Source organism: Aquarana catesbeiana, linkage group LG04 (genome assembly GCF_042186555.1).
Source record: "Aquarana catesbeiana isolate 2022-GZ linkage group LG04, ASM4218655v1, whole genome shotgun sequence".
Classification (NCBI taxonomy): Eukaryota; Metazoa; Chordata; class Amphibia; order Anura; family Ranidae; genus Aquarana; species Aquarana catesbeiana.
Genome location: NC_133327.1, coordinates 372,143,651 through 372,414,772, shown reverse-complemented (window position 1 = coordinate 372,414,772; position 271,122 = coordinate 372,143,651). Strand labels below are relative to the sequence as shown.

Sequence of the window (271,122 nt, the reverse complement as noted above, 5' to 3'; positions counted from 1 at the left end):
CATGGGCACTCTAACACGTAAGTGACGTGGGTACTGTGGCAGGTAATGAGCTCTCGAATATTGAACTCTTTTCCATTAGCAGTAGACCTAAATTTCGTTGTTTTCTTGCTGGTTCTTTTACTGGTTCTGCAAGGTAAACATTTGCCACATTTAAAAAACCCTTTTAAACCTTTTCCTATTTTTATCTCCCTAGGTGGATCTATTGCATTGTGTACCAGTTTGTTCCTCAGAGTTGGTGCTTTTTTGTAGATGAAAACTGGTTTCCTAGGCAATATAGAGTTAAGGGTCCTATCAGATTGTAAAATGGGCCAATGTTTTTTAATTATAGTCTCCACATGTTTGTATTGTCTATTGTACCCCGTTAGAAAAGCTACTTCCGGTTTTTCATTTTTTGTTCTTCTATGTTGTATTCCTGTTTCGTCTAACATTTTGTTTCTGTCCATTTTCCCGACGGTGTGTTTCATTGCCACTAGGTCCTTTCTTTTATATCCCTTTTCCACGAACTTGTTTATTAAAGTGTCCGTTTGTCTCTCATAATCGTGTTTGTTGGAGCAATTCCTATATAACCGCATGAACTGACCCTTAGGTATATTTCCTAGCCAACGGGGGTGGTGGCAACTGCTAGTTGGGATGTACCCATTTCTGTCCGTAGTTTTGAAATATGTTCTTGTTTTCAGCTGTCCATCCTCTTTATATATTTGTAGGTCCAGATAATCCACAGTCTCTTTATTCCAGTTTCCTGAGAAGGTCAGTCCATAGGCATTGCCATTGATCTCGTTGAAGAAATTCTGTAATTCCTCTATCGTACCCCCCCATACCATGACAATGTCGTCAATGTACCTCCTGTATAATTTCAGATTTCTTCTTTCCTTACTGTAAATTTGTTCCTCCTCCCATTTATTGAGTAGTAAATTGGCTACGCTGGGGGCATACTTAGCCCCCATGGCTACTCCTTTTATTTGGGAGTAGAAGTCACCCTTGTGCCAAAAATAGTTATGGCTCATGGCCAATTTTAGTCCCTCCAAGATATAATTGATTTGTGTTACCCTTAGATCCGTTAGCGGGACTAAGAAACAATTCAACATTCAATCCAAATATTCAACAAAATGAGAGCCTGATGACTTTTAAAAAAATGGTCGAACAAGATCTTAGGAAGATGAAACCGAAGAAAATAAAAACAAACATATGGAACATTATTAAAGAAATAGAGAAGAAGAAAAATATAGTCATCCGACCGGCCGATAAGGGAGGAGGCCTGGTCATTTTAAACAAAAAAGACTATGAGTCAGAAATGAAGAAGCTACTGGAGGTACCCAACACATACAAGAAACTGAGGGGCAACCCAAGAACAGAATATAAGAAAAAACTGAAGACCTATGTTAAAAAAGGAGAAGAAATGGGGATTCTAACAAAAAAAGAAGCCAAATATCTAACCCCTGAAATAGCCAAAACTCCAATTATATATTACGTACCAAAGATCCATAAAGACCAAAAGAACCCACCCGGCAGACCGATAATCAGTGGCATTGATTCACTGTTCTCCCGGTTGGGAGCATACCTGGACGGCTACTTACAGCCCCTAGTTAAAAAAGGTAGATCGTTTCTGAGAGACAGTAAACAGCTAATTGGGGAATTAAACAACTTTGAAATAAATGATAACGACATACTAGTAACCGTTGATATAAATTCTCTGTACACCAACATCGTACAGAAAGATGGCATTAGTGGTGTCGAATGGGCTTTACACACGCTAACGGATCTAAGGGTAACACAAATCAATTATATCTTGGAGGGACTAAAATTGGCCATGAGCCATAACTATTTTTGGCACAAGGGTGACTTCTACTCCCAAATAAAAGGAGTAGCCATGGGGGCTAAGTATGCCCCCAGCGTAGCCAATTTACTACTCAATAAATGGGAGGAGGAACAAATTTACAGTAAGGAAAGAAGAAATCTGAAATTATACAGGAGGTACATTGACGACATTGTCATGGTATGGGGGGGTACGATAGAGGAATTACAGAATTTCTTCAACGAGATCAATGGCAATGCCTATGGACTGACCTTCTCATGAAACTGGAATAAAGAGACTGTGGATTATCTGGACCTACAAATATATAAAGAGGATGGACAGCTGAAAACAAGAACATATTTCAAAACTACGGACAGAAATGGGTACATCCCAACTAGCAGTTGCCACCACCCCCGTTGGCTAGGAAATATACCTAAGGGTCAGTTCATGCGGTTATATAGGAATTGCTCCAACAAACACGATTATGAGAGACAAACGGACACTTTAATAAACAAGTTCGTGGAAAAGGGATATAAAAGAAAGGACCTAGTGGCAATGAAACACACCATCGGGAAAATGGACAGAAACAAAATGTTAGACGAAACAGGAAAACAACATAGAAGAACAAAAAATGAAAAACCGTAAGTAGCTTTTCTAACGGGGTACAATAGACAATACAAACATGTGGAGACTATAATTAAAAAACATTGGCCCATTTTACAATCTGATAGGACCCTTAACTCTATATTGCCTAGGAAACCAGTTTTCATCTACAAAAAAGCACCAACTCTGAGGAACAAACTGGTACACAATGCAATAGATCCACCTAGGGAGATAAAAATAGGAAAAGGTTTAAAAGGGTTTTTTAAATGTGGCAAATGTTTACCTTGCAGAACCAGTAAAAGAACCAGCAAGAAAACAACGAAATTTAGGTCTACTGCTAATGGAAAAGAGTTCAATATTCGAAAGCTCATTACCTGCCACAGTACCCACGTCACTTACGTGTTAGAGTGCCCATGTCGGAAGCAATATGTAGGAAGGACAACGAGAGAGCTGCATGTCAGGGTCAGAGAACACATTAAAAACATCAAGAAAGGTTTTAACAAACACAGCGTGTCCAGGCATTTTAGAGATTACCACAATAGAGACCCGGCACAGATGACCTTTTACGCAATAGATAAAATCAAGGGTCACTGGAGAGGCGAAAATAAAAAAATTAAGGTCTCACAAAACGAAACCAAGTGGATATTCTTATTAGATACCCTGCAGCCTATGGGCATGAACATTGACCTTGACCTCAACTGCTTCCTAACAAATTATTAATATTCATATCAAAATGGGAGACACAGAGCACCTATACTCTTGACACATAAACACTCTGACATCTAACTACCCCCTTTTTCCTTCTTCCCTATAAATGAGCAGAAAGTACCGCAATAGGATATAAACATGAAAAATAACCAATAGACCCAGTACACCCTCTAGTATATATATATACACGCACGAATAGTATAATACAGATTTCGAAATTAACCCTTCTCCTCCCGTTTTATTCTTCCTGTCTTTCTTAAGCCATTTTATACCAGTATATATATATTTTTATACTGTCTTTTATAATATTTTTTATAATTTTTTACATATATCTTCTTCATATAGTCCATGTATGGGACATAGTATCCAGAAAGAAATGCTAAATATAAAAAAAAAAAAAAAAATCTAAGATTCCTTTCTCACGTACGCACTATAGAAGTAATTACTCTTAAAAATGAGGATATATAATGTATAAATGTGGACACCCTAAAAGATTAATATATACAACAAGCCCCCTTAAAAATAAAAATATGTTCCCCCTCTCTTCAGATACACAAAAAAATGCCATATAATATATGAGGTTAAGCTTTATTTATTTAATTAATTTTTTTCCAATTTATTTTATTTATTCTAATTTAAGAACGATATGTATTTAGTAAGCTCTCATTTAAGTATTCCTCATGATCCTCTATGTGCTCCTCATGATTTTAATTTTAATTTTAATTTTTATTTGTATTGATTTTTATGTATTCTTTATGTTTCTTCATGTATTTCTTATGGGTTTTAAATCATTTTGAATTTAGTATAATTTTTTGATTTTTAGCGTCATATAAAGCAAGCCGATTAATGTACAATAAACCTTTTATAGTGTGTGATAGATTTAACACCATATATCTGCAGCTGACACCAATAGGGAGATCTATTTACGGTCTCCATTGTCCACAAAAACACAGGCAAAATGGCCGCCGGACTATGCAATACAAACAATGGGGAGAATTGTTTACGGTCTCCATTGTCCACAAAAACATAGGCAAAATGGCCGCCGGTCTCCATTGTCCACAAAAACACAGGCAAAATGGCCGCCGGACTATGCAATACAAATATACAGAGACAGGTAACTTGAACTACTGTCTACAAATAGCTCAGGCAAAATGGCCACCAGTAGTCCCACTGCTATTAACACAGGAAGTCGGACTTCTGTCTGCAAAATATAAACAAAATGGCCGCGGACGAACTTCCGGTCCGCGGGAAAATGGATGCCAATTGAAAATTTAACAAGGGGACACCACACACACTATATAAGGATGGGAAGACACAACACAGGTCACGCTCCCGTAGACGTCCTAACGACGAAACGCGTAGGGCGTGGCCTAATCTGTGCTTCCCAAACATCACCTCCTGTACCAGCGCTGAAGGATATTTATGACGGTTTTGACGTTTTTACCATTTCGCTTGATTTTTACTGTAAAAGTGTGAGTACCCTTTCATTTTGTGTAATAAAACTTTTTTAAAGCAATTTTACGCTATGGGCACTCCCTCTCTCTTTATATATGATATACCACGATCCTGAGCCCGCCAGCGATCGCTGTACAGTGGCGATAAAACTGTAACTGCCTACTACCCCCGCAGGGGTGAAGTGATCTGGTGAGTGGCTGCACTTTCAGAGCAAAGAGATATTATAAGTGAAGGATTATCACCACAGCACAAGAATATGGCACAAGAGACTCACTAAAGAATTTTGAAGCACGTTTGCACTTTATCTTGTCACTGTTGCCTTTTGGATTGCACCAGCACATTTGCACTTTATCTTGTTATTGTAATTTTCCTTAGGAACAGACTTCCTACACCCCCTCCCCACCTCCCTATCTCACTCCCTTCTCCCTTCCCCCTTCCCCCCCCTTTTCCTCCCCCCCCCCCTCCTTTCTTCCCTCCCTAGCAATATTACATATGTAAGCATTTAAGTTATGTCTATGTATCACCTATGATTGCACAATATTGTAGCAGAATATTTAATTGACACATGCACGGTATACTTGGGAATCCATATTGTTAATTTGTATTTAATATTTGATATATGCACGGTGCACCTAAGAATTTATTTTAATCTAGTAACCTATATGGAGGTAGGAAACTAAGTAGGAACAGCGCCAAACCCTTCTATCATTTCTAATATATCTCAGCTGTCCCCATTTTAGGGTGACTGCTTGTTGGGAGGCAGCAGTTCCAAACTTTACCAATTAAGTCTTTATGTCCACTGCGCGGGTTCACCATCCCTTTACTAGTCACTGTTTAATTTAAAACTAAACAGAAACCTGCAGCAATGGATATCTTTAGATACCTAAACAACAGAAACATCAACCTCACCGAAGTCTTTAATCAAGAACAAGTAGCCATACGGCAGGATATAGACAGTCTATTTAAACATCTGAAACACAATATCGAAAAACAAATAAGAGTTTGGTGGGATATAGCAACTATTGAAATGTATATTACAGAGAAAATCACCCCAAGACGTTTGAGGTGGGATATCTCACCCAACGATGCAGTTAATGATAAAGGATTGATGGAAGATTGGTATAAATTCTTCAATGATAGCGAAAATGCACTGCTCGGGAAAATAGTAATACGAAGACGACATAAATTAAAGAACATAGAAACAGAAATACTACAAATAAGAGACCAACTCGTACCTTTCTTGGAATCCAGAGAATATAAAGAAAAAGAGAACAAACTACAAGAAGCCATGACTAAATATGATAAAGAAATACAGCTGAAGAAACAAAAAAAGTTTAGAAGAGATGTGCTGGACTACAAAAACCAGCAGGTATATAAATGGCAAATAGATGAGAATTACATGGAAGATAACCACAACATCTCTATGATAGACGAATCAAGGGAAAGTTCAGTAATAGAAGATATTACACCATGGCAAGAGATAAGACCCACAGAAATTAGGACACCAAGAACAAGACCAGAAGAACTACCAAATTTAAGAATGAGAAGAGAGGGAACTAGCCCGGAACGTCGGTACTACAGGGATCAAGCTGGAGATGAGAATAGACCACAACAATGGAACAACCCCTCAAGTATTTTGAGGACACCAAGATATAATAATAGATACTCCCCTCTGAGGAACGAACAACATTACACCCCCTATGAAGAACCATCACATAGGCGGGGTTTTTTTCCCAGGGAATACAGAGGGAGACCCCCAGTCTTCAGAAACAGACGGTCTCCCTACAGGGATACACATGGGCCTCAAGACAGACAAAGGGGAGGGCAACCCTTCAGGTTCCCCACCAGGAACCGAAACAACGGAGACCCTCGACGGAGCTGGAACATGAGGACCACCAGGAACACATACATGGGCCCGAGGAACAGAATGCAAGAAGAAACCCAACGAGAAGAAAGAACAGAGCATACATACAGACCACAGAGATGGGAAAGAGGAGAAGAGCACGCGGTAAGAGAGGAGGAATCAAGAAGAAAAAGAAGAAGAGAGTATTAGGTACAGGAATTTTTAACCTAAGTGAAGCCAATTTTAATGAGGAAGAATTGAGAGTGTTGGATTTAGGCTTAAAATATGCCCCTGATAAGAATCTTGACCCCTTCGAAGTATATATAGACCTCCAAAAATTCGTAAGAAAACTTAACATAAAAAAATTTTACTTAATGAAAGGAGATATTAATAGGAACGTACGAACAGATGATGACCCCCCTTTATTCCAACATTCAGGACTAAGAAACAATTCAACATTCAATCCAAATATTCAACAAAATGAGAGCCTGATGACTTTTAAAAAAATGGTCGAACAAGATCTTAGGAAGATGAAACCGAAGAAAATAAAAACAAACATATGGAACATTATTAAAGAAATAGAGAAGAAGAAAAATATAGTCATCCGACCGGCCGATAAGGGAGGAGGCCTGGTCATTTTAAACAAAAAAGACTATGAGTCAGAAATGAAGAAGCTACTGGAGGTACCCAACACATACAAGAAACTGAGGGGCAACCCAAGAACAGAATATAAGAAAAAACTGAAGACCTATGTTAAAAAAGGAGAAGAAATGGGGATTATAACAAAAAAAGAAGCCAAATATCTAACCCCTGAAATAGCCAAAACTCCAATTATATATTACGTACCAAAGATCCATAAAGACCAAAAGAACCCACCCGGCAGACCGATAATCAGTGGCATTGATTCACTGTTCTCCCGGTTGGGAGCATACCTGGACGGCTACTTACAGCCCCTAGTTAAAAAAGGTAGATCGTTTCTGAGAGACAGTAAACAGCTAATTGGGGAATTAAACAACTTTGAAATAAATGATAACGACATACTAGTAACCGTTGATATAAATTCTCTGTACACCAACATCGTACAGAAAGATGGCATTAGTGGTGTCGAATGGGCTTTACACACGCTAACGGATCTAAGGGTAACACAAATCAATTATATCTTGGAGGGACTAAAATTGGCCATGAGCCATAACTATTTTTGGCACAAGGGTGACTTCTACTCCCAAATAAAAGGAGTAGCCATGGGGGCTAAGTATGCCCCCAGCGTAGCCAATTTACTACTCAATAAATGGGAGGAGGAACAAATTTACAGTAAGGAAAGAAGAAATCTGAAATTATACAGGAGGTACATTGACGACATTGTCATGGTATGGGGGGTACGATAGAGGAATTACAGAATTTCTTCAACGAGATCAATGGCAATGCCTATGGACTGACCTTCTCAGGAAACTGGAATAAAGAGACTGTGGATTATCTGGACCTACAAATATATAAAGAGGATGGACAGCTGAAAACAAGAACATATTTCAAAACTACGGACAGAAATGGGTACATCCCAACTAGCAGTTGCCACCACCCCCGTTGGCTAGGAAATATACCTAAGGGTCAGTTCATGCGGTTATATAGGAATTGCTCCAACAAACACGATTATGAGAGACAAACGGACACTTTAATAAACAAGTTCGTGGAAAAGGGATATAAAAGAAAGGACCTAGTGGCAATGAAACACACCGTCGGGAAAATGGACAGAAACAAAATGTTAGACGAAACAGGAATACAACATAGAAGAACAAAAAATGAAAAACCGGAAGTAGCTTTTCTAACGGGGTACAATAGACAATACAAACATGTGGAGACTATAATTAAAAAACATTGGCCCATTTTACAATCTGATAGGACCCTTAACTCTATATTGCCTAGGAAACCAGTTTTCATCTACAAAAAAGCACCAACTCTGAGGAACAAACTGGTACACAATGCAATAGATCCACCTAGGGAGATAAAAATAGGAAAAGGTTTAAAAGGGTTTTTTAAATGTGGCAAATGTTTACCTTGCAGAACCAGTAAAAGAACCAGCAAGAAAACAACGAAATTTAGGTCTACTGCTAATGGAAAAGAGTTCAATATTCGAGAGCTCATTACCTGCCACAGTACCCACGTCACTTACGTGTTAGAGTGCCCATGTCGGAAGCAATATGTAGGAAGGACAACGAGAGAGCTGCATGTCAGGGTCAGAGAACACATTAAAAACATCAAGAAAGGTTTTAACAAACACAGCGTGTCCAGGCATTTTAGAGATTACCACAATAGAGACCCGGCGCAGATGACCTTTTATGCAATAGATAAAATCAAGGGTCACTGGAGAGGCGAAAATAAAAAAATTAAGGTCTCACAAAACGAAACCAAGTGGATATTCTTATTAGATACCCTGCAGCCTATGGGCATGAACATTGACCTTGACCTCAACTGCTTCCTAACAAATTATTAATATTCATATCAAAATGGGAGACATAGAGCACCTATACTCTTGACACATAAACACTCTGACATCTAACTACCCCCTTTTTCCTTCTTCCCTATAAATGAGCAGAAAGTACCGCAATAGGATATAAACATGAAAAATAACCAATAGACCCAGTACACCCTCTAGTATATATATATACACGCACAAATAGTATAATACAGATTTCGAAATTAACCCTTCTCCTCCCGTTTTATTCTTCCTGTCTTTCTTAAGCCATTTTATACCAGTATATATATATTTTTATACTGTCTTTTATAATATTTTTTATAATTTTTTACATATATCTTCTTCATATAGTCCATGTATGGGACATAGTATCCAGAAAGAAATGCTAAATATAAAAAAAAAAAAAAAAAAAAAAATCTAAGATTCCTTTCTCACGTACGCACTATAGAAGTAATTACTCTTAAAAATGAGGATATATAATGTATAAATGTGGACACCCTAAAAGATTAATATATACAACAAGCCCCCTTAAAAATAAAAATATGTTTCCCCTCTCTTCAGATACACAAAAAAATGCCATATAATATATGAGGTTAAGCTTTATTTATTTAATTAATTTTTTTCCAATTTTTTCCAATTTATTTTATTTATTTTAATTTAAGAACGATATGTATTTAGTAAGCTCTCATTTAAGTATTCCTCATGATCCTCTATGTGCTCCTCATGATTTTAATTTTAATTTTAATTTTTATTTGTATTGATTTTTATGTATTCTTTATGTTTCTTCATGTATTTCTTATGGGTTTTAAATCATTTTGAATTTAGTATAATTTTTTGATTTTTAGCGTCATATAAAGCAAGCCGATTAATGTACAATAAACCTTTTATAGTGTGTGATAGATTTAACACCATATATCTGCAGCTGACACCAATAGGGAGATCTATTTACGGTCTCCATTGTCCACAAAAACACAGGCAAAATGGCCGCCGGACTATGCAATACAAACAATGGGGAGAATTGTTTACGGTCTCCATTGTCCACAAAAACATAGGCAAAATGGCCGCCGGTCTCCATTGTCCACAAAAACACAGGCAAAATGGCCGCCGGACTATGCAATACAAATATACAGAGACAGGTAACTTGAACTACTGTCTACAAATAGCTCAGGCAAAATGGCCACCAGTAGTCCCACTGCTATTAACACAGGAAGTCGGACTTCTGTCTGCAAAATATAAACAAAATGGCCGCGGACGAACTTCCGGTCCGCGGGAAAATGGATGCCAATTGAAAATTTAACAAGGGGACACCACACACACTATATAAGGATGGGAAGACACAACACAGGTCACGCTCCCGTAGACATCCTAACGACGAAACGCGTAGGGCGTGGCCTAATCTGTGCTTCCCAAACATCACCTCCTGTACCAGCGCTGAAGGATATTTATGACGGTTTTGACGTTTTTACCATTTCGCTTGATTTTTACTGTAAAAGTGTGAGTACCCTTTCATTTTGTGTAATAAAACTTTTTTAAAGCAATTTTACGCTATGGGCACTCCCTCTCTCTTTATATATGATATACCACGATCCTGAGCCCGCCAGCGATCGCTGTACAGTGGCGATAAAACTGTAACTGCCTACTACCCCCGCAGGGGTGAAGTGATCTGGTGAGTGGCTGCACTTTCAGAGCAAAGAGATATTATAAGTGAAGGATTATCACCACAGCACAAGAATATGGCACAAGAGACTCACTAAAGAATTTTGAAGCACGTTTGCACTTTATCTTGTCACTGTTGCCTTTTGGATTGCACCAGCACATTTGCACTTTATCTTGTTATTGTAATTTTCCTTAGGAACAGACTTCCTACACCCCCTCCCCACCTCCCTATCTCACTCCCTTCTCCCTTCCCCCTTCCCCCCCCCTTTTCCTTCCCCCCCCCTCCTTTCTTCCCTCCCTAGCAATATTACATATGTAAGCATTTAAGTTATGTCTATGTATCACCTATGATTGCACAATATTGTAGCAGAATATTTAATTGACACATGCACGGTATACTTGGGAATCCATATTGTTAATTTGTATTTAATATTTGATATATGCACGGTGCACCTAAGAATTTATTTTAATCTAGTAACCTATATGGAGGTAGGAAACTAAATAGGAACAGCGCCAAACCCTTCTATCATTTCTAATATATCTCAGCTGTCCCCATTTTAGGGTGACTGCTTGTTGGGAGGCAGCAGTTCCAAACTTTACCAATTAAGTCTTTATGTCCACTGCGCGGGTTCACCATCCCTTGACTGATAATTCGTGCTTCATTCTGTACAACAGAACAGTTCTGAAAGGTTCCTGTAGTACTTTGGAGCCACTTGCATTGAACTCTATACAGAAGTCATTTTGCAAGTCGTGCTGTACGGGGCGGCCCATTAATTTACAGACAGCCCGTAAATTTCTGGCCGCCTGTAAATGTTCGTTACGGGCAGCTGTGCCCGTAAAAAAGATGACCAACTGCACATGCGCTGTTCCGAAGCCTGTGTAGCTCGGGGAAACTCGTACATGCTTGGGCGTGGGCATGCACAGTGACGTGATGGCGCAGACAGTCAGTCTGTCTCTGCCTGGAACGGAGGGAGTGCTGAACAGAGTGCCGTTGACTGACCATCCACTCCACTCCAGGTCAGTCAGAAACTGATTTGTATTGTGCTGATCAGCCTGAGCCAAGGAGGGAGTACAGCTAGAGCAGAGCTGAGCCATTCAATAGAACACTACACACACAGCCTCGGACCCCCCCTGTACCATGTCCACGCAGCCTTTGACCCCTGTACCATGTCCACTCAGCTTCTGACTCCCGTACAATGTCTAATGCAGCCTCTGACCCCCTGTACCATATCCACACATCCTCTGACCCCCCGTAGCATATCCACGCAGCCTCTGACTCCCTGTACCATATCCACACAGTCTTTGACCCCCTGTACCATATCCACACAGTCTTTGACCCCCTGTACCATATCCACACAGCCTCTGACCCCCTGTACCATATCCACACAGCCTCTGACCCCCTGTACCATGTCCACGCAGCTTCTGATCCCCTGTACCATGTCCACGCAGCCTCTGACCCCCTGTACCATGTCCGCGCAGCCTCTGACCCCCTGTACCATGTCCGCGCAGCCTCTGACCCCCTGTACCATGTCCACGCAGCCTCTGACCCCCTGTACCATGTCCACGCAGCCTCTGACCCCCTGTACCATGTCCACGCAGCCTCTGATCCCCTGTACCAAATCCACGCAGCCTCTGACCCCCTTACCATATCCACGCAGCCTCTGAACCCCGTACCATGTTCATGCAGCCTCCAACCCCCTGTACCATATCCACACAGCCTCTGACTCCCTGTACCATATCCACACAGCCTCTGACCCCCTGTACCATATCCACGCAGCCTCTGACCCCCTGTACCATATCCACGCAGCCTCTGACCCCCTGTACCATGTCCATGCAGCCTCTTACCCCCTGTACCATATCCATGCAGCCTCTGACCCTCTCCTGTACCATTCTGCACAACCTCAGACCCCCTCCCCTTCAATGTAAATGGAGAAATATGTTTTTTGACTTTTGTTTAACTTAAACACATTGCGAATAGCACTAGCAACATGTTTATAGTTTAAATATTGATATTTGCACTATTTAGCAATGAAAACATGCATTTTAGGTACTTTTTTGCAGTGGCAGTAAAAAATGCGGCTCTGACAGTAAATTTCATGTTTTTTGTCATAAAAAAAAAAAATTGGTGTTGTTTGTAAATTTTGGCGTCCTGTCAGTAAATTTCACTTCGGGGGGGTTGGAAACACTGAGTGCGCCGCTGCAAAAGTGGGCGTGGCTAAACATGATAGTGGGAGGGGCTTAAGGGTCGTGGTTAAACAAAACATGGGCTACCTTGCACCTGTAAAATATGCTGAGGTCGAGTCTTCCATATTGTTATTGTTCTAGCCTGTTAGGCCCTGACTGTTCACATGTAGCGATTTGGGATCTTGGGCAGAATCGTTGTGATTCTGCCCGCAATTCCAAATCACACTAGAATGCTTCCAAAACACAGCACATGTGTTTATGTTCCATTCATTTTTAGTGACACCGAACACAGCGTGGTTTTGGATGCCTGTTATGCGATAAATCGCTCAACAATCACAGCAAAAAGACACCACATTTTGGTGCCACTAAAAATGAATGGAACACAAACACGTGCTGCGTTTTGCCAGCATTGCAGTGTGATTTGGAATTGTGGGCAGAATCACGACGATTCTGCCCACAAATCCAAATTGCTACATTTGAACACAACAGCAATTATGGAAGACTTAACCCAGCACCTCAATCACCAACTTTGCCGTTGCCACGATCTCTGATACCTAGTAGAATGACAGAAAGAAATTCTGCAACTATAAGCTAGACTGACTGAGGAGGACACAAGGAAAAGAGGGACACACCTGGTGACCCGGGGTGGATTGGGTCAACGGACAGCAGCACTTTAGAACATCCATGTCCATGTGGCAGGCCAGCAGTTAACAGCACCCTCAAGGGTTCAGCTCCCCACCCAAGCGGCAGCCAAAAGGTGGGAAGTGGCACTGCAAGGGGATGGAGCCAACCGGTGGGTGGGTAAGCACCAGCCGCTCTCACTCCGCTCAGTGCTGCCTCCTGTCCTGAAGGCTGCGGCTGGACAAGTCAAGAAGACATGATGTCATATAATGGAGCCTGGAGGCGCCGAGGTGTGGAGGCGGAGCAGAGAGAGCCAGGGCCTTTTTTTATTATAATTGATTGGACCCTGGGCAAACATTTCATGCCCCCCCTGCTCTAAGACATATAACAAATAGCAGGAAGACTCAAAATCAGTTTACTTCAGCAGATCAGGCAGCGATTGAAATTGGTTGCCAGAGGTTACAGCTCACTGATTAGTTGCTAGAGGTTACAGCACATCATTTCTGCTTGCTGATTGGTTGCCAGAGGTTACAGCAAACATAGCAACTGCATCGTTGACTACACATTGCCTTGACATTGATGCTCAGCTTCACGGTGCCACAACCCGACATGGCAAGTTTCACAGGCAGCCGTTAAACATGCTCATTGAAGTCACAGTTGGCACAGCCACAAGCCAAATGCACAGCTAACCAGAGACTGCGGATGGGTTACAGGAAATAAGCAGAGATTACGGATGGTCAAAAGCAGATAACCAGAGACTGTGGACACGACATACAGAGATAACCAGGGACTGCGGACGCGACATACAGATCAAGTAGCTATTTTTAAAATTCTATCACTTGGGGCTCCCAAATGTCCAGGGGCGGGGCTCTCAAAGGTCCAGGGCTCTCAGCGCTAATCCATTCGGTTTCTCTGTTCCAAACATACAGGCTGTATGGCATGGGCCAGGGTCCCAGCGTGAGCGGCGCTACTGGCCCCGCCTGTCCCTGCTGCTTCCCTGCTGATAGAGCCTTCCTCAGCCCACACCGAGCCTGATAGCCTGGGCTGGCATGCCCCAGTGGTCAGGCGGTGTTACAGCAGGCCAGTTGAGGCAGCACACAACCACAGCATGGGAGAGTCAGTACTGAGTGTGGCGGCACCAGCGCGGCTGGCATTAAAAAAGCATAAATAACTTAACCACTTTAAGACCAGCCTCGTTTTGGATTTTAGGTGTTTACATGTTTAAAACAGGTTTTTCTGCTAGAAAATTACTTAGAACCCCCAAACATTATATATGTTTTTTCTTCTAACACCCTAGAGAATACAATGGTGGTCATTGCAATACTTTTTTTTGCACCGTATTTGCGCAGCGGTCTTATAAGCGCACTTTTTTTGGAAAAAATTCACTTTTTTGAATAAAAAAATAAAACAACAGTAAAGTTATCCCAATTTTTTTTTATATTGTGAAATATAATGTTACGCCGAGTAAATTGATACCCAACATGTCATGCTTGAAAATTGCGCCCGCTCGTGGAATGGCGTCAAACTTTTACCCTCAAAAGTCTCCATAGGTGACGTTTAAAAAATTCTACAGGTTGCATATTTTGCGCTACAGAGGAGGTCTAGGGCTAGAATTATTGCTCTCGCTCTACCGGTCGCGGCGATACCTCACATGTGTGGTTTGACCACCGTTTTCATATGCGGGCGCTACGCGCGTATGCGTTCGCTTCTGCGCGCAAGCTCGTCGGGACAGGGGGGTTTTAAAAAAAATTTTATTTATTTTACAATATTTTATTTATTTTTACACTTTAAAAAAAAAAAAAAAAATTGTGTCACTTTTATTTCTATTACAAGGAATGTAAACATCCCTTGTAATAGAAAAAAAGCATGGCAGGACCTCTTAAATATGAGATCTGGGGTCAAAAAGACCTCAGATCTCATATTTACACTAAAATGCAATAAAAAAAAAAAAAAAAAAAGTCATTTAGAAAAATGACATTTGAAAAAATATGCCTTTAAGAGGCGTGGACGGAAGTGACGTTTTGACGTCGCTTCCGCCCAGCAGTGTCATGGAGACGAGTGAGCGCCATCTTGGCCTCACTCGTCTCTATACACAGCACGGCAGAGGACGCGATCGCCTCCGCCACTACCGACGGCTCCGGTAAGCGGCGGAGGGCACCGGATCGCGGCGGGAGGGGGGGGGGCCCCTCTCCTGCCACCGATAAAATTGATCTCGCGGCGAATCCGCCGCAGGGACCACTTTTATCTGAAAGCCGGCCGCCGCACGAAAACGGGGATACCGGGGTTATGGCAGCTAGCTGCTGCCATAACAACGATATCCCCGTTCAAACTTAGGACGTACATAGTCGTGCGGCGGTCGGGAAGTGGTTAACTGGTTCTACAATCTGCACTGATGCTCTGGGGGGTTTCAACCCCCAACACGCCCCCCCCCCCCATATCTATGGCCCTGTGTGTAAACCGGCTCTAAGGCTGGGTTCAGACCTCCGAAGGATGTGGATCGCAGCAGGGGTCTGGTGTGGTCCTGTTCTCCGTTTCGGGGTTGAATCGGGGCAAAATTTTTGCCTGAATTCGGCCCTGAAACGGAGCCAAATACGCACAGCACTTCTGTGCAAGCCGCTCCGCTGCGGCATTGGAGATATGTGAACTGGCTCCATAGAGAGCCGGTCACAATCCCCTGTCATGCAAATTGGATGCAGGGGAAGCTGCATCCAATTCACATAGGTGTCAACCCAGCCTTAATCTGAAAATTTCTCAGGTGTGAACTGGGCCTCAGGGATCGCTTTTCAGACCGCCCCTTTGAACGAGCCCTTACAAGAATTTAACCACTAGCGGACCGCCCACTGTAGATATATTGCACAGGGCGGCCGCTCTGTGCCAGATTACGTACCTAGTATGTGATCTGACACTTCCAGGTCTGGGGCGTGCACAATTCGCTCCCACTGTGATTGGACGCAGCAGGAGCTAATCAGTGGGTCCACCGATCATTTGGGAGACAGGCAGAACATTAATCTCTCTATGTAAACAAGGCAGATCGCCGTTTTGTGAGAGGGAAATGTATTGATAATGTGTTTCTGCTAAGCAGGAACATGGATCTTTACCTTCCCCCAGTCAAAGCACATTCCCCACAGTTAGCAAGCACTCCCTAGGGACACATTTAGGGCCAGTTCACACCACATGCAGTCCAGTGTGTTTTTTTTCTGCATCAAAAACACATGGAAAATATGTAATATGGTTTTCAATGGCATAGTTCTTACCAAAATGCACTGAAATGCATCAAAAAAAGCACCAAAACGCACTGGAACGCATAAAAAACGCACATGCATAAAAACATCTTCTATTGTGTGAACTGGCCCTCAAACCTTTTATCGCCCCTGAAGTTAATCTCTTCCCTGCCAGTGTCATTTGTACAGTGACAGTGTATATTTTTTAGCACTGATCACTGTATTCGTGTCACTGGTCCCCAAAAGGTGTCAGTCATGGCTCGTACACAGTATAAGAAAATCGAGCGAACATTTTCATCCGAGGAACTTTCATCCGATTTTCGTATAGTGTGTACACAACTTTCTACAGCCGATTCCGACCTTCTAAACGAAGATTTCAGGAGGGACAAGCTACAAAATTTTTCTCGTACAGGAAAAGAATGAACGAGTTTGGTTCAATGTGTACTGTTTTCATACGAGAATCAGAAACGAAAGACTGCGCATGATTCAGTAACAATAAACAAACAACAAAAAAATATGGGGATTTAGTCACACCATATGGCCATATGGTGCTTAAGCCCACTTACTGCGTCAACCCATTATCAGTGGGTCCTACGCTATCCGTAGAATGGAAGATCAGCGTCTCTAAACCATGGGAGAAATACACTCCTCTATATGAGAGAACTAAAGGACTCCTATAACACATATAGCGGAGTGTATTTCTCCCATGGTTTGAAGAAGCAGGATCTTCCATTCTATGAATAGCATAGGACCCACTGTATTTTTTGAAAAATGTTCCCCCATATTTTTTGAAAATGTTCAGGTGTTTTAAATAGCCTTGCAGGAGGTAAATGTCATTTTCGCATGTGTGCGCTGTAATATTTTGTTCTGTTTATATGGTCTTATGGCTGCACCATCTTTAACCGATAGCCGACCATCCACCGCAGATATACTGTGGCTGGTTGGCACGGCTTTGCGCAAATCGTCGTAGGTGTACGTCAGCTCTTTAAGACGCTATTGCAGGTGCGTGCCCGCAGCGTATCCCTGGAGCCGATGCGCGTGCCTAGCTCGTGACAGAATGAAAACCGGGATGTGTGTATGTAAACTCACAAATCCCTTTTCTGTCAGGGAAGAGGAGACAAAGTAGGAACAACAATCTGTCTCCTCCTCTAGTCGCTCCCATCCCCCCACAGTTAGAACACACAGTGAAGGAACACATTTAACCCCTTGATCGCCCCCTAGTGTTAACCCATTTCCTGCCAGTGACATTTATACAGTAATCAGTGGCTATTTTTAGCTCTGATCGCTGTATAAATGTCAATGGTCCCAAAATAGTGTTTGCTCTGCCAGCCGCAATGTCACAGTCCTGATAAAAATCGCAGACTGCAGCCATTATTAGTAAAAAAAAAAAATAATAATAATAAAAATGACATAAAACTATCCCCAATCTTGTAGACGCTATAACTTTTGCACAAATCAATCAATATACACTTATTGCGATTTTTTTTTTCACCAAAAATATGTAGAAGAATACACGGCCTAAACCGAAGAAGAAATTTGTTTTTTTATATTTTTTGGGGGAATATTTAAGTAGAAAGTACAAAACATTGTGTTTTTTTCAAAATTGTCGCTCTTTTTGTTTGGGTACAACGTCGCAATTGTCAGTTAAAGCAATGCAGTGGCGTATCTCAAAAAATGGCCTGGTCAGGAAGGGGGAAAATCCTTCCGGGGATGAAGTGGTTAATGCATCTTTTAGGGTGTGCCTACCAATTCTTTGTTTGCCCCCATGTATAAGACGCCCCCCACTTTTCAAACACAAAATTAAGAAATCAATATTTTAAACATAAAACAGAACACATTTTTATTTAGTAATTACCACACCTAACGTTTACATATCAGTATATTATGCAGCATATCACTTTATTCAGCCAGTGTTACATCACTGTTCTCTTCTTCATCACTATTAGTTCCAGACAGAAGGAGGAGTTCTTCCTGTTTTCTCCACTGTCTGATCATACACTCAGTGGGAGGAGGTCCAAACTGTCTCTCTGCAGCTCTATTTCCATGCTTATTTGCATAGCTGACTACATTCATTTTGAATTTCGCAGAGAAACACAATCGCTTACAGGTATTTTTAATTTTTTTTCTGACATCTTGGGCTCAGAACGCTCCGGTCCCTGTTGCATCTGCGCACTCTCCACCTCCAATGGGATTGCACTTGTGCACTCTCCACCTCCACCTCCAGCTAACGTCAGTAACCTTAGGCTCGTGATTGGAAGAAGGCTGTTTGACACGCTATGGGCAGCTAAGCACCTGCGCGACTTTCTTCCAGGCTGACTGTGTATAAGATGCCCCTCAATTTTCAGTCTAATGATTAGGAAAAAGTAGCCTCTTATACACAGAAAAATACGGTAACTTGTTTACACAAGCAAAGCGTGTTACGCAAGCAGCTATGCACTGCAGCTCTGTCTACTAGGAGTGGACATAGGCCTGCAACTGATGTTGTATAGCCTTCAGCACAATCATTAATAGCACACAGGTGACCATTGCTGCCTAGAATCCTCCATTGCTAGGACATAGCCAGCCATTGCTGTCTAGCATCCTCCGTTGCTAGGACCCGCTCGCTGGTCATTGCTGTCTAGCATCCTCCGTTGCTTGGATGCAACTGGCCATTGCTAGCTAGCATCCTCTGTTGCTATGACGCAGCTGGCCATTGCTGCCTACCATTGAAGCCATATTTGTGTAAAAAATGCAGATGTAAGTCGCTAGACATAACTTGTTTACACAAGCAAGGCATGTTACGCAAGCATGTAAGTGGACATAGCAGGAGCTAATTAGTGGGTCCACCGATTGTTCGGGAGACAGGCGGAACGGCGATTTGCCTATGTAAACAAGGCAGATCGCCATTCTGTGGTAGGGGAATGTATGATCCTGTGTTTCTGCTAAGCAGGAACTTGGATCTTTACCTCCCCCACAGTTAGCAAGCACTCCCTAGGGACACAGTTAACCCATTTTAATCACCTCTGATGTTAACCACTTCCCTGCCAGTGTCATTTGTACAGTGACGGGGCATATTTTTAGCATCGATCGCTGTATTAGTGTCACTGATCCCCAAAAAGTGTCAGTTCGTACACACTATAAGAAACTTTTCGTCCAAGGAACTTTCGTATGATTTTCGTATAGTGTGTACACAACTTTCTACAGCTGATTCTGACCTTCTGAATGAAGATTTCCAAAGGGACAAGCTCAAAAAAATTTCTTGTAGGGGAACAGAACGAAGGATTTTGGTTTAATGTGTACCATTTCCATACGATTTTCATACAAGAATCAGAAACGAAAGACTGCGCATAATCAGAAACAATAAACAACAACAAAAAAAAAGCCTTTGTCGAATGAGAAATGTAAGTTGCTAGACATATCTTGTTTACACAAGCAAGGCGTGTTACACAAGCAGCTATGCACTGCAGCTCTGTCTACTGGGAGTGGACATAGGCCTGCAACTGATGTTGTACAGCCTTCTGCACAATCATTAATAGCACACAGGTGACCATTGCTGCCTAGCATCCTCCGTTGCTAGGACGTAGTTTGCCATTGCTGCCTAGCATCCTCTGTTGATAGGACGCAGCCAGCCATTGCTGCCTAGAATCCTCAGTTGCTAGGATGCAGCTGGCCATTGCTGCCTAGCATCCTCCATTGCTAGGACGCAGCTGACCATTGCTACCTAGCATCCTCCGTTGCTGGGATGCAGCTGGCCATTGCTGCCTAGCATTGAAGCCAAACTTGTGTAAAAACCACAGATGCAAGTCGCTAGACATAATTTGTTTGCACAAGCAAGGCGTGTTACGCAAGCATAGATATTCATTACTGTAAACAGCTATACACTGCAGCTCTGTCTCCTGAGGGTAGAAGTAGGCCTGAAGCTGATGTTGTACTGATGTTGTACAGCCTTCTGCACAATCATCAATAGTACGCAGCTGGCCATTGCTGCCTAGAATCCTCCGTTGCTAGCACGCAGCTAGCCATTGCTGTCTAGCATCCTCTGTTGCTAGGACGCAGCTGACCATTGCTGCCTAGCATCCTCCATTGCTAGGACGCAGCTGGCCACTGCTGCCTATCATCTTCCGTTGCTAGGAAGCAGTTGGCCATTGTTGCTGCCTATCATCTTCCGTTGTTAGGACACAGCTGGCCATTGCTGCCTAGCATCCTCTGTTGCTAGGACGCAGCTGGCCATTGCTGCCTAGCATCCTCCATTGCTAGGATGTAGCTGGCCATTGCTGTGTAGCATCCTCCGTTGCTAGAACACAGCTGGCCATCTGGCCATTGCTGCCTAGCATTGAAGCCATACTTGTGTAAAAAACGCATTTGTAAGTCGCTAGACATAATTTGTTTACACAAGCAAGGCATGTTGCGCAAGCATAGATATTCATTAATGTGAACAGCTATACACTGCAGCTCTGTCTCCTGAGAGTAGAAGTAGGCCTGAAGTTGATGTTGTACAGCCTTCTGCACAATCATTAATAGTACGCAGCTGGCCAATGCTGCCTAGAATCCTCCGTTGCTAGAACGCAGCTAGCCATTGCTGCCTAGCATCCTCTGTTGCTAGGAAGCAGCTGACCATTGCTGCCTAGCATCCTCCATTGCTAGAACGCAGCTGGCCACTGCTGCCTAGCCTCTTCCGTTGCTAAGACGCAGCTGGTTATTGCTGCCTAACATCTTCCGTTGTTAGGACGCAGCTGGCCATTGCTGCCTAGCATCCTCTGTTGCTAGGATGCAGCTGGCCATTGCTGCCTAGCATACTTCATTGCTAGGACATAGCTGGCCATTGCTGTGTAGCATTCTCCGTTGCTAGGACGCAACTGGCCATTGCTGCCTAGCGTCCTCCATTGCTAGGATGCAGCTGGCCATTGCTGCCTAGCATCTTCCTTTGCTAGGATGTAGCTGGTCATTGCTGCCTAGCTTCCTTTGTTGATAGGACGCAGCCAGCCATTGCTGCCTAGCATCCTCAGTTGCTAGGATGCAGCTGGCCATTGCTGCCTAGCATCCTCCGTTGCTGGGATGCAGCTAGCCATTGCTGCCTAGCATCCTCCATTGCTAGGACGCAGCTGGCCATTGCTACCTAGCATCCTCCGTTGCTGGGATGCAGCTGGCCATTGCTGCCTAGCATTGAAGCCAAACTTGTGTAAAAACCACAGATGTAAGTCGCTAGACATAATTTGTTTGCACAAGCAAGGCGTGTTACGCAAGCATAGATATTCATTACTGTAAACAGCTATAGACTGCAGCTCTGTCTCCTGAGAGTAGAAGTAGGCCTGAAGCTGATGTTGTACTGATGTTGTACAGCCTTCTGCACAATCATCAATAGTACGCAGCTGGCCATTGCTGCCTAGAATCCTCCGTTGCTAGCACGCAGCTAGCCATAGCTGCCTAGCATCCTCCATTGCTGGGACGCAGCTGGCCACTGCTGCCTATCATCTTCCGTTGCTAGGAAGCAGTTGGCCATTGCTGCCTATCATCTTCCGTTGTTAGGACACAGCTGGCCATTGCTGCCTAGCATCCTCTGTTGCTAGGATGCAGCTGGCCATTGCTGCCTAGCATCCTCCATTGCTAATTGCTAGGATCTAGCTGGCCATTGCTGTGTAGCATCTTCCGTTGCTAGAACACAGCTGGCCAGCTGGCCATTGCTGCCTAGCATTGAAGCCATACTTGTGTAAAAAACGCATTTGTAAGTCGCTAGACATAATTTGTTTACACAAGCAAGGCATGTTGCGCAAGCATAGATATTCATTAATGTGAACAGCTATACACTGCAGCTCTGTCTCCTGAGAGTAGAAGTAGGCCTGAAGTTGATGTTGTACAGCCTTCTGCACAATCATTAATAGTACGCAGCTGGCCAATGCTGCCTAGAATCTCCTGTTGCTAGGACGCAGCTGGCCATTGCTGCCTAGCATCCTCCATTGCTAGGATGTAGCTGGCCATTGCTGTGTAGCATCTTCCGTTGCTAGAACACAGCTGGCCACTGCTGCCTAGCCTCTTCCGTTGCTAAGACGCAGCTGGTTATTGCTGCCTAACATCTTCCGTTGTTAGGACGCAGCTGGCCATTGCTGCCTAGCATCCTCTGTTGCTAGGATGCAGCTGGCCATTGCTGCCTAGCATACTTCATTGCTAGGACATAGCTGGCCATTGCTGTGTAGCATTCTCCGTTGCTAGGACGCAACTGGCCATTGCTGCCTAGCATCCTCCATTGCTAGGATGCAGCTGGCCATTGCTGCCTAGCATCTTCCTTTGCTAGGATGTAGCTGGTCATTGCTGCCTAGCTTCCTTTGTTGATAGGACGCACCCAGCCATTGCTGCCTAGCATCCTCAGTTGCTAGGATGCAGCTGGCCATTGCTGCCTAGCATCCTCCGTTGCTGGGATGCAGCTAGCCATTGCTGCCTAGCATCCTCCATTGCTAGGACGCAGCTGGCCATTGCTACCTAGCATCCTCCGTTGCTGGGATGCAGCTGGCCATTGCTGCCTAGCATTGAAGCCAAACTTGTGTAAAAACCACAGATGTAAGTCGCTAGACATAATTTGTTTGCACAAGCAAGGCGTGTTACGCAAGCATAGATATTCATTACTGTAAACAGCTATACACTGCAGCTCTGTCTCCTGAGAGTAGAAGTAGGCCTGAAGCTGATGTTGTACTGATGTTGTACAGCCTTCTGCACAATCATCAATAGTACGCAGCTGGCCATTGCTGCCTAGAATCCTCCGTTGCTAGCACGCAGCTAGCCATAGCTGCCTAGCATCCTCCATTGCTGGGACGCAGCTGGCCGCTGCTGCCTATCATCTTCCGTTGCTAGGAAGCAGTTGGCCATTGCTGCCTATCATCTTCCGTTGTTAGGACACAGCTGGCCATTGCTGCCTAGCATCCTCTGTTGCTAGGACGCAGCTGGCCATTGCTGCCTAGCATCCTCCATTGCTAATTGCTAGGATGTAGCTGGCCATTGCTGTGTAGCATCTTCCGTTGCTAGAACACAGCTGGCCAGCTGGCCATTGCTGCCTAGCATTGAAGCCATACTTGTGTAAAAAACGCATTTGTAAGTCGCTAGACATAATTTGTTTACACAAGCAAGGCATGTTGCGCAAGCATAGATATTCATTAATGTGAACAGCTATACACTGCAGCTCTGTCTCCTGAGAGTAGAAGTAGGCCTGAAGCTGATGTTGTACAGCCTTCTGCACAATCATTAATAGTACGCAGCTGACCAATGCTGCCTAGAATCCTCCGTTGCTAGAACGCAGCTAGCCATTGCTGCCTAGCATCCTCTGTTGCTAGGAAGCAGCTGACCATTGCTGCCTAGCATCCTCCGTTGCTAGAATGCAGCTGGCCACTGCTGCCTAGCCTCTTCCGTTGCTAAGACGCAGCTGGTTATTGCTGCCTAACATCTTCCGTTGTTAGGACGCAGCTGGCCATTGCTGCCTAGCATCCTCTGTTGCTAGGATGCAGCTGGCCATTGCTGCCTAGCATACTTCATTGCTAGGACATAGCTGGCCATTGCTGTGTAGCATTCTCCGTTGCTAGGACGCAACTGGCCATTGCTGCCGAGGATCCTCCATTGCTAGGATGCAGCTGGCCATTGCTGCCTAGCATCTTCCTTTGCTAGGATGCAGCTGGCCATTGCTGCCTAGCTTCCTTTGTTGCTAAGACTCTTGTACTTTAATAGAGTCAATTTGCACTATACACATATAAAAGTTATCACAAATGTTCATGTGTGCAGTGTAAATTGCAGTCAATATTCAGATCTGGTGCAGGTTACAAGTGCTAACCACTAAGCCATTTTTCTTGTCAGTTTTTTTTGTATCTGTTTTCCAAGGGAATATGTCCCTTTACTTCCTTTCCTGTTAAAGAAAATCCCCTCTTAGACAATAGTCACTTGAATAAATGTCCCCTCATCTCCTGTTCTGGCAACAACTCAAAACTTTCTAGTTGAATTTCCTTTCAATCCCAGAGATAATGGTCATTAGGACAAATACAGTAAATTTCTACAGAGACAACTGTAATAGCCATGGTTCCGGCCTTCATTGGCAGTGCAGATGGATAAGAAAAGGAGGGCTGTTGGTGTCTGTGGCAATCGCTCCCAACAGAAGGTGTGGTCTCCCCGCTTCAAATACACTTTCTCCCTTAGGCTTTTGCAGAAGCTGGTTCTGCTGGCACCAGCTCTTCACAGGTAAGTTGGAGGTGGTAGTACCTTCTTGCTGTACCCTGTGTTCTATCTTTCTTTCCAAGCAAGTCATGTGGGGGTCCTTGGTATTGGGCTTAAGATGATAGTGTACTATTTTTTCTGGTGTGGGTACAAAGTCAGAAGGTGCTGGATGGTGGAAGTAAGCCAGCTTGTCATTGTTTTGCAGGCCAAGGCCCTGGATAAACTTGCAAGAACTTTTTCTAAGAAGAAGGGTGCAGTCTGTGAAACAAAGTTAGGATCCTCTCCGTCTAATGCCCCGTACACACGGTCGGATTTTCCGATGGAAAATGTGTGATAGGGCCTTGTTGTCAGAAAATCCGACCGTGTGTGGGCTCCATCACGCATTATCCATCGGATTTGGCTACTGCCCCGTTTATAGTCCCGACGTACGTGTTTTACGTCACCGCGTTCAGAATGATCGGATTTTCCGACAACTTTGTGTGACCGTGTGTATGCAAGACAAGTTTGAGCCAACATCCGTCGGGAAAAAATCCTAGGATTTTGTTGTCGGAATGTCCTATCAATTTCCGACCATGTGTATGGGGCATAAGCCTTTATTCCATTCATGTATTGGGGGTCTTCTGACGGAAGAATCTGCGATGGCCTGCAGCCTGCTAGTTTCTTTAATAAAGGAAGAGATGGTTTCCGCATTTCATACTTTTAGGTCACTTCTGGTGGATATGAAGACCCCTGCTGCTGCTCCTAGCCAGCCTATAATGGTGCCAAAGTCCTTGACGGCTGCAGTTTCCTTAGTTGGAGGGAAAGCTTTGCTTAACAAGGTGGTGAGAGAGGTTCCTTGTGACATATCATCTTCAGAAGCAAATGCAGCTAGTTGAGATAAGCCCACAATTAGGAGGAGCATTCTAGAGTGTCTAGATATAAATTATCTCTAGAAGATGTTGACAACTTTCCTAAAGCGATTTATGAGACCTTGGATGTTGAAGAGAAAAAGGTGCCGCTCTGTAGGCATAATAAGATGTATTGGGATCTGCACAGGCAGTCTAGAGTTTTTCTGGTGCACAAGGTTCTATTTCAGATTTCATTCTGAAGGAATGGACAGAACCAGAAAAGAAGCCTTCGTTCTCTAACAACGTCTTTGAAATAAGTGCCATCAGCTTAATTCCACACTTTCCAAGGTCTCCAAAAAATTTTATTTGGCGTTTGAGGAAACCTAAACCTAGGAGTACCTAAAGATGCCATGGATAAAAGAGGAGGAATTCTGCTAAAGAAGGCTTAGGATTCTACAATCGCTAGTCTCAAACCCGCTGTAGCTACCACCTGTGTTGCATGCAATATGGAGTTATGTCAAATGCAATTAGAGTCGCACCTGGTGACAAGGTCACCTATGAGGCAGCTGCTAGAATCTCTCCCTATGTTGTTCAAAGCAGTAAGATTTATTGCAAACACTTCTGCCGAGTATGGTAAGATGTCGGCTAGATCTTCTGCTCTTATTAATTCAGCTCATAGAGCCCTATAGCTGAAAATCTGGTTATGAGATTCAGCCTCTAAGTTATGTCTTTGTGGTCTTCCTTTTTCTGGAGATTATCTATTTTGTCCAGAACTTCAGGCTGCTCTTTAGCGTACCAAAGATGGGAAAGAAGGACAGGAAAGAAGGCCTTTATAGAGGAAAAGAAAAGATTTTTTTTTGTGGCCCGATGGTACAGAGTCAAGAGAACAAAGTCAGGCCTAAGAAGTATTGGTCAGGCCATGAAGGGAAGAGTAAAGGGGGTATCTGTTTCAACCCTCCTGATCAACCCTTAATGATGTGGTAGCCCCACTGGGTGGAAGATTAGGAGGTTTCCTTCCACAGTGGTAGTCGATCATACCTCCAAAAGATTCATCCTGGACCTTGTCAATCGAGGATACATATTGGAATTCCACAGTCGTCCACCTTAAAGCTCTCTGGTATTGAAATTACCCAAGGACCGTGAAAAGGCTTTTTGTCTCCTGGACGAAGGTTTGGTCGATCAGAAGGTGCAAGTTCCACTACCGCAGGAGGAAAAAGGGAAGGGTTTTCATTCACACGTTTTTATGGTAAAGAATCCATTCTGGGAAATTTCACTTAATTCTCATTCTCAAACCTCTCCACAGGTCCATCAAATACAAAAACCCAGCCTCTCAGAAAATTCTGCAGATATGGGTGAAAATAAGGTTGAAAGCTCATCATTTCCAGTGCAAAGCCCTACCCTTCGGTCTTTCTTTGGCTCCATGGATTTTTTTAAAGGTTATGGGGAAAGCTCCATAGCTCTACTAAAGCTAAGGTCCATTATGGTTATTCATTACCTCGATTACCTCCTCCCCATAGCACCCATGCAAGAGTAGCTGTATGCAGATCTTCAGTTCACCCAAAGCTGTCTGGAGAAACTGGGTTGGCTAATCAATCTAGAGAAGTCGAATCAAAATCCATCTCAGATTGTCAATTTCTTGCAGTACATTATGCATTTTGGGGAGCAGACGTTTTCCTCCCAGAAGACAAAATCCAAAAGATAGATTGGCATTTAGCTTGCCTCCAGATGAATCACAGTGTCGCAGTGAGATTTGTCAAGTCAGCAGTGGGTCTTATGAAGGCTTGCATTCCAGCAGTGCCATAGGCCTGACTCCACCATTGACCTCTTCAATTATTCTTGCTGCTTGTTTGGAATGGCTTCTGAGACTCACTTGACGACCTGGTGCCAGCCCCAGCCAGAGTGAATCACCCTCTGTGGTGCTGGAGAGCTCACGCTCATCCCTTGGAGGGTCTTCTCTTGACTGGCCTGTGTCTCAAAGAATGACCACAGATGCCTGCACATGGGGCTAGGGAGCACATCTAAAGGACAACGTGGTGCAGGGACAATGATCCTGGAGGAAAGTCAGATCATCTTCGACTTGTAAGGAGCTGAGTGCAGTGGATCGCGCACTCAAGGCTTTCCAGGAAAGGGTAAAGGTTTCCATCTCCAGATCCTTATCACAGTTTGCACTCACAGGGGACTCGGAATGAGTTGGCAGTTTTCCTCAGCAGGCACGAAGTGTTGCAGAATAACTGGTCCCTAAATGCAGAGGTATTTTTCGCCCTCACAAATCTCTGGGGGATCAACCAGAGGTGGATCTTTTTACCTCTCAGGAAAACATACTGTAAAAGTAAGGCTATTTTTTCCCTGACTCCAGAGGACTCAGCAATGGCAGTGGATGGCAATTCAACCTGTGTTATGCATTCTTTCCCAAGCATTCTACTTTCTTCCTTGAGCCCGCATTCTACTGCCAAATGTTTTTCAGACGTTTTCATAGGAAAATACAAATCTGATCTCGATTGCTTCTTTTTTGGCCCAAGAGGCCATGGTTCTCCCTCATCCATCTATTTCCTCCTAGGAAATGTCAGATCACCTCTCACAGGGGCCAGTACTACACCCCTGGATATTCACGCTGAAGTTATAAGCTTGGTTTTTGAAGAACAGATGTTAAGGGCTTAAGGGTTTTGGACAGAATAGTCAGGCCTGTCATGAGGTCTATTTATGGCAAGATATGAAGGAAATTCAGTTTGTGGTAGATGGTGCAAGAGGACGTGATTTGACATTCAGTCTATTTTAGAATTCTTCCAGGATGGTGCAGATAAGTTTGACTCTTACTGTAGCACCTTAAAGGTTCAAGCAGCAGCTCTCAGTGTTTTTCTACAAAGATTTCTTTTGGAACCAGTGTTAATTTTGGCAGCAGATTTCGATTTAGTTTTAGTCTTAGTCTTAGGACTAAAAGGGCATTTTAGTTTTAGTCCCATTTTAGTCTTCTGCAATTGTTTTAGTTTTAGTCATATTTAGTCAACTAAATCTCCAGTACATTTTAGTCGACTAAAATCTCCAGTACGTTTTAGTTGACTAAAACTCATTTTAGTCGTCTAAAATCGAATAGGTGTAATTGTAATGCATTAGTTAACATTTCTCTCCCATTTCCAAACTCATTATATACTGCTGGAGTGAAAAATCGAATATGTTTTTTATTATGGCATTGAGGTATGAACATGCACTACAGACCAGTGTTAATTTTGAAGTCAAATTTCAATTTAGTTTTAGTCTAATGCCCCGACACATGGTCGGATTTTCTGACGGAAAACGAGCGTGTTGTCGGAAAATCCGACCGTGTGTAGGCTCCATCGGACTTTTTCCATCGGATTTTCCGACACACAAAGTTTGAGAGAAGGCTATAAAATTTTCCGACAACAAAATCTGATCGCGTCAATTCCGACCGTGTGTGGACAATTCCGACGCACAAAGTGTCACGCATGCGCAGAAGAAATTCCGAGACGGGACAGCTCGGTCTGGTAAAATTAGCGTTCGGAATGGATAGAGCACTTTCGTCAGGCTGCAATGTTTAAAATTGTTTAATACAGCGCACTCTCTTCTTCTTTATAATGCTAGAAGAATTAAGTAGTTTTGCTGCTCATATTCACACAGACTTCTCACAAACTTATTTCTTTATTATTTATCGTGATTCCCTCAATATATTTTGATTTGTCACATGTGACATTTTTTTTTGTTTTTTTTTTAATTTTTGTTTTGTATTTTTTTCAAGGCTGATGTTTTTTTTTTTTTTTACTCCAGAATATTTTTGTGTATGTTTTGTGTGTCAAGTTACCACAACGCCATTATTATCTTGTATTATTTAATCTCAAGGAGATTGTTTGGTGTTAGTGTCTCTTGTTAATTTCACATTGTAGTTTTGAAATGTACCTGCCTCCTCACAAACAAACTGTCCTTTTTGAAGGGAAACACACATAGGCGAGTATAATTGTAACAAAAATTCCTTTATTAAGGGCTCAGAACCAAACAAAGAGGGAGGCAACGCTGGAGAAACAGCAGAAATTGGCGAAGCCTTGGAACCCCAGGGCACACATCAATTATTTTACAGAAAATTGGTGGCCTGAGGAGTCTATATGTAAGGGAGTGCAGTCTGGTCCAGAAGTTCCAGAGATCATGAAAGCAGCAGATGACATGTATGTCCCCAGGCTGTGGTCATACAAGAGGCTGCATATTTTGCCAGACCAGACTGAGCCCAGGGCCATCACTCTCTAGTCTTCCTTCCACGCTTCCTTCCCGGCTGTGGCTCTGGTGTTGGAGATGTGGCAGGAGGAGGAGTAGGACCTGGAGGAGGAGGAGGAGTAGGACCTGGAGGAGGAGGAGGAGGAGGACTATGTGTGAGGTCACAAATGTGGGTTGCACATGTGATTTGGCCCCTCAAGCCCTTATTTAGAGCTTCCAAAATTAAGAACTCACACAGGAGTCGTTGGCCCTCCTCCATCTGCATCATTTTGCATGCAGTTAGGCCAGCAAAGTCCTCCTCTGCAGTGTGGGGTGTTCTGAGGGCCTCTGTAGCCTTCCAAAATAGGCCTATGGCAGCTTCCTCCAGGTTACTCCTCTTCCTGCCACTTTTTCTTTGAAGGTGGAGGGGAGGGACCTGGATATCAGGCAGCCTGCTTGGCCCGGCCACCTCCTGGCTGAGACTTCCCTGTGTATGAAAAAGGGACATGGTTTTAGTTTTTGCTTCATCAATCACAATCATAAATTAGTACTCCAAACTTACATCTATTTATCATCATTGATTGGACAACCAGCAATATTTAGAAAAATGCTATACCTGGCTCAATCTGGGCTCCTCCACATGTTGCTGCCTGGAAGGCCCAGGTTGGGCGTCAGAAGCCACAGCTGAGGGGAAGAAGCGTGGAAGGAAGAGTGGAGAGTGCTGGCCTGGGTTCAGTCTGACCTGCCAGAAAATGCAGCCTGTCATAGTACCACAGCCTGGGGACATAAATGTCATCTGCAGCTGCTGATCTATGGGAATCCTGGACCTTCTTGTGCTCCCTTAGATAAGTGCTCCTCAGGCCACCAATTAGGATCTTCAAATAGATGATGTCTGCCGTGGGGATCACCGTCTTCACAAATTCCAACAAATTATCCAGCGCTGCCTTCCTCTTTGTTTGGTTCTTATATTCAGGGTGGTTTATCTGCCATAGACAAGGCAGCTCCCTGAACATATCAATGAAGATTGGCATAAAGTCCTGATCCTTCAAGATATCCATTTTCACTGCAAGACACAACACAAGACAAACCCTAATGTCAGCCTAAAGTCTTCTAAACTTGTGCAAATACAGGCCTCAATCTAGAAGCAGTATAGGCCCAATGTTAAATCTTACCTTCGCTATCACGATCGGCGCCTCCGTTACTCCTTCCTCCGCTCACAGATCGTACGTACTATGCACGCGTGTTACGCTTTATAGACACTGCGCATGCGTGAAACTCTGCCCGCCCCTGACGTTCTTTCTAGTCTATTCCCCGCCCCTTCTCGTTCTGCGCAGTGGGGAAAGAGCACATGGCGGAGACACAACAGGTGTCAGATAATTATACCAAGGAGGAGGAGGAAAGCCCAGAGCCTAAAACATCCCGATCCAGAAGGAGACGATTTAAGGCATCAAATATGTCCTTTGGGGAGATGTTGGAGATGGTGGACATCCTGAAGAAGGACGACTATGACGGGAAGTATGGACCTTACCCCAAAGTCCGAAAGGCCAAGATCATGGCGAAAGTGGTCAAGAGTCTGCACCGGAATTTCGGTGTACGACGATCGAAAGATCAGCTCAGGAAGCGGTGGTCGGACCTCAAATTAGGAGAGCATGAGCAGTACAGAAGGATCCGGAGAGTGCTGCAAAAAAGTAAGTAGTTGTCCTGTCTTCCTATTCTTTATGTTTATTACGTTCGTGCTGCTCCAAGTGCTTTTCTTAACTGTTGTACAGTTTAAAATGGCAACTTTCATGTTCATGGGCACATTATTCGTTCGTATAAAACATTGTTCGTTCGGCCTAGAAAACACCATTTTTTTTGGCCATATGTATTTGCCAACATTTTTTATGGCCTACTTTTCTGAAAATAATTTGGTTGTGTAGATGGGTTTGTAACTAGAATGAAATGCAAACTAGATTCTGTGTAAGGAGAGGACATTCAGCAGTTTTCACATCTGGACGCTGGAGCACTAGTGTGGGACACAAGAACACACTTTTTATTAGGGGGTCCACACAGGTGCTCCAGTGTATACTATAGGGGTGACTCGATTTGTGAAGCTTGTACTAAACAGGTAAAGTATTGAAGCTTGACAAAGGACAATAAAAATTCAACATCTTGGAACTCTGCCAAAACAGACAATTGTACCCCACGTCCAAGCAATGTTTCATATTCCTATTTCTGCCATCAAATATCTGTGTGCAAAGTATACCTATTTTTTTTTACATAGGGGATAAAAGACTCGGAGGACACCCCTCATCTGAGGAGACCAGAGACTCCCCACCTCATGAAGAAGTGGAGACCCACCCAAGCCAAGCAGAGCAGGAGGAGGAAGGAGATGTGGTGGAAATTGTCACCACAAAAGGTGAGTGTCTGCGACCAAAGGCTCAGGTAAGAGATGGATGCCGGCAGATTTATAATACATGGTGTGTTTTTGTTTCTCTCTTTTTAGGTGATCGTGATGTTGTGGATCCAAGGAATTTCACCTCAGAAAGTGCACAGATCCTGATCGGGGAGATCATGGGGTGTAACAGGGACTTGGAAAACATCCAGAAAAGCATCAATGATGTTCAAAAAAATGAAGAACATCATTGATGTTTTAGGGAGAGTTTAAAACCAATCAAAATCCCTTTTTTTTGTGCTTTTTGTGAGCTAAAAATTTTTACAATTTTTTGACATATTTGCGAAAAGCCAAATTTTGAAGATGCACACAGTGTGTCAACATGTGCTATCTGCCATCACGGGCGATCAATGTCGGCGTTTTGGGGGTGCAACCCCTTCCTCAATAATAAAGTAGCTGTGAGGAAGGGGTTGCACCCACAAAACACGTCCCTTGATCCCCTGTGATGGCAGGTAGCACATGTTGACATTCGGCAATTTGTGTGCATCTTTAAAATTTGGCTTTTCCTGGGGTGACTTCACCCCATCTGAACGCAATATCAAACACAGTTTGTAAATACTCATGTCTGATATTGCCTTCAAGTTCTACCAAATGTGAACTTTGTAAGTTCAAGATTTGTGTCTTTCTTGTTGGTTTTAAACATGCCTGTTTTATCTTAAATGGACATTTCTACTTTTTTTAATGTGACCCCAAAAATTGTTATACAACAATTGGTTTGTTTTAAAAACCTTTTCTACATGCACATGTGATTGTGCTGGTATTAAAAAGACTGATAATCAAGAATGTGTGGATTATAGCTTCAACGCTCCAAAACTTTTGTTGTGCTCTAATTGGTGTTTTCAGTGACAATGGGGGTTATTTCCTAAGGGAAAATCCACTTTGCACTACAAGTGCAGTTTCAAGTGCACTTGTAGTGCAAAGTGTCTTTGCCTTTAGTAAATAACATCAAACAATGCTTTGTAATGTTACACAATCACGCCATTTTCAGGACACACCACATTTCTGTCAGGGTCAGCTAACCCAAGCAGTAAATGTCACCAAAGATTTTAGTAGTTAAATTTTTTTTTATTTGAAAAAGGTTTCAGACATTGTCTGGCATATTGATAGCCCCCCTACCCGCAAAGTATTCAAGGTATCTTAGACGGACGTTACGGGCACTCAGGGGGAGCAAGCCAGGACGGCCACTTTCAAGCGCCGTCAGGGTTGGTTCATTTTGAATTCCAGCCTCAGGCCCAACTGAGCCAGCATAGTTGGCAGAATGTTGCCGTAAAAAGTTGTGTAGAACACAGCACACCAGGATGATGTGATTCAGTTTGTACTCCGCCATGTGTATGGGTGTAAGAAATAGACGGAACCGGCTGGCCATGATTCCATACATGTTCTCCACCACTCTTCTGGTTCTGGCCAGCCGGTAATTAAAAACCCTCTGGTCCGGGGGGAGGGTCCTCATCGGGAATGGCCGCATAAGATGGTCCCCCAGCACAAACGCTTCATCCGCTACGAAGACAAATGGGAGTCCTTCCACATTGTCTTCTGGAGGTGGCACGTCCAAGCTGCCATTCTGGAGACACCTGTAGAACTCTGTCTGGGTGATGACTCCACCATCGGACATCCGGCAATTCTTCCCCACATCCACATACAGGAACTCGTAAGTAGCCGACACCACTGCCAACATCACAATACTATTGAACCCCTTATAGTTGAAATAGTATGACCCCAAGTTGGGTGGTGGGACGATGTGGACGTGTTTCCCATCAATTGCCCCTCCGCAATTAGGAAAGTCCCATCACTGGGCAAAGTGGGAGGCCACAGTCTGCCATTCCTGTGGCGTGAAAGGAAACTGTGGAGTCAAACAACAACAAAAAATTTGTCATTTTGCACATAAACAGGGAAAGCAGATTAGACACAAACATTCTTGGCCAACATCAAGATAACATTTATTTGAGGGAGTTTTTAAAGACCAAAGTATAAGGTCCACCTATCAGATCCCCCCCCCTCTTATGGGCCATTTCTAACATTTTAGGGGGGGAGCTCTTGGACAGGTAACCCTCTCCACTTCATTGAGAGATGAATGCCTAAATAATGTGTATTACTTTGGCCAGCCCATCCTTAATTACACTATTGACAGCCCACTGGACAGGTAAGAAGTGTCATAATACAAAGATATAAATACACACTGTACACATTTTAGCACATTTGGAAATTCTGCTATTACCTATCAGGATAATAATAGGATACAAAAACTTTAAACAGTACCATTTGAAAGTATACAGGCAGGCCCTTGCACTACATGCTTTGGGGAATTCATCCATACATCTGACCACAAAAGAGGTGGGTATAGTGTGTATGGGTTTGGCAAAGTCAGCAGATAGATGATTGAGGATAGATAGAGAATTGGTATCAGCTGACTTAGCAGTTGGGAGGAGGGAGGGTTCCAAATGATTTGGGGACCCCCCAAAAAAAGCCTTTGGCACTCTGCCTGAATTTAAAGCACAAATCACATTTAAAAACATTTTAGGGGGTGTTTGGGGTAAAGCACTACTATGGAGCTGATAAAATACATTGTTAAGTGACTACATGAGGTGAATATAGGGCCAGGAGAGCATGCTGGGGAGGTAAGTGAAGGCAAATATGTATGAAGGACAAAAAAAAATTACAGAAAAATCCAGCATGCATGAGGACAAAGGGGTCATTCACAGAATATTACAATCATGGTAATTAGGGAATGAGGAAAGAAATACAATATATTATCAAACATTAAATACAATAAAATGTGATATTAAAGGATAAAAATCTTACCTTAATATACTCCTTCTGCAGGACCTGAATGATGGCAGAACAGGTCTCCGGGATAATGATCCCCCGAGCCTGGGGGGAGATGCCTGTCGAGAACTTGAGGTCCTGCAGGCTTCTCCTCGTCGCCAAGTACCACAGGGTGGCGACTAGCCTCTGCTCCGGAGTGATGGCTTGCCTCATGCAGGTATCCTGCCTGCTAATGTAAGGGGTCAGCAAAGCCAACAAACGGTGAAATACGGGGTCCGTCATCCGGAGAAAGTTCCTGAAATCATCAGGATTATTCTCACGGATCTCACGGAGCAAAGGCATATGACAGAACTTGTCACGCTGGAGCAACCAATTCTTGGTCCATGAACTCCTCCCCATCCTGTTCATGGACTTGGCTTGTGTCAAGGTAAGGACCCCAACACCAAGCCCCCGCACAGCACGAACTCTACAAGGAGTACGTATACGCAACATGGCTAGAAAATGGTCAGCTGCTCAGAACGAAGTAACAGAACACACTGAAGAACAGCAAGGCCTGTGAAGAGCGACCTGAAAAACAGTAACGAACGAACAAGAACACAATGACAAGAGTCACGCGTAACTCGCTGCACGCACTGAAGACCAGATACAAACCCACAAGCACAAACTGAACAGCAGAAAACGATCTGAAAACCACGAGTCTGAAAAAGCGCGAATCGTCTCTCACCAAACTTTTACTAACACGAGATTAGCAAAAGGAGCCCAAAGGGTGCCGCGCTTGGTTCTGAACTGGCCCTTTCTAGTCTCGTTGTATGTGGTGTACGTCACCGCGTTCTTGGTGATCGGAAATTCCGACAACTTTGTGCGACTGTGTGTACGCAAAAAAAGTTTGAGCCAACATCCGTCTGAAAAAATCCATGGATTTTGTTGTCGGAATGTCCGATTAATGTCCGACCGTGTGTACGGGGCATTAGTCTTTTGACTAAAATGGCATTTTAGTTTTAGTCCCATTTTAGTCTTCTAAAATGACATTTTAGTTTTAGTCGTATTTTAGTAATTTCAGTTGTTTTAGTCATATTTTAGTCGACTAAAATAATTTTCGTTTTAGTTGACGAAATTAACACTGTTTGGAGCATCCTACTGTTTCAAGGTTTTTTAAGGCTATCCCTAGAATTAGGTGGCCGGTTATTCGTAAAACTTGTCCTAGGTTGGATTTATCCTTAGTTCTATGGGGTGTTGTTCAAGCTCCCTTTTAACCCTTATGCTGCGTACACACGACCGGACTTTCCGGCAGAAAAGGTCCGACGGAATCATTCCGTTGGACATTACGATCGTGTGTGGGCTTCATCTGACTTTTTTCTTCAAAAATTCAGACGGACCTAGAAATAGAACATGTTTCAAATCTGTCTGACGGAATCAATTTCTATCGGGAAAACAGTTCGTCTGTATGCTGATCCGACGGACCAAATACAACGCAAGGGCAGCTATTGGCTACTGGCTATTGAACTTCAGGCTCCTTCTAAAAGAAACCTTTCTTTCCATTTTTGATAATCCTTTTATCCCTAAGCCTGGTCCAGTGTCCCATTCTCTGCCAGGTTGTGCCTCCCAAATTAAAACAATACAGTCTTTTAAATATTTGGGAATTACAGTAACTTCATATCCACAGAAATACTTGGTTCTGAATCTTTAGCCTATCCTCCATTTGTTTAAACAGAAATGTCCTAGCTGGTGTAAACTCACGTTATCTGTAATTGGAAGAATAAATTGAATCAAAATTGTCTGGGCCCCACAACTATTTTGTATAATTCACAATTCTCCTATGTGGATTCCGTGAGTATGGTTTACCTGTATTGACTCTCAATTTCGGGAGCTGATCTTTAGAAGACAGGTAGCCAGGATTTGATTGACCACTTTGCAATATAGTAAGCATGTCTGTTCCACACTCTAAAACCTATTTTCTTGCTGTTAAATTACAGCATCTTACTCGATTGGACCGGGAAGATAAGACAGATCCTATCCATAAACTTTTGACTTGCCCAGACATTGACCTCACAACGCTGTCCCACCTAGAATTAGGGCTCCCCAACATACCAGTGCAGTGCACTATAGTGCTACTACTGTTAAAGGTTTGGTCAGCTCTAATACAGAGTCTCCAGGTCACAGGGTATCTCAAAAAGGTCACTGGGTATTGCAAAAACAAGCCACTATGGCACAAGTCGTACGCAGAAATAGGGTTCTAGTGATGGTATTAAGGAGGCATTAGGTATATTTCTCAGCTGTACTCTGAGAATGTGCTGACATTTTTTGATAATTTTCAAGCAAGTTTTGATATTCTGAGGCTATCAATATTAACTGTCACGCCACACACTTCAGGCACAAGCCCAGATAACCACCTTGAGATGGGAGGAACCACCCTTAATAGGTTCCTTGGTGTCTGGGTCTAATAGGAAGGGTATGATTTTACATATATATTGTAATTTACCTATATTGTCACAAAATTCAGCAATGCTTCTTTGTAGTGGTCAGTGCGAGCGTGATGTGGTGGAGATAGATGGTGAGATATGGAATAGGGCAGTGATGGCGAACCTTGGCACCCCAGACGTTTTGGAACTACATTTCCCATGATGCTCAACTACACTGCAGAGTGCATGAGCATCGTGGCAAATGTAGTTCCAAAACATCTGAGGTGCCAAGGTTCGCCATCACTGGAATAGTGTATAGGAATAGGCATTGGTATCGTTGGTCTCAGTATCCGCTGCCAAAAGTTGACAAAACTATTTATTCTACCTCAGACTTGTAGGACACCAGCACAACTATTCAACTAGGGTAGACGCAATTCTCCCCTTGCCCCAAATACAATACAGAGGTAGAGGCAAAATGAAACAGGAATTTCACAAAAGAGCCTACAGACATATTTTAAGCATGAAAACATCCAACCTAGATCTGCCTTTGGGCAGGCATGTGTGGGATGTACATGCAGGCAAATTTCCAAAAACCAAATTTTGATCTTGGATAGAATACATCCCAAAGACTATTACTCCAGCACGAGACACGCTGGATAGTCTATCTAGAAGCCACCTCACCCCCTGGCCTAAACGACAAAGCTAGTTACTGCCCCTTTTTAGTTGTTTTTTCATCAGGGGGGTGGGAGGAATGATTTTTTTCACAATTCTACAGTTTCCCCCCACGCATATCTGTTAACCATCTGCAGGGATACATTTACTTGTTCATATCTTTTAGAAAGAGGTTTATAAATATAATGAAGCTTTTTACATGATTATCCCCTTCTTTTCTATATTTCTAGACCAACTTTTGTTCTATTTCCCTGTCTACTATATCGATCTTTTGATTTTTGTTTAAATCATCGCTTGATTTTTCAAGCATAATTGTGTATGGTGGCTGTTTTTTCTTGGGTGGGATTTTCCCTGCCAGGAGCACAAAGGGGGTTACCAGGCTCGTTCAGCGTGGGCCCCTTACAATACATGACACCGATGTGGACGGGCTTTCTCCTAATGCCCTGTCCCGCATCTGTGTGTCATGAGTGTGCGTCGGTGTGTGTGGAACGCATGATACCGCACCACTTCCGGGAGGGGCGGCACCACGCGCTTCAGGCGCAGTTGGTCCAATTGGCCACACAGGCGCATGTGCGGCAACCTCTGACCGCCATGCATGCATCATGGCGTGGGGCCCACGCATAGTCTATTTAGACTGGGCGGCGGTCTGTTGATGGCAGAGCTGCGCCGGATTAGACACACCAAGAAGTTGAGGAACTGAGGTAGGCATCTGCAGCATGTATCTGGCTTTGATTCAAACCCCTGGTTTGTACCTATGTGGTTTCAGACCTAGGGGTTTTGGGATACATCCCAATTGTATATATACAAATTGCTTTTCCATTTATTCTATAGAGGAAAGCCCCTCACTGAAGGGAATTGTCAGAATTTGCACATCACTATTTTGTGACTATATTTCTGCCAAATCTATACCAACAACTTCTCAGGTATGCAAGGTTTTTATAATATCAAGTAATGTGATGAGGAAGATACATACTGTATGTGACGGGAGTCACTGTTGGGCGCATGGTGACCAAGAAAAGAATGAACCCTGAGAATATGATTGCATTACTTAAAATGGGACAGTAATATTTATCCACAATATCTCCCAGGATATATGTAAAGACTATTCTTGGTTTGTTTGATTCTGAACTCAACATGTTAGTTGAGAGAGCTGATCACATTGGCCTCTAGGACTGGGTAGGAGCCGGACAGTCTCCGCATACTATAGTTTGTTGCCTACTAGGCTGAGGAGTGGGGGAGATCACTGTTTGTATTGTTAATTGTAATTAACTCCTGCTATTGTGAGAAGGTGTCCTGTGTGTATACTAATGCGTGAAGCTCGGTGACAACAAGTCTGACTTGTAGTGAAATCCTGATTAATCATACAATGCCCAGGAGGGCACGGAGTCACATTGGCTGCTTTAAGGGGTTAGTTAACCAGTTGCCGACCGCCTCACGACGATATACATCGGCAGAATGGCACGGGCAGGCAGAATCACGTACCCATACGTACCCGGGGCCCGAGGCGGTCGGCTTCTGTCTGCCAGCGATCAGATGTGAGGGGGAGGCCATCCATTCGTGGCCCCCCCCCTCGCAATTGCTCCCAGCCAATGAGAATCTTCCTCTGCCTCTGTATAGTAAACAGAGGCAGAGGAAGTGATGTCATCGCTCCTCAGCTCGGTATTTTCCGTTCCGGCGCCGAGGAGAGAAGACATCCGAGTGAGTGTAAAACACATACACTTACAGTAGAACATGCCAGGCATACATAACACCCCCATCACCCCCCGACCCCCCCTGATCACCCCCCAATCACCCCTCCCCCCGTCACACTGACACCAAGCAGTTTTTTCTGATTACTGCATTGGTGTCAGTTTGTGACAGTTAGTGTGGTAGGGCAGTTAGTATTAGCCCTCTGTAGGTCTAGGATACCCCCCTAACCCCCCTAATAAAGTTTTAACCCCTCGATCACCCCCCGTCGCCAGTGTCACTAAGCGATCGTTTTTCTGATCGCTGTATTAGTGTCACTGGTGACGCTAGTTAGGGAGGTAAATATAAAGGTTCGCCGTCAGTGTTTTATAGCGTCAGGGACCCCCATATACTACCTAATAAATGTTTTAACCCCTTGATTGCCCCCTAGTTAACCCTTTCACCACTGATCACCGTATAACCGTTACGGGTGAAGCTGGTTAGTTCGTTTATTTTTTATAGTGTCAGGGCACCCTCTGTTTATTACCGAATAAAGGTTTAGCCCCCTGATCGCCCGGCGGTGATATAACTTAGGTGTTAGGGTCAGATAGGGTCTGCGTCGCCCCAGGCAGCGTCAGGTTAGTGCCAGTACCGCTAACACCCACGCAGGCACCATACACCTTCCTTAGTGGTATAGTATCTGAACGGATCAATATCTGATCCGATTAGATCTATACTAGCGTCCCCAGCAGTTTAGGGTTCCCAAAAACGCAGTGTTAGCGGGATCAGCCCAGATACCTGCTAGCACCTGCGTTTTGCCCCTCCGCCCGGCCCAGCCCAGCCCACCCAAGTGCAGTATCGATCGATCACTGTCACTTACAAAACACTAAACGCATAACTGCAGTGTTCGCAGAGTCAGGCCTGATCCCTGCGATCGCTAACAGTTTTTTTGGTAGCGTTTTGGTGAACTGACAAGCACCAGCCCCAGGCAGCGTCAGGTTAGTGCCAGTAGTGCTAACACCCACGCACGCACCGTACACCTCCCTTAGTGGTATAGTATCTGAACGGATCAATATCTGATCTGATCAGATCTATACTAGCGTCCCCAGCAGTTTAGGGTTCCAAAAAACGCAGTGTTAGCGGGATCAGCCCAGATACCTGCTAGCACCTGCATTTTGCCCCTCCGCCCGGCCCAGCCCAGCCCGCCCAAGTGCAGTATCGATCGATCACTGTCACTTACAAAACACTAAACGCATAACTGCAAGGTTTGCAGAGTCAGGCCTGATCCCTGCGATCGCTAACAGTTTTTTTGGTAGCGTTTTGGTGAACTGGCAAGCACCAGCCCCAGGCAGCGTCAGGTTAGTGCCAGTAGCACTAACACCCACGCACGCACCGTACACCTCCCTTAGTGGTATAGTATCTGAACGGATCAATATCTGATCTGATCAGATCTATACTAGCGTCCCCAGCAGTTTAGAGTTCCCAAAAACGCAGTGTTAGAGGGGTCAGTCCAGATACCTGCTGGCACCTGCGTTTTGCCCCTCTGCCCAGCTCAGCCCAGCCCAACCCAGCCCACCCAAGTGCAGTATCGATCGATCACTGTCACAAAACACTAAACCCATAACTGCAGCGTTCGCAGAGTCAGGCCTGATCCCTGCGATCGCTAACAGTTTTTTTGGTAGCGTTTTGGTGAACTGGCGAGCATCAGCGGCATAGTCCCCCCCGGTCGTAGTCAAGCCAGCACTGCAGTAACACGTGGTGACGTGGCGAGTCCCATAAGTGCAGTTCAAGCTGGTGAGGTGGCAAGCACAAGTAGTGTCCCGCTGCCACCAAGAAGAAGACAAACACAGGCCCGTCGTTCCCATAGTGCCCTTCCTGCTGCATTCGCCAATCCTAATTGGGAACCCACCACTTCTGCAGCACCCGTACTTCCCCCATTCACATCCCCAACCAAATGCAGTCGGCTGCATGAGAGGCATTTTCTTTATGTCCTCCCGAGTACCCCTACCCAACAAACCCCCCCAAAAAAGATGTTGTGTCTGCAGCAAGCGCGGAAATAGGCATGACACCAGGTATTATTGTCCCTCCTGTCCTGACAATCCTGGTCTTTGCATTGGTGAATGTTTTGAACGCTACCATACACTAGTTGAGTATTAGCGTAGGGTACAGCATTGCACAGACTAGGCACACTAAACACAGGGTCTCCCAAGATGCCATCGCATTTTGAGAGACCTGAACCTGGAACCGGTTACAGTTACAAAAGTTACAGGTGATATATGCCGAAGCGTGGGGGCAGCAGGGGTGGAGGAGCGATTTGCTCCTACCTTTTGCGGGAGGATGCCCTCCTGCTTTGGCATATATAAATGGTGCATGTATGCCCATCAAGTGGGTGGATGAAGGGAGGTATTCTAATGGTGGGCATACCCACCGATCAATCTCTTTTTTTCGTTCAGTCCACAGGCTGCATGAAAAAAAAAGATTACAATATATGCCCAACAAGGACCAGCAACGTACTGGTATGTTGCTGGACTTTGAGTGGTTATACCAGAATGATGCCTGCAGGTTTAGGTATCATCTTGGTATCATTCTTTTCAGCCAGCGGTCGGCTTTCACGTAAAAGCAATCCTAGCGGCTAATTAGCCTCTAGACTGCTTTTACAAGCAGTGGGAGGGAATGACCCCCCCACCATCTTCCATGTTTTTCTCTGGCTCTCCTGTCCCAACAGGGAACCTGAGAATGCAGCCGGTGATTCAGCCAGCTGACCATAGAGCTGATCAGAGACCAGAGTGGCTCCAAACATCTCTATGGCCTAAGAAACCAGAAGCTACGAGCATTTCATGACTTGGATTTCGCCGGATGTAAACAGCGCCATTGGGAAATTGGGAAAGCATTTTATCACACCGATCTTGGTGTGGTCAGATGTTTTGAGGGCAGAGAAGAGATCTAGGGTCTAATAGACCCCAATTTTTTTTAAAAAAAGAGTACCTGTCACTACCTATTGCTATCATAGGGGATATTTACATTCCCTGAGATAACAATAAAAATGATAAAAAAAAAAAAAATGGAAGGAACAGTTTAAAAATAAGATAAAAAAGCAAAAAAATAATAAAGAAAAAAAAAAAAAAAAAAAAGCACCCCTGTCCCCCCTGCTCTCGCACAAAGGTGAACGCAAGCGTCGGTCTGGCATCAAATGTAAACAGCAATTGCACCATGCATGTGAGGTATCACCACGAAGGTCAGATCGAGGGCAGTAATTTTAGCAGTAGACCTCCTCTGTAAATCTAAAGTGGTAACCTGTAAAGGCTTTTAAAGGCTTTTAAAAATGTATTTAGTTTGTCGCCACTGCAGGTTTGTGCGCAATTTTAAAGCATGTAATGTTTGGTATCCATGTACTTGGCCTAAGATCATCTTTTTTATTGCATCAAACATTTGGGCAATATAGTGTGTTTTAGTGCATTAAAATTTAAAAAAGTGTGTTTTTTCCCAAAAAAATGCGTTTGAAAAATCGCTACACAAATACTGTGTGGAAAAAAAAAAATGAAACACCCACCATTTTAATCTGAAGGGCATTTGCTTTAAAAAAATATATAATGTTTGGGGGTTCAAAGTAATTTTATTCATAATTATAATAATTATTATATATATATATATATATAATTATATAATATATATTATATAATATATTATATAATATATATTATATAATATATAATTATAATTAAAATAATTTTTTCATGTAAACAAAAAGTGTCAGAAAGGGCTTTATCTTCAAGTGGTTAGAAGAGTGGGTGATGTGTGGCATAAGCTTCTTAATGTTGTGCATAAAATGCCAGGACAGTTCAAAACCCCCCCAAATGACCCCATTTTGGAAAGTAGACACCCCAAGCTATTTGCTGAGAGGCATGTCGAGTCCATGGAATATTTTATATTGTGACACAAGTTGCGGGAAAAAGACACTTTTTTTTTTTTGCACAAAGTTGTCACTAAATGATATATTGCTCAAACATGCCATGGGAATATGTGAAATTACACCCCAAAATACATTCTGTTGCTTCTCCTGAGTACGGGGCTACCACATGTGTGAGACTTTTTGGGAGCCTAGCCACGTACAGGACCCCGAAAACCAAGCACCGCCTTCAGGCTTTCTAAGGGCATAAATTTTTTATTTCACTCTTCACTGCCTATCACAGTTTCGGAGGCCATGGAATGCCCAGGTGGCACAAAACCCCCCCAAATGATCCTATTTTGGAAAGTAGACACCCCAAGCTATTTGCTGAGAGGTATAGTGAGTATTTTGCAGACCTCACTTTTTGTCACAAAGTTTTGAAAATTGAAAAAAGGAAAAAAAAAATTTTTTTTTCTTGTCTTTCTTCATTTTCAAAAACAAATGAGAGCTGCAAAATACTCACCATGCCTCTCAGCAAATAGCTTGGGGTGTCTACTTTCCAAAATAGGGTCATTTGGGGGGGTTGTGCCACCTGGGCATTCCATGGCCTTCGAAACTGTGATAGGCAGTGAAGAATCAAAAATTGGTTTTCGGAGCCCCGTACGCGGCTAGGCTCCCAAAAAGTCCCACACATGTGGTATCCCCATACTCAGGAGAAGCAGCTAAATGTATTTTGGGGTGCAATTCCACATATGCCCATGGCCTGTGTGAGCAATATATCATTTAGTGACAACTTTGTGCAAAAAAAAAAACAAAATTGTCACTTTCCCGCAACTTGTGTCAAAATATAAAATATTCCATGGACTCAACATTCCGGGGCTGAAGTGGTTAATTAGTTCATGTTAATTATGTTTCTGGTTACAGTTGTATTGTTAGAGTAATATGAGCAGGAGGAGGGACCTCCTCTTCTACTGTATATAGGACTTATTGTGTATTCTGGTTCTAATAATAACAAGTCTGATTCCTGTTTGACCCTCCGTACAGAGCCTCGTCTCGTACTTGGGGGGAAGAATTATTCGTATGGGTTTCTTGTTCTGATTGGAGTGTTTGGTACCTTTGTGTTTGGAAATGGAATGTCCTAAACAGATTTAACCCCTAAACGGCTTTAACCCCTTTCATACTCAGGATGTCGTTATACTGCATATGTACAGTATCTCACAAAAGTGAGTACACCCCTTTGCATTTTTGTAAATATTTTATTCTATTTTATTCTATCTTTTAATGTGACAACACTGAAGAAATGACACTTTGCTACAATGCAAAGTAGTGAGTGTACAGCTTGTATAACAGTGTAAATTTGCTGCCCCCTCAAAATAACTCAACACACAGCCATTAATGTCTAAACCGCTGGCAACAAAAGTGAGTACATCCCTAAGTGAAAATGTCCAAATTGGGCCCAATTAGACATTTTCCCTCCCCGGTGTCATGTAACTCGTTAGTGTTACAAGGTCTCAGGAGTGAATGGGAGCAGATGTGTTAAATTTGGTTTTTGATCTCACTCACTCTCTCATACTGGTTACTGGAAGTTCAACATGGCACCTCATGGCAAAGAACTGTCTGAGGATCTGAAAAAAAGAATTTCTGCTCTACATAAAGATGGCCTAGGCTATAAAAAGATTTCCAAGATCCTGAAACTGAGCTGCAGCACAGTGGCCAAGACCATACAGCGGTTTAACAGGGCAGGTTCCACTTAGAACAGGCCTCGCCATGGTCGCCCAAAGAAGATGAGTGCACGTGCTCATCGTCATATCCAAAGCCAGCATTGCTGCAGAGGTTGAAGGGGTGGGGGGTCAGCCTGTCAGTGCTCAGACCATATGCCACACACTGCATCAAATTGGTCTGCATGGCTTTCGTCCCAGAAGGAAGCCTCTTCTAAAGATAATACACAAGAAAGCCCGCAAACAGTTTGCTGAAGACAAGCAGACTAAGGACATGGATTACTGCAACCATGTCCTGTGGTCTGATGAGACCAAGATAAAATTATTTGGTTCAGATGGTGTCAAACATGTGTGGTGGCAACCAGGTGAGGAGTATAAAGACAAGTGTGTCTTGCCTACAGTAAAGCATGGTGGTGGGAGTGTCATGGTCTGGGGCTGCATGAGTGCTGCTGGCACTGGGAAGCTACAGTTTATTGAGGGAACCATGAATGCCAACGTGTACTGTGACATACTGAAGCAGAGCATGATCCCCTCCCTTCGGAGACTGGGCCACAGGGCAGCATTCCAATATGATAACAACCCCAAACACACCTCCAAGACGACCACTGCTTTGCTAAAGAAGCGTAAAGGTGATGGACTGGCCAAGCATGTCTCCAGACCTAAACCCTATTGAGCATCTGTGGGGCATCCTTAAAACAGAAGGTGGAGGAGTGCAAAGTCTCTAACATCCACCAGGTCCGTGATGTTGTCATGGAGGAGTGGAAGAGGACTCCAGTGGCAACCTGTGAAGCTCTGGTGAACTCCATGCCCAAGAGGGTTAAGGCAGTGCTGAAAAATAATGTTGGCCACACAAAATATTGACACTTTGGCCCCAATTTAGACATTTTCACTTAGGGGTGTTCTCACTTTTGTTGCCAGCGGTTTCGATTTTAATGGCTGTGTGTTAAGTTATTTTGAGGGGACAGCAAATTTCCACTGTTATACAAGCTGTACACTCGCTATTTTACATTGTAGCAAAGTGTAATTTCTTCAGGGTTGTCACATGAAAAGATATAATAAAATATTTACAAAAATGTGAGGGATGTACTCACTTTTGTGAGATACTGTATGTTTTGTCCCTTGATCACATGATACCTTTTTGATCTTTTTAGGTCCAATATTCCTTGGTGTCTTTCAGTTGTGGCCCTTCTTTAGGTGGACCTCTGTAGGGTCATCCTATACCTGGGGGGACAGCCACCTACCACCTTGCCAGCTCGGTTCATTTTTGTACCCACTGACCCTCTGTGGGTCTTTTGCTTTTATTTCTATGTATGAAGTCACTGGATGCCAATGGGTATATGATGTTCTACATTTATAAACATATAAATGTCGATAATCATGGTCTATTTTGCATGTTGTTTATAATACTGTATGTTTTCTTGGTACATTTAATTATATGATTGCAGTCTTTTCTGTATAAACCCCTGAAGAAAGGCATTTAAGCCAAAAACGCTGGGTCCACCAGAGATGAAATCTCTACCTGCATATATCGTACAGTACTATATGTACTGTATACCATCCATGTGTCTTTGTATAGACATTTTTACTGTATTGTTATTTATTATTTTTTTGTAATAAAATTTATACCTTTTATACTCTTGGTGTCCATGTCACCTTCAAAGTCCTGTCCCGTTAAGGGGGTTTTTCTGTTTGTATCAATCATTGGGATGTGGTGGCAGGACACCTGGCTTTGTGGATCGTGGAATCCTATTCTCCAAATGTAATAGAGAGAATGGGGTTTTGATCCATATGTTGTGGAGATGTACACAACTATTCAGATATTGGAAACACATTACAAGTATTATTTCTTCAACTTTTGTGGTTACTATTCCACATCATCCCTTATGAGGTCTCTATAGGGGGGAAATATGCACACCTGAAATATATTTAGCACATACTAGGCTCTTGTATATTGCCCCTAAATTAATAGCAAGACAGTGGCTCTCACCTCATCCCCCTAAATGACACCTTTTCACATAAAGAAATTTATGTGAGGTCTGCCACCACCACAACTGGTCCTTCACAAATTATTACAAATGTACAATTATATTTGTTGGAATGTATATAGATTCATACTCTTACTTACTGGGAGATCAGCTTGAATACTAAATAATGCTGAAAGCAATTGTGTCCTTCTTATGGCTCGTACACATGATCAGCGATCGTACGATAATCTGATTGTTAGTACACAGCTTTCGAGAGCCGTTCACGAAAATAAATGAAAAATTATCCGATGGGACAAGCATGAAAATTTTTCTTGTACGAAACCAGATCGTACGATTTTTGTTTAATCAATACAGTTGTCATTTGAAAATACAATACAAATACACTTATACATCACTTATACATCACTTCTATATATATATATATATATATATATATATATATATATATATATATACATATATAAATATACATCACTTCTGAATTTTGATTCTGTCGTACAAGAATTTTAGTAAACTCTTAATTTTCGATATGAGACTAGCATGCAAAAAAAAAAAAAACGGACGATCATCTCATCGTACTTACCAGGCATCTAATGCCTGGTAAGCACAATGGGATGATAGTCTGTATTTTTTGTCTGTTTGCTATTGGGCATTTACAAGCAAACAAAAATGAAGTGTAATGTCGCGTACACACGAGCGGACTGTCCGGCGGAAAAGGTCCGACGAAACGATTCTGTCGGACATTCCGATCGTGTGTGGGCTTCATCGGACCTTTTCTGTCGAAAATTCTGAACATGTTTCAAATCTTTCCAACGGACTCGAGTCCGATTGAAAAATCCGTTCGTCTGTATGCTAGTCCGACGGACAAAAAAGGACGCAAGGGCAGCTATTGGCTACTGGCTATGAACTTCCTTATTCTCGTCCGGTCGTACGTCATCACGTTCGAAACTATCGGACTTTGGTGTGATCGTGTGTAGGCAAGTCCGTTTCGTCGGAACTCCGTCGAAAAAGTCCTTCGGAGTTCAGGTGGACGAGAAGTCCGCTCGTGTGTACGCGGCAATAGAGATACATGGGTGTGATATGCTACTTTTTTAACCTGCCATTTCAGAAGGTTTTGCTTTACTGTAATCTAAGTTGTATTGAAAATGTGTCACATACACTCAGCAGCCACTCAGTCATGTACACCTTGCTAGTACTGGGTTGGACCCCCTTTTGCCTTCAGAACTGCCTTAATTCTTCATGGCATAGATTAAACAAGGAGGGTTATTTACGAAAGGCAAATCCACTTTGCACTACAAGTGCAAAGTGCACTTGAAAGTTGCACTGAAAGTGCACTTGGAAGTGCAGATCCGAGGGGGACATGCAAGGAAAATAAAAAACAGCATTTTAGCTTGCACGTGATTGGATGATAAAATCAGCAGAGCTTCCCCTCAATTCAGATTTACCCCTCAGATTTACAGCGACTGCACTTTCAAGTGCACTTTCAGTGCAATTTCAAGTGCACTTTGCAATTGTAGTTTGCACTTGTAGTGCAAAGTGGATTTGCCTTTCGTAAATAACTCCCAAGGTGTTGGACCATATTGACATGATAGCATCCAGCACCTGCTGCAGATTTGTCGGCTGCACATCCATGATGCAAATCTCCAATTCCACCACATTCCAACGGTACTCTATTGGATTGAGATCTGGTGATTGTGGAGGCCACTGGAGTACAGTGAACTCATTGTCATATTCAAGAAACCAGTTTGAGAGGATCTGAGCTTTATGACATGGTGCATTATCCTGCTGGAAGTAGCCATCAGAAGGTGTGTACACTGTAGTCATAAAGGGATGGACATGGTCAGCAACAATACTCAGGTAGGCTGTGGCATTTAAACGATGCTCAATTAGTACTCAATTAGTACTAAGGGTCCCAAAGTGTGCCAAGAAAGTATCCCACACACCATTACACCACCAGCCTGAACGTTGATACAAGGCAGAATGGATCCATGCTTGCATGCTGTTTATATCAAATTCTGACCCTACCATCTGAATGTCGCAGCTGAACTCGACACTCATCAGACCAGGCAACATTTTTCCAATCTTCTGTTGTCTGATTTTGGTGAGCCTGTGCAAACTGTAGCCGCAGTTTCCTGTTCTTAGGCCTCATGCATACAAGACGCTGTTAAACGCACGTTCAGAGGCAGTTAGACACTTTTTTCAACTGCCCCTGAACTCATTCAATGTTATCCTATGTGTCCATGTACACAGTCTCGTTTTTTGGCATTTTTAGGCAGTTGCGTTTATCCTTGTTTTTCCAGAAGCAAAAAAATGGGTTCAGACGCAAAAGTTTTCCACGTTTCAGACGCCAAATGCGGTACCCGCGTTTAGCTGCGTTTGCGTTTATAAGTGTTTTTAAAGGAACCCTATTTTTGGACCGGAAAACACAGAAATATGATGCTAAACTGCAGCAGAGAATGACATTTTGCGGCCACTTGATGCTAGGAACCCCAGATTTGGTGTGCAAACACAGTGGAACTAGCACTACAACATATCCAAAGCTGGGGTTCCTAGCACAAAGTGGCCCAGAGATATGGGGCCCCAAAATAGGGTCACAAAATGTCATTCTCTGCTGCAGAAAAGTGCTTGACATTTTGCGACCCGAATTTGGGGCCCCATATCTCAGGGCCACTTGGTGCTAGGAACCCCAAATTTGGTGTGCTAACACACTGGAACTAACACTATAACTTATCCAAATGTGGGATTGCTAGCAGCACCACAATCAATGAAAGCTGAGAAGTGGTGAGAAAACATGGCAGAACTAAGATGTGCAGGAACAAATAAGCCATCTCTGAGGGAAACAGACACAGTATGGTCTATGGAAGCAGACCCCACCTACACTAGACTCTTGGCGTTTCTCAGCTTATTAGAACAGCTAGCGACGAAGTGGCCGTGGTTGCCATAATATAAGCAAAGACCCTGAGATCTCCTTCTAGCCTTTTTCCTCTGAGGATAAATTGGTAGCACCAATTTGCATTGGCTTATAGTCCTGGGGAGGCTGAGAGGGTTCAGGAAAAGAAGAAAAGTTGGGCAGCGTACTAGGGGGCAAAGCCTTTCCTGTAAACGCCTGTCTACACGGATGGCTACTTGCATGGCTTCATTCAATGACTTTAGTTCAGGGTAGTGAACTAAGAAGTCCTTGATGGAATCAGATAAGCCTAACCTGAATTGGCTTCTTAGAGTGGGGTCATTCCACCCTGAGTCAGGTGCCCAGCGGCGGAAATCAGAACAGTATTGCAAGGCAGAGAAACGGGAGGCTTTGAAAAGGAACAATGCAGGTAACTGTCTCTATCACAAGCAAGGGATAGAGTGTTCGGTTTGCTTATATCAGGTGTGACTGATCAGATCAATCATCAGTCAGACAGGGGAAAAGCAACCGCCAACAACCGGGTGCTGGAATGAGGAACAGAGGCACTAAGGCTACTTTCACACTGAGGCGCTTTACAGGCGCTACAGCGCTAAAAATAGCGCCTGTAAAGAGCCTCACCTGTCTCTCCAGTGTGAAAGCCCGAGGGCTTTCACACTGGAGCGGTGTGCTTGCAGGACGGTCAAAAAAGTCCTGCAAGCCGCATCTTTGCAGCGCTGTAGGAGCGGTGTATTCACCGTTCCTAAAGTGCCCATGCCCATTGAAAACAATGGGGCAATGCCGCCAAACCACCGGCAAAGCGGTGCTTTGCCGGCGGTTTTAACCCTTTTTCAGCCGCTAGCAGGGGTTGAAACCGCCCCCCTAGCGGCCAGATAGCGCCGCTAAAACAATGGTAAAGCGGCGCCCGCCCACCCCAGTGTGAAAGTAGCCTTAGTGATCATGACATGAATTTAATCAATTTTGGAATAAGGCTGTAACATAACAAAATGTGGAAAAAGTGAAAGGCTGTGAATACTTTCCGAATGCACTGTATAACTGGCCTTTGCAGCAAAGAGCACCTTGAGATGGTTGTGCCTGAAAATCCCAGTAGATCGGCAGTTTTTGAAATCCTCAGACCAGCCCGTCTGGCACCAAAAACCATGCCACGTGCAAAGTCATTTAAATCCCCTTTCTTCCCCATTCTGATGCTTAGTTTGAACTTCAGCAATTCATCTTCACCACGTCTAGATGCCTAAATGCATTGAGTTGCTGTCGTGGGATTGGCTGATTAGCAATTTGTGTTACCAAGCAAGAAAAAGGTGTACTTAATAAAGTGGCTAGTGAGTGTATTGCCGCGTACACACGAGCAGACTTTACGGCAGACTTTGCCCAGCGGACTTTTCAACGGACTTTATGACGGACTTTCTGAATGAACGGATTGCCTACACACAATCCACCAAAGTCCGTCAAATTCGCACGTGATGACGTACGACCGGACTAAAACAAGGAAGTTCATAGCCAGTAGCCAATAGCTGCCCTAGCGTGGCTTTTTGTCCGTCGAACTAGCATACAGACGAGCTGACTTTTCGACCGGACTCGAGTTCGACGGAAAGATTTAAAACATGTTTCAAATCTAAGTCCGTCCAACTTTTGAGAAAACAAAGTCCGCTGGAGCCCACACACGATCGAATTGTCCGATGAAATCCCATCCGCCGGGCAAAGTCTGCCGTAAAGTCCGCTCGTGTGTACGTGGCATATGTCTACCCATACCGAGTTATCTTGTCATAATCTGTATATAAGAACTTTGTACCATTGTGTGTATATTTTTGTTGATAAAAAAGTACCTAATTAAAAAAAAAAATCCTGATCCAGGGTTTTTGCCCAAAGTCTCATCTGCCTTTCACAGAACACAGAATGTTGTGTTACCTACCATCTGCAACAGGCCATCCAATTAGAAAGAGCAGTTATAGCTTATTGTTGCTTATCTGGATGCTACAAAACACTTTAGAATGTTGGGCACTCACTATGTTATTAGCTACGGGGAGTAGTATCCCCCATAAATGACTAAATGTGGTTTATGATTGGCGTGAGCTTTTGAAATTCTATGCTACAAGATATTTGTTTTGCTATCTCGCAGACGATTTGTAGAGGTTTCATAATTTTGGTGTTTTGGACCTCATGGTCATTCTGTACAGTATACCTTTTGGCGGTCCTGAAAAGTTGTCTATGTGATGTTTTTTTTGCAATTATAACGAGTTCCTGTGGTTTACATTATGCTATCAATCATTATAGGAGGGATCTCCCTATTTGTAAGCCTCATAGATGGCTTATTGTACTTGATTTTAATGTCCCCCCCACCTATTTTTTTTTTTTTCGCAATCCCCCCTTTTTTATTTTATGTATCTAATTTGTTGTATGTACAGAGCTTTGCGAGGATTGATCGCGCTCTGCTTTGTATTGTTTCTTCTTTATTTTCAGAAGCCATACAATAAAAGATAAGTAAATAAGCCTCCAAGGCATCTATAGCTCAGTGGATTAGACAAGCTATTTGCAAAGCCTATCAGGTTATGCAGGCAGATCCTGCATTTGTTAATGCACACTCCACAAGGGCCTTGGCGATTTCATGGGTTAAGAAAGCTGGTGGACCTCTTTAGCAAGTTTGTAAAGTGGCTACATCGTCAACATTTACCACATTTATACATAAACCCAAGATCAAGCCTTTGGCAGGAAGGTCTTCTAGGCAGTGGTCCCTCCCTAGGCTGGTAAGTTCTTGTTTATTGTCTCATAGGCTGTCCTGGAAGACAATTGGGGGAAAAATGGAGTTAGGGCCCTTTCACACAGCACTTTTCTGCTCCCTTCTGCAGGAGATCCATGAGCGGGTCACTTCCTATGCACTTCATGTCAGCTGTTCTAAATTGGAGACTTCACAGGGGTCAGGTTCATCTCTCAATGCAGCCTCTCCAACATTTAATACAATAGTGAATCTGTATTGTCTTTGCTTACAGACTTCCCCTATTTTAATTTTCCCCAGCAGCTTCCCTTCCCTCCAGGGTCACCCCCCTCCCCCACAGAGCTTATATGGCTATAATTAAAGCCAGCCATAGATGGATCGAATCTCATTCAGTTCAGCAGGGACCAGCCATGATTCATTTTATCTAAGGATAGACTGGTTGTCCAGAAGTCGATCCATTGATCAACTTCAGGACAACTAGCTTGTCAGATTTTTTTTTTCACGCAAGCACTATCGGCAGCGATAGCTACCAGCATTGATTATTGTATTCTGCTGGCAGGGAAGGCTCCCCACCAGCAGAACACAATAGCGCTGTGGCAATTTTCTTTTCTTCCACCCATGGCAATGAAGGTTAACTGCCCCCCGCCCCCTATTTTTGGTCAAGGCACTGAAAGTTATCTCCCACACCTACCCCAGCACTGGTGATCACTTACCTGATTGAATGCTCCTGCACTGCTCTCTCTCTCTCCTCAGGCTGGGACTTCAGAGTCCAACAATAATAAAGCACCGCTTCAGGTCGGTCGGAATTGAAAAGACTTCAGACATAAAGTGGATGGTCGCACACTGTTGTAATGAAACTCCAAAACTTTTATGTAAACAGTAATCCACAAATAAAGCATCACACCACCAGACCTCAGGGAAATGTATTGATGCATTTCACATTGCAGAGAGCTTACTCATAATCATTACTATGAGTAAATTAAAGTTTTGGAGTTCCCTTATAACAGTGTGCAGCCATCCACTCCTACACTAGTCTACAGACTGAACCAATTTATCCCACAACATAATGTGTTGAAAGGGTCTCTTCTGCAGAATCACAAAGCTGGTCAGCTCCTTAACTGTAGAGTCCAAGTCTGGGAGTGTAGTATTACAAGCTTTTCTTGAGCTGTTTCTAGAATGAAACCCAGATACTCCAAGCAATGTGTTGGTTCTAGTGATGGTTTTTGGAAGTGCAGAGACCAATATCAATATTTGACACAGATATATGGACCTGCACTTTTACCGCCCCTTGAGGGCTACTCTCTTGAGCTAACTAGGATGTTTGTTTCTGCTCCATCCGGGTCGGGCTTACCCCTTGTAAATCCTTCTAACTTTATGTGTTGGACGGTTGAATGGCATCTTTGACGATTGTTTCATGGAACACCAGGGGCCTTAACTCCCCTGTGAAGCGGTCACTGGTGTTCCAGTTCCTTAAAACATATAGTCCTCACATATGTGTTCTCCAGGAGACCCATCTGGTTGGGAGGAAGACCCTGAGCTTAAAAAATCCTTGGGTAGGTCATTTATATCACTCAACCTACTCGAATATTGCCGGGGGGGGGGGTTAGTATCCTGGTGCGCAAGTCCCTGCCATTTAGACTGCTGGGGCTGGTGCTCGACCCGGATGGAAGGTACATAATAATACATGCAATGGTGGAGTGTTTGGAGCTGTTGTTGGTGGGTGTTTATATACCTCCTCCTGCCTCTACTAAGTTTCTTCACAAACTGAGTCCTCTTATTGCCAACCATGGTACGGATAATTTGCTGCTCATGGGGGATTTTAATATGCTGCCGAACCCTGGGTTGGATCGTTTCAATGCACTGGGGGACTCCACATCGGATCTGTCAGTCTGGGCGGAAACGTATGGCCTGATAGATTTGCAGAGGTGGCACCATCCTACTGATAGATCTTTTACCTGTCACTCGGCCACGCATAGAACTCTCTCTCGCATAGACCTGATCTATGCGGGGAGACCTCTATTGTCCAGGGTACACCAGATTTCCATCCTGCCAAGGGGGATATCCGACCACGCACCGCTCCTTCTCCAGTTGTCTTTGGAGAGCTCCCCTGCAGATAAACTGTGGAGATTGTCACGCTTTTGGATCTCTGACCCTAGGGTAGATGCGGGGTTCTGGCAACAAATGACTACCTACTGGGCCCTGAACCCTGGGTCGGCCCCGGCGGCGGTAGTGTGGGATGCCTTCAAGGCTTCCTCCAGGGGTCAATATCAAACACTGATTGGTGGGGTCCGCAGACAGCATAAAGCAGACTTGGTTGAGGCTGAACACAGGGCCACCTCCCTGGAGAGGCAATACACCCAGACTCGGGATCCGGAACTTTACACTAAACTCCAGGAGTGCACTAGAGAGGTAGTGCTACTCCGCACTTCACTGACCAAAAAAAAACGACTGCAGCAATCCCAGAGGATATATGAGGAGGGTGAACGGGGGGGTAAACTCCTGGCATGGTTGGTCTGAGAACAGTCGGCCTCCATGAGTGTTCCCTCGCTGACTGACAAAAATGGGGTTAGACAGGTTTCCTCCAGAGCAATTAGTGAGGAATTCACATCCTACTACTTGGACCTATACTCTTCCCGTGTGGACTATTCCATGGAAGACCTTCACATTTACCTCTCAGATGTCGATTTCCCTGTCCTGACTGACAGCTATAGGGATCAGCTTGATTCTCCTATCACCCTTGAAGAGGTCCAACGAGCCATCTCCTCGCTTCAGGCAGGGAAGACGCCGGGCCCGGATTCCCAGCTGAGCTCTACAGGGAGTATGCCGAGGAGTTGGCACCCAAATTCCACTCTATGCTTCTGTCATCGCTGAGAGATGGGGCTCTGCCAGCTTCCATGTCAGAGGCGGTGATAGTGGTCATTCCAAAGCCGGGTAAGGACCCTGAACTTTGCAAATCTTATCTCCCGATCTCCCTGATTGACGTGGATGCTAAGTTATTGGCCAAAATTTTGGCGACCCGGTTGAACGGAGTGATTACAGCTCTGGTTCACCCAGATCAATCCGGTTTCATGCCAGGCAGAGGAACAGATATTAATATCCGGAGACTGTTCACCCACGTTGATCGGGCTAGAGAGGGTGACACAGGGGTAGTGGCTGCGCTCGATGCCGAAAAGGCATTCGATTCAGTCGAGTGGCTTTTCCTCTGGGACGTATTGGAACGTTTTGGATTTGGATCTAGGTTCATTTCCTGGATTCAGCTTCTTTACAGGGACCCGACTGCCCGTGTTAGAGTAAATGGCCTATTGTCAACCCCATTCCGCCTACACAGAGGTACCAGACAGGGATGCCCTCTGTCTCCGGGGCTTTTTGCCCTGGCGATCGAGCCCTTGGCGATCCTGATAAGGCAAGATCAAAGAGTGCGAGGCCTTCAGGTTGGGATAATCCAGGAAAAGATTTCACTTTATGCTGATGATACTCTGTTGTATCTGGCTGATGCGGGTGTCTCCCTAAGCTCTGCCCTTGAAATAATAGATCAATTAGGGAAATTCTCTGGGATTCGAGTTAATTGGGACAAGTTGGTCCTGTTCTCCCTTCATCAGTCAAGACATAAGGCAGTTGCTGACACCCCACTTCAGTGGGTGGACGACTTTAAGTACCTTGGAGTGACTGTCAGAAGCTCCATTCAGGCGTATATGGAGGATAATATCTCTCCCCTATTGACCCAGTTTAGTAAGAAATCTTTGTCATCTTTGGAAAACACTTCCCCTGTCCCCAGTGGGGAGGGTAAAACTGCTAAAAATGGTATATCTCCCTAAGTTTGTATATTTTTTCAGGAATACTCCGTGCCCTATCCCTAAATCTTTCTTTCAAAAACTGGACTCCATTATTTCTACATTTGTCTGGACTGGGAAAATCCAGAGACTGGCAAAACGGACGCTTCAACTCCCCCTATGCCAGGGTGGATTAGCAATGCCTAATTTCCAGCTCTATTACTGGGCAGCAGTCCTGGTGACGGTCCAATGGTGGTTTGCCCAGTCCCGACAAAACCCGGCGGTGACCCTTGAGGAGGCTATCCTGGGATCCTACGTGGTTCTGAGTAATCTACCCTACAGAGGGTCCAGAGCCCATCCCCAAGTAACGACTCTAATGCGTATGACCATACAAATATGGCAAAGGGCTAGAGCTATTTATAAAAGGGATTCTGTCATCTCCTCCCATACACCTTTATGGGGGAATCCTCTGCTCCCTCATCTTTATAGGCTTCCGGATCCCCAGTTGTGGGCAGCTAAAGGAATAATTACAGTAAAACACATTTTCACAGACGGGTCCTTTTCCTCCCTAGAGACGTTGAAAGCCAGATATGCCGTTCCGTCCTCTATGTCATTTCGATACTATCAGCTCAGACATGCCTCTCAGGCCCAGTTCCCAGAGCCTCTGACATTACAGACTGACAGTGTGGAACGACTCCTCATTGCAAAAATTCTGGATAAACCCCTATTCTCCCTTTACTTTTATTTGTCAATTGACCATATGACGACCCTGACCAAAGTTTATAATAAATGGAACAACGAAAATGTAAATAACACTGCGCTAACCCAATGAAAAAAAGCAGCTACATAAAATATGACCAATATTGTAAACAGAAATGGAAGTGAAATGCAGCGCTAATGATGATAACAAATGGTGAAAAACACATCAGTAATGACGATCATTACAAATATACACATGACTGGAACACATGAAACATAAAACAAAATGTTCAGTGTTGAGAGAGATGTAGTAATGTCCCAATATATAGCTATAAGTAAGACACAAGAAAGTCCCAAACATAGGCTGGGTGTAGAAGTTAAACTGGTGTGGGAATCTTCTCCTGTATATCGTGGTAATGTCCCAATATATAGCTATAGGTAAGACACAAGAAAGTCCCAAACATAGGCTGGGTGTAGATGTTAAACTGGTGTGGGAATCTTCTCCTGTATGTCGTGGGTTATACGGTCATGGAATATAAATGGATGGAATACGCTTACCAACAGGAGTGGATTCGGATGTCGGAGACACCGAATCAAGTGGGCTCTGAGATCCTTAATGGACAATGGTTGGTCCTGGAAACCCCGGATCTCAAGGGGGATCTATCTTCTACGGTCCACGTCACAACTGTCGGTTCGAAAGCCCAAGAAGGGAGTCTCTGCCACAGGAAAGTCTCCGGAGCATGGATGGTTCCCAAAAAGATAGATAGAACGCCCCTGTTGAAGTCCATGTGGACGAAACGCGTCGGACGAGCCTTACTCTTTCCTACACTTGATTTTATTGTTTTATCCGTGATCACGCTTTTTATACTATTTGTTTATTATTGGTTATATCCAATAAAATACGTCATTTGATTTGCACTATTGGCGTTCTATCTATCTTTTTGGGAACCATCCATGCTCCGGAGACTTTCCTGTAGCAGAGACTCCCTTCTTGGGCTTTCGAACCGACAGTTGTGACGTGGACCATAGAAAATAGATCCCCCTTGAGATCCGGGGTTTCCAGGACCAACCATCGTCCATTAAGGATCTCAGAGCCCGCTTGATTCGGTGTCACCGACATCCGAATCCACTACTGTTGGTAAGCGTATTCCACCCATTTATATTCCATGACCGTATAACCCACGACATACAGGAGAAGATTCCCACACCAGTTTAACATCTACACCCAGCCTATGTTTGGGACTTTCTTGTGTCTTACCTATAGCTACATATTGGGACATTACCACGATATACAGGAGAAGATTCCCACACCAGTTTAACTTCTACACCCAGCCTATGTTTGGGACTTTCTTGTGTCTTACTTATAGCTATATATTGGGACATTACTACATCTCTCTCAACACTGAACATTTTGTTTTATGTTTCATGTGTTCCAGTCATGTGTATATTTGTAATGATCATCATTACTGATGTGTTTTTCACCATTTGTTATCATCATTAGCGCTGCATTTCACTTCCATTTCTATAATAAATGGAAGACTGATGTTCCAGACTTGACAGAGGTGATCTGGGAGGATGTGGTAGCTAACTATACTACCAAGATGATTTCAGCAAGGGACCGTTTCATTCAACTTAAATTTTTACATAGAGTGTATTATACCCCTGTTAGACTAGCCAATATTTACCCAGGAGCGAGCACCTTGTGCTCCAGATGTGGTTCATCCCCTGGATCATTTCTCCATATGGTATGGTCCTGTCCGAAACTGAGCCTCTATTGGGAGGGAGTGATGGAGACCCTGGGATCCTTTGGGGACTGGTCTCCTTGACCAGATCCAGCCCTGGCACTGCTTGGCAGCATGGAAACTGTTGAGGCCTGACGACACGAAAAATTGTTCTTGTTTTATGCTTTATATTATGCTAGACGAGAGATTCTCCTTAAATGGAAGCTACCCAACCCTCCCACCCATCATATGCGGATTGCCACTATTAACTCTGTCCTACCACTGTATAAATTAACGTATGAGAGTAGAAACTGCCCCAAAAAATTCGATAAGGTCTGGTCCCAGTGGATTGATGCACATGGTCAAGCCCCCTAGGGCTCATGGTTACCCTGAATAAAATAATGGCTCCTCTGGTATTTTTTGCTTATATCTGGATATGTTTACTCAACAAATGCCTTTTTACCCTTCCCCTTCCCCCCCCCTTTTTTTCCCCTCCCCTACCTCTCTTTCTCTCTCTCTCTCCTATCCCCCTCCTCCTTCCTTCCCCCCCCTTCTTTTCCACTTTCTCCCTATTATCCGTTTTTTTTCCGAATCCAGTATTGATGTTATAAATCAGACTGCTTTACTGCTTAGTATTGATGGAACTTGTTTATCACTCAGGAAATTAATTATCAAATGTAACTGACCAATTATTTGATTTATTGTGACCTTGTGTACAATGTAATGTCCATATACTGTGTCATTGTCAACTTTAATACTTTCAAATAAAAAACTCATTTACTGATAAAATGAAGGTTGCATTGATGTACTGGAAAAATAGGGACATGTAAGTATGCATCCTTGATATCCACAGAAACTAAAAGTCTCCCTGATACAAGGAGGCTATGGCAGATTTGGTGGATTCCATTTGAAATGTTTGAGTTCAAATGAAGACATTTAGAGCCTTCAATTCCATAATTGGTTGTATTCCCTCTTCTTTTTTTAACCAGCTGTATTTCAGGTAGAATTTGAGACAAAATGTTTTTTTTTTTTCAGGATACTCTTTAACCCTTTCGCTGCCAGGCATTTTGTACACTCAGGTGGCCAGACCATTTTTGCAATTTTTCCTTTGTTTTTTTACTTTTCACTTATAGCTTTCGGAATTTGTGAAAGACCCCCCCCCCCCCCAACCATATATGTTTTGAAAGCACATGATCAGTAGAATAAAAAGAAGGTTCTACTGATTTTTTAGAAACAGCGGTATTTGCGCAAATGTTTATCAAACCAATATATTCGCCAAAAATACACTAAAACCATTATTAGCAGATAAAAACACAGCTAATTTTACAAAAGTCCTGCCAAATCCCTACTAAATATAAAAGCTTAATCTGTATGAAGTTAATAAATAACAAATATTTGTAAATTTTAAATTGTGCCTTTTTGCAAAATGGTGAAAATCGAACGTACCCAAAAACTTCTCAAAAAATCTGGAGGTTTTCATTTTTTACTTACAGCTTTCAGAATTTGAAAAGATACCTCAAACTAGACATTTTCTAAAAGCACATGACCTGCACAATAAAAAAAAGTGCTACTGATTTTTTGGGCCTCGCAATAATTGCGCAAATGTTCATCACATCGCTATTTTAACTAAAAATACACTAAAATCATTAATATTGCACATAAACACAACGTAACTTACAAAATTCCTGCTAAATTAGTACTAAAGCATCGTTCACATGTAGCATACTAAAGTGTACGCCCATGGGGTGCCATGTTTACCCCCACAGGGATGCACAGGTGTTCCTAGCATCCCCGTACAGGAAGTCCCCATTATGTCAATTGGGATGCAACAGCTGCAGAAGCATAGGCGCTGTTCCCAATCTGACATCCGTGTGGGTGTGGGTACATGACCCCAAACGCAGGCAGTGTAAGCTCAGGGACATGCATGCGGACCTGTCAGGGCTGGGCTCAGCCCTGCCTTCTCTGAGCTGGCCGCTCAGCTGTTGGCTAATCACCAGCTCCTATCTCTCCACAGGTACTTAGCTGTTGATGATATCCTGCTCATCAGTCCTGCCTACTTAAGCTGTGCAGCCCAGAGGATCTCTGCCTTTGCCTTAGTCAGCATCACAGAGACTCTCTCCTGCATTCCTGTTAAAAGACTTGCTTGGGTGACATCCCTTCTGGCTCCAGATCCTGCTTGCTGTTTTACTACGCTCATCTCCGGCTCCTTGGCGTTTGATTTGTCTGACTATCTGTTCCGGTTCCTGAACTCTGTCTATGTTTTGACTACATTTGTTCTATTTACTTTTATTATTAAACAAGTGTGATTTAACTGTACTTCTGTCTCGGTCTGATTTCATGATCTCTGACAGTAGGCGAAGGCCATAGATTCAGAAGATAGTCAATCCACTTGTTGGTAATATTTTTCCAGATAGGATGAGCAAGATCACTGCATAGATCAGTTTGCCATGGTTTCCATCAGTTTGCAAATGCTCCTGAGTCGCACGGCTCACCTGGAATCTCCCACTGTGGCTGCTCCGGTACAACCTGAGTTGCAGGTCGTCCCTGCTGCTCGAGTATTAACTCTATAAGAGGTATGTCTGGTTCCGCTCCGCTTCCCCAGCGATTTGGGGGCAATCCAGGTCAATGCAGAGGGTTTCGCCACCAGGTTGAGCTATACTTTGAGATGCTGCCCCAGGCATTTCCCACGGACAGAAGCAAAGTAGGTTTCATGATACCTTTGCTTTCTGAAAGAGCCTTGGCCTGGGCAAACCCTCTATGGGAGATGCAAAAACCTGTTGTCTTGAGTTACCCTGAGTTTGTGGCTTCGTTTTAAAGGATATTTGACATTCCCGCACAATCCGACTTTGTTGCCAAGTGCCTCATGTCCATCGAACAGAGTACGAGAACTGTTGCCGATTACGCCACTGAATTCCGTACTCTGGCAGCAGAGGTTGCGTGGAACAATGAGGCCCTCATGGTTGCTTTTTTTCATGGTCTCTCAGATACTATCAAGGATGAGATAGCAGCCCGAGATAAACCCACTGAGCTGGAGAAGTTGATCACGTTTGCCAACCTCATTGACTCCAGACTCAGAGAAAGACTCTCTTTTAAGGAGCGCTTGCGGAAGCCTCCTGTACGTTTGCCTCCGAGCTTTGCAGTCCCACCCGTGTCTCCCTCACCTCCCATGCCTCCTGGTTTAAGATGATGGAGAGATTGTGCCTTTATTGTGGCCAGGCAGGTCACTTTTTAAAGTCTTGTCCTACCCGTCCAGGGAACACCCGAACCTTGAGGTCCTGTCATGGACAGACCTTAGGTGGCGCTGTTTCATCCCCAGTTATCCAGAAGTTTAAGCCCCTGGTTTCGGTCACCCTGTCTTGGGCTGAGTCCATCGAGATACAGGCTCTAATCGACTCTGGGGCTGCAGGCCTGTTCATTATTGCTGCCTTTGTATTGAAGCACTTGATTCCGTTGCAGTTGCGTGACACTCCACTTGCCATTGAGGCTCTTGATGGGAGACCTCTACAACCTGCCCATGTGGCTCATGAGACGGTTCATGGCCATAGGGGCTCTTCACCATGAGATAATCCAATTCCAAGTTATTTCCTCACCTAAGTTTCCGCTGGTTATTGGTTATCCTTGGTTACAGAGGCACAATCCCTCTTTCCCTTGGCTCCGTGCTAAGGTTCTCTCCTGGTCGTCACAGTGCAGTAAGGCATGCTTCCAGAAGGTAGCCAAGGTCCTGTGCACCTCTTCACTCTCCTCCCTGCCAGGGGAGTACTGCGATTTTAGCGATGTCTTTGACAAAGGTCAAGCCGGCAGTTTGCCTCTACACCGGCCATATGATTGTGCAATTGACCTTCAACCTGGTGCCATACCCCCTCATGGCCAGGTTTACCCTTTGTCGGTCTACATCACAGAGACGCTTTCCTGCATTCCTTATAAAAGACTTGCTTGGATGACATCTCCTCTGGCTGCAGATCCTGCTTGCTGTTTTACTACACTCATCTCCGACTTCCTGACGCTTGGCTTGTCCTGAACTCTGGCTATGTTTTGACTATGTTTGTTCTATTTACTTTTATTATTAAACAAGTGTGATTTAACTGTACTTCTGTCTTGGTCTGATTTCATGGTCTCTGACAGGACCTACAAAGATGTAAAATTTGGAGCAATGGCTCTGTTGGTGCAGGTGCTACATCCCAAATGACATCAATGGAACTCCCTACACAGAGATGCACATACACCTGTGCATCCCTGTAAAGGTACACTGTGTATGCCCTGTGTGAACAAGGCCTTAGGCCCCTTTCACACAAGCACAACGATCAGGTCTACCTGTCTGTTTTTTCAGATGGGCCCAATCGGACCACCCAATGTTCTCTATGGAGAGGCTGATGTAAATGGACATGTGACCATTTACACCCGCCTGCATCCGATCCAGTCCGCTAAAAACAGATGGATGGGCATTCGACCGTCCAATAGAGCATAGCGAGCTGTGTCCGTGCCCACTTTGCATCAGCAGAGCGGACACAGACCTGTCATCTGCCTGCTCAGTGGGGATCAGCAGACAGATCCCCTGCTCAGCAGGCGGAACTGCTTGACAGAGTCCATGTGAAATGGGTCTTACCAGGAGTGGCCGGTCCATTAGGGGCGCTGGGGTATCACCCCCCTGCAGGGCGTCGGACTGATACATTTTATGAGTTGTTTTTTTCAAGCCACGTGATTAGAGCCTGAGGCTCTAATTGGCTTGAAAAAGGTTGGGCTCGGGGCGCAGAGCATTGCAGCACCTGAAGCCAGAGGGAGTGGAAGAGGAGGGATGCCAGATAATGATAGTGGCTGCGGGGAGCAGGTTTGCATGAGGGGGTCCTTTAATATGATATGATATGAATTTCTATAAGAAACTTCGGAACAGAAAGAGCTAACCCATCATTTGAGGTGACAACTTATACTAAGTTTATGCAGATGTGGATGTTGCAGATGAAGGCTTTTTGGCAGTTTACATGTGTGGAGTCTGAAGGTATTGCATAAACTGGGTGATGAAATGTATTGATTTTTACTTTTGTTATATGTGCAACTGGAAATCAGTTATAGGCTCCTAATGTTATTGGGTAGGAGTGCTGAACAATATATTTCAGTTTAGACACTTGGATTAAGGTAAAGCCACTTTAGCCACCTGGCTTAGGATACCAGAGATTCTATATGTCAACTGAGCAGCATGAGTATGGAGAAAAACAACCTCTTCATAGAGTCCTTTTGTGAAAAATGAAAACAATTCTGTGGCTGTAATAATCATCTTTTGACCGCACTTGGCCATAACCAAATCAGTTCAGATGATGTGATAGCTTAACATGGTGGTGTTTTTAGACCTACTGTATTTATTTGGCAAGTTCCCACAAAGACTTCAAGAAACAAGTCCATTATTGGTGTCAGGGACATTCTATAAGAAGGCAGATGCACGTGCGCAGGCACGGTACTGCGTGTGCCCCGCCACACTGGGCACATGAATATTTGCCAGATTCAAACGTCTATGCGCATGCGCGCACATTAGCTGTTTACACTGGCGCCAAGCAGCCTATATAAGGACAGCAGCTGCTCTAGTGCAGTGCTGTCTGATCTGCAGCTTTACCTGTGTTCTTGTTCCTGTGCCTGTATTGATTCCAGTGTTTGACCTGGCTTTCCTGACCACGCTTGCTTATCTCTAGTCCTGACCTCAGCTTGCCTTGACCTTGTTTATATCTGCTTATCTGCCTGATATCCTCCTGCCAACCTCTGCCTGCATCCTGACCATTCTCTGCCTGTCATTTATGCTATATCTGATCATCTGTGACTGACCCGGCTTGTCTGACACTGCCACAGTCTCCTGTCTACCCTGCTCTGCTTAGTGCCTGGTGATGCTGTCTTGCATTCGCTGTGTGCCTGCATCCGCTGTTCCTGCTGCCATCTGTTGCTTCAGAGACCCAGTCCAGTCTGGTGACTCATCGGCCACACATCTCTGCCACCAACAGAAGATCTTGCAGGCACCCTTACCTCACCACGCTCTCGCGGCCACTGTCGCAACTCCATTGGTCCCTGAGCTGGGGCTGTACGAGAGGTCTCCCTCTGCTCCGCCACAAGGTATGTGACAATTGGGTTTATGCAAGAATCTGAATATTCAGTCTTAAAAGAGAAGTATAGCCAAAGCTCTTCTGGCCATACTATGCCTCTGGGTCACAGGAGAACACTTAGTTTTGCACTCCTGTGACTCAGATTCAGCCGACAGTGCGCTAAAGTCCGCTCACAGAGCTGGTCCAGGCTCTGCAGGGATGCCGACAATAATGTTAGGATCCGCCCAGATGCCTGACTGGCAGCTGGTTCAGCCTCTCAGCGTGCAGCTGAGAGCCTGAGGCAGTCGCTACCACCCCCTTGAAAGTCCAGTGCTCCAGTGAGTACTGGGGGGGGCTGAATACTAAGCGGTGACTGAAAGTCAACGGTCTGTGCTCGGAGCAGACCAAAGAATGAACTTTGATCGATCAGTTCTTGGTGTAGAAGCAGCAGGGTAAAGCTGCATCATCAGATTGATGTTGCAGCTGTCTAGGTGAGTATGTATGTTTATTATTTTTTATTTCAGCACTTCTCTTTAAATGATTGTAACTGTGCCATCTTACGTTTTTCATTTTGCCAATTCTATTTGTAATGTCATTTATCTGCAAGTATTACTACAACCAAAAACTGGGTAAGGAAGGGTGATCTTGTGAGTATTTCCATCATGGGAACTCTGGATAATCTTTCTGAAAATACCAAATGATATCCTATCAATAATATTTATTTTTCGTTTGCATATTGTGGCTCATGTTTTAGAAAGTTTACCATTTATATTTTACATGATAAACCAAATGTGGGGTTACTTTCTAGAATGTTCTCCCGCCATCTTCCTCTATAAAATTAAGAAACAATGTGATTCAACTTTAGTCATTTATTACACAAAACTTATAGAATACAGACTGAACTATTTTAGTTTGTATATACATAGAAGCACTTCTGAACATATGTTATGATGCTATAGTTATTATAGGTTGAATGGTATGAAACTGAAATTACATGTTCATATTTAATATACAAATTTAAATAACAGAGTTGTTGCAAAATCAAAAATGTCCATCTACTGTATACCAGCATCCAGATCTGAACATTCACCTGCTAGAGGAACTTTCTAAGTAGAACTAAAGGATAAATATAATTTATATCCTATAGCTAAAAAAGGAAGTGAGTGGAAATCCCTCCAATGTGAGGGAATCCCTGATTATTATCAAGGTCACCAGAACTAGTGTCCCCATTGGAAGATTTTCCATTTATCACTGTTCTGGGGACAGCCCAAAATTTGGGATTTTCTACTTTCACTTTCGATGATAATGGTAAACATGACAAATTGATAGGATGAATCTCCCTAACAGAGTCACAGCAATAAAAACGCAAAAAAAGTGGAGTCCGTCCGTCGACAAGCCCATGTGAAAGGAGCCTTGGGGCCTTTCACACGAGCGTCCCGTTTGTTTTATCAGTTCAGTCACGTTATTTCAAAGAAAAAACAGATCAGTTTTTCATCAGTTTATCATCAGGTTCTTATCAGTTTTACATCAGTTTTTTTTTACATCCACTATCAGTGCAAAAGCGGATGCAATGTTTGTCCGTTTACATCCGTTTTTCATTAGTTCTGGGTTTTTTTAATGGAAGAAAAATAGGGCTTTAATCTGTTCCAAAAAACAGATGTGGACAGAAGTGGATGTAAACGGATGTAAATAGATAATCATCTGTTTACATCCATTTTCCCTTATATATGCATTGATGTCCATTTTTCATTCGTCAATGGATGGATGAAAAATAGACAAAAGGAACGCCTGTGTGAAAGGGGCCTTAGTGTACAGGCTCCGCTTTGCTCAGCAGGGGATCGCTCTGTTGATCCCCACTGAGCAGGCAGATGACAGGTCTGTCTCTGCACACTGTGCATGGACGGACCTGTCAGAGCGCCGCTCTCCTCTTTGGGGGATCGGATGAAGACGGACCGTAGAGGATGGAAAAGTAGGGTTTTCCTCCGTCATCAGAAACGGAGCATAGCGGAGACTGATGTCAGCGGATGTTCATCCACTGACATCCGCTATCGCATAGGGATACATGTATGTCAGTTTTTCATCCGAAAACGGATGGATGAAAAACGGACATACGGTCCGCCCGTGTCTGCTCATTCAAATGAGTGGGCTAACTTAACCCACAACATTAACAAGTTAATGCTAAATGCACCAATGCACCGCAATCATGTGAATGGGCTCTAAGGCTAATTTCACACTGGGGCGTTGGCAGTAAAGCGCCGCTATTTTTAGCGGCGCTTTACCGTAGTTTTTGCAGCACTTTTCAGCCGCTAGCAGGGCGCTTTTAACCTCCGCTAATGGCCAAAAAGGGGTTAAATGTGTCCACAAAGCACCGCTGCAGCAAGGGCGCTGTACACCTCAAAGATGCTGCTTTGCTGGACTTTTTTTTCACGTCCTGCCAGCGCACCGCTCCAGTGTGACAGCACTCGGGCTTTCAAACTGGAGTGAGAGGAAAGGCTCTTTACAGGCTCTTTGCAGGCACTATTTTTAGCGCTATAGTGTCTGTAAAGCTCCTCATAGTGAAAGCAGCCTAAGAAGTTTTAGTTCCACAGCTGATGATCAGAAGAATCGGGTGCAGTATTGATATATGTTGTGCAATGTTCCCCAGAAAATACAGGGTAAAAGACCATGGTAAATATTACAATGACAAAGCATTATGAACACAGAAAGGAACTTGACTGTTTTAGTCATCCTCTTAGCTTTTTTTTTTAACATCAAACGTCACCCAAAACAGTTATTCCAGTTCTGTGTGGTTGCTGAAAAGCTGAATCACTTGCTGGCTTCTTCTATCACACAAAGACTACAAACACAAGCGATATGATCACCATAATTCCCTGGCATAGCTATTACAGGGTCATATCATTGGGGGAGATTTACGATAACTGGAGAGTGCAAAAACTGGTGCAGCTCTGCATAGAAACCAATCAGCTTCCAGATTTTATTTTCAAAGCTTAATTGAACAAGCTGAAATCAGAAGCTGATCGACTACCGTATACAGCTGCACTAGATTCTGGGTGCTCCAGTTTTAGTAAATCTACCCCACTGTGTCACTCTTTCACCATGGATTCTTCATAACCAGTGATTCCAGCTGAAAGAAAAACAGCTCTGTTATAGCATTGTTGGAGGAATGATAGGTAATTGCACCTCTGCTGTCGCCAAGTGATATATGAAGAAAACTAAATTATTTCCATTTGCAGTTGGCCTTTTAGATTTGAACAGCTAGATAGACATAAACAAGGTTTCAGACTCAGGCAAAAACAATTAACGGTACCAGCACAGATGATGGTGGCTGGCATTTCAAGGGTTGTATATTTATATATGCTATTTCTGTCCTAAATGCAATCTGGGCACTTGGTAATTTCTTTGATCAAAAAGCTACTTGACTCTTTGCTCTTAAAAATACTATGCTATAATTAACAATGTACATTTAGCGGAGCTGACATATTAACTGTGCAGCAATGCTTATATTGGGTGGGTTTTGTCTACATTTCTGGAAGTTGTGTCATATTAAAGCCTAACTCCAGGTTTTATTTAACTTTAAATTGTTCATTTGAACCAAGTTGCATTAGCTACATACAAATACAAGCCCTGTATTCCAGTAGTGGTACAGGGACTTCCCGTCCCGAAGCTGGAACAAACGCTGCTCAGCCAATCACAGGAAGCTTTGTATTTTTATGTATGAATACAAGGCTTCTGCTGATATAATAATATGAATTCAGTTATATCACTGGCTCCTGATAGAATTTTAACATTCTAATACTTAAAAAGCAAAATCAGTTTGATATGAAAGACTACCTGGATTTACAATAAAAAGGCTTCTAATGCCCCGCACACACTGTTGGATTTTCCGACGGAAAATGTTCGATGGGAGCTTTTTGTCGGAAATTACGACCCGTGTGTAGGCTCCATCGGACATTTTCCATTGGAATTTCTGTCACACAATATTTGAGAGCTGGTTCTCAAATTTTCCGACAACAAAATCCGTTGTCGTAAATTCCGATCGTGTGTACAAAATTTCAACACACAAAAGTTCCACGCATGCTCAGAATCAAGCAGAAGAGCAGCACTAGCTATTGAACTTCATTTTTCTCGGCTCGTCGTACGTGTTGTATGTCACCGCGTTCTTGACGTTCGGAATTTCCGACCAACTTTGTGTGACCATGTGTATGCAAGACAAGTTTGAGCCAACATCCGTCGGAAAAAAAACATGGATTTTGTTGTCGGAATGTGCGATCGTGTGTATGCGGCATTAATGTGTAAAATTTTGCACAAAGTAAGGCACAACATATCAAACTTTATAGTATAACTAAAGGCATAACTTTTTTTTAGTTTTGGATAGAGTAGAGATGGATTAGAATACCTGTCATTTTTTTGTTGCTGTCTGTGCCCCCATCAAGATTCACCTTCTCTATTAGTCCTGTTTATCGTTATCATTGAAAGTGAAAGTAAAAGAAAACCTCAAATTTTGGGATGTCCCCAGAAAAGTAATACAAGGGAAATCTTCCAATCGAGACACTAGTTCTGGTGACCTCGGGGTTCCCAAGAAATACCTTTAATTTCCGGAGATTACCTCTCACTTCCTGTTTGGCTATGGGACAGGAAGTGAAGGGATATCTCTGCAATGGCACAGAGATGGCGAAAAAAAGGGGTTATAACCCTCCCTTACCCTATCCAAAATAAAAATAAAATGTTGCCCATAGTTCTACTTTAAGTTCAATTCAAACTTAAATTTCTTTTTTGTAGTCAAGGACAAACATAATGGCAAGTATTAGCAGTATTACTTTTCCAAACTGTAAAGATACATACAGCAATGGATTGCATTGCAATGACAATAAAGATATGATATACAAAATAAATCCTAAAACAGACCTATCCTCTGCAAAGGCGTGACCCCTATTTTGCCAGCTATTTATAATAGGTACAGTGCTGTTCCTAAACAAATAGCAAACTAAGTTTTGATAAACTTTATTGGAAAAAAACAGCATTTGGGCCCTCTCTGTCAGCTGGTCATGTGACAAATGCTGGAGGATCTGCCTGATGTCAGTCTTTTAAGTACTTATGGCAAAGACCATGTGACTGGCAGCCAGAAGCCCTATTTTTATTTTTTTCCACAAAAAGGTATGTTTTTTTAATTAACAATTTATTATTGCAACATGGCAATGCTGTTAGAAATAAATTGTACATTTTTGGCAAGTATAGAATCGCATTAACTTTCATGATGAATTTTACATAAACATTTTCAACATCAAATATTGCTTCTAAAGTGACTTACAGAAGATAAGTCTGTATAATGAGGTGGTCACATTGTTATTCACAAAAAGTCTTTGGCATTTTTAAACCTTCCTGCTTACCAGACTGAAAACCTGGATCTATATAGCCCAGATATTCCATAGTAAAGCATTCCCTCCTGCCTACATTGATAGTGCAAAGTGCAAAACTCCCAGGAGTTTTTTGGATAAAAATAATAAAATTCCTGGTGCATGTGTTAAGGTAAGACAGATGAAAGATAACGTGTATTTTTAGCTTAAGGCACAAACCATAAGACTAGTCATAGTAAGAAAGGCTATTTTTTCCACTGCAAAGCAAACTTACTATGTAATTAGTCATGTAGCCACTGTCCAAATATGTATTTCAATTCAATATAATCTGTTCATATACACTGTGTATTTTGGTAACTTTTCAGGAACTAATAGGTTATATTCCTTACAACACAATTTAGCCTACAAAAATTGTTTTGTCTACATTACAAAAGGCATACTTCACATAAAGATGCTGCAGTGTAAAAGTTATATGCCAAACTATGTTGTACATACAGTTTCACATTTTGTAAATTGTCATTCACCCTTCAAATTATAACACATATTGTTTACAGAACAAGGGATATGCCTTTGGGTTTGTACAGCATCACACTGCATATAAGAAGCAGGTATTTCAATTTAAAGCTAAGGTGATCATAAAGAATCATCTTGCAGCTGTATAATCTTTGGTAAATATATATATACAGAAGATGAAATGTATCTTGTTACAGCTTTTACCAGTGAAAAAGAAATTAATATTTCATGAACAAACATTTTAATTTGCACTGCTCCAAAAATGCTATCCAATACTCAAATGACAAAAAGAGAGCACTTTGATGAGTTATTAAACATAACAGCCTCTAACTATTATCTGGGACTTCAGCAACAAGACACATATGCTGGATGTGCCACATTCCCACTGCAGTACTTTACTACTTTGGCTAGTGAACTGTTCAAAAGAATTGATAAAGCTAGTTAGGCCTGGAGGGCATCAGGGAGCTCCAGAAAGCACATTTTGCATAGTGCTGTAATTTCAGGGCTGTCTGGAATTATATTTTCGATTCTCTTCCAATTATATGCTAACACAGCACATTTTTTATAATGAAGTTACAAAGAACCCTGATATTATTTTGTAAAAGCATTGGGAGCTTATTGTAATTTTTCTTGTGGGTGGGATTTTTCCAATAGACAGCATAACGGAGCAGCTACATTACAAGCACATTATGGCTGCATTTTCAAAAATATAGAAGCAAAGCAGCAAGTCCCACTTCTCTCTTTACAGCCAGTATGCTCCTGAATTTGTTTTAATATACATATATATATATATATATATATATATATATATATTATATACACACATACACAGTATATTGTATACACACACAAAACTTTAAAAATATTTTCAGACACATACTGCCTGTAAAGAGAAAAGTAGTACACTGTATGGTGGTTTGCTGCTAGCAACTCTGTAGTATGAGGCAACTGGGTGCTTCAACCTGTAATTCAACAAGAACAATTTACCAATGGATAGTCCACATTAAGCATGTCTCAGTACCCTAAATAAACACAATTATTCACAGTTTTGATGACTTTTTAAGAATGCATAGTAAACATTTTGGGCAATTAACATAAAAAGCACACAATTTTTTTTGGATATATCTAATATGTTCTACAGAAAAAAAACATGGAACATTTTGATCCAAAGTTGTCGAGAGTAGCACATTTTACACTTCTAAGATTAGTAATGAAAATCTAATCTGCCTCCAAGCGTTCACTCTCCATTGGCCTACCATATTATACTGTAACACCAAATGCCCACCTGTGAAGGCAGTAGCGACACCTCTCTTTACAGTGATGGCAGCTGGAATGCTGACCTTTAGTATTGTTGCCTGAGAAGCACATACTGCCGCATTATCAAAAATGGCTGCCAAAATGTTCTGACCACTAGCGATGGGCTGTGGTATGCACATCAAAGCTGGAGAAGCAGACAGTCCAATAGCCATAGTTAATGGAAAGGCAAGCATTGCTGCTGCAACCTGATCAGTGTCAACATTTTTGTGCAGGACAATAGCTGCTACCATACCACAGCCAATGGGGCCTGCTCACAAATTTAGGTTTGAATACTGAGGGGAACTGTCTGTGAATGAAAACTTTCCAATCATGTTTTTGAAAAATGGTTACAATTTTTGTACAAGTACAAGAATAAGTAAGTGTGAAAATAAGAAAACGTAAGGTAAATGTGCTATTCTCTAAAACATTTTCACCAATCTTCTGCAAATTGTAGAACTGGTAGAATTTCATGCAATGAAGTCTAGTAAACAAAACAGAAACATGTTGAGTCATTGAGACTGAAGAAGAAAGTTGCTATTACAACAAATCTTCCAGTGCTTTTAAGCAATGAGCAGTCAGCACTTTCCTGATGATAAATAATACTTCTCTGTGATATTCAAAGCTTCCAGCTCATTAGTCCTGGCATCACCCACATATGTGCAGGGAGTTTCACTGAGCTGTCAAAGAGGGATCTTGGCATGGCAGGCTCAGTGGGTTGTGCAAGAAAACAGCTCAGCGTGATCATACAGCTTTGGTTTTATAGCACCTCTTACAACATTTAGTCACTGTCATAAAAAAGGTAAAAAAGAGATTAAAGCAGTTATTCGTGTAAGAAACACTAATTAAATGACAGAGACATCATCTTTTTTATCATTCTCCGCTGTGCCAGGTTTCAGTGGGCTTGCAGCATTATCCATATTCCTTTCTTCTTTTTCTCCATCCACAGCCTTTGTTTTTTCCTGTTTAGTCCTTCCATGGACCCATGGGATAAGACATAGGATAAATCCACCAATTATGGGGGGGACACCCGCAAGGTAAAATGCTACATCATAAGAGCCAAGACTGTCTCGCAGAAGACCTAGAGAAACCAAAAATGTATTTATGATGCAACAACTATTTCCTTAAAATTCATTATAAATTTTATCAAACTGATTAATAACAAAGCTCATACAATTTTAGATAAAACACAAACCTTCCTGTGCACTGTGTTCAACCTTTCTCAAAAAAGATTTAGTATTCAAAAGTTCATTAAAAGTTTATGCTAGGTGCAAAATTGTTAATTGGCCCTTCTTTCTGCCGAACCCCCAGACCTAAAAAACAACTCACTCTCCCCTTACTTACTTTAAAGAGTATGTCAGGGCAAAATAAAAAAAAAAGTAAGTATGCATCTGTGGCGGTGGGAAGTGGGTTATTTTGGTTCATGGGGACTAAAAAGGAAGGATGAGTGCACACTAGTTTTCACTTCAGACCAGCATAAGTTATGCATTGATTGATGATGATTGATGATATTTGTAATGAAACATCCCACACTCCGCTTGAGTGCTTTCGTCATATACTGCTTCCTCCAGTCTGAATATACATATCATATATTCCAAACCGTTGACAACCAATAACTAGACAGTACTCATTTTGGCTGCTGAACAAGAAAACTGTTTATTTAAACACAGAATACAGTCTTTTATACATTTGAAGAGGAGGGTCCCCGCTCCTGCACATATTACTCTAACAATACACCTGTAATCAAAAACATAAATGAACATGAACTAATTAACTATTCATTTCCAGACTAGGTGACTCTTTCAGGTCATAGCCTTGTTGTCTCCTAGCTCACTAACTACAATACACATTATCATAAATATCAACACAGAACTCCTTCACAGAATAGCAGAGTTAATTAGCACAAACAACAATGGGTGAAAGACCCTCCAGACTAGTAAACAACAGGAGACCCAGGGCTTTCCAGATCTTATTAATCAGCATTCCTTTCATATACATCTGCTATGAGTCCCACACTGGCAGAGACCATCATGGCCTCCTTAATAATGTCCTTTTGCATTACATAACAGAATATCTTCCTAAATGTTTGTAGATTACTCAAATGCCAGGGCTCATAGTCGGTAGGCAAGAGGCTATTCATTCAGTCCCCTCCAAAAGCCTCTGTCCCGGGTGAGTCTATCACATTTCTCCCCCATCAAAAGTCGACCAACAAGGTCCCAGACCTCCACCTGGTCTGGACATGCGTTAGTCGGGCAGAGTGAACTCACATAGTCAGTCCGCATGATCTCCATTCTTGGCTGCAAGGAATAATTGTCATCAGTAGGTGTGGGGCAGAGGTCATTGATTCTCTGTCCGGCGGCCAGCACTTCAGGTGGGGAGGAAGGCCGACCGCCCTGGTTCCCTGGAACTCTGCAGTTGTTGCCGGTGCTGGGCAGAGATTGGTAGCAAACTGTCCTGTTGCCAGCACTTCTTCTGGGTTGCTGTTATTGGAGACTACAGACCCATCCACCAACGCTAGTTCAAGCTGCAGTTGTGAGGTGACGATTGCATTCTCCCCCTAGATCCTGGTCTGCTGCTTTGGGAGTGACCGCCACCTCCTCACCCTGGGCCTCCAGAACTGCCACAGGTGTAAGGCAGAGGTCTTGGACCCTCTGTCCGGTTGCCAGCGCTTCAGCTGGAGAAGTTTCTTGTAACTCCACAGATGCTGCTGGCAGGAAATCCTATGTCCTTGTTGTGGGAGAAAGGCCGGCTGCCTCTTCTCTCAGGAAGCCTGAAGCTGCTGTTGGTGCTGGGCAGAGGCTAGCAGAGCTCAGCCCTGTTGTTAGCATTTCAGTTTTGGGGACGGCAATCTCTGGAGTTTCCACTGCCAATTCTCTGGCATGCTGCTGAACGTGTTCTAGCAGTTTCCCGTATGCCCTTTCCAGATGCTGTTCTTTCCTTAGCAAATATTCCAGGTCCAGTTTAAGCTCTGAGACCCCTGCAAGACCGAGCATACCTTCTCTATAATCTCGCAGGTCCTCATAGGTAGTTTCTCCTTCATCGCCAAACACAAAACCATCAGTAAGGCTCTCCCACAGCAATCCAGGGCCACCAAAGTCATATCCCTCCGGAGAGCATTCTGTTGTCTCCCCTAAATATTCTTGCTCTGCGTGCCATTGCAGAGCCCGATAACGATTGTCCAGCTCTATCTCCTGCTGGACCAGCCTGTCCAACTCAGACACCCACTGCTCCTGAGGCTGCTCTCCCCGGGAATGCCATCCGCAATGCCCACTGGTCACTGACCCGGTCCTCTGGGGTTGGAAAGCACTTGCCCTGTTGTATATCAGCGACCTGGAGGGCTCCAATCCAGATTCCTACCCAAATCTGCTGCCTGAGCTCCAGGTATTTATCCTCAGACGCAGTCCTGGAGTATGCTGAAAGGACGATCCGCAGCACCCTGGGGAACTCTGATGGCAGGTCCATATCTCCGTTGGGGTGACTGAAGTCTGCTATACTGATCTTGGATACGGGTGGAGGTTTGGATGTCCCAGACTTCAGGAAGCATCCCACTGCTTGCCACAATTGAAACAAAATGTCAAACATTCCGCTTGAGTGCTTTCGTCATATACCACTTCCTCCAGTCTAAATATAGATATCAGATGCTCTCTCAAATGCCAGGGCCCATAGTCGGTAGGCAAGATGCTAGCATTCAGTCCCCTCCAAAAGCCTCTGTCCTGGGTGAGTCTATCACCATATTCATTCCTAAATTCAGAATATGAGCCATAATTGTATTATTGAGGTTACAAAGAAAACCAAGATTTCTAGTTCTGTGGTAAGATTTTAAATACGTCTTGCACAAAATCTGAAGAGCTCCAGGTCATGTCTAAGTGTCTGCAAAGGTCAAGAAATATCCCCTCAGTCTGGAAACTGGGGTCATACCTTCTTGCAAAGAAAGCCTTGTCTGAGGATTTGGCAGACTTGGAATGCCAGACTTTAATAGTGAGTCCTTGATGAGAATGTCTCAAACTGGTCCAAAAGGTAATGTCCCTCAAAAGCCATGAGGATCAAACACTTCTAACAAGATGGTTCCAGCCTTTTAGACAAAATGCCCTATGCATATGTACTGACAGGAGACATATGCAAGAAATAAGATGAGAGGCTTCCAGTCATCATCTCTATGTGTTTAACAAGCAGAGGGACAGCAGCTGTAGTGGTGAGATTCCTATTTGCCAAAGCAGACATAGTTTTACAAAGTAAAGTCACAGGTTTTGGAATGAGCATCCAACCACTTTTTGTTTGGGTCCTTAAAAGCAGGTACATAGAAAAAAACTGAGTTCCAGACGCTGATAACTGGATCCAAATCTTATGTAAGAAATGGGGAAGAGGAGGAAAAAAGACATAGTAGTATAATCAGAGCTTGACTGTGCAGCTGTCAGATCACACTGAAATAATGCTAAATGGCTGAGAACAGCAAAATCAGACAGCGCTTGGTAGCTCAATTATAAGGAATTGTATATTTCATAAAGGAAAGGGAAGATTATACAGTGTTGCAAATGTTGCCACGCTGAGGATCTGGGCACCAATGGGTCACTGTGTCCAATAGGCAAGGAGAAATCATGGGGAGGTACCAGCCATGGAGGTGGAACAGGTTGCTGTGCAGTCCAAGCCAGACCTCGCGGCACATGCAGGTGACATCACTCAAGCGGCTGGGCAGAAGCGAGATACCCGGAAGGAAGCCACATGCAACCAGCATAGAGCGCAAGCTTCCCTGCAAAACGCGTCATCACCGGCAACAGGGACACTGGTGCTCCACACTGGTTCCACATGGCTTTCTTCAGGGCTTTGCGCGTCTGTCCATCCACTTGAGTGATGTCACCTGCATGTGCTGGCAAGGTCCAGCTTGGATTACACAGCAGCCCATTCCACCTCTGTGGACATGGTGGCTGGTGCCTCCCAATGATTTCTCCCAGCCTATTGGACACCAGTGACCCATCGGTGCCCAGCGTGGTAACGTTTGCAACACTGCAAAATGAAATAAACAATATGTGTTTTTAACCATTCATTGACTGAGGATACACTTCAGCTACCATATCTCATGGCTTATACAACTCCTTATAATTGAGCCAAGCGCTGTCTGACTTTGTTGTTTTCAGCCTTAAAAGTAGGTGCATCCTCCACCGATATGGTAGTCGCCTTGTTAAAGTGAGACCTGGTCAGATTTACAGAGGGAATGGACCAATTTTTAAAAAATTCAGACCAAATGAATAAAAGGCCAGCAAGCACTTAGGAGGAGCAAACAGCCAGTCAGGTTGCTTCCAATCTTTATTCAGAAACAGCTGGAAAATCAAGTGCAAAACTAAAGTTTTTGCAGCCTTACAAGACCATTAAACCCTTGGGTGGAAACAGCACTTGAAGAGGCATTAGCCTGATCCTCTAGTTTTAGGGTGGTGTGCACTGCACCATTAAGAACCAAAATGATCTCCTTTAACGCTCCTTTAATTGCAGAAAAGTGTGACTCCTCAGGGGTAAGCTCATCTGACAAAAGTTTGAGAGCCTCAGAATCTGAATCTTTGCAGCCAATGGCTCAGAAGCTGCTGGAGAGGGCATAGGAGCAGGCCTGTGGCCCCTGTGATCAGGTTCAGTAAATAACTGGGTAATTTGTGTCATAAAGTCTCGCATGACCAAAAACCTCAATCAAGAGGGCAGAGGACTCAGTCACACCTGATGGAGCCAAGGAACATGGGATAGACTCTAGACTAGTCTCTCTAACAGGAGAGGACTGCATGGCTCCAGACTGCAGACCTCAACACCTTCAGTGGGTGCTCTGCAAGCTGCCCCCAGACCATAAATGGAAAATGAGCTTGGGGCACCCAGTACATAGGGACTGTTCCCCTCCCATGTCTAGAATTTGGCATGTTGCAGTTAGGCAATGTGCAAGCATGGGGTAAGCGGCGAGTCCTCATCTACTGAAAAAAACAAGACAGGCAGGCAAGAGGAATGGATTAAAGACCAAAGTTTCACATGACTCTAACAGCATCTTGTCATCTTTTCTTGGATCATAAGAGTTGTCAAGGTGCTCTCTGTGAATGATACAGACAGCTTTTTCAAGGCTCTTGCTTTTGTGTGCTTAGCTGCAATGAACGGATAATAGCTAAATTCTGCTGGTAGGAGAAGAGGCCCGGGGTCAGACAACGGAGCAATGCGAGTTTGGGGTCCTTATGGAAAGGCACATGGAAAAGGGTTGACAGGAGTCCAAAGACCCTTGACCAAAATCCCACGAGGCGGGGGCAGGACCACCAAATGTGTACTGCATCTCCTCGTTGACCACAGTCCCGGAAGCGTCTATCACTATAGAATGGGTTTGACTTGGCAATGCGGGCTGGGACCTGTTACCAGCGCAGGAGGACCTGTGTTTCTATGGATATTTAGGTGATTTTATAGCAGATTTATTTGTTATATTGCTTAGTTAGATTTTTAAGACCATGTGTTTTTAAAAATCTAAGGCTCCCCCTATTGATATGTACCAGTCAGACTGGTTTCAGAGAAAGCTCTTTACAGCAGTGGTCATCAACCCTGTCGTCAGGGCCCATTAACAGGCCAGGTTTGCAAGATAACTGAAATACATTATTATTATTATTATTATTCAGGGTTTATATAGCGCCAACAGTTTACGCAGCGCTTTACAATATAAAAGGGAGACAATACAGTTATAATATAATACAATACAATAGGATTAAGAGGGCCCTGCTCAGAAGAGCTTACAATCTAATAGGGTGGGGCAGGTGGTACAAAAGGTTGTAACTGTGGGGAATGAGCTGGTGGAAGTGGTAGGAGATTAGTTGGAGACGTGATAGGCTTTCCTGAAGAGATGAGTTTTCAGGGATTGCCTGAAGGTAGCAAGAGTAGGGGCTAGCCGGATAGATGGAGGTAGCGAGTTCCAGAGGATTGGAGAGGCTCTGGAGAAATCCTGGAGATGAGCATGGGAGGAGGAGATGAGAGAGCTTGAAAGCAGGAGGTCTTGAGAAGAGCGGAGAGGACGATTTGGGTGATATTTGGAGACAAGATTAGTGATGTAGCTTGGGGCAGAGTTGTGAATGGCTTTGTATGTTGTGGTTAGAATTTTGAATTTAATTCGCTGGGTGATTGGGAGCCAGTGTAGGGATTGAAGTAGAGGGTTGGCAGACACTGAGCGGTTGGTAAAGTGGATAAGTCTGGCAGCAGCATTCATGATAGACTGAAGAGGGGATAGCCTATGGAGCGGTAGGCCAATGAGAAGGGAGTTGCAATAGTCAAGGCGAGAGATAACAAGGGAGTGAATGAGGAGCTTGGTGGTTTCATTTGTTAAAAAAGGGCGAATTTTAGAGATGTTACGGAGGTGAATTCTACAAACTTTTGACAATGATTGGATTTGAGGCTGAAATGACAAGTCGGAGTCTAGGATTACACCTAGTACCCTGGCGTGAGGGGAGGGACTGATGGTTGCATTGTTGATTTTGATGGAAAAGTCATGGAGGGGGGCACGGGCGGGGGGGAATATTAATAGCTCAGTTTTAGAGAGATTTAGTTTAAGGAAGTGGTGCGACATCCATGCTGATATGTCAGTTAGTAAGTTAGTAATGCGAGAGGAGACTGAAGGAGTGAGGTGAGGAGTAGACAGATAGATTTGGGTGTCATCAGCGTATAAGTGGTATTGGAAGCCGTGGGCAGTTATTAGGTGACCAAGGGAGGTGGTGTAGATAGAGAAGAGAAGGGGTCCAAGAACCGAGCCTTGGGGGACCCCCACAGAAAGGGGCAATGGAGAGGAGGAGACAGAGTTGTAGGTGACACTGAAGGAGCGCTGTGATAAATAGCCAGAGAACCAGGATAGAGCAGAATCTCGGAGGCCAAGGGAATGTAGTTTATTGAGAAGGAGCGGGTGGTCAACAGTATCAAAGGCCGCAGAGAGGTCAAGTAGTAGGAGTATGGAGTACTGGCTGTTGGTTTTAGCAGTTAGTAAATCGTTAGTGAGTTTTAGTAAGGTAGTTTCCGTGGAGTGCTGCGAGCGAAAGCCAGACTGTAAGGGGTCAAGAAGGTTATTTTCATTGAGGTAGGAGCTAAGACGGTTGTAGACTAAGCGTTCTAGAAGTTTAGAGGTGAATGGGAGTAATGAGATGGGTCTTAAGTTGTTCAGGTCGGTAGGGTCCAGTGAGGGCTTTTTAAGAATGGGAGTGATCTGTGCATGTTTTAGAGGGGAGGGGAAAATGCCACTAGAAAGGGAGAGATTGAAGATGTGGGTGAGGGAGCATAGGATGGAAGAAGAGGGTGACCGTAGTAGTTGTGAGGGAACAGGATCCAAGGGACAATTGGTTAGGTGGGCATTCGAGAAAATTTTTGTAACCTCTTCCGTAGTAGCCAATTCAAAAGAGGAGAGGGTTGAATGTGCTGCTGGGCAAGGTATGATGGGTGGGGAAGATGTACGCACAGTGGAGATGTCCTCACGAATTGCATTGATCTTGTCTTTGAAGTGATTGGCAATCTCTTGGGCAGTGAGTGAGTTAGTGGGTAGAGGGGGTGGTGGACGAAGCAGAGAGTTAAAGGTTGAGAAGAGCCGACGGGGACTGGATGACAAGGAATTAATAAGAGAGACAAAGTAGGCTTGTTTGGCAGCATGGAGGCATGAATTGTATTTTAGAAGGGCAGATTTATATAGGGTGAAATCTTGCAGGCATTTGGTTTTACGCCACAGTCGTTCAAGAGCACGGCAATGTCTCTTGAGATTTCTAGTGTTATCAGTTTGCCAGGGTTGTAACGGTCGGGGCCTAATTCTGCGTGTGGTTAGGTGATATCACTTGCTGCTCGGTGATTGCTATATTCTACAGGCATACCCCACTTTTAAGTACGCAATGGGGTTTATTTACTAAAGCTGGAAAATGCAAAATCAGGCTCACTTCTGCATAGAAATCAATGAGCTTCTAACCTCGGCTTGTTCAATGAAGCTTTGCTAATAAAACCTGGAAGCTCATTGGTTTCTATGCAGAAGTGAGCCTGATTTTGCACTTTCTAGCTTTAGTAAATAAACCCCATTGTGTACTTAAAAGTAGGGTATGCCTGTTGTCTGCATCTCCCCAAGGTAATACATAAAACCTGGCCTGTTAGTGGGCCCTGAGGACAGAGTTGATGACCACTGCTTTACAGGATATGAGGTAGAGAATTTTAGGGGGAGGCGATTAGGTTTTAAAACAAGCATGTTGTGAGACAAAAGAGAGAGTTGTTTTGGAAGACAAAAGAGCAAGACATTACTGCTAGAAGCTGGAGAACTTTGGAGACGTTTTGAGTTGGACTCTGAGAAAAGAACCCTGATAAACAGTACATCTTGATTCTATCTCTAAGTTGAGTAATTGCTTTAAAAAAAAAAAGTTATATTGTTTATTTTACTTTTTTTTTTTAATTTTTACACTTGTTCTTTACATTTTTTTATTGATCATTTTAATTCCTATTACAAGGAATGTAAACATCCCTTGTAATAGGAATAGTGCTTGACAGGTCCTCTTTATGGAGAGATGTGGGGTCTATAAGACCCCACATCTCTCCTCTAGGGAGGGAAAGACCTAAATCAAACAAAATAAAAAATGATCTCGGCCTTTCCAGCCTAAACCCGGCAATGTTTACTTCCGCCAGCCCTGATGTGACCTCATAACGTCACGCCCGGGCCTCCGAAGGTCATAGAGATGACTGGGGACTCTCTGGTCACCGGAAATCTCTATGTTCAACTTTCAGCGCCGGCGGATTCCTTCTCCAACTCGCCGATCGTACGGGCGAGCCGGGAGAAGCACCGGAGGGCGACAGGAGGGGGGATGTCCTGGACTGCCACTATGATTGTTCTGACGGTGCAGGGAATCGCTGGCTGAAAAAGATGATATCTGAATGATGCCTTCAGCTGCAGGTATCATTCAGATATCCCCACTAAAATTCCAGGATGTCATATGACGTCCTTGGGTGTGAAGTGGTTAATATTTGAATGATTGGTTGTTCACTATTGGGCAGCGCTATAAGAACTTTTTTACTTTACCAAAAACATTTGGGGGCTCATGGCCTGAATTTGCAGTAAAGGTCAACTGAAGCAGGCCTGTTCACTGTGGTGTGTTCTATAGCTTCTGCTAAGGAAATTGCTGTGTACACTGTTTACAGGACCTTTTAGGCTGCCTCCAACGTGGCTGTGTTAAATGAGCACTTCACTATGCTGGACCAGGCTTTGCTCCAATCTGCGAGGTCAGTGGGGGACAGGTCTCACATTTAAACACATAGGAAAGGGAGGTAGAGGTATTGCTAGAGTTGGGAGAGGAGTATATCATATCACAGAAATGGTGTGTTTGAAGGCGGTCTTTTGATACGGGAATGTGTAATGGCATCAGAGAAAAAAAAATGTTTTTGAAAAGCCAGTAGATTTCTATGCCACTGGCATATTTACCTTCATCAGCATTGTTTTTAATCACTTTATTTTTTAGTGCAGCTTTACTTAAATTTTATTGAATAGATGCCCCTGAAAGTCAACTTGTTTAAAGATCTTTTGGACACCTTTACCAGTTCTCTATCAAACTAAAATGTACCTATCAAAGCAAAGCAGTTCTCCCCTGTATCTAATTACCAAATAGTACTATAATAGTTATGAATGAGGCCCAACAAGATTATTAATTGTAACCATATTCTGTCTGACTGAAAAATTATAATATTGAGTGACAGGGAGTGGGAAATGTCATCAAATAATTTAGCATGGCCCTCAATCACAACTGTAATGCCCCGTACACACGGTCGGATTTTCCGATGGAAAATGTCCGATCGGAGCGTGTTGTCGGAAATTCCGACCGTGTGTGGGCTCCATCGGACATTTTCCATCGGATTTTCCGACACACAAAGTTGGAGAGCAGGAGATAAAATTTTCCGACAACAAAATCCGTTGTCGGAAATTCCGATCGTGTGTACACAAATCCGACGGACAAAGTGCCACGCATGCTCAGAATAAATAAAGAGATGAAAGCTATTGGTCACTGCCCCGTTTATAGTCCCGACATACGTGTTTTACGTCACCGTGTTCAGAACGATCGGATTTTCCGACAACTTTGTGTGACCGTGTGTATGCAAGACAAGTTTGAGCCAACATCCGTCGGAAAAAATCCTAGGATTTTGTTGTCGGAATGTCCGAACAAAGTCCGACCATGTGTACGGGGCATAAGACTAATGCCCCGTACACACGATCGGAAATTCCGCCAGCAAAAGTCCGATGTGAGCTTTTGGTCAGAATTTCCGACCGTGTGTATGCTCCATCGGACTTTCGCTGGCAAAATTCCCGCCAGCAAAAGATTGAGAGCAGGTTCTGAATTTTTCGGTCGGAAAAAAAGAATTTCTGATCGTCTGTACCAATTCCAAAGCGCAAAATTCCTGCGCATGCTCGCAAACAATTCGACGCATGCTCTGAAGCATTGAACTTCATTTTATTGGCTAGTCTTAATGTTGTACGTCACCACGTTCTTGACGGTCGAAAGTTTAGAGAACTCTTGCGTGACCGTGTGTATGTATGCAAGCCAAGCTTGAGCGGAATTCCGTTGGAAAAACCATCCAGGTTTTTTCCGACAGAAAATCCGCTCGCGTGTACGGGGCATAAAGCTAAATAAAAATTTGCTGCCAAAATTAACACTGCCTAGACTGCTATTTTACACAGTGACATGGCCTCACCCTGCCACAGGATGTATATAACAAGGCAGATTAGTATATGGTGTCTCAGGGCTGTATCTAGCATTATTCAACTGTATACAGCAGTGTTCAGTTGTACAGCGCTGTATATAGAGACAAACCGAGATATATAGAGGCACAGAGCATGCAGGCCAGGGGTCCCTGAAAGCCAAAGCAGCAAGCAAATGTGTTTCTGCTTAACACACATACTAAAATTGGGTATATACGGTTTTGTAGATTTTCACATCAGTACAGTGCATGAATGTCCGAACAAAGTCCGACCGTGTGTACGCCCTATTACAGTTCTAAAGGACTTTTGAACTGTCTGACTAAGTTTAGGAAGGCTGCTTCTTGTGTTTAACCACTTCATCTAATATGGATTGGTGAAGTAATCCAAAGGACATCAGTTTACCTACTACAATTAACAAATATTTCAGTAAAAATGCAATGAAAAAGTGATAAAACACATTTTATAAATTGCACATTTTATCTATGAAATATGCAGGCTTTTCAGGACTATGCAACTTTTGGAGAGCTGGGTTATTGCATCTGGGATGCCATAGTGAACTGGAACTGTAATTTTGTGGCATGTCAAAATTACATTTTCAAAATCTAAATATCAATGCCAAAAGCATCTCTACTCAAAAGTCAGCAAAATCAGAGCTGACAGTATCAAAATAAAAAAAAAATAAAAAAGTTCTAAAATAAATGTTTGGTAGTATAAAGACTTATAGATAGAAAAGATACATTAAACTTCTACTGTACCTGCAACAGGAGGGCCAACAACCATTGGAATAGACATAAATCCAAGTAGAAATCCAATGGCCTGAGAAACATGCTGTGGTCCAACCAGTTCAAATGCAATAGGAGCCATAATACATATAAAGCAGCCATCGAATAGGCCCATGAATAGACAGACAGCAATCAAGCCACCAAAGTTATGGCACACTGGAATCATCATTGACATTAATCCAATGAAGAAAAATGATATCACCTACAAGAAAAAAGTTTGATGCTATCTATATTATACAGTCTTACAAGGATTGCATTCACATTCAATTACAGTACCTTGTAATACACACTGACACACGTTTCCATTCTCATCGGATTTGTTCAAATGTTTAAGATGAAGCAGTGAAGAGCAGCAACATCACCCACAGCTCCTAGAAAAGCTACTTTGTTGGTCATTTTAATTAAAGCTTCCCTTAGCCTGAATGGCCCACTTAATATAAGAATAACCTTTATTAAAAGAACAAAAACTAAACTAAAGTTTTTACTGTATATCTGTGATCTGCAGTAACAGGCCTGCAACAACACAATACAAGGATATCTGTACTCATTGTAAAATCCTTTTCATCAAGGGTTATACTGCTGGCTACAGGAGGTTAGGGCACTGGCAAACAATAGAAAAAGGATAACCCATTATAGGTAATGAGTGCACTATGTACCATATACTATATAGTGGTCTTGTCCAGGAGCTCAACAGTTCTGCATTAGAAAACTCAACCTTATTTATTCAGTGACTGGAGTTAAAAACACCAAAAATGCTAAGATAGCACTATTGAATGACCTCTCAGATGAGACATCCCAACATCTACGCACCCTCATCTTTTATATTCTCCTGGCTGCAAAAACGTCCATAGTTGGGGCTTGAGAATCTCCAACGCTAAACCATGTTGTCGCTTCCAACTAGTTATTGGTTGGGTCCTTTAAGACAAGTGCATCCTCCCACATAATATTAAGCATCTTGGTAAGACGTGAAAGGACCAAATCCAGAATGGAAATCAGCCACTTATGCACAAAATTATCACTAGACAGATGACATGCTATCAAGCGCTTGGGGCGAGCAAATAACTTATCAGAATGTTTCCAATCTCCTTACAAACTAGTTTGAAAGGAAAAGTACTTGTGGCCTTAGGAGTTTAAAATGACCCAAGGCTGGAGACAGCACTGGTAGAAGCAGGAGGTTGATCCTTTAGTTTCAGAATGATGTGCACTGCCTTATTAAGAGCCAAAATGGTCTCTTTTTAAGCCTAAATGCAACCAAAAAAACCTAGAAAGATATGCACAATGGACATAACCTAAATTTAGTAGGATGTGCTAATGCATCTTCTTTTAGGTAAAATCATCTTCTTTCCCTGCCTGTCCCCCTCCCACAATCACCCACCCCTTGTGGCTGTAATCTTCCGGTAATAGAACTAAGGGACTGTCAAAGGCTCTCATCAAGAGAGCCTGATTATGCCTGCGCTTTCCACCCAGTACTACAGCTTCTATGACTAAAACAGGATCTTTGAAAAAAAAAGAACAGGCGATGAAAAGTCCATCCCCTCCATTCATAGGTCACGTAGATAAAAGACTTGCTGTGTCTCTAAATGGAGAAAAAGTGTATAGTAAAGTGGCTTCTAGATACAGATAAGGATTTTGGCTGTCAATCTAACAGCCATTCGCCATGTCCATACAAAAAATGGAAATATTGTGTAAACGTGTATGGCTAAATTTAGCGTTCATGCTGTCCTAGGTATGCATGGGTATAGATGCCCCTTTCTATATGCTCTAAACTATATGGGGGAGATTTACTAAAACTGGAGCACTCAGAATCTGATGTGGAAATATTGAGCTTCATATTTATATCAAGGGGTTTCAAGGGAACCATTGTGAGGACTTTCTAATTAATTTCTAATTACCATGCCCCATTTCAATGTGTGTATGTATATATATATATATATATATATATGTGTATATATATATATATATATATATATATATATATATATATATATATATATAATGTGTGTGTGTGTATACATATATGTATATGTTTATACAGGAGGATGATGTACATAATATATTTTGTGATATCATAATGAGATATGAGCCCAGCTTACAAGACTTCTTTTATTTTCCTGTTTCTTAAAAGCTGTTTGATGACTTCAATAGTGCAACCAATTGTTCTTTTACATTAATTGATATACAAGTATGAATGAACCATACCCAGTTTTAAACTGGGTTGTCTACTAGTAAGTTATCTGACAGTCTTAATGTACTGGTACATCCTTGGGATTTATTTGATTTGCTTGGACATGTTAACTGTATTCGAACAAAATCTCTCACATCACCACTATAATTACCCATACAAATGGATTTGGTTATGAAAATATTCAAAATATATTCAAATCTTAATGTACTCCAAAAGGCTTCCAAACATTGATAAATAATATACTACTGGATGAGACCAACATATTTATTATGTCCATAACAGCATGACAAAAGCCCAGAATTTGGACTGTCAACAATGAATGAGCTAAGCTCAATGAAATATATAATTCTTTATGTGCTACCGTTCTAGTATGGGATGAGATCCAAACTTTAGAACTGACCCTCAAAAAATATAGAATTGCATACTGTATATAGCTATATATGCGAAAAGCAGCTGCTGTTTTTAGCAGTATCTAGCAAAGATGCCCAGCAGATAAATGTTAAAAGAAATGTGAAAAATGTATTTTATCAATGACAGCTTCTTTGTGAATGATCTAAACAGTCCTTTATGGCAGCTGCTCTCCCCTTTCCTGAGAAGGGAGTCTGCCAGAAGTATAGTACAATACACACACTTTATGGTTCTCTGAGAAGACTTCATCAACAGAGGATTTTTTCAGCTGCATACATTTGCTGAGTTATATAAAGTCAACAAACACGCCCACTTATAATGTAACATCAAATTGAGGGCCTGTTAATTCAAGAGTGCAAAGTGCAAATCTCTTTAATGTGTATATTATTATAGTTGAGTTGCCCAACAAAAATGTTTTCTCCCTTATTAGGCGCGCACTGCTTAGTTATGTGACTGCCAAATGAATAGCACTTCTTTCAAAAATATGAGAAAAAAACAGTCAGACAAAGTTATTAAAGAAGCTGGCCATACATTATACAATTTTCTCATTCAATGTCCTTTAGATTTTACCTGTTTAGGTTTGATCTCATATTATGTATGTATATATGTATATACAGTATCTCACAAAAGTGAGTACACCCCTCACATTTTTGTAAATTGTTTATTATATTTTTTCATGTGACAACACTGAAGAAATGACACTTTGCTACAATGTAAAGTAGTGAGTGTAACAGTGTAAATTTGCTGTCACCTCAAAATAACTCAACACCTAAGTGAAAATGTGCAATTTGGGCCCAGTTTGCCATTTTCCCTCCTACTGTCATGTTACTCGTTAGTGTTACAAGGTTTTGGGTGTGAATGGGGAGCAGGTGTGTTAAATTTGGTGCTATTGCTCTCACTCTCTCGTACTAGTCACTGGAAGTTCAACATGGCACCTCATGGCAAAGAACTCTCTGAAGATCTGAAAAAAAGAATTGTTGCTCTACATGAAGATGGCCTAGGCTATAAGAAGATTGCCAAGACCCTGAAACTGAGCTGCAGCATGGTGGCCAAGACCATAGACCAGTGGTTTAACAGGACAGGTTCCACTCAGAACAGGCCTCGCCATGGTCGACCAAAGAAGTTGAGTGCCCGTGCTCAGCATCATATCCAGAGGTTGTCTTTGAGAAATAGACATATGAGTGCTGCTAGCATTGCTGCAGAGATTGAAGGGGTGGGGGGTCAGCCTGTCAGTGCTCAGACCATACGCCGCACACTGCATCCAATTGGTCTGCATGGCTGTCGCCCCAGAAGGAAGCCTCTTCTAAAGATGATGCACAAGAAAGCCCACAAACAGTTTGCTGAAGACAAGCAGACTAAGGACATGGATTACTGGAACCATGTCCTGTGGTCTTATGAGACCAAGATGAACGTATTTGGTTCAGATGGTGTCAAGCATGTGTGGCGGCAACCAGGTGAGCAGTACAAAGACAAATGTGTCTTGCCTACAGTCAAGCATGGTGGTGGGAGTGTCATGGTCTGGGGCTGCATGAGTGCTGCCGCCACTCGAGAGTTCATTGAGGGAACCATGAATGCCAAATGTACTGTGACATACTGAAGTAGAGCATGATCCCCTCCCTTTGGAGACTGGGCCGCAGGGCAGTATTCCAATATGATAACGACCCCAAGCACACCTCCAAGACAACCACTGCTTTGCTAAAGAAGCTGAGTTTAAAGATGATGGACTGGCCAAGCATGTCTCCAGACCTAAACCCTATCATCTGTGGGTCTCTAACATCCACCAGGTCCATGATGTCGTCATGGAGGAGTGGAAGAGGACTCCGGTGACAACCTGTGAAGCTCTGGTGAACTCCATTCCCAAGAGGGTTAATGCAGTGCTGGAAAATAATGGTGGCCACACAAAATATTGACACTTTGGGCCCAATTTGGACATTTTCGCTTAGGGGTGTACTCACTTTTAGTGCCAGCGGTTTAGACATTAGTAGCTGTGTGTTGAGTTATTTTAAGGGGACAGCAAATTTACACTGTTATACAAGATGTACACTCACTACTTTACATTGTAGCAAAGTGTCATTTCTTGAATGTTGTCACATGAAAAAATATAACAAAATATTTACAAAAATGTGAGGGGTGTACTTGTGAGATACTGTATGTATGGCCAACCTAACAGAAAACCAAAGATTAAGTTTGTTATGGCACTATCTAAAAGGTATCCACTGCACAAACTGGATGAAAAAGTGAAAAATAAAACTATTCCCCCTTCAGGAGATAGTTCAGGAACTCATGTACATTCTTGGGAAAGAGGGAAAAGGGGAGACCCGATTGAAACATTTAAATACATTAAGGGCGTGAATAAGGTTCAGGAGGGCAGTATTTTCAAAATTAAGCTAAGATCAAGAACACGGGGACATGACTTTAAACTAGCAGGAGGGAATTTCAAAACTAATCTGAGAAAGTGTTTTTTTTTACCAAAAAAGTTATTGATGCTTGGAATAGACTTCTGGTAGAGGTAATAAACCAGTCAAAAGTAGGTGGATCAAACATGCTTGAGATAAACATAGATCTATATAAAAAAAAGTTAAAAATAAAAAAAAATGGGGTAGACTTGATCAACCATTTGGTGTTTTTCTGTCACCACTCTTCTATATTTCTATGTTTCCTATTGCTGCTAGCATAAAAAGCCACAGTCACAGTTATAGTTAATGCATATGATGAAAATAGAGATCTTATGGATGGACCTGGAGCTTTTTAATCACTTTCACCCCTCCTAGTAGCTACATAAAGGGGTTGATTTACTAAAGGCAAATCAGCTCTGCACTACAAGTGTACTGCAAGTGCACTTGAAGGTGCACTGCAAGTGCACTTGGAAGTGCAGTCGCTGTAGATCTGAGGGGAAGATCTGAAATGAGGGGAAGCTCTGATGATTTTATCATTGAATCATGTGCAAGCTAAAATGCTGTTTTTTATTTTCCTTGCATGCCCCCTCAGATCTACAGCGATTGCACTTCGAAGTGCATTGCAATGCACTAGTAGTGCAAAGTGGATTCGCCTTTAGTAAATAACCCCCAAAGAGTAGGGATGAGCTTAAACATGAGTTTGAACCAAACTCAGCCTGTTCATTGTTTGGCAAATGGGCCAATGAACTGGCCATATTTGCCCAGTTTGCCTACCTGAAACCCCCTGACTGATGTTTGTAAAAAAACAGCAGCTGGGGATACTAAATGTGACATCAATAACATCACTTATGAACCCTGTTCAGAAACAGAAGCCAGCTGGGAAAATGTCATCTAGGAAAGGATTAGCGGCATGGCAGCATCATCGGACGGTGGGTTGCCCTGACTGACACACGATCTACATCACTGGATAATGTCATTATTGATGGATTTACATTGCGAGACAATTTTTAGGGAGGGAAGGGGGGAGGAAATTTGTTTCAAAACATTAAAGGGGCACGTTTGCTGGGTGGGAGACTTTATACAACTCAGCAAACGTATGCAGCTGGAGTAATGGTGAAGTAGTTTCAGATTACCATAAAGTGTGTTTTGCACCATACCTCTGGCAACCTCCCTTCTAGGGAAAAAGGGAGCGGCTGCCCTATGCAACTGTTTATATCATTCGAAGAGAAGCTATCATCAGTGAAAGTGCCCTTAATAATCTCTTATCAGTTACCTGCTAGACATCTTTGCCAGATACTGCAAGAGCAGCTGCTTTTTAAATTTGCCCTATTGCACATTTGTTGGAGATTTATATCTGTGGACAATTGGCTTACTAACGCCAATTCATTATACTGTATAGCCATATATACAATTCTGTCTTTTTGAGGAACAGTCTCCTCCAGAGTCATGTCTAAAGTTTGGGACTGTCTCCTACTGAGTGAATGGTACATACAGAAATATACAGTATCTTACACTCAGTATTCATTGTTGAGAGAACATATTCAGGGCTTTATCCACTTTTGTTATGGACTTTATAATTTATTTTGGTCCAATAGTATATTATTTATCAATGTATAGAAACATTTTGGAATACATTAAGATTTCAATATACAGTAAAACCTTGGATTGAGAGTAACTTGGTCTGAGAGTGTTTTGCAAGACAAGCAAAAATTAAAAAAAAAAAATTTGACTTGATAAATGAGCGGTCTATATATATAAGTAGCATCACGTCACAACTGAGTATAAAAGAGAAGAGATGTGCCTCTAAGTGTAGCAATATGGTTACATTTAAAGTGATTGTAAAGGTAACATTTAAAAATAAAAATAACAAACATATCATACTTACCTCCACTGTGTAGTTCGTTTTGCACAGACTGGCCCTGTTCCTCGTCTTCTCGGGCCCCCTGGCGGCTCTCGCGGCTCCTCCCTACATCTGATAACCCCCTCGGAGAAGCGCTTCCCCAAAGGGGGTAACCTTCCGGGCGCGCTCCTGAGTCCAGCATTCGGCGTCCACAGAGGCCGAATGCAGGACTTGGCCCCATTTGATTGACAGCAGCAGGGGCCAATGGCTGCGCTGCTATCAATCTATCCAATCAAGAGCGAGAACCCTGGGCAGAGAGACAGCGCGTCCCTGTGGGTCAAGTTCAAGGGTTCTGGTAAGTAAAGCGGGGGGGGGCGTCACTGACAGGTGTTTTTTCACCTTAGTGCATAGGATGCATTAAAGTGAAAAAACAGAAAGGTTTACAACCCCTTTAATGAAGGTACAACATTTAGCAACTCACATGGTTGATGATTAAAAAAGCACATCTAAGTATGCAAGCATCTGGGGTAAAGCTGTCCACATAGACCATCCTCCGCACCGCCATCAACGTCTTCCCTTCCACGCTGCGCTCCACGAGTGCTTCAAGCCTTGCTTTCGGATCGCTCTACTGACAGTGGTGAGAGTCGGCGGGGCAGAGGACGGTCAATGTGGACAGCTTCACCCTGGATGCCTGCATACTTAGATGTGCCTCTTTTAATTTATCAACCATGTGAGTTGCTAAACGTTGTACCTTCATTAAATGAAAGCATATTGCTACACTTTAGAGGCCTCTCCTCCTTTCCTGGGGTGCGGGCAGCGGCTCCGATGTCCACTCCTCCCGCGGCTTCCTCTGCTGTATGTCTCCTCTCTGTTCCTCCTAAGCGCTAGGCATCCAATAGGATCGCCTGACGTCTGGCCAATCGGGAAACAGGTCTCACGACCTGCCTCCTGATTATAGCAAAGAAAATAGTAAAAATTAATTCGCTATCGTCACACACCATTTTTTGAATCCTGTTAGAGCCTCTGGCTTTAATCAGGTGCTTCAAACCCCCCCCCCCCCATTGGAGTCCATAGTCCAGCACCTTGATATGTAGATTAGGGGGCCAGATGCATGGATAGGGGGGCGGCGCCCGTGCGCCCTCTATGGACGGGCCACCACTGGTGGAATGAATAATCTGAGTTTCCATTATTTCTTATGGAGAAATTTGCTTTGATATATGAATGATTTGGCTTACAAGCATATTTCGTGAACGAATTATGCTCACAATCTAGGATTTTACTGTACAGTATTTTGGATATTTTCACAACAAAACCAAATTTGTATAGGTACTCATGGTGTTGGTGTGAGAGATGTTTTTCTTAACTGTTTTTAACATTTAATTTAATGCACTGCTCTGTGAACAACATAGATTATCATTTTGAAGCGTGTATGCAACCTACCCCCATAGCTAGAATTTTTGATACTGTAGTAGTCGCTAAGGAGGTTGTTTGTGCATTACTTCTAGTTCACATAAAAAGCATAACTAAATCACAGTACCTGTAAGTACACTTTTTTGACTCCTGGAATGTAATCTGCAACTCTACCAAAAATTAGCCTTCCAACACCAGAGGTAACTCCAATGCATAGTAAAAGCACCTCCTCGTTGACATCTGGCCCCAGGCGCTCTTTAACGTGCTTCATCTGTTTAATAAGGACAAGAACAATTTGTAAACTACAACTCGGCATTCCATAAGGAGATAATAATAACATATTAGTGCTTCATAAAAAAAACAAAAAAAAAACAAAACAGAGATTTGCTGAAAAAGGGCCTATGTATTGGTGGGGCTAGGGAAGGGTTTTGGGCAACTTTTGCTTAAAGCCCAACTCTTAAGTGAGCATTAACATAGCAGTATGGATTTAAAATAAACAAACATTTATACTCACCTACAGTGGATATAAAAAGTCTACACACCCCTGTTAAAATGTCAGGTTTCTGTGATATAAACAAATGAGACAAAGATAAATAATTTCAGAACTTTTTCCACCTTTAATGTGACCTACAGTGCCTTGCAAAAGTTTTCACCCCCCCTTGGCTTTTTACCTATTTTGTTACATTACAGCCTTTAGTTCACAAAAGTTGGTGAAATAAAATTAGAAAAATATATACATAAAACTATTTTTCACAAATAAAAAACTGATAATTGGCATGTGCGTATGTATTAACCCCCTTTGTTATGAAGCCAATAAAAAGCTCTGGTGCAACCAATTACCTTCAGAAGTCACATAATTAGTAAAGATGTTCACCTGTGTGCAATCTAAGTGTCACATGATCTGTCATTACATATACACACCTTTTTGAAAGACCCCAGAGGCTGCAACACCTAAGCAAGAGGCGCCACTAACCAAACACTGCCATGAAGACCAAGGAACTCTCCAAACAAGTAAGGGACAATGTTGTTGAGAAGTACAAGTCAGGGTTAGGTTATAAAAAAAATATTCAAATCTTTGATGATCCCTAGGACCACCATCAAATATATCATAACCAAATGGAAAGAACATGGCACAACAGCAAACCTGCCAAGAGATGGCCGCACACCAAAACTCACAGACCGGGCAAGGAGGGCATTAATCAGAGAGGCAGCACAGAGACCTAAGGTAACCCTTGAGGAGCTGCAGAGTTACAGAAGCTGAGACTGGAGTATCTGTACATAGGACGACAATAAGCCGTACGATCCATAGAGTTGGGCTTTATGGCAGAGTGACCAGAAGAAAGCCATTACTTTCAGCAAAAAACAAAATGGCACGTTTTGAGTTTGCGAAAAGACATGTGGGAGACTACCAAAATGTATGGAGGAAGGTGCTATGGTCTGATGAGACTAAAATTGAACTTTTTGGCCATCAAAGAAAACGCTATGTCTGGCGCAAACCCAACACCTCACATCACCCAAAGAACACCATCCCAACAGTCAAACATGGTGGTGGCAGCATTATGCTGTGGGGTTGTTTTTCAGCAGTCGGGACTAGGAAACTGGTCAAAGTTGAGGGAAAGATGGATGTGGTAAATACAGGGATATTCTTTAGAACAAAACCTGTACCACTGTGTGTGATTTGAGGCTAGGACGGAGATTCACCTTCCAGCAGGACAATGACCCCAATCACACTGATAAAGCAACACTTGAGTGGTTTAAGGGGAAACATGTAAATGTGTTGGAATGACCTAGTCAAAGCCCAGACCTCAATCCAATAGAAAATCTGTGGTCAGACTTAAAGATCGCTGTTCACAACCACAAACCATCCAACTTGAAGGAGCTGGAGCAGTTTTGCAAGGAGCAATGGGCAAATATCCCAGTGGTAAGATGTGGCAAGCTCATAGAGACTTATCCAAAGTGACTTGGAGCTGTGATAGCCACAAAAGGTGGCTCTACAAAGTATTGACTTTAGGGGTGAATAGTTATACACAATGATTTTTTCTTGTTATTTTGTACTATTTGTTGTTTGCTTCACAATAAAAAAAAATCTTCAAAGTTGCAGACATGTTCTGTAAATTAAATGATGCAAATCCTCAAACAATCCATATTAATTCCAGGTTGTGAGGCAACAAAACACGAAAAATGCCAAGGGGGTGAATACTTTTGCAAGGCACTGTATAAACTGTACAACTCATCTGACAAACAAACTGGAATCTTTTTTTTGGGGGGGGGGGGGGGAGTAAAAATAAAAAACAAAAATAATGTAGTTGCATAAGTGTGCAGAATTAATCGATTCCCGACCGCCTCACGCAGATATACTGCGGCAGAAGGGCACGTACAGGCAGAATCACGCACCTGTACATTGCCCTTTAAGAGGCGGCTAGCGGGCACGCGCACCGGGAGCTTTTGTGAGCATGATCGCGGGTCCTGCGGACTCGATGTCCGCGGGGATACCCGCGATCGTCTCACGTAGAGGAAGAACGGGGAGATGCTAATGTAAACAAGCATTTCCCTATTCTGCCTAGTGACATTGTCACTGATCACAGCTCCCTGTAATCGGGAGCGGTGATCAGTGTTGTGTCACACACAGCCCCCCACAGTTAGAATCACTCCGTAGGACACACTTAACCTCTACAGCGCCACCTAGTGGTTAACCCCTTCACTGCCAGTCATTTGTACTGATCGCAGTATAAATGTGAATGGTCCCAAAATCGCGCCAAAAGTGTCTGATCTGTCAGCCATAATGACACAGTCACGATAAAAAACGCTGATCGCCGCCATTACTAAAAAAAAAAAAAAAATTTTTAATAAAAATACCATAAAACTATCCCCTATTTTGTAAACGCTATAACTTTTGCGCAAACCAATCAATAAACGCTTATTGTGATTTTTTTTTTACCAAAAATATGTAGAATACGTATCGGCCTAAACTGAGGAAAAAAGATTTTTTTAATATATTTTTTGGGGATATTTATTGTAGCAAAAAGTAAAAAATGCATTTTTTTTCTAAATTGTGGCAATTTTTTTGTTTATAGCGCAAAAAATAAAAACTGCAGAGGTGATCAAATACCACCAAAAGAAAGCTCTATTTGTGGGAAAAAAAGACCGTCAATTTTATTTGGGAGCCACGTTGCACAACCGCGCAATTGTCAGTTAAAGTGACACAGTGCCGAATCGCAAAAAGTGCTCTGGTCTTTGGCAAGCCAAATGGTCCGGGGCTTAAGTGGTTAAGCAATCACGTTCAAACTCATGTTAAATAAGAGTCAGTACACACCTGCCATCATTTAAAATGTCTCTGATTAACCCCAAATAAAGTTCAGCTGTTCTAGTAGGTCTTTCCTGACATTTTTTTAGTCGCATCCTACAGCAAAAGCCACAGTCCGCAGAGAGCATCCAAAGCATCAGAGGGATCTCATTGTTAAAAGGCGAAGGGTACAAAATAATTTCCAAGGCATCAGATGAACAATGCAACACAGTGAAGACAGTCATCATCAAGTTGAGAAAATCTGGCACAACAGTAACATTACGAAGAACTGGACGTCCATCCAAAATTGATGCAAAGACGAGTAGAAAACTGGTCAGGGAGGGTGCCAAGAGGCCTACAGCAACATTAAAGGAGTTGCAGGAATATCTGGTAAGTACTGGCTGTGTGGTACATGTGACAACAATCTCCCGTATTCTTCATATGTCTGGGCTATGGCAAAACGGAAGCCTTTTCTTACCAAGAAAAACATCCAAGCCTGGCTAAATTTTGCAAAAACATATCTGAAGTCTCCCAAAAGCATGTGGGAAAATGTGTTATGGTCTGAAGAAACCAAGGTTGAACTTTTTGGGCATAATTCCAAAAGATATGTTTGGCGCAAAAACAACACTGCACATCACCAAAAGAACACCATACCCACAGTGAAGCATGGTGGTGGCATCATCATGCTTTGGGGCTGTTTTTCTTCAGCTGGAACAGGGGCCTTAGTCAAGGTAGAGGGAATTATGAACAGTTCCAAATACCAGTCAATATTGGCACAAAACCTTCAGGCTTCTGCTAGAAAGCTGAACATGAAGAGGAACTTCATCTTTCGCATGACAACGACCCAAAGCATACATCCAAATCAACAAACTAATGGCTTCACCAGAAGAAGATTAAAGTTTTTGGATGACCGAGCCAGAGCCAAGACCTGAATCTCATTGAAAATATGTGGGGTGATCTGAAGAGGGCTGTGCACAGGAGATGCCATCACAATCTGACAGATTTGGAGTGTTTTTGCAAAGAAGAGTGGGCAAATATTTCCAAGTCAAGATGTGCCATGCTGATAGACTCATACCCAAAAAGAGTGTTGTAATAAAATCAAAAGGTTCTTTAACAAAATATTAGTTTAAGGGTGTGCAGCTATATTATATATACAACTATATTATTTTAGTTGTTTTATTTTTACTTCCCTCCACCTAAAAGATTTCAGTTTGTTGTTCAATTGAGTTGTACAGTTTATAGGTCACATTAAAGGTGGAAAAAGTTCTGAAATGATTTATCTTTGTCATATTTTTACATCACAGAAACCTGACATTTTAGCAGGGGTGTGTAGACTTTTTATATCCACTGTATGTAGATGCAGCAGTGATCCAATGCTGCAGCAGTCCCAAGCTGTCTCTACACTGAGAACTGAGCGATCAAAGACTGCTGCTCAGTTCTCAGGTCCGCTCTGAGCACAGAGTGGTGCTTGTCAATTACTGCTCACTGTTCTGCACCTTCAGCACTCACTGTGGCACCAGGCTGGGGAAGAGGTGGGAGCAGGAGCGGCTGGCTTAGGCTCCCAGCGGCCCAAAGGAAACTGCTATGGTGACCAGCCAGAGGACACTGCTTTTCAGGGGTATAGGACACTACAGTAGGGGTGGGGTGCAGAGAACACAATGGAGGGGATGAAGGGGGATGGGGACACTGCTATAGAGGGGCAGGGGACACACTAGTGTGTGTGTGTGTGTGGGGGGGGGGGGCAGAGGACACTGCTGTGGATGGAGGGCAAAGGACACTACTGTGGATGGAGGGCAAAGGACACTACAGTGTGGGGGGACACTACTGATTTCTTAACTCTGCGTCACTTACTTCTGACTTCTGCGTCACTTACTTCTGATTTCCGAACTCTGCATCACTTACTATTGACCACTAAACGCTGCATCACTTACTACTGAATTCTGAACTTTGCATCACCTACTAGTGACCTCTGAACTCTGCACCACTTACTATTTACCTCTATATCACTACGGACCTCTGAGTCACTTTTTTATGACCTCTGCAACACTTTTTACTGACCTCTGAACTCTGAGCCACTTACTAGTGAACATCACTTACTACTGATTTCTGAGGTCTCTAAGATAAAGCCCCTACTATGCAAAACATGTTTGAGGGGGTTCTCCCATGGGTAGGAGACCAAGCTGAAGCAATTATTTACTAAGAGGAGCTCACTATACGCCAAAGCAGTCTGCAAATGGGTGCCATTTTGTTGTATTGCTCCTCCATTCGATACTTCTCAGCAGAGCATCTCAGGGAAACAGTCTGTCAGAAGTAAGCCAAACTCTGTACAAAATAGGCTTCAGTAATGAAGCTCCCTGACCTGCAAGTAGTAACTGGGGTGATGCAGACACAAGTCGCTCTAGCTTTATGTACATACCATTTCAGTAAGAACTGAAATGGTATATGTAACCACTTCACCTCCAGAAGATTTTACCCCCTTCATGACCAGGCCATTATTTGCTATTTATCACTGTTCTACTTTAACTGGTAATCCCGCAGTCATGCAACGCTGTATCCAAACAAAAACTGTTATCATTTTTTTCCCCCACAAATAGAGCTTTATTTTGCTGGTATTTGATCACCACTGGGTTTTTATATTTTTTACGATATAAACTAAAAGAGGCTGAAAATTTAAAAAAAAACAAAAAACAATATTTTTTACATTCTGCTACAAAACATATCCAATAAAAAAAGTAATAAAATTTCTTCATACATGGCCAAAATGTGTTCTGCTACATGTCTTGGATAAAAAAATTCCGATGAGTGTATATTAATTGGTTTGCGTGAAAGTTATTGCGCCTACAAACTATGGTGTATATATACTGGAGTTTTTTTAAATTTGTTTTATACTACTAAAGACGGTGATCAGTGACTAAAGACAATGGGACTCCGGGTGTGACTAACTGCCATTGACATCACCAGTAACATTAATACTGTACTAATGACACTGGCTGGTAAGAGATTAACATCTAGGTTGATCAAGGGGTTAAATATGTGCCTAACTTATGCCGCGTACACATGATCAGACATTCCTACAATGAAATCCTGGGATTTATTTCCGACCGATGTTGGCTCAAACTTGTCTTGCATACACACGGTCCCACAAATGTTGTTGGAAATTGCGATCGTCAAGAACGAGGTGACATACAACACGTACGACGAGCCGAAAAAAATGAAGTTCAATAGCCAGTGCGGCTCTTCTGCTTGATTCCGAACATGCGTGGAATTTTGTGCATCGGAATTGTGTACACACGATCGGAATTTGAAAATTTGAGAACCAGCTCTCAAATTTTTGTTGTCGGAAATTCCGACAAAAAATTTCTGATGGAGCCTACACACGGTCGGGTACATCTCTTTGCCTGTGCGGGCCACCCATCCGCAGTATATTGCGGGGGCAGTCGGTCCTCGAGTGGTTAAGCACAGGAGTTATGTCAGCAGACTAAGGTTTCTCAGGCCCAAATTCATCCAAAAAGAAACAGTGAGACCTCTCCCTCATCCAGTGCATGCATTGTTACAATAGAAGTGGGGATTTACACATTATGCTTTCAGGATACTTAATGACTTTGAGGCCGGGTTCACACTGGTACGACACGACAGTCGTACCACTTTGGATCCGACTTTGCCCTGCGACTTGAAGTCCGACATGCGTCCGACTTCAATGAACAGGTATCTGACTCTGATCCCCGACAATACCAGGCACTGTGTCTGGTATAAATCTTTAGGGGGAACTCCACACACATTGTAAAAAAAAAAACGGCATGGGTTCCCCCTCCAAGAGCATACCAGGCCCTTCGGTCTGGTATGGATTTTCAGGGGAACCCCCACGCCGAAAAAATGGGGTTGGGGCCCCCCAAAATCCATACCAGATCCTTATCCGAGCACACAGCCCAGCAGGTCAGGAAAGGGGGTGGGGACGAGCGAGCACCCCCCCTGAACCGTAGCAGGCCACATGCCCTCAACATGGGGGGGTGGGTGCTTTGGGGCAGGGAGGGCCCCTGCGCCCCCCACCCCAAAGCACCTTGTCCCCATGTTGATGAGGACAAGGGCCTCTTCCAGACAACCCTGGCCATTGGTTGTCGGGGTCTGTGGGTGGGGCGCTTATCAGAATCTGGAAGCCCCCTTTAACAAGGGTGCCCCCAAATCCCGGCCCCCCACCCTATATGAATGAGTGTGGGGTACATCGTACCCCTACCTATTCACCTGAAAAATAAGTGTCAAAAATAAAACACAGTAGTTTATTAAGGCAGCGTCTCTTCCGAATTCTTCTTCCCTCTCCGGGTCTTTTTCACTGATGTCTTCTAGCCCTCTCCAGTTCTTCTCCCTCTGTCTTCTCCCTCTGATGGGTCTTCTCCGCTATCTTCTTGCTCTTTTGATGGGTCTTCTCTGCTGTCTTCTCCCTCTGTTCTTCTTCCAATGTTGACTCAACGCTCTCTCCCGCTCTAATGCTGGGTGCGGTGTGCCACTACTTATATTGGCATGGGGCGGAGTCACTGTGTGACGTCATCCAGAGGCCCCGCCCTTTATGATGCCACCGACCGGGGCATGATGGGCAGTGACGTCATAAGAGGCGGGTCTCCGGTGACCCTGCCCCATGCCTATATAAGTAGTGGCACACTGCGCACCCGGCATTAAAGCGGGAGAGTCAACATCGGAAGAAGAGCAGAGGGAGAAGACAGTGGAGAAGACCCAGCAAAAGAGCGAGAAGATATCAGAGAAGACCCAGCAGAGGCAGAGGACAGTGGACAGAGGGAGTAGAACCGGAGAGGGCTAGAAGACATCAGCGAAGAGCGGAGAAGACCCGGGGAGGGGAGAAGAACCGGAGGAGGCAGAAGAGCCAGAGAGGGAAGAGACTATGGAGCTGCCTTAATAAATTAATTTAAAAATATATGTAATGTGTTTTATTTTTGACATTTGTTTTTAAGGTGAATGGGTAGGGGTACAATGTACCCCATACTCATTCACATAGGGTGGGGGGCCAGAATCTGGGGGCCCCGTTCTTAAAGGGGGCTTCCAGATTCCGATAAGCCCCCTTCCGCAGACCCCAACAACCAACAGCCAGGGTTGTCGGGAAGAGGCCCTTGTCCTCATCAACATGGGGACAAGGTGCTTTGGAGTGGGGGGGCGCAGGCCCCCCCTGCCCTGAATGTACCCACCCCCAAAGTAATGGCATGGGGCCTGGTACGGTTCGGGGGGGGGGGGGCGCTCGCTCATCCCCACCCCCTTTCCTGACCTTTCAGAGTGATTTTTCTCTTTCTTGCGCTGTAGGAATATACTTTTTTTAACCACTTCAATACCAGGCACTTATACACCTTCCTGCCCAAGGCAATTTTCAGCTTTCAGCGCTGTCGCAATCTGAATGACAATTGTGCGGTTTTGCTACACTGTACCAAACAAATTTTTTATCATTTTTTTCCCACAAATAGAGCATTTTTTTGGTGGTATTTGATCACCTCTGCAATTTTAATTTTTTGCGCAACAAATAAAAAAGGACCGAAAACTTACGGAAAAAAAAAGTTTTTCTTTGTTTCTGTTAAAATTTTTTGCAAATAAGTATGTTTTCTTCTTCAATGATGGGCACTGATATGGCTGCACTGACAGGCACTGATAAGGCGGCACCAATGGGCACTGATGAGATGGCACTGATGAGGTGGCACTGATAGGCGGCACTTATGGGCACTGATAGGTGGCACTGATAGGTGGCACTGGTATGCAGCACAGATGGGCACTCATAGGCGGCACTGATGGGCACTCATTGGTGGCACTGATGGTTACTTATGGGTGGCACTGATGGGTACTTAGGTGTGGCACTGATAGTTGGCACGGATTGGCACTGATGGTCACTGATAGGTGGGCACTGAGAGGTGGCACTGATGGACATTGATGGGTGGCACTGATGACACTGATGGGTGGCATTGCTGGGCATCACTTATCTGTACTGATCCATAATGTTGCCAGTCAGTGCCCATTTGTGGGTACTGACTGGCATGTATTGGGCATATTGTTTTATATGTGGATGGCCATGGGGTACATACCTGGCCATCCACATGCTGGTGGCTTCTCATGGTGGTCCTGGTGGCTTCCCTGGTGGTCCAGTGTGGGCATCCGTGGGGGGCTGCACTGATAGACAATCAGCACAGACCCCCCCCTGTCAGGAGAGCCACCGATCGGCTCTCCTCTACTCGTGTCTGTCATACGCGAATGAGGAAAGCCAATTAACGGCTCTTCCTGTTTACATCGTGATCAGCCATGATTGGACACGGCTGATCACGTGGTAAAGAGCCTCCGTCGGAGGCTCTTTACCGAGATCAGTGTAGCGGTGTGTCAGACTGACACACCGCACCACCAATAGCCGCGATGCGAGGCCCGACGGGTGCGCAGCGGCTGTTATCCTGCTGGACATCATATGATGCCCATTCAGGATAATTGAACCACCGCTCGGCCGTCATTTTGCTATAGGACGGGCGGGAAGTGGTTAAGAACAGTATATATTTATCCCTGTATGCACTGCTTTTGTTCTCAGGATTAATTGACATGCCACATTGATAGATTACACATGACAGTTACAGTCCAGTTACAGTGATTTCAGCAGCCATTTTTTATTTACTGACCAAAAAAAAAAAAGGCAACACTGGAAAGACACTGAAGAATTATGAGATGACTATAAATATAACATAAACATAAGCATGCTCTAAGTTTAAATGACATGTTGACAGCTTACCAAGTGGACGTAAGGCACAAAGTAGCCAAAAAGTGCAGCTGGAATTCCAAATGCCCATATACAATAGCTCTTCGATTTGAAGATAGAAAAATTGAAGACTTTTGAAAGTCTTTTTCTCTGTCTAGGTATAAGAGGCCTGTAGGTGAATCCAGCCAAAAAGAGAACAAACATGAGAATACACAAGACGCGTAGGGTGTGCTCAAGTCCAATACTGTCAAGTAAAAAGCGCAACAAAAAGGGCAGCGATACTGTAAAAAGGCTGCTGCCTGCAGTTACAATGCCATTGACCAGTCCTAGACGTTTCTTGAAGTAATGTCCCAAAATAACAAGAGATGGTTGGTAAGCAAAAGAGCAGCCACATGCAAATAATATACCATATGTAAAATAAAGAGGATCTAGGCTCCTGTGAAAAGAGAGAAACAAAAATAAGAAGTCATGTATTAGCATTTGTTGTCTCACAACCACCTGTAATATTCCAACTGGAATGCACTGGAAAATTAAAACAGGAGAAGTGTGACTGTGATTGCTTGCTGTGAGGCAATAAAGACATGCTTTAATTAATGGGTTTCACTGGGGTTGATTGACTAAAACTGGAAAGAACAAAATCGGGTGCAGCTCTGCATAGAAATCAGCTTACAAGTTTTTTGTCAAAGCGTAATTGAACAAGCTGAAGTTAGGCAGGCCATACACTTTCTTGCATCTACGGTTTGTAGGAAAGAAATTTGCTTGATTCACCCATCAACACAGACAGCGTTGACAGAGGAATCCCTCCCACTGACCCATTGTATTCTACTGGCGGCAGGCGTGGGAAGTCGTCCCCGTTTGGAGAAGACGGTGATTATTGCTAGCGGCTAAGCCAGCCTCTAACGATAATCGTATGTAAAATCTGTCAGGATGGTTGTACCCAAGTTGATCGATCAATCAACATGGGTACATTCAGCCTACCCATACATAGTTTGAATCTTGGCTGGTTCCTGCTAAACCAGCTGGTATTCCAACCATCTGTGGCTTGGCCTTAGAAGCTCCCTGGCTACCATGCACAGCTGCACCAGATTTTGCTCCCTCCAGTTAATAAATTAACCCCATTGTGTATTTCTGCCTCAAGGCTTTACATTGGTAACCAATTGAATCAGTTAAAACACAGACTTCATCTGATATCAACTATACATGGAGTGTATGGTTTTCATTTGTTCAGGCAGGTGCATGACTAGGATTGTGAAAGATGGTGGGCTTGGCCAAAATAATGATAACAGTGGAGGCTTCAAGGGGCATTGTTAAATTAAACCCAAGCCTAGTCAATGCATACACAGGACACAAATGCCACAGTACTCGTACCCACAAAATATGTTTTTATTACTGTGCCACAAGTGAGAGTCTTACAGACATGCATAAACATCGGCACAATCAATTTTAAAATATTTGAATTGAATTTGTTAAATTAGTTGGTGAATACTTAACAATCAGTATCTACTGTATATAAATCCCAGTGACTACTCTGGCCTTCCTAAAATCAGATCTTAACTAGAACTTGGACTTAAGCACTCTGAAAGCACAGGTTTTGGCCCTGTCCATCATTTTTTAAAAGCCTATGCTTTGTTCTCCCATGTCAAAACCTTTTTTCTAAGGAGTAACTCGCACCAAGCGCCCCTTGCTGGTCTCCATTTTCCAGACCTCAGATACCAGGGAAGTATAGAATGAGGGGAAGTCCATCTCTCAGTTGTATAATGTGACATATCAAAGCCAGAAGTCTACCTTGGCTCTAAGCCGAAAGCCTGCCGTGGTATGTTTACAATTAAAGAAATTGCTGGCGGTCACAGCTTTTTGGACCCAGAGCAACACACATGATATAGGGAACACGTGGTCTGGGAGTTCAGCACAAACAATGCCCTTGTTTTTAAGTGATCACTGGACTTGCATTGTGAGAAGCAGTAAAGAAGAACCTTTGTGTAGCATTATATAGTGAAAAAGTTATTTTTTAGAGAGTAAACACATATTGATGAGGTCATTATCATCAAGAAGGTAGTTTCCATTAGACTACACATTTCATTTAAATGATAAAACCGACAATACCATTGTTTTCAATATACTTTTTTTTTATATCCAGTGGCACAGAAGTAATAAAGGGACCACAGTAACAGCTTTTTTTTTATATATTATGGAAATTAAAAAAGTTTACGTGGCCAACATAGAAGTTAGGGGTCACATGTTAGTTTGGTAGATTGCCCAGAACTAGCTTAGCTCCTGGAACAGGTTAGTGACAGGTGACTAACAAAAATTACATTTAGTTCAAGCCATATAAACAACTATCAGGACTCTTGAAGAAAGGCATTTGCAACTCAGTTTACTAGATCACTTATGATACACTCACCCAACAAAAGAACTTGAAAGAAGACCAATTATACCAACAGCGGCTCCTACTACTGCTGTCTTCCGGCACCCAAACATATCCGTAAATACACTGACCACAGGGGAGCAGAAGAAGATCATTCCCATTGACAAAGAGTTCACCCATGCTATGGAAACAAAAAAGAACCAGCATGAATAATAATTTTGGAGGGCACAGAAAGAAACTCAAAGCAAATTTATAGTTTTATATGATTATTTATGTCCACTAATAAAATTAAAACTTAAATATAAAATAATGTACACGTATTTCATATTTACAGCTCTCATTCTGTCAATGGAGCTTTGTACAAGATTTACTGCCTGTGAATATCTCAACCAACTGATAGACATAACCTGATAAAGCTTTGCAGTAGAGTAGTGCTGGGCTTCATTTTTGAATAACTCTAGCATGCGGATGTTATCAGTGCATATTACAATAAATGTATGTAAAAACAATTATGCAGTTAATATAAATTGACAATTAAAATGCACCATTATAATTTGGATTCTGAACTCAAAAAAGTGTAGATTTGCTATGTTATAGGGAGAGTTAAGAAATGTTATTCAAGTTAATTAAGTAGCATTCCCCCTTCCCCATACCAACATATATATATTTTTCAGTTTAGAGCAACATTTTAACAAAGTGGGGGTCCTCATCAAATGAAAGCAAGGAATATGACAACAGCACACCAGAGAACTCCTTCAAAAGGTACATCGCTTTTATTGTCACATCACAGCAAAGGACAGCGAAGTTTCAGAGTCATGCAGGACCCCTTCAGCAGGGAACCTGCTGAAGGGGTCATGCGTGGTCCCCGAAACATGTCATTGTCACATGCCTGATAAAAGGGTTCCTGTGTGCCTCCAAAATGTTGCTGTCCTTTGCTGTGATGTGATCATCAATAAAAGTGTTATGGGGCGTACACACGGTCGGACTTTTCAGCTACAAAAGTCCGACAGCCTGTCCGACAGACTTTCGACGGACTTTCGACGGACTTGCGGCGGACTTTCTAACGAACAGACTTGCCTACACACGATCACACAAAAGTCCGTCGAATTCTTACGTGATGACGTACACCGGACTAAAATAAGGAAGTTGATAGCCAGTAGCCAATAGCTGCCCTAGCGTGGGTTTTTGTCCGTCAGACTAGCATACAGACGAGCGGATTTTTCGACCGGACTCGAGTCCGTCGGAAAGATTTGAAGCATGTTTCAAATCTAAAGTCCGTCGGATTTGAGGCTGAAAAAGTTCGTTGAAAGTCCGGAGAAGCCCACACACGATCGGATTACCAGCCAGCTTTAGTCCGTCAGCGTCCGTTGGACTTTTGTAGACGAAAAGTCCGACCGTGTGTACGCGGCATTAGACCCTTTGATGGAGTTTCCTGGTGTGCTGGTGACATATTCTTTGCTTTGAGTCATTCCAGTACTCAGCCAGCAGTCGCTTCAGCACCCACTTACTCTACAGCCATTTACAGGAACGTGGGCATTAGGAATATTGTTTTGGTCTCACTAAATGAAAGGCCCTTGCAATTTAACTGGAAGGTCTGCTTTAGGATTGCAAAGTCTAAAATATCACTACACTATTGCATGTTGTCTTGCTAAAAAAAAAAAAAAAAAAATGTAAGGTACCTATAAAATACAACTGTGCGTATTTGCAAAGTGCAAACTCTTATTTGGTTGGGTGATGATATTGGTTTTTAGCTTCAGTTTTCAAGCATCAATCCCAAAATACTATATTTTTACAGTTTGATGCTACAGTTATTTTGCAACTGCAGCTGTCTCTATATTGTCACAAAAAAACATTTATATGAGACCATGAAAAGAGTCACATTAGAAACTCCTAGAGAGTCATGTCACTTCCTTTATTAAAAAGACAAAGGCACTGTTCAATTAATGGTATAACATTTTAAGATATGCTAGGCCCATATGCTAGTTATCTAAAAGGAAGTTGTTAGACATAAAGGAAGCTGTTAGGCAATATTCCAGGGATATGAAGAAAGATTATTCAATTACTCTTTTTTTTACGGCAAACTAGTGAATAAAGCATTGAAGCTTTTATCGCAAGGCATTCTACTAATCTTAAACTCATGCCTTTATCTGTGATCTCTATATCTGAACAATGGTTTTTGCATAAAAATAGGTAAAAAGTTCTCTTGGTACATTTATGTACTGTGATTATGACTTTAAATAGAAATTACATTTCAATCCTAGAGCTTATAAATAAATGTATACCTACAAAAACCTATTCTGCACATTAAATCAAGACTACTGTATAATATAAAATATCATTTATTACAAGTAAGATTTATTTTCTCAGGGCTTGCATGTCTTGGGTCAGAATTAGATTTTAATTGTATAAGCAAATTATGTCACTGCAAAAAATGCTTTTTATATATATATTCATACCTTCTGAGTTGGGGAATTAATATGTTAAAAGGCCATAATTGGCAACAGTTTCAAGGAACACTTTCCTATTGAGCTGGTATGTTTTCATGAACTGTACTGATGTGAAAATCTACAAAACCGTATATACCCAATTTTAGCATGTGTGTTAAGCAGAAACACATTTGCTTGCTGCTTTGGCTTTCAGGGACCCCTGGCCTGCATGCTCTGTGCCTCTATATATCTCGGTTTGTCTCTATATACAGCGCTGTACAACTGAACACTGCTGTATACAGTTGAATAATGCTAGATACAGCCCTGAGACACCATATACTAATCTGCCTTGTTATATACATCCTGTGGCAGGGTGAGGCCATGTCACTGTGTAAAATAGCAGTCTAGGCAGTGTTAATTTTGGCAGCAAATTTCTATTTAGCTTTATGCCCCGTACACGCGAGCGGATTTTCCGTCGGAAAAAACCTGGATGTTTTTTCCAACGGAATTCCGCTCAAGCTTGGCTTGCATACATACACACGGTCACACAAGAGTTCTCTAAACTTTCGACCGTCAAGAACGTGGTGACGTACAACATTAAGACTAGCCAATAAAATGAAGTTCAATGCTTCAGAGCATGCGTCGAATTGTTTCCGAGCATGCGTAGGAATTTTGCGCTTAGGAATTGGTACAGACGATCAGAAATTCTTTTTTTCCGACCGAAAAATTCAGAACCTGCTCTCAATCTTTTGCTGGTGGGAATTTCGCCAGCAAAAGTCCGATGGAGCATACACACGGTCGGAAATTCTGACCAAAAGCTCACATCGGACTTTTGCTGGCGGAATTTCCGATCGTGTGTACGGGGCATTAGTCTTATGCCCCGTACACATGGTCGGACTTTGTTTGGACATTCCGACAACAAAATCCTAGGATTTTTTCCGACGGATGTTGGCTCAAACTTGTCTTGCATACACACGGTCACACAAAGTTGTCGGAAGATCGTTCTGAACGCGGTGACGTAAAACACGTTCGTCGGGACTATAAACGGGGCAGTGGCCAATAGCTTTCATCTCTTTATTTATTCCGAGCATGCGTGGCACTTTGTCCGTCGGATTTGTGTACACACGATCGGAATTTCCGACAACGGATTTTGTTGTCGGAAAATTTTATATCCTGCTCTCAAACTTTGTGTGTCGGAAAATCCGATGGAAAATGTCCGATGGAGCCCACACACGGTCGGAATTTCCGACAACACGCTCCGATCGGACATTTTCCATCGGAAAATCCGACCGTGTGTACGGGGGCATAAGTCTTAGGACTAAAATGGCATTTTAGTTTTAGTCCCATTTTAGTCTTCTGCAATTGATTTAGTTTTATGCCCCGTACACACGGAAAATGTGTGATAGGACCTTGTTGTCGGAAATTCCGACCGTGTGTAGGCTCCATCACACATTTTCCATCGGATTTTCCGACACACAAAGTTTGAGAGCAGGATATAAAATTTTCCGACAACAAAATCCTCTTGAAGGGCCTATTGAAGGAGCAGTGGCTCCGAGCGCGTAGCCTTCTCTCAACCTCTCTGCTAGCACTCCTCCCTGGATGATCCCTCCCCTGGATACTGAACCCAGAAGCAGACGGACGACCTGTGACGTCATGCACGCTTCACGTGCGCTCCACGCTGGCCCCTAGTCTCTTCCTGATGGCCACAGAAGGAGCTCCCGGCTGGTAATCCACCTTCTGCAGCCCAGCATCCCTGCAGCGTCACCACCATAGGATCAGAGGGAACACCGAGGACCACATACCTATACAGATGAGCCTTTTATATGTTTTTATCCTGTAAGTGTGTTTTTACCTGGTGTCATAAACATCATTTGTTAATACTACACTCAGGTGGCGATTCCTTCTCTACCCCTCTCTCATCCATCACAGAGCCAGCTCTCTGAGGACAGCAGCCGCCTAGCCTACCAGCCTACTTTAACCATTACATTACCGGTTACCACTTAACCCTTGAACTTCCAGCCTGTCCCCTATGGACTAAGTTGCTCAGCCTTTTATATCGCCTGTTATATATGGACTTGTGTGTTTGCGCTTACAGTTACCAATACTCTGAACAGGAATAAAGGGACTACTAATGCTGGTGACAAGCAGGGATTCCCTCACTTTGGAGGGATTTCTCTCACTTTCAGTTTTGGCTATGGTAGAGGAAGTGAAGATAAATCTAGGGTACGGATGTGAAAAAAGCAAAAACAAATGAAAGGACTACTAACCCTCCCTTAATGTGTCCAAAATGCATAAAGAGTAAACTGAGTCTTTTTTTCTTTCGACTGTTTGAATAGGAGTATTGCATTGCAACTGCAAGCCTAGGGTTTGGCTTGCAGTTGCGATGCTGCCCCATTGAGTATGTTGCTGTGAGCTCAAATGCCTATTTTTACCCCCAGTGGGGGCCCGTCAATATGGGGCACAGGAGCGCCGCCCCCCCCCCCCAAAGCTACTTATAAAAAAAATAAAAAGTGTCTCTTTAAGTGTGTGTGTTAAGGGCGCCAGACACACAGGTGCTATTGGAGGCATGACGCATGTGTAAACACGTGATTGGGGCTAAGAAGCTCTATGGGCATAGTTTACAGTGTCCTTGGGGCTATGAGCCTTGCACCCAAACACTCCACCTCTAGCATTAGGTTTCCTGTGGTTGGTATTGATTGGTGGGTCCGTAGGGTGGTGCTTTTATCGGACCCGTCGTGTCATTGGCTCACACAATGCCTGTCTCATTCAGCAAGTGAGAGAATCAGCAGCAGAAGAAGAACGGTGGCAGGCTCGGGCAGACAGGGAGCGATAGGTCCGTGCAGCAGGCAGAGGCAAAGGCAGCAGTCCATCCATCTCCCTGTGACACGGACTCAGCAACCAGCAGTGCACACAGAGGGATCACACAGAAATCTCCAGGTACAGTACATGCTGCAGGGCCAGGACTGGAGAGGGGAGGGGGGCAGAAGCGGCACCTGCTATGCTATTATCACTGTGTCCTCACTCTACAGCAGCACCTTTCACCTCCAACTTTACTTCCCCCCTCTCTGTGTAATGCAAGTGTGTACACCTTCCCAATCACACCAATCCTCCCCCCCTTCACTATCTCCTGTTTGCTCTCCTCTGGCATATATCTTCACTGTTCCCATCCTGCAGCCTCCAGTGTCAGATCTGACCATTCCAATCACTGACTGTCTGCCTGACACCCGTTCCATCCCCCATTACTTTTTATCTCTTCCAAACTGTTCAGAAGCTTTGTACATTCTCTGCACTCATTTAAGGTGACCATAGTAGGAATGAAATTAAAAAGGAATCATCTATTCTATGGCAACCTTAAATGAGTTTAGAAGAGATAAAAAGTAATTTGGAATGGAAAGGGTGTCAGGCAGACAGTCAGTGATTGAAATGGTCAGATCTGAGACCACACTTGTAAAAAAGAACTCTGCACAGGGGTGGTGGGAACCCCTCATAATGGGCACAGCAGGTGTACAGACCCGGGAACTCAACACAGGAATGGTGGGTAACTGGCTATTCTGCTCCTTGACAGTGAAGTGTGAGGTTGCTGGTTCCTTAGCTCCTGTGCTTCCAGAGACCAGGGGCTAGAGTTGCTTCTCTGCCCCAGGAGGGATGCTGGATCCTGGGGAGAGCCCTGGTGGGGGCCCCTGGATAGGCCTGTGGAAGATACCGGGCCTGGCCAAAGGAGAGATTAGTCCCTGTTTGCCTTTAAACAGAGCATTGTCGGTAAGCTGAAACGGATTGAGAAAGAAGAGGAGAAATTGTTAGCTTTGATGGCTGAATTTAGGAAGTAAAAACAGATTTGTGCCAAGTATACAGTAAGAAGAGACCAGCTCTGAGGCCTGAGTTGAAGGACTTGGTGCAAGCAGAAAGAACTGGTGAGTTCTCTGAAAGAGAATAGTGGACTATTTAAAGAAAAACATAGAAACGAGGAACGGTACAACTGGATGAGGAGAGGAGATGCTTCCTGCATGGAAAGTGACCCAATCAATGAGGAGATGCAGGTACCGACAGAGTCAGCAGAGAGTGAGAAAGTGGGCCCAGGGGATGAGCTCAGCTATTCAACACCTCAGGCATCTGTTGAGCCCTCAATGGCGGAGGCCTCTGTCCCCCTCTCTCTGCAGCAATATGGAACATCTGAGTAGGAGGTTGGGGGAGGTACTGGCATGTTGGAGTTTATTACTAAGCTGGAATCCCCTTTGGGTGCAGATTCCTCAGATGATGTTGAGGAGATGGACACAGCAAGCAGGCACAGTGTGTGTGCAGGATGGTGATGTGAACTTTAATGACAATGGGCTTGCTGAGGGTTGTAGTGCTACGGGCAGTCAGCCCAGACGCATAGTCAATGTACAGCATGCAATACAATCTGATTTACCTGCTGGAAACAAAGCTTCAGATGAAATTGGTGACTGTCAGATTCTGGGGGAAGAGTCTGCAGAGAGGAGCGCCATGGACAATACAGTGACTTTGCCTGGACCAGACACAGCGGCTCTTTCTGAAAATAGTGGAGGAGATGCTGGGAGCAGTAGTGCTACAACTCTCCAGGAGTCTGCAGTGGACAGGACTGTGCTTGAACCCAGGAAAGAAGCTGCGTGTTCAGAGCAGAGGGAGAGGGCGGGTGCTGCCTCTGTTAATCCAAAGACTGCTATCCCAGCTGAATCAGACTCCCTGTCAGCAGGTTTGATTGTGTCTAAGGACAAGACTGCAATTGGTGTGTCTGTAAGAAAAAGTATGCTGGTGTTGCTGCTACAGGATCTGGGAAGGGGGAGCAAGCAGGGAAGGAGCATTGAAATGTTTTATCTTCCTCCCTGTTTAAAAGGAGGAATGTTGTGCAGCTCTGATGGGAAGGTGAGGGTCTTCCTCCACATAGGAGGGTAGTGGTGGATAAGATTCTGCAGATGGGGTTTAGGCCCACAGATATCTTCACCCTTATCAGTCTGGCCAGTTCCTATGAGTATAATTTGTCCTTTATCTGTCCGGAGTCTTTGGACATATTTTGGGAGAAATATGAGCACGTGTGTAGGGGCCTGCCGGACTGGAGAGGGCTCATCCCCAAGCTTGTATCACGCCAGACACTCATTAAAATGGTGACTATTCTTCTCCGCAATGAGTCCATACCACAAGGGGATTTATCTGTTATGGTTGAGTCCTGAGCCCTCTAAAAAAGATTTTGGGTGATCAGGGAATATGGTCGGGGGGGGGGGGGTGGTCTGTGCAGTTAAAATTAAAAGTAATTGATAATGTTGTCCAGCATCTGCCATCCTCAGCTTTCCTGGGAAGGGACAGGCTGACCATCTTCTATCCAGGTCAGCCAAAGCTATGTAATAAGTGTGGGGATAAAGGGCATCTTGATCTTGCATCCTCCTGTCCGGTGATAAAGTGCTCTCTGTGTCAGGGTGTAGGACATTTGGCAAAGGATTGTAACATCATAAGGTGCAATCCGTGCAATGCGGTGGGACATCTTTACAGTCAGGAGGCAATGCAATGCACAACAAGCCTGAGCTCATGAGAGAGTTCTTCCGCCTGGACATGGAGGATGCACAGAGCTCAGCAGCTGGAGTGCCTGTAAGTCCATCTGAGTCTGTGCCAATACCCAATATGTCCGTGTCTTCCCCAGTCTGTGTGTTTGCCTAGTGTGCCCGTGTCTTCCCAGTCTGTGGTGCCCCAGTCTGTGCATTTACCTAGTTTGCCCGTGTCTTCCCAGTCGGTATGTAAGGTATTAGTTACCAAGAATTTGTCCAATCCTTCTTTGTCTATGTCTTCCAAAATTGCAGAGGCAGCAAGAGTTGCTGAGGCAGATGCATCAAGTGCAGTGCCAGTCCCCCTCCCTCGATGCTGCATTGTTTCTATTAAGGATCGTGAGGTGCAGAGGAGTGGGGAAGATGGTGAAGAGGCTGGCCTGGTGGCAGATAAAGGGAAGGGAGAGTGGGGGGGAGGGGGGTAAAGGGGAGGATAGGCATGGGAGGCTGTTTAATCCGGTTTGTCCAAGGATGATATGGAGTGGTTGGAGGATAAAAGGAGGAGGGGTAAAAAAAAGGGGTACAGTTACCTTAAGTCCTAAGGTTTTGCTTTTGGCAAAAACGTTTGAGGTCCTGTCAGATGATGATGAATGAGGATCATTGAGTAAGGCATCCTCTATGGATGATGAGTCCCAGGGTGCAATGAAACACGCTGGTTCTCCAGAGAGAGGGAGCAGTCAGGCTAAGAAACGGCTGCCTCAATTACCCTAATGGCAGTTCCCACTCTTTTAAAGTGGCAACCATTAATGTTGCCAGCTTAAGATCAGTAAGTGCTCGTCATATGGCCTTATTTTTGCTCAGCGAGTTTGATGCTGACATTTTGTTTTTGCAAGAGACCCATCTGAGTAGTCTGGCCGAAATACATTTGGGAAAGAAGGAGTGGAGAGGCGGTCCCTCATTTTGGTCTCTTGCGGCCGTGCCTTACAGCGGGGTTGAGGTCCTTTTTTCTGGTATGGTAACGTGGCGGCGGGTAATTGAGGTAGAGATTGGGAGATGCATGGTCTTGGATGTCTCTGTGAGGAGGCAGGACCTGCGCCTGATTAACATCTATGGTCCCCAGACAAAGTGGGACCGGAAATGCCTTTTTACAAAGATTAAGCCTTTTCATTTTACAGCCCAGCAGGTTATCTTTGGAGGTGATTTTAACACCATTACTAGGTCTAAAGACAGGAGAGTTTTCCGAGATAAGTTGGGCTATGACAGCCTTTTTCTCAATGCGATAGTTAGGGAAGCAGGTCTGGTAGATGTGCACATTAAGCGCTGCTCAGACAGTACGGAGTTCACTTTTCAGCGAGGTAGTGGGATAGATAGCTTTTTTTTAAAGGAAGACTGCTTTTTTGGCACCTGTGTGTCGGGCAGTGGCGTTTTCTGATCACTGTATTCTATCTGTGACTCTGAATACCTCAGCTATGCAACCTAGGGGGAGGGGTATCTGGGGATTGAATTTGGCCCTCCTGGAAAACGACAATCCTTTGAGGATTTTTTTCAAGCACAGGTAATGATCCTAGACTTTTGTAACAGTAAGTCAGAATGGTGGGAGCTTGTAAAGCAGCGGACCGTTGGGCTTTTCAAGGCCATAGGAAGAAGAAAGCAGCAAGATAAATATATCACCTACCAGCGTTTGCGGGGGAAACGTTCGAATGGAGGAGATTCTGGGGTGATCTCTGAGGTGAAGCTCCTCCTTAGGAGACATCAATATGACCAGCACGCCTCTTTGGTTCAGGAGAGGGATTATGGGAAATACCATTTGCCCGACCCTTACCAGAACTGTATACAGAGCGTAGCAGCTAAGATGGTCAATGGCCTGAAGGACAGTACGGCTTCTCTGACGAAGTCTAGGTCAGGGATCCTGGAGGTTGTCAGTGCCGATCTCCTGGGAGGAAGGAACCTTGATCGGATAAGGATGTTGTTTTTTTTGGACTCTACACCAGGTCTGGAAAGTAAAGTTCCTTTGATGAATTTGACAGATGAAATTACTGCAGATGAGGTAAACGCCAGGGCCACATGGTTTGACAACCACATTTTATAAATGTTTTAAGACGATCCTGGCTCCCTACCTTGCGAAGGTTTTTAGTGGCTGTTTGTATGAGGGTTCTCTCCCTCCCTCCATGAGGCAATCTGCAGTGATCCTTTTATCAAAGGGTAAAGATCCTTTGATGATTGGGAATTGGCGCCCCATTAGTCTTCTTAATGTGGATAAAAAGATACTGGCAAAGATTTTTTTCTGCCGATTATCACCAGTGGCAGGCAGTTTGTTATCCCACCACCAGCACTGCTCGGTCCAGGGTAGAAGTACTTTCTCAGCAGTGTTAGGTGTCTGGGAGGCCTTGGAGCATTGTAGGGCTGCTGGTTGGGGTAAATTTTTGCTGACAGTGGATCAGACTAAGGCCTTTGATCGAGTTAATCATGAGTACTTATGGCTCCTTCTTGGCAAATATGGCCTGGAGGGGGGGTTTCATTGATTGGCTCAAGATTTTGTAAAAAGGGGCTGAAAGCTTTCCTATGGTTAATGGTTGGGTCGGGCAACCCTTTGTCGTTGGCTCGGGTGTGCATCAGGGGTGTCCATTGAATTCTCTGCTATATGTGTTTGCAATCGACCCCTTCATTAGAAGACTAGAGAGTGGTCCATTGTGTGGGGTACCTTTGGGCATCGCTGGTGAGCCTCCTTTGAAGGTTGTGGCCTATGCTGCTGATGTTTGTGTTTTTGTCTCTGGGACTGGGGAGGCGCAGAAGGTGGTCTCAGTGATAAGGCAGTATACAGAGGCATCAGGTTCAAAGGTCAACCAGGACAAGTGTGAAGCTTTCTGGATGGGTGCTGAAGGTGAGAGCTTTGTTCTCCCGGATGACTTCCCGGAGCCCCAACAAAAATTTGAGTTCTAGGCATTGAATTTGGCCCAGGTGACTATGGTAATGCAAATTGGTTGAACAGGCTGGAGAATGCCAATGCCAAAGTGGCAAGCTGGAAAGGTTGGCGGCTTTCCTTGAGGGAACAGGTTGATCTGATCAAGACTTACCTGATTCCGATTTTGCTGTATGTCAGTTTTGTTTGCGTTTTGCCAGTTTCTCCCTATACCAGGGTCTGTAGTTGTTTCTTCCAGCTGTTATGGGGGAACAAAATAACCTTGTCAAAAGGAATGTGACTTACCTTCCTAGGCGGGAGGGTGGTCTAGGGATGATCAACCCTGTAGTCTTTTTCTCTCTGATGTTTGTGAAGTACAATCTTGGTAACATGTTGGCAGAGAGATCGCCTGGGTGGGTTGGTATTTTCCAGTCCTGGTTTAGGCCTTTTCTGCAAGGCTGGGAAAATAGTGGGCCAGTGAAAAGCCTGAGGGTCAAGCACGATAAGCTCCCGGCTTATGTTGCCCCGTGTTTGAAAATGCTTCGGCAGTGGCAAGTAACACCAGGAGAAGTCAGATCTCTTCCAAGGAAACTTCTTGAGAAGCGGATGATAAGCTCTGGCCTTAAGGGATTGCCCAAGCCTGGTTTTGGGGGTGGGTTTGTGATTGATTAATTTGGAGAGAATCACAATGAAGTTTAGGGATCAGGCTTGGCTTGCCTTTCTTGTAAAACTATATGTGAAGGGCAACTTGAAGTTTCTTTCCATGAGTGATCGGGGCTGCCCAAGAGTGGAGTGTGGAGGAGTGGTGGAGTCCATGGATCACTTTCAACTTCAGTGCCCTTTTAATATAGAGGTGTACAAGAGGGTGGGGAGGGCTCTGAGTATACCCTTCCTCCTCATATGAGTTATGCAGAGTGGGTGTATGGGGCATTCCAGAATTATCAGGATTATGATTTGGAAACACTTTTTTTAGTTAGTCTAGTAGTCCGTTATTTCACGTGGAGTGCACTGTGTCAAGTATCCTTACAGAGTAAAATCCTCCCTGTAGAAGTGGTGATGCAGGACATTCTGGGTGAGGTTGGGAAGGTTCAGGGTCTTGAGAAGGATAGGTGGCAGCAGGAGGCCTGGATATGGGTGTGGAGGAATGTCAGGACTCTGTAGCTGTTGTCTGTTGATCTCGGGGTGTGCGGCTTTTCTCTGTATGTGTGTACAGACCCAGGAACCCAGTACAGGGATGCTGGGAACCACTTATAACAGGTCCATTAGGTGTACAAACCCAGAGACTCAGTACAGGGGTGGTGGGAACCCCTCATAATGGGCACAGTGGGTGTACAGACCAGAGAACACAGCACAGGGATAGTGAGAACCCCTCATAATGGGCACAGCAGATGTACAGACCTGGGAACTCAGCACAGGGATGGTGGGAACCCCTCATAATGGTCACGGTGGGTGTACAGACCAGCGAACACAGCACAGGGGTAGTGAGAACCCCTCATAATGGGCACAGCAGGTTTACAGACCTGGGAACTCAGTACGGGGATGGTGGGAACCACTCATAATGGGCACAGTGAGGCTGCAGTTGATGGGCACAGTGAGGCTGCAATTGACGAGCACAGTGAGGCTGCTTATGATGGGCACAGTTTTATCTAGCAGTAATGATATATACAGTATCTCACAAAAGTTAGTACACCCCTCACATTTTTGTAAATATTTTATTATATCTTTTTATGTGACAACACTGAAGAAATTGCACTTTGCTACAATGTAAAGTAGTGAGCGTACAGCTTGTATAACAGTGTAAATTGCTGCCCCCTCAAAGTAACTCAACACACAGCCATTAATGTCTAAACCGCTGGCAACAAAAGTGAGTACACCCCTAAGTGAAAATGTCCAAATTCAGCCCAAAGTGTCCATATTTTGTGTGGCCATCATTATTTTCCAGCACTGCCTTAACCCTCTTGGGCATGGAGTTCACCAGAGCTTCACAGGTTGCCATTGGAGTCCTCTTCCACTCCTCCATGACTACATCACGGAGCTGGTGGATGTTACTAACCTTGCGCTCCTCCACCTTCTGTTTGAGGATGTCCCACAGATGCTCAATGGGGTTTAGGTCTGGACACATGCTTGGCCAGTCCATCACCTTTACCCTCAGCTTCTTTACCAAGGCAGTGGTCGTCTTGGAGGTGTGTTTGGGGTCGTTATCATGCTGGAATACTGCCCTGCTGCCCAGTCTCCGAAGGGAGGGGTTCATGCTTTGCTTCAGTATGTCACAGTACATGTTGGCACTCATAGTTCCCTTAATGAACTGTAGCTCCCCAGTACCGGTAGCACTCATGCAGCCCCTGACCATGACGCTCCCACCATCATGCTTGACTGTAGGCAAAACACACTTGTCTTTGTACTCCTCACCTGTTTGCCACCACAAACGCTTGACACCATCTGAACCAAATAAGTTTATCTTGGTCTGATCAGGCCACAGGACATGGTTCCAGTTATCCATGTCCTTAGTCTGCTTTTTGCAGAAAACTGTTTGCGGGCTTTCTTGTGCATCATCTTTAGAAGAAGCTTCCTTCTGGGACGGCAGCCATGCAGATCAATTTGATGCAGTGTGCAGCGTATGATCTGAGCACTAACAGGTTGACCCCCCACCCCTTCAACCTCTGCAGCAATACTGGCAGAACTCATTAGTCTATTTCCCAAAGACAACCTTTGGATATGACGCTGAGCACATGCACTCAACTTCATGGGTCGACTATGGCGAGGCCTGTTCTGTGTGGAACCTGTCCTGTTAAACCGCTGTATGGTCTTGGCCACCGTGCTGCAGCTCAGTTTCAGGGTCTTGGCAATCTTCTTATAGCCTAGGCCATCTTTATGTAGAGCAACAATTCTTTTTTTCAGATCCTCAGAGAGTTCTTTGCCATAAGGTGCCATGTTGAACTACCAGTAACCAGTATGAGAGAGTGAGAGCGATAACACCAAATATACACACTTGCTCCCCATTAACACCTGAGACCTTGTAACACTAACGAGTCACATGACACTGGGGAGGGAAAATGGCTAATTGGGCCAAGTTTGGACATTTTCACTTAGGGGTGTACTCACTTTTGTTGCCAGTGGTTTAGACATTAATGGCTGTGTGTTGAGTTATTTTGAAGGGACAGCAAATTTACACTGTTATACAAGCTGTATACTTACTACTTTACATTGTAGCAAAGTGTCATTTCTTCAGTGTTGTCACATGAAAAGATATAATAAAATACTTACAAAAATGTGAGAGGTATACTCACTTTTGTGAGATACTTTAATCACCTGATAAATGGCTATTTACAGCCCTTTAACAGTTTAATTTTTCAGTTTGTTTGCGCCCCCCCCCCCCAAAAAAAAAAAATTTTTTTGAGCACCAGCCACCACTGCCTCCATCTGCAAGTATAAACTAAGCCTTACAGATTGCATAGAAACCTTTACATATTTGCTTCTATAAACCGCCACTGTTTTTCAATGAATATATTTAGGTGTGGCCACTAGATGTCACACTTACTGCAGAGCTGTAAACTCAATTCATAAAGAAGCCCTGTGTACGCACATCTTACTAACCCCCCTGTAAGCTCAAAAGTTATATGAGTTGGAGGCTACCATACGTACAGGTTTGTTTATAGTAACTTTGAACATTTCCAGCAAATAGTATATCCCAAAGCAAACTATTTGCTTATGTAAAGGTATAATACCACAGATGATGTCTAAGAGGCTACTGACAGATACATGTACATCCCAGGACATAGGTTATGGACCAATGGTGTAAATTACATTTTTATTGCTATTGATGAAGACCACACCAGTTCTTAGTTGATGTGTATTACATAGGTAAAAAAAAAAATCTGTATTTTCTAAAGGAAAAGTAAAAAGTGCTAAAATGATTCACAATTCCTCAATTTGATACTGGATGAAATGATTGAAGGTCTAAAGTTCTACAGACGGTTATGTAACTTGCCATGCCATACCATGTAATATTAATTTCCACTATAACGAGTGAAGGTGGTATCCAAAATCTTTGGTCCTGGTTATGATATCTCTCTAGTTGACCCATTTTATCACCAGTAGCTAAAACCATAGTGTAATGGGACAGGGCATAAATATCTGTGAGCTCCAGGTCAATTGATGAATTAGACTAACATGAAAACCTGTCTGAGAAGACGGTTTGACTTCTTTTTCCACTGAGTATGTGTCAAATGCAACATCACAATATCATTACGAATTGAGCAGATCTTCAAATTACCCATGAGATGTCCCATTTATGTCCAGGTTTAGTATTTACATTTGTTGCAACATACTAGAGCTGCACAATTAATCCTTAAAAAATCGTGATCTCGATTCAACCCCCTGAAAATCTCTGTTGCAGAGTTTGCCGATTCTTTCATATAACAAGTGGAGAGACTTATCTGCCCACTTAGCTGTCAAAAAAAACATCCTAATATGAAACATTGTAATGAACTCTTCCTTCTTAGATCAAAGGGATACACTTCTGTTTGTAAAGAAAAAATCTGGGCAGTCTGCCAGGTTTTCAACAAGTGTAAATGCAGGAAGTTTAACCACTTAAAGTCTAAATCTTTTTCTGACACTTCTTTCTTAAGTTAAAATCAATATTTTTTGCTAGAAAATTACTTGGAACCCCCAAACATTATATATATTTTAGCAGAGACCCTAGGGAATAAAATTGCAATTGCTGCAATATTTTATGTCACACTGTATTTGCCCAGCGGTCTTTCAAACGCAATTTTTTAGGAAAAAATACACTTCAATGAATAAAAAAAAACAAAAACGCTGCGAGAATCGTGAGAGAATCGTGATCTATCTTCAAAGCAAAAAAATTGTGATTCTCATTTTAGCCAGAATCGTGCAGCTCTACAACATACCCGACTTTTGTTCTAAAACATCTTCTTATATAGTAAAAAGATGTAGCGCAACCTATATTCACTAACACCACAAATGAAGTAACTTAAATGTCCCAATACAAAAGTCCAAAAAAAGATTGAGTAAAGTTAATACTCAAATGTGTTTCCACCCACCAGTACAATCCACGTGCTAAAAAAAGTCTTCAACTTATGAATCACCTGTGATCTGCAAGCAGTCATCACATGTGCTCCGTATATGCCCACTTTCAGACAAGACCCTGATTATTAGTCAAGGGCCAGATGCACTTTTTCCCCATCACGGGTCAGTTATAAATACAATCCATATCTCCTCCACTCTACTCTGATGCGGACAATCACTTGTGTAAACATAGGCGTGCGCAGGTGGTGTGCCAGGGCACACCCAAATTACTATGTGCGGTGATGAATCCCCCTACTGCCTGGGCTCCCCCCCTTGTTAGCCCCCTCGCCCCACAGTGCTGCTGACTTCCCTCCTCTCCTCTCCCCCTGGCTGCAGCGGTGGATGTTTCAGGAAGGAGAGCGGGGGAAGGGGCTAGTAAATATGTAATTTACCACCCCTTCCTTTTAAATGAACACACTTGCTCACTATGTCCATTCATAATTGAAGCATAGTAAACAGACATTGGCCCATAAACCAAAGCTGCCCATGGCCCATAAACCCCCCACCATATTTACCTGAGCCCTCATTCAATCCAACGCTATGCACATCTGCAGCTCTTCTCTCCCCTCACTTCCGTGACTCACTGGCTTTGCTGGGGCAGCGGGACAGGGAGGCACATAGTGCTGTCAATCAAAGCCAGTGATGAGAAAGTGGGGGGCAGGGGCGGGGCCGAGTCCCGCTGTCTGTGTCAATGAAAAAGGAATTTAGGGGCACCCCCCATGTGTCCACCAATGGGAGCTGAATGGACTATTCCAAGGATTACAATTATATATATATATTTAAATTATACAATTTTATTTATCCACAATTAAAAATTGGATTAGTAGATCTTACAGTGTCATTTTCATTAGCAATATTGTGGGAATGAGAAATCCCTTTTGTGATCTTAACCGTGTGGATGTCCAGCGCTATGGGTTAAATTCTGTTCCTCCCCAGGGTTCTGTCATTTTGATCTAGATTGATTTCAGGTTAGTTTTGAATTTTTACTTGAGGCCATAGCCTCTTGTTACCCACAGCAGCTGTATATTCCCTCTCTCACTCTTCCACTTTTTTACTCTTTTACTCCCCCCCACCTTTCTCTCCTTCCCTTTCCTCATCCCGTTCCTTTACCTCCCCCTTCCCCCCTCCCCTTCTTCCTCTCCCTGTTTTTTCCACCCTCCCCCCTTGCCCCCCCATCCTTCCTGTGTTTCCCCTTCCCAGCTGTTGCTTTTTCTCTTTCTATTCTTCTTTGCTTTTTCTCTTTCTATTCTTCTTTCCCTCCCCCTTTCCTTTCCCCCCATCTTCACCCTCCCCTTTTCCCAAGTCACATTTCTTTTACTTCCGCTTTTTTCTTTCTACGATCTTATGAAGGGTTCCCTAGCTTAGTTGGTTATGCCATGGCAAAACCTGTTAATCTCTTTTTTCAGCATATTCTGTTCTGTTCTCCCCCCCTTGGCTGTGCCTGTTTGCCTGCTCCGCCTATTCAGCTCCCATTGGTGGGCACATGAAGGATGCCCCTAAATTCCTTTTTCAATTACTAATATTAGGATGACAGTACCCCCTATACCTTATTGATGTATTTAAACCTCTGAGGCCTACACTAAATGTATCCATTTGTCTGTGTCAATGGACGCAGCAGTGGGGTTTGGGGGCAAGCATGCACGAGTGCCCCCATGTGGGGACACTGGACAGAGAGGGGGGGACAGGAGCACCGGTAGGGGATCCGAGAAGAGAAGGTTCGGGGCCATTGTGTGCAATTCCATTGCACAGGGCAGGCAAGTATAGAGATGTTTGGTACTTTAAAAAAATCCTTTACAATCACTTTAAAGTTTTATATAATTCAGAAGAGGATTTTATACTCATAAATTTGTATTCTGTATGAGGTATTTGTGTGCATGATGTTAATAACAACAAGGTAATGTCATAACATTTGGCATCAGGACTAAGGTTGTCAGGGCTCTGACTTTGGAGTTGGCTTTATTGCTTTTGGAGTGAAGATGATCACATTTTTTAGATAAGCTCTGAAGCTGGAGCTGAGTTGAAATTATAATGGAGCTGACCTCTGGAGTCAGGAGCTGACATTCCGCAGCTCCTATTTACAGTACTATTTCGCATGACCATCATAAAATTGCTTGTTAAGATTTTTTTTTTTTCAAGAAACTCTCACATAACCACATAATGAAAATACATTTCCATACAATGGTAAAGGCAATACGCTGTTAGGGCTCTTTCAGACTTGCTGTGCCCTGCAGTGCCCTCTGAAGGGTGATCCTCATTCAAGTCACTTTTCAGAGGGCATTTGACAGGCTGACTAATTTAACCCTATAATGCCATGATACTGCACCACAATGGAGCGCATTGCACATGGTTGTGGCACGGCCCCATTAAACTCAATGGGAAAGCTTGATAGGCAGCACCCCCTGTCAAACTCTGCACCCCAAGTTAAAAATGCAGCAGCTGCAAAGCATCATGGCCGCAGTATCTGTACAGTCCCATCCAGCTGTATTGGAACAGTTTTGGTGGGTGGGAAGGGGGCAGTAAAAACTGTGGCTCAGCTGCCCATTTTAACGCCCCCCGGGCCACCTGTCTGATAGAGCCCTTAGGCATCTGCATCAAGATTCATTGCAATATACAATGAAAATTGAAGTATATGAGATGAAATTCGTTCAAAGAAACAAGTGAGATGAAAGCAGTCTTTAATGGAAGGCTACAGTTTTCCCCATTGGGTAAAAGTAGTCACTCTGAGTAGCAAGAGCTCTCATTTTAGACTTAACAAATTAGGAGTGGGAAATACAAGGGCAAGATCCCTAGGCAGATATAGGGGGTGGGGTGAGTTCGGATGGGGGGACAGAATGGGGTGAAGAGAGAAGGCAGAAACAGGAAGCAAAAGAGAGAAGAAGGCAGGGGTTTAGACAAAGGGGGGTAGGAGAAGCCTGCAGTGGATGAGAGAAGAGGGCAGAACTTTTTTTATATAAAGGTTTAAGACTTTGGCTTTTGACGTACAACCACCATAGGAGAGGAGTTAGGTCCTGTAAGGTCAAACAGAAGATGAGAACTGTATTTCGGGGAGGAACAAAACTTCAGACAGCAGTACCGGGTTTTCCTGAATTTCTCCTCGGGATGGTAAAGGGAAGGCAGTTAAATCTTACATTTGCATGGTTTCATTTATTCAAGCAATCTACTGTGTCAAGGTGGAGGGGGAGGTCTGTTTCCATAGGCTAGGAATACTGTCTCTGGTGGCATTTATTAGTTGGATTCCCAGCGAGTTCTTGTATCTCCTGACTGGAAGGTGGGTGAAGTGAAATAGAAAAGCTACAGGGACATTATCAATAGGGACTCCTGTAAGTTAAACTTTGTAGTAAAGCACCTGAATTGTAGACCAAAAGGGGGCGAGAAGGGGTCATTCCTAAAATATATGCAGAAGGGTGCCCTGCACCAGCATTATGTGAGCTTTGGGGTACATTCTGTTCAGTAAGTCTAAGGTCCTTCATAATAGGTCAATTTAATTTATTTTATAGTAGGAAAACAAATGTCTGAAGTGGAACAAAGAATTACCCAAGTCCTTCTTTGGATCTCTTTTTTACTATGCCACTATAGTGCCTTGTGATATACCTTCATGTTAATATGTTACAATTGAACTCTTTATTCTACTACTATTTTACTATTTCATAGACTAACTGATAAATGGTAATAGTAATTTAGATGAATGGCATACTACACAAGACCAATTATTTGTTGGGCTTTCCAAGTCCCTTTTAGATGTTCCAGATGTCAGATGACTGAATGGAGTGTGATGGTCATTCATAGTGGTGTCAAGGCCTCAGGGCCCTATGAACTGTTCCATTACATGTCAAGAATGCTAACAGCTTTAGGGGTTATATACAGTACATAACCATAATGAGAACTATACTCTGTGAAGTAATGTACCTCATGTTTGAGGGATGGTATTGGTATGTTTCATCTTTTGCCCTAAGGCGAGCTGCTCTATTCCTAACAGTACTTAGAGTATATCTTATTCATAGCAGTGGGGGGTATCATAAGAGCAATTTGTATAGGCCAAATGCACAACCATTTTAAATAGCAAATACCAGAATAAAAACACTGGCTGAATATTATGAGGGTGTGGTAAAGATAAAAATAAAATAATAAAATAGGTGGACCCAGTTATCCTGCTGTTTGATATGGTTGGCACCTTTACTACCTCTGACAAATAACTGATCAGTAAAGAAATTAATGTATAATTTCATACAGATAAGGTCGTTATGTGGATGCCTAAAGAAATATTTTTTGTACCAAGCTTTGGAAATGTAAATGGTATTCTGGCACATATAAAGCTCATGCTGGGAGAAACAAAAGCATTTGAAAAAATAAAAAATACACAGTCTTGTCTTCTACACATATTATGATGCTTTAAGGCTTTAACAAATTATCACTAAACTCTACACTAGGGATGAGCCGAACACCCCCCTGTTCGGTTCGCACCAGAACATGCGAACAGGAAAAAAGTTTGTTCAAACACGCGAACATCGTTAAAGTCTATGGGACATGAACATGAATAATCAAAAGTGCTAATTTTAAAGGCTTATATGCATGGTATTGTCATGAAGGGTGTTTGGGGACCTGGGTCCTGCCCCAGGGGACATGGATCAATGCAAAAAAAGTTTTAAAAATGGCCGTTTTTTCAGGAGCAGTGATTTTAATAATGCTTAAAGTCAAACAATAAAAGTGTAATATCCCTTTAAATTTCGTAGCTGGGGGGTGTCTATAGTATGCCTGTAAAGGGGCGCATGTTTCCCGTGTTTAAAACAGTCTGACAGCAAAATGACATTTCGAAGGAAAAAACCCATTTAAAACTACTCGCGGCTATTGCATTGCCACCCGACAATACACATAGAAGTTCATTGATAAAAACGGCATGGGAATTCCCCACAGGGGAACCCCGAACCAAAATTATAAAAAAAAAATGACGTGGGGGTCCCCCTAAATTCCATACCAGGCCCTTCAGGCAACCTGGCAGGCCGCAGGAAAAGAGGGGGGGACCAGAGTGCGCCCTCCTGAACCGTACCAGGCCAAATGCCCTCAACATTGGGAGGGTGCTTTGGGGTAGCCCCCCAAAACACATTGTCCCATGTTGATGAGGACAAGGGCCTCATCCCCACAACCCTGGCCGGTGGTTGTGGGGGTCTGCGGGTGGGGGGCTTATCGGAATCTAGAAGGCCCCTTAACAAGGGGACCCCCAGATCCCGGCCCTCACCCCTGTGTGAAATGGTAAGGGGGTACTTACCTCTACCATTTCACTAAAAAACTTTCAAAAATGTTAAAAATGACAAGAGACAGTTTTTGACAATTCCTTTATTTAAATGCTTCTTCTTTCTTCTATCTTCCTTCATCTTCTTCTGGTTCTTCCTCTGGCGTTCTCGTCCAGCATCTCCTCCGCGGCGTCTTCTATCTTCTTCTCCTCGGGCCGCTCCGCACCCATGGCATGGGGGGATGCTCCCGCTCTTCTCTTCATCTTCTTCTTCATCTTCTTCTCTTCTTCTTTTCTTCTCTTCTTCTCTTCTTCATTTTCTTCTCCGGGCCGCTCCGCATCCATGCTGGCATGGAGGGAGGCTCCCGCTGTGTGACGGCGTCTCCTCGTCTGACGGTTCTTAAATAACAGGGGGCGGGGCCACCCGGTGACCCCGCCCCCTCTGACGCACGGTGACTTGACGGGACTTCCCTGTGACGTCACGGGGAATGCCACAGGGAAGTCCCGTCATGTCCCGTGCGTCAGAGGGGGGCGGGGTCACCGGGTGGCCCCGCCCCCCCGTTATTTAAGAACCGTCAGACGAGGAGACGCCGTGACACAGCGGGAGCCTCCCTCCATGCCAGCATGGATGCAGAGCGGCCCGGAGGAGAAAATGAAGAAGAGAAGAAGAGAAGAAGATCAAGAAGATGAAGAGAAGAGCGGGAGCCTCCCCCCATGCCATGGGTGCGGAGCGGCCCGAGGAGAAGAAGATAGAAGACGCCGCGGAGGAGATGCTGGACGAGAACGCCGGAGGAAGAACCAGAAGAAGAAGAAGATGAAAGAAGAAAGAAGAAGCATTTAAATAAAGGAATTGTCAAAAACGGTCTCTTGTCATTTTTAACATTTTTGACAGTTTTTTAGTGAAATGGTAGGGGTAAGTACCCCCTTACCATTTTACACAGGGGGGGGCAAGGATCTGGGGGTCCCCTTATTAAAGGGGGCTTCCAGATTCCGATAAGCCCCCCGCCAGCAGACCCCCACAACCACCGGCCAGGGTTGTGGGGATGAGGCCCTTGTCCTCATCAACATGGGGACAAGGTGTTTTGGGGGGCTACCCCAAAGCACCCTCCTAATGTTGAGGGCATGTGGCCTGGTACGGTTCAGGAGGGGGGGCCGCACTCTTGTCCCCCCCTCTTTTCCTGCGGCCTGCCAGGTTGCGTGCTCGGATAAGGGTCTGGTATGGATTTCTGGGGGGACCCCACGCCGTTTTTTTTTTTTTTGGCGTGGGGTTCCCCTTAAAATCCATACCAGACCATTTTTTATAATTTTGGTTCGGGGTTCCCCTGTGGGGAATTCCCATGCCGTTTTTATCAATGAACTTCTATGTGTATTGTCGGGCGGCAATGCAATAGCCGCGAGTAGTTAAATGGGTTTTTTCCTTCGAAATGTCATTTTGCTGTCAGAGTGTTCTAAACACGGGAAACATGCGCCCCTTTACAGGCATACTATAGACACCCCCCAGCTTCTAAATTTAAAGGGATATTACACTTTTATTGTTTGACTTTAAGCATTATTAAAATCACTGCTCCTGAAAAAATTGACATTTTTAAAACTTTTTTTTGCATTGATCCATGTCCCCTGGGGCAGGACCCAGGTCCCCAAACACCCTTCATGACAATACCATGCATATAAGCCTTTAAAATTAGCACTTTTGATTTCTCCCATAGACTTTTAAAGGGTGTTCCGCGGCATTCGAATTTGCAGCGAACACCCCAAATTGTTCGCTGTTCGGCGAACTTGCGGACAACATGAGTTCGACTCGAACTCGAAGCTCATCCCTACTCTACACGTGACGAGCCAGGATCCCTGAACTCCTCCCTGAACTATATGCTGTTCTGGTAGATAAGAGGAACTGAAATGGGACAGAGTGCAAATGTAGAATATCCCAGTCATAGCGCAAAAGAATGCAAAACCATACAAATAGAAAAAATTGAGCCAAAGGAGATATAAAAAATAGTGTTATCCCTTTGCATTTATTTGGCAAGCATTGCAACAATTTATACTCAATAATTCACAGCTACAAATCAGAAGCCAACTTTTTTTCATCAGTGTGGGGCAATAAGAACAGTAAATTATTATTTGAATTGGTAGCTATAGGTTACAACATTTTCTGCTTTTCCTTTTCCCATGGAATAGAATACAGTGTCTTTACTAATTAAACAAGCAATGTAAAGTACAGTAACCCATTGCAGCCAAAACTAGTTTCTACCATTACGTAGTAAGTAATAAAAGAAAATATCTAATTTGTTGCTAATAGTTATTGCAATTTGTACATTATTACACTTCAAACTCTCTTAATAAATTAGCTTGCAAACTTGCTTTCTAGGCAAAATATAAGGAAAATCTATAATGGCCCAGGGACATAAAGTCCTATACGCTTTCATCAACTTTCAAGTAGTGTCTTCAGTGTTCCAGTATGCAGACAGACTCAGTCCCACAGCAAGCATGACTTGGGAGTTGGGTTCTTAAAGTGATACTAAAGACTCATTTTTTTTAGTTAAAAATAACAAACATGTTATACTTACCTGCTCTGTGCAGTAGTTTTGTATAGAGCAGCCTGGATCCTCCTCTTTTCGGATCCCTCTTCGGTGCTCCTGGCCCCTCCTTCCTGTTAAGTGCCCCCACAGCAAGCAGCTTGCTATGGGATCACCCGAGACAAGCCGCAGCTCCCTGTTTCCATTCAGACATGGGGCCACGGCCTGGCCCCACCCCCTTTCTTCCTCATTGGCTGGCTGACTTTGATTGACAGCAGCAGGAGCCAATGGTGCCACGCTGCTGTCTCAGCCAGTGAGGAGGGGAGTCCCGGGCAGCCAAGACACTCCTGCAACATCACTGAATCTAGGGCGCAGGTAAGTAATTAGGGGGAGCTGAGGGGGGCTGCTGCACACAAAAGGGTTTTTACCCTAATGCATAGAAAGCATTAAGATAAAAAAACTTTTGGCTTTACAACCCCTTTAAATGTACAGCAATCTGTTAGACTCCTTTCTATATTGGTCTGCCTTCATTACAATTAGGCCTCATGCACACGGGATGTTAAAATAACGTTATGAAAACGCCAGCATCTTTGCAGTGATTTTTTAAAACTTTTTTCAGCTTTTTTCAACGTTTTTGCAATAGCGTTTTTGAGCGTTTTTAAGCGTTTTTCCGCGTTACCGTTTTTTAGCGGGTTTTTTTTTTTCAAAATTTTTTATAGCCGCGCTATACAAGGGGTTTTAACCCTTTTTTCGGCCGCCAGCGGGGGGTTAAAACCGCACCACTAGCGGCCGAATACCGCTGTAAAACAGCGCTAAATATAGCGCTGTTTTACCGCCGACGCCCCCTACCGCCCCAGTGTGAAAGGGGCCTTACTGATAACCTTCTATTTGGATGGATATCATTTTCCCATTCTAGAGTGGCTTTATCTCAATGGTAGTTTTTTCTGTCTGATCTGAATTATTGGTAGTTATTATTTGCCTAAACTAATTTGCTTACTTAAAGCATAACTCCACTTTTGTTGAGAAAAAAACATCCCCCCCCCCCGGGTGATCTATGTACATTGCAAGAATTTTAACAAACTTTGTTGCAGATTCCTACCAAAATCACTGTTTTCCCCTGTGCAGAGTAAGTCTAATGGGAGTGGTTTCATAATTATCAACCAGCTACTGCAGAATCAGGCCTCTAATGAGGAAAATTGCAGGGTCTGCATCCCTTTAGACATTATTTCCTATTGGGAGTATCTTACCAAAAATGACATTTTTTGTTGTAGGGGATGCCAACAATCTGACTTGTATCTTAGTGTAGACTTCTGGGGAATATCAGTGAGCCAATCACACAAGCAGGAAATTATGTTTCAAAGGGGGGGTAGCCATATTGCATTGCACTTTACAGAAAATTACAGAGTTGCAAATTGAAAAGAAAAAGGTAATTTTTTATAACATTCAATTACAATATGACTTGTGTTGCAATTGTATATGCTATATATATTTTTTTTTTTGCTATTTTTTCTTCCCATCAAAGTGGAGTTACCCTTTAAAGATGCTAATACAGATTTCAGGAAAGCCAAGTTAGGGGCCAAATTAAGTTATATCCTTTTTTTCTACTTGTGTATTAACAATAGGAGATATACAGTACTGCAATAGTATTTTATAATTTCTATCAAGTACCTTAATTCATTATGTTTTAAAAGATCATTGATGTGCAGGAATCAACTCCTTTTTTTTTAGCACATGTATCACCTTTTTTCAGTAAGGCTAGGTTCACACTATATGAGGTAGTACTGGGCGGCTGTTCCAGCACAGTCCCACCACATGGTCAAAGCAAAATGCCTGAGTTTCGGGCCTGTGTGCAGGCACGGTGGACTGAAAAAAAGTAATGTATGCAGTACAAGGCAATCCACCGCCTCACATAGTGCAGCCAGAGGTTGAACTTTATAAGATGCCACACCACACAGCACACCAGCCACTGCCTTGCAATGCAACACCTGGTGTGCATGAGCCCTAATGCCACATACACATGGCCAGACTTTTCAACCAAACTTTTCAGACGGAATGAATCCGTCGGACAATTCGACCGTGTGTGGGCTTCATTGGATCTGTTGCCGAAAAGTCCGCCCGTGTGTACACGGCATTAGTGCTATAACCCATAGACACCAACCAGAATATATTTTGATTACATTGTTTTAATAACAATAAATCTGACTGGTTGTGACTGGTCCTTGCTGTTTATACTGTTTTAAAGCCAGGGCCACCATTTTTGGCCCTTCTTTAACCACTTGCCAACCGCCGCACACAGATGTACGTCGGCAGAATGGCACAGGCAGACAAATGGGCGTACCTGTACGTCCCTTTGAATTTGCCGCCTATTGGCACTCGCACGCCCGCCACACGCTGCGGGTCCTGGGAACTCGATGTTCGCCCGCAGACCGCAATTGCGGTGTGGAGAGGTAGAATGGGGAGATGCCAATGAAAACAAGGCATTTTCCCATTCTGCCTAGTGACATGACAGGGATCTACTGCTCCCTGTCATCGGAAGCAGTGATCGCTGTCATGTCAGTGGTAGCCCACCCCCTCTACAGTTAGAACACCTCCCTAGGACACACTTAACCCCTTGATCACTCCCTAGTTTTAACCCCTTACCTGCCAGTGTAATTTACACAGTATTCAGTGCATTTTTATAGCACTGATCGCTGTATAAATGACAATGGTCCCAAAATAGTGTCCAAAGTGTCCGCCATAATGTCGCAGTCACGATAAAAATCGCAGATCGTCGCCATTACTAATAAAAAAAAATTAATAATAAAAATGACATAAATCTATCCCCTATTTTGTAGGCGCTACAACTTTTGTTCAATATACGCTCATTGCGATTTTTTTTTACCAAAAATATGTAGAAGAATACATATTGGCCTAAACTGAGAAAGAATTTTGTTTTTTTATATATTTTTGGGGGATATTTATTATAGCAAAAAGTCTAAAATATTGCTTTTTCTTAAAAATTGTCGCTCTTTTTTGTTTATAGCGCAAAAAATTAAAAAATACCACCAAAAGAAAGCTCTATTTGTGGGAAAAAAAGGACGTCAATTTTGCTTGGGTACAATGTCGCACGACCACGCAATTGTCAGCTAAAGCAGTGTAGTGTCGAATCGCCAAAAATGCTCTGGTCAGGAACGGGGTAATAACTTCCAGGGGTGAAGTGGTTAAAAAGCTAGTTACCTGGCTATGTTTTATTTGAATAATTATGTGTCACATACCAGAAACAAGCATCAGCACTCCATATCTTTTTGCTGGTTCCAGATCAGTCATTTAGAAAGCACTGAAGCCAAAGCACCATAATGACACAGCTAAGGAACCAACATTCTCCAAAGGAGAAACTAAAAACGGTAACTTATCTTATTCTCTCATGAAAGAAGCACTTTAAAAAATAATTCCTGGAAACTCAACAATCACTTTAATAAAATTCCATTGCAGTTTAAAGAGATAAAACACTTGGGGGGGCCTTAAAAAAAAAAAAAAAAACAACATTTTGCGAATGTCTCAAGTATTTGCACAGCCATCATGAATACTACCTGTAATTTGTAAAATTATGTTTAGTTTCTATGGTCATCTAATGGCCATAATGTGACATTTTCATAAGGTACCTCAATCAGGAAAATGCCACATTATGGCTACTAAATGGAGTTGCCAATCATAGGAAACAAACATATTAAACAGATTTGGGGAATTATTTGTGGCAGCTGTGCAAATGCTTGTAATACTCTAACAGCATAAACTGTACCCTGGCTGTTTCGGGCACATGATAGTCCCCTGGACACAAAGAAAACCAAACATGTTTGTGCGTGTCCCCCTTCTCTTCTGCATGTCACCACAGGTTTCTCTCACTCATACAAAATGTGACAAAAATAGATGAGGCGTCCCCTTTGATACCTAGAGATTTGAATCTATGCTTCGGCCACTAGATTGTTTAGCAAATATAAAAAGTATTGCAAAACACATTTTAGAGATGCTAATATACTGGAACTCACGCGGCCCCCTTTTTTTTATCTCCCTTAAAACAGGACACGAGTCACATGCCTAAAAAAAATGATTCAGCATTTTATCTTTTGCAAAGAGAACTCATTTGCATTTGTGAATTGAGAAGATCTAAGCAAGTTTAAACTAAATGTTTACTACAATATATTTGCACATATTTCACAGAATGGCCATACCTACATACGGTATATTGTTTTTTTTGGCTAAATGTGGAATTCATTTATAATGAGTAAGCAAAAAATTCTTTAAAAAGCACAGAACAGTCCTACGGAAGAAATATTTTATTGCCACTAGAAAAATGTAGTAAAACAACATACTTCTCAGCAACAACCTATTTGCCTCATGCTGAACATCTTATGCCCAGATGTCTTTACAAGTTTTTTTCTTTCTCCCTTTTATCCTGTTGTGCTCATTTAGCATTTCATAAGTCACGTTTTCCAGATGTAAGATCCTAGGTGCAGTGCCTTAGAAAACGAGAATAGGTTTAAGCAGAATGGAACAGTGGTCTTACAATATTTTGTTACTCTATAATATATTCCATTCCCAATTGACATTTGTTATTCAGTGCAATTTAACAAACTATGGCAAATATCTCCCCAGATTTCACTACCTTATTTGAAATGACTAGTGCAAATTTTTTTTTTAATAACTTCAGACTATGCCTTCCCTGTTTGAAGATGCTCAAATTAAGTAACTACATTAGACCCACCACTTAATATGAATATTTCCAGTATGGCCATTCTTCTCAATCTTTTCACATCTGTCTCTAGCTTTAGATTTCCAGATGTTTTAAATCTACCTTAGTCATCTATATAATTTTTTCTTGAGCTACCATTACTGCTTCTGACTAATGGCTTGCCTTTATTAATTTTCTTGGCACTCCTCCCTTCTTCTATATATGCACTGTCCGCCTCATTCTATTAATTTTGATGAATGCTACAATGGCTGGTTCTATGGCCTTATATCTCAGTTTTTGTTGTTTATCAGACATAGTCCACTCTAACTTACTGCTCATATACTGTATTGTCCTCATTACCCTCAGTTCCCATATTTGAAGCCTTTTCCTCTTGTGTTTAAGGGTTAGTCCAGCCTTTAGTCAGTTATATCTTAGCTGTACACGGGCTGGGTGGGTTGAGTCATTCCTTCTCACTTGAACTTTGAGTGTTTCAGCACCTACTGTCCTATTTACTATCACTGTATATAAAATAAATAGCCAGTGAGCGCTGGAGGAGAGAACAGAGAGCTCCTGACTGACAGTCACAGCTCTCTGCTCAGAGTGGAAGTGGACAACTGAGCGATCAGTGGTGTTTGATCATTCAGTTCTCACTCCAGAGCTGGCAGGGGACAGATGCAGCATCAAATCAATGCTGCATCCATCTAAGTGAGTATGATTGTTTGTTTTTTTGGAAGTTCATACTTCTCTTTTAAAGAAACTGGCAGTAATTAAGACCAGCTCTGACCTGGCCTACAGAGGTAAGCCAGTGCTCAGATTGCCATGTGTCTCTACTGGGAGGTTGTCATGAATGTGACAGCTTACCACACAGGGCTCTAATCCCGACCCTTTTTCAGTCGTCTGCCAAGAGATTCCTTGGCTCAAAAGCTGAAAGTAAACAAAAGGGCCTGTGATGCTGTAATACCCATATTTGGGAAATTATTTGAGTCACTGGGTGGGCACAGCCTGATGGGGAACTGAGAGATTAGTTTCCATCAGGTTTTCTTTAACCTTGAGGATGGTACTGGGGAGTTTGGAAAGACGAATGGACTGCTATGGATCTGCCTACTGCAATGCACTGTCAATCAGCAGCAAGGCAGACCTACTGGGATCTAGTCTCTCAGTTCCCCATCAGACTCCATCCCCTGAACTACAAAATTCCTCAACCTCGCACCTGTCAGTGAGATGGGTGTAGTGGCTGGAGAGGGAGTGTGCTGAGGAAAGATTGTCCATTATGGACACTTCAAACTCAGTGCTGGGCTCTGACAGTTTCATGTACTTGTCTCTCACGAGTACCGACAATTTCAGTGCAGCAGCCCAATGGAAATATAAAAAGTGTCTACAACATCCTTTATGAATTCCCCCTGTATGTCTTTTCTGCAATAAAGGTTTCTGCCTGTAAGCAATGTTTCTTTTGAATGTACAATTAGGCGCGCATGCACTGGTTAGTGTGCATTTTTAGTATGCCTTGGTGTCAGGATGAATTAACTACAGTGAACAGGCAGGCAATCAAGATGGCTGAGGATGCCTAAGCCTGAAGAAAACTGGGCAAAGATGTCAACAGTGACAAAGGAGATTTAAGCCATTGCATACTTTCACATTATGGCAAAAGTCCTGGGCACCAGCACTGAACTTTAGGTTTGCTTTAAGTTAAGAGCCCTTTCACACTGACAGCGCAGCCGCGTTAGCGGTAAAGCGCCGCTAGTTTTAGCTTTAGGAGCGGTGTATACCTAAAGCGCTCCAAAGATGCTGCTTGCAGGACTTTTTTTTAACGTCCTGCCAGCGCAGTGCCACAGTGTGAAAGCACTGGGACCTACAGTGTGAAAGAGGGCCAAAGCAGATTTGTTGTCTATTCAACATTTTTCCTTGTATCCAAACACATTTCACGCAATATGTTAAAGGAAACCTGTGGTACGAGAAATATATAGATGACTATTGTTCACCTTTGCCCTGAAAATGCTTGGTCTTTAGATGTTTTGCTACTCTATTTTCTTTAGTAGTTTGTGGCTCATTTACTAAGAGCAAATATGAAAATTCTTACTTTAGGGCCAGTTTACATCTGAAACACACAGTAATGAGTGCAGTGTTCCTGTGTGATTCTTGCACGTACCTATGCCTTATGATTCTACAGCCCATGCATTCAAATGGACTGCAAATTGCACTGGAACCGGGGAAAAGCAATGCATGCATTACTTTTAAAAACATGGCACTACAAACAAAACCACATGGTACTGAGGTACGATGCAATTTGGTGCCCGAAAATGCACTGCACTTGGGATCTGCATTTGGGGTGCCGTTAACAATACACTGTTACAATCGCAGGAACAGTGCATTCTAGCATGGTGTGGGAAAGGCCCTCAGTCTGGCATAGTTCCCAGCATGTTTATTTCAAATCAGTAAATCAGCTTTGAGTCCAAATGATGGACATGACTGCCAAGCAACCAGTATATTCAGGAATTCTACAAAGAAATCATCTTTATTTCTCTTAGCAAAGCTTTTCTCAAACTCTTATAAAACAAAGTAATAAAATTGTGAAAAAATACTGTAGGTGTATGTACATAAATAGATGGCTCATATCATCAGCAAACGAAGGCTGGTTATGCTGATAATGTCTACTCTAGCAACAAACGTGTTGTTTTAGTTATCTATGAAGCACAAACCAAGAATACTACTGTCTGTCAGCAGATTAAAAACACTATAAATGGTATTGGCTATTAATCTGAGGTTTTAGGTGTTTTTTCCTAATGGCAGATCATCATACCGTAATTATTAACTTGAAAATATGCACATAGTAGACAAATTCTGGATGACCTTTGATAGTTCATAAAACTTGTAAAACTTGTAAACACAGCACACACCTTGATAACCTCCTATACAAAACTATGTAATCTAGTGCATAAAACAAGGAAGACAAGTCTGGAATAAATCAGGATTTTACCTGTGAATATACCACATGTACTTAGGGATAAGCAAACATTGTCTAAATACAAGATCCATGTGTAATCTTACTTGAATATTGGTGTGCTTAGAGTATTCCTTCTAGATCTGTGCATATAGTACATATAGTCAGAGGCGGCTCTAGGCTTTGTGAGGCCTTAGGCAAAATTTAGACATGAGGCCCTACTCACACCCTTTGCAGGGCTTAAGGAAGAACCCCGGGCTGGAGCATCTTATTACTGCTGCTGCTTGTGTGGGTGGGATGTGTACTGCGCCAATCACATGGGATGAATATCAGAGGGGGGTCAGCAAGGATGGGCGCAGTACACATCCCACCCACACAAGCAGCAGCAGTAGTAAGATGCTCTGCCTCAGGGTCGTTCCTTAGCCCCTAAAGAAGAAGGCGGGGGTAAAAAGGAAGGAGTGGGTAGGAAATGAATGATGGGTAGACGAGAACTGGAATGAAACTGGGGGATCTTGGTCTGTATAGGGATAAAAAAAGGAAGAGGATTTGCGCTGGCATGGGGGGGGGGGATAGATGGATGTCAATGGGACTGGAGCGGGATGGTGAATACTGTTGGTTGGTGAGGAATAGCCATAGTATAATCCAAGCAAATGGGCTGGCAGGGAGGGGGAAAGAAAGGGAGAGAGAGTATGGCGTGGGTGGTATGCTCAGGAGAGGGCACTTACTGTATGGCAGTGGGTGGTCTGTGCAGGAGGGGGGCACAGATTTTATGGCAGTGGTCTGTGCAGGAGGGGGGAACAGAGTGTATGGCAGTGGGTGGTATGTGCAGGAGGGGGGCACAGAGTGTGTGGCAGTGGGTGGTATGTGCAGGAGAGGGCACTGAGTGTATAGCGGTGGGTGGTATGTGCAGGAGAGGGGCACAGAGTGTATGGCGGTAGGTGGTATGTGCAGGAGAGGGGCACAGATTGTATGTCAGTGGGTAGTATGTGCAGGAGGGGGGCACGGAGTGTATGGCGGTAGGTGGTATGTGCAGGAGAGGGGCATGGAGTGAATGGGGTGGGTGGTATGTGCAGGAGAGGGGCACGGAGTGAATGGGGGTGGGTGGTATGTACAGGAGGGGGGCACAGAGTGAATGGGGGTGGGTGGTATGTGCAGGAGGGGGGCACGGAGTGAATGGGGGTGGGTGGTATGTACAGGAGGGGGGCACAGAGTGAATGGGGGTGGGTGGTATGTGCAGGAGGGGGGCACAGAGTGAATGGGGGTGGGTGGTATGTGCAGGAGGGGGGCACGGAATAATTGGTGGTGGGTGGTATGTGCAGGAGGGGAGCAGGGAGTGAATGAGGGTGGGTGGTATGTGCAGGAGGGAGGCACGGAATAATTGGTGGTGGGTGTTATGTGCAGGAGGGGGGCACGGAGTGATTTAGGGTGGGTGGGTGGTATGTGCATGAGGGGGGCTCGGAGTGAATGGGGGTGGGTTGTATGTGCAGAAGGGGGGCACGGAGTAATTGGTGGTGGGTGGTATGTGCAGGAGGGGGGCACAGAGTAGTTTAGGGTGGGTGGTATGTGCAGGAGGGGGCATTGAGTAATTGGTGGTGGGTGGGGGTGGGTGGTATGTGCAGGAGGGGGGAATGGAGTAATTGGTGGTGGGTGGGGGTGGGTGGTATGTGCAGGAGGGGGGCAGGGAGTCATTTAGGGTGGGTGGGTGGTATGTGCAGTAGGGGGGCTCGGAGTAATTGGTGGTGGGTGGCATGTGCAGGAGGGGGGCTCGGAGTAATTAGTGGTGGGTGGTATGTGCAGGAGGGGGGCAGGGAGTGAATAGGGGTGGGTGGTATGAGCAGGAGGGGGGCAGGGAGTGAATAGGGGTGGGTGGTATGTGCAGGAGGGGGGCAGGGAGTGAATAGGGGTGGGTGGTATGTGCAGGAGGGGGGCAGGGAGTGAATAGTGGTGGGTGGTATGTGCAGGAGGGGGGCAGAGAGTGAATAGGGGTGGGTGGTATGTGCAGGAGGGGGGCAGAGAGTGAATAGGGGTGGGTGGTATGTGCAAGCCCCAGCACTGCACTGCAGAGACCACTGGTATGCACTGAGGAAGTGAAGCTAGCTGCACACACACACAGCACTAGAACTGGCCTCGCACCTCCCAGCAGACATTGCTCTCAACCCTCTTCCTCAAGTTGCTACACAGAAATGTCTCCTGGAAACATGCAAAACCCCAACTTACCACATTGCACACACCCTGCAGAATGGACTCGCTCTGCTTGTATCCTTTCCCGTGGGATCTCCGATCCCAGGCAATGAGCTCTCAGCGTCCCATTCACTCCCATCTAAGCACTTGTCAGCTGCAGCTCCGCCTCCTCCCTTGTTGTAAGTTTTTTGCCGACAGCACTGGAGTACACTGAGCAGGAGCGCCAGAAAGAGCTGAGAAAGAGAGGGAGGATAATCCATGCCCGTGCGCAGCCGCGTTTTTAGAAACGTAACAGGAGCCAGAGAGTGACAGGCGCGGCTTTGTCTCATCCATGGGTGCTCTGTGGGCCAGCCTCAGAGTCGGCTCTTAGGCAAATTAGGCAGCTGCGAGGCTCCTATGAGCTCTGGGCCTTAGGCGACCGCCTAATTTGCCTAATTAGAGAGCCGCCTCTGCATATAGTAGGGGAGGTTGAAAAAAGACACAAGTCCATCAAGTCCAACCTATGTGTGTGATTATGTGTCAGTATTACATTATATATCCCTGTATGTTGCGGTCAAAATCTAGTGTGAAACTTTTCCCCTGTGCAGGAGCTTTTTGTTATACAGACTGGTCACTGCTGCTCTCTCAACTTGTGCAGGGTGACTGGTCTTGCCCCTCCTTAACCACTTATCAACCGGCCCATAGCCGAATGACGGCTGCAGGGCGGTTGGATAACTCTGGGAGGACGTACTATGACGTCCTCCCAGAATTCCCCTCTCGCGCGCCCGCTGGGGCGTGCACCCGAACACATCCGTGACCGCCGGGTCCTCAGGTTTTTTTTTTTTTAATTTCAGACTTCCCAGCCTGGATGTGAGATGTGGGGTCTTATTGACCCCATATCTCGCTGTAAAGAGGACCTGTCATGCCATATTCCTATTACAAGGGATGTTTACATTCCCTGTAATAGGAATAAAAGTGGTCAAAAAAAATTTTGGGGGGAAAAAAGCATCAAACTAAAATAAATAAAGTAAAATGAACAATAAAAAAAAAAAAAAAAATTTTAAAGCGCCCCTGTCCCTGTGTGCTCGCATGCAGAAGCGAACGCATACGTAAGTCCCGCCCACATATGAAAACAGTGTTCAAACCACACATGTGAGGAATCGCTGCGATCGGTAGAGCGAGAGCAATAATTTTGGCCCTAGACCTCCTCTGTAACTCAAAACATGTAACCAGTAAAAAATTTTAAAGTGTCGCCTATGGGTATTTTTGAGTAGCAAAGTTTGGCGCCATTCCACAAGCGCGTGCAGTTTTGAAAGGTGACATGTTGGGTATCTATTTACTTGGCGTAACTTCATCTTTCACATTATGCAAAAACATTGGGCTAACTTTACTGTTTTGGTTTTTGTAAAGCACAAAACTGTTTTTTTTCCAAAAAAAGCGTTAAAAAAATTGCTGCGCAAATACTGTGCGAGATAAAAAGTTGCAACGATCGCCATTGTATTCTCTAGGGTCTTTGCTAAAAAAACATATATAATGTTTTGGGGTTCTATGTAATTTTCTAGCTAATAAATGATGATTTTTACATGTAGGAGAGAAATGTCAGAATTGGCCTGGGCACTGCAGAACACCTGAAGGTGCTCCCCTGCATGTTGGGCCTCTGTATGTGTCCACGCTGTGTAAAAGTCTCACACATGTGGTATCGCCGTACTCGGGAGTAATAGCAAAACGTGTTTTGGGGTGTAATTTGTGGTATGCATATGCGGTGTGTGAGAAATAACCTGCTAATGTGACAATTTTGTGAAAAAAAAAAGTAAGAAAAAAAACTTGATTTTGCAAAGAATTGTGGGAAAAAATTACAACTTCAAAAAACTCATCATGCATCTTTCTAAATACCTTGGAATGTCTTCTTTCCAAAAAGGGGTAATTTGGGGGGTATTTGTACTTTTCTGGCATGTTAGGGTCTCAAGAAATTAGATAGGCCGTCAGTACTTCAGGTGTGATCAATTTTCAGATATTCGCACCATAGCTTTTGGACTCTATAACTTTCACAAAGACCAAATAATATCCACCGATTTGGGTTATTTTTACCAAAGATATGTAGCGGTATAAATTTTGGCCAAAATATATGAAGAAAAATTAATAATTTGCAAAATTTTATAACAGAAATTAAGAAAAATGTATTTTTTTTACAGATTTTTCGGTCTTTTTCTTTTATAGCGCAAAAAATAAAGAACCCAGCGGTGATTAAATACCACCAAAAGAAAGCTCTATTTGTGTGAAAAAAAGGACAAAAATTTCATATAGATACAGTGTTGCATGACTGAGTAATTGTCATTCAAAATGTTAGAGCACCAAAAGCTGAAAATTGGTCTGGTTAGGAAGGGGGTTTAAGTGCCCAGTTGTCAAGTGGTTAATTTATCTGCAGGCAGCCTTCAGTGGGTGGAGCTGCTGGGCCCCTCCCACAGCTCTGCTCTCTGCACAGCCTAAGTACAGCATAGTGATAATATCACCACCACTTTAACAAGGTAATAACTGAGCATTTGACACACACAAAGTGGAAATATATCCTTTGTGGCTATTGTAGAAAATATTTAAATGAAAATATCTGTGCCCGGAGTTCACTTTTATCTTAGTTTTAGCACAAAATAAACCCAGGAGCTTACACAGCTCTTATTTGGAACCATCCAAATCATCATATTAGATAAACAGATTGTGTATTTAGGAAAATAAAAAATATATACATACACAAACACACACGCACATACATATATATATATACAAAGTTCACTGTAAGCGCTCTTTCTTGGAAATATCCGAAAAGCTCTACTGACATGCCTTATACTTCACAGTAACTCGATATAACAAAGTACTGACACATTTTTCCATACCACAAAATAACAGGACGCACCCCTTCCTACATAGTTCCTATGAAATATCTGTCTGCCTTAATCACTTCTGCTATTCTCTACCTACTGAAATAATAAATGCACTTATTTTTTTAGCTAAAAAATGGCATCTTGAGGTATATGTGTATAATTTCATGTTTACATATGGATAAAAGTGGAAGCTACATAAAAATGCAAGGTCTGCTAATGTTGCAGCTCCCCACCCCCGAAAAAAAATGTTCAATGCAAGTCATAACTAATTAAAATATTTAAAGTAACATTATATTTAATTTGTAACATTTATTCAGATCAATCCTCAGATTCCAGTAGGTGCCAACAATAACGCAGGGATCAGGTACTGACTTGACTTAGGGATTTGATGAGATGACATAGACATGCATTCTCACAGGAGTTGGCACCCTCAGCATTCCCAGGTTCCTATGAGAAGGCCCAGTGATGCTACCTTCATCTAGGCAACCATGCTGCAACGTGAGAGGTAAGATATAGTATAATAGTTTTGCATTGTTTGTCCATTTTTGGGGATGGGAGTGATTACAATAAAGTCTGCTCTAAGTCCTTGCATAAAAGCATAGCCGAGTATCATTTGCTACAGATTTATGTTTACATGGTTTTTTGTACTGTACAATATCCACCCACCCATGCTCAAAAAACAATAAGTATGAAAAGATTAATGAAAAACGTAAATGAATGTAGCAGCTGTTACAAGACTTACAGGGGTTGATTTACTAATGGCAAATAGACTGCAGTTGCACTTTGCTGACTTTCATCATCCAAAATGCTGTTTTATTTTTTCCATTTTCCTTGCATGTGATTGGGTATTCTTTGCAAAGTGAAGCTTTACCTCATTTACCAAGCTCTGAAGCAACTGTACTTTCCAAAGTGCACAGTCGTTTTGCCTTTAGTAAATCAACAATGTCTCAAAGCAAAATAAATACATCCCTAAATGGGGGAAAACAGTGCTTAAAGTGGGGGTCCACCTATCCATCTTTTTTTTTTTTTTTTTGAGTTCATTCACAAACTTTTCTTCTCAGCATTACATACTCACATATTGTGTGTAATATGTCCGCCTGTGTCAGATTTCGTCGGAAAGAATAACTTATATTATTCACTGCAGGCGGTTTCCATCTTCATTGTGGGCATTTGAAGCCCGCAAGCATTTATTTCCTGGATGTGGTGAATGCTGTGCTCCCAGCATTCACCGCTCGTTCCCGCACATGCTCAGTGGCATCCTGGGAAGCCTGAGACTAGCTCCCAGGAGTCTGGGAGAGGCTAGAAAAACGCCTACTCCCATGGGAGGAGAACCAGGAAGTGCAAAGAAGAATAGAAAAATAAAAGGTAATTACGGCGATTTAAATTTTTTTAAACGGCATGTCAGCATCTAGGCAAGGAAGAGAATACATACAGATATTGTTCAAAATTTGGGTGGAACCCCGCTTTAAAATAAATGTGACATAACCTACAATCACAAAGCGTATTATATGCAACAAATGTATAACTCAAATTAAAAAAAGTCCATGTGATGAAAGTCCACTAATACAATGATGATAGTGCTCAGTGCCACTCAGAAAATTGACCCTGTACTCTGCACTATCATGGCAGAGATTTTGACCAGAAAACCCTGTATAGCTGAAGAAAGCTAATTCCTGGACAGAGCAGAGGTGGGAGGAGTGTGCAGACTTTAAGCAATGAACAAGATCCAAATGATTGGCATCAGGTCTTATGGGAGGCCCCAGAGTTGCTACAGGGTTGTGAGCTGAACCACTCCCTTTGAGCTTAGGATCTGACATACTGCGGAATAATACACACTGGACGCACCTGGGGTACTCAAAATTGAAGAGGTTATATGGCCAGAAGTAACAAAGAGGTCTCTTCCCATAAGCCTTGAGAGGACAGCAGTTGAAAGAAGCTACCCAAACACTGAAAGGCAGGACAGGGCAAGTGTGGGCACAACACAGCTGTGAGTGATGCAGCACTGAATTCTCCAATGAGTTTACGCTTTCAGAGACCCAAACAATGATAATGTACCATGCTCATAAGGGGACAAGACTTAACACAGTCACCGGCCTGGAAAGTGTTCTGCAGCTAACAAACACAGTAATTAAGTACTGGAGTGCGCCGTATGCAGAACCCAGTGAATATGTCACATTCCAGGCAATCTTCACCCCTACCACGAATAAACTCCAGGAAGTCTTTAGGGATCAGCATTCCATTAGAGGTTGTCACAGCCCTGGACCTGTACTGTGCTATGCAGCTAACAAATCAGTATACTGGGGTGTCTAGGAAGTGCCACAGCAGAGATCAGTGCATTAAGGTTACATTACAGGCTAGCTGCACAATCCTAATCCTATTCCTCCTAAAGGTGGCAGCATAACCCAATGTTCCTGCGTCTACTGATCTTGAGTCCCTTGATGAACAAATAAGAAAAAAATCATCCTAAAGTAAACTGTCTTCATTCAATAAAAAGCTACCTGATTGTTTGTTATGTTTTACTGCACTTCAACTTTACTGTTTGCATTTCTTTCTTGATTCTAGATTTAAATATACTACGTATTGGTAGGTACATTGTGGAGTGGGTAGAGGGAGTAATTGATTCATTAGCACACTGAGTGTGAAAACATTGCCATGGCTGTGACTTCCTATTTTTTATAAAGAGGAAAGGATCACAGCTACTCCCGTGCAAGAATTAAAGGATGTTAGATGGTGCTAGAGGGATGTATATGTTCACATACAGTATAATGAGAATAGTAAAATCAAACAGTCAAGGATTCAAAAAGACAGGGAGTATTAAAAAACACATTATATGAAAACATAGCAAATGTTGTTTCATTCCATGGGGAAAGCCCATAAAAGTTCTTAAAGAAGCACTTGATGGCAGCACCCTTATGCCCCGTACACACGGTCGGATTTTCCGACGGAAAATGTGTGATAGGACCTTGTTGTCGGAAATTCCGACCGTGTGTAGGCTCCATCACACATTTTCCATCGGATTTTCCGACACACAAAGTTTGAGAGCAGGATATAAAATTTTCCGACAACAAAATCAGTTGTCGGAAATTCCGATCGTGTGTACACAAATCCGACGGACAAAGTGCCACGCATGCTCAGAATAAATAAAGAGATGAAAGCTATTGGCCACTGCCCCGTTTATAGTCCTGACGTACGTGTTTTACGTCACCGCGTTTAGAACGATCAGATTTTCCGACAACTTTGTGTGACCGTGTGTATGCAAGACAAGTTTGAGCCAACATCCGTCTGAAAAAATCCTAGGATTTTGTTGTCGGAATGTCCGAACAAAGTCTGACCGTGTGTACGGGGCAATAGAGTGAAACTCTATACTCTGTAGATAGAAGTAGGAACAAAGGTGCGCCAGACTAAGTGCAGCATTAACCACCTCAATACTGGGCATTTTCGCCCCCTTCCTGCCCAAGCCATTTTTCAGCTTTCAGCACTGTCGCACTTTGAATGACAATTGCGCGGTCATACAACACTGTACCCAAATGATATTGTTATTGTTTTTTCCCCACAAATAGAGCTTTCTTTTAGTGGTATTTGATCACCTCTGCGTTTTTTATTTTTTGCGCTATAAACAAAAGAAGAGTGACAAGTTTAAAAAAAAACACAATAATTTTGACCTTTTGCGATAATAAATATCCAATTTTTTTTTTTCTTTAAAACAAATTTTTTCTCAGTTTAGGCCGATATGTATTCTTGTACATATTTTTGGTAAAAAAAAAATCGCAATAAGCATATATAGATTGGTTTGCGCAAAAGTTATAGCGTCTACAAAATAGGGGATAGTTTTATAACATTTTTATTTTTTTAAAATTTTTTTACTGGTAATGGCGGCGATCTGCGATTTTTATCGTGACTGCGATATTGCGGCGGACACATCGGACACTTTTGACACATATTTGGGACCATTCACATTTATACAGCGATCCGTGCTATAAAAATGCATTGATTACTGTATAAATGTGACAGGCAGTGAAGGGGTTAACACTAGGTGGTGATCGAGGGGTTAACTGTGTTGCTAGGGAGTGATTCTAACTGTAGGGGGCGGGGACTCACTAGGGGAGGAGACCGATCGGTGTTCCGCTGTACTGGGAACACATCATCGGTCTCCTCTCCTCTGACAGGACTGTGGATCTGTGTGTTTACACACACAGATCCATGGTCCTGCTGTGTTACCGGTAATCGCGGGTGCCCGGCGGACATCGCGGCTGCCGGGCACGCGCACCGGGTGCCTAGTGACACGGCGGGCGCGCTCGATCGCCGGCGGCGGCGGCGCGCCCCCTGGTGGCCTAGGAAAGCGAGGACGTCATATGACGTCCGCCCGCAACGAGAGCTGCGCCGCCTGGCCGTCAATTGACGGCCGGCGGTCGGGAAGCAGTTAAAAACAAGGATTTAATTAAAAGAGCAAGACAATTGGCAACTCACAAAATGGTAGATAAAACAAGCGTTTTTGCTAAATAAATCCATCCCAAGGCTTCTTTGGATCATCCTGATGCTGTGGCTGCCTCTCATGCAGGCTGCGTTGGTCTGTGTATCCTGAATGGGAGCAAGAAGTGGCTGAACAATGCCATGACCAGTGTGGAACGCAAGATGGCACTCGGCCGGACGTGATGTCACACTGGGGGCTTGTGAGACGTGATGAGGTGAAGTGCGCTGTAACGCGTTTCGAAGCAACAAGCTACTTCTTCAGACCTGATTGGCTAGTGACCCGGTCAATCTCTTATAGGGGAAAGACAGCAACTGATGTGTCAATCAATGAAAGGAGATAGAGAAAGAAAATGGACTAGAAGAATGATGTTATTGTCATATGTGAGAGCTATTGCACAAATCTTTGGATATGTTAAGCAGAGATACATAGAAGAAAAAAAAAATAAGCAAAGTTATCTGGTTCAACTAGGAGAAATTATATGAAGAATTGTTGGAAGTAATCATGGTGCTGAAAGTAAAATATAAAATAAATTCAAGAACAATCAGAAAATATTGAAATAAAAATAAAATAGAAAATATAAAGTATCAAAATAAAAATAAAGATAAAAAGAAAAATAGAAGGAGAAAAATACAGTGGGGACGGAAAGTATTCAGACCCCCTTAAGTTTTTCACCTAAGTATTCAGACCCTTTGCTGTGACACTCATATATTTATCTCAGGTGCTGTCCATTTCTTCTAATCATCCTTGAGATGGTTCTACACCTTCATTTGAGTCCAGCTGTGTTTGATTATACTGATTGGACTTGATTAGGAAAGCCACATACCTGTCTATATAAGACCTTACAGCTCACAGTGCATGTCAGAGCAAATGAGAATCATGAGGTCAAAGGAACTGCCTGAAGAGCTCAGAGACAGAACTGTGGCAAGGCACAGATCTGGCCAAGGTTACAAAAAAATTTCTGCTGCACTTAAGGTTCCTAAGAGCACAATGGCCTCCATAATCCTTAAATGGAAGACGTCTGGGACGACCAGAACCCTTCCTAGAGAGCTATCGGGGGAGAAGAGCCTCGGTGAGAGAGGTAAAGAAGAACCCAAAGATCAATGTGGCTGAGCTCCAGAGATGCAGTCGGGCAACCATCACTGCAGCCCTCCACCAGTCGGGGCTTTATGGCAGAGTGGCCCAACGGAAGCCTCTCCTCAGTGCAAGACACATGAAAGCCCGCATGGAGTTTGCTAAAAAACACCTGAAGGACTCCAAGATGGTGAGAAATAAGATTCTCTAGTCTGATGAGACCAAGATAAATAGATAGACCAATCGAGGGAAAGATGAATGCGGCCAAGTACAGGGATATCCTGGACGAAAACCTTCTCCAGAGTGCTCAGGACCTCAGACTGGGCCAAAGGTTTACCTTCCAACAAGACAATGACCCTAAGCACACAGCTAAAATAATGAAGAAGTGTCTTCACAACAGCTCCGTGACTGTTCTTGAATGGCCCAGCCAGAGCCCTGACTTAAACCCAATTGAGCATCTCTGGAGAGACCTAAAAACGGCTGTCCAACAACATTTACCATCCAACCTGACAGAACTGGAGAGGATCTGCAAGGAGGAATGGCAGAGGATCCCCAAATCCAGGTGTGAAAAACTTGTTGCATCTTTCCCAAAAAGACTCATGGCTGTATTAGATCAAAAGGGTGCTTCTACTAAATACTGAGCAAAGGGTCTGAATACTTAGGACCATGTGATATTTCAGTTTTTCTTTTTTAATAAATCTGCAAAAATGCCAACAATTCTGTGTTTTTCTGTCAACATGGGGTGCTGTGTGTGCATTAATGAGGAAAAAAATGAACCTAAATTTTTATTTTTGATTTTAGCAAATGGCTGCAATATAACAATGAGTGAAAAATTTAAGGGGGTCTGAATACTTTCCGTCCCCACTGTATATAAAATAAAAAGAAAAATAATAATAAAAATAATAATAAAATAGAAATAAAAGTTGAAAATAAAATAATGAAAAAAAATAGGAAAAAATAAGTAAATAAAAAATAAATAAAATAAAAAATAAATAAAAATAAAGATAAAGAAGTTGGAAATAATGTTCTCCAAATCATGCACGTAGAATTCTAAAGGTACGGCCACATATAACATCCCGCAGGGGCATGTGATGCAACAGACCACAAACATAGAAGAACAGTTGTAAAAGGTATTGAAATTGAAAGTTCTACCTTTGTGACTGAATGATTTTTGTCCATGCTGGATGTGAGCATATGTCAGGCACAGAGGTTTTTTACAGTGGAATATTCCAACTAAGGGGATCAGTGTAAGCTGAGTTTTTCTTCTAGATGACCTTATAAGCTAAATTTTGCTAGGGGCAACTTTCCCTTTTAAGTTTGGGGCCTTCCTATAAGCAAACCGGGGAATAGCTGTGACAGTGGTTTTGAGATGGGGATCTTTCTGTAATATGAACCGATGTTTTTTGAACACTTTCTCCATCCTCCAATGTTTATTGTGGTATTGTGTAATGAATATGACACCTGCATTTTCCTGTATCTGTGGTTTTGGCTTAGGGATATCATCAGTATTGTAGAAAAGATGTGCTACTCCCGACCAGCCCAGGTGAATAAACGATAAAGAGTGTATCGAGTATAATATTGGGTATAATTAAGCCCCCCGGTGGGCGGGGCAAAATGCATCAGGGTGTAAGGTTTGGCGAAAACATGTAGCCTGAGGCCACTCTTTATCGTTTATTCACCTGGGCTGGTCGGGAGTAGCGGCAATACTTTCCTCTTTACATTTACTAACTGCCTGGATTGATTTTAGGACAATCCTGCACCCCATGTTCTGGAACACAGGGATATGCTTTCACCTCTACTTTGCGTGGCGCCAAAAGCAATCAAACAGTTCCTTTTTTATAAGTAATGTACTCACATAGCCCCCCAATGTAATTGTGTACAGCAGCATGCTGCGTGTTCAGTGCACTAACAGGGAGTTGAAGAAAAGGTGAGCCAGCTGTTTCTTATTAATGTTTCCGATAGCAGAGATAGCTGAACAAACAGCTGGACTCCAGTCACCAATTATACTAGTTTACAAGGTAGGCATTAGTGGCTACCTGCTGCCTATATCAAATATTAACCGCCTATTATGGAAACATGAAAGCAGAATCTTCCTGCTGAGTTAGGCATCTTTGGTGCTCTGGTAAGTCACCCGTGAGTGTTTCAAGTCATAATTTACAACAGTAAATTAGAAAGAACTAATACAATTGCACAATGTACATTTTACTGCCTTCCACTGTCCTTCACTGAACTGGACTCTTTAAATAACCTCTGTCACATCATAATTGTGTCTAAAACCCAGTCTTTTTTGTTCATTTTTATTTTTTATCAGTATCAACAAAGCTGTAGCACTACTCTGCGAATGGGTACAGGATGGACACTACTTATATTTAACACATGCCTGTTATACTACGGAGAAAGAGAACTGCTGTAAGCGATGCTCTAATAATGAGAAAAAAGGAATTGTAACATCCTTTGAAGTTGACAGAGGCAAGATAAAAGCAACATAAACCATCATATTTACTCACTAAAGGCTTCTAAACGGATTACTAAAGTGGATACAGACAGCAGAAACGTATCAGCATTTTATGTATGGCCATGTTCTTCAGTGTTTTCTACCAGATGGGCATGAGTGCACATACTTTGTATGGAATGCATCATTCTACATAAGATAGGGCTGTCTTAACATACAGGATTTTAAAACACATTTAAAATATTCCTGACATCAACTGCTTTATCAGATTTGATTACAATAGCATAATATTGCTTCCTACTGAGAAATAATGGTACAAACTGAACCTTCAAGATGTTACCTGTCACATCCGAGGATCTCTTCTGAAGCTGGAGGCCACAAATGATACATTTCTAGAAGCATTGTCAGTTCCATGCCAGAGCACACCTGTCATAGTGAGCATCATAGTGAAGTGCCTGCCCAGATCTAGCTTGCTTCTAGTAGTTGAGTAGTGAAAACTTTTAGCACTGAATGTAAGCTTCAGCTGTAACTGGCTATAGGTTTGCTTTAGCAATGAGTAAATAACTTACCAAAGAAAACAGTGCAAGAGACATGGCAGGTTCCCAGTAGGCACAATGCTCCCAGGATGAGATATCGTAGCATCTTCTATTTTCCCGTCTCTTCTGCTTTTTAACTTTAATTTAGAATGCATTGTTCATTAATGTTTTTGAACCCTAAAAACTTTGTTAAACTACACACTTTTTGTAAATGCATAAAGCTATAAGAACTAAATATTGTTTTGCATCATGCAGAGATAATAAGATAATGTAGGTCTTGAGCACGCTAACAAAAAGCTGACTGAAAACAGACAAGCAAGTTCAGCCATACACGGAGCGAATTTCGTGGTTGCAGAAAAGAAATCCCCTCAATTTCCCAAAACAAACAGTCTCTTTCTACTGTGTACAGTCTTTCTACTGTCCCCTGATCATTTCCTGATAACACACAGTCTATGGAGTCAGGCTGCACATGCTCAGTTTGGTGTGTAGTGCTAGATAGGTTTTCTTTCTTGGGAGAGTGCATGTAATCAGCACAGGGCCAATCAGCACTGTCCAGACAGAGAGTCAGGGGTCTCGCAGTCTCATAGGGCAGTCAGAAAACTCCTACTACAAGCTTTAACCAGTGCTTGGCTGGACACTGCTAGAAGTCACAAGACTGCTCTAACTGCTGATGAGAAAAGGTATTTAGCAGTATATTTACTAAAATAAATGCATTTCCATGTTCTGTGTACTGTGGGAGACCAGATATAGTAAATGCAGGGTCCTGGGTTTAGTAACAGTTTAACCAGTTGACATCCGCGCTATAGCTGAATGACGGCTACAGCGCGGACCTGAATTCCCGGGAGGTCGGTCCCGGCCCCTTACCATGTGATCATGTAATCAGCCAATGACAGCTGATCACATGATCAAAACAAAAGCTCTGTGATCGTTTTTTTCTTCTCCTCGCGCTGTCAGCGCGAGGAGAAAAAAAAGCCGATCACCGGCTCATCAGCAAGGGACATCGGTCTCGAAGAGGAGCAAGGCAATTCTGCCTCAATTGTGCCACTAGTACCCCCTGCCAGTGCCACCTGACATTGCCACCTTACAGTGCGCACCAGTGCCACCTATCAATGCCCATGAGTACCACCTATCAATGCCTACAAGTGCCACCTATCAATGCCCACAAGTGCCACCTATCAATGCCCACAAGTGCCACCTATCAATGCCCACCAGGGGTGCCAATCAGTGCCACCTAGCAGTGCTGCCTATCAGTGTACCAGATCAGTACCCATTATTGCCACCCATCAGTGCCCATCACTGCCACCCATCAGCGCCTATCACTGCCACCTATCGGTGCCCATCAGTGCTGCCTCATCAGCGTATATCAATGAAGAAGAAAAATTACCTTTTTTTAAAATTTTATAACAAAATATTTAAAAAAAACAACTTTTTTTTAAAAAATTCTGTCTTTTTACATTTTTTTAACAAAGAATAAAAACCGCAAAGGTGATCAAATGCCACCAAAAGAAAGCTCTATTTGTGGGAAAAAAATGATAAAAATTTCATTGAGGTACAGTATTGTATGACCCCACAATTGTCACTTAAAGTGTGTCAGTGCTGAAAGCTGAAAACTGGTCTGAATAGGAGGGGGGTTTAAGTGCCCAGTAAGCAAGTGGTTAAAGGGGTTGTAAACCCTCATGGTTTTTCACCTTAATGCATTCTATGCATTAAGGTGAAAAACCTTCTGTGGTGCTGCAGCCCCCCCGAGCCCCCATTTTACTTACCTGACCCCGATCCTTCTCCAGCCGGGAACGAGCACACCATCTCTATCTGATGTTTCATGTCCTGATTGGAGAGATTGATAGCAGAGCAGCCATTGGCTTCTGCTGCTGTCAATCAAATCCAATGATGCAGCGCCGAGGGGTGGGGGCAGAGTCCTGCATTCTGTGTGAATGGACACAGATGCGGGACTCGGGAGCTCGCCCACATGGGTGTCCATCGAGGACAGCGTTTCTCCAACATGGACACTCGATGCGGGGAGGAGCCACCAGCGCCACTGAGGGACCCCAGAAGAGGATGATAGGGGGGCCACTCTGTGTAAAACTAACTGCACAGTGGAGGTAAGTATGACATGTTTGTTTAAAAAAAAAAACAAGGGTTTACAACCCCTTTAAGGTATCAGACTTGTCAAGGGGATGAGGAAGGCAATTGGAGCCAAATAAGTGTAACCCCATTAAAAGCAAAGTTAGAATTTATGAGTAGTGTTACAACAGGATACGCAGGATATAACAGAAACTGCAGTTTGGCAAATATACATCAGCACAGAAAATACTGTGGTATTATTGTTCTCCAACTAAAACATATTGTACAAAGCACATATCTAATAAAATCTTGATTATCTGTTTATGATTAATAGTATGTTTGATCAAAAGGAACCAGAAGGCCAGGTCTTTCTTCTACCTTTCTTTGTGGCAGTAAAATGTTGTCTGAGCCAAGTTTGACATAATAAAGGAAAGTTAAATTAAAGGAAAAACAATCAGGAAAAACCTTGAGTGACATAAGTCATTAAATGTTTATCTACATGCTTGCCAATAAAATATATAAAAGACGTGCTAGCTGAATGAAATGTAGCACAGCTTTCAAAATGCTACATACAACACAGGTGCTCGGAAATAACTGCTGTTTGCTTTGTAACATAATCAAGATCGTGTGTGTACGAAAAGAGCCACTGCCAATCACAATCATAGCTGTGTTCCACCCACTTCTCCACCAATCCACTTACTTATTCTATCTAAACCCACACTGTGGGATACTTTGTCAATAGGCCAGATGTGAGTAAGAACTAAAGACTGATGAAACCTCTAACTGATGTGTTTACCTAATTTACTAAAAAGAAAGAAAAAATGAAACAGAATAACAGCAAGTCAGATAAGACCTAAAGTTGATTATGCAACACTTACAACTGATTTCTCAAAAAGCAACAATTTTCACGTTTTGTAGTTCCCTAATATCTAAAAAAGAAGCACCAGACACAGTGGCGGTGCTGCCCCCTCTCTCCTACCACCCCCCTCTATCACCAATAGATAGATTCATGCATTGCACCGGGCGCCTGAATTACAGTGGCGGGGTTTTTTTTTTTAAGCACCTGATTAGAACTATAGGTTCTAATAGGCATCAAATGCTTGCCGCTCGCAGTTCACTCAGCTGTGTTAGGAAAGCGAATGAATATTCACTTTCCTAACACTGAACTGCCTCTCCGCCAATCAGGTGCTCGGGTCTGTTATCCGTCACCTGATTGGCTGAAACGTCAGGCGCTGAGATTGGACGCCTATCAAGCATCCAATCATAGCAGAGGACGGGAAGAGAGGAAGGGAGAAGACATCGAGGAGACCGCTCGCTGCCGTCACCCGCTGCCCCACCAAGAGACAGGGTAAGTGCCGGGCAGATGGCGGGCGGGCACACTGGCAGCATTTGATGGGCACAGTTGGAGCATTTGATATGGCACAGTGGAAGCAATTGATGGCAGAGTGGGAGCATTTGATAGGCACAGTGGGAGCATTTGATGGGCACAATGGGAGCATTTGATATGGCACAGTGGCTGCGTTTGATGGGCACAGTGGCTGTGTTTGATGGCACAGTGGCGGCGTTTGATGGGACAGTGGCGGCAATTGATGGGCACAGTGGCTTTGTTTGATGGCACAGTGGCGGCATTTGATGGAACAGTGGTGGCAATTGATGGGCACAGTGGCTGCGTTTGATGGCACAGTGGAGGCAATTCATGGGCACAGTGGCGGCGTTTGATGGCACAGTGAGGCTGCACCTGTAGGGTTTTTTTTTCAGAATTTTTCAATTTGTTTGCTCCCCCCCAAAAAATTTTGAACACCAGCTGCCACTGGCACCAGATGTCACAAATGAAGTCGGTGCAGGTAATATGAATATTTCAAGTAGATGTCCAGGCTTAACTATGCTTAACCACATAAGGACCATGCCTCTTTTTGAGATTTGCTGTTTACAAGTTAAAACACGCCTTTTTTTCTAGAAAATTACTTAGAACCCCCAAACATTATACTTTTTTTTTCTAACACCCTAGAGAACAAAATGGCGGTAGTTGCAATACTTTCTGTCACACAGTATTTGTGCAGCGGTCTTACAAGCGCACTTTTTTGGGAAAAAATACACTTTTTTTAATTAGAAAATAAGCACTACCGATCGCAGCAATACCTCACATGTGTGTCTTGTACACCGTTTTCATATGCAGGTGCTATTCACGTATGCGTTCGCTTCTGCACGCGAGCTCGGAGCTCGAACGGGGCATGTTAAAAACTTTTTTTTTCTTATTTATTTTACCTTTTATTTTTTATTTTTACACAGTTCTTTAAAAAAAAAAAAATTGTGTCACTTTTATTCCTATTGCAGGGAAAGTAAACATACCCTGTAATAGAAAAAAAGCATGACAGGACCTCTTGAATTTGAGATCTGGGGTCAAAAAGACCTCAGATCTCATATTTACACTAAAATGCAATAAAAAAAAATTGTCATTTAAAAAATTAAAAAAAAAATATTCCTTTAAGAGCTATGGGCAGAAGTGAGATTTTGACGTTGCTTACGCCCTGCAATGGTATGGAGGCGGGTGGGTGCCATCTTCCCCTCACTTATCTCCATACCCAGCATGGAACAACATCCAAACGCCTCCGCCGCTGCCGATGGCTCTGGTGAGCGTCAGAGCGCGGCGGGAGGGGGGCTCTCCCGCCACCGATAAAAGTGATCTTGTGGCAAATCCACTGCAGAGACCACTATTATCGGAAACCGGACTGCCGGCCGAAAAAGAGGATACCAGAGTTATGGCAGCTAGGTGCTGCCATAACCACGATATTCCTCTTCAAACTTAGGACGTATATCGGCGTGCGGCGGTCCGGAAGTGGTTAAAACTGCTCCCACCCCCTACTAACTCTTATAATAACTACCCTGTAGAAGGAAAACGATTATAGTTACCTATTCTCAAGGTGCTTAATTCCAGTCACATGATTGGCTTTCAGTGACCGGTTTCAGGGGAGAAGAGGGACAGCCAACAATGGATGCTCTATAGTAGGCCTATGGGAGACCTCAGTGCTCAAGCATTCCATCCGTTGTTGGCGCTCTCTCCTCTTCTCTGAAGTCGGTCACTAGGGAGATCATGTGACCGGACTGGAGATGTCTGAGAATAGGTAAGTATATGTATTTACCTTTTACAGGGTAGGTAGGATAGGAGTTGGGGGGGCAGGAGTTGTAAGCTTAGTTAATTCTAGTGTTGAATTCCACTTTAAAACTAAACTTCTGGCATAAAATATGTATTTAAATATATTCCTCATAAGACACAAAGGATATAAATCCAGTTTGTGTGCAACAAATACCTAAACCCTGTTATTACTTTGTAAAATCATCAACATTTTTTTATTTCCATTGGGAAATGAAACTTGAGCCCATTTTCCCACCTTACATCTTTGAAAGAAAACTGAAGATGTGTGCAGGAGTCTATATGTGATTACTATATACGTGATTACTATAATATCCAGGTGACTTTCCAGCTGACATAACTGGTTCTGCACCCCAACATACACACACAGTACATTCATGGGAAGATACTTTGCAGGCATGGCTAGCCTAGGATTGTCTTGTTAAAAACTGTCAAATCACAGATCAAACCCAAAAACTCAAGTAAAATATCATGTGATTCATATATCAGAGCTGAACAATGTGTACCCAGAGGCTTAACCATCTTCTTTTCATTTAAGAAAAAAATAGATGTATGAACATAAATGTTTTGTCTTATGTAAAAAGAAGTTGTATCCACCCTGTCATCTGACTGAAAAAAAGGATATTGCATCACCCCGCTAAACTGTCAAATCACAGGTTGCCTTCAAACACAAGTAAAATATCATGTGATCCATATCATAATAGGACTAAACAATTTGTAGCCTGTGGCTTTCATATAAGAAAAAAATAGATGTACGAAAGTTTTTTCTTTTTTATTGCTGCTGGCAACGCATATTTCTGTTAAAGCCAGCATTTATCTTTTGTGTACCATCAACATTGACCTTTAGCAACGCATGATAACTTTTGGTTTATTATAGTGAACTGCAACTCAGATCTTGTACTGGGAAGAACCCGAGGTCAGCGTGCTGCAGTCTAAACATGACACAAGAGTACATCTTCTTATCCCAACAACCTTGGTCTGTACACCAATATTATCTAGGGGCTCACAACAACACTGCACAACATGACATGCTTTTGTTACTGTAACAATATTTTACATGTCGAGTAAGCTGTGCTCAGCAACACTGTAAATTTAATAAAGAACAAGAAAATGCAAAGTGTTACTAAACCCACAACAGTAAAATCAGCCTGTATATGCAATAAAGCATGCTTGTTATACTCGCTGTGGAAACTAAGGGGTTAATCCGCTGCATTGTGCAAAAATGCTGCTTTATCTTGTATGCACGGATCCTCCCCTCCCTGCACTGTCCTCCTGGACAAGTCCGGATAAGACAGAGCCTTTGGAGTCAGGCTGCACATGCTCAGTTTGGTGTTTATTGCTAGAGAGGTGTTTTTTTGGATGTAAGTGCATGTAATCAGCACAGAGCCAATCAGCACTGTCAAGACATGTCCAGACAAAGGGTCAGGAGCCTTGCAGCCTCATAGGACAGCTCAGTGCAGTTTGAAAACTTCTCCTAAAAGCTTCACCAGGAACTGATAGAAATCACAAGACTGCTAAATAATGCTAATGAGAAAAGGTATTCATCATTTTATATTTACTAAAATAATTGCATTTCCATGTTCAGTGTACTGTGGGAGACCAGATATAGTGAACACAGTATCCTGGGTTTAGTAACACTTTAAACATTTAAAAGTTTATCTTCAGCAAGAACCCCCTTTTTATTGGGTGGAAAACTAAAATTTATGGAGTTGCCTTCATTTTCTGTCCTGGGGACCACCATGTCAGGAACAGCAAGTGAAGGGAAATCTATCTATAATTGGGAAAGAGACAAAAAAAAAAAAACCCTGCCATCACCCTTACCTACTTTACTCAAAAATAAGGGGAACAAAAGGGAATGGGAAAGTGGTTCTAAAGGTTGAAGGTTTTTTTATCCTTCAGCATGCAGCTCCCCCGCAGCCCCCCCCCTATACTTACCAGAGCCCGAGCCCGATCTAGCGATGTGCAAGAGAGCGGCAGCTCTCCTGGGTCTCTGCCTCCTCACTGGCACCACTCCTGTCAATCACAGTCGGTGAGGGGGGAACAGGGGCGGGGCCGAGCTCTGTTCTTTGTGTCTTATGGACACACAGCGCAGGGCTCGGGAGCAAGCATTCACAAGTGCCCCCATAGCAAGGCGCTTGCTATGGGGGCACTCAGAAAAGGGGAGAAGCCAGGCGCACCAGCAGGGGACTTGAGAAGAACAGGAATGGGGCTGCTCTGTACAAAACCATTACACAGAGCAGGTAAGTATAAGATTTTTTTTTTTTAAATTAACATTTAAAGTGGTTGTAAACCTCAGACATGAAATATGAACAAAGCATATATACTATAGCATCTATAGTGTGTACTTGTCTCAATTAAAAGCACTAAATGTCACTTCTGTCTGCTGATTCATTTCTCTGCTATCACCATGAATCACTTCAAGTTTTCCTGACACCAAGAGAAAAATGGTTACTGAGCTCTGCAGAGAATAACTTCGGCTCTCCACCCCCTTTTTTCTGGACGCTCAGACAAACGTAATAATTCAGCACTTTGAACAGGTGTGGAGAAGAGAAGACTGCATTTAGACAGGTACAATTTATGTAGGAGGCTTTTTTTTATCTCTGTGTATCACCTGAGACCAGTCACTTCACTGGGTATATGTAAATATTTACAACCTCTTTAATATTACTTTCATTTTGACGTTATTATTATACATGATTTATATAGCGCCAACAGTTTGCGCAGCGCTTTACAATGTAGATGGAGTGGGGAAAGCACAATTACAATACAGAAGGGACAGGAGGGCCCTGCTCGTGGAGCTTACATTCTAAAGGGAGGGGGGAGGTGGTACAAAAGGTAATAGCTATGGGGGGGTGATTTGATGGGGGTGGTTCGGGTACAGTTCTTAGGTGGGTGTGGGATAGACTTCCCTGAATAGATGAGGTTTCAGGAATCTTCTAAAGGTGGACAGGGTAGGGGCTGATCGGACATACTGGGTCAGGGGGTTCCAGAGGATGGGAGAGGCTCTAGTGAAGTCCTGTAGCCGAGCGTTGGAGGAGGTAACATGAGATCAAGAGAGCAGGAGGTCCTGGGAGGAGTGAGGGGACGATTTGGGCAATATCTGCAGATGAGATTGGTGAGGTAGCTGGGGGCGATGTTGTGGATGGCCTTGTATGCTGTGGTTAGTATTTTTAATTTTATATGGTGGGGTAGTGGAAGCAAGTGAAGGGATTGACAGAGAGTGGCAGCAGTCATGGATCAGTTAGTGAGGTCTCTGAGTCTAGCAGCAGCATTCATAATAGACTGAAGGGGGGATAGCCTGTGTAAGGGTAGGCCATTAAGGAGAGAGTTGCAGTAGTCGAGGTGGGAAATAACCAAGGAGTGATTAAGATGCTTTGTGGTGTATTTAGTCAGGAAGGGGCGAATTCTGGAGATGTTACGGAGGTTAAGGCAGCACGATTTAGCCAGTGATTGCATGTGGGGGCATTTTTTAAGTTATCCCACAGATTTTCTGCATATATTCTTTTGATGATACTCTGTATCCCACAGATACATTATCGAGGAAATAACTCCAAGAAGATAGACACATTTTCTAGTGAAGGCGTATTGGAAAACTTATATTTTTTCGTCAACAAAAGGTTAATTGTACTCACAACATAAAATGAAGTTACTGATCCAGCCAACCAAATCTCATAGCCAAGAGTGGCCGGTGAGTGTACATAACATTAGGCTTTATTTACAAGGCTTCAACACAAGGATAAGAATCTTTATTTTATCGAATTGGATTCTGTAAAAAAACAGCTGTCACTTTTTTAAAATAAATATCCTTATCCTGGTGTTTTAGCTTTGAGTATTAAACCTTATGTATTGGGTGACACTAGTGTGTGGGGCATGACTAGTGTGTATTCCTGAATCCCTATCAAGTGACTGTATTACCACTCTGTAGCTTAACAGCTTGGCAGGAACCAATTCTATACAGAAATTAAAGCCAAAAAACTGACGTTGTGATGCCATTTATAGACATTTTATAGATGTCTAGAAAATACTATGAAATGGCATTCCAATGTCAATTCTTTACCTATCTGAGTGAGATTGCCTGAGGCCACACAGTGTTCCGACATGTCAGCACCACAGTGCTGAGAAGAGCAAGCGTTTTGGTGATTGGTGTTCCGCACTGCTGAGATGTCAGACCATTGTACAGACCCAGCCGCTCTCACGCAGTGAGTAGAAATACTAGCAAGCACTGTGTACCACGCATGTATGGCCAACTGCTGGGAGAAACAACAGTACTATATATAATACCACTGGGCAATTGAAGCTTTCTGCATACAGCAATGTTGTAAGCTGCTACCCTATTTAGCTGTAATTGGGCTTTAATAGGCAAGTATTTATATTCCAAATCACAACATGAACAAACCAGAAGGGGTGATAATGTGAAGCAATTAAACATAACTATTACTAAAAGAAAAAATTTGGCTGGTTTATTGGATGTATATTCATCAACATATTTTTAACACATATTGACTGCCTTGAGTACTTCTTATTAGCTTTCTGTTAAAAACACAAGCGATTCCCCAAAATATAGGTACAGTATATAAGAGTAACCCAATATGCTGTAGTACGTGAATAGTATTATGTAGCATAGATATAGCCTATGTGGTAGATCTTCTGGATAGGAAATTCCTGTCTTTTTGCATCACTTTTATCTTTAAACAAGTTTTTCTACTTGATGAGTTTTTTCAAGAACTTAGGGATTCAGTATAATAAAGACTTATTAGTAAATCTGTTTACTGTCCTACACTAAAAAAACAAAACGAAACTGTTACATACATAACTTTTAATACAGCCCTTGAAAATTAGATATTGTAATGACCAGTGACATGCAACGTAGTTGTAATTTACCTACACAAATGTGTATGGGCACAAACAGTTCCTAATGCAAAGTGGCTAAATTAATAGTAAACTCGAGACAAAGGTAACCTGTCCAGTGAGAAGGGAAAAAGTTTGCTGATCTAGTTATTTTCTCCATGGCAGCAGCTGACACTCCCTAGCTGACCGGACAGGATAAACGCCTCTCTCCCCCTCCACAAGCTGTGAACAACTTCATCAGCATAGTTGCAGATCCTGTCCTTTATGCCCCTCCTGCTGAAGTGCCAAAGGCAACCACCTGTTCTGTTTACCCTAAGGCTCCATTCACACATCAGTATTTTAAATCGCTGCGATACTGCCCGAGATTTCCAAGCAGGCTGTTAAAATGTCAAATCGCACATCAGCGTGTTGAGTTGTCATTCATGGTACCTAAAAATGTGGTGTGATTGTGCTGCGATTATCACGCAACAAGTCACGCTGCAATCGCACAAAGCAAATTGCATTATGCATGACGCCCCCAAAAAGGGTTATGGTTTGCGCAATTGCAGTGTGATTTTTTTGCGCGACAATCGTGGCAGAATCGCATCGCATTTAGGTACAATGGATAGCACCTGAACACACTGATGTATGATTTGCCATTTTAACGGCGCGCTTAAAATTCCCAAACCTGTGATTAAAAATGCCTACAAACCATTGAAATGAAAGGCACCTAAACACGATGATGTACGATTTGAGATTTTACCTTAGTTCACATCTCTGCATTTTTGTGGCCCGCGTTTGTGCGATAACAGCAGCCCATTACCTTGAATGGGCTGCCGTGCCTGCGTTTCCCACAGAAAACGTAGCCCGCAGCACCTGTGTTTTTGCATGCGTGGGTTGCCATTTACAATGAATGGCAGTCTCCTGCGTTTTCTCACAGCAGCACGTTTTCACTGGTTGTGGGTATCGCTGCAATTCATGCATCCGCAGCCACACGCATAGATGTGAACCTAGCCATAACAACGCGTTTAGAAATCCTGCTTCAAAATGCCTATGTGTGAGCAAAGCCTCAGTCAGGCAGAGAGACCATGCATAACCAACATCAAAAGATGGCAAGAGTACACTGCCATGTTGAGAGGGGGCTTTGCATATACCAGGGGTCTTCAAACTGCGACCCTCCAGTTGTTCAGGAAGTTCAATTCCCATCATGCCTAGTCATGTCTGTGAATGTCAGAGTTGTACAATGCCTCATGGGAAGTGTCGTTCTGCAACAGCTGGAGGGCTGTAGTTTGAGGATCCCTGCCATAGACGATAATAATGATGATATTTTTTTTTTAGAAAATGTTTAACAGCAATGCTTCAGGTGGTACTGCTCTAAACCACCTGCATATTCCCACTGCCAAATTACAATGTGTACATGCCCTTCAGCTGATCAATAGGTTAATTTGTGCCAGTTTGGTTGATGGCGGAAAGTAAACACACCTGTAATTTTCTAACAAAAAAAGTCCTTCTTAGCCTCCTTACCAGGGACAGCTCTGCATCTTTTTTTCTAGTGAGGTCTATTCTACTACTAAATCTGCATATGTTATCAAAATAATCAATATAGCAAAGTTTATGATTATAAAAATCTGTAAAACATGCAACAGTTGTTGGCATCAAACGATCTACACAACACCAATTAGCCTTAAACCTAAAGGAGAAGCCCAGCCTGAGCTCATTTGGCTGGGCTTCTCCTAAGGGTCACAGCAGTGCAATTCGTTTTGCACTCCTGTGACCCATTTTCAGCAGAGAGTGGTCTGAAGTTCGCTCTCTGCTGACGTCACTGGAATCAGTCCAGGCACCGCGTCATCACGACAATGAAGTCTGGATCCGCCAGGTGGCTGGACTGATGCCTGTCTCAGCCTCTCAGCGAGCCGCTGAGATCCTGAGGCAGCCGCTCCCCGCTCCCCTACCTGCAGCTCAGCACTCCAGTGAGCATGGAGGAGCAGAGCGGAGAGTTGCTGATTGACAGTCAGCAGCTCTCCTCTCGGGGATCTGTGAGAACTGAGCCATTGTTGATGTTCGGTGACTCGGTTCTCAGTGTAGAGGTGCTGGGGGACAGATGTAGCATCGGTCCCACGCTGCATCCACCTAGGTAAGTAAAAAAGGGGGGAAAAAATATATACTTCTCTTTTGTAGCAAGGTCCCAGGCCTCCTTTGGTCTAATGAGAACCTCCAGGGCCAGAGATAACTGACATCCTTCTGTATGTAGTGGGTTGTGAGGCATAGTGGGTGCAAAGATGGTGAAAGTCATTGGGCACCAGACACTTCTTGGATGTAAAAGAGGTTTTATTTCTCTTAACAGTCCTTTTTGTATTTTGGGGGAAGAGAGGGCTAGGGCCAGGACACTCTTAGATAGTTGCAAACTCAATTAGCAGACTCCGAGACTTCAATAGAAGGACAGCCGTGCAGGGAAAGGCCTCCAGCAAGAAGCCACATCTGCACGTGCAGTAATGCTGTCTCCTATGGCAACAGTCTTTAACGGTTCCTAACACAAAGCTTAACAGTTCTTCCAGCCTCACCTCAACTTCTCCTTGTAGTTCTTCCATACACTGAGCTCCCAGTCTCTCACTAGACCCACTGATTCACTGCCACTGAATCCCTTGAGCTCCTCCAATCTTCACGGTTGTATCTTCCTCAAGTGTCACCCCCGCTTCTCTGCTGGGTCCCTAGCTTGGCACTCTAGATGCCCCTCAAGCTTCACCCACGCTGGCCCACTCAATCCCTAGCTTGACACACAAGGCTGCTCTGCAAGCGTCACCTCCACTGGATAGGTCTCCGGCTTGATTCCCACCGAAGTTTCCCGATTCTTCACCGCCCCCGTCTGGTGAGAATGCTGCTCCAGTACTTGCTTCAGTTACTCACTGTGGTCCCTGGTAATAAGGCGGATAGTCCCTTACTGGCGACAGCTTCCCTCTACCTCCGACCATGACAGGTTCTCCAGCCGGCAGAACCGTCACTTTTGGTTGGACTGCAATCCCAACACTGCGCTGCTCTCTTGCTTCTGGATAGGTCCTCAGACAGCCTAGCAGCCAGATTTGCCAGGGATAGGCTAATTCTCCGGCCTAGCATCCCGGGCAATATGACACACGTCCACCCAGACAGCCGTCCACGTGACACAGAACACTGGTCACCTGACTCCACCCGAATATATAGGTTCTCCCAGCAGGCCAAGGGATTCAAGAAAACCCCTGCACATTGGCTGAGATACCTCACATACCCATAACCTGACCTTGGGTTGCCTTTCTCATACCTAGTACAGTACAACCAATTACCCGGCCAACTAGTGGTAGAAGAGAAAAGTGCAACAAGGCCAAACTTAGGGAGAAATCAATCAACCAGGATAACTACTCCTGGCAAGTAAATTTGTGAGGAGCTTCCTGCCTAAACTACAGGGTGCTACACTTTTAACAAACAAATATTTTTATAACTACAGCCTATAAGTCCCTAAAGCAAAACTCCAGGAAAAAAGTTTTTTTGTGATTTGTGGAGTGTACAAACAAGATACCTCTAATGATAGCTATGCTGGGTCTAGACTGTGGCTGTGTAGTGTAAAAATCATATTTTTAATCATACCGGATCATACAGCTAATGCGGGACTACTGGTGCTGGGACTTAGGCCATGTTCACATTACAGACCGCCCCGCTTTTGCGGTAAAGCGTTTTAGCAGCGCTTTACCGGCGCTGTGCGGGCAGTAGCGGGGTGCTTTTAACCCCAAAGAAGAGGTTAACAAGGGATTAAAAGTGCCCGAAATGCACCGCTGCCATTTCTTTGATTTCAATGGGCAGGTGTTTTGGGAGTGGTGTATACACCACTCCCACACCGCCCCAAAGATGCTGCTTGCAGGACTTTTTTGCCTGTCCTGCAAGCGCACCGCCCCAGTGTGAAAGCACTGGGGCCTTCACATTGGGGTGGCTTGGGAGGCGCTTTTCAGGCCCTATTTTTAGCGCTAAAAGCCTCAAAGATGCTGCTTTCAGGACTTTTTTTAGGGTTCTCTGCCAGCGCATCACTCCAGTGTGAAAAGCCCTCGGGCTCTCACATTGGAGTGACAGGTGAGGCGCTTTACAGGAGCTTTGCAGGAGTTATTTTTAGCGCTATAGCACCTGTAAAGTGCCTCAGTGTGAAAGTAGCCTAAATAAAACAGGTTACCTTTTTTTCTGAATTATTTCCTTGATAGATACTTGCTAATTAATTAAGATACACTAGTTGCCCTGAAATGCATTGGCTTTTCTCTCTTATGAATCAATTTTATCATTAAAAACCTTGGCCTCTAATTGGAATGTACAGTATGTATGTGGATTCTCAATTCTGGGTCCTTTCCCTGTTCCTGAGGAGAAACCCCCTTTTTGTGGATGGTTCCCAATGATAATTTCAGTGACCATTCAAAAATCTAAATCCAGCATCCCATTTGATCTTGAGAATGGATGTGCATGATGGGAAAAATAATATGTATTTTTGTACTTTTTTGCTTGTATGACTACTTTTTTTCTTCAAATCATACGGACTAAGAACTGCTATCAATTACGGCTGGCTTTCTTAGGTCTCATTCACACCTGCATTTGGGGCTGACTACGATTTCCTGCAGGAGACTCAGCAGGGTTTCCCATGAACAGCTGCAGATGGGAAGCTCCATTTAAAGCAATATGAGGCCGACAGAACCCACAGACATTTGCTGTAATTAAAAGGGCACTTCACTTTCCCAATCAACATTGATTATTTGCAATCCTTATGCTGCTAACATTGGTAAAATAATAAAAAAAGTATATCATATTTACTTGTTTTAAACTTTTTTTTACATTTCTTCAGTTATTTCCTGATTTCTTACCTAGGCAAATGATGTCATACATCCCAGGAGTCTTCAGCAAGGGAGGAGGGGTTTTCTCAGCTAAGCACACCCTCCTGTCTGCATGCCTGAGCTAAGGGCAGATGGATTCCAGGAAGTAAATGTTACATGAGACATTTGCCCTTACTCAATAGGGCCACAGCCAGAAATGCTACGTGGGTGTTTTTCAAAGTGATTTCTCGACAAAATAAAGCGTAGAGACATGGATGGATGGGAGAGTTTGCTTTGAATATTAAAAATTAATCAAATAGTGTTTTTGGTTTATGGTGCTCAGATACAGTGAAGATCCGCTTTAAACATGTAGCGATTACCTATGAATGATTGGCCCTAGACACAAATTGTGTGCATCTGGGGCTGATCATCCACAGCTAGTCACTGCATGTTTGATTATATGCATATGGCTGCAAATTGCTATGGTTGTTGTCAGCCTCTCATTGCTTTATATGGGGCTTCCTGCCCGCAGCTGTTTGGAGGGAACGACGCTAAGTCTCCCACAGCAAATTATAGTCAGCCCCAAATACAAGTGTGAATGAGGCCCTATGGAACTATTGATAACATGCATTACAAGCTTAATCCAGTACTATGTGGTATTATACAACTTTGTTTTCTAAAAGCACAATATATTATATACATTTTGTTCTCACTACCTCAACCCACAATAAAAAATAGGTTCTAATTCAGTAGTTCATCAGTCAATTATTACTTAAAAAACATAAAACATAATATCTCAGGACAGGAACTTCCAAGCAGTGCTGCTGACACCACAGTAAAGAGAAATCCGGAGTCAGCTGTTTGATTAGAGGGCATGCAGTACTAGGGATAAAGACAGAAATAGCTGTTACACAAAAATAAAGCTAACCAAGATTTGAAATATCCGCTAACCTACCAAATAAACCCTGTGAGTAATGAACCATTGCTGCTTGCTACCTTTAGTACACTGCTGAAAACTGACTGTGCATGCATATTTATCTGTACTGTTCTGTGTTAGGGAAGTTTATCAAAGGGAAATAGATCAGCTGACAAACTACTGGCAGAAGTACACATTGGCCAACTCAGACTATTATGCAATTTTGACCAAAACAGAACTGAAATAGCCAATTTTAAGCAGACCTTCGCACAAAAATAACACTTTGCACCACTCTAATTCAATCCTCTCCACAATGTTTTTTCATTTTTTGGTTTTCATTCATTTTTTTTTCCTTTTGTTTCAATTGACCCATGCCTCAATTCTTTTTGCCTGGGCAAAAAATGACTTAGCCTCTTCCTCCAGCCTCCTGGGATACTGACATCACATATCCCAGGAGGCATTACTTTTCTGTATTCATAAAATCCATGGTGAGCCAAAAAGGCCCATTAGCTGCTTTTGTCCTCTTACAGGCCTAGAAGTGGGCACCACACTGTCTGTGAAGCTAAGAGGAGAAAAACAGTTAATGGTGGGCTTTTTTGTGTTTTGTTAAGTGGGAGAAACTGACAGGTATTAGATACTGGTTGCCAAGTATTCCCCAACTGGTGTAACAAAGTTCTCCTACAAGGGAGTATCCTGGATATTGCCTTAGGCGATCAGGAAGAACTTTTTTTCCCTGTTGAAGCAAAAGGGCCATGCTTTATAAAGATTTTTTCATTTATATCCGTGGAACCAAGTGGGAGGAGTATTGCTCAGAAGGGATTAATTGGATAGGCATATGTATTTTTGAGAGTTGATAAGGTACATGGAGTTACATATAGGGGGTTATTTACTAAAGGCAAATGCACTTTGCACTACAAGTGCACTTGGAAGTGCAGTCGCTGTAGATCTCTGAGGGGGACATGCAAGGAAAATACAAAACAGCATTTTAGCTTGCACATGATTGGATGATAAAATCAGCAGAGCTTCCACACATTTCAGATCTTCCCCTCAGATCTACAGCGACTGCACTTCCAAGTGCACTTACAGTGCAAAGTGGATTTGCCTTTAGTAAATAACCCCTATAGTTACATAGTAGGTGAAGTTGAAAAAAGACACAAGTCCATCAAGTCCAATCTATGGGGTTGATTTACTTAAAGGCAAATCCACTTCGCACTACAAGTGCACTTGGAAGTGCAGTCGCTTTAGATCTGAGGGGAAGATCTGAAATGAGGGGAAGCTCTGCTGATTTTATCATCCAATCATGTACAATCAAAAATGCTGTTTTTTTATTTTCCTTGCATGTCCCCTCAGATCTACAGCGACTGCACTTCTAAGTGCACTTGTAGTGCAAAGTTAATTTGCCTTTAGTAAATAAACCCCACTGTGTATGATTATAAGTCAGTATTACATTGTATATCCCTGTATGTTGTGGTCGTTCAGGTGCTTATCTAATCATTTTTTTAAACTATCGATGCTTCCTGCTAATACCACCGCCTGTGGAAGGGAATTCCACATCCTTGCCACTCTTACAGTAAAGAACCCTTTACGTAGTTTAAGGTTAAACCTCTTTTCTCCTAAATTTAATGAGTGGCCACGTGTCTTGTTAAACTCCCTTCCGTGAAAAAGTTTTATCCCTATTGTGGGGTCACCAGGAGTGAGTGGGTGGAACATGTCACACGTGGTGAAATCAAGATTGGGCTTAAACGGATATGCACGTTGTTAGTTAAATCAATGTGAGTAGTGGAGCTCTTTTTTTAGGTATTTTTTTGTTGCGGTATAACACTATATGAGCATTTTTGTTTTTGGGAGCCTTCAACATCCACTTTGGAGCAAGTGAGAAGGTTTTTGTTTAAGAAGGACACAATATATATAGGAGGGTGAAGACTAAGACCCCTTTCACACTGAGACGTTTTTCAGGAGCTTTTGGGCTAAAAAAAGCTGCACTTTACCGCCGATGGCGCCGGTGCCCCAGTGTGAAAGGGGCCTAAATAAGACTCAGCAGTTGTGTATAGAAGGCTCACGCTTAGAGTTGGAGGGTAAGATTATATATAAAGGGCAATATGAACAGGCCATAAGGGTGTTGTTACAAATTATATACATGTGAGCACATTTAAGGTTTTTTTGAGCACAAATATTTTGGAGTAGAGCATACTACACTACATAGTTTTTCTTTTGCTTTTCTTTTTTAGATTGACCAATCTGTCGATTGGATTTCCATCAGAGTCGAGGGAATAAGAGACATTTATGATTTGGATAGATGTACTTTATTGGACACAAGAGTTACTGAAGAACATTCTGAGGGAACAATTCATGAACTAACTTGAGAGGCACACTGATTTGGTCTTGGTCTTAATACGTTGGTGTTTTCTTCTGCTGGGATTGCAGAATTTCAGCTGCTTTGACTAACAAAAGAAAATATAGCTCTAGTGTGCTGAATTCTAACATTTATTTAAGAACTCGGAAAAGAAAGATGACATAGTAAAAGGCAGATGTTTGAATGATATAACTCCAGTACACATGAGCTGGTCTTGCGTCATAAGTGGCTGACCAATGACTGAGGATAAAAGAATCTGAGAGGTTACTCTGGGACAACGATTAGTGAAGTGGCCTCTATAATGGGTAATTAGAGTAACAAAAATTGTATAAGTGTACCATCATCCAGAAATGAATAATCAAAAGGATTGGAAGCCAGATCCCCAGTCAGGCGACCAAGAAGTGGGGGCATGTTGGACTATTCCGGTACGATGAACAGAGGTATTGGTATGAAATATAAAAAAGCAGTAATAAAAATTATAATTGTTTTTATTGATGCAGAAGACACAACAATGGTAATACAATAAAACATAATAAAAGTACAGGTATATCACCAGTAAGATCATTGGTATACAGTACAACACAAAATCTCAGATATCATATCCTCGACTAGTTTCGCGGACATAAACCGCTTCGTCAGGAGGGAATCTGGAGATGATTTTGAGCAAAACAGTCTCAACCTAGCAAATAGAGGATATACAATAGAATTACCAAATTACATAATTAATATAATTATAATCTAGCATCAATGTTCACAAAAAGGGTAATGCAACGTTCTAGGGGGAAGGGGAGCGAGTCCGCTTACCCAAGTCCCAACAGGTCCCAGGCGCGCGGCCCCACCGCCCAAGAGTATTCTCCCACGGCGACCTGGGGGAGCTAACAGAATGACGGGGGTAATAAGCGTAAAGTAAATATTATCGGGTAATAAGGTAACCTAAATTATCACGCACAGAGGTAGAAATAAAAAATAATGAATAAATAATAAATAATAATGAATAATAAAAATGTGGGGGTGATACTAAAAGGTAGTGATAAAGGGAGTGACTGGTGAGGGATATGAAATGGCATAATTTGAACCTTAAGTGTACGAGAATAGAAGGATGAGTATGTGACCGAAAGGGTGAGGATAGGTGATAAGGGCCAAAAGGCATGGTGGTGCATAATATGAGACAGTGGGGAGGTGAAAAGGAAAGATAGGGGCAAGGAAAGGGAGGGGGAGGGGCTGGGGACGGAGAGGAGGAAAGGGAGGTGGGGAGGTAGGGAAGCCCAGGGGGGGGAAAGGGGAGGGGGGGGAGAAGGGGGAAGGGAGGGCCAGAGGAAGAGGGGGGGGGGGGAAGGGAGGGGGGGAAGAAAACAAGGGGGGAGAATAGAAGGGGAGGAAGGCAGGGAGGGGGAGAGAGGGAAAGGGGGGAGGGAGGATGTGACAGTGGGGGCTAAGTGAACGAGGGGTGGATTACCTGATGCTGGTATAAACGTGGATGGATATCCATGGGAGGCATCCTGCCAAAGCAAGTGCCATGATGGGATGGGTAAGAGGGTAATAGAGGCTGTGAGCGATGGGTGAGCACAGATCACAGCACGTTCAACTCAGCCTAGGGCAACTGCAGAGGGGAAAAAATAGTATGTTGAATAGTCGATGCTAGTGCCCAGAGGTACGGGACTTGAGTAAAAGATAGAAAGGTACTAACCTCAGACTTGCGCCAGGCTGATTTGGGTATGGAGACCTAGGAGTGATGAACCGACCGTCAAAATAGCAGGACTAACCTGCCATTTGTAGCTCCCAACCCTGCGACGCTGCGCCGCGCCCCTGTGGGACGCTGGCGCGTGACGTCACAGGGTCGGAGGTTCCACATGGCGCGCGCACGAAGAGATCGCGCGCGCACGCATGCGCACTGGCCATCTGGCCACGGGGACGACCTCCCCACCAAGACCTATGCAAGAGGAGGGGGCGGTCCCGTGTCCGAGACCAATCCCTCCACCAGGGACCTCACCAGGCCGCCGCGGGAGAACAGGGAGGAGGGGCCCGCGCCGGTGCCCTGGGCGGAGCCAGGGAATGGGAAAGCAGAGTCACAATACAGAATGGGTAAAAAGCAACGATAAGGAAGTTTAAGCAAAATAAAAAAGAATAATAGAATGGTAGAACAAGTTGAAAGGCTTAAATAGATGAGCTAGGGATTGGTAAATACCCTAGAGACCGGTGCAATAAACCCTCCGAGGCATAGACCCATAAACACCTAATAGCATACATGCATATAAGTAAGGAGGGCCAAGGACAGAGCCACATGAATGGGTAAAAACATGTGGATAAGGGGGCGGGTAGCCAAGTAAAAGTGTCTGGCCGACCTAATGGGCGTCTGTCTCGGAGGGTTGCAACGGGGCTGGCAATTGGCCGTAGTGGTAATAACAAAGGATAAACTTGCATGTAGAAAGAGGCCCCCCCAGAGAAACACAAACTATATGTGTCAGTGGGGGTAAATTAAAAATGAAGGGTGGGGCAACTGGGGTCTGTAGGGTAGAGGGCAAAAAATGACCCATCCCCTATAACAGCCCACCCCAGTATCCCACTCGACATGATGCCGGGTGTGTTATCCACCCAATGTATACGATTAGTGAAGTGGCCTCTATAATGGGTAATTAGAGTAACAAAAATTGTATAAGTGTACCATCATCCAGAAATGAATAATCAAAAGGATTGGAAGCCAGATCCCCAGTCAGGCGACCAAGAAGTGGGGGCATGTTGGACTATTCCGGTACGATGAACAGAGGTATTGGTATGAAATATAAAAAAGCAGTAATAAAAATTATAATTGTTTTTATTGATGCAGAAGACACAACAATGGTAATACAATAAAACATAATAAAAGTACAGGTATATCACCAGTAAGATCATTGGTATACAGTACAACACAAAATCTCAGATATCATATCCTCGACTAGTTTCGCGGACATAAACCGCTTCGTCAGGAGGGAATCTGGAGATGATTTTGAGCAAAACAGTCTCAACCTAGCAAATAGAGGATATACAATAGAATTACCAAATTACATAATTAATATAATTATAATCTAGCATCAATGTTCACAAAAAGGGTAATGCAACGTTCTAGGGGGAAGGGGAGCCAGTCCGCTTACCCAAGTCCCAACAGGTCCCAGGCGCGCGGCCCCACCGCCCAAGAGTATTCTCCCACGGCGACCTGGGGGAGCTAACAGAATGACGGGGGTAATAAGCGTAAAGTAAATATTATCGGGTAATAAGGTAACCTAAATTATCACGCACAGAGGTAGAAATAAAAAATAATGAATAAATAATAAATAATAATGAATAATAAAAATGTGGGGGTGATACTAAAAGGTAGTGATAAAGGGAGTGACTGGTGAGGGATATGAAATGGCATAATTTGAACCTTAAGTGTACGAGAATAGAAGGATGAGTATGTGACCGAAAGGGTGAGGATAGGTGATAAGGGCCAAAAGGCATGGTGGTGCATAATGAGACAGTGGGGAGGTGAAAAGGAAAGATAGGGGCAAGGAAAGGGAGGGGGAGGGGCTGGGGACGGAGAGGAGGAAAGGGAGGTGGGGAGGTAGGGAAGCCCAGGGGGGGGAAAGGGGAGGGGGGGGAGAAGGGGGAAGGGAGGGCCAGAGGAAGAGGGGGGGGGGGGAAGGGAGGGGGGGAAGAAAACAAGGGGGGAGAATAGAAGGGGAGGAAGGCAGGGAGGGGGAGAGAGGGAAAGGGGGGAGGGAGGATGTGACAGTGGGGGCTAAGTGAACGAGGGGTGGATTACCTGATGCTGGTATAAACGTGGATGGATATCCATGGGAGGCATCCTGCCAAAGCAAGTGCCATGATGGGATGGGTAAGAGGGTAATAGAGGCTGTGAGCGATGGGTGAGCACAGATCACAGCACGTTCAACTCAGCCTAGGGCAACTGCAGAGGGGAAAAAATAGTATGTTGAATAGTCGATGCTAGTGCCCAGAGGTACGGGACTTGAGTAAAAGATAGAAAGGTACTAACCTCAGACTTGCGCCAGGCTGATTTGGGTATGGAGACCTAGGAGTGATGAACCGACCGTCAAAATAGCAGGACTAACCTGCCATTTGTAGCTCCCAACCCTGCGACGCTGCGCCGCGCCCCTGTGGGACGCTGGCGCGTGACGTCACAGGGTCGGAGGTTCCACATGGCGCGCGCACGAAGAGATCGCGCGCGCACGCATGCGCACTGGCCATCTGGCCACGGGGACGACCTCCCCACCAAGACCTATGCAAGAGGAGGGGGCGGTCCCGTGTCCGAGACCAATCCCTCCACCAGGGACCTCACCAGGCCGCCGCGGGAGAACAGGGAGGAGGGGCCCGCGCCGGTGCCCTGGGCGGAGCCAGGGAATGGGAAAGCAGAGTCACAATACAGAATGGGTAAAAAGCAACGATAAGGAAGTTTAAGCAAAATAAAAAAGAATAATAGAATGGTAGAACAAGTTGAAAGGCTTAAATAGATGAGCTAGGGATTGGTAAATACCCTAGAGACCGGTGCAATAAACCCTCCGAGGCATAGACCCATAAACACCTAATAGCATACATGCATATAAGTAAGGAGGGCCAAGGACAGAGCCACATGAATGGGTAAAAACATGTGGATAAGGGGGCGGGTAGCCAAGTAAAAGTGTCTGGCCGACCTAATGGGCGTCTGTCTCGGAGGGTTGCAACGGGGCTGGCAATTGGCCGTAGTGGTAATAACAAAGGATAAACTTGCATGTAGAAAGAGGCCCCCCCAGAGAAACACAAACTATATGTGTCAGTGGGGGTAAATTAAAAATGAAGGGTGGGGCAACTGGGGTCTGTAGGGTAGAGGGCAAAAAATGACCCATCCCCTATAACAGCCCACCCCAGTATCCCACTCGACATGATGCCGGGTGTGTTATCCACCCAATGGGACTTTTTTAAGCGGACTCGCTCCCCTTCCCCCTAGAACGTTGCATTACCCTTTTTGTGAACATTGATGCTAGATTATAATTATATTAATTATGTAATTTGGTAATTCTATTGTATATCCTCTATTTGCTAGGTTGAGACTGTTTTGCTCAAAATCATCTCCAGATTCCCTCCTGACGAAGCGGTTTATGTCCGCGAAACCAGTCGAGGATATGATATCTGAGATTTTGTGTTGTACTGTATACCAATGATCTTACTGGTGATATACCTGTACTTTTATTATGTTTTATTGTATTACCATTGTTGTGTCTTCTGCATCAATAAAAACAATTATAATTTTTATTACTGCTTTTTTATATTTCATACCAATACCTCTGTTCATCGTACCGGAATAGTCCAACATGCCCCCACTTCTTGGTCGCCTGACTGGGGATCTGGCTTCCAATCCTTTTGATTACTCTGGGACAACGACGAGGGGGGTGTGGTCCTTGCATCATTGGAGGATGACACAAGAATAGGCAAGTTTGCCATAATGAGTAATTATGCTATGTTCTGAGGACACCATGGGGATACCATTCTTTTTTAACTAAACTTGTTATAAATTAATAATTTTTTTAAATATTAATATGCCAAAGATTAATATTATACAGGATTTATATAGCACCAACAGTTTGCGCAGTGCTTTACAACATGAGGGCAGACAGTACAGTTACATTACAATTCAATACGGGAGGAATCAGAGGGCCCTGCTTGTTAGCGCTTACAATCTAGGAGGGAGGGTCAAATGATACAAAAAGTAATCAACTATTAAATACATATTTCAGGGGAGGGATGTGCATTATTTCATCATATTTAGATAAAAAATTATTTCCAAGGACAGACAATGAGATTGTGTGTAATAGAACCTTCTACAGGATGTCCTGTGCTTTTTATAAAGAATCACCATACTTTCAATGAACATTTAACTAACAAAAAAAACGATACTGTACACAACAAACCACATATTCATCAGTCTGGCCATGTGCTGCATTTGTAGTAAATGCCAGTGAATCCACTATGCAGCATGTGACCGACCATATTCATAGATTCCTGAATAGACCCCTTACATAGGGAAATCCAGAGTTTGCTTCAAGAGTTAAAAAGACATAAATCCAATTTTCATAAAAAGAATAAATTAAAGAAAAACTAAAAGACTAATAGTCAAATATCATACTCTGCCCTCAAAAATTAGTTTAAAGCATATGTTGTTGAAGTCCAACATATTAATGATAAATTCAGTTTCACTAAAAGCTACATACAGGCTATATCTGGAAAAAAAATCTTGGGGTGGTAAAAAAGAGTTTACCACCTCTAAACCAGGGCTTTAAGACTATATAAAAGGGTATGTTATAAAGGTACATGTGGAAACCATTTATATGCCTTCTAGATATATTAGCATCCTTCTGGGATACAGGCACAAAAGAGCAAACAACTCTTTGAAAGAACAGTAAACAGGTGTCAGGACTCTGCAGGCCGCATCTATGAGTCTGTGTGTAATTATTAAACTTAAAAGTATGTAAAGTACATCAAGTATATGAAAATCCTATTGACTAAAATGTTATATATTAACTTGTTACTGTAAGTTCAAAAGTCATTTGCAGTTTGAAATCTGCAGATTTCTTTCAAATAATACCTGGTGATCCTGCCATGAAGGCTCCTGTTCAGGGACTTCCTGTTAAGCCTCATGCACACTAGAGCTCAAAACTACCTGTTTTACAGATAATTTTTTCTGCCTCTAAACGCCCCTCTATGTTAGCCTATGTGTCCATGCACATATAGGCATTTACAGGAGTTAATGTGATATTTATTTGGTTGCATACCCCCAATGCGGAAGTTGTACCTATAGGTAAGCCTATAATAAGGCTTACCTATAGGTACTGTAAATATCTCCTTAACGTGTGCTGTTTAGGAGATATTTACCTTGTAGTGCGCCAATTATGTCATCAGCGCATGCGTTGTGCAGAAACTACCCTCCGTGACATGTTTTCACTAGCAAGTGCCGTGACCGATGGTCACGCAACTCCAGCCAGTCACAGAGGAGTCCACGGCCACGGAAGGAAGAGGGGCGAAGATGGGTGTGGCCACCAGCAGCCATGTGCTTTTACTTTGCAGGAAAAAAAAGAGGAAATAAAATCCATCAGGGTTTACTTCCTCTTTAAAGGCAGTCCATTCACACACAGAGCCGCAGCTCTACCCTGCCCCCTCTCTCTCTCCTCATTGGCTCACTGGCTGTGATTGACGACAGTGGGAGCTATTGCACAAAGTCAGGGATTGTGTTGGATTAGAGTCAGGTGTATGATTAACCAATTATACCAGGCAGGTGCTAATGATCATCAATTTTATGTAGGTTGAAACACAGTCATTAACAAAAACAGCTGTGTAGGAGGCTTAAAACTGTGCGAGGAACAGCCAAAATCTGCTACTAAGGTGAGGTTATGGAGGACAGTTTCATGTCACGAGTCATTCACCATGGCAAGGCTGAGCACAGCAATAAAATACAAGATAGTTATTAGGGGTGCAACGGATCGTCACCGATCCGTGATCCGAACGGTTCAACCTGTTTGGATCGGCACACATGCGCTCCGCGGAGCGCGCCACCGCCTCAGTCTTAGGAAAGGCCGTGGCTTCGGCCTAGCTCCGGAGCGGCTGCATCTTGGTACACCCGGCGGCTGTTTACCATGTGATCGCTCCGTCAAATGACAGAGCGATCACTTGTAAACAAACCGGCGTCGTGTCATGACTCCGGTTCCTCTCTCCCCTCTGTGTACTGATCTGTACAGTGGAGGGGAGAGATCAGATGGCAGCAGTGCCAATACTCTACCATACCCTGCCAATACTCTGCCATACCCTGCCAATACTCTGCAATGCCCTGCCAATACTCTGCAATACCCTGCAATACTCTGCAATACCCTGCCAATACTCTGCAATACCCTGCCAATTCTCTGCAATACCCTGCCAATTCTCTGCAATACCCTGCCAATACCCTGCCATACTCTGCAATACTCTGCCAATACCCTGCTAATATATTATTACAGTGGGGGAGATTGTGGATTTTACAGTGGGGGAGATTGCGGATATTACAGTGGGGGAAATTGCGGATATTACAGTGGGGGAGATGATGTGGATATTACAGTGGGGGAGATGACGTGGATATTACAGTGGGGGAGATTTTTTTTTTGTTGATCTGAGAATGATCCGAACTGTGACTCCTGATCTGAGGAACGAGCCGAACCGTGAGTTTTTTGATCCGTTGCACTCCTAGTAGTTATACTGCATCAGGAAGGTCTCTCCCAGGGAAAGATTCCAAAGCAGACCAGTTTCAAGTGGTCGGCCAAGGAAACCTAATGCAGTAGATGAAAGACACCTCATGCTTACTTCCTTTCGACATCAGAAGATGTTCAGCAGTGCCAAAGGCAAAAAAACTGACAAAAGCCAGTGGGACCCAAGTACACCCATCTACCGTCCAGAGAAGTCTGGTTCATGGAAGAATTGTCGCCAAAAAGTCATACCTTCTACGTAGAAACAAGGCTAAGAGACTCAACTATGCATGAAAACATAGGAAATGGGGTGCAGAAAAAAAACAGCAGGTGCTCTGGACTGATGAGTCAAAATTTGAAATATTTGGCTATAGCGGGAGGCGGTTTGTTAGGGCTGGAGAGCGGTACAATAATAAGTGCCTGCAGGCAACAGTGAAGCATGGTGGTGGTTCCTTGTAGGTTTGTTCTTAAGTCAAATTTGTTTGTAAGTTGGAACAGGTAAATTTTTTAAGTGTAGCTCCACCAAAAAAATAAAAAGTTTTACGTTTTTTGGATAGCATAGGGAAGGGTTAACACCCCTGTAACATTTGTTTATGTATATTATTTAGACTGTGTGAAAGTTATAGAGTGCACAAACCATGGTATATATCTGAAAATTGACTAATCCTGATGTATTGACGCAGTACATTTCTTAAGGTCTTAAAATGCCAGGACAGTAGAAATACCCCCAAAATGACCCCTTTTTGGATAGTAGACAGTCCAAGGTATTTAGTAAGAGGCATGATGGGTGTTTTGAAGTTTTTTGTCATAATTTTTTGAAAAATTAAGAATTTTTTTTTTTTTTAACAATTTTTTTACAATTTTTTTAACACACTGTGACCAGAGCAAAATAATGTTACCATACAAACATTGTACTACTCTGGGGAAGTGATCAGGTTTTTTTATACACATTATGTTTGCTTGTAGCAGTGAAGTACATTGCTATAAGCAAGCATTTTACTTAATGAAACAGAATCATTCAGTCTATTTTGTTGTGATTAGCTGTGATTGGTCAAAGCTAATCACATGGTACAGATGGGATGTGATTGGCCCTGTCTGTACCATGTGATCAAATTGACCAATCACAGCTGGCAATAAAATGATACACAATGGATGGCATGAAAGGAAGCCATCAATTGTGTACAACTGTCATGTGACCTGCTGCTATTCGTCACGGTGGTCACATGGTACCGGCAGCAAGTCAGTACTCTAAATAGTCATCGGCTGTGTGACCATACCAGGCCACATGCCCTTAACATGGGGGAGCGCTTTGGGGTAGGGGGGCTACCTCCCCAAAGCACCTTGTCCACATGTTGATGGGGACAAGGGTCTCTTTCCCACAACCCTGACCGGTTGTTGTGGGGGGCTGCTGGCAGGGGGCTTATTGGGTTTTGGAGGCCCCCTACCCCAAAGCGCTCCCCCATGTTAAGGGCATGTGGCCTGGTATGGTCATACAGCCGATGATTAACCAGAGTACCGACTCGCAGCCGGTATCATGTGACCACCGTGACGAATCACAGCAAGTCACATGACAGTTGTACACAATAGATGGCTTCCTTTCATGCCATCCATTTTGTATAAATAACAATAAATAAAAACACAGAGACAGTTTTTGACAATTCTTTTATTAAAAAAAAAAGTTCTTAAATAACTAAGGGGCAGGGCTACTCAGTCATTGACCAAGCATGCACCGGTCAATGATGTCACAAGGAGGTGGGGCCACCTAGTGACTTCGCCGAGTGGCCCCATCTCTTAGTTATTTAAGAACTGTCAGGCAGCAGAAGCCAGCGACGGGTACAAAGCTTTTTTTTTTTCCTTTGGGTTGTGGCAGAAGCGTTTATCGTGATTGATGCTGGATCTACACTAGGGGGCATTGTTTTTGTTTTTTTAATAAAGGAATTGTCAAAAACTTTCTCTGTGTTTTTATCTATTTTCGAAACGTTTGGTGAATGAGTAGGGTTATATTACCCCTACCCATTCGCATGGGGGGGGGCGGAATCTGGGGTCCTGCAGATTCTGATAAGCCGCCTGGCCGCAGACCCCCACAACCACCAGCCAGAGTTGTGGGGAAGAGGCCCTTTTACCGGTTCCCACTTCCGGTCGGATCCCCTAGGTGAATTCACTGGAAACTTGCCCCCCCTCCCTGCACTCAACCTGCTGGGACACGTCATAAGTCCCAGAAGGCTGTGGGACCATTAACAAAGCGCATGTGCAGTGGAAAGCCAACTGTGAAGCTGCAAGGTGTCACAGCCGGATTTCCACAGCTAACATGCCGTTGATGGGGACATGAAAACCGGTGAAGAACCAGCCCAGGTGAGGACGGCGTTGGATCTCTGAACAGGTAAGTGTCCTTGTATTAAACGTCAGCAGCTAGAGTATTTTTAGTTGCCAACTTTAATTTTTTTTTAAAAAGGATGAAGTACCTCTATAAATACTCAGACAAAGTTAAGCAACATCAGTATGCATCAGTTAACAATAACTCTTTGACTAATTTGTCTGCATGACAGCAAATCTGAGAACTAGGAACACACACAGTTGCACATTTCAAGTTCTTGCTACAAGGTTAATTAATATTTTCATGGCAAAAGGTATTTTATATTTGAACTTGAAAATAGCATATTGTGTTCACAAAGGGTGTTAATTTTAGTTTTGAGTAAGCACAGGCCCAAAATGGCTACCAAGGACTTCTTCGGTATTTCTGGAAATTAACCAAAATTCAACTGTACAGTTAAAATGACCACCAGGTAAAATCTATGTGTTGGCAAATTTGGTTGATGTAAATGGTAATTTAAATATAAAGTACTTTAAAGTAGTGCTCAGCACTATTTAAAATAAAAAGAGAGAAGAGTGAAGCATCGCTGAAAATGAGCAGTAAGCATGCATTCTTATACAGCATAATGCTGTAAGTGAGTGCCTGGTAGGAGAGAAATAAGACTGACAAAGTTTCCAGACATGTACATTGAGTGCGACTGACTTTGGGATTTCAGTAAGCTTGAGTGCAGTGACATGAAGCAAAGTTTGGGGCTTATTGTATTAACTCATACACAATTAACTTCTTAGGAGCATTCACCGCTTCTGACAGCATGACAAATCTCACTGAACTAACTGTTGTACAAAGTAATCTTCCATAGCAAATTCAAGCAATTACCTATAGATTAGTCTACAATGATTCCTTTATCCTCATCAGTGAGCCAACATAATAGAGATTAGGGATACCCATTTAGGTTTTGTGTTGAGACCTCATGTTCCTCACTCTTCAAACACTTGTTCCTGCTGCAATAAATTATCCCGTTACAGCGAATTAACAAGATCATGTGTCAAATTTATTTATTACTTTCATGTTAAAAAATGTTGGAGTCTGTAAACTAACAAATCTAAAGGGTTGCTTGACTAGAGAATATTCCTAAACTTTTATTTCTGAGACAATATCCTGCAGTTTTGAATCCTTACTATCTATGGGCCTTATAAAGGGGGCTACTAATGTATTCACTATAGTTTCTCTTTTCATTGTTTTCTGATATGCATTACAACAAAATCACAACTAACAAAAACAAAAGTAATATATCATTTTTTGTCTTTTGTTACTGGATACTTAGGCATTTACACAGTATTTGTGGTTGCTTAAGAGTACAAGATAAATGTTGGGACCTTTTAGCCTTGGTGCACACTGTACACCGCACGTGATTCGCACAGGAATCGCACTGAATTCCTGTGCAAATCACATGAGATTCTGTGTGGTGCGATTTGAGCCCATTCATTTTGGATGACTCAAATCACACTGCATCCGCATGAAAAAGGTGCAGGCAGTGTTTACACACTGCATTTTGTGACTTGCTTTTGGGGTGTCACTAACTTTTAATTGACACCCACAGCGCCCATAAAAGCTGCATGTATGATCTATAAAGAAAATGCTTACCAAATATTTCTGTCATGGTACTATACCCCAGAGCTCCTACATACTATAGGTGTTGGAGATGTAACTCGGCGGTGGGATTTTTGTTCCACATCTTATAGACATGCCTATGAATGACACCTTTTTGGGAAGAGGTTAATTCACACCTTTCTAAGGTGGTTGAAATGCCTATTTCTCTTGATCCACTAATGTATCTCTTAGGCCTCCCTGTTTGAGACCTAGGGGAAAATCTTAAAAAACTGATGACACATATTCTTACAGCAACTAGATGCTTGATTACCGCCTGGAGAAAACAGGCATTCCCGCCCTCCGACAATTGATGATTGTCGGAGGGCGGGATTGCCGATTGCATGCAAATATGCGGCCTCTTGGCAGGCGGGCCTTGGTGCCGTGCAGCCGAATATTTGCGTGCAATAGTGCAAATAGAGCTGTGCGGCTGAGATCGGGAGCTTTCCGATCGAGTGACCACCGCGACGGACAATCACGGCAGTCACATGACCATAAGCACCACCCCACCTCACGGCATTCTAAACCCCCTAAAGTTTTTACCTTTTTGTATGCATGAAGGTAAAAAAATCTTCTGTGTGTAGCGCCCTCCCCCGCCCCCCTAATCCTTACTTGAACCCCCTCCCATCCAGCAATGTTCACGATAGCCTTGTCTGGATGGGGACTCTCCCTCCTCATTGGCTGAAACAGCAGTGGGAGCCCAATGGCTCCCACTGCTGTCAATCGCAGGCAGTGAGCCGAGTAGAGAGCGGGAGGCACTATTTGTCTTATGGAAGCATAAAGCAGCAGCTCAGGAGCTAGTGCGCAGCAGTGCCCCCAGAGCAAGCAACTTTCTCTGGGGGCACTGCTTGAAGGGGGGGGGAGCCAGGAGCGTCAATGAGGGGCCCAAAAAGAAGAGGATAGGGGCTGCTATGTGCAAAACCATTGCACAGAGCAGGTAAGTATGATATGTTTGTTATTTTAGAAAAAAAACTCAAAGCTTTAGTATTACTTTCAAGGGCCTGCAGGTGCTGGCTCCAAGGGGTTAAGGAGGTGAGATCCATGGAAAACCTCACAGCTAGTTTACGTGACAAGCTAAGTTTGCTGCTATATGGGATATCTGGGATAATTACCTAACATTGAGTACATCCTACATTTTATCAGCTGTCTTTTACAAATATCGTGTATTACTCTCCTTACTGTTTTGTACTGCATATTATTGTTTGGACTGACCCACTCTGGGGGTACTGGAGTAACCCCATAGTGGATCATTACGGTTTAAATATTTGTTACATGGGAAGCTATATTCTCGAGATTTCATGATATGACATATGTACATTCTAATGCTGCTATGGTATGTGGTACCTATGAAATGTTTTCTCTTCGTTCTTTCTACATGTTTTTCCTTGAAAAGTTTGAAAACTTTTTCTTAAATAAACAGTTTCACAATAAAAAACAGTTAACTGCATAAAAGTAAGTACTCTTGCTAGTCTTCTATTCTCCTGGCTTACTCCAGACCCTTAAAATGAAATGATACGATAATATTGGATTGCCTGGATATAATTTACATAATGTATTCTCATAATGTGAATATCAAAGCCTTACAGCATTTTTACAATTGCAGACCTACTAAGTAATTTACACAAACAGATCATTCTCAGCTGCGCGATTAAAACGATTTAATAGATAAACGACGCCGTTTGTGGTGAAACGTACGTCGGGAGGTTGACGCTCTGACATCATCGCCATTTTCAGTGTGGACGGGTGCTCGCTATGCCGGCCGGCTGTTTGCTGTATTTTTACATACTCATGTGAGTTCTCTACCTCTATCTATTAAATCGTTTTTATCAGTATTACACTATGGCCAGTACCTTTTTATTTACATGCTTGTGAGATGTCATTTTGGAGTCTCTGCTGTATCCCCCGGTTCCTGCCGCAAGCAGTCCAGAACGCCAATGGATCTCTCATACTGCTATTGAACATAAGCTGTGGTTGGCTTGCCTTGCGGTAAGCGCATTATTTGCCTGGTGGTGGATCACGTAGTGTGGTGTGGTTAACCAATACTGAACACAAGCTGTTGTTGGCTTGCCTTGTGGTAAGCGCAATATTTGCACGGAGTGTGGGGTCTCATCTTCACTACGGAGTTTGCTAGTGTTCACTTTTTTTTCCTGCTGTATCTTTATGCACTAGTGTAAGTTTTCTACCTTTTCTAAACTTTGATTAGTTTGGCAGTATTACACTATGGCCAGTTTCTTTTTATTTACATGTCTATGAGATGGAAGTTTGGTGTCCTCATTACATCCTTTCAGCTATGATGTATACAGTCTAAGAGCACCATCTGGATTCTCCACACCAAGACGTGATACAGGCTGGTGTTCGCTTGCCTTGCGGTAAGCGCAATTATTGGCTTTCACACTGGAGTAAAATATTCATCTTTTTTACACAGGTTAGACAGTATGGGTAGCAGGAAGGGGAGGGAATGTTTTTAGGACTAGTTAGTGATAGGATGGAATTCCACTTTAAATGCTTGACTGGAGTTTAGCTTTAGTCCTAGGTAAACTGATCTGTTAATCATGACAATTTCTTGAACACAAACAAGTTTGGATTGGAGCTGCAAAAATGTATATACAATGAGAGAATTAATCTGACTTCAGGGTATATAAAAAACACATGCATTTAACTATGTGCATGCCGCGGGTCTGTAGGGAGATTTCCTGTCAAAAAGCAGTAATGATTATGAACATTCATTGGTATGTTTCCCTCAATAGACTTTACATACTCTAAAACAAATGGGTTAGGTGCAATCCCCCCAAAGTTTTAATAAAATAACAGGGATTGATGATCTGAGTAAATTTTGCTAAGCCGTGCCTTCAAAATGAGTCAGGCTGTTGGGAAATAAAATTCCTTCCATGGATTTATGGAAACTAGCTCACGATGTCCTTACCAGTTAACTTACATGAACCTAACCTTATTGTGCAACAGCAGCAGGATGCAATGTTGAATGTAAGACCAGAGATATTTCACTTACCTAGATTATTATTCTAAATACTTTAAAGTGTATTTCCACTTTTGCCGCCAAATTGGGATAACACCCATTTTATATTTTTTACATGTCCATTTTCGCATAACATAACATAACTACTTGCCAACCCGCCACAGTACTCTTACTCTGACGGGGCGGCAGCTACAGGCACAGCGATGTATTTGTACGTCGCTGCCTGTTATCCCAGTTTGGGGCACGCATGCCTGCCTACTTTCCTGTGATTTGACACAGCAGGAGTTCATCAACAGATCCCGGCCAATGATTCATGGCCGGGACCTGCTGATCGGCTGTGTAAAATTATAGTCTAGAGCTCTGTGTTGGTAAACAACACAGAGCTCTATACAGAGGGAGTGATGCTAAGCAGGGAAAATTAATAAATCGATCTGTAGTACAAAGCAGCACACATTAGTACAGTGACAGTGTATATTTTTAGCACTGATCACTGTATTAGTGTCACTGGTGATGTCAGTGTCAGTCAGTGCCCACAAAGTAATACTTTTGACACATTTTTGGGACCACTGACATTTATACAGCGATCAGTGCTATAAAAATGCACTGATTACTGTATAAATGTCACTGGCAGGGAAGGGGTTAACACTAGGGGGCGATCAAGGGGTTAAATGTGTGTTCCCTCATGTGTGTTCTAACTGTATGGGGATAGGACTGAGTAGGAGAGGAGACATATTGCTGTTCCTAATTAGTAGGAACAAACGACATGCTCCTCTCTGACAGCACAGGGATTTGTGTGTTTGCACACACAAATCCCCCTGCTGGCGCTTGTGCATGCGATCGCGACCACCGGCCATGCGCATCGGGTCCCCCATGCGAGCCCTCTGGCGGAAACCCTGTACAGGTAAGGGGTTATCGCGCAGGGGAGCCATTCTGCCCCCATAAATAGATGTGAGCCGGTCGGGAACCGTCTAAAAGTGCTACTAAGCCTACAACAGTAAAATCAGTCTGTATATGCAGTAAAGCATGCTTGGTATACTCACTGTAGGACCTAAGGGGTTAATCTTTGGCATTGTGTAAAACGGCTGTTTGGTCCTGTCCTCTGTGATCCTCCCATTCTTCCACAGTCCCAAATCCATCTGTTGATAGTACAGAGCCCTAGGAGGCACTCTGCACATGCTTAGTTTGGTGTGTATTGGTACAGAGTTTTTTTTGGGGGGGGGGGGAGTGCATGTGATTGTTACAGGGCCAATCCGCACTGTCCAGATAGAGGGTCAGGGGTCACGCAGCCTCATAGGACAGTCAGAGGAGAGTGAAAGCTCCTTCTACAAGCTATAACCAGTGCTCAACCAGACACTGATAAAAGTCATAAGACTGCTATAACTGCTGATAAGGAAAGGTATTTATCAGTTTATATTTATTAAAATATTTGCATTTCCATGTTCTGTATACTGTGGGAGACCAGATATAGGGAATGCAGGCTCCTGGGTTTTAGTAACACCTTCAAGTAGAACTGTAGGCAAAACTTTTTTTTTAATTTTGGATAGAGCAAAGAGAGGGTTATAACCCCAGTCAGTTTTTTTCCCCCGCCATCTGTGTGTCATTGCTGAGATTTCCCCTCACTTCCTGTGCCATAGCCAAACAGGACGTGAGAGGTAATCCTTGCAAATTAAGGGAATTCCTTGGGGACCCCCAGGTCATCAGAACTAGTGTCCCTATTGGAAGATTTCCTTTCTATTACTTTTCTAGGAACAACCCAAAATTCGGGATTTTCTTTTGCTTTAACTTTCAATGATAATGGTGAACAGAACAAATAGGGTGAATTTCTTTAACAGGGGTCACAGACAGCAATGAAACTGACAAGTGCTCTAATCTTTCTCCACTCTATCCAAAACTAAAAAAAAAGTTTTACCTTTAGTTATACTTTAAGGATAGATGATCAGGAAATATGATCAATTTACTACACTTAAATGAGCAAGGATTTCTAAATGTCTCCTTGTAGATTTTTTTCGAGCTTTTGCAGCTGTTGTAGTCACAAAAACCAGCTGTCAGAAATTCCTACTTGTGAAACTTTTTCCATGGCTACAACGGTAGATTGGGTGATGGAGTACAATTACAGTAAAGGGAATCTATCATGAAGCAAAAATAAAGCTCTGAAAGAAGCTAGTTGGGTACTTTAGTTTTCGCAGTTTCGCGGGCTTTGCACAATTTTGGGACTGGACACGTCTGGTATCTGTTTACTCGTCACAACGTCTATATAACATCTTTTATATTTTACCAAAAAATGAGAATTATAATGTATTTGTGTGCACTAAAATTTAAGTGTTTTTACTGAAAATATTGATTTGATAAACAGTAGTTAAATAATCATTTAATCATTTTTCAATAAAAAATTGCAACTACCACCATTTTATTCTATAGGTTCTCTGCTTTCAGACAATATGCAGGGGGCAACTCAATAAAACATTTGCAATATGTTTCTAAGGTACGTGTATGTCACAATTCTTATTTCCGCCATTTTCACATTGTGTCGTTATGACTGTGACAAGTCTAAAGCCTCGTACACACGATGCGATTGTTGACAGGGGAATGTCTGTTGAAATATGACCGTTAGTACGCTCCTTTTGACAACTGTTGTCCAACTTTCAGCCGACAAATGTTGGATGGCAGGCTAGTAAATTTTTGGCGAACAACGGTTTGTTGTCAGATTTTCATATGGTCAGTACACAAATACGTCACACAAAAGTCAAAAGTACAAACACGCAAGCTCGGAATCAATACTCACCAAACACGAAATTAGCAGAAGGGGCCCAAAGGGAGGCGCTCAAGAACTGAAATTCCTCGTAGTACGTCACCAGGTCCGTGTTTGTTGCACGACATTTGTGTACCGTTTGTATGCAGTTCCTGGCACACGCCCTTTTGCTGAAAGACTAGTTCCCCATCAGGTTCACCTTTTGTGTGATTGACAGCGAATGGCAGTGGGTAAATTACATAGCCCCACTGGGTCGTCTAACAGCTATGGAATTTGCTCACTGCCATCTGCAATAAGTTACAAAGAAAGGTGGACCTGGTGAGGAACTCCTCTCCCAGAGTTCCCCATTAGACTCTGCCCACCCCCAAAACAAAACTACTTGACTGATGTGTTTATCTGTATGATAGGCACATTGACTGAGCAATATGCATGTACCTGCTCCCAATAGGTACATGAATCTGTTGCAAGCACTGACAATTCTGATGCGACAGTGTCTACAAACTAAAACGTTTTGGGGTTTCAGGTGAGTTTTAGTGTACAAAATAAGTGTTTTAAAAAGTGTGCGCAAAATAAAAAAATGGTTCTAGCAGGGAAAGGTTTTAAAGAAAACCTCAGTTCCATTATGGGGATGTTATAAATGGAACTTAATAGGAGTACTGTCAGCTTAAACAAGCAGCTAGCAGGCTTCAACAGCCTTTTCACAAGCTTCAAGTAGTGCTGAAGCCTGATAGCAGCTTGTTTAAAGTGGCATCAAGCACTTCAATTAAAATGTGTGTTTACTGAGGATCTTCAGGCTGTATAAAAAATAATTACCAGTCAGCAGCTAAAAATACTGTAGGTGGTGACTTTTAATATAAGGACACTTACCTGTCCACAAATCCAGTGCTGTCCTCACCTGGGCCAGTTCTTAACCGGTCTTCAGATCCCCGGCACCAGCATGTTTACTAAGGGAAGCCAGCTGTTACTCCTTGCTGATTCACAGCTAGCTTCCCATTGCACATGCACGAGCCATGCTGCACTCTGTGAATGGTCCAATAGCCTTTTGGGATCTGTGAAGTATCCCAGAAGGCTGTGGGCAAAGGGGGGCAAACTTCTGTAGGTGATCCAAGCAGAAGTGGGAGTAGGTACCTGTCAATTGCAGGTGCCCGTTCCCCTTAAAAAATACATTTATTCAAAAGTGATAGAGGAGGAGGCAGAAATGCGAAAACGTTCCCTTTTGGGTGAAGTTCTACTTTAACTTCTCCAAGCTCAAGCTGAAGAGTGCTTTAAAGGCTTCAGGAAAGCTGCTTGAAGCTTGCCAAATACTTTACAAATGCCTTGCAAAAGTATGCTGTACACAGTGGTCTTATACAAGCAGAAGCCCATGTGAAGAAGACCTTAGTAAATCAACACAGATGTATCTAGTGTGAATGAACCCATGTCCTATACAAAACCCTGTTTTATTACTCCACCTCTATTTAATAGCTTAAACCGATAAATAACATGACTCACCAAAATACTTAAAAGAGAAATAAGCCTAATATCAATCCTGCTTATCAAGTCACTCCCTTTCACATTCCATGTGTAGCTTTTCATTTAACCATTTCAGCCCCGAAAGAATTTACCCCCTTCCTGACCAGAGCACTTTTTGCGATACGGCACTGCGTTACTTTTACTGACAATTGCGCGGTCGTGCGATGTTGCACCCACATAAAATTTACGTCCTTTTTTTCCCACAAATAGAGATTTCTTTTGGTGGTATTCGATCACCTCTGCAGTTTTTATTTTCTGCGCTATAAACAAAAAAAGAGCGACAATTTTGAAAAAAAAAGCAATATTTTTTACTTTTTGCTATAATAAATATCCCCAAAAAATATATAAAAAAACAAATTTCTTTCTCAGTTTAGGCCGATATGTATTCTTCTACAAATTTTTGGTAAAATAAAAATCGCAATAAGCGTATATTGATTGGTTTGCACAAAAGTTATAGCGTCTACAAAATAAGGGATAGATTGGTGGCATTTTTATTATTCATTTTTTTTATTAGTAATGGTGGCGATCTGCAATTTTTATCGTGACTGTGACATTATGGCGGACACATCGGACATTTTTTGCACTATTTTTGGACCATTGTCATTTATACAGCGATCAGTGCTATAAAAATGCACTGATTACTGTATATATGACACTGGCAGGGAAGGGGTTAAACACTAGGGGGCGATCAAGGGTTTAAATGTGTCCTAGGGAGTGATTCTAACTGTGGGGGGATGGGCTATCACTGACATGACAGCGATCACTGCTCCTGATGACAGGGAGCAGTAGATCGATGTCATGTCTCTAGGCAGAACAGGGAAATGCCTTGTTTACACAGGCATCTCCCCGTTCTGCCGCTCTGTGACACGATCGTGGGACACCGGCGGACATCGAGCCCGCAGTACCCGTGGGCACGGTCATGGAGCACGTGGCGCTCCGCGCTGGCAGCTATGCGCGCCCACAATGCCGCGTCTTAAAGGGGACGTACAGGTACGCCTATTTGTGCAGCTGTGCCATTGTGCCGACGTATATCGTTGTGCACTGGTCGGCAAGCGGCTAAAAAGGAGGTAAACTCGGATATTTTTTTGTTCCCTGAAAAGTAAAGGCATAATGTGCTAGTATGCATCACATACTAGCACATTATGTGACACTTGCTTGCAAATGAAGCTGGAGGCCGCATCCATCTTCACCCATCTTCCTTCCAGGCCCGCAGACTCCGGTGACGGCACACACTTTTGAAGAAACGGCACAGGCCGATACGGACATCATCAGGCGCAGTATACAGTAAATAGCTCCTAAAAGGCATATGTTTAGGAGATATTTACAGTAGCTATAGGTAAGCCTTATTCTAGGCTTACCTATAAGTACAAAGTATACAGGGGAGTTTACTTCATCTTTAAGGTTGCAACATTACAGCCTAAACTAATGTATACATCGATAGTGGCTTTTGTCTAAGAACAAAAGTAATCAAAGTGCAATAAACTCAAATTTCTGACTGAGATATAAAAACAGATTTCTATACACTCTTGGTATTCTGTGAAATGTGCATGCTTTACTTTAAATAATGAATCATATTGGAAATAAGCCAGTGATCACAATCCCACAATTCTCAAATCCTGTATCGGAAATGCTTTTGCTCGTAAAAGTAAAAAAAAAAAATCAGCAAGGTTGTCATAATTATTGCTTGTTATTTTAGCTTTATATAATTTTCTGCACATTTCAAAATATCAGAATGGTGGTTTCAGCTAGAATGGCTATTACTGAAAAATTATTTACTAAAACAACTATGCATTTTCATAGTCTCCGAAGGGGGGGTGGGTTTGATTAAGAACAGCTGGCCAAATTCATCTAAACGTTTGAAATGAGAACTTTACATATGGTCTCATAGCTGATTCTGCCGATCATGACCAAACTTTCCCTAGAAAGATTACAATTAAAATACAACGGCTTGCTAGAAAGCGACGGCTTACTGAAGACATTTTGGTCAATCGTTTTTATAAAGTCAAAGTCGTGTATCTTCAAATACACATTTAGTCAGTTTCTGGTAACTTTACAAATGTTTCCCTTAGCAAAGCGTGTCGTTTTCACCCTGAATCAGTGCACAGACGAGTGCACAAGGGATTTTAGTTTTGTGACCAGAGGCATAAATATCTTCAGCTGCATTATGATACGATCTCTGTCGGGACCAAGAATCTCAGCTGTGCCTCATTAAGCAGGGACAAACCATGTTCAGAGTCTGGCAACCCAGCAACAGTGCTTTACAAGCGTTGGTCTGTTCTGTAATTATAACATAACTGGAGTGTACTGACCCCCCTAGAGGTATACTATAATATATTGGCTGTTGAGAATGAATGTTCATGCATGGGCTCCTCTTTCACCACCACCACATTCTCACATCTGGCAAAAGAGCCAAGTGGAAGGCTTTAACATTCAACAGGAAAGCTATTTCTATGTGCTCCAAATCCCTTGTACACCATTGTTCTCCAATACTTCATGTAATCCTACATATTTTATAAAAGGTATCAATACAATAATGTGAAAGTGCTGTAAAGCACTGTAGCCAATCTAAAAGTATTTTTTGGTTGTCCTTGTCTGACTAAAGTTAAAAACTTAAAGGAGAAGTATGGGATTTTTTTTATCCCATATTCATACTTACCAAGGTGTTCCCCCTGCGCCTCTGCACTGAGAACCGAGCCACCAAACACCGCCAATGGTTCGGTTCTCTCACCTCCCCGAGCAGAGAGCTGCTGTCTATCAATCAGCAGCTCTCCTGCTCTGCTCCTCCTCGCTCATTGGAACGCTGAGCTGTGGAGGGGCGGGGACCGGCCGTCTCAGTGGCTCGCTGAGAGGCTGAGACAGCCATCAGTCCAGGCGCCTGGAGGATCCAGACTTCTGCAGTTGACACGGTGGCTGGACTGATCCTTGTGACGTCAGCAGAGAGCTGACTTCAGACCGCTCTCTTCTGAAAAAGGGTCACAGGAGTGCAAAACAAATTACACTCATGTGACCCTTAGGAGAAGCCCAGCCAAATGAGCTCAGGCCGGACTTCTCCTTTAAAGTAAAACTAAAGGCAAAACTTTTTTTTTTTCAATAGAAGAAGAGAGGACACTGCCATTTTCTCGGCAATGTTTGCTGAACTCATCCTGACTAAGCTATGCTGCTAAATATAATTTAAGAAGCGTTAAGCAAAGACAATTGATTTGTGAAGGTGCTGAGAACTAGAAAACCCAATTTCTTGTTTCGGTCAAGATAATGATTTCACCTCTTAAGTTGAAGTAATATATCACTTCTCAGAAAAACTGGAATTTTTATCAGGAATAAAGCTGAACTCCAGGAAGAAATATTTTTGTTTAAGCATATTCTTTAACATACACAAAGGAAATTAATCCACTCTGTGTGCACCAAATTAATTTACAAATCCAGATATAACAATGTTATGTATAACACATGACTGTACAGAGAACAGAGCCTAGGGAGTGAACCAACAAGCCCACCCACTACAGGCTGTCTAGAAGCGGGGAAGAATACATGACTAGTCACCCTGCTCAAGGAGAGAAAGCAGTAGTGACTGGTCTGTATTACAGGAAGCTCCTACGCAGAAGCAAAGAGTAGGAGTTGTTTCACACCCTGGTCACACCGATCACGACATTGAAATTGTGCTACTTCACTTAAAGTAGCATGATTTCAAAGTATATAGAGTGCAATAGACCCTATGCACTACCTTTATTTAATGTTGTTACTTTAGCAGCTGCTCACATCGACACAGTGCGCCCCACATGTATAAACAAAATAAATTAGAAGGTATAATGTGGTGCTTAGTTTCCAATATGCAATCCCAAACAGAGAGAGAAAAAAAAAAACAGTGTTTCAAATTGTGCAAATAATATAAATGTATCTAGTGTATAAGAACTGTACCCATAGGTATGTTTACAACTTAAAATCATTCTACCATGAAGGGAGTATATAAAGTGAATCTAAATATATATATATATAGGGAGGAGTTGACGTGCTGACGTCATCGCGTTTATCTGTCTAAGCGGAGGGGCGTTCACAAGCCGGCCGGCTATTTGCTATTTTATCTTCTTATTGCTGTAAGTGTATTTTTATTTCCTATTAAATGGTACTTTACTGGATTTATGCTATTGTGAGTTCCTTTTTTCCTTCTGGGTAAACGATTGACTACTTCCCATGGTTCCTGATTGATCGTGTTATCCCGGCCATCTGCTGGTTATATCTCCTCCACCATATCGACCATCTGGAGTTACCGGTTTAGAACCCTATGGATAAAGGCCCTGGCTGGGTATTTAGCCGCAAGCTCATCTAGCTTGCCTTGTGGTAAGCGCGCAATTTTTGTGGTGCCGGCACATTGTTTGTGGTGGTGGAATTTGTCAATGATTATAATCCACTTATGCACATTTGTGTTTATGGACTTTATTTAACACTATCAACATTGTTGGACGTTTTTTTTTTATAATTCACTCATGATATCCACTTTGGGACATTTTTAGTATCGATTACTGTGATATCCTACGGTGTAACCACACATCATTTTTTTATATTTTGTTGTGTTATTATTTTTTATATACATTTTTTGTTTGTGTTTATTCATATTGTTTAGCGCTGCTACATTCTTTTCCAATATTTAAAGAGGTACACTTATAGAAACAAATAATTAACATACATCAAAGTGATTAGTAATTATAAAGTGCAAGTATCCAATTCAAAAACAGTTCCACTGTTATAGTAAACTGAAAAATTCCAAGACAAGTGCAAGAGTCCCAATAAAGAAAAGAGTGTAAAAATCCTTAGTGCATGCAGGTGAAACTTCTTCCAGTGCTATTTTTCCTTTTTGTTTCTCCCATATAAATCCAGTGATAGTAGTATCCACCTCGAGTATATTACGTGTGAGGATGGCAGCTCACCTCAAAGGTTTGATCTATATTCTCATACAGGTCAAAAACCGCTTGTTAGCATGTCTCTCCTACTAGTGCTAGTAGTGCTGGTGGTCTGCCTGTGTCTTTTCTGGTCACCTTTCTCCAAAGATACTCTTCGATTAGTTCATATATAAATAGAGAAGTCTCCCATAGTGTAAAACCATATTTTATTGTGTAAAAGCAGCAAAGTAACACAGCTTAAAGCGGAGTTCTACACAAAAATGGAACTTCCGCTTTTCGGAACCCTCCCCCCCTCCGGTGTCACATTTGGCACCTTTCAGGGGGGAGGGGGGTGCAGATACCTGTCTAAGACAGGTATTTGCACCCACTTCCGGCATAGACTCCCATGGGAGTCTACGCCTCTTCCCGTCCCCACCGCGCTGTCTCCTGGGAACACACAGCTCCCAGGAGAGAGCGGGGACCATTTGGGACGCGCAGCGCGACTCGCGACTGCATGCGCAGTAGGGATCCGGGAAGTGAAGCCGCAACGCTTCACTTCCTGATTCCCTCACCTAGGATGGCGGCGGCAGCTGCCGAAAACCGAGCGAGTTCTCGGCGTCCCCTGCCGACATCGCTGGACCCTGGGACAGGTAAGTGGCCATGTATTAAAAGTCAGCAGCTGCAGTATTTTTTTATTTTTTTTTTTGGCGGTGTGGGTGAACCCCTACTTTAAGACCAAAGCAAACAGCAAATTCCAATGCAGTGCAGAGCCTCCGGGTCCAGCAGTGACTTGGAGATCAAACTTCACCCAACTCCTTCCTACGCGTTACATTACAGATCACATGACTTCATCAGGGATAGCTTGTTTTAAACTTTTTTTTTTTTTTTACATTTATTCAGTTACTTCCCGGTTTCTTGCTTAGGCAAATGATGTCATACATCTCATGAGTCTTTGGGAGAGGAGGAGAGGAGGAGGGTTTTTCTCAGCTAAGCACACTCTCCTGCATGCATGTTTGAGCTAAGAGCAGATGGATTCTAGGAAGTAAATACTACATGAATCATTTGCCCTTACTCAAGATGGCTACGGCCAGAAATGCTAGGGGGGTTGTTTTTCAAAGTTATTTCTCAGCAAAATAAAGCATAGAGACATTCATGGACAGTTGGCTGTGAATATTAAAAATTAATCAATACAGTAGTGTTTTTGGTTTGTGGTGCTCAGATGCACTGAAGATCCGCTTTAATGCAGAGCAAATCTACTCGCTTGTAAACTTTAAAGGCTTGCTGGTTTACAGATATTCCAGACCTCTCAGATGAAAGTTGGGAACCGATTCTTCACACCTACTTTACTACTACTATTTCTGCTATTAGACTAATTCAATTACGTATATTTCATAGGATTTACTATACGCCACTTCAGCTTTATCAAATGCCCAAGAAAGAAAACCCAGCGTGTCACAAATGCCATAAGCGCTTTGGAGATCTAATTCATATGCTTTGGAACTGTGGCAAAATTAGACCATTTTGGTCCAATGTAACTCATTTAATAGCCACGCAATTTAGTCCACCTTGCGTCTGTAATCCAAAGTGGTGTATACTGGGAGTGTTGGAAGAAATACATTTAGGTTCATATCAAAAACAATTTCTACTCTTTTTACCGTTTTATGCTAGGAAAACTGTTGTGTTACAATGGATACATTCAGAAATTGTTCAATCTGTGGAAGAATTTGATCAACCAAGTATTGCCAATATATAAATTATCATATGAGGCCAGGGGGTGCCCTCAAAAATTTGATTGGATTTGGGGCCCATGGGTGGTCTTAATATTCTGTCCCCTTTTCATTCTTTTGAAAGGCAGGATGCCATGTACACATTGGATGATAGAATCCTTAACCCTGATACATGTACAGAGGTGTGGGTCATTGTCTTGAAGAGTGCTTATCTAATGATTTTGCATTTAATTTGTATATGTATATGTATATTGTTTTAACTATGTACACAAGTTCCCTCCATACTTGGGGTAAATGTCTGCTTTTTGCTTGAGCAAATATGTATTATGGATCTCATATAGACTGAACTTGCTGTACTTTTCTTGCTTAAAATGTTAATAAAAACATTATAAAAATGTTTAAATGTTTAAAAATGTTAAAAAAAACAATATTTGGTTTGCCTGAAGATCAGTGAAAAAGTACTTGTATCCCTCTGCAGACACCCCCTGTGCTGGCCCAACTTTGGTAAATGATTACGATCACCTAGGAAAAATAATCTTAGGAATTTCTGCATATAATTGAGGTAGTCTGAAAACCTAAAACCATCACTATGGGCTAGGTGTTCTTTTTCTCTCCTTTGCCCTGAGTGAAACGATCCTACCCTTCCCCTCTCCAGATGTATACAGTGCCTTAAAAAAGTATTCCTACCCCTTGACATTTTCCACATTTTGTCATGTTACAACCAAAAAAGTAAATTTATTTTATTGGGATTGTATGTGATAGACCAACACAAAGTGGCACATAATTGTGAAGTGGAAGGAAAATTATAAATGGTTTTCAATTTTTTTCAAATAAATATCTGAAAAGTGTGGCGTGTATTTGTATTCAGCCACCTTTACTCTGATACCCCTAACTAAAATCTGGTGGAACCAATTGACTTCAAAAGTCACCTAATTAGTAAATAGAGTCCACCTGTGTGTAATTTAATCTCAGTATAAATACAGCTGTTCTGTGAAGCCCTCAGAGTTTTGTTACAGAACCTTATTGAACAAACAGCATCATGAAAGCCAAGGAACACACCAGACAAGTCAGGGATAAAGTTGTGGAGAAGTTTAAAGCAGGGTTAGGTTATAAAAAAATATCCCAAGCTTTGAACATCCCATGGAGCACTGTTCAATCCATCATCTGAAAATGGAAAGAGTATGGCACAACTGCAAACCTACCAAGACAGGGCTGTCCACCTAAACTGACAGGCCGGGCAAGGAGAGCATTAATCAGAGAAGCAGCCAAGAGGCCCATGGTAACTCTGGAGGAGCTGCAGAGATCCACAGCTCAGGTGGGAGAATCTGTCCACAGGACAACTGGCCTTTATGGAAGAGTGGCAAGAAGAAAGCCGTTGTTGAAAGAAAGTCATAAGAAGTCCTGTTTACAGTTTGCTAGAAGCCATGTGGGGGACACAGCAAACGTGTGGAAGAAGGTGTGGTGGAAAACTAACACCATCCCCACCGTGAAACATGGTGGTGGCAGCATCATGTTGTGGGGATGCTTTTCTTCAGCAGGGACAGGGAAGTTGGTCAGAGTTGTTGGGAAAACGGATGGAGCCAAATACAGGGCAATGTTAGAAGAAAACCTGTCAGAGTCTGCAAAAGACTTAAAGTGGTTTTAAACCCTTACAGACCACTTTTTACTACAGGTAAGCCTATAATAAGGCTTACCTGTAGCTACCCTGGATATATCTCCTAAACCTGCATGGTTTAGGAGATATCCCCTGTATCAGCATGTGCCGATGTCATCAGCACATGCACATTGAAGCAACGGCACGAAAGTGCCGTTGCTTCAGCTAGTGTGCCGTTACTGGGGGTTCCCACGCGCATGCGTGGGAGTGACATCATCGTGGCTCCGGTCAATCACAGAGCCGGAGCCTGCGATACCCAGAAGTGACTCCGGGAGCGATGACGCTGGCCAGAGCTGTGTAAGGGGACTGCTACGGGAGCTTCAATCTAAGGTGAGTATTTCATAATAAGCTAGTATGCTATGCATACTAGCTCATTATGCCTTTGTCTTGCAGTTTTTTTTTTTTGTGGATTTACAACCACTTTAAGACTGGGGCAGAGGTTCACCTTCCAGCAGGACAAGGACCCTAAACATACAGCCAGAGCTACCTGCAATGGTTTAGATCAAAGCATATTCATATTTTAGAATGGGCCAGTCAAGGTCCAGACCTAAATCCAATTAAGAATCTGTGGCAAGACTGAGACCCCATTCACACAGGGGCAACACGACTTGCAGGTCGCCTCAGCGAGGCGACCTGCAAACGACTGCCCGGGCGACTTGCAAAACGACTTCTGTATAGAAGTCTATGCAAGTCGCCCCAAGTCGCCCCCGAAGTCGTACAGGAACCTTTTTCTAAGTCGGAGCAACTTGGGTCGCTCCCCTTAGAACGGTTCCATAGCACAGAACGGGAGGCGACTTGTCAGGCGACTAGGTCGCCTGACAAGTCGTCCCTGTGTGAATGGGCTCTTAAAAGTTGCTGTTTACAGATGCTCTTCATCCAACCTGACAGAGCTTGAGCTATTTTGCAAAGAAGAACGGATAAAAATGTCACTCTCTAGGTGTGCAAAGCTGGTAGAGACATCCCCAAAAAGACTTGCAGCTGTAATTGCAGCGAAAGGTGATTCTGCAAAGTATTGACTCAGGGGGGCTGAATACAAATGCACGCCATACTTTTCAGATACTTATTTGTAAAAAAATTTGAAAACCATTTATCAGTTTCCTTTTACTTCACAATTATGGGCCACTTTGTGTTGGACTATCACATAAAATTCCAATAAAATCCATTTACATTTTTGGTTGTAACACGACAAGATGTGGAACATTTCAAGGGGTATGAATACTTTTGTAAGGCACTGTACTTGGGCACTGTGACACTGGGATCTGACTGCCACAATCTCCGTTGTTTATTTACATCTAGTTCTGCAAGTCATCTTTCTCCTGGTTGAGCATGCACATTACTGTCCCACAGATTTCTTTAGAGTAGAAGTAAATTTTTCCAAAATTTGCTGACAGGCAGGGTATTTATGACAGAAGAGAACCTATCGGTCTCTTCTGCCATAAATGCATCCTCCTTCCTGTCAGCCATCATGTACACTGAGCCACGCACAGCACAGCAAACATTTAAGGCCCCGATTCGAGCCGCAGCAATGTGACTCCTGTGAGCATGCGTGGGAGTGACATCATTGTAGCCCCACCTATCAAACGGCTGAAGGCACAGAACCCAGAGGGAAGACCGGGCAAAGATGGAAGCACCAGGGGCCTGCCAGATCGATCCCACTGCAGCGCTGGAGGGCACCGTTTGACAGGTAAGTCTGCCATAATGTACTAATATGCTGTGTACTAGCACATTCTGTCATAGCCCACCTGGGGGGGTCTAAAAAGAAAATTTTGTAGAGGAATTAACTACTGCTTTAAGACCTCTTGCGCACTGGAGTAAAAAATGCCACATTTTTTACTGATCTGAACAGTGCATTGTTGTCTATGGAACAATGCACACAGTTGCATAAAGATCTGTAATACTGAGATGAGTACAGAGCAGTGAATTAAAAATAGAAAATGTTGCTTCTGAGTGCACATGCATATACAGGTATACACGTGTATACTGCAACACTGGCAACTATAAGTGGATGAAGAATTTTATGCATGTATATGCATATGTACTTTTACTCACCTACACACATGTAAACCCATGGTCTTTATTTATTTAAAACAGGTACTATTTATAACAGGTATCCTGCTGGATGTCATATGACGTCCAGCAGGATAAGCTGCAATCGTGCGCAGCTCGGCGATCGTTGGTTTGGTGTGTCACTCTGACACACCGCATCTCCGATCTCGGTGAAGAGCCTCTGATGTAGGCTCTTTACCATGTGTTCAGCTGTGTCCAATCACAACTGATCACAGCGTCAACAGGAAGAGCCGTTTATCCGCTTTTCCTCCACTCGCACTAACAGATGTGAGCAGAGGCGAGACAATCGGCTGCTCTCCTGATGGGGGGGGGTCTGCGCTGATTGATTATCAGGGCAGCCCCCCCGAGGATGCCCACCCAGGACCACCCAGAATCACCAGGTATGCCCACACATGGCCACCAGGATTGCCAATCAGTGCCCACTAGAGGTGCCAATCAGTGCCGTCTATCAGTGCCCATCAGTACCACCTATAAGTGCCCATTAGTGCCGCCTGTAAGTGCCCATCAGTGCCACCTATAAGTGCCCACCAGTGCCACCTATGAGTGCCCATCAGTGCTGCCTATCAATGTCCATCAGTGCTGCATATCGGTGCCACCTATCAGTGCCCATCAGTGCCGCCTATCAGTGCCCTTCAGTGCTGCATATTAGTGCCTCATCATCAGTGCCCATCAGTGCCACCTCATTAGTGCCACCTCATCAGTGCCCGTCAGTGCAGCTTATAAGTGACCATCAGCAAAAGAGAAAACTTACTTATTTACAAAATTTTATAACAGAAACAAAGAAAAACTTTTTTTATCAAAATTTTCGGTCTTTTTTTATTTGCTTAGCAAAAAATAAAAAGCCCAGTGGTGATCAAATACCACCAAAGGAAAGCTCTATTTGTGGGAACAAAATGATAAAAATTTTGTTTGGGTACAGTTTTGCATGGCCGTGCGATTTTCATTCAAAATGCGACAGCGCTGAAAGCTGAAAATTGGCCTGGGCAGAAAGGGGGGAAAGTGCCCAGTATTGAAGTGGTTAAGCTCTTCTACTATAAAGCGTCATAGATGCAGTATGTGGCTTAGCATTGTACTGCTGAAATATGCAAGGCCTTCCCTGAAAAAGACATTGTCTGGATGGGAGCAAATGCTGCTCTAAAACCTGGATATATCTTTTAGCCTTGATTGTGCCTTTCCTGATGTGGAAGCTGCCCATTCCTTACACACGAATGCACCCCTATACTATGAGATGCAGGCTTATGAACTGAGTGCTGATCACAAGCCAGAAGGTCCCTCTCCTCTTTAGTCTGGTGGATGCAGAACCCACGGTTGCCAAAAATGTTACATTTCAATTTGTCTGACCAAAGAACAGTTTCCACTTTACAACAGACCGTTTTAAATGAGCTTTGGCAGAGAGAAGATGGAATCATGTTCAGATATGGCTTCTTCTTTGCATTTACCTTACATTTTTGGATAGCATGGTAAACTGTGTTTAAAGACAGTAATTTTCTGAAGTATTTTTCAGCCCATGCAGTGATGTCCATCACAGAATCATGTCTTGCCTTGCCTCGTACACAGAGATTTCTCCAGATTCTCAGAATCTTTTGATTATATTTTGACTGTAGATGACAATATATTTAAAGTTTCTGCAATTTTACGTTGAGGAACATTTTTCTGAAATGTTTCAATTTTTAGACGCTGCTTTTCAGAGTGGTGAACCTCTGCCCATGTTTACTTCTGAGATACTCTCACTCTGTCTATACCCAAACAGGTTATTAACCTGTTACCAATTAGCCTAATTTGTTGCAAAATGTTCTTTTAGCTCTTCCTTGTTGCCCTGTTCCAACTTTTTTGAGGCATGTTTCTGCCATCAATTTTAAAATAACCTTCTTTTTTCTTAAAATGTTACATTTTCTCAGTGTAAGCAATTGATATGTTTTGTTTATTTTGCTATTGTATATAAAATATGGGTTTTATGAGATTTGCAAATCACTGCATTCTGTTTTATGTAGATTTTACATAGTGTTCCAACTTTATTGGAATTGAAGTTGGGTTCAAAAAACACTGAAACTGTGCTAGATTACTAAAACTAAAGCCCAACTCTAGAAATTTGACAAAATCTACCCTTGGAGTCCCCCTTCCCCCAACTTTAAGGGTTAACCGCTCATTCAGTCTGGGGATGTAGGAATAAGATATAATACTTACCTTATTCCTCACTCCAGGAGGGTCCCTCCAGCAGTGCAACAGGTCTTGCAAAGTCTCCTCTCTACGGCACTCCCGGCTGCAGTTGCACTACTGTCTCCTCCATGTACAAAGAAGGGTTAATAGCTCTGCATTGTACATAATGACACTGAGGGACCGCCTACAGCCTGGTGCGTCAAATGGGAGAAGAAAGGACTACTGTAATGGGCCAGAATGGGGGTAAGGTAAGTAACACAGCCTCTTCAGCTCCCCCTAGACTTAATGAGCATTGTGCAAGGATAGACTGTTTTATTCCTGGAGTTGGGCTTTAACTCATTTTACCTTAATCTGAGTTCTCTGTACAAATGGCCAGTGGGCACTTACTTGCTGAAGCTCATGCTATGCAACTTCCACTCTCTCTGTTTTTTGTATTGCCAATCACATTCAATCTTCCAAGGCAGGCTTGCATCTGGTTAATGGTTATGAGAGGCTTCTTAAAGCGGTAGTAAAGACAGCTTGGTGAATTGTACCTACAGGTAAGCTTATAATAAAGCTTACCTGTAGGTACAAGGAATATCTCCTAAATGTGCACCGTTTAGGAGATATTCACTATCTCTGCAGCCGCACTAGCATATGCGTACTGGAGTCCGCAAACCCGGAAGGAAGACTGGGTGAAAATGGATGAACTGTCATTAGTGACAGCGTGCCACTGGAGGGCTTTGTTTCAGCCTAGGTTCGTATTGGTACGATTGACATGTCAAATCGCATGACAAATTGGCGGCTACAGTCAGCAATGGCACCGTCCGAATCAGTGCAGCACCGCATCAATTCCCAAAAGTAGTTCCTGTACTATTTTTGACAACTTCGGGGGCGATTTGTATAGACATCTGTGCATGAACCCGCACAGATGTCTGTCAAATCGCCGCTGAAGTCGGACTGCATTGCCGGGTTGAATTCAGCTGAATTCGCACGATTTCTAACCAGCAGCAATGTGAACCTAGGCGTAGCCTCCCTGGCGGTATGATTATGTGAGATTTTTGCGTCTCAAAGCGGTACAATTGTTTTGCATAGAAATTTGGCATTTTATATTGTAGGCCTGTAATTCTTAGCAATAACACACTTAAATCTGTCCAAACAAGAGTGTAGTAGACATCCCGGGTATGATAAAGTTTGGAAGACAAAATCATAAATTATAATATAATAAATAACTATAAATAATTGTAAAAAATAATAATATTATAATAATAATAAAATGAATTTCTCCACGATTCACTATCGCTCAATTCTGCAAGTGTTCTAATTTACTATCGCTGTTTTCTAGCTGGTCTAAAACCACTTTTGACATAAAGGGACACTTTTTGGTTGCTATGGACAATCTCAAGTTTCCAGGCAGAAAGAACAGTATATATAATATAAAACTGCATGCAGGGCACTGGACAAAGTACTAGGGGCAAAAGGGTTGTGAAATAATTTCATACAGTACTGTAATCTGTAAGATTACAGTGTACTACTGTATGTATTATGAATTTTCAATTTTTTGAATTTGCCGCCAGGCTCCACCCCTGTTGATCGCGATGCTCGCAGGGAACGGAGCCCGGCACACAGAGGCATCGGGGCAGAGGACAGAGCCCACGGACACAGCGGAGGGACATCACAGGATCCTGGGGATAAGGTAAGTACACTGCACCAGGAACCTGCAATGCAATCCCGAGTGTGGCTCAGGGTTACCGCTAATGGTGCTGAAATTTAACCCCGAGCCACACTAAGGAAAACCGCCACGGAAGTTAAGGTAAGTCTTTCATAATGTGCTAGTATGTGATGCATTATGATACTTTATGACCTTAACTTGCAGGGGGAAGGTTTTTCTTTTTTTGTCCAGATTTTACTACTGCTTAATGGCCCATACACATGATCTGAATATCGTACAATAGATCGTACGACCTTTTTCACTTAATAGTTGCAAGTAGAAATTGAATAGGTAAATAAAGTCACGAAAATTCTCGTACGACAAAAAAAAATCAGAAGTGATGTTATGTGTTGTAATGTATTTGCATTGTATTTTCGGGCGACAACTATACTGACTAAACGAAAATCATACAATCTGGTATTGTACGAGGAAAATTTTCATGTTCGGTCGAATAATATCGGATGAACTGTCGTGATCCGCTCTCGAAAGTAGTGTACACACGATCCAAAAATCGTACGATTCTTCCTCGGACAACAGTTTTCATACGATATTCGGATCCTGTGTAGGAGCCATTACTGACTTTTTTTTATATCAGCGTATCTGTGGGGGAGATTCACTACAGCTGGCGCACACAGAATTTGGTGCAGCTGTGCATAGTAACCAATCAGTTTCTAGGTTCTATTGTCAAATTTATATTGAAGAAGCTAGAGTTTGAAGCTGATTGGTTACTATGCACAGCTGCATTAGATTCTGTGTGCACCAGTTTTAGTAAATCTCCCTCAATATGTGATAGAAAGCAAGAAGTAGTCGGTATGATTTTTCTCCTGCATCACAAACAAGGGTTACAGGAAGGACAGAGGTAGACTAGCACACTACAGCTATGGGAGTCTAAAAGCACTGAGTGGGCAGGCTATGCTCCCTCTATGCACCCTAAAGTTTCATTCAATTGTGACCAGAATGGATCTTTAAATGCCTATTTTTGGATTTGCAGTATTTACTACCAAACAGGCAGCTCACAGAGGAAGTAATTACAGATCTCATTTAATTCCCAGCCATGTGTTCATTACACATTACACACAAGTTCGTATAAAATATAGAGATTTAAGAAAAGGGGTAATAAATGTATGCTTTACTATAAATGTGGGACAACTTCAACTTTAACCACTTGAGCCCCGGACCATTATGCTGCCTAAGGACCAGAGGTCTTTTTCCAATTTGGCACTGCGTCGCTTTAACTGCTAATTGCGCGGTCATGCAATGCTGTACCCAAACGAAATTTGCGTCCTTTTCTTCCCACAAATAGAGCTTTCTTTTGATGGTATTTGATCACCTCTGCGGTTTTTATTTTTTGCGCTATAAACGGAAAAAGACCGAAAATTTTGAAAAAAAATGATATTTTCTACTTTTTGTTATAAAAAAAATCCAATAAACTAAATTTTAGTCATACATTTAGGCCAAAATGTATTCGGCCACATGTCTTTGGTAAAAAAAATGTCAATAAGCGTATATTTATTGGTTTGCGCAAAAGTTATAGCGTCTACAAACTAGGGTACATTTTCTGGAATTTACACAGCTTTTAGTTTATGACTGCCTATGTCATTTCTTGAGGTGCTAAAATGGCAGGGCAGTACAAAACCCCCCCAAATGACCCCATTTTGGAAAGTAGACACCCCAAGGAAATTGCTGAGAGGCATGTTGAACCCATTGAATATTTATTTTTTTTGTCCCAAGTGATTGAAAAATGACAAAAAAAAAAAAAAAAAAAAATATTTACAAAAAGTCGTCACTAAATGATATATTGCTCACACAGGCCATGGGCCTATGTGGAATTGCACCCCAAAATACATTTAGCTGCTTCTCCTGAGTATGGGGATACCACATGTGTGGGACTTTTTGGGAGCCTAGCCGCGTACGGGGCCCCGAAAACCAATCACCGCCTTCAGGATTTCTAAGGGTGTAAATTTTTGCTTTCACTCTTCACTGCCTATCACAGTTTCGGAGGCCATGGAATGCCCAGGTGGCACAAAACCCCCCAAAATGACCCCATTTTGGAAAGTAGACACCCCAAGCTATTTGCTGAGAGGCATATTGAGTCCATGGAATATTTTATATTTTGACACAAGTTGCGGGAAAGTGACACTTTTTTTTTTTTTTTTTTTTTTTTTCATAAAGTTGTCACTAAATGATATATTGCTCACACAGGCCATGGGCATATGTGGAATTGCACCCCAAAATACATTTAGCTGCTTCTCCTGAGTATGGGGATACCACATGTGTGGGACTTTTTGGGAGCCTAGCCGCGTACTGGACCCCGAAAACCAATCACTGCCTTCAGGATTTCTAAGGGTGAAAATTTTTGATTTCACTCTTTACTGCCTATCACAGTTTCGGAGGCCATGGAATGCCCAGGTGGCACAAAACCCCCCCAAATGACCCCATTTTGGAAAGTAGACACCCCAAGCTATTTGCTGAAAGGCATGGTGAGTATTTTGCAGCTCTCATTTGTTTTTGAAAATGAAGAAAGACAAGAAAAAACATTTTTTTTTTTTCTTTTTTCAATTTTCAAAACTTTGTGACAAAAAGTGAGGTCTGCAAAATACTCACTATACCTCTCAGCAAATAGCTTGGGGTGTCTACTTTCCAAAATGGGGTCATTTGGGGGGGTTTTGTGCCACCTGGGCATTCCATGGCCTCCGAAACTGTGATAGGCAGTGAAGAGTGAAATCAAAAATTCACGCCCTTAGAAAGCCTGAAGGCGGTGGTTGGTTTTCGGGGTCCCGTACGCGGCTAGGCTCCCAAAAAGTCTCACACATGTGGTATCCCCGTACTCAGGAGAAGCAGCAGAATGTATTTTGGGGTGTAATTTCACATATTTCCATGGCATGTTTGAGCAATATATCATTTAGTGACAACTTTGTGCAAAAAAAAAAAAAAAAAAAAAAAAAAAAAAAAATTTGTCTCTTTCCCGCAACTTGTGTCGCAATATAAAATATTCCATGGACTCGACATGCCTCTCAGCAAATAGCTTGGGGTGTCTACTTTCCAAAATGGGGTCATTTTGGGGGGTTTTGAACTGTCCTGGCATTTTATGCACAACATTTAGAAGCTTATGTCACACATCACCCACTCTTCTAACCACTTGAAGACAAAGCCCTTTCTGACACTTATTGTTTACATGAAAAAGTTTTTTTTTTTTGCAAAAAAATTACTTTGAACCCCCAAACATTATATATTTTTTTAAAGCAAATGCCCTACAGATTAAAATGGTGGGTGTTTCATTTTTTTTTTTCACACAGTAATTGCGCAGCGATTTTTCAAACGCATTTTTTGGGGAAAAAACACACTTTTTTAAATTTTAATGCACTAAAACACGCTATATTGCCCAAATGTTTGATGAAATAAAAAAGATGATCTTAGGCCGAGTACATGGATACCAAACATGACATGCTTTAAAATTGCGCACAAACGTGCAGTGGCAACAAAATAAATACATGTTTAAAAGCCTTCAAAAGCCTTTACAGGTTACCACTTTAGATTTACAGAGGAGGTCTACTGGAAAAATTACTGCACTCGATCTGGCCTTCGCGGTGATACCTCACATGCATGGTGCAATTGCTGTTTATGTTTGACGACAGACCGCCGCTTGCGTTCGCCTTAGCACGAGAGCAGGGGGCGACAGGGGTGTTTTTTTTTTTTTTTTTTTTTTTCTTTATTATTTTTTTGCTTTTTTAATCTTACTTTTAAACTGTTCCTTTCATATTTTTTTTTTTAATCATTTTTATTGTTATCTCGGGGAATGTAAATATCCCCTATGATAGCAATAGGTAGTGACAGGTACTCTTTTTTGAAAAAATTGTGGTCTATTAGACCCTAGATCTCTCCTCTGCCCTCAAAGCATCTGACCACACCAAGATCGGTGTGATAAAATGCTTCCCCAATTTCCCAATGGCGCTATTTACATCCGGCGAAATCTAAGTCATGAAATACTCGTAGCTTCCGGTTTCTTAGGCCATAGAGATGTTTGGAGCCACTCTGGTCTCTGATCAGCTCTATGGTCAGCTGGCTGAATCACCGGCTGCATTCTCAGGTTCCCTGTTGAGACAGGAGAGCCAGAGAAAAACACGGAAGACGGTGGGGGGGGGGGGGCATTCCCTCCCACGGCTTGTAAAAGCAGTCTAGAGGCTAATTAGCCGCTAGGATTGCTTTTACATGAAAGCCGACCGCTGGCTGAAAAGAATGATACCAAGATGATACCTAAACCTGCAGGCATCATTCTGGTATAACCACTCAAAGTCGTGAATGGCGTACCTGAAGACAAAAAAATGGTTAACAATGGTTAACAATAAAGCACAGTAAAGTGTAAATAATTACACACCTGAAAAACAAACATGATAAAACATAATAACAATAACAATAACAATAACAATAAAACATTGCAGAATAGAATACAGTAAAAAAGAGCAGAATAGAGAGAGAGAGAACAATAAAACAACAACTATTTTTTTTTATTTCATATTTTTTTTTTTTTTTACACTTTTTTTGTAACTAACTTTTATAACGGTAACCGGTTCCAGGTTCGGGTCTCTCAAAATGCGATGGCATCTTGGGAGACCCTGTGAAAGTGTGCCTAGTCTGTGCAATGCTGTACCCTACGCTAATACTCAACTAGTGAATGGTAGCGTTCAAAACATTCACCAATGCAAAGACCAGGATTGTCAGGACAGGAGGGACAATAATAGCGGGTGTCACGCCTATATCCGCGCTTGCTGCAGACACAACATCTTTTTTGGGGGGGTTCGTTGGGTAGGGGTACTCGGGAGGACATAAAAATGCCTCTCATGCAGCCGACTGCATTTGGTTGGGGATGTGAATGGGGGAAGTACGGGCGCTGCAGAAGCGGTGGGTTCCCAATTAGGATTGGCGAATGCAGCAGGAAGGGCACTATGGACACGACGGGCCTGTGTTTGTCTTCTTGGTGGCAGCGGGACACTACTTGTGCTTGCCACCTCACCAGCTTGAACTGCACTTATGGGACTCGCCACGTCACCAAGTGTTACTGCAGTGCTGGTTTGACTACGACCGGGGTGTACTAGGCCGCTGGCGCTTGCCAGTTCACCAAAACGCTACCAAAAAACGTTAGCGATCGCAGGGATCAGGCCTGACTCTGCGAACGCTGCAGTTATGCGTTTAGTGTTTTGTAAGTGTCAGTGATCGATCGATACTGCACTTGGGTGGGCTGGGCCGGGCCGGGCGGAGGGGCAAAACGCAGGTGCTAGCAGGTATCTGGGCTGATCCCACTAACACTGCGTTTTTGGGAACCCTAAACTGCTGGTGACGCTAGTATAGATCTGATCGGATCAGATATTGATGCGATCAGATACTATACCACTAAGGGAGGTGTACGGTGCGTGCGTGGGTGTTAGCGGTACTGGCGCTAATCTGACGCTGCCTGGGGCTGGTGCTTGCCAGTTCACCAAAACGCTACAAAAAAAACTGTTAGCGATCGCAGGGATCAGGCCTGACTCTGCGAACGCTGCAGTTATGCGTTTAGTGTTTTGTAAGTGTCAGTGATCGATCGATACTGCACTTGGGTGGGCTGGGCTGGGCTGGGCCGGGCGGAGGGGCAAAACGCAGGTGCTAGCAGGTATCTGGGCTGATTCCGCTAACACTGCGTTTTTGGGAACCCTAAACTGCTGGGGACGCTAGTATAGATCTGATCGGATAAGATATTGATCCGTTCAGATACTATACCACTAAGGGAGGCGTATGCTGCGTGCGTGGGTGTTAGCGGTACTGGCGCTAACCTGACGCCTGGGGCTGGTGCTTGCCAGTTCACCAAAATGCTACCAAAAAAACTGTTAGCGATCGCAGGGATCAGGCCTGACTCTGAACGCTGCAGTTATGCGTTTAGTGTTTTGTAAGTGACAGTGATCGATCGATACTGCACTTAGGTGGGCTGGGCGGAGGCACAAAACGCAGGTGCTAGCAGGTATCTGGGCTGATCCCGCTAACACTGCGTTTTTGGGAACCCTAAACTGCTGGGGACGCTAGTATAGATCTGATCGGATCAGATATTGATCCGTACAGATACTATACCACTAAGGGAGGCGTATGCTGCATGCGTGGGTGTTAGCGGTACTGGCGCTAATCTGACGCTGCCTGGGGCGACGCATATCACCGCCGGGCGATCAGGGGGCTAAACCTTTATTTGGTAATAAACGGCGGGTGCCCTGACACTATAAAAAATAAACGAAATAACCAGCGTCATCCGTAACGGTTATACGGTGATCAGTGGTGAAAGGGTTAACTAGGGGGCAATCAAGGGGTTAAAACATTTATTCGGTAGTATATGGGGGTCCCTGTCTCTATAAAACGCTGACGGCGAACCTAAATATTTACGTCCCTAACTAGCGTCACCAGCGACACTAATACAGCGATCAGAAAAATGATCGCTTAGCAACACTGGTGACAGGGGGTGATCAAGGGGTTAAAACTTTATTAGGGGGGGTTAGGGGGGTACCCTAGACCTAAAGGGGGGTAATACTAACTGTCCCAACACTGTAACTGTCACAAACTGACACTATGCAGTAATCAGAAAAAAAAAAAAAAAAAAAAACAAAAAAACTGCTGGTGTCAGTTTGTGACAGGGGGGGGGGGGTGATTGGGGGGGGATCGGGGGGCGATCGGGGGGGGGATCGGAGTGTTTTGTGTGCCTGGCATGTTCTACTGTGTGTGTGTGTGTTGTGCACTCACATAGATGTCTTCTCTCCTCGGGCCGGAACGGAAAATACCGACCCGAGGGGAGATGACATCACTTCCTTTGCTGCTGTTTAGCATACAGCAGCAAAGGAGTGTTTTCATTGGCCGGCGGCGATCGCGAGGGGGGGCCACGAACGGATGGTCTCCCCCTCATCACGGATCGCCGCTGGACAAAAGACGACCGCCTCGGGCACCGGGGGGGGGTCCGATCGGACCCCCCACCCGCGGAAGGCAAATCACGTACCCTGTACGTGATTTTGCCTGTCCGTGCCACTTTGCCGACGTACATCGGCGTGAGGCGGTCGTCAAGTGGTTAATTGCTGCATACTGCAACAAATGTGTGGTTTGCGTCTTTTCTTTTTTTTAGAGAACATGATGTCATATTTTAGGAAACATTGTTTTTCTTTGCCTCTGAATAAATGGGGGCCCTTTTAGTTCAGTTTCTCTAAAAATATCCTTGTTTGCAGCTTTCAGGGAGCTGTGGCTGCAGTTTATAGACTTGGAACACAGTTCTTCAAACACATCTCCTCTGACTCTCATGATTATAAAAAAATAGGCTGAGAAGAAGGCCTGTTGGAATGTTTCAACTCACTTAATAAATAGAACTGACCATCCAGGTTCTTTGACTGAACAAAATACAAATATACTTATATGCAAGTTTAGCTTGTTTTATTAGAATCACGATCCACTGAAAAAAAAAAAAAAAAAAAAAAAGATTTTTAAGAACTATTTATATATTATTTATATTTTGTCATATGAGAGTACTGAAGTATTAGTTGAAGACTTGAACTATCTTAATGCCTGTGAAAAACTTCTATTTTAGAACCCCTTGCTGCACGTACTTTACAACGGGAAGCAATCTAATCCACAGAGTGTGTGTGCTGTTCTATTTTGGCTCACAGGCCATTTGTGTTGGACGTATTTATGACTAAAGAGCTCAACATTTGCGGCCTGCATGGAAGCAAGGAGTTCAATACACAGTTGAGGAATAGGAAGACCCTACTAACATTCCTCAGAACAAAAGAGTCAAGGGGAAGTTGTCTGCTCCTATCTCATGAGGACTTGTGACTCTTGCTTGCTGTGCAGTATTAATGCTTAGACAGCCTAAGTATATGTTAAAGTGTGCATAAAGGCTGCGAGCACTACCAGAAACGAATGTATGCAATGTGTTAATATGAAACTGGTATAGATGATGTCATGTCTTCTTTTAGCTGAACCAAGCATTTCCATACAGTTGATAGAAGCAACAAAAAAAGAAAACTATAAACATTACGGGGTGATGTATTAAAGGAGTAGAGCTGATCACTTAAGTTTAGGGTACACTTTGCAATGTGAATGTTAACGTAGCTTTGTAAATAAGCTACAGTTTTGTTTGTTTTGAATACCAAGTTATGTGCAAAAAAAATTTAATAAACAGGATTTTTGTGTACACATGTTTGGGTGATTGAAATTATTCACTGTGGTGAATGAACATTCACTTTGCTATGAACATAAAGCTCACCTTGCTTTATGTTCCACGTGCTGCTTGACATTTTATGGCATTATATATTATATTATAACATGCCTAAATCCTAGATCAGTACCAAATATAGTGGTATTACACATAAGTTAACAAAATATAACATGTAATTACTTAGTTTATCTTTGTATATATGTGTTAAATAAACTGATTTACTATAATTTAAGTAAGGTAAGATGAGTTTGCCTTCACTTTATGCAGTCAATCACATGCAAAAAAAAAGTTCCTTTTGTTTCCTTTTAAATTCTCCTGTTTTCTATCAGCTATTTAAAGTAAACATAGGTTTAATCCACCTCCCCTACATTTCACTTTAGTTTGCTAGTCCAGTCCCATTGCCTCAAATTGATACCCCTGGATAAGGTCTGCTAGAATTTGCATATGAAAAACACTACTGCTGGCACTTGCGAATGTTAACATTCCACTGTCCTTCTCTGCAGGAAATAAGTAGAATTAAAATGATACTAATCATCCATCAGCAGAATAGATTCTGGGCCCTTTTCCGCATGCATGTGTTTGGGTTACAGCTTGCATGCTGGGCCATTTAAAACAAGGAGTAGCCTTTGTACACTTAGGTTTCTTTTTTGTTTAATGGGGTCCTTACAGACCTTATAGACCTTTGTCAGAAATTATATGAAAAATATGTTCAAAGGATGATGTCTGCATGATTTTTTATATCGGTTTTCTTTGTATATGTGTGCAGTTTTCATATACTATACCAATGGTGGTCAACTTACTTGACATTGGGAGACTCAAGTGTGGCCCCTGACATCACTAAAGGTCGGCACATAATATTCAGTAAATATAGAAGCACACAAAACTGCCAGAAACTGCACACATGCAACAGGAGATGATCAGAGACTACTAGCATGCTACCAGAGATGGTAAGAAACTATGAGCATTTTGCAAGTGATAGTCAGAGACTGCAGACATAATACAAAACATGGTCAGGGGCTGCACTGTACAAGAGATGGTCATAAAATGTGGACATGCTACAAGAGATGGTCAGAGATTATGGGGTTTATTTACTAAAGGCAAATCCACTTTGCACTATAAGTGCACTTGTAAGTGCAGTCGCTGTAGATCTGAGGGGAAGCTCTGAAATTAGGGGAAGCTCTGAAATTAGGGGAAGCTCTGCTGATTTTATCATCCAATCGTGTACAAGCAAAAAAGCTGTTTTTTATTTTCCTTGCATGTCCCACTCAGATCTACAGTGACTGCACTTCCAAGTGCACTTGTAGTACAAAGTGGATTTACCTTTAGTAAATAACCCCCTATGAGTATACTACAAGAGATGGTCGGAGACTGCAGACATACTAAAAGAGATGGACATAGAATGTGATCATTCTACAAGAGAATGTCAGAGACTGTGGCCATGCTGCAGGAGATGATCAGAGACGTCAAAAATTACAGCTTCAGGAAGCAGTCATAGTCTGGAGAGACATTACATTAGATTGCGAGAGATCACTGCTATTACAGGCCCTTTACAAATCTTGCTCTCAGCAAGATCCATTTTAAAAGATTACAGCAGTGGTATCCAAACTGTGGCCCAGGGGCCAGATGTGGCACTTTGCTTGCTTTCATCTGCCTTGGAGGTACTATTTCTCCCACGTATACGAGGAACTATTCCTCCCACTGATACCAACAACTGGCCATAATTCCTGCCACTGACATCAGTGATGAGGTACTATTCCTTCAACCGACACCAACAATGGGGCATAAGTCCTGCCACTGACACCAATGATACAAGGAACTACTCCATCCAATGACAACAATGAGGTATTATTCCTTCCACTGACACCAACGATGGGGCATAATTCCTGCCACTGACACCAACAATGAAGTACTATTCCTTCCACTGACACCAACATGGGGCATAATTCCTGCCACTGACACCAACAATGGGCTATTGTTGGCCATTTTCAACTCCTACTAGCCACAATCTGCCCCCCCCCCTAAAGCCTGAAGGACAGTAAACAGTCCCTTTGATTAGAAACTTTGGAGACCCCTGAATTAGCAAAAAAAAAATACAAAGACAACCAAGATGGGCTTCCCTCAAGAATTAAATGCTCGTTTAAGTCTAGGGGGCTGGAAAAGGCACTTTTACTTACATGAGCCTATCCTACAACAGGCTTCCTCCAGGCTGCAAGGGCAGTCTCCGCAGCCACTTCTCCCTTATGCTCTGGTGGTTGCAGGTCCTCTGATGTCATTAAGACCAATGCAGAGCCTATAGCCCTGCACTGGGCATGAGAATGCCAAGAGACCACTCACTGCCATGTGTAGGGGAGAAGAAGAGAGCGCTGGCTGCCAGGGAAGTGGAAGATTGTGTAGGTAATGCTATCCGAGCCCCACTACAAAGGATGAGTTTTACTTTCCCCAGAGATAGGTTTTCAGTCAAAAGCTGGCCACACACTAGTAGAATTTAATTTAAAATTTTTCATTTTTAGAATTTTTTTTCTATTTTCTAATTATTAGTGGAGTCAAAATGATGTTTGCTTTCGACCAAAGTAAGGAGAAAATGTTGTAATGCCACGTACACACGTTCGGAATTCTCGTCAGAAAAAGATATGACGGCTTTTCCAACGGGTTTCCGCTCAAGTTTACCTTGCATACACACAGTCACGCAAACCTTCGCTGAACTTACGGCCGTCAAGAACGCGATGACGTACAACACTACGACGAGCTGAGAAAATGAAGTTCAATGCTTCCGCGCATGCGTAGAATTGTTTCCAAGCATGCGTAGGTATTTTGCACGTCGGAATTGCCACAGACGATCGCATTTTCGGATCGGAACTTTTCCCGACCGAAAAATTGAGAACACGCTCCCAATCTTTTGCTGGCTGGAATTCTGCCAGCAAAAGTACGATGGAGCATATACACGGTCGCATTTTCCGACGAAAAACTCTCATCGGTCTTTTGTGGGCCGAAATTCCAATTGTGTGTACACGGCAAAACAGCAGGATGGAAAATGTTCCCCAAACAAAGGAGTTCCTAAAAGTGCATGTGGTTTTTGTGTGGAAAAATTACATTCATTCCAAAACCGAAAGATAAAAGAACACAACATTGTTTCAGTCATTGAATGTACTGAGAGTTTTCATACCGATGTTCATACAACCTTTGTTTGAAAATCTATTAGTATTTGGTCAGTTTAAGGAGTATACTGGTTGGTGAAATGAGCTGGGAATTTTTTCTGGTTTTGTCTTGCAGGGTCGATTTACTAAAGGCAAATATACTGCACTTTGCAAGAGCAGTTGCTCCAGAGCTTAGTTAATGAGCAGAAGCTCTGCTGCCTTCCATTATCCAATCATGTGCAAGCAAAATTGCTGTTTTTTCTATTTCCCTTGCACCTGATTGGCTATTCTTTGCAAAGTGAATCTTTACCTCATTTACTAAGCTTTGGAGCAACTGCTTTTGCAGAGTGTAACTGCACTTTTCAAAGTGCAAAGTCTTTTTGCCTTTAGTAAATCAACCCCTATGTGCCTTCACTGGCTTGAGCAAGCACCAAACACCCAGGGGACCACACAGTAAGTTGCAAAGGTCCGCAGTCTAGGCACCAGGGTCCTATACTCTTGTCTGAGGAAGTGAGGTTTTGAAAGTTTCATTGTAAAGCTAAGTTAGACAACAAGGTGTAAAAAAAAAAAAAAAACAAACAAACTTTCATATGAGTATGCAGAAGTTTGAATTTAAGCCTCATACACACGATGAGAATATCGGATGAATATTCGTCAAGTTATTTTGCATGGTTTTTTTTGCATGCTTGTCTTATATCGAAAATGAAGAGGTTACTAAAGTTACAAACATTCTCATACGACAGAATACGGCTTTGGAAGTGATGTAATGTATTCTTTTGTTTCCAAATATTGTGTATTCTTGGTCTCCCGATTTTTTTCGGGAGGAATACTGTTCTGATTGAATGAAAATCATTCATGCTGGTATCATACAAGAAATATTTTCGTGTTTGTCCCTTTGGATATTTTTGCATGAATTGTCGTGATCGGCTCTCAAAAGCTGTGAACTAATGATCAGACTATCGTACGATCGCTCTGAAATCAGTATTTTTCATCTGATTTTCTCATTGTGCGTACTAAGCAATAGCATAGCTCCCAAATGTCCCTGATTTGGGGGGACTGTCCCTGATTTGGAGCAATGTCCGTCTGTCCCTCATTCCTCCTCATTTGTCCCTCATTTTGGTCTGATCCATATAGTTGTATAGAAAATGCACTTTTTATCTTTCAAAAAGTGTTTCCCAGTGCTAAACCTTTCATCAAATTTCTAAATTGCTGCATTTGTACATTTTTAGAGCCAATATATAGGAATAGTAGTAGTAAAAAAAAAAAGCCCTTATGTATCTAATTAACTTTTTTTTTTTGGTTAATTCTCTTGTAATGGGGTGTATTAGGGGACGTGTCCTATGCCTACATACATTTGTTAGTAGGTGTCCCTCATTCCCATCTCAAATTGTTGGGAGGTATGCAATAGGGTGTTATCATATACCGGATAGCTGAACATATTGAGAGAAATTAACTAAAAGTGGAGTAGCTGTGCATGGCAACCAATCAGCTTCTAGCTTTCCTTTTTTCAAAGCTCAACTGAACAAACTGAAGTTGGAAACTGATAAGTTGCCATGCACAAGCTGCTCTAGTTTTGCAGTGAAAGTTTTGGGGGTGCCCTCTCTTCTTCAGGAGATACCCAGGGCAAGCCCTGGGGGTATGGGATAGAGTGCAGCATGGCAGTAAGTTACCACAATCTGTGATGGGTACCCTGCGCCCACATGCCCAAATCACCTGTTTTAAAAGCCAGATGGTGATCATCCTTGGAACCAAACCTCTCCATAAGGACCACGAAGAGGACCCCGCAGGCGTTCTGGATGCCAAACACCGAGCCATTGCACCACATGGCGGAGAGCATGACTACCCACCCCCAGCCTCCTTCTGGGGGTACAAACTCAGTCTGTCCTGGGGCAGGTTCAGGAGGTTCTTCTTCTCCAGCTTCCAGCTTCTTCTCCTGCTCTCCTGCTGAGCTCCACTCTCCATTCTCTCTCTTCTCCTCCACCAGAGGTGAGCTCTCCTCAGCTGCCTTGTCTTCTCCTGGGGACTCTTGTGTGGGGCCAGGCACCTCCTCAGCCTCCAGTGCCTGCTCACTAGGGGACTTGTCGTCAGTCATCTCAGCACACAGTGATCACAACAGGAAGAGCTCTGTGTAACGTGGAACCTGGCTGCTGCAGACAAGAAAAGAACAACTTGTCTTCTACGACTTCAGGCTCCAGCTAGGGGCAGAGTATGATCCCAGCACGGAGCAGTCTACCTGCTTTGTTCCTGCCCCTTCCCTCCTGTGTCCTGACTTCTGTCACCTCGGACAAGCCGACTGAAGGCTGACTTGAGCGAGGTCTCATGTTTTTTTTTTAATCTATATGTAGGGAAAACCTTTGGAAGAGGCGTGCCGGGCCGGTGGAGGGAAGTCCTGGAGTGTGGCCGCCCTCAGTCACTCAGCGCGGGAGGGGAGCTGACAGAACCTCTCTCTGCACGAGTCTATATATCGGCCTGTGTGAGCTGTGAGGGAGGAAGTGTGCGCAGACTCTCCCTCAGGGAGGAAATGTCACATAAACTTCCAGCACTTCTCATAAAGTAATGAGCCCGACTTCCCTCATGGACAAAGGATATGCGGGTGACGCCTGATAACATCGTTATCACCCTCCTATTCCCATAATAGCTATTTATATAACCTGCATGCTACAAAATTAGCAGAAAATGACAAAATAAGCCATTTCTGATATAGGGGCGTTGCTAGGTCTACAAAAGATCTGGGGCTAGAGCCCATAACAGCGTAGTAAAGAAAGTCATACGCTTGGGCGGGCATACACATATACATATACAGTAATATACGTGTGTATATCCCCAGAGAGCCCCCCACTTACATCAGGGTCCCCAGAGAGCCCCCTCTTGCATCAAGGTCCCCAGAGAGCCCCCCCCTTTAAATTAGGGTCCTCAGAGAGCCTCCCCCTTAAAATCAGGGTCCCCAGAGAGCTGTCCCTTAAAATCAGGGTCCCCAGAGAGCCGTCCCTTAAAATCAGGGTCCCCGGAGAGCCTCCCCTCCCCTTGGGGACCCCTGCAGAGACTCGGGGCTATGGGCCCCAGATTCGAGGCTATAGCCACAAAAGCCTAGTGACGTCACTGTATGTATATATATATGTATATATACACACCTATCACTCATAACTTTCTGAGCACCCAGCTATTATTGAGTAGGTCTCCCTTTTTTTATTTTTTTTTTAATTTACTACAGGTACTTATATTGCGCTGTCATTTATGCAGTACTACTTCAATACCGGGCACTTTCACCCCCTTCCTGCTCAGGGCAATTTTCAGCTTTCAGCGCTGTCGCACTTTGAATGACAATTGCGCAATCGTGCTACACTGTTCCCATGTGAAATTGTTATCATTTTCTTCACACAAATAGAGCTTTCTTTTGGTGATATTTAAAGCAGAGTTCCACCCAGAAATGGAACTTCCACTTTTCGGAATCCCCCCCCCCCCCACCGACTTCACATTTGGCACCTTTCATGGGGGGGAGCAGATACTTGTATAATCCAGGTATTTGCTCCCACTTCTGGGCATAGATAGCCGCGGATATCTATGCTATATCCGGCACCTCCTCCGCCGTCGTCCCCCGCCTGCTGTCTTCTTGGGAGACACACAGGTCCCAGAAGACAGCAGGGACCAGTGGAATCGAGCGACATGCGCAGTAGGGAACCAGGCTTCACTTCCGGATTCCCTTACCGAAGATGCCGGTGCCTCCACCCAAGAGCCGAGGGACAGATCGGCTTTGGGTGCCGACATCGTGGGCGCCCTAGACAGGTAGGTGTCCATATTTTAAAAGTCAGCAGCTGCAGTATTTGTAGCTGCTGACTTTAAAAAAAAAAATTTGGTGGAACTCCGCTTTAATCACTGCTGGGTTTTTTATTTTTTACAAAAAAAAGACAGAAAATGTAAAAAAAAAAAATAAACGTTTTTCTTAGTTTCTGTCAGTAAATTTTGTAAATAAGTCATTTTTCTCCTTCACTGATGTGCGCTGATGAGGCTGCACTGATGGGCACTGATGAGGCAGCACTTATGGACACTGATTAGGTGGCACTGATGAGGAGGCACTAATATGCCGCACTTATGGGCACTGATGGGTGGCGCTGGTGGGCACTGATAGGTGGCACTGATGGGCACGGATAGGCGGCACTGATGGGCACTGAATGCCAGCACTGACTGGCATCACTAATGGGCACTGATTGCTGGGACTTCTGGTGCTTTATTGTAATCAGTGCCCTGATTACATCTGTTGCAGTCCCCTGCAAGGAGATGCCGCTGATTGGCTCTCCTTGCCACACACTCTGTCAGTGTGAGGCGATGAGAGCCAATTACCAGCCCTTCCGTGTTTACATGTGACCGGCTGTGATTGGACACAGCTGATTACACAGATATTTTTACAGAGATCGGGTTGCGCTGTGTCCTAGCAACATAGCGCGGCTGCGACCGCTGTGCGCCCCCAAGCACGCGTGGGTGTGGCCGTTACGGTGCACCATCATATGATGTCCACCTGGAACGAGAGCCGCACCATCCGTCATTTGACAGTGGGCGGGCGGCAAGTGGTTAAACATACAGTGAGGGAAAAAAGTATTTGATCCCCGCTGATTTTGTACGTTTGCCCACTGACAAAGAAATAAACAGTCTATAATTTTAATGGTAGGTTTACTTTAACAGTGAGAGACAGAATACCAAAAAAATATCCAGAAAAACACATTTCAGGAAAGTTATAAATTGATTTGCATTTTAATGAGTGAAATAAGTATTTGATCCCCTATCAATCAGCAAGATTTCTGGCTCCCAGGTGTCTTCTTTACAGGTAACAAGCTTAGATTAGGCGCACTCTCTTAAAGGGAATGTTCCTAATCTCAGCTTGTTACCTGTATATAAGACACCTGTCCACAGAAGCAATCAATCAGATTCCATTCTCTCCACAATGGCCAAGACCAAAGAACTGTCCAAGGGTGTCAGGAACACCATTGTAGACCTACACAAGACTGGAATGGGCTATAAGGCCAATTCGCCAAGCAGCTTGATGAGGGGGTGACAACAGTTGGTGCAATTATTCGCACATGGAAGAAACACAAAATAATGGTCAGTCTCCCTTGGTCTGGGGCTTCATGCAAGATCTCACCTCGTGGAGTTTCAATCATCATGAGAACGGTGAGGAATCAGCTTAGAACCTCACAGGAGAATCTTGTCAATGATCTCAAGGCAGCTGGATCACAGTCACCAGGAAAACAATTGGTAACACACTACATTGTGAAGGGCTGAAATCCTGCTGCGCCCGCAAGGTCCCCTGCTCAAGAAAGCACATGTGCAGGCCCGTCTGAAGTTTGCTAATGAACATCTGAATGATTCAGAGGAGAACTGGGTGAAAGTGTTGAGGTCAGATGAGACCAAAATCAAGCTTTTTGGCATCAACTCAACTCGCCGTGTTTGGAGGAGGAGGAATGCTGCCTATGACCCCAAGAACACCATCCCCACCGTCAAACATGGAGGTGGAAACATTATGCTTTGGGGGTGTTTTTTTTGCTAAGGGGACAGGACAACTTTACCACATCAAAGGGACAATGGACGGGGCCATGTACTGTCAAATCTTGGGTGAGAACCTCCTTTTCTCAGCCAGGGCATTGAAAATGGGTCATGGATGGGTATTCCTGCATGAGATGACCCAAAACACACAGCCAAGGCAACAAAGAAGTGGCTCAAGAAGCGCATTGAGGTCCTCCAGACCTTAATTCCATAGAAAATATGTGGAGGGAGCTGAAGGGTCGAGTTACCAAACATCAGCCTTGAAACCTTAATGACCTGGAGAGGATCCCCAAAGAGGACTGGGACAAAATCCCTCCTGAGATGTGTGCAAACCTGGTGGCCAACTACAAGAAACGTCTGACATCTGTGATTGCCATCAAGAGTTTTGCCACAAAGTACTACGTCAGGTTTTGCAAAGGGGTCAAATACTTATTTCACTCATTAAAATGCAAATCAGTTTATAACTTTTCTGAAATGCGTTTTTTTGGATTTTGTTTGTTGTTATTCTGTCTCTCACTGTTAAATTTAACCTACTATTAAAATTATACACTGATCATTTCTTTGTCAGTGGGCAAACGTACAAAATCAGCAGGGATTCAAATACATTTTTCCCTCACTTTATACCGTATATAATACAATCAGTCCCTGCCACCAAGGAGCTTACAATCTAAGGTCCCTAACTCACATTCATACATATACATACTAGAGCTAGTTTAGACAGGAGCCAATTAAAGCATAACTTTACCCATAACAACTTGATATAAAACAATGTTCTTTAGCAAGGAAAACACATTTCACATTATATAAATCATGTATAATAATAATTATTTATAATTATGCTACCAAAATTAGGCTGGGTCCACACCTATGCGGATGAAACCCCGCATCCAATTAGCATAGCAGGAGATTGTGACTGGCTCTTTATGGAGCCGGTTCACATATCTGCACAGATAAACTCTAGGAATTGCACAGGAGACCTGTGCATCTTTTTCGTTTTAAAAACGTTTTTTATTGAACAATGTACATAACACATTATTGCAAGGTACAGAGCAATACGGGTGATATACCAATTACGTGATAAGGCCACATTTATACAGAGATATAGTAGAGCCAGGTACACCTATAATGTAAATACCAGTTATTACATTTAATGGAGGGAGGAATGCACCCATGTATTCAACACCATAAACTTCTATTTTAAACGGAGTCGTGGTACTGCTTTCATCAGTTAATTTACAGCCTTATGATAGGGTCAGTGCATGTTTCCACGGCCTTGAGCCATCTGTCCCAGATTTTGTTATACTTATCAGGGCACCCTCTGTTGATGTAAATGATCTTCTCTTAAGGTAACGTGTTATTGACTTCTATTTTCCAGCTAGGGGGTATGGGTCTCATCAACTGTCTGGCTATTAGTTTCCTGGCTGTGAAAAGAGTTTCATGTAGAAACATTTTATTAAACCTGTCCATTTCAGAGTCAAGGAAGATACCCAGTAGGCATTGCTTAGGATCCAGAGTCAGGGGGGAGCCCATGTCGTCATGGAGAAAGTCAACAACCTGTTTCCAGAGATTCTGGAGTTTTGGGCAAGCCCAAATCAGGTGAAAAAGGTGCCTGACTCTTGGTTGCACAGCGTGCATGAGGTGGGGGGCCCTGGTCTAAAGCAGGCAACTCTAAGGGGTGTGAGATATGCACGGTGAAGAATATATAGTTGAGATAGTCTGTCAGAGAGTTTAGGGGAAACACTCTTGCAGGCATCGAGTGCCTCACTCCATTCTTCATCTTCCAGTGGTCCCACCTTCCTTTCCCATCTGGGCTTAACACCATATGCCAGTGTAGTTGGCGATGGAATAAGAAGCATGTTGTAAAAGTCAGAGATCAACCTTCATGGATCTGTACCCTTTACTACTGCCACTACAACATTGGGGGCGGATTGTAGAAGGGATCTGGGGAACTGCGAGTGGATGGCATGTTGTAATTGAAGGAATCTGAAAAGCATAGAGTTTGGTAGCATATGCACCTGTTGGAGATCTTCAAATGTTTTAAGGGCTCAGTCGGAGAGTACATGGTGTAAATAATATACCCCATGTTTGCTTCATAACTCTGTGTCTGGCATCGAATGAATTTCCTGGAGCGATCTATTATGCCAAAGGGGGGTGTAGTCATTGTATTTGGGGATTTTAAGTATGTTAGTAGCAATGTCTCATATGCGTCTATAATGGTGCAATAAGGATCCACGACCACCCTCCGACTCGCTTCCTCCACAACCCACCACAATCGCTGTCAGCGGATCATTGGTGTGTTTCGCCCATAGTGGGCAAAGGAGCACCCTGAATCTAAGTCGGTCAGTTTTATCTATGTGGTAAAGCTGGAACAATTGGGAGGCGAGGTAATACAAGTTAAAATCCAGTAGGGCCATGCCACCTAGATCAGTGGGGTTCTTAAGGACTCTCCAGGCTAGTTTGTGTCTGTTATTGCCCCAAACAAATGTTCTGAGCAGAGCTTCCATTGATTTAAAATATTTTAAGGGAAGGTATACAGGTATATGCCAAATTATGTATAGTATTTTAGGTAGCAGTATCATTTTGATGAGATTGATACGTCCCCACACCCCGAGAGGTAGACGGGCCCACACTTGCGTTTTGGATTTGATTAGAATATATAGATGTTCTATATTGAGAGATATGTAGTCAGATGGTGTGCTAGACACAAGTATCCCGAGGTACTTAATGGTGTTTACACGCTGTAATGGTAGTTGTTCCTGTAGATGGGGAGGGGGGGGAAACTTTCTATGGGTAGGATTTGGGACTTTTCCCCAGTTAATTTTAAGACCAGAAAAGGATCCAAAGTGCTCTATCATTTGCAATGCGGTTCACCTGTGAATCGGGCTGAAATCGGACCTCAAGCGGTGAATGGAGAAGCACCAGACTCCTGCTGTGAGCAGCTGCGATCTCTAGTGTGAACCCAGACTTATGCCCCGTACACACGGTGGGACTTTGTTCGGACATTCCGACAACAAAATCCTAGGATTTTTTCAGACGGATGTTGGCTCAAACTTGTCTTGCATACACACGGTCACACAAAGTTTTCGGAAAATCTGATCGTTCTAAACGCGGTGACGTAAAACACGTACGTCGGGACTATAAACGGGGCAGTGGCCAATAGCTTTCATCTCTTTATTTATTCTGAGCATGCGTGGCACTTTGTCCGTCGGATTTGTGTACACACGATCAGAATTTCCGACAACGGATTTTGTTGTCGGAAAATTTTATAGCAAGCTCTCAAACTTTGTGTGTCGGAAAATCCGATGGAAAATGACCGATGGAGCCCACACACGGTCGGAATTTCCGACAACACGCTCCGATCGGACATTTTCCATCGGAAAATCCGACCGTGTGTACGGGGCATTAGTGTGTGCTGTAAATTGCCTCCAGCATTGCTCCTGTCTCTGCCATTTTGCTGAAGCCCAGAGCCCCTGAACAGTAGTAAATCATAAAGCAGAACTAAAGCCATTGATTTAACGGTTTCAAAAAAGTTCCATTCCTGAAATGTCGGGATTGCTAACTCACATTTGCTTGTGTCCTCAACCAAACTGTCAAACCATCAAATGACAGGTGTCATAACTGATCACATGTGCAGCACCATGGCAGTTGCAGATCAAACAGAAGCAGCTTCGTTGGCTGTAAAAGATAGGAGGGTTTAATTCCAATTTAAGGCTGTCAGCAGATCGGCCTCTACAAACAATGCCTAAAAATAGAGAGCAACTGAGCATGTGCAGAGCAGGGTGAGGCTGTGCCTTACTGGTTTTTAAACAGTATAGACATATTTTTAATGTTTTACATAGCTATACCCGGGGGCCAGCCTGAAGTGATCTAGAAGGACTTTATTTTCTGACTAAAGTTCCACTTTAACCTACCCACATGTCTTTGGAGTATGGGAGCAACCAGAGTACCCGGAGGAAACCGACGCATTATCATTAATATTATTATACAGGATTTATATAGCACCAACATTTTGCGCAGCTCTTTACAATATGAGGGCAGGTAATACAGTTACAATACAATTCAATACAGGAGGAATCATAGGGTTCTGTTTGTTAGAGCTTACAATCTAAAGCTGGCCATGCATGGATCAAAATTCGGCCTGTTTAGCAGGAACTGGCCAAATTTCGACCAATGTAAGGGCAGGCTGAGTTTAACCAAGTCGATCTGTTCATCAAATTGGGTACAACCAGCCTTTTTGGATTTCTCTACAAGCAGTTACTGCCAGCAGGTATATGCGCTAGCTAACCATTGTATTCTGCCACCTGGGAAAGATACCTGCGCCCCCCCCACAGAATACAATAGTGCTGCGGGCTGTAGGCATTGCCCCATCAACACTGTGTTGATGGGGCAATCAAGCAATTTTCATTCTTTTCACCCATGGTGGAAAGAAAGACTATCGAGTAATCCAGGGGCTGCTTAAGAGGGAGGGTCAAATGCACTGGCTTGCTCGAATTAATCAGATCCAAGAGATGGAAAACCTGATCATGATGCTCAGGGAGCAAGGAGAAAAGTACTTGAAAATTTGGACTCCCTATTTCTTTTATAATGACCAAACTATGCTAGTTTCCCAACCATAGGCTGAGGTGAGATATCGTGACACTCTTTTTATTCTTATAGATAAAAGGTTCCTCAGGGTACCGGGCCAGGGGGATGGGTTGGTTTCTTCCCCTACCCACCACATCTTCTACTTCTCTTTTTCCACTGTCCCCCTTTATTTTCCACTCTCTCTATCCCTCTTGTCACCCATTTTTCACTGGGTTTTAGTGTTGGCTTTTCCCCTTTTGTTGCATAACACAACAAAAAAGGGTGTGAGGAAATGGTATATTCCAAGGGTGTGTACGAAAAGCTCTTCTGAACACACATATCAAATACTGTTTACACCAGAGCCCTGTTTTGGTGTATAGTGTTTTCTGGATTTCATGCTGATATGTATATACCGCTTCTTCTAAATAAAGAATTTAAAAAAAGGGAGGGTCAAGTGTTTCAAAAGTAGAGATGTGCAGGACGGAAAAATTTTTTAGTTTCAAATTCATTCGTTAAGTAAATAATTAATGGTTTCATCAAATTCATTATGTTAGAATTATTTTTTTCCTGAATTCAGTTCGTATATTTGGATTCATTTTGTATATTCGTTGTTCGGAATCAATTCGTATTTTCGGAAGTTATTTTGGAAGTTTGGCTATATTCGTTTTAATATAGTAATTCATTATTTTGGGGAATTACTTATGCATTCTAAATCGTCCCTGCTAGTCCAATCCACAAAGAGAAATGGAATGAGCTGATTGGATAATATTGACTGGAGTCGCATGCATCTGAAAGTAATGAATGGAACAAAATTAATTTTGGATTCGTTATGTTATTATTCAGAGATTTTAGTGGATCTACCACCATCCAACCTAAACACAATTAACCGGTTCCTGACCGGCTCACGTGTATTTACGGGGGCTGAATGGCCCCCCTGCATGAAACCCCGTACGGGTACGGGGTTCCTTTAGGAGATGCCAGAGGGCGAATGCGCGTGGTCGGTGTTCGAGATCGCCGCCAGCCATGTGGGATCGTGTACACGAGCAGCAACTCTGGGATTTGTGTGTGTAAACACACAAATCCCTGTGCTGTCAGAGGAGAGGAGACATATCGTTTGTTCTTAGTAAGTAGGAACAGCAATATGTCTCCTCTCCTACTCAGTCCTATCCTCATACAGTTAGAACACACTGAGGGAACACACATTTAACCCCTTGATCGTCCCCTAGTGTTAACCCCTTCCCTACCAGTGTCATTTACACAGTAATCAGTGCATTTTTATAGCACTGATCGCTGTATAAATGTCAGTGGTCACAAAAATGTGTCAATACCGCTAAAAATCGCAGATCACCGCCATTACTAGTAAAAAAAAAAAGCCGTAAATCTTTCCCATAGTTTGTAGACGCTATAACAATATACGCTTATTATGATTTTTTTTACCAAAAATATGTAGAAGAATATATATTGGCCTAAACTGATGAAGAAATCTGTTTTTAAAAACATTTTTGGGGATATTTATTATAGCAAAAAGTAAAAAATATTGTTTTTTTTTTTTTCAAAATTGTGTATAGACCAAAAAATAAAAACTTTTTATGCCCCAGTTGAAGGCTTTTGAGTCGAAACGCGTAGGCCGTTTGAGCTTCCCGTATTGCCATTGTCTTTTATTTAGTGATCACTTTTAATTTGTAAGGCTTTTATCCAATAAATCCCTTTGAAATTTTTGACCTACGCCATGTGGAGCTCCTTTTTTTCTCTTTCCTCCATGAATACTTCCTTGATGGGGCGTTCCTGACCTATTGAACCTGCCGAGAACGGGAGAGTGTGTGAGCGAGCTGTTAACCCCCACTGGCGACTGTCCTGGCTATCGGTGACCGTGACTCAGGCTAACTTCACCCATTGGAGATCGTGACCATAGGGAGAACCTCCGGGGAGAATACATGGGAGATTATTCCCACAAGCTCGGATAGATGTACTGCCGTATGGCAGATATGTCCCACATGATCTGGTAAGAGTATTTACTCTACAAGTTTATGTCGTTTACCTCTGATTGCTGTGATATCCAGTCTTCAGTCAACATCTTATTTTCAAGCATTTCCCATGTCTGAGAAGACTCCTTCCATGTACACCTAATAGTGTTCTTTTTTTGGCTTTATATGTTGAGGTTAATTTTTGCCTCTGGACATTCTTGAACTTAGAGTATTCACTTTGGACATTTTTTTGTATACTTCACAGGCATATATTGTGTTGAGCAATCTCACTTTAGTCACTTCTATCATTGTTTTATTTTTATTTTCACATTTTTTGGTTAGCGCTGCACGTTTATTTTTATAAAAAATAAAAACTGCAGAGGCGATCAAATAGCACCAAAAGAAAGTTCCATTTGTGGGAAAAAAAAGATGCAAATTTAATTTGGGTACACCATTGCATGACCGCGCAATTACCAGTTAAAGTGACACAGTGCCAATTTGTAAAAAGTGCTCTGGTCAGGAAGGGGGTAAAATCTTCCCGGTTCATAGGAATCATCTTATTTCACTTTTATACCTTACTGTATTTATTGCAATATGTTTCCATTTCATAAGTAGTGCATTTTTTTATAATAATATATAATGTTAATGCAAAAAAAAATCACTGATTATCCAAGAGTCAAAGACTACCATGCTGCTCTCATCTGAAGCATATATAATCATTTAATATGTTAATAAAGCGGAGCTTCACCCAAAAGGGGAAGCTGCACTTTAAGGCCTCCTCCCTCCCCTTTCACAAATGGTACTTTTTTTTGGGGGGGGGGGGGCAGATACCTAGTTTTGACAGGTACCCGCTCCCACTCCCGCTTAGATCGCCATTTTTGCAGTGCGGCAGGGCATTTTATTCTGCTTAAAGAGGCCACTGCCATCAGGGAATACCATTTCAATGAAAGAGGGTACTTGGTCAACAAATTTATTTAGGTAGGTGGTACATACATGTCAAGTAACATCCACGTGAATGGCATGACCTGAGGTTTCTCAGCAGAACGTTGCCCAAGCATCACTCTGCCTCTGCTGGCTTGCCTTCTTCCCAGACTGCATCCTGGTGCCATCTCTTCCCCTGGTAAGCGACCCACACGCACCCGACCATCAACATGATGTAAAAGAAAACGTGATTTATCAGACCAGGCCACCTTCTTCCATTGCTCCATGGTCCAGTTCTGATGCTCACGTGCCCATTGTAGGCGTTTTTGGCTGAGGAATTGGGTTAGTATTGGCATCCTGACCAGTCTGCAGCTACGGAGCTCCATACATAACAAACTGCGATGCCCACCTTTTCTGCTTTCAATACATTAACTTCAGGAACAACATGTTTACTTGCTGCCTAATAGATCCCAATGATGCCATTGTAACAAGATAATGAATGTTATTCACTTAACCTGTCAGTGCTCAAAAAATTATATCTGATCAGTGTGTATATATACACTACATTACCAAAAGTATTGGGATGCCAGCCTTTACACGCACATGAACTTTAACGGCATCCCAGTCTTAGTCCGTAGGGTTCAATATTGAGTTGGCCCACCCTTTGCAGCTATAACAGCTTCAACTCTTCTGGGAAGGCTGTCCACAAGGGTTAGGAGTGTGTCTATGGGAATGTTTGACCATTCTTCTAGAAGCGCATTTATGAGGTCAGGCACTGATGTGGACGAGAAGGCCTGGCTCGCAGTGTCTGCTCTAATTCGTCCCAAAGGTGTTCTATCGGTTTGAGTTCAGGAAAAAAGTGAAAGTGGTCACCAGAGCAGAAGTAGAGGAGAAATCCTCCAACGCGGGCAATAGTTTTGGTGGCCCTGTTATCACTTCCGATTCTGACTATGGGACAGGAAGCGATGGCAAAAAAAACAAAACCTGACAGGGGTTTTGTTGACAACCCCTGACAATGTTTGACCATTCTTCTAGAAGCGCATTTATGAGGTCAGGCACTGATGTGGACGAGAAGGCCTGGCTCGCAGTGTCTGCTCTAATTCGTCCCAAAGGTGTTCTATCGGTTTGAGTTCAGGAAAAAAGTGAAAGTGGTCACCAGAGCAGAAGTAGAGGAGAAATCCTCCAACGCGGGCAATAGTTTTGGTGGCCCTGTTATCACTTCCGATTCTGACTATGGGACAGGAAGCGATGGCAAAAAAAACAAAACCTGACAGGGGTTGTAACCCTCCCATACTCTATCCAAAATAAAAAAAAATAAAGACAAGTTTTGCCTTCAGCTCTACTTAAAAGCTAAATTTCAACTAATAATGTTTTTTTCCTCTAACTCCGAAGGAGCCACTTTTGTTTGGGTCCCCTTTTATCAGTGCCAATGACCTGTCTGAGCATTATCAAACTGGGTGCAGTGAAAGAAAAACAGTAACAATAACAGTAAACAGAGGTAAACAATAACAGTATGAATGATGTCACTTAAAATGCAATAACAGCGGAAAAAAACATGTACAGAAAACATCACAACTTTGTCCCAGCCTGAGTTATGACCCCTAACAGGGTAAACGCCCTGACTTACGGGGAATGCTCTGGGGTTATAATAACACAGTCCCTCTCCATACAACCCCCCCTCCCATGACGCAGTGGCTAAGCTTGTTGATGGCCAGCGTTGGGGCCCGTAGTCTGCGTTGGAGCACTCAAGCAAGTTTGTTGTCCCACTAAAATAATTATTGGGTGGTTTTGGATTTCCCCTATTTATTATAAATATGTATTAACTTGTCTATTCCTATAGTTAGCTAGTCTATCAAAGCTCTGATAAGGTTAATGGTAATGTACAACAGCAATGCTAGCTATAAAAATACACACACTGCTTAAATAAGCAAGGGTCTCCTTTATTTCTCAAGAAAGTAGCGATGCTAACATAAAAACACTAAAGGAAAATATTACAGAGCATATAAAACAAAAGAACATAAATGATACTTTACATAAGGTGTTATCTGTATTCAGTATCTTCACCTGTTCTCGATGGCAAGAGAGAGTCTCCCTATCTGGCCACCACTTTTAAAGTCCATTTAGACACCACCCACACAAACGCCCAATGCCAGCCTATCTAGCATTCTGACAAATGAAAATCGAAAAGAGGCAGTCCTTCCTAATCACCAGGAAGTATATTGTTCTTCTGAACATACTCTAGGAAGCATGCTGTAGTGACCACTAGGGGCAGCATTTGTCCATGAATCACAGCTATTTGACCCGTGTCATCCTTCAGTGCCTTTGATGTTGGCATAACTCAGGAAATCAATCATCTTAACAGCAGTTGATTTTTAAAGCTTTTGTTTGCAGTCATGGTAATCAGGCACTTCAATCTTCATTACACGAGGTGGTTTGAAGCCAAGCTTTCCTATCCCATACTCCCTTGCCAGGGGATATGCGTGACCCTTTTCTTCCACATTAAGGTTCTGATATGCATTCTTCAGCTACATAGCCCTGATGGGTAACTTGCTAAATGGCATTCCAGGCTGCCCCCTAGAGTGACGAGGCTAGGTGTAACCAGATTTCATATTCAAAAACATCTTACATTATGAAATAAAACATGTTGCCTTCCAACACCCACAAATGGCAAAAACTCTCTGAAACGGCAGAGTTCAATTAAAGAGGCAGAAATAGGGGTGTCCATTGTCCCCAAGCCTTTTTGCTCTGGCAATAGAGCCCTTGGCAATACTTGTTAGAGAATCCCTGGAAGTACATGGGTTACGGATAGGCTGCTTAGAGGAGAAAATATCTCTTTATGCAGACGATGCCCTGTTCTATTTGCAGGATGCTGGCCCCTCATTAGATGCCGCCCTGGAACTTTTTGATAGGTTTGGTACATTTTCAGGTATTAGAATCAACTGGTCCAAATCAATCCTCTTTCCGTTAGATAACCAGTCTCCAAAACAGGGCGGGTCCCTCATCTCTTAAATGGGTCACCGAATTCAAATATCTGGGAATTAGGGTGGTTAGGGATACAGCCCAGTACTATAGGCAAAACATATTCCCCCTGTTGCGCCTCATTAGAGAAAAGTGCCAATCATGGTCTGGTCTTACACTAAACCTAATAGGTCGTATTAATATTCTTAAAATGATAATTCTGCCCAAGTTCACTTATTTCTTTAGGAACAGCCCCAATTGGATCCCGGCATCCTTCTTCCGTGAGGTGGAACAGTGCGTAATTTCATTTATTTGGAGTGGCTCTATCCCCCGCCTAGCAAAATCTACGCTGTACTTACCAACACATTTGGGGGTGCTCGCCCTTCGAAATCTACGTGTCTATTACTGGGCGGCAATGCTGGTTACGATCTATTGGTGGTTTGAGGGTAAACATTCTAATGCGGCGGTATGCTTAGAGGCGACTTGCCTGGGTTCCCTACAGGCCCTACAAAACTTAGCCTACAGGGGAATAGGGGCTTATGAGGATCTACCTACTCCAACAAAGGCTACGCTGCGAGTGTGGGTTGCGGCACGGAGTAGGTTTTTTCAGATGGAGCGCTGGTCCCCTGTGCAGGCTCTGTGGGGTAATCCTAACCTGCCCCATTTCAGGACCATTCCAGACCCTCAGCTATGGGCGAGATATGGTATCAAGACCTTAAGAGATATTATGCCAGCGGGTGTGCTGGTCTCTTTTGCCCAAATCGCTAGATCACATGGGCTACCGGGGTGGATGTATTTCCGCTATGTCCAGAAATCATAAACAACCGCAAGTTTTTTTTTTCCAAAAAATACTGTTGTTTTATCCTTTTTTTTACATCTCAGGGCTACTGACCTTCTCCAGCCTCTTTTAGTCATTGCCTATCAACATGCATTCACCCCAGCATTGGCTGCACATCATTGTTTTGGACAGGCCTCCTGATGATATCAGTTTTGGGCCATGGCTGCAAAATAAGTGTGGTGGTACAGCTGCCTGTTTTGTCACCTGTAGATCAGATGACAATTCAGTACTAGGGATGTACAAACCAAGCAAAGTTCAGAATGCAGGAGATTCAGCAAAGCCCAAAAAGAAGGCAAAGAACACTGAAAATAATGCCGAACCCTACTGAAGTCTATTGAAGCTGAATCTTGCTAATTTTTTCAGGCTTTTTAAAGTCTAATTTGTAAGTTATTGATAAAAAAAATGTCATGGATGTTACAGTAGACAAGCACCAATATGATATTTAAAAAAAAAATACCATTCAGTGGGGAGAGGGCCTTTTAATGTGGCTTAAGGGGTATTTGAAAATTGAAAGTACACAAATTATTTAAACAAAATGCTTGGGGATGCCTTAATTCTGCATGTGAAATTATGAAACAGTAGGAGTTAATCTTTTAAAAGTCACATAAAAAACAACTACCTCTAAATGACAGATACCTGGTCGATGCTGTCAATTCCCCGTCCCCCCGGTTTTGCAACTTGATCCCGTGGAGGACCTCTTGTCTTGCAGCGATTTGGAGAAGCCTCTCTCTGCACTCTATGGAACCTTATTGACTACTGACTCCCCACAAATGGATAGGCTGTGGAGGGTGTGGAAGACGGATATTCCTACTTTGGAAAGGGAGGATTGGGTGGAATGTCTGGAGGCAGGTCCCAGACTGGTGGTTGTGGCAGGGGATAAATTGATACAAATAAAATTTCTCCACAGAGTTTATTTTACCCCGGTGCGCTTGTCTAGAATGTATCCTGATAGAGATCCACATTGCCCTAGGTGTCGGATGCATTTGGGCACATATATGCATATGTTTTGGGATTGTCCAGGCTTGTCAAAATTTTGGTCAGGAATATTTGAACAACTAAATGTTAGGCTGGAACTGGCGGTCCCTAGGATACCTGAGTTGGCCCTGCTGGGCATTCATGAGGATGAGCAGAGACCACATCACAGTAAACTCCTGATCTCATATCTCATGTTTTATGCCAAAAAGGAGATCCTTTGTAGGTGGGCTTCCTCGTCTCCCCCCAATATATCGTCATGGGAGAATAAGGTTAATGCGGCCCTACCTCTTTACAAATTGACATATATTAACAGAGGCTGCCCCTGGAAGTTTGATAAGGTGTGGGCGTCCTGGACAAATTAGTAAGGAGAGCTGGATGTCCTGGTCTATCCCTCCTCCCTGCTACATAGTTAGATGATCTCGCTTGGTGGAACACCCACTGGTGCCTGGCTTGGTCCCCCCCCCTCCCCCATGTCTTCCCCCCCCCCTTTTTTGCTCTTCCCCCTTTTTCCTTTTTTCCCCTATCTGGTACCCCTCTTTTTCCCTCCTCTCTTTTTTCCCCCGTAGCTTTCAATGTGATAATAAACATAAAGTAATATGGAAGACAGCTAAGCAATGTAAGATGTATTATAGCGGAGGGATTGTACTATGTTTGATGTGTAACTATTCATGTACTTTACCTTTTCTCTGTATTCTTCTCCTTCAATAAAGCACTCCTGATTGTTAAAAAAAAAAGAGGCAGAAATGGAAGACTCTACAAAGACTGGCCCCCAAACTGAGAAGCAGAAGCAGGTAATGCTGTTCAATAAGTGAGTAGCAAAGTCAGGCTTTAGACCCCCGATCCCTCCATAAAGAGTACCTGTCACCACCTATTTCTGTCACAAGGGATGTTTACATTCCTTGTGACAGCAATATAAGTCATAAAAAAAATGTTTTTTTTTAACACAATTTATAAATATAAAAATTAATAAAATAAATAAGAAAAAAATTTTCTAGCAAAAAATATGGATTTTAACTTGTAAACACCAAATTTCAAAAATAGGCTTAGTCATGAAAGGGTTAAAGATTATTTATTATTACATAGCAAATGTCCAAAAATATTTTTTCCCCAAGGTTCACATTTAAAGCCTAAACTCCAAGAATTAAACAAATTCTATCCTTGCAGTGGGGCCCCCTGCACTGCAAAAGTAAAATTCTCTTTATGTTTAGGGGGGAGGCTGCATTACTCACCTGCTTCTGCCAGTTCAAGTGCTCTTCTCCAACTGGCACCTTGGGCTGTGGGTGACAATCCTGGCATCCTGGGCTGTGAGTGACCACATGTACAATGCAGGACTCCTAACTGTGTATTATGCCTGGAAGAGGCTAGAGTTCGGTTACAGCTGGGAGCACCTTAGAGAGGTGTAATCGCTGGACTGGTTGCATGGATTAAGGGGGTCTGTCAGAGCGGGGAATAGGATATCACTCCTTTTTTTTCAGCATCCCTAGACATAATCCTTGCAGTACAGCAGAGGGGAAGGCTCTGCATAGGTATATGTTGCTTAATTTTGGGTGCTGGACTTTCAACAGAGAAAACCGCATGGGGCTCCGCCAGCTACACCATCGCAGTTTTTTGAGATGGGATGAACCACGGCATGCATAAGCTCCATGTAACAAAGAGAGGATAGTGATATCTGCTTTGTTATAAATGAGCCCCTAAATATCATTCATTTAGGGTTTATATTTAACATAATAGCCCCAACGTCTATGCAAAATCACTAACTAAAACCATCTGCAGTAAAAAGTAAAACACAGTTATTGCAGAAGCACATCTGGGTCCCTTAGTTTGGCACTGGTAACACTCAGCCTCATTGCAGCCTTCTGGGAATCCTGAGGATCCCAAATCTGCACAGTGAAAGAGCACATTCTCACAAGAATTGGGATCCAAAGGTATCTCAGGAAGCTACACTAAAAACAGGTTGAGACAGGAGATTTATACCACTGGAAGTATTGGTCTCTCCGTGGACTTCAGAGGAAGATTTATCTTGAATGGACAGGTGCAAGCCATGGGAGAGGCAAGTATGTTTTTATACATCTATCAATTATTAACATGTCTATTTTTATGTCTGCCTTTCTCAGAGGTTCTAGAGGTGCATATATATTAATGTTCTCATACAAAAAGAGAATTTCATGTATTTATTGTACTTTAACATGCATATCAATTTACAATGATTTTTTTTTTGTTATGTTATTTAATTAAAGACATGATCTTCTTTCAGCTGCAGCTGCTTAACCGCTTCCCGACCAGCCACCGTAGTTTTACTGCGGCAGAATGGCACGGGTGGGTGAAGCGATGTTACCTTACGTCAGGTGCGCGGCCGCAATGATCAGATTCGTTTTAGAACCGATCAGTCTCCAGGCCCAGGCCAGAGATTTCTGGCCTGGACCTGCTGATCTGTCCTGACGAATGAAATCCTCCCCTGCCTGTGTAAGTGTAAACATAGGCAGGGGAAGTGATGTCATCCACCCTCGTGGAACTCTTTTCCGTTCCAGAGAGAGGAGAGAGGACATCCAAACGTGAGTTGCACCAACACTACACTGACACAGTACACATAGGCACACATTTCACCCCCAGATCACCCCCCCCCCCCCAGTTAACCCCTTCACTCCCTGTCACTGTGTCACCCAGTGCAGTTTTCATATTTTTCTTTGATCATTGTACTGGTGTCATTTGTGACACTAATCAGCATTGGGGTACTTAGTAGTAGCCCCAGATAGGTCTAGCGACCCCCCTAAACCCCCCTAATAAAGGTTTAACCCCTTGATCACCCCGTCACCAGTGATCACCGTATTAGTGTTACGAGTGACGCTGGTTAGCTAGTTATTTTTTTATAGCGTCAGGGTACCCGCCATATATTACCCAATAAAGGTTTAACCCCCTGATCACCCGGCGGGTGACATCAGGTTTTAGCGTCAGTCAGGGTGTGCAGATTAGTGCCAGTAGCACTAACACCCACGCACGCACCATACACCTCCCTTAGTAGTATAGTGTCTGAACGGATCAATATCTTTGATCTGATCAGAACTATATTAGCGTCCCCAATAGTATAGGGTTCCCAAAAATGCAGCATTAGTGGGATCAGCCCAGATACCTGCTAGCACCTGCGTTTAGCCCCTCCACCCAGCCCAGCCCACCCAAGTGCAGTATCAATTGATCACTGTCACTTACAAAACACTAAACACATAACTGCAGCATTCGCAGAGTCAGGCCTGATCCCTGTGAACGCGAACAGTTTTTTTTATAGCGTTTGAAGCAGTCACTGACAGTCAGGTGCTTTTTTTTCCTGTGAGTCTCACTAGTGTACCAGTAAATTTAGAAGCCAAAATGTCCAATCGAAGGTACACTAGTGAAGAGGCCTATACGTTTCTGAGCATGACAGATGAGAGTGAAGAGGAACTCACCCATCTGTCAGATTCAGGCTCAGAATATGAATCTGTAGACAGCAGCAGCACCCTGACAGATAGCTCTGACAACAGAGTAGTGGTCCCTCCCAAGGTCAGGAGTACCCGACCCTATTTGCTGTTGTTGAGGTGCAAGAACCACAGGGCTCTCATATGAAGCAGAGAGCCAGTACTAGTGCCGTTCATCCTTCTGGTGAACTGGCAAGCGGCCTAGTACATCCTGGTCATACATCCAGCACTGTAGTAACACGTGGTGAGGTGGCGAGTCAAATAAACGCAGTTCAAGCGGGTGAGGTGACTAGCACAACTAACCACCAAGAAGACAAAGAAAGGCCCGTTGAGCCCATAGTGCCCTTCCTGCTGCATTTGCCAATCCGAATTGGGAGCCCACCAATCTGCATTAGGGATGAGCTTCGAGTTCGAGTTGAACATGAGTTTGACTCGAACATCGGCTGTTCGATCGTTCGACGAAGATCGAACATTATGGGTCGTTCGCGCCAAATTTGAACAGCGTGTCACGGCCCATAGTGTACTGCGTCATCACAATGGTTTGCTGGCTGATGGTTAGCCAAGCATGCACTTTGACCAATCACAGCGCCGTAAGCAAACAGCCATAATTGGCCAAAGGCAGGGTGCCTTTGGCCAATTATGGCTCAGGGGATTAAGTACACGCCCCACACTATATAAGGCCGCTTGCACGTCGGCCGTGTGTTCCGGTGTTCAGAGAGAGAGAAAGAGAGAGAGAGAGAGAGTGTCATTTAATTTCATTTAGATAGATTGAGCAGACAGTTGATTCAGTTAGCTCCAGTATATTTAGTATATATATATATATATATATATACACAGGGCTTTTTTTCTCAGAGAATAGGTGCAGGAACTCCCCATTTTGTGAGTTACCCATTGTCTTTGCCCCTACCTACCTCTGAGCACCAGTCCTTGCTTCCACTCCCTACCCACCTCCCAGCACTGCCCCTTTTAGAGAATACAGAACCAAGTGACATTTGTGGTACTAAGTAATCTGTATGGAATTTGTTATTGATAACAAGAAAAGCGGTAAAATAGACCCCCCACAGGCAACAATAGACCCACCAGCAACAATAGATCCCCCCTGCAACAATGGACCACCTACAACAAAATATCACCCAGCAACAATAGACCCTCTAGCAGCCAGCTATAACTGACCCCCTAGCAACATAAGACCCATCCCAGCAACAATAGATCCTCCACCAGCAACAATAGATCCATCAGCAGCCAGCATCAATAGACACTATAGCACAACCCAGCACTCCTTGCCATTACATACATTCAGTGGTGGAGGTGCCGGTGCACCTCTCGCAGCAGATCTCGCTGAAGACCATTCCTGTTGTTCTCTTCCTAATATACTACAGGCAGGCCTTTCATTCAGTTAGCTGCAGTATATTCAGTACTGTATCCTGTGCAGCTAGATCTTGCTGCAGGCCATCCCTGTTGTTCTCTTCCTAATATACTACAGGCGGGCAGTTCATTCAGTTAGCTGCAGTATATTCAGTACTGTATCCTGTGCAGCTAGATCTCGCTGCAGACCACTCCTGTTGTTCTGTTCCTAATATACTACAGGCAGGCAGTTCATTCAGTTAGCTGCAGTATATTCAGTACTGTATCCTGTGCAGCTAGATCTAGCTGCAGACCGTTCCTGTTGTTCTGTTCCTAATATACTACAGGCAGGCAGATTATTCAGTTATCTGCAGTATATTCAGTACTGTATCCTGTGCAGCTAGATCTCGCTGCAGACCATTCATGTTGTTCTCTTCCTAATATACTACAGGCAGGCAGTTCATTCAGTTAGCTGCAGTATATTCAGTACTGTATCCTGTGCAGCTAGATCTTGCTGCAGGCAGTTCCTATTCTCTTCCTAATATACTACAGGCAGTCAGTTCATTCACTTAGCTGCAGTATATTCAGTACTGTATCCTGTGCAGCTAGATCTCGCTGAAGAGCGTTCCTGTTGTTCTGTTCCTAATGTACTACAGGCAGGCAGTTCATTCAGTTAGCTACAGTATATTCAGTACTGTATCCTGTGCAGCTAGATCTCACTGCAGACCATTCCTGTTTTTCTCTTCCTAATATACTGCAGGCAGGCAGTTGATTCAGTTAGCTGCAGTATATTCAGTACTGTATCCTGTGCAGCTAGACTCACTGCAGACCATTCCTGTTGTTCTCGTCCTAATATACTACAGGCAGGCAGTTCATTCAGTTAGCTGCAGTATATTCAGTACTGTATCCTGTGCAGCTAGATCTCACTGCAGACCATTCCTGTTGTTCTGTTCCTACTATACTACAGTCAGGCAGTTCATTCAGTTAGCTGCAGTATATTCTGTACTGCATCCTGTGCAGCTAGATCTTGCTGCAGACCGTTCCTGTTGTTCTGTTCCTAATATACTACAGGCAGGCAGTTCATTCAGTTAGCTGCAGTATATTCAGTACTGTAACCTGTGCAGCTAGATCTTGCTGCAGACCATTCCTGTTGTTCTCTTCCTAATATATTACAGGCAGACAGTTCATTCACTTAGCTGCAGTATATTCAGTACTGTATCCTGTGCATCTAGATCTTGCTGCAGACCGTACCTGTTGTTCTCTTCCTAATATACTACAAGCAGACAGTTCATTCACTTAGCTGCAGTATATTCAGTACTGTATCCTGTGCAGCTAGATCTCCCTGCAGACCATTCCTGTTGTTCTATTCCTAATATACTACAGTCAGGTAGTTCATTCGGTTAGCTGCAGTATATTTAGTACTGTATCCTGTGCAGCTAGATCTCACTGCAGACCATTCCTGTTGTTCTCTTCCTAATATACTACAGGCAGACAGTTCATTCAGTTAGCTGCAGTATATTCAGTACTGTATCCTGTGCAGCTAGATCTCGCTGCAGGCCGTTCCTGTTGTTCTCTTCCTAATATTCTACAGGCAGGCAGCTCATTCAGTCAGCTGCAGTATATTCAGTACTGTATCCTGTGCAGCTAGATCTCGCTGCAGATCGTTCCTGTTGTTCTCTTCCTAATATACTACAGGCAGGCAGTTCATTCAGTTAGCTGCAGTATATTCAGTACTGTATCCTGTGCATCTAGATCTTGCTACAGACCGTTCCTGTTGTTCTCTTCCTAATATACTACAAGCAGACAGTTCATTCACTTAGCTGCAGTATATTCAGTACTGTATCCTGTGCAGCTAGATCTTGCTGCAGACCATTCCTGTTGTTCTTTTAGTAATATACTACAGACAGGCAGTTCATTCAGTTAGCTGCAGTATATTTAGTACTGTATCCTGTGCAGCTAGATCTCACTGCAGACCGTTCCTGTTGTTCTCTTCCTAATATACTACAGGTGGGAAGTTCATTCAGTTAGCTGCAGTATATTCAGTACTATATCCTTTGCAGCTAGATCTCACTGCAGACCGTTCCTGTTGTTCTCTTCCTAATATACTACAGGTGGGCAGTTCATTCAGTTAGCTCCGGTATATTCAGTACTGTATCCTGTGCAGCTAGATCTCGCTGCAGACCATTCCTGTTGTTCTCTTCCACATATACTACAGGCAGGCAGTTCATTCAGTTAGCTGCAGTATATTCAGTACTGTATCCTGTGCAGCTAGATCTCGCTGCAGACCATTCCTGTTCTCTTCCACATATACTACAGGCAGGCAGTTCATTCAGTTAGCTGCAGTATATTCAGTACTGTAGCCTGTGCAGCTAGATCTCGCCGAAGACCGTTCCTGTTGTTCTGCTCCTAATGTACTACAGGCAGGCAGTTCATTCAGTTAGCTACAGTATAGTCAGTACTGTATCCTGTGCAGCTAGATCTCACTGCAGACCATTCCTGTTTTTCTCTTCCTAATATACTGCAGGCAGGCAGTTGATTCAGTTAGCTGCAGTATATTCAGTTTATATATACATCCCAGCTTTGTGCAGCTACATCTCACTGGAGGCCATACCTGGTGTACCTATTCAAATACATTACAAATACATCAAATACAGTATGTCTGGAAGGCCAACAAGGAGAGGCAGACGCTCACAGGCACTTAAAGAGGGCAAGCAGGCTCTGTGTCTACAGCCAACATTGCTGGCCATCCTTAGCACGTGGCCGTGGGGCACGCTTGTACTTTTTTTTGGCAGCTGGCCGTGTTGAGCCACAACATGCAGAAGAGTTGGTAGAGTGGATGACCAAGCCGTCCTCATTCCCCTCATGCTCTGTCACCCAGGCTCAGAGTACTTTGGCTGCCAATGCAGCTGCCAAAGCGGCCTCTTCCATCGGCTCAATGTCATCAGTCACTCCTTTCCTAGCCCGACCATCGTGCCCTGCGGAGCCCCCCGAACTGTTCGACCACAGTGTTGGGTACATGCTGCAGGAGGATGCGCAGCGTTTTGAAGGCTCCGATGATGGTACCCAGATTGAGGAAGGCAGTAATGTGAGCCCAGAGAGAGGGGGTGCCCAAGAAGGACAACAAACTGGCAGTCATGTTCCCCCACCTGCAGCATACTGCCAGGTTTGCTCCAGTGACGAGGAGGGAGGGGATGATGAGGTCACTGACTCTACGTGGGTACCTGATAGGAGAGAGGAGGCAGGATGCCCTCCAGGGGCCAGCTTAAGGGCAGCCAACCGACTGCATCACACCGCAGAGCTCTGCATGTGCAGGGCACTGCTGACTCCGTGCGTTTTTCCAAAAGTTCTTTGTGGGCCTTTTTTGAGACATGTGCAGCAGATCGCACCGTTGCTGTTTGCAAAATATGTCTGAAGCGTATCAAGCATGGCCAAAACAGCAGCCGCTTGGGCACCACATGCTTGACCAGACATATGTCGAACTCCCATGCAGTCCGTTGGCAAGCGTGCTTAAAAGACCCACACCAAAGAACAAGGTGGACCTCTCCTTGCTCCTCATCAGCTGGGATCGCCAACCCCACTATACCTTCAGTTCTCTCAGAAACCTGCACTGAGAGGAATGAAGGTGTAGAATTAGGTGTGCCAAGTACTTGCGGGCAATCTGTTATCGCTACACCAACATCCAATAGTAGCAGGCAAATTTCCCTACCCCAGTTGCTAAACCGGCGAAAGAAATTCTGTCCCAGTCATCCACATACCCAGCGGCTGAATGCTAGCTTGGCTAAATTGCTAGCACTCCAACCGCTGCCTTTTCAGCTGGTAGACTCTGCCCCCTTTCGTGAATTTGTAGAATGTGCGGTACCTCAGTGGCAAGTTCCCAAACGCCACTTTTTTTCCACGGAAGGCGATTCCTGCTCTCTTTCGGCATGTGGAAGGCAATGCAAAATGTGGACAAGGAAAGATTACTCCTGCGCTTGTGAGGGTGTATTAGGTTTGGAATGGTAGTATTGTAAGCTGTAGAGGAACTGAAAGAGATGGTGTTGCGTGTCCCGCTGCCCAAACTGACCCCGGGGTGGTCAGAGTAAGACTATATTGAGAAGGGTGGATGGAGGGCGCGTGATCAATTGCTCACATCAAAATGTGTATAATTTATTCATATGTAATGAAATAAAAACAAATAGATAATACCAATACTACGTATCATGCAAACAGGTAACAAAATATGCAAGACATAAAAATTAAAAATAGGTTAAAAGTAACACAAGCCCATGTTAAGGTGAGTGTTTAAAATCGGCTGACGCGTTTTGAGGATAACCTTTTCATCAGAGCCTTGAGAACCAGGGCACAGCCTGTATAGGCCGGTAGGCCAACATGTGTATATAAAGAGGAATGGCTAGTTGGGTGGTGTAGCCTGTGGTGGATAGTTAGTTTTTCTGAGTTCCATACCAGTCCACGTTCAGACGTTCTATATGGCCCTATAGCGCCCTATAGCGGATTGACGTCCGGGAAGTGGTTCTGTTATCCTGACTGGACGTCATATGACGTCCAGCCGGATAACATGCTGCAGCGCGCCCCCGGGGGCGCGCATCGCGGCGATCGGTGGAGCGGTGTGTCAGTCTGACACACCGCTACACTGATCTTGGTAAAAAGCCTCCGGCGGAGGCTCTTTACCACGTGATCAGCCGTGTCCAATCACGGCTGATCACGCTGTCAATAGGAAGAGCCGTTGATCGGCTCTTCCTCACTCGCGTCTGACAGACGCAAGTAGAGGAGAGCCGATCGGCGGCTCTCCTGGCAGAGGGGGTCTGCGCTGATTGTTTATCAGCGCAGCCCCCCCTCAGATCACCCCACTGGACTACCAGGGATGCCACTAGGACCACCAGGGAGGGGGCAACGTGGATGGCCAGGTATGTACCCCATGGCCATCCACATGTGCCCAATCTGTGCCAATCAGTGCCCACAAATGGGCACTGATTGGCACTATTATGTCAATGATCTGCCCAGCAATGCCCAGATCTGCCCAACAATTCTTTATCAGTGCCACCTGTCATTGCCCATCTGTGCCACCTGTCATTGCCCATCGGTGCCACCTGTCATTGCCCATCGGTGCCCATCAGTGCCCACCTATCAGTGCCCATCAGTGCCACACATCAGTGCCACACATAAGTACCCATCAGTGCCACCCATATATACCAATCAATGCCACCTACGAGTGCCCATCAGTGCCGCCTATGTGTGCCCATCGGTGCCCCCTATGAGTGCCCATCAGTGCCGCATACCAGTGCCACCTATCAGTGCCCATCAGTGCCACCTATCAGTGCCCATCAGTGCCGCCTATCAGTGCCCATCATCAGTGCCCATTAGTGCCACCTCATCAGTGCCACCTCATTGGTGCCACCTCATCGGTGCCCATCAGTGCCGCCGTATCAGTGCCCATCAGTGCAGCCATATCAGTGCCCATTATTGAAGGAGAAAGCGTACTTATTTACAAAAAATTTAACAGAAACAAAGAAAAACTTGTTTTTTTTCGAAATTTTCGGTCTTTTTTTATTTGTTGCACAAAAAATAAAAACCGCAGAGGTGATCAAATACCACCAAAAGAAAGCTCTATTTGTGGGAACAAAATGATAAAAAATTTGTTTGGGTACAGTGTAGCATGATCGCGCAATTGTCATTCAAATTGCAACAGCGCTGAAAGGTGAAAATTGGGCTGGGCGGGAAAGTGTCTAAGTGCCTGGTATTGAAGTGGTTAATATCCATACAAGACCCAAAGGGCCTGGTAATGGGCTGGGGGGTTACTCATGCCGTTTTTCTCAATAATTTTCATCCATATTGCCGAGACCCGACATTACATTACAGCCGGAAGCAGTTTTAAATGACTTTTATTCCTTTAGAAAAATCAATTTGTGCAGGGACTGTTCTAAACATGGGAAACATGCGCCACTTTACAGGCATACCATAGACACCCCCAGGTACGATATTTAAAGGAATATTTCACTTTTATTTCTTCACTTTAAGAATAATTAAAACCACTGCTCACAAAAAAACGGACGTTTTTAAAACTTTTTTTTGCATTGATACATGTCCCCTGGGGCAGGACCCGGGTCCCCAAACCCTTTTTAGGACAATAACTTTCATATTAGCCTTTAAAATTCGCACTTTTGATTTCTCACGTTCGAGTCCCATAGACTTTAACAGTGTTCGAAAGTTCGCGCAAACTTTCGGTCCGTTTGCGTGTTCTGGATGCGAACCGAACCGGGGGTGTTCGGCTCATCCCTAATCTGCAGCATCCATACTTCCCCCATTCACTGGCCAACCTGGAATTCAGGTGGAAACAGTTGATTTTTATTTGCTGTTTTTCACAGAAGATCTCTATAGATCTATTGTGGACCAAAGCAATTTGTATGCTGGTCAATTCATCGCCGCTAATCCCCAGTTGAACCTTGCCAGAGATTGGAGACCTATTGCAGTCTCCGAATTTAAGACCTTCCTGGGCCTATCCCTCCTCATGGGCATAACTAAAAAAAGTGAGTTGCGGTCATATTGGTCCACTGACCCAATTCACCATATGCCCTTGTTCTCTGCCTCCATGACCAGGACACGATACGAGCAGATCTTTCGGTTCATGCATTTCAATGATAATGAACTCTGTCGTCCTCAGGGTGACCCTGAATACCATCGGCTCTACAAAATTCGGCCCCTCATAAACCACTTCAACCAACAGTTTGCAGCCTTGTTTACTCCCGATCAAGTTGTCTGTGTTGATGGGTCCCTGATTACATTTTCTGGCCGCTTGTCATGCAAACAGTAACGTGCCAGATATGGGGTCAAGATGTGACAGAGCAACATGCTATACATATAGTTTTATGGTTTACAAGGGAAGAGATAGTTACGTAGAGCCGGGGAACTGCCCAGACTACATAGGGAGTGCTGGTAAGATTGTGTGGGACTTGGTGTCACCCTTATTCGGAAAGGGGTACCACTTGTATGTGGACAATTATTACACGAGTGTGCCACTTTTTAGTCACTTGTTTGATCATGGAATTGGCACATGTGGCAGGGCTGTCTTAATGAGTGGGCACACCCGAGCACTGCCCAGGGGCCCCTGCTGCATGGAGAGTCCCTGCACTTTCCCCAAAGCAGCTGGTCCTTGAGCCCACGCTGCCCCAAAATTGGGGGCCCCATGATGGCACTGATAGTGATGGATACAGAGGGGAGGCAGGCTGTGCGCCATGCTGTGCAGAACAATACCTATTATTTCACAGCCAGCAGAGAGGGGCAGGGCCGGAGAGCCAGTGTTGCTCTGACCCCGCCCCATGCAGCTTGAATGCTCGGGAATTGGAGGCTGCGAGGTAGGAGCTGGAGTGGTAACTACTGAGTCGGCAGCACTGAGACCCCACCTGCCGAAGTAGCATTGTGGATGGTGTCATGGTGAGCCCAGCTGTCCAGCACTGTTTGCACTGAAGGGCTTGGAATACTCGGAGGGATGCTCTCTCCTTTTGCCTGCTTGATTGGTATAGGTGAGTCCAGTGCTGGAGATGGGCACATAGCCAAAAGTTTACTTGCACTGTATCTTCACTGGAAAGGGGGGTACTACATGGATGGAAAAATGGTGCTGGGGCATATCAAAGGTGTATGGTGGAAAACAATGCTGAGGGGGGTTCTGGGGTGTATAGGGGGGTACAATGCTTGGGGTAGCTTGGGTGGCTATAGTGCTAGAGGTATCAGGGATGTAGAGAGGCCACAGTGTAGGAGTATCAGGGATGTAGTGGGTGTCACAATACAAGGGGTAACTTATGGTATATGGTAACAGTACTTGGGGGAATATCTAGGGTGTAGAGGGGTCAGAGTACTGGTGGGATATCTGGGGTGTAGAAGGGTCAGAGTGCTGGGAGGATATCTGGGATATAGAGGGGTCAGAGTGCTGGGGGGATATCTAGGTTGTAGAGGGGTCAGAGTGCCTGGGGGATATCTAGCAGATATATTATATGCACAGGGCAGCTTTGTTACTTTATCTATGTAGTATTTTCCCACTGTTTCTTTGCTGTACAGAATGATTGTTCATGTAGTTAATGCGGAGCTCCACCCAATAAGGGAAGCTCCACTTGTCTGCCTCCTACCTACTTGATGTCTGTTTACCTTCGCTGTCTCCATTGTAGGGGCCCCAGAGCATTACTTTGCCCAGGGGCCCATGATGCTATTAAGACGGCCCTGGCATGTGGCACCATGCGATCTAATCGCTTGGGCTTACCCCAGCGGCTTGTAGATTCTCGTTTTAGGCTGGGGGAAGAGAGCCTGCTTGAAGTGTAATAATTTGCTCGCTGTGATGTGGAGGGATAATAAGAATGTTTTCGTTCTGTCCTCCCTTTGCGCAGACAAGATGGTCCAAATTCAAACGGTGACTGGAGTTGTGCAGAAACGCCTCTGTGTCCACGAATATAACCTTAATATGGGAGGGGTGGACCTCAACGACCAGTTGTTGGCACCATACCTAATTGCCCATAAGGCCAGACGCTGGTATAAAAAAGTGTATATTTATATTTATTCCAATTTGCTCTGCTGAATGCTTACGTGCTATACAAAGCTTCAGGACGAACTGGATCCTTCCTTAAATTCCAGGAAGAGATCATCACAGCCCTTCTGTTTCCAGACGGTGCTGTGGCCCAATTTCCCAATCCAAATGCAGTGAGCCGGCTGCATGAGAGGCATTTTCCGTATGTCCTCCCTGGTACCCCTACCCAAAGAAATTCCCTAAAGAGGACGTTGTGTCTGTAGAATGTGGTGGATTTAAGCATGACACCCGCTTTTATTGTCCCTCCTGTCCTAACCAACCTGGTCTTTGCATTGGTGACTGTTTTGAAAGCTACCAAACACTAGTTGAGCATTAGTGTAGGGTACAGCATTGCACAGTCCTTGGGCACACTTACAGATGGTCTCGAAAGATGAGATGACCATCACATTTTGAGAAACCCTAATCTGCAACGTTTACAGTTTATATAAAAGTGCAAAAAAATAAAACACACAAAAACACATAAAAAATAAAAAAGCCAAAAATAGTTGTGGTTTTATTTTTCTTCTCTCTCTATTGTTCTCTCTCTTAAGTTCGCTCTCTATTGTTCGCTCTCTATTTTTCTATATCTATTGTTCTCTCTCTATTGTTACTGTATTTTAGAACTGTAATGTTTTATTTTTACTATGTTTTATCGTATTTGCTTTGCAGGTAAGCTATGTCTTACTGTTATATACTGTAATGTTACTTTGTTTTATTGTTAACCATCATTTGCTTAGCAGGCACGCCATTCAGCTGCAGCAATGATTTATTTATCTTAACAGCAACAGCGTTTGCTCTAATGATGCGTAACTCAGCGACTCCAGCGCTGTAGGAGATTATACCAGAATGATGCCTGCAGGTTTAGGTATCATCTTGGTATCATTCTTATGCCAGCAGTCGGCTTTCATGTAAAAGTAATCCTAGCAATCCTAGTGGCTAATTAGCCTCTAGACTGCTTTTACTAGCAGTGGGAGGGAACATACCCCCCCACCATCTTCCATGGTTTTCTCGGGCTCTCCTTGTATCAACAGGGAACCCGAGAATTCAGCCAATGATTCCGCCAGCTGACCATAGAGCTGATCGGAGACCAGAATGGCTCCAATCATCTCTATGGACTAGGAAACCTGAACCTACGAGCATTTCATGACTTAGGTTTCGCCGGATATAAACAGCGCCATTGGGAAATTGGGAAAGCATTTTATCACACCGATCTTGGTGTGGTCAGATGCTTTGAGGGCAGAGGAGAGATCTAGGGCCTAATAGACCCCAATTTTTTCAAAAAAGAGTACCTGTCACTACCTATTGCTGTCATAGGGGATATTTACATTCCCTGAGATAACAATAAAAATGATTAAAAAAAAATTGAAAGGAACAGTTTAAAAATAAAATAAAAAAGCAAAATAAAAAAAAACACCCCTGTCCCCCCGTGCTCATGCGCAAAGGCGAACGCAACCGTTGGTCTGGTGCCATATGTAAACAGCAATTGCACCATGCATGTGAGCATGTGAGGTATCACCACGAAGGTCAGATCGAGGGCAGTAATTTTAGCAGTAGACCCCCTCTGTAAATCTAAAGTGGTAACCTGTAAAGGATTTTAAAGGTTTTTAAAACAACCCCCCCATTTTGGAAAGAAGACACTTCAAGCTATTTGCTTAGAAGCATGTTGAGTCCATAGAATATTTTATATTTTGCCACAAGTTTCAGGAAAATTATTTTTTTTAAATATTATATTTTATATAGCACAACCCCACACCCCCCCCCATGACCCCATTTTGGAAAGTAGATACCCCAAGCTATTTGTTGAGAGGCATGTTGAGTATTTTGCAGATCTTGCTTTTTGTCACAGTTTTGAATATTGAAAAAAGAAAAAATAATTTTTTTCTTTTCTTTCTTAATTTTCAAGAACAAATGAGAGCTGCTTAATACTCACCATGCCTTGTAGCAAATACCTTGGGGTCATTTGGGGGGGTTTTGCAAATTTCGTTTGGGTACAGCTTTGCATGACCGCGCAATTACCAGTTAAAGCAGTACAGTGCTAAATTGTATAAAGTGCTATGGTCATTGAGCAGCCAAATCTTCCGGGGCTGAAGTGGTTAACTTGAAAATATGGTACCATACCGCACCTTATAGCTCCAGCTTTCTGCTTGATGAAAGTCTATGATTTCCTTTTGATCACAGATGGGATGTTGACCTTTTTCCGAAATGATGGTTTTGTTTTTTTGACACTTGCATTTATTTTTATATGTTAATCCTGCCCTTGGATGGATCGGCATCCCATCTTGTATCTGTATCTCCCACAGCGGCCCTATGATGTGCATATATTAGCAATTTTACATAAAAGAATGGAGATTTATATATTTAATAACTTTTAATATTAATTTTTCAAGCCCATCCTAATTATTTTTTTATTTACTACATTAGGTTTGACTTTTTAAACTATTAATGTTATGATCTCCATAATCATCCTTTTTGTATACTTGTACTATTTGTGCCTTCTTTTACTTTCCTTTCTTTTCTTCTATTTTGTTGAATTGGTTTTAATTGCACTCACCTGAATCCTATGGTAGGAGGGATGTATAAATCAACATGTTTGTCCAGAGTAAAAATGCTATGTTAAGGCCTGACGGACAAAATGCGTAAGTGTTTTCATGTTGCATTCATCCTGTAACCAATAAACACTTCTGCAATTGGATGATACCTAGTGTCCGGCTGTTTATCCCTTCAAATCCTTTTATCAAGTGTTGGAAGACACAACATCAGTCTAAGCACTGGTTCTTCAGCTTCCTCACAGGATACTGATGAAGTGATGCCTTTTCTTGCATGTGTAGGGGCAAGTATGTACTCTGTTCTCTTGTAAGTAGACCTTTTGGATTATTTTTCCCTGACATTATTTTTGTAAAGTGTATTCAAATCCAAGAGCAAAAATATTATATATTGCAGCTTACCTGTCCTTAGATGTGAGTTGCTGCATTAGTTTTTCCTTTTATTGTTTAGTGTTGTTCACCCAGGGCAGAAAGTGTGTTAGTATAAGACTGCCGAGTACACAAGACAGCATTGGATTTCTGGCTGAATGAGTGGTTGTTTCTCTGCACTTATCGAACAGATATAACAAAAACAATTGAATGGTGTATTTATCAGACCAAAGGGGAAAAAAGAAGTTTATTGTTACAGTTTACAAACACTATAAGGGAGTTCATAGTTTTTTTTTCAATTATCTTTTAATGCTTGAAGAGGAAATCAGATTGATGTTAAAGTGTTTGCAACCCTAAAAAAAAAAAAAAAAAACGATTCCCAGTGGCGTGTGGGATGATCCAGAGAGGACATCGCAGCAGGGCCGTCTTAATGAGCGGGTGCTCCTGCACCTTCCCAGCTTTGTAAACATCTGAAGTCCATCAGGTCGGCAAGGGGCCCAGCAGTGCCTGTCTCCCCAGTCATCCAATCAGGCAGGCTGTCCCTCAGGGATCTTCAATACCTCCCGAGTCCCGAGGCAGCCGGTGTTCTGCCGAGAACTGTCCTCCTATCATATAGTGTCCGCTCCGTACTGCGCAGGCGCAGCGCCTGCGCAGTACGGAGCAGAAGGAGATGCCGAAAATGCCCAAAGTTGATCAGCTGACCATCAGCTGTACACGGCGCTCGGGCACTTGTTAGTGATGGCTTTGCAAGAGGGCCCCTCGCGGGTTCGCTTCGCTCGCCACGCTTCGAGCACGGCCTCGCTGAGCTCGGCAACTATTTATTCTTACTCTATGTCCACTTGGATAGCAGGGAATGAACCTGGACACAGGGTAAGAATAAAAGCGCAGGCGCCGTATACAGCTGACGATCAGCTGTTGAACTTCGGAGACTTTCGGCGTCTCGTTTGTCCTCCGTACTGCGCCTGCGCAGTACAGGGCAGACACTTTTGGATAGGGGACTGTATTCGACAAGACACCGGAGTTGGTGGGCAGAGCCGGGGGTGTGGTTGCCTCCTCCTCTCCTCCCAAAGACTCATTCACTGGCTGATCCTGCAGCCGAAGGGGGAGAAAGAGGAGAGAACACAGGAGCCGTGGGTGTCTGCATCTCCAGGCATGTTATAAGTGACTGAGCACATTGTTACTGTATACAGCCCTAACCTGCCACTAAAATACCCTATACTACCCTAACATGCCACTATACGACTCTATACAGCCCTAGCCTGCCACTATAATACCTTATAATACCCAGACCCGCCACTATAATACCCTATACTGCCCTAATCTGCCACTATACTACCCTAACCTTCCTAATGGCACCTCAATAGAGCTGCAATTTTGCCACGTGATAAATCGCGCTGCAGTCATGGCAAATCACAACACGCGACACTATCGCTCAAAAGAAGCTTCTGCTCCTTTTTGAGCGACAAGCTGCGTATGCTGCGATTTTGTCGGGGGGGGGCAGATATAGGAACGGCCCCTGCCTGTACCATTAAAGCGTGCTTAGCAGGACAGTGCTGTGTCATTTGGCCCCTTGTGTAACCTAAAATACCTGGCTGATCCTGCCTGGTGCTGCCCTCCCCCTGTAAACTGAACACGGATTATCATGGCTGCTGAGCCCTGACACCATGGTCAGTTTACATACCTCCGTCATCCGCAGCTCTCCTCTGTTCTCTCTCCACCTCCTCCCTGCCTGTCAGCTTGTATCAGTGACGCTTTGCTCCCCACCTCTTCCCTTCCTGCTGCTATAATACCTGTGTTATATTTATACAATCTCCTCTGTTAAATAATGATTTGTGCCCCACTGTACGTGTTTTATAAAAAATATGCAGATTTCTACCTTATTTCAGAGCTCCTCCCTCCTGACGCTCAAGTGACGCCTCTCTCCTCCCCTCCCGACTGACATCAGCGGGAGTTCTCGGCCCCTCCCACTGTAGCTGTCAAACTAAAGAGAGCAGCGAGCAGGCAAGTGACCGCCGGTAGGGGATTTTGGGGGATTTTGTGATATGACAAAGTGGCTTTACAACCATTTTAATGATCTTATCAATGTTTGTTAATGGCTCACTTTTGGAACATGTAACATGTTATACCCATATTTAGGGTGTAACATGTAAGATGCTCCTATACACATAGCTTCCGCCGCCTGTGTGACAGCAGGTGGGGGATCTTCTCCCTGCACCCGCTGTCACAATTTGAAAACAAGATAGCTGTGCGGGGCTACACCCACACAGATGCATCATTCATTCATAGTTGCCTGTGAATTAATGAACTACAAGTACCTTCGGCTGCCACGGCAGATGGCTTGTAGTTATCAATGAACTGAGAGGGCGCTGCTGAGTGTTCTTATAGTTCATTGATTTTTCCTGCAGTTCAGTAACTGTCCGCCTGTATGGGAGGTATTGGCTGACAGCTGACTGAGAGTCTGCAGGATACTGGTATTGCACCCGTGATTTGCTGATCCCCATTGCAATGCTTTGTAGGCTGCAGTGTGAAAAAAAAAAAATATGTGCATTTATTATTTATTGAAAGGTGAACTAAGGCTGGTCATACATGATACAATTTTCTTATTCAATTTCCTTTAGATTCACCTTCAACTATGTAGTGCAAGGGTCTGCCTGATTGTATACAAAGTGAAAGTGTTTAGGTTTGACCACATATTATATGGTTTTAATAAATATAAAGGAAAATTGTACAAGAAGATTGTATAATATATGGCCAGCTGTATCCTTTTATGTTTTACAATATGTTTCTTTGTAAAGTTTGAAATTCTGGACGGTGGTGGAAACCACATTAAATACAGTGTGCAGATTCTGCTTCTTGCTTTGCAATGCTGCAGAGTGGTTGTGCTTTCCTAGTCATTCTCAAGTATATGAGTCTGATAACTTACTGAAAACTATGTAATATGTGGCCAATGTATTAGCAAGATTTACTAAGAAATAAAAATCAGGGATAAATCACTATGACATTTGCTTTACATGATGTACACATTCTCAACGAATATGATCTCTTACCTAGCTGGCAAATTCTACACTAATGTTTAGTGCCTGGAAGCTAACCGCAGGTAATGATGCCTGCAAGTTATCCCGCACATGCATGCACATATAGAGAATGCAACAATTTCAAACAAAATACTTAATCAAAGTATATTAAGAGTAGTCAAAGCACAGATCAAACAATAAAAAGACAGCATTATTCAAATGCCATCAAGAAGTGTCTTTGTCTTTTGTCTAATTCAAAAGCTCCCAAATGCCTTGTTATTATTTGTTCTAAAGAAGGTATTAGAAACAATATGAAGGGGACGAAACAACAAAGAAGCACAGAATGAGACAAAAGGAAAGGAAATAGAGGGCAGAAAAGATGAAGGCTGCAAGAAATGGGTGGGTTAAGAAATGAAAAGGGTGTGTGGTACAGAGGGATCAAACAAAGATTCCAAAAGCCCCCAAATATTTTTAGCTATGGGCTTATAATATGATGGGTGCCAGTGTGCAGCATGTTTAGAATAAATACATTTTTCCAATAAAACCACCCAGAAAGGAAGGATTCAGAAGTCCACTTTATCAACAAAGTTGAGTTTTCTAAATGCAATATTTATTTATTCTGTTATGCCAGAGGATTATTAATGGAGAATCGCTTTGCCTCCAGCACATAGCAATGCACATTTGGAGATGTTGGTAAAATGTATGTAGCGCTGGTAGATTTATGATCTACCATCTGATAGGTAAATTTAGTGAATTGCTCGTTATAGGAAGTTAGATTTGCCTCTGTTCCAGCTTGACTGACGTTGCGTGTGGTTCCACATTGTGCCGGTGGGTGTCGTTGTCACCATCGGCGGGTGTTGGAAAAGCAACGTGTTAAAGCGGATGAGTGCTCCTCTGTCCCGGAGACAACTCGGTGGAGGTGGTCCTCCGAGTTGCATTCTGGGAAAGGGTATTTATGGGACAGACGCCATGTTTAGGGGTTCGTTTTCAGCCACCTGCTGGCCCTCCTGGCCGACAGGTATGTGTTAGAGTACCACCTCTTGGTCCTCCGTTCCGGAGGCCCGCGTCGCTGCGGCGCGTGGGTGGGCCCAGAAGCCTGTCTGGGGCCTACCACAGCACCCTAGGAATGGTCCTGAGCTGTCTATCCAGAGTGAAGAAGCTGGACAACCGAGAAGATCCCAGGGGAGGACCCGTCATGGAAGGATTATGCAGAATGCTGGTCTGGAGAGGGGCCTGGTGACTCGGTTGGAGGACATATCCTGTAAGTAGTCTTATTACATGGTACTGCCGGGTTGGTTTAGAGGTCCAAGTACTGTGGCTGACATTCATGGTGAACCGATACATCCTGTGGCAGAGGATCGTACAGGTTTATTTCAAGCAAGTCTGTGGCAGAGACTTTTGTTCGTGCTACGTACTGGCTACTAGGCAAGTGAGAGAGGCCTATCCAGGCGAGCAAAGATCGTGTCCCACAAAAGGGGATTGCATTCAATTACAGTATTCAACTTTAAAGGATATTCTAAAGAAACTTAAAGAAAGGTATTTGAGCTTCCCTGCAGTTTTCCTCCTGCCTCTTTCCTGCTACTTCCTTCGTTACTTGGTTCAATAAAGCAGTGAAAACGTACTCAAGTGTTGGTGCTTATATCGTCCAGAGGTAAACTCAACGGAACCCTAGACCCGGTGCCGGTGAAACAGAGGTATCGAGAGTGAAGGTAACAGCCCGCTTAAACCAGCAGCTCCACCGAGAGTTAGTGCTACATGCAGGGCTGTGTTTTGGCCTAGGCCGACTAGGCCTAGGCCTAGGGCGGCACTTTGCGGGGGGCGGCAAAAAGGGCCACCCCCCCGCATGAGAGAAACCCCCCCCCGCATGAGAGAAAGCCCCCCCCACCCGTCTTGCTGATTCCCGGCTCCCGCTGCCGCCTCCCGCACACATGCAGCCCACGGCGGCCGGCTTTCTGTAGCGGCGCCGTGGTGTATGGGCGTGCTTGTCAGAGTAGGGGGGCGTGAGATGCACGCCTCCACCCTCTGGCAAGCACGCCCATACACCACGGCGCCGCTACAGAAAGCCGGCCGCCGTGCGCTGCATGTGTGCGGGAGGCGGCAGCGGGAGCCGGGAATCAGCAAGACGGGTGGGGGGGCTTTCTCTCATGCGGGGGGGCGGCGTGTGTCACTCGCGCCCCCATAACCAACAGGTGACAGGTGGAGCCTTAAGCTCCGCCTACCCTCCCCTGCACTGCTTTGCTGCAGTGAATCTTCTCCTCGGCCCTGGGGCTGTGACGTCAGGAGAGAGAGGAGCATGAGGGAAACCCCCAGGACAGCAGGTACAATGATTTAATAAAGTAAATCAGTGTTATGGGCACTGGCCGAATTTGATGGGCACAGTGGCTGCGTTTGATAGCACGGTGGCAGCATTTGATGGCGCGGTGGCTGCATTTGATGGGCACGGTGGCTGCATTTGATGGGCACGGTGGCTGCATTTGATGGGCACGGTGGCTGCATTTGATGGGCACGGTGGCTGCATTTGATGGGCACGGTGGCTGCATTTGATGGGCACAGTGGCTGCATTTGATGGGCACAGTGGCTGCATTTGATGGGCACAGTGGCTGCGTTTGATGGGCACAGTGGCTGCGTTTGATGGGCACAGTGGCTGCGTTTGAGGGCACAGTGGCTGCGTTTGAGGGCACAGTGGCTGCGTTTGAGGGCACAGTGGCTGCGTTTGAGGGCACAGTGGCTGCGTTTGATGGGGCACAGTGGCTGCGTTTGATGGGGCACAGTGGCTGCATTTGATGGGCACAGTGGCTGCATTTGATGGGCACAGTGGCTGCAATTGATGGGCACAGTGGCTGCAATTGATGGGCACAATGGCTGCAATTGATGGGCACAGTGGCTGCGTTTGATGGGCACAGTGGCTGCGTTTGAGGGCACAGTGGCTACGTTTGAGGGCACAGTGGCTGCGTTTGAGGGCACAGTGGCTGCGTTTGAGGGCACAGTGGCTGCGTTTGAGGGCACAGTGGCTGCGTTTGAGGGCACAGTGGCTACGTTTGATGGCACAGTGGCTACGTTTGATGGGGCACAGTGGCTGCGTTTGAGGGCACAGTGGCTGCGTTTGAGGGCACAGTGGCTGCGTTTGAGGGCACAGTGGCTACGTTTGATGGCACAGTGGCTGCGTTTGATGGGGCACAGTGGCTGCATTTGATGGGGCACAGTGGCTGCATTTGATGGGCACAGTGGCTGCAATTGATGGGCACAGTGGCTGCAATTGATGGGCACAATGGCTGCAATTGATGGGCACAGTGGCTACCTTTGATGGCACAATGGCTACGTTTGATGGCACAGTGGCTACGTTTGATGGGCACAGTGGCTGCAATTGATGGGCACAGTGGCTGCAATTGATGGGCACAGTGGCTGCAATTGATGGGCACAGTGGCTACGTTTGATGGCACAATGGCTACGTTTGATGGCACAGTGGCTACGTTTGATGGGGCACAGTGGCTGCAATTGATGGGGCACAGTGGCTGCAATTGATGGGCACAGTGGCTGCAATTGATGGGCACAGTGGCTGTGTTTGATGGCACAGTGGCTACGTTTGATGGCACAGTGGCTACGTTTGATAGCACAGTGGCAGCATTTGATGGGCACAGTGGCTGCGTTTGATGGGCACAGTGGCTGCGTTTGATGGGCACAGTAGCTGCATTTGATAGCACAGTGGCAGCATTTGTTGGGCACAGTGGCTGCATTTGATAGCACAGTGGCAGCGTTTGGAGGGCACAGTGGCTGCATTTGATGGGCACAGTGGCTGCATTTGATGGGCACAGTGAGACCCCCCCCGTCATAGCATTAAAACTCAGCAGCTAAAAATACTGTAGCTGCTGACTTTTAATATTAGGACACTTACCTGTCCAGCGATTCAGCGATGTCGACACCTCAGCCGATTTTCGGATTGGCGCTCGGGTTTTGCCACTATCATTCATGGTAAGGGAAACCGACCGGTTTCCTACTGCACATGTGCGAAGCGCGTTGCACTTTCTGAATGGCCCAGTGGAGGAAGGAGGAGGGGGGGGCAAACTTCAGAGGGGACAGCGCAGTTTTCCAGAAGTGGGGAAGGGTACCTGTCAGAAACAGGTACCCGTTCCCCCATGAAAGGTGCCAAATGAGCCTAAAGAGGAAGGGGTGTTGTTTACAGATGATAGGGTGGGTCTTAAACAGGAAGGGGTGTGGCCTCGGCAGGATGGGGCAGGTCGTATTTAAATTAGGGGGGTGCATGCGTTTAGTCAGGCCTAGGGCAGCACAAAACCTAAATACACCACTGGCTACATGTATTAGGATAGACTTTTTATATAAAAAACCTATAAACCATGCGCTTACTCCAAAAAAGTCATAGATGTAAGCAGCTAACACAACAAATAGAAAATTTGTAATAAATCATATATAACCAAGTGTAGCGCTAAAAAATGAGAAAGAAAATATTGCTATACCACATATAATAGCAAAATGAATTGTGAAAAGATAGTGTTTTGTATACTTTGTGAACATTCATACATATAGAACACTTATGTTATAAAGCCTTAGGGTCACCAAAAGTGATAACAGGATGTAAAAATGGCAATAAAGTCCAAAACTGAATGTGCAGATACGGTGAACATAAATTTCGCAATGGTGATAAATTCCAAAACATATACTCGTGAGAGATTTCTGTATGTAATCCAACATGTGCTGACAGACCCTTGTGCGAAACCGCCACCTAGGATGACTGGAGGCTTACCAGAAAGTTGGGACCCACCTAGCATACGCTATATGGGTCAAACAGGCTTGGATTGCTCACTGGCAATGAAGGTAGGGAACCAAGGGCTGGTGAATGGTGAAGTTGTAACGTTGCTATCCCAAAGAGGTCTTCTTCATATGGAAGCTCGGACACCAACGGACATTACCCACATGTAATGAAGAAGGGGCTCATAGCGTAATTCCGTAAACCATAAAAAATTTATTAAAAGGAAAAACACTTACATTTCAGAATAAAAAGCGCTTGCAAGTAAAATGGCGGCAGTGGAGTCCTCCCGACGCGTTTCGTCATACAAGACTTCGTCTGGGGTACTTGCCCACTGCAGCCAGACTCCTTTATATAGGGACAAAGACCCCTCTGATGAGAATCCAGCTCCCAGGCTTGTTTGCATTGGCACTTCCGGGGTCATCCAAAATGGCGGACCCGAGTGCTATCCAAGCCTCTCTTTCATGTAATTCAATTCCCATAGGTCTAATGGTGTCATGTGTTTCAAGAGAAGACGTGGTGCTGAGTGCCTTCCAAGCCTCTCTTTCACATGATTCCATTCCCATAGGTCTAATGGTGTCATGTGCTTCAGGAGGAGACATGATGCTGAATGCCTTCCAAACCTCTCTTTCAAATAATTCCATTCCCATAGGTCTAATGGTGTCATGTGCTTCAGGAGGAGACATGATGCTGAATGCCTTCCAAACCTCTCTTTCAAATGATTCCATTCCCATAGGTCTAATGGTGTCATGTGCTTCAGGAGGAGACATGATGCAAAGTCCATTCCCATAGGTCTAATGGTGTCATGTGCTTCAGGAGAAGACATGATGCTGAGTGCCTTCCAAGTCTCTCTTTCAAATGATTCCATTCCCATAGGTCTAATGGTGTCATGTGCTTCAGGAGGAGACATGATGCTGAGTGCCCTCCAAGCCTCTCTTTCAAATGATTCCATTCCCATAGGTCTAATGGTGTCATGTGTTTCAAGAGAAGACGTGGTGCTGAGTGCCTTCCAAGCCTCTCTTTCACATGACTCCATTCCCATAGGTCTAATGGTGTCATGTGCTTCAGGAGGAGACATGATGCTGAATGCCTTCCAAACCTCTCTTTCAAATGATTCCATTCCCATAGGTCTAATGGTGTCATGTGCTTCAGGAGGAGACATGATGCTGAATGCCTTCCAAACCTCTCTTTCAAATGATTCCATTCCCATAGGTCTAATGGTGTCATGTGCTTCAGGAGGAGACATGATGCAAAGTCCATTCCCATAGGTCTAATGGTGTCATGTGCTTCAGGAGAAGACATGATGCTGAGTGCCTTCCAAGTCTCTCTTTCAAATGATTCCATTCCCATAGGTCTAATGGTGTCATGTGCTTCAGGAGGAGACATGATGCTGAGTGCCTTCCAAGCCTCTCTTTCAAATGATTCCATTCCCATAGGTCTAATGGTGTCATGTGCTTCAGGAGGAGACATGATGCAGAGTCCCGGCATCCAGAACCTCCCACTTCCACTTGTTACTACCCCTTATGACCTCTTAGTGGGTGTATGGAGGGGGAGGCCGTGACTCTGCATCACCACATCAGTGACATCCCCCCTAACGTATATTACGATAAAAAACCACGCTCGCGCATGCGCGCGGCGTAGTTCAGCGCGGTGACATCAATGAAGGGCGAGGCCGCAACTGTGCGTCTCAACCTCAATCACATCCCCTATAGTCTAATAGAGACCGCACTCGCGCATGCGCGCGGCGTGGTCCAGCACGGTAACGTCATCAAAAAACGACGCATGCATACATCACCTCCGGTCTCCGTTTGATCACACCAGGAAGTGACCTGCAGAGAGGGGAAAAGGGCCGGAAATGATGTTATAATCCCCAGACCGGCCTTCAAAGTGTACGCAATGAGTGTGCATTAATGGGTGACCTAAACACGATCAGGACTTCATTCAAAGATGATAGATGAGTCCATGAAAACAAAAAAAAAAAAAAAATGAAAAAAATATGAAGAAGATGGATTCTCAGCAGGAGAGAGAAGAGATGGACAATTAATTATTCCATCTCTTGACTCACTCTATGTCCCCATATAGCTCATATTGTATTACTTCAAAAACGACAATACTTTAATAATAACTACCCAATTGTCAAAATAAAGTAAATATAATCATAATAATAATAAAATAATGTGTAACAGATGGAAAGGCACATGCATGTAAAAAGTATCAGACATAATATACACCCTAGGTATTAGTACTCCTAAACGGAAGTTGATGTTTCTTATCTCATGATAAATCTGTCAAGACTCGTTTATAAAGGCATTAACATCTACTTCCACGTTCATGCCTTGAGGAAAAAAGGTCTGTAGTTCATACACCCAGAACATTTCAAGGCGAGAGACCCCTCTGATTTTGGCCCCTCCCCTCCACGGCGGGACGTATTTGTCTATAATGACAAATTGTGAACCAGTGGGGTTACTATTATGATATCGCTTGTAATGTCTGGGTACCGTATGCTTAGAGTCCCTGCCTTTGATTAGAGCAATATGTTCCCCTACCCTTGTTGTAAACGTTCTGGTGGTACGACCAATGTATTGTCTACGACAAGGGCATGTGATAAGATATACTATGTATTTGGTACTACACGTGCAAAAAGATTTCACTGTATATCTTTTCCCCGTGACTGTAGATGTGAATTCTGTGACTTTACGTCCTTCCAGGTTATTGTGCAAACATACCACACATTTTCTACACGGGTAAAAGCCTGTCATGTTATGGAAAAAAGAAGGCCGGGATGGTGGATTTATAACATTGGGGGCTATCTGACCCTGTAGAGATGGTGCTCCCCTAAATATAATCTTGGCCTCTTCTGGCAATGACCCGCCCAGAATGTTATCATGTCTCAAGACATCCCAGTGTTTTTTTACAATGCTTTTAATTTGTTTGTGCTGGGTTGAGAAAGATGTTATCATTGCCCATTTAAACTTTTCATCCGGTTCTTTTTTTGGCTTTACCTCGAGTAAAGTTTTCCTTTCAATATTCATGGCTCTCTGGATCTCAAAATCCAGGTTAGCGTTGTCATACCCTTTGTCTATAAATTTTTGTTTAAGGACACCTGCTTGTGTGATAAATAATTCCGTGTCCGTGCAGTTCCTACGGAGCCTGAGAAATTGGCTGCGAGGAACAGCACTTAACCAGGATCTATGATGGCAACTGGTGGTGGGAATAAAACCATTACGGTCAGTGGGCTTAAAGTAGGTGTTAAATTTAAATTTTCTGTCTACTATTTCTATCTCCAAGTCCAGGAAATGTATCTTGGTCCTGCTGGCCTCATATGAAAGGGAGATGCCCCTGTCATTAGAATTCAGACACTCGAAAAATTGTTCGAGTGTCTCAAAAGAGCCATTCCACAGGAGGAGGATGTCGTCTATGTACCTAGCCCACAGAACCAACGAAGTGGTCCCGTGGGCATAGACGACATCCTCCTCCCACTTGGCCATAAACAAGTTCGCAAGGCTAGGTGCGAACTTGGCACCCATTGCCACTCCCCGTTGTTGCAGGTAGTAGTTCTGGTTAAACCAGAAGTAGTTATGTCTGGTTGCGAAGTCCAACAATTCGATTATATAATCACATTGAAAAGTTGCAAGGGACTGTTCACGATGGAGAAAATGTTTGACTGCATCTATACCCTTCTCATGGGCTATACACGTGTACAAGGATGCCACGTCAGCAGTGGCCATAATGAATCCTTCCTGTATATTGACCTCCTCTAGGAGTCTGATAGTGGAACCGGTATCTTTAAGGTAGGATGGTGTACGTTTCACTAGCGGTTGAAGGTAAAAGTCGATGTACTTCCCAATTCTTGCCGTAATGGAATTGATACCACTGACAATAGGTCTACCGGGTGGACATGTAGGGTTTTTATGTATTTTGGGTAAATAGTATATGGTAGGGATCCTGGGAGCTGTGGGGACCAGAAATGCCCTTTCTTTTTTATTCAAAATCTTTAAATCATAACCCTTGGTAATAAGCTGTTGAAGTTGTTTTTTGTATGCATTGGTGGGGTTATTGGGGAGTGTTTGATAAGTACCAGGTTCATTCAAAATTCTAAACATCTCCTCCTCATATTGGCTCTTATCAAGAACCACTATGCCCCCTCCTTTGTCCGCAGGACGGACAACCAAATTTTTTTGTGCGCATAATGATTCCAATCCCTCTTTCGACAATGGAGAGTTTCGAATACGCTTAACAGGCAGTTTGGATAAATCACTGAGAACGAGATCCCTGAACATTTTTACTGCCGGTGCGGTGGGTACAGGAGGGGAGAAAAGAGAAGGATTCGATAGTCCTGAATGTACCGTTCCAGATGTGGCAGCCGGAAAATCTGTACGTACAGGGTTAGAAATCAAGTACCTTTGAATGTTGATTTTTCGTATGTACTTATGCACATCGATAAATGTGTGAAATTTATCTAGTTTTTTCATTGGGGCGAATTTGAGGCCTTTGTCAAGTACAGATAATTCAGCTTTCGTTAGGATGTGAGAACTTAAATTAAAGACACCCTGGCCCCTCAGGTTCTCTTTCTCTTTTCTCCTTTGTAATTTCCTCCCCCCTCTGCAGCCTCTCTTTGGTCTGGACCTCGTTTCCTTGCGCGTCGGTCCTCGTGAAAACCCTGATTGTTGTAATGATTAGTAGTATGTGTATATACAGGGCGATCCAAGTTCTCCCTCCTACGTTCAGGGCTGTACTCATCTCTCAAGGGTGTATAACGATTGTATGTGGGGACTGGAGAGGGGTAGCGATAATGTAAGTTATCCCTGTGATAAAAATCAGAGCGTGTCTCTTGTCTCCTTGCTGGAGACTGATAGGACTGATTGTTATAATTATAGTTTTGGGGGTGTGTATTGCTTCTGGGGTTGCCCCTACCCCGCATATTGCCCCTTTGATTACCTCTCCCTCTCTGGGGGTTTCTAGGGGTCTGTGGATTGTCATAATATACCCTCTGTTGGGAAAGATGAGGAACGTCATCATGTCTATCTCTCCCTCTGAGGGTATTGCGACCACGAGGGGCGCTTGTTTTAGCGTTGGGTTGTGATATAGTGGTTATCACTGATGAAGCACCTATTGGTATGTTACCATTTGATGGGGCACCCATTGGTATGTTACCTTCGGCTGTATTTATAACGCCTTCCATAGGTGAACTGGTACTCAGAAGTTTTTGCCACCCAAATACAGTGTTTGCTCTATAATCACCCACATCCCTGGAGTATTTCCTCTGCTTTTTATGTTTTTGGTCCCGATCTTCCTTCTCCAGATGGCTCTGGAGATTGGAGGACAGGGTATTATACTCCATAGTGTTCTTATGGGCAGACAGTTTATCCTTTAACTCTTTGATTTCTCTATCAAGACCGAGAAGTTTATTGTTTTTCTTGGAAATAAGTAAATTTAAAAAACTGATACCTGTGTCATTAAAATAATTAAACCACGACTCCAGGTCTGTTTCTCCCTGTTGTGGTTGTACTTCCCAGCGGAGGCTTCTGGGAACCATTTTCTCTATGATGTATTGTTGTAGGAAGGCTAGATCCCACCGTAAATGAAGTTCGGTGGTCATAACATTCTTTAATCTAAGAAATAATCCCCCAATTTCAGTATCACTCCCTGAGGCAACGAACACTCCTTCAGTATTAACTCTATGGGAGGCACGATAATCAAATATATCCATAATTAGGATTTTGTGAGCAGCAGCAATAGTGTAACTTCTAAACAATGTGCATAAAAAACCTATAAACCATGCGCTTACTCCAAAAAAGTCATAGATGTAAGCAGCTAACACAACAAATAGAAAATTTGTAATAAATCATATATAACCAAGTGTAGCGCTAAAAAATGAGAAAGAAAATATTGCTATACCACATATAATAGCAAAATGAATTGTGAAAAGATAGTGTTTTGTATACTTTGTGAACATTCATACATATAGAACACTTATGTTATAAAGCCTTAGGGTCACCAAAAGTGATAACAGGATGTAAAAATGGCAATAAAGTCCAAAACTGAATGTGCAGATACGGTGAACATAAATTTCGCAATGGTGATAAATTCCAAAACATATACTCGTGAGAGATTTCTGTATGTAATCCAACATGTGCTGACAGACCCTTGTGCAAAACCGCCACCTAGGATGACTGGAGGCTTACCAGAATGTTGGGACCCACCTAGCATACGCTATATGGGTCAAACAGGCTTGGATTGCTCACTGGCAATGAAGGTAGGGAACCAAGGGCTGGTGAATGGTGAAGTTGTAACGTTGCTATCCTAACATGACAGGCATTTACCCGTGTAGAAAATGTGTGGTATGTTTGCACAATAACCTGGAAGGACGTAAAGTCACAGAATTCACATCTACAGTCACGGGGAAAAGATATACAGTGAAATCTTTTTGCACGTGTAGTACCAAATACATAGTATATCTTATCACGTGCCCTTGTCGTAGACAATACATTGGTCGTACCACCAGAACGTTTACAACAAGGGTAGGGGAACATATTGCTCTAATCAAAGGCAGGGACTCTAAGCATACGGTACCCAGACATTACAAGCGATATCATAATAGTAACCCCACTGGTTCACAATTTGTCATTATAGACAAATACGTCCCGCCGTGGAGGGGAGGGGCCAAAATCAGAGGGGTCTCTCGCCTTGAAATGTTCTGGGCGTATGAACTACAGACCTTTTTTCCTCAAGGCATGAACGTGGAAGTAGATGTTAATGCCTTTATAAACGAGTCTTGACAGATTTATCATGAGATAAGAAACATCAACTTCCGTTTAGGAGTACTAATACCTAGGGTGTATATTATGTCTGATACTTTTTACATGCATGTGCCTTTCCATCTGTTACACATTATTTTATTATTATTATGATTATATTTACTTTATTTTGACAATTGGGTAGTTATTATTAAAGTATTGTCGTTTTTGAAGTAATACAATATGAGCTATATGGGGACATAGAGTGAGTCAAGAGATGGAATAATTAATTGTCCATCTCTTCTCTCTCCTGCTGAGAATCCATCTTCTTCATATTTTTTTCATTTTTGTTTTTTTTTTGTTTTCATGGACTCATCTATCATCTTTGAATGAAGTCCTGATCGTGTTTAGGTCACCCATTAATGCACACTCATTGCGTACACTTTGAAGGCCGGTCTGGGGATTATAACATCATTTCCGGCCCTTTTCCCCTCTCTGCAGGTCACTTCCTGGTGTGATCAAACGGAGACCGGAGGTGATGTACGCATGCGTCGTTTTTTGATGACGTTACCGTGCTGGACCACGCCGCGCGCATGCGCGAGCGCGGTCTCTATTAGACTATAGGGGATGTGATTGAGGTTGAGACGCACAGTTGCGGCCTCGCCCTTCATTGATGTCACCGCGCTGAACTACGCCGCGCGCATGCGCGAGCGTGGTTTTTTATCGTAATATACGTTAGGGGGGATGTCACTGATGTGGTGATGCAGAGTCACGGCCTCCCCCTCCATACACCCACTAAGAGGTCATAAGGGGTAGTAACAAGTGGAAGTGGGAGGTTCTGGATGCCGGGACTCTGCATCATGTCTCCTCCTGAAGCACATGACACCATTAGACCTATGGGAATGGAATCATTTGAAAGAGAGGCTTGGAAGGCACTCAGCATCATGTCTCCTCCTGAAGCACATGACACCATTAGACCTATGGGAATGGAATCATTTGAAAGAGAGACTTGGAAGGCACTCAGCATCATGTCTTCTCCTGAAGCACATGACACCATTAGACCTATGGGAATGGACTTTGCATCATGTCTCCTCCTGAAGCACATGACACCATTAGACCTATGGGAATGGAATCATTTGAAAGAGAGGTTTGGAAGGCATTCAGCATCATGTCTCCTCCTGAAGCACATGACACCATTAGACCTATGGGAATGGAATCATTTGAAAGAGAGGTTTGGAAGGCATTCAGCATCATGTCTCCTCCTGAAGCACATGACACCATTAGACCTATGGGAATGGAGTCATGTGAAAGAGAGGCTTGGAAGGCACTCAGCACCACGTCTTCTCTTGAAACACATGACACCATTAGACCTATGGGAATGGAATCATTTGAAAGAGAGGCTTGGAGGGCACTCAGCATCATGTCTCCTCCTGAAGCACATGACACCATTAGACCTATGGGAATGGAATCATTTGAAAGAGAGACTTGGAAGGCACTCAGCATCATGTCTTCTCCTGAAGCACATGACACCATTAGACCTATGGGAATGGACTTTGCATCATGTCTCCTCCTGAAGCACATGACACCATTAGACCTATGGGAATGGAATCATTTGAAAGAGAGGTTTGGAAGGCATTCAGCATCATGTCTCCTCCTGAAGCACATGACACCATTAGACCTATGGGAATGGAATCATGTGAAAGAGAGGCTTGGAAGGCACTCAGCACCACGTCTTCTCTTGAAACACATGACACCATTAGACCTATGGGAATTGAATTACATGAAAGAGAGGCTTGGATAGCACTCGGGTCCGCCATTTTGGATGACCCCGGAAGTGCCAATGCAAACAAGCCTGGGAGCTGGATTCTCATCAGAGGGGTCTTTGTCCCTATATAAAGGAGTCTGGCTGCAGTGGGCAAGTACCCCAGACGAAGTCTTGTATGACGAAACGCGTCGGGAGGACTCCACTGCCGCCATTTTACTTGCAAGCGCTTTTTATTCTGAAATGTAAGTGTTTTTCCTTTTAATAAATTTTTTATGGTTTACGGAATTACGCTATGAGCCCCTTCTTCATTACATGTGGGTAATGTCCGTTGGTGTCCGAGCTTCCATATGAAGAAGACCTCTTTGGGATAGCAACGTTACAACTTCACCATTCACCAGCCCTTGGTTCCCTACCTTCATTGCCAGTGAGCAATCCAAGCCTGTTTGACCCATATAGCGTATGCTAGGTGGGTCCCAACTTTCTGGTAAGCCTCCAGTCATCCTAGGTGGCGGTTTTGCACAAGGGTCTGTCAGCACATGTTGGATTACATACAGAAATCTCTCACGAGTATATGTTTTGGAATTTATCACCATTGCGAAATTTATGTTCACCGTATCTGCACATTCAGTTTTGGACTTTATTGCCATTTTTACATCCTGTTATCACTTTTGGTGACCCTAAGGCTTTATAACATAAGTGTTCTATATGTATGAATGTTCACAAAGTATACAAAACACTATCTTTTCACAATTCATTTTGCTATTATATGTGGTATAGCAATATTTTCTTTCTCATTTTTTAGCGCTACACTTGGTTATATATGATTTATTACAAATTTTCTATTTGTTGTGTTAGCTGCTTACATCTATGACTTTTTTGGAGTAAGCGCATGGTTTATAGGTTTTTTATGCACATTGTTTAGAAGTTACACTATTGCTGCTGCTCACAAAATCCTAATTATGGATATATTTGATTATCGTGCCTCCCATAGAGTTAATACTGAAGGAGTGTTCGTTGCCTCAGGGAGTGATACTGAAATTGGGGGATTATTTCTTAGATTAAAGAATGTTATGACCACCGAACTTCATTTACGGTGGGATCTAGCCTTCCTACAACAATACATCATAGAGAAAATGGTTCCCAGAAGCCTCCGCTGGGAAGTACAACCACAACAGGGAGAAACAGACCTGGAGTCGTGGTTTAATTATTTTAATGACACAGGTATCAGTTTTTTAAATTTACTTATTTCCAAGAAAAACAATAAACTTCTCGGTCTTGATAGAGAAATCAAAGAGTTAAAGGATAAACTGTCTGCCCATAAGAACACTATGGAGTATAATACCCTGTCCTCCAATCTCCAGAGCCATCTGGAGAAGGAAGATCGGGACCAAAAACATAAAAAGCAGAGGAAATACTCCAGGGATGTGGGTGATTATAGAGCAAACACTGTATTTGGGTGGCAAAAACTTCTGAGTACCAGTTCACCTATGGAAGGCGTTATAAATACAGCCGAAGGTAACATACCAATGGGTGCCCCATCAAATGGTAACATACCAATAGGTGCTTCATCAGTGATAACCACTATATCACAACCCAACGCTAAAACAAGCGCCCCTCGTGGTCGCAATACCCTCAGAGGGAGAGATAGACATGATGACGTTCCTCATCTTTCCCAACAGAGGGTATATTATGACAATCCACAGACCCCTAGAAACCCCCAGAGAGGGAGAGGTAATCAAAGGGGCAATATGCGGGGTAGGGGCAACCCCAGAAGCAATACACACCCCCAAAACTATAATTATAACAATCAGTCCTATCAGTCTCCAGCAAGGAGACAAGAGACACGCTCTGATTTTTATCACAGGGATAACTTACATTATCGCTACCCCTCTCCAGTCCCCACATACAATCGTTATACACCCTTGAGAGATGAGTACAGCCCTGAACGTAGGAGGGAGAACTTGGATCGCCCTGTATATACACATACTACTAATCATTACAACAATCAGGGTTTTCACGAGGACCGACGCGCAAGGAAACGAGGTCTAGACCAAAGAGAGGCTGCAGAGGGGGGAGGAAATTACAAAGGAGAAAAGAGAAAGAGAACCTGAGGGGCCAGGGTGTCTTTAATTTAAGTTCTCACATCCTAACGAAAGCTGAATTATCTGTACTTGACAAAGGCCTCAAATTCGCCCCAATGAAAAAACTAGATAAATTTCACACATTTATCGATGTGCATAAGTACATACGAAAAATCAACATTCAAAGGTACTTGATTTCTAACCCTGTACGTACAGATTTTCCGGCTGCCACATCTGGAACGGTACATTCAGGACTATCGAATCCTTCTCTTTTCTCCCCTCCTGTACCCACCGCACCGGCAGTAAAAATGTTCAGGGATCTCGTTCTCAGTGATTTATCCAAACTGCCTGTTAAGCGTATTCGAAACTCTCCATTGTCGAAAGAGGGATTGGAATCATTATGCGCACAAAAAAATTTGGTTGTCCGTCCTGCGGACAAAGGAGGGGGCATAGTGGTTCTTGATAAGAGCCAATATGAGGAGGAGATGTTTAGAATTTTGAATGAACCTGGTACTTATCAAACACTCCCCAATAACCCCACCAATGCATACAAAAAACAACTTCAACAGCTTATTACCAAGGGTTATGATTTAAAGATTTTGAATAAAAAAGAAAGGGCATTTCTGGTCCCCACAGCTCCCAGGATCCCTACCATATACTATTTACCCAAAATACATAAAAACCCTACATGTCCACCCGGTAGACCTATTGTCAGTGGTATCAATTCCATTACGGCAAGAATTGGGAAGTACATCGACTTTTACCTTCAACCGCTAGTGAAACGTACACCATCCTACCTTAAAGATACCGGTTCCACTATCAGACTCCTAGAGGAGGTCAATATACAGGAAGGATTCATTATGGCCACTGCTGACGTGGCATCCTTGTACACGTGTATAGCCCATGAGAAGGGTATAGATGCAGTCAAACATTTTCTCCATCGTGAACAGTCCCTTGCAACTTTTCAATGTGATTATATAATCGAATTGTTGGACTTCGCAACCAGACATAACTACTTCTGGTTTAACCAGAACTACTACCTGCAACAACGGGGAGTGGCAATGGGTGCCAAGTTCGCACCTAGCCTTGCGAACTTGTTTATGGCCAAGTGGGAGGAGGATGTCGTCTATGCCCACGGGACCACTTCGTTGGTTCTGTGGGCTAGGTACATAGACGACATCCTCCTCCTGTGGAATGGCTCTTTTGAGACACTCGAACAATTTTTCGAGTGTCTGAATTCTAATGACAGGGGCATCTCCCTTTCATATGAGGCCAGCAGGACCAAGATACATTTCCTGGACTTGGAGATAGAAATAGTAGACAGAAAATTTAAATTTAACACCTACTTTAAGCCCACTGACCGTAATGGTTTTATTCCCACCACCAGTTGCCATCATAGATCCTGGTTAAGTGCTGTTCCTCGCAGCCAATTTCTCAGGCTCCGTAGGAACTGCACGGACACGGAATTATTTATCACACAAGCAGGTGTCCTTAAACAAAAATTTATAGACAAAGGGTATGACAACGCCAACCTGGATTTTGAGATCCAGAGAGCCATGAATATTGAAAGGAAAACTTTACTCGAGGTAAAGCCAAAAAAAGAACCGGATGAAAAGTTTAAATGGGCAATGATAACATCTTTCTCAACCCAGCACAAACAAATTAAAAGCATTGTAAAAAAACACTGGGATGTCTTGAGACATGATAACATTCTGGGCGGGTCATTGCCAGAAGAGGCCAAGATTATATTTAGGGGAGCACCATCTCTACAGGGTCAGATAGCCCCCAATGTTATAAATCCACCATCCCGGCCTTCTTTTTTCCATAACATGACAGGCTTTTACCCGTGTAGAAAATGTGTGGTATGTTTGCACAATAACCTGGAAGGACGTAAAGTCACAGAATTCACATCTACAGTCACGGGGAAAAGATATACAGTGAAATCTTTTTGCACGTGTAGTACCAAATACATAGTATATCTTATCACATGCCCTTGTCGTAGACAATACATTGGTCGTACCACCAGAACGTTTACAACAAGGGTAGGGGAACATATTGCTCTAATCAAAGGCAGGGACTCTAAGCATACGGTACCCAGACATTACAAGCGATATCATAATAGTAACCCCACTGGTTCACAATTTGTCATTATAGACAAATACGTCCCGCCGTGGAGGGGAGGGGCCAAAATCAGAGGGGTCTCTCGCCTTGAAATGTTCTGGGCGTATGAACTACAGACCTTTTTTCCTCAAGGCATGAACGTGGAAGTAGATGTTAATGCCTTTATAAACGAGTCTTGACAGATTTATCATGAGATAAGAAACATCAACTTCCGTTTAGGAGTACTAATACCTAGGGTGTATATTATGTCTGATACTTTTTACATGCATGTGCCTTTCCATCTGTTACACATTATTTTATTATTATTATGATTATATTTACTTTATTTTGACAATTGGGTAGTTATTATTAAAGTATTGTCGTTTTTGAAGTAATACAATATGAGCTATATGGGGACATAGAGTGAGTCAAGAGATGGAATAATTAATTGTCCATCTCTTCTCTCTCCTGCTGAGAATCCATCTTCTTCATATTTTTTTCATTTTTTTTTTTTTTTGTTTTCATGGACTCATCTATCATCTTTGAATGAAGTCCTGATCGTGTTTAGGTCACCCATTAATGCACACTCATTGCGTACACTTTGAAGGCCGGTCTGGGGATTATAACATCATTTCCGGCCCTTTTCCCCTCTCTGCAGGTCACTTCCTGGTGTGATCAAACGGAGACCGGAGGTGATGTACGCATGCGTCGTTTTTTGATGACGTTACCGTGCTGGACCACGCCGCGCGCATGCGCGAGCGCGGTCTCTATTAGACTATAGGGGATGTGATTGAGGTTGAGACGCACAGTTGCGGCCTCACCCTTCATTGATGTCACCGCGCTGAACTACGCCGCGCGCATGCGCGAGCGTGGTTTTTTATCGTAATATACGTTAGGGGGGATGTCACTGATGTGGTGATGCAGAGTCACGGCCTCCCCCTCCATACACCCACTAAGAGGTCATAAGGGGTAGTAACAAGTGGAAGTGGGAGGTTCTGGATGCCGGGACTCTGCATCATGTCTCCTCCTGAAGCACATGACACCATTAGACCTATGGGAATGGAATCATTTGAAAGAGAGGCTTGGAAGGCACTCAGCATCATGTCTCCTCCTGAAGCACATGACACCATTAGACCTATGGGAATGGAATCATTTGAAAGAGAGACTTGGAAGGCACTCAGCATCATGTCTTCTCCTGAAGCACATGACACCATTAGACCTATGGGAATGGACTTTGCATCATGTCTCCTCCTGAAGCACATGACACCATTAGACCTATGGGAATGGAATCATTTGAAAGAGAGGTTTGGAAGGCATTCAGCATCATGTCTCCTCCTGAAGCACATGACACCATTAGACCTATGGGAATGGAATCATTTGAAAGAGAGGTTTGGAAGGCATTCAGCATCATGTCTCCTCCTGAAGCACATGACACCATTAGACCTATGGGAATGGAGTCATGTGAAAGAGAGGCTTGGAAGGCACTCAGCACCACGTCTTCTCTTGAAACACATGACACCATTAGACCTATGGGAATGGAATCATTTGAAAGAGAGGCTTGGAGGGCACTCAGCATCATGTCTCCTCCTGAAGCACATGACACCATTAGACCTATGGGAATGGAATCATTTGAAAGAGAGACTTGGAAGGCACTCAGCATCATGTCTTCTCCTGAAGCACATGACACCATTAGACCTATGGGAATGGACTTTGCATCATGTCTCCTCCTGAAGCACATGACACCATTAGACCTATGGGAATGGAATCATTTGAAAGAGAGGTTTGGAAGGCATTCAGCATCATGTCTCCTCCTGAAGCACATGACACCATTAGACCTATGGGAATGGAATTATTTGAAAGAGAGGTTTGGAAGGCATTCAGCATCATGTCTCCTCCTGAAGCACATGACACCATTAGACCTATGGGAATGGAATCATGTGAAAGAGAGGCTTGGAAGGCACTCAGCACCACGTCTTCTCTTGAAACACATGACACCATTAGACCTATGGGAATTGAATTACATGAAAGAGAGGCTTGGATAGCACTCGGGTCCGCCATTTTGGATGACCCCGGAAGTGCCAATGCAAACAAGCCTGGGAGCTGGATTCTCATCAGAGGGGTCTTTGTCCCTATATAAAGGAGTCTGGCTGCAGTGGGCAAGTACCCCAGACGAAGTCTTGTATGACGAAACGCGTCGGTGGGACTCCACTGCCGCCATTTTACTTGCAAGCGCTTTTTATTCTGAAATGTAAGTGTTTTTCCTTTTAATAAATTTTTTATGGTTTACGGAATTACGCTATGAGCCCCTTCTTCATTACATGTGGGTAATGTCCGTTGGTGTCCGAGCTTCCATATGAAGAAGACCTCTTTGGGATAGCAACGTTACAACTTCACCATTCACCAGCCCTTGGTTCCCTACCTTCATTGCCAGTGAGCAATCCAAGCCTGTTTGACCCATATAGCGTATGCTAGGTGGGTCCCAACTTTCTGGTAAGCCTCCAGTCATCCTAGGTGGCGGTTTCGCACAAGGGTCTGTCAGCACATGTTGGATTACATACAGAAATCTCTCACGAGTATATGTTTTGGAATTTATCACCATTGCGAAATTTATGTTCACCGTATCTGCACATTCAGTTTTGGACTTTATTGCCATTTTTACATCCTGTTATCACTTTTGGTGACCCTAAGGCTTTATAACATAAGTGTTCTATATGTATGAATGTTCACAAAGTATACAAAACACTATCTTTTCACAATTCATTTTGCTATTATATGTGGTATAGCAATATTTTCTTTCTCATTTTTTAGCGCTACACTTAGACTTTTTATATACTCTCCTATGTTATGTAGTGAGAAAATGAAAGTATCATATGGGATTGTATATTCAGAAAATCTCTGAGATATTCTCAGATATTCTCCTAGGTATCAATAAGGTTAACCCACTGAAGGAATAGAGACCGCTTCCTTAGTAAACTGAAGTCTCACTTATTGTTAATAAGATAAGCATCAAAACTCCAGTGTTACAGCATGATAAAATCATTGGGGTAACTGGAAAGAGTAACTCATTTATGTTTGAGCCATTTCCCCCAGGGAGGATCTGCTTTTGCCTCTTGTCCTCTGCTTAACGTTCTTCCTATCGCCCACACTTCCTTTTTTTTTCCTTTCTCTTCATTGCATGACCTTTATTTTATTTTTCCTGTGGTTTTATATTTTGCAAGTCCACGTGCCTTTCTTCAACCTTTTCTGAATCCTCTAGACTAACCACTACTATTACCTTCCTCTTTTGTGAAGCTTGGCTCTCTGAATATACTAAATCAGCAGATTTATGAGGAGATGGTTTAAGAAGTGTTGTTATGCCTAATTTTATATCAGGTCCTTC

At 43.4% G+C, this 271,122-nt stretch overlaps 1 protein-coding gene across 1 annotated transcript; it reads right to left on the bottom strand.

The window, feature by feature from the left end:
• Positions 1–65,983: 65,983 nt before the first annotated feature.
• Positions 65,984–215,741, bottom strand: SLC16A10 (solute carrier family 16 member 10). Its single transcript, XM_073627089.1, has 6 exons — positions 214,994–215,741; positions 105,414–105,558; positions 103,046–103,448; positions 93,133–93,276; positions 84,740–84,968; positions 65,984–73,370 (listed from the first exon to the last, which is right to left on the bottom strand). The coding sequence occupies exons 1-6, from the start codon at positions 215,370–215,372 to the stop codon at positions 73,135–73,137; spliced, it is 1,536 nt and encodes a 511-aa protein (XP_073483190.1). The 5' UTR covers positions 215,373–215,741; the 3' UTR covers positions 65,984–73,134.
• Positions 215,742–271,122: the final 55,381 nt, after the last annotated feature.

What these genes read in the sequence shown, in the direction of transcription:
- SLC16A10 (XM_073627089.1), bottom strand. Translation starts at nt 215,372, where the DNA reads ATGACTGACGACAAGTCCCCTAGTGAGCAGGCACTGGAGGCTGAGGAG. An exon ending in TTGTGCCTTACGTCCACTTG is followed by an intron (nt 93,277 to 103,045) that starts GTAAGCTGTCAA and finishes CTTATTAAACAG; the next exon opens with ATGAAGCACGTTAAAGAGCG. An exon ending in TCAAAAAAGTGTACTTACAG is followed by an intron (nt 84,969 to 93,132) that starts GTACTGTGATTT and finishes TTTTTCTTGTAG; the next exon opens with GTGATATCATTTTTCTTCAT.